Below are 288,358 nucleotides of genomic sequence, written 5' to 3' on the forward strand. Positions count from 1 at the left end.
GCCTCATAATATTCCAATGTGTCCAGGATTACCCTCATATTGTCTTTAATTTGTCTCTTTGGTAAAAATCCATTCTGATCAGGGTGAATAAAGTTGTTTAAGTATTTTTTAAGCCTTTCTGCCAAGATTGAAGCAAAGATTTTATAGTCTGCATTCAATAAAGAAATAGGTCTATAGTTCTTAATTTGTAATGGATCGGCCCCTTCTTTTAGGATAAGTGTAATATAAGCTTCTGACCATGTTTTAGGTATTTTCTTATTTAACATAACTTCATTCATGACTTCTAGCAGTGGGATGCTCAATGATTCTTGTAGTGTTTTATAAAATTCTGCCGGAAGCCCATCTGGACCTGGTGCTTTTCCATTATTCTGTCTATTGAGTGCTTCGGTTAATTCCATCATTGTTATAGTGCTTTCTAACATTTTTCCAGTTTCATCAGGTATCTTAGGTAGGTTAGCATTTTGTAAATACTGTTTAATTTTTTCCTCATCAAGATCCTCCTGTTTATATAATTGTCCATAAAAGTCTCGAATGATTGCCTTTTTCTCCTTATTCCCATAGCAAATTTGACCTTGATCATCTATTAACTGTAATATTTTCCTTGATTCTTTCTCTTTTCTCAGTTTATATGCTAACCATCTACCTGGCCTATTTGCATCTTCAAAATAGTTCTGTTTAGCACTTCTAATTTTTTGTGCCAATTCTTCTTTCTCTACTTGATCCATTTTATGTTTGATTATGTCCATTTTAAGTTTAATATCTTTTTTCTGTGGCATTTTCTGTAACTCTTTTTCCAGTTTTTTATGATCATCTTCTATAGCTTTAATCATTTGCCTCTTTCTAATGTTCTTTTTCTTTGTATAGTCTATTATTAATCCTCTCGCATATGCCTTCATTGTATCCCAAACATTCTGTATTGAAGTATCTTCTTTTTTGTTTTCATTAAAGAAGAAGGCCAATTCTTTTTCCATCTATTGTGTAAAGTCTTTTTCCTTTAAAATAGTATTATTTAATGTCCATCTAGATCTTCTTTTTTGTCCTTTCCATTTAATTGTCATTGGATTATGATCTGCCCATGTACTTGTTTCAATATTTATTTCTTGAATATTAGATATTAGTTCTGTTGAGATCCAAATCATATCTATTCTGGACCATGATAAATGTCTATTTGAATAAAAAGTATATTGTTGAGTTTTAGCATTTCTTTCTCTCCATATATCTTTTAAATTTAATTCATCTATCATTTAAAAAAAAGATTTGGGGAGAGTCTTTCTATTTTGTCTTGATGCTGTCGCTGTATAATCCAGTTTATTATCTACAATTCCATTGAGATCTCCCATCATAACTATGTTAGAATAGTCCAATCCCATTGTTTGCATATGTAATTTTTTATAAAATTCTTCTTGTTTATCATTCGGGGCATAAATTGCAACCAGGAGTATTTTTGTATTATTATCCACTATTTCAACCATTAATACTCTTCCGTCTTCATCAGTATAAATCAGTTTTGCTGGAATGGTTTCTTTGATGTACAAAACCACTCCTCTTTTCTTACAATGAGTCAGAGAAGTAAATATTTTCCCTAATTTTGATCGTGCCAGTAATTGTTCATGTTGTTTTTTAATGTGTACTTCTTGTAAGCAAATTATATCAAATTTTAACTTCTCTAATTTGTGAAAAAAAATTCTTCTTTTAGTAGCTGAGTTCAGTCCATTTATATTCATAGAAATCAGTTTTTTCCCCTCTATGATTATGTTTTATATTTAGGTCTAACAGCTCTCGTGGATCTTACTTCACGTTGTTCTTTGGTCTCCACTTGTCCACCTACTGCACCTTCTTCTTTTCCCATTCCCATTTGGTCCTCTTGAAGTTCAGTTGAGATGATCTCTTTTTCTATCTCTATTTCTCTTCTTTCGAAAAATTCATTGTAGAATAATTCTGCTTTCTCAATTGAGTCAATTCTGTGTCTCTGTTCTTGCCATGTAAACATTAATCCTTCTGGAATCAGCCATCTGTAATTCACCTCTTTTTTCAATAACATTTTAGTCAGGAATCGATATTCTCTTCTCATCTCTCTCACTTTTCTGGGTACTTGTTTTAAGACCACAATCTCTTTGTCTTTATATTTCAACACCTTCTCTCTTGCCACTTGTAATATTTGAGTTTTAATAGTTTTTTTGGTAAATCTGAGATGGACCTCTCTTGGTAATTGGTTCCTCACCGCATATCTTGTGAAGACTCGATATATCTCATCTACTCCATCCATCATCTTTTCCTCTGTTATTTCCAAAGCTCCAGCCAGGATTTCAATCATTACTGCAGCCAAATTTTGTCCTTTTTCTTCCTCAATATTTTGGAATCTGAGATAAAATTCTGACCTGTCCATCTCCCACTTCAACATCCCACTTTTATCTTGTTCAACCATTGTTAATCTGCTATCAATATTTCCAATTGTCTCTTCTCTTTGTTTGTCTTTCTCTTCTATTTTTTGGAGTCTCTCATCATATTTCACCATCATTTGTTGAACATTTTCAAATTTTTCGTCAATCTTCCCAATTCTTTGATCAATACTCTCCATTCTTTGTTCCATACTCATTTTAAGTTCTTGAATTCCTTGCATAACCATCGTTAAATCCACTTGTGCTTTATCTTGCTTCGCCATTGTTGAAAGTCGTCCTCCAGTTGATGGGGAGGCAGGAGCAGAAGTTGAGATGCCCGAAGGTAAAAATTTTCTTACTCATTTAAGTAGCTCAGAGTCTTCCAGCTCTTTTAATCCAATTAGTAAGGTGGCCAATTATAATCCAGTTAGGAAAGAGGAAAACACACACACACACAAAAAAGCCAGTAAAAAGTAAAAAGCCCAAAATTAAAAAAAGGGAGATTCTTCAGGTTCTTCTAGACCTTAATCCTGTTGTGGAATAATCAATTATGATTCAAAAGTAAAAATTAAAAATAAAGAGAAAAATAAAAAATAAAATAAAACCCAATAATATTAAAAAATAATAGAAAAAAAAAAGAAAAAGGTTCTTCAGGTTCTTCACACCTTAATCCAATTGAAAGATCTCAAAAAATGAAAAATAGCCATAAGAATAAGTCAAAAGTAGAGATGGAGAGGCAACAATCCCAGTGAGAAAAAAGGAGAAAAGAATATTATGAGGCTTCCCCTTTAAAAAAATAAAAAATAAAAATGAAATAAAATAAAAAATAAATATACCAATATTACAAAATACTGTGGGGTTGAAGAGGAGGGTTAAAACAGCTAATAGAAAGTTAAAAAAAAAAAAAAAAAAAAACGCACACTGCCTTTTATTTATCCAAGGCTCTTATTTTGGCTTCTCCACAAATTTCAAAGCCAAGCTTCAAATGTTCAATTGATAATAGAAGTCCCAAAGAGCACCTGTGTAAACATTCTCCAGTGCTCTTCCCTCTATCTTATCGTTTCCAGTGACCTTGAGAGAATTTTTTTTCACAGCTCTCAACTTCAAATAAAGTATTTTCAAGCCTCTAGTTGGCAGTGTTACAAAGTTTCTTTAATCCACTCCCCCTTCTTTCCCCCCCAAAAAAGCCTAAAAAATATATATGTATATCTATATATATTTTAAAAAAAATACTAAAGGGAGCCTCTATTTTAAAAAATATAAACAGTCAAAAAGGAGAAAAAAGAACAAGTTAATATAAAAGAAAAAACCAGTCTGATTAACTAGATCGCAATAGAAGTTCAGTGAAGAAAAAAAAAAGTAAAAGTAAAAAGCCAAGCCTCACTTTGACATTCTTTGAAAAATCGCCGCTAAGTCAAATTTTGTCAAGGATTTTACAGATTTCTTCTCAGTCTAGAGTGTCCTTAAGTCCCAAGTATTAAAAAAAAAGTCCTCACCAGCCGATACACTTTCTCTTTCTGTCTCTTCCTTCCGGAGCTGTCCCAGCTTCAGCAGCTTGATGGCTGCCTCTCCGCCGATGGTAAAAGGGCTTCTCCTGGATCAACCAGGGACTTTGCGATGTCCCTGGGATCAACAGAACGCGCCCCTTACTGTCACCATCTCTACGGGACAGTTTAGGTCCGTTGGGACCGACCAGGGGCGAAGATATCAGCTGCGATCTCGGAGCCCCGAGATTGCAGCTGTATCGCAGCGACGAAGCTCCGCCTTCTCCCCAAAACTTATTTTTTTAATTGAACTTTTTTGTTTAGAAATAGCAAAAATAATTTAAGAAAAATAACTAAAATACTGCTATTGTATTTATGTAGTGTGACTAGTTTCTCATTATTTATGCAACTTTATTACAATAAACATTTAATTATAAAGGACAGATTGAGCAGGATTTTTTTCTGAGATTGTTTTGTTTTAAAGTTGGCTTAATTAGATTAATGTGATTCAATTAGAAGTTTGGAGAAGAAAATATAGAGAAATATACTACAATATAACTGTATTGTATGCCCCACCTACTCTTTTTTGGTCAATGATCTCTGATGAAGTAAATAAGGCAATAACGCTCTTTGGCTGCTTTGGATCACTGGGGGAATATATATTACTGGTATATGGAAATGTCCTCAGGGATGAGAAATACTGCATAGGGAAGGACAGGCAAGAAGACAAAAAGCCAGAGTTGCTTAGCAGTCAGAGAAAGAAATATAGGAAGGATTCACCTTATTGATCCGGTTATAAAAAGAAGATGGCAGGAGATTCGTACATTTAGGCTTACAGGATTCTATTAAAAATAGAACTAGCCTATCCGATCATGTTTCCTATCTGGTTTATCTGGGAGGGCTGACAGTAACTCTGGTAGGTCATGCTAGATGTCTTAAAAGAGAAATTTGGTATGTCCCCTTCAGATATAGACACCCTTCCTGGTCCTGCCTATCAGCAACATTTTGTATCAGACTTTGATGTTTTCCTCCTCCTCCTCTCTTTTTATTAGGCAATAACATAATAAAACTACAATAATGGAGAAACTATCTGTGAGGTGTGAGAATTCAGTTATGTTTTGCAATAGTTTTGCTTTTTTTCCTTAAACGGGCATACCAGTTGGTTTTTGAAAGAATGAGTGTCTAATATGCATTCCCTTGGAAGGTTCCATAGCATGGAATCCTCTCCCCTGTACTTTTTAATATTTACATGAAACTTATTGAGAACTTATCTATAGAACTGAGATGAGAAATTGTCTGCTGAATACTCAAGTGTACATTTCCAAACCAAGCCAGGTTGGAGATGCTGTGAAGATTTTGACCCAATGTCTAAAGGCTGTAAAAACCTGGATAGGAAACCAGCAAAAGAAATGTAGCAAGACAGGGTTGTTATTCATCCAGAAACCATTTCAATTTGTGATTGAAATCACACTTAGGAAGCCCGGAACCACTGTAAAATAATGCTTTTGACCTCTAACCCTACAGAAGGATAGCATGGTTTGGGTGATAAAATAGGACAGAGAAATATGTCTGAATCCAACTGCTGATAAAAATTATCTACCAGAGACCAATGCCATTTTCATTCCACATACTAATTTAAATCCTGATTGAAAAGGGTCCATATGATCTGTACCCTCTAGATCTCTCTGCAAATAAAATCATACATCATTCTCAACAGTATCTTTAAAAACAAAAGTTTGCAAATCAGGTATTAGATATCAATACTGTTGGTTCAGGGAAACCCTTTTCAAAAGGCTACACCCTTTATTAAAAGACAACCAGGACAATACTCTCCAGGAAAGAGATACTGGTAACTTCCAGGATTTAATTATTTACACCTCCCTGACAACCCACAGCAACAAGAAAGGAAAGGGTTTAAACTCTATTTGGTGAAGGTCATGACACAAACCCTTTATCTATTTCCTCAAACTCATAAACCAGAAATCTATTAAAGGACAAGATTTTGCCCTACTTCCTTTATCAAACTCTGGTAACATGAAATGAAGATTTGGTGCAAGTGAATAAACTGATTATGTGTTGAGTAAAATCATCTGTCAGAGTTCCAGCAAACCTCCATTCCAACCAATAACTCCAAGACAGATATCTCTCAAAGGTTCTTTTTATTTGGACAGTAACTGGTACATCTGTGGAATCCCGAGTCTGAAAGTTTCGGGCTTCTTCGCAAAAGTAAAAACTACAAACCCATGCCCCCTTAGCCATCATCACATCACATGGCCCAATCACTATCTGTCCCAAAGTAAGAATTCCTTTTCACATGACCTGGAACCAGCAAGAGAATTTTATTTTGTCTAACTAGATATACTCAAATGAATTCCCCACTCCCACTTTCCCAGGCTCAATTGTGGCAGCATGGGAGCATCGGATCTTAATATGGCTTCCAAAGCTGACATCATCACAGTGACAGTATGAAAGAAGTTGCTAATCAGTCCTCCTTGAAAGGGAACAAGTGACTTTAAATAAGGCCACTGGATCTCCCGCAATCTCAGTGAAAAATGAGAATATTTCTTTCCCCTTTTTACCCCAGGATAGATGCAAATAGGAGTTCTTATCCATGTGATGTGCTCCAGGTGTTGGTTTTTTCCAGCATCTCCTGAATCTTTTCTGTAAAGCAGGAAACAATCTGAAACACTAAGAGAAAGATAGAGAACCATTAAAGAATTCTGTGCTGTAATGAGATATAAAAATAGCACGGAAAGTCCAAAGCAGCCCAAGCATTAAGGTTCTGTATTAAGATTGGGGATGGAAAATGGAAGGTTTCTATGATAAACTGACTGACTTAGATAAGATTTTGACAAGTACTGATGAAAAGGTGATTAAAAAATTGTATGGATATTTATTAGAAATTAAATTAGAAGAAGAACAAGTTAAAGAAACTATGATTGCTTGGGGGAAGAATTTTGGATATGGGATCGATTTAGAGAAATGGCAAAAATTGTGGTCTCAAAATTATAAAATGACAATGTCAACAGCATATAAAGAAAATTTGTATAAGATGTTTTACAGGTGGCATTTCCCCCCAACAAGAATAGCAAGAATGTTCAAGAATAAATCCAAAAAATGTTGGAAATGTCATCAGACACCCGGCTCATATTACCATATGTGGTGGACTTATGCGGATGCTAAAAAATACTGGACTAAAATCTACATGTGGTTGGAAAAAATGACAAAAAAACATATAGACTTGAGACCAGAGATATTTGTATTGGGAATTTTACCTGAAATATATAGTAAAGACTTGAAATACCTGATTGTAAATGTATTAACAGTGGCTAGGATTGTATTTGCTAAAAACTGGAAAAATGAGAAAATACCATCACAGGAGAAAATCATTAAGAAAATATTGGAATGTGCTGAAATGAGTAGATTGACATTTGAAATTAGAGAACAAGAGGATAAACAATTTTATAAAATTTGGGATCTATTCTATCAATGGTTAGACAATAAAATACAGTAATGAAATATGTAGACTTTTAGAAAATAATAAATATATAAAGATGTATTTCTTTCTTATAACTACAAAATGATTTTAGGATAGATTTGGGATGATAATATGAACTGTTATAAAACAAACTAAGTAAATCATGATTATCTTGTAAAACATGAATGAATAAAAGTATAGTCAAATGATTGATTAATAATGATACTAAGGTATTTAATTTTTGATTGAAAATATGAGATTATATGCAATGTAATTGTAATTGAAGACTACGAAATGGAAGCACAAAACAATTTGTAAACCAACCGGCACACTGTATGAACATATATGGAAGATGGCTTGATGTTTTTATGTTTTTATGTTTTGTTTGTTTATGTTTGTTTTTAAAAACCAATAAAAATTTAAAAAAAAAGTTTGGGGATGGAGAATAGAGTTAGGTACACCTGCCAGAAGACTATTGTCATAATCTTGCATGAAACAAATAAAGCAGATGCTAATAAAGCTGCAGACTCCTCTGCCTGCTTATTGCTTCCAGACTCTACACATATTCATCAAATGAATGATGAATGAGAATTAGTGATCCCTGCAATAAGTTCAATAAATTATTAAAGTTAGCTGATTATTAACATTCTGAGGTTGTAAGTGGAGGAAACTCTGATGATCTGAGAGACAAATGGAGAAGGCACAATAGATTAGGGAAACAATGATCAGTTTAATGCATGACAATCTCTTTCTTAATTTAGCTTAAAGCAATGGTAGGACATCCCAGAGAAAATGCCAATACTTGGATCATGAATCATGGCTCCTAAGAAAATATATAATGGATTTTAAATAATAGGAACAAGCATTGATCTCTTTTTAAGGAGATATCCTAGGGATTGTAATCTGTTTTGCAATAATGCAGCAAAGGAGAAAGTAAACATTTTTTCAACAATCAAGTGCATGGTTAGGAAACAGTGGTGTCAGGCACAAGGACTTGACCTCTAAAATATGAGTCAGAGGTTTTTTTTAAAGCATTGCCTCAGATAAATGGCCCTCTCCCAAACCTGATTGATTATAAACATTAGAAGATGAAGAATCAACCCTCTCAAAGAGGTTAGATAAATAAACAGAGACACAGGGTGATAACTACAGCACAAAGAGGGATCAAAAAGAGTTAGTTTGTCAAAAAATATAGAAGACCATGCTTATAAAAGAATCTAGAAAAGTATTAGGATTAAAAAACAGTTCATTAAGTGGTAAACATAGGACCAAAACCAAAATAGAAGAAGATAATAAAAGAAGAATGGAATAGCATCAGCAGTGGAAAGAAAAACTCTTCGCAGTTAGTTAAATCTTATTTTCCTCTGAAAAAGAGATAAATTCAAAAGCAGAGGAAGTAGCAAAATATTGAATATTCTGAACTTTAAAAGGGAGGGTGGTTACCAGTCCTTTCAGAGGCATTGAATGGATGAAGCAGAGACATTGAACAATCTTAACAATCAATATCAAACTTAAAACAACTTTAGCACTAAAGTTGTGGTGTTTCACACTAGAGATATTTTAAACTGTAATTATTTTCCACATCTTTACCTTTTAATCCAGGAGGTAACGCTGAAATAAGCAGAATAGTATTAGGGGGGAAAACTATTTGGAGTTCTTTATTCACAAAAAAGAGAAACCCAAAAAATTGTATTCTGATTGCAGGATTCAAATCCCAGAATGTTGCTTAATTAACTGATACACTCATAAAGGCATGCTTTAATATGTGAACAATAACAGATATTGGTTTTGTATGAGAAATGATAATTATTTCAGTTCAAATGATTAAATGCCTTTTATTTTATGAACAATGAGAGGTTTATATTTTATGAACAATGAGAGGTTTATTTGAAAGCTTTCATAGGCTCTTAACATTAATCAGATCTATGAAAGTGAGAAAATGAAATAAGACAAAGATAAATTTATCTCAAAAGATAAAACCTATCATTTTAAAGTAGTTAGGCATTTATCCACTTAACCTATTTAAAATTCTGAGAATAACTCAGTTATTGTATTTGTATATTGCATTAACCTATATGGTGCTTGTATTATATTTTAGTTAATTTATTCTTCAAAATTAGTTGTTTATCTATCATGGTTTATGTCTTAAAATTAAGTATTAATACAACTATTGTGGCATGCTTCATTAATGATAGTTAAAGAAATTATTGCTTAGACTATCCCATTTTGTACTAAATTTGAGCCATTCTCTTCAATGAAGAAACAATCCAATGTTTATCAAAATTCCAGTTAATCAAATAGTGTTGAGTTCCACATAAATATTTTTATAATTTCTGCCATGGAAATTTTGATTTTATTTACATATAGCAATAGCAATAGCACTTAGTACTTTACAGCCCTCTCTAAGCGGTTTACAAAGTCAGCATATTGCCCCCAACAATTTGGGTCCTCATTTTACCCACCTCAGAAGGATGGAAGGCTGAGTCAACCTTAAGCCTGGTGGGATTTGAACTGCCAAATTGTAGGCAGCTGGCTGCAGAAGTAGCTTGCAGTACTGCACTCTAACCACTGTGCCACAGAGGCTCTGTTACTTATGCTACTTACATGGAAATTTTGACTTTATTTATATATATCACTTACAGTATAATACTATTTGTACCTAATTATTAATTACTTTATTTTATATGTTTGTATATATTTATTATATATACACACACAATCATAAAAACTTTCACAACATAAAGCAAGAAATATTTTGTAAATATATTTTGTATAATGTGAATCCATTATACAAATACATATATTTGTGAATTATGAAAAATGGGTTGTTGTAAATAAGCCATTTGTCAACTTGTAAAGCATTCAATTAGGGCAATCGCCGGAATCCTGACATTGACCAAGGCTTAATATTAAGTGCAAATTCAACTAATTGGGTTTATATGTTGCAAATTTTTCTCTTTAAGTGACTTCATGATAATTCAGAATTGTTTATTTATCTAACAACATGCATATGAAATAAGTAGCGATATAATTTAAAATTATAATTGGAATGGATTATTTTGTAAATGTCATAAAACCACATCATGTTTAAAATAATATTTCTGTATAGCTACATATTTCATCCTTAAAAGCATTTGCCATTCTCTATTATACTGTACTGAGGGACAAGGGGAGAAAAACCAGGGTTGCTTGGTTGTTTTCTTGCCAGCATTTCATTACCCAAACTAGGTAATATCATCAGTACGATTTGAGTAATGAAAAGCTGGCAAGAAAACTATCAAACTCAGAGATCATCAAGGACTTCATGTTTCCACCTTGAGTTACACATATTTTCCTTTATTGGAAAAAACAAACAAATGAACAGCTAAATTTTTTTTCCAAAGCAATTTGAAGCTATGGAATTTTTTCAGGGCATGCGTATTGATCTGGAACCTTAAAACTGATGTGATTATTTTCAGATTTCCATATTATCTCTGGATCATTGAAATGATGTACATGAAGTGACATAAAAATATGAACTGCATGTTAACATTAGTATCTTTCATCCAATAGAAGAACCTTAGAATATTCTTTACAACTAAAAGTATGAAGAGTCAAGATGGATAAAAGAAAATATTTATTTACATAACATATAAATAAACTGTGGAATTGGCTGCCATCAGTTAGGTAATAGCTAATTTAGAAAGTTTTAAAAAGTAATCAGACAAATTCATGGAAGACTGGCTTTTGATGGTGGGCTTTTTTGCCTCTTAAATCACATGCATCTTATTTTAAATACTAGAGGAAGATACAGCTATCCATGTTACCTAATTCAGCTGGTTGGATCCTGTGGAATACTGAATGTTAGGATTAAATAATTCATTGGCCTAATTGACAATATTCTTGGTATAATTGTGTTATTTTGAATGGCTTACATACTTCCTTTCTTCTAGATTTTTGCATACCTTATCAAGAACAAAATGAAAAATCTGAAATTTGATAAATATTTCAAGGTTGTACTTATTTCTTGATTTTTATTATGTATCAAGTTAATCTTGACTCTGTCATAGAAAGACCCAGGATGATCTCTCTTTAATCTAGCCTTCAGGTCTTCTAATAATATATCCATTTTTGCTGCAATCGTGTCCATCTACCTTGTTGTTGGTCCTTGACTTCTTCTCTTTCCTTTCACCATTCTGAACATTATAGAAAAGAGAATTAGGCCTTCACATAACAGGTCCAAAATACAACAATTTGAGCCTGCTTCAACAAGAAATGCTAGAAAGGCAGAAGCCATCCCATCATTAACTCTAAGGTCATTTGCTGTACTTGTCATTAATTTACTCATTTTATATAACTTTAGTTATTAAATAACTAAATTTTTAATTATGATTCTCAACTTTCATTACTAGAACTTGCAGATCATTTGCTTTTTCAGATCTGAGACTAGTGCCATCAGGAGAGCTTAGATTATTGAATACTTCTCCAGTGTTAATTCGAATAAGTAAGACGGCAGTACACAGCTTTATTTCACTCGTTTGCTGACTTGGAGGCCATCTGTTCACCACATTCAAATTGGGCTGTGGAGTTCAAGTTCTTCCTGAATTGGACCATACTACTCCAAAATAGCCCTATCAACATCCTTCCCTGCAAAATGCTTAAATAAACCCACCTCTCTAGCTATCTGTTAAAACTTGCCTCTCCCTCCCAGGCTAAGTCTTATTCCACTTTTTATAAAGGTAATATTTGAAGCCAAGGAAATGTACAGAGTCCTTTAACTTGTCCCATACTAAAACTGTAAGAACAGCATAGGGCATAACTGTAGCAACAATTTCTGGCTTCCAAATTGGTGAGTACAAGCAGGTGATTGAAGCCTACCCCTTTTTATATGCTTGCAATGGATGTGATGTACATGTAGATGTCCCTAATCAGCACCATTCTCTGACCTCACTGCTACAGCATTTTGGGGTTCGAAGCTAGAAGAAATGTATGTTATCATGGCTGTGAAAAAGATGGTGTTAGAATTCTCAAAACTCTAGCTGGTACTTTCTACTTATTCTATCCAAATTGCACACAAGTCTCATATTTTTATGGGGAACACAATGGGGGAGAGGACAGCCTCAGCCTCAGATCCAGTGAAGACACATGTGGAAAGAAGTGGAAGAGGGCTGCAACTGTGACTTCTGGAAGCAGCAACCTAACTCCAGGTTGCACAACCTTGCCTGCTTGCTGCACTTTGTGTGAAGCATTTGACTCCTTAGGAGAACTATAAGGTGCTTTCTTAGGTTTGTTAACATAGCTGGCCAGAAGGGTTGAAATTGAAGGGACATTTCACAAACAAGTCAGGTGTCCCATTTATGTAACAAAGCAATACAACATGGTTAGCTAATAATTACAACTTTCTTCTTGTTTTTCCTTCCAGCTTTCCCCTCCTGAAAATTAGGGCAGCTTTCAAAAACATGATCCCCCCCCCCCCTTGACAAGATGGATTATAATTATCAGCAATTTTTAGGAGCAAACCGTGGATTAAAAAGCCGCTTAATCCATAATGGAAAATCAGGGCGAGAGAGAGAGAGAGATACCGCAGGATACCCTCCCCTCCACGAGTAACTGGATAGCTCCCTCTTCATCTATTTTGGCGGATGGAAGCTGCCTTCGCGGTAAGCCCCGCCCCGAGGATAATGACTTGGTCTCCCCATAAATAAGACCGAAGGGAATTTGGATTTGCTTAATTCCTTTTCCATCCCGGGGCCCTTGAAAAGGCGCATTGTTACTTTTCCCGTGCGTAGCCTTGCCCTATTCAACTGAAGCGCATTTCTTCCCTGAGCAGCCTGAAGAACGGGGGTTGTCTCCCTGCCTGCCTCTTATTTGTGTCGACGGTTTCTAATCAGTAGTCTTTTAATTAGAAACAGAAAACAGGCTGGAGACTGTCAAGACGTCTCCCTTCCCGCTCCCTCCCTTTTCTATAATGATAAGCGGGGGTGGAGGAAGATGCAGTTAGAATAAGCAAGCAGGGGAGGTCTGAGCGGCGTGACGTTGCTCGCAGCCACCAATCAGAACGAAGGTGATTCTTCTGCTCCGCCCCCGGCTAGAATTTATACCGCTGTCCTCTTCCAGGGCTAGCGGAATCTTTCGATGCGAGATGTAGGTCATATTGCGGGATTTATTGCAATTTGGGGGTAGAACATTTAGCTCCATTATTTATTGTCACCACGCGAAACTGAAGTTCATCTCCCCATTCTGACCGGCTTATTTGCTACAGCTTTTTCATGTCAGATGGGCTATCGTGACAGGGTGAATTAAATGTACTATTGACTCCCTTACACTTTACTCGCTTGATAGAGTCTAGCCCTGTTTTTAAGCGCAAAGCAACCCCCGCTCTATTGACTTCAGGAAAGAACACAGAATGTTAAGTTAAATGAGGCGTGGAAGTTCCTTTTAAAGAGTGGTGTGGAATCAAAACACCTTTTTTTTTTTTTTTTTGGCTATTACTTCTGACTGAAGATGTAATCGAGCTGGACGGTGAGTGTGGCACTTAAACTCTGTCACATCCTCAGATCCCTCGTTTCTACCATATAAACATCAAGAGAAACGTTAGTTTTTGGCCAGTTTTATTGTGATTTGGATTTTAGCGTTCGGTTGGAGAGTGGTCGGGGTGAATATACCTGAATATTGATTTTTCCAAGTGGTCTGAAGCTGAAGCTTGAAACTGCACATTCGTGGCACGTTCTAAGCTGCTTTCGCAGCTCTTCGTTGTTATCTGAAGACAAATCTTATCAAATCCATGGAATTTACTTGTTTCCGGCCATAGTATCGCTGGAAATAACTTCTTGGATGCTGCTGTTGATAATACAGTCCCAACATTTTAATTTGTGCCGAAACTTACTCTTAAAAACAAGAGTGATTCGGTGCCGACGAGGGTGAGAAAAAAATATGAATTAGCAAGACTTTTTAAAATGTTCTTTCCGGCTATCCAGCATGAAAAGTGAAAGAGAATTTAAGCAACACATGTTTATTAATTCAGAGTAGAACTTTGGGGCTTGCTTGGCTCTCGTTCTTTGAATTTCTATTAGCTGTGCAGTACCTCACTCATATCATGACAGATTTCCGCCCCTCTTGTTTTATTCTAACTTAGTGATTCGCATATTAATTAATCACCTCCTTGCGGTGTGCTTCGGTTTCTATGATCTGCCTCTAGAAGCAAGGAAGGTAGAAGCCTGGACGAATCAGCGCCCTCGTAATAAGAAGGGATGAAGGCAAAATCTTGCGAGCGTGCAGCTTCACAGAAGTGGACGGCTAATTTCAGATAACACGGAGAAAGAGACCGCGAAAGGCTGCAGAAAGGGGCTGCTCGAAGGGGGAGAGAAGAACCTTCACTTCCCGATGAATGGCGCCAAGGCTTTTAATTGACAGCACCGCGAAAAACTTCCTTTCGTCCCATCAGCATCTTCGCTCCCCTTCCCAACAGGCCACTGGGGAAAGCCCCCCTCTTGTTGAAGCTTTCCGGATCCGTCTTTCTCAGCATCCCCTCCACCTGCAGCAACTCGGTCGTTTCAAAGCAACACGCTCCTGAGCGGCCAGATTCCCCAGCCGCTGATCGGGGGGCGGCACTGGAGGGGAAAAACAAGGGACAGCGGAAGATACCGAGCGGCTTGGCACGTTAGTTCCAGGATTACGCCTGCTAGGCGTGGACAACGCCTCTAGACTGGGCAGCCAGGGGAAGAAGCGCCGCGGCCACTGGCGACTCTAGAACGGGCTCTTCTGGCTCCTTTTACGGGGATCGGTCGCTGCTGAAAAGGGGATCTCAGCAGCTCTCTCCTTTCTATTCCCCCCTCCACAAGCTGGAGCTTTGTTCTTTTCTGTGTTTGGATGTGCGCAGCGAAATATTCCGACCCTTCCGCCGTAATTCCCGATGGGTCTCTAAAAAACCCGTCCTTTCCTAGTTTTGAGATATCCACCGATCGCAAGCGGATTCTCGCCCGAGTGCCACCAGAGCCTCCATGCCTTGGCTGCTCGTCTCCGAAGCAAAGGGATGGCTCCTTTCTCCGAAGCTTCTCACAACTGAGCGGATGGGAAATAATTTGGGAAATAAGTTTCCTGAGGTGATTTGGAGGAGTTAAAAGTCCGCCGTTTTCAGCAAGAGGCAGCAGTCAGTAAAAGTAAGTGCTTCTGATTATATGGTTACTAGAGGAAGCCCTGCCCTTTTTGTAGCACATTTTGTTTTTAAATGAATTGGGTTCTCCTGAGAGTGGAAAGAGATAGGAAGGCTCTGTCCCTGCATTAAATGCAGCCCGTACGTTTTCCAGTGAGCTTGGTCTTCCTTTGCAAAGACTTCGACGCAGTAAGTGTCTTGTCCAGTTGAAAGGCAGATTTTATGTTTCATTACCTTAATGTTGACTGGTGAAACCAAGGTTGCCCTAAGGATGCAGAGGTGCATGCTCCATGTTTGCCATTCCTTACAGAAGGGGAGAATTTGTGAAATCTACTGCAAATTACACCAAGCAGTAGCAGTTGCTAAAATTCTCCTCTGCAGCTGTTCTTTTCCTTTAAACTCACCAAGGCCAAATCTAATGGCCACTTTCTGTGTATTCCTCATGGGACAGCTCTGGTAACTGTTCATGTCTCCTGCAAGTTCCCACATCAGGCCTGTTTTCAAACTATGTTACTGCAATTGACCTGCTCCTATATTTGTTTTATTGCCATCTTTGATGTAGTATCATGAAAGGGTTTCACCAGGGACTGCTGCTCTCTTTGCCATGTGGTTGATCAGTTTCTGAAGCCAAGCCGCCTGCTTTGGGCTTCACATATGCCATGTCTGCTAGGACTGGGGCCTACAGTAGACCAAGGAAATTGAGGTCTTCTTACAGCTGGTTCTAGATTCAGATAAAGAGGTGTTCATCATGAGTAGCACCTCTGTGGCTGGATACAGCCACGTTGGTCATGGTCTAGGACAGTTGTCCTTAAGTTGATCCAATTTCCTCTTTTCTAGTCTGAAACAATGTCACCCCCCTAGCTCTCTTTATACAATAATCTCTGCAATAGCTATCCTCAATTGGTTTCTCAACTCACAAATGAACAATAGCAAATTGTACTCCCCAGAATATATCCAAACAACCCCCTTAATGGTAATTTCCTCTGACTAAAGAATCACTGCTCAAGGGCTTTAAGAAAGGGCTTTGAATGGACATTGGTGTTCATCTATACCATGGACTGATGAGGGTCTTGTCAAGCTCTTATCTCAGTACGTAGCAACAATGTGCTTCTGGATGGGGAATGCCAAATTCAGTTTCAACTCTGACATGATTTAATGTTTGGGTCTGGAAATTCTCAATCTCTGCTCTTGATTAGGGCTCAAGTTCCCCTTCAGGATATGTGTACAATTTGATATTTTCAAATGTTAGCTGTGGCCAGGAAGGAACTGATTTAGTGTCATTTGCACCATGTCTGACCAGAAGACTCTTAAAATGGTCACTCATGCTTTAGTCATCTCATTAAACTACTACATACCTTTCAACACAGAGTTATCTTTGAAGACCACTTGAAAGGTTTAGCTGATGCAGATCACAGTGGCACAGGCAATTATGGACAAAGCCCATTTAACCCCTTTGTTTTGTGAGTTGCATCAGTTACCAGTAGAGTTCTGAATGCAATTCATATACAAACTGGAAGGTTGTCTTACTCTAGGATTAGTTGATCAAATAATGTTACCTCATTAACCTAGGTGAAGGGATTTTTTTGTTGTTGATGCACTTGTCTTCTGGAAGGATAGAAGATCTCCATTTATCTAAAGATCTGTTTAGTTCCCACCCTCATCTTATTTAAACAAATCCTTAATTCCCTGAAGCTTGGCAGAGAGTCTCTTGAACCCATTGATGGATGATTTCTCATTTGGATTCTGTTTTTTTTTTTCTGGTTGTCTGGATGTCCTGGGGGAGAGGGGAGTATTGCATTTCATTGTTTTCTGTTGTAGCTGCCAGAGTTGCAATGGAATTGTGTGGTCTGTAAATCTAATTAATGAAGTATAATAGGCTGATTATAGAGTTTTACAGGTTCATCTGCAAGCACAACAAAAGGCCACCACTTGCACTGCTAAAAAGCTAGAATCTGTAGGTTACCGAGGGTAGCCAAAACTCACAAATAAACCATGCTGGAAGCATGAGTGAGAAAGAACCATGCTAGAAGCATGAGTGAGAAAGTGAGATCAACTGCACATCTTCTAAAGACAATGACTAAAGTCAGGAAAAAGAAAGAAAGGGAAAAAAAATGTGAGAAGCTCATCTCTTGATGCAGTTATTTTGGTGAAATGACAGTTTTGCATACAACTTCTGGTTTCTAGGAGAAGTCAAGTTCAAGTTCTTAAGATCACATTCTGTGAAAAGGGAGTATATATAGAAATATTGAAAAAGGACATTTGGGGAAGGTGGATGACAATGAATGGCTCTGAACTCTGCAAGAGTGCCCCCATAATTCTTTTATGTAGCCACCAATCAGTTGGTCTTTTGGTTGCACTCACCAGTCTTAGCTCTTCTTGGAAGTAAAAGGTGGGGAATGCCATCTGTTGTCCTTATCAAGAAATAACCACTGTTGAATTGTCAGAGGTATGGATGTAAAGCCCAGGAATACAGAACTACGAATGGACTGAAGCAAGAATGTGAAAAAAGCACTGAAGAGGGGAAGCATAGGTTATTTTCTTAGGTGGTAGTGACTTGATGAATGAACAGTCAACTGACAAATGGCAGAAAAATCAATTATGGCTAATCTCTGAAAAGCCAAGAAGGGTTAGACTTTAAGTATGGATATTTATTAAATAAACAATAAACAGAAGACCACCAGAAAAACCTCAAAATGTTAGAACAAATTGGGAATTACAAACAACAATTAACAGAACAAGACAGTGGCAGACCAGTTTCATATTGCTACTGATAAAACTGCATAGACACCACATTGATCTTCATAGAATCATAGGCTTGAGGTCCAACCTTCTGCCAAGGCAGGAGTCATTATACCAGTTCAAGCAAATGGTTGTTCAATGTTTCCTTAAAAACCTTCAGCAATGGAGCACCCACAAGTCCAGAAGGCAAGCTGTTCCATTGTTTTAATAGTTCTCACTGTCAGGAAATCCCTCCTTATTTCCAGGTTGGATCTGATGAGCATCCACCCACTGCTTGTTGTCTTGTCCTCAGGTGCAATGGAGAATAAATTGATGCCTTCTTTCCTGTGGCAATCCTTCAGGTCTTGGAAGACTGCTGGTATATTTCCCTTCTTCTCATCTTCTCCTTCTTAAGCTAAACATTCCTAGTACCTTTAGCTGTTTTTCATATGTAGGATGTAGCCTCCAGACTCATTGTCATCTTTGTTCTTCTTCTCTGCACTCTTTCTAGAACCTTTTTTCATGTTGTGTTGCCCGGAACTGGATATAGCATTCCAAATGTGGCTTCATCATTGAGGTATAGAGCAGTACTATCATGTACCTTAATCTTTGTATTATCCTTTGGTTGATGTCTCCACTGGCTTTTTTGATAGCTGCAACATATTTGATTTAAGGGAATCTTTGCCTTTTTGAAAAGCTGTAATAAATTGCCACATACAAAGATATGCTATGTGGATAATTCTAAAAATATATTAAGTTTACAAGTTCTATCTATTACAATTAACAGAGAAGCTGTTGACTGATAGTGATTCATTCATAATGACTGCCTAGTAGCCAATGGAATTAGTTGTATAAATGTATATTAAGGTACATCAGTGAGAATTTGGGTCTGAATTTTCAGTATGAACATATTGAGATATTGGAATGAGTCTATAACTTGTTCCTTATAATGACCAAATGTCTTGCTAATTTTCCTATTAATTGATTGTTCTGTAGAGGCTTCATTTGAATACAGTCTGCCTCTGAACTAGCTATGTATAATCATAGTTGTTTTCCATATTGTGCAGTGACTCACTCTTTCACTAAAGCAAGCAAGGTAGAATAGTGAGCACATGTGGAACTTGGGGTTTGTTTAAAATATGTTAAAATACTATATATGCATTACTAGGTAAGTCTGTAGAATATGGTCAAAAAATCAAGATAACTACTATGATGATGTGATTGAAACTGCCTGTTTTTTTATGTGCAGCTCATGTGCATAGAACAAGAACCTGAATTATATTAGAAACCAAACATTTTAATTTGTAAAAGTTTTGCTTGGCTACTGATGACATTTAACAGTACAGTACTTTTACAGAAGATCTTAATTTTTCAGAATTATAGTCAAGTATTAAGATAATAATGTCATAGTCACTAGAAGAAGTGATTCTGATCTGTCCATACTTAAGTAGCTACAAGTAAGCATATCTGAACTAAAATGTACTTAGTCTCAGGAGTAGGCTTATAGAAGCTAGACAGTTTCAAACTGTAGCTTACAAATGCTTATTAGTATTACCTACAGTTTAGGATTTAATTATTTGGAGAAGTAAACCTGGAAGGAGAAGCTTTTTTTTCTAAATCTGGATCATGCAGGGAATTTCAAAGGAAATCTGTCAGCTGAAACTGAAGCAAAGTGCATTATGATGCAATGTGCATGTGCATCACAAACATACAAGCAAATCAGTAGGAGAATGATTAAAGAACAAATTCAGAATTTTAGAATGGTCAAGTCAAAGTTCTACCTAAATTCTGTAAAGATGCTGTGACAGACCCTGTAATGAGTAGTTTATGCTACTCATATATTAAATGTTACTAAGTTTGCCATAGAGAATATTACACTATGGGAGATTGATCATTAAATTAGGCCAGTGCTTAATTGCAGCTTTGGCAACTACAAGTAGTTACTTAATATAAGAAAGAGGTTACTCTTCCACATTGTCCACTGCATGTTGGTTAATTATGTTTGTGAAATAAATGAAAAACCAAGCTGTGGTGTAATTTCTTCACTCTGACTTCTATGTACCTTTTTGGACCCACATCTTTGCCACTGAAATTATTAGAGCTTTGGGATGGACACATTGCTCCAATAACTTTCAGTGGCAAAGTTAAAAAACATTCAGAAATCTCTCAAAGGGGGTGAATACTCCCCCCCTTTCCTTCTTGTTTATTTCCTGATTTTGTACATGAGTTTTAAGTGTAAATGTTAAAAAAAATGAAAACTTATTTAAATTTATCCAAGGTTTTCTTTTTCTTACAGTTTTTATTGCTTCAAAAATAATAAAAGAACAAAAGGAACAAAATACAAAAATGCATTATTAATAAAATAAGTGCTTAAAAATAAGTGAAAAGGATACAAATAAAAGATACAAATAAAAAAAAGGAATAATGATACTATTTATATTGTTAGACTATAATATTGTTATATATTGTTACATTGTTATATATAACCATACAATCTATATATAAAAAAGCAAAATACCACTCACACATCATCACAAAATCTCCAGAACCGTAAAGCGTACAAACCTGAAATTTGGCACATATGTTCCTTTTGGCTTCTAGGTGCTCACTAAGAAAAGATTTTTAGAAATGACCATCAGAGTATTTTGTATATTATTATTAACACACTCTGATGCTGAGGAGTTCTACTCCCCCTCCCCACCTGAAAAGAAATCTGTTCCAAATGAAAAACACAAGCAGAGGAGAGAAGTTTCAGTTTTAGTTTCACAGCACCAAGCAGCTTTAGTACAGAACAGTTGAATTAAGCCACACCCAGGCTTCTTGCTGTCTCCTTGCTGTCTTCTTGCTCACACCGCAAACACTGTTTCAATTTCCAAACAGCCCTCAACACTGACAGCATGCTAGCCAGATGAATACCAATGGATGCTGGTAGGCAGAGACAGAATCCCCCCCCCCTTATTTTCCTCCCCAAAAACTAAGCCCGGCCACGTAGTTTTGTAGCGAAGCAAGGGTATCAAACTAGTAATATAATATTCTAATAATAATACTAATTGTTATGGAAACCAGTTACAATTCTACACTGCTCAAAAAAATAAAGGGAACACAAAAATAAGACATCCTAGATCTGAATGAATGAAATATTCTTATTAAATACTTTGTTCATTATATGGTTGAATATGCTGACAACAAAATCACACAAAAAATATCAATGGAAATCAAATTTAGCAACCCATGGAGGTCTGGATTTGGAGTTACACTCAAAATTAAAGTGGAAAAAACACTACAGGCTGATCCAGCTTTGATGTAATGTTCTTAAAATAAGTCAAAATGAGGCTCAGTAGTGTGTGTGGCCTCCACGTGCATGTATGACCTCCCTACAATGCCTGGGCATGCTCCTGATGAGGTGGCGGATGGTCTCCTGAGGGATCTCCTCCCACACCTGGACTAAAGCATCCCCCAACTCCTGGACAGTCTGTGATGCAACGTGGCATTGGTGGATGGAGCGAGACATGATGTCCCAGATGTGCTCAATTGGATTCAGGTCTGGGGAATGGGCCGGCCAGTCCATAACATCAATGCCTTCGTCTTGCAGGAACTGCTGACACACTCCAGCCACATGAGGTCTAGCATTGTCGTGCATTAGGAGGAACCCAGGGCCAACCGCACCAGCATATGGTCTAACAAGGGGTCTGAGGATCTCATCTCAGTACCTAATGGCAGTCAGGCTACCTCTGGTGAGCACATGGAGGGCTGTGCGCCCCCCTAAAGAAATGCCACTCCACACCATTACTGAGCCAATGCCAAACCGGTCATGCTGGAGGATGTTGCAGGCAGCAGAACGTTCTCCACGGCGTCTTCAGACCCTGTCACGTCTGTCACATGTGCTCAGTGTGAACCTGCTTTCATCTGTGAAGAGCGCAGGGTGGCAGTGGTGAATTTGCCAATCTTGGTGTTCTCTGGCAAATGCCAAACGTCCTGCACGGTGTTGGGCTGTAAGCACAGCCCCCACCTGTGGACGTCGGGCCCTCATACCACCATCATGGAGTCTGTTTCTGACCATTTGAGCAACCACATGCACATTTGTGTCCCGCTGGAGGTCATTTTGCAGGGCTCTGGCAGTCCTCCTCCTGTCCCTCCTTGCACAAAGGCAGAGATAGCAGTCCTGATGCCGGGTTGTTGCCCTCCTACGGCCTCCTCCACGTCTCCTGATGTACTGGCCTGTCTCCTGATAGTGCCTTCATGCTCTGGACACTACGCTGACAGACACAGCAAACCTTCTTGCCACAGCTCGCATTGATGTGCCATCCTGGATGAGCTGCACTACCTGAGCCACTTGTGTGGGTTGTAGACTCCGTCTCATGCTACCACTAGAGCGAAAGCACCGCCAGCATTCAAAAGTGACCAAACCATAAGCCAGAAAGCATAGGAACTGAGAAATGGTCTGTGGTCACCACCTGCAGAACCACTCCTTTACTGGGGATTGCTTGCTAACTGCCTATGCTTTCCACTTCTTGTCTATTCCATTTGCACAACAGCATGTGAAATTGATTGTCAGTCAGTGTTGTTACCTAAGTAGACAGTTTGATTTCACAGAAGTGTGATTGACTTGGAGTTACATTGTGTTATTTAAGTGTTCCCTTTATTTTTTTGAGCAGTGTATATATAACTCCATATATATAATATTCAAATGCGAGTGGCATGGTGGCTCACCATGAAGATGCTCACCTCCCACTCGGAAGGTTGAGAGCTGAATCCTAGGTAGCGAGTGGTGTCTCTCTCTTACAGTGCAAGGAAAATATATCTTCTCCAAACTCCATGTAGGCATCAGGAAGGGCATCTGGTCAGTAAACACTCAGCTCCATACATTTGCCCCAAGTCTATCCTCAATTGAGGGATTACAGGGTCATAAAAAGGGGGGGAAATCCATCTAATTATCAAATGCAAACATTGTGCAAATATGCATATACACTTAATTGCTTTTTAAAAACTTACTGTGTTTTTCTAAATGAGCCCCATATTTCTTTTGTCCATTAAAAATTCTAGGCTTATGGACAATCTACTCATAAATAGCAAGTGTAATCAATTCTTCAATCCATTGAGTAAATGGGGTCATGCATTTATCTTTCCAGTGTTGTAATATCCGTCTTTTTGCCATAGAAAGGGCACAGAGAATCTATTTATATTTATTTTCCAGTTGTCAAATTCCATGTACTAGGTAAGTAATTCAAAAAGAATTTTAGCCTTTGAAAAGTTAGCTTTGTCACACACTCACATTTACATGGTTCACCACTTTCTCCTGAAATTTAGGAAGTATAGGACATTATAAAAAGGTGTTTTAAATAAGCGTTGTCCTTATTACATCTCCAACAAAATCCTAGACAATTCTTTTCAATACAGGCGTATTGGAGTCCAATAAATTCTAAATATTTTTTATTTAATAAGTCATAATTTAAGGTCCATCGACACTATTGCAGTACAAGTTAATACACTCATCCATTGTCTAAATTTTCTTTTTCTTTTTTTCCGAACCTCATTAAATGTATATGAAAGCTTGAAGGGTCTTTCAAAATTGATTTCAATTACAGGCTGCCTAGTTTTAACATAGAGGTGTATGAATTATGCTAGTTGGCTATGTAAAATATTTTTTGTAAAGCAATCGTATGGAAATGTTCTTTTGGCATTTAAAAATAATTAGCAGATATTCTAATAGTCTTATAAAGTGGCAATTATAGGAATGCTTCATTTAATGTTCATGCTATATTGCAATGTTGGCGATCTTTTCGGCACCGAGCGCTGAAATGGAAGCACGCATGTACGTGTGTGGGAGTACTGGAAACCAGAAGACCAGCTAGTCTTCACGCATGCACGCACTGGAACCCAGAAGCTCAGCTTCTTGGCACGTGCAAGCTCACTGGGGAGCTGCTCTTCCAGTTTCCGGTGCTCCCATGCACACAAAGGCTAGCTTGCCAGTACGCATGCATGTGCCGGAACCCAGAAGAGCAACAGGTGATAGCTGGCATGCCTGGAAAGATGGCTCTGCATGCCACTTCCGGCACACGTGCCATAGGTTCGCCATCATGACTATATTGCATAAGTTTGGTTTCATTACTTTTTCAGTATGCTGAAATAATAAATGTTTCTGTAAAAGTAATAAATGTTTCTGTAAAAGTGTACATTTTAATAATGTAGGTGAGGAAAATATGTGAGAACAACTCCTAGGATTAGCACTCTGTGATCAAAAATTTAAAAATGGTTTTCAAACTGCAAATGTATGAATAGCATTCTTGCTTTGAATTATGGGTTTGCTTGGATTAAGATCTTGTCAATAATTTAGGCCAATTCCTTTGCATCAAAATAGTTTGGATAAGTGTGATCCTTATCTAACAAAACTATGTTTCCATTCATTTTCCATTCAGTTTATTATTACTTCCTTTTCCCCATGCTTGCTCTTGCTGCCAATTTTATGTTATGTTCCCACTACTTCCCTAACATTAAGAACTTTTTCCCAGAAGAGTTTACACTCCCTTGTATAATAACTATGACAAAACCAAATAGTATTTGAGCCAAGGTTCTCCTTCATGCCTTGTCTGTCTTCTCTGGTGTCATAGGAGCTTCAGGTACATTATTGTTTCTGAAAGTTCTGTGTGGGACCTCTACAAATATGGATGGTTTTCTTTTGGTTCTCCCTCACCTTTCCGTACCAGTGCCTGTGGAAGGGTTATTCCATAGTCTTCTTACCACTTGTAATGGCTTCTCCCTTGGAATGGGATTTATAATTTAGAGTGTGGCTTGGTTCTAATCCATTCTTAGTTCATGTGGAGACCTGGGATTGATGCAGACTTGTACTCTACTGTGATCTTACTGTATATGCTTTAACCTCAAAATCTCAAAACTATGCCAATTATTGTGATTGCTTCTGGAGTCAAAATAAGATAGTAAAACAGATGTAAATCTGGAAAAGAAATAATTTTTGCTGAAATTAGTCCTGAAAGGATTAATATATGAAGAGTCACTTGTTGAGAAGGGCGGCTATAGAAATAAAATAACAGATGAGTAAATAATCATTCTTGGCAAAATTAATAGGATGTTCAGGAAGAGAGTGAGAGAGAGAGAGAGAAAGATGCACAAATTGAAGTTTTCATGAAAAATGTGGTTACTTATGAATGTAGAGAAATTTAGATATTCACAACCCAAGACCCAGTGACAGAGTTAAATTGAATATGTCTTGAACTTGTGCTGTTCTCCCCATGAACTTCCAAATTAATAGGTTAAAATAAGTACAGGTAGTCCTGTAGTTACTAGGGTAATTGGACTGGAATTTCTGTTGCTAAACATCACATGACCACATTGCTTAGTGATAGCAATCCCAGCACTTCAAATTGCTATTGTTAACTGAATCCACCAGTCATTAGACAAGGACCCAGACAAATCCAAGCCATTCCCAGCTTGGTTTCTTCAAGCCCCAAGCCTCAGTTCGTAAAATATAGCATCTTCTTCAACTCCTACCACCAATCATCACCACTCCATCTTCTGGCTGCCCTGCACAGTGGCACTACTCAGTAGCAGTGGCAGCATTGATGTGGCTTGGGACTAAATAGAGGGTGGATGGCCTTCAGCAATCTCTACTGATTGGCACCACCCCCAGATCTCAACTTCAGCTGTGACACTGTTGAGAAGTGCTGCCTCATGTCCTCTACAACCAGTTATTCCACTTCAGCATAACAGTGCAAACCCCCATCTGTCCCTGCTGTCATGTGTTCCACATGCCCTGCCAGGCCCAGCTGGCCTTGCCATGTCCCTCTCATTGCCAACAAGGTGTTCCCAGACTAGTCCTAAGTGAGGCAGCTGCTGGCCATGCCAAGCCTTCTTCCCAAGGCCACTCATGCTGTTTTCCAAACAATGTGCCCCATTCTTACAGTGGTGGGATTAATTTTTTTTCTACTGGTTCTGTGAGCATGTCTTGGTGGGCGTGGCATGTTTTGGTGGGCGTGTCTTGGTGGGTGTGACAGGGGAAAGGTACTGTAAAATCTCCATTCCCACCCCACCACAGGGGAAAGATCCTGCAAAATCCTACTCCCTCCCTACCCCACTAACCTGCTTTCCAACTCCGTTCCTCCTATGCAAGGCAACAAAAGAAGACCCAGCCGATCAGCTGGGACTTAGGCAGAGAATAGATGGGGGTGGGGCCAATCAGAGGTGGCATTTGCTGGTTCTCCAAACTACTCAAACTTTCCACTCCCGATTCTCCAGAACTGGTCAGAACCTGCTTACAATGCTTCGGGAGGCCTCATAAGCTTTCCAAGGGCTTTCCAAATCATCACAACTTTGCCATAACTTTGAATGATTGCAGTCCCAGTGACATAAATCAACAAGGACTACCTGTAAACATGATTAAGTTGTTGGTTTATTATTCCTACATTTTTAGGCAATGGATCTTTATTTTTCTTGTATTCCTAGCACTTCTCTTTCTCTGAAATAATATTTTTTTTATTTTGTATGTTTCTAAAGGGGAGGGGAATAACATTTTTATTAAAGTTTTAGAAGTTTTCAAAGTATATAGAAAATATAGCTAGAAAGGTAGATAACATGCAGTTGGATTTTTTTTTGTCTCTTTTGGAAGGTGGTGTTACTTCATAGGTTTAACAATTATTTAGTGATGCTAAATTTTATGCTAATTATGCTAGAATTAGTATTTTATCTTCAAATTTAGTGGCTGAATCTTGAAATTTGGAAGCACAAGAATAATTGCACTATAAATCCCTTACCCCTGATATATGTAATTATACATAGAGTTATCCTGAAATGTCTTATTGTCACCTTGTTATCAGTTTTATATATCCTGGGGTAAAAGCTATTATATGTATGTTAGGCAAAAAAGCACTGTTGTGATAATTAAATCTATAAATGTACCAATACATATTTACTCACCTGATATTTTGGAGGTTCTTTCTGGTTTGAGAGAATTCTGTTTTCAATTTATGTTGCCACACTGTATTGACCAAGCTAAGAGTGCTTCCAGAAGAGACACTATTATGTAGTTCTTGCCTCACAGGGTTCACACAGTAAGATTTTCCATTTGTGCTTTTAAATCTTCTCCGTTCTATTTATCCTTTTTTCTTATCACAAAAAGTATTGTGGGGAAGAAAGAAAGAATAGCTACCCATGGATTAGTAGCATTTATTCAATATGTCTGAAACTTTAACCTAATGAATTCTGAATATAAACATATCTTCATTAAGTTTGTGTAATTTTCAGGGCAGAATATACAATGTATTCTATACAAATTTTTAAAAAGACTCGATACCTTATGCTGTGTTCTACAGATTAAATTATACCGGTTTTCTGTTTAAAGAAGGCATTTGTGATCTTCCAGTTCTTGTTATTAAGCTATAAGAACCATGCTGGCAAGTGATGGATGCTGAAGCTGTAATCCAGAGATTTACCTCAGGTGACTGGAAAAATAGTAAAAGTGCAGCACTTGGACTTTAAAAACAAGAACACAGAGAAAAATACAAAGTTTAGAAAAGAAAAACAAAATAGTTTAAAGAACTATGCACAAATACTATGCATGCTTCCAAATTTGTAGAAAGATATTGAGTTTAGCTTTGTACCAGAAATCAACTAGGTCAGCTTTTGTTCACTTGTAGACTATTTGGAACATACAGTTTGCCAAAGATGTCTAATTTTGGGGCATGCAGCTTTTGAATGACCATTTATTATATGTATATGGTTCAACTAATGCTGAACCAATGTTATTGAGGTGGTTAGTCTTTTGTTTTATTCAAATAATTTAAGTCCTGGGTATATAATTAAATGTTAAAGAACATTTTATTTCTGAAAGTTGTATGTATTTCTTTCATTGAGAAGGTCAGAAGGTTTTTTGCCATAGGAAAGCAAGGCATGCCTTGCCCAGTCCAAGAGGACCTCATCCATCCAATTCTAACCACGTCAGTGGACAGCTCTTGCAAGCATTACTTCCTAGGAAAAAAGATGCTCTTATATGTTGGATTATTTCTTTGCTGGATTTATATCTTGCTATTTTTTAAGCAATAACTGAAGATGACATACATAGCACTCCCTTTGCCTTTTTTTCTCCAAAACCACAAGTCTGTAACAAAGGTTGGGCTAAGAGAGAATTACTGGTCCACAGGGTTTTTGATGCTGGATCAAAAGGTGGATTAGAACCTTGGTTTCCCCAACACTTTAATCAGCATGAAGCCCAGATAGTATTTTTGATTGGTACTAAATGGTCAAGAATTTGAGATACTTTTTTGTTTCCTTTTCTGGAAGTATGTGCAATTCCTGGAACGAGCCAGCTCTTGAGCTGCATCCCCCGTTCCACCCGTAGTATACATAAAAATGAAGAACACTGAGGTGACTTGGCCTTTCTTCTAAACTTTCATAAATTAATGCTTTAAACACTCTGTGTCATGATATTGCTGCTAAAAGCAGTAACATTATTTGCTCAAGTCTGTTTTACAAAAGGTCTTAACCCCCTGATGTCTTTCTCTGATTACTTATGATAATGAGTTTTGTTTTAATACTTTCTAAGTTTTAGACACAGAAGGAGCTGTTATAAACACATCTGTACATTTTATGCGTGTCTATTCAGAACTGTTGAGTGGTCCTTTCTCTCAGCACATTATACATAGAACTTCAGCATAAATCTTCCACATGTCTCTTTTTACAGGGTTAATATACCAGCTCTAAAAATTATATTTCCCTATTATATATTATGATAGTTTGTTATAATATTTTTATGGGAGAAAAATGAATATATATGCGTAAACACATACATAATGTGCATGTTACACACATATACATACAATATGTATGTGTGTATCATAACTGGCACTGAAACCGTAGGCTTGAATTATAATGTAGAGAGAGTATCCATGGAAACTAAAATTCAAAGTTACATATTGCAAATGTGAAATATGGTAAAATCCTGATTGCTTTTTTCTGTATGGTATGTAGCACTGGATAATACTAGGAACTAATTGTAAATTTCAGCATCAGTCTAGGCTGGGACAGTCTCCGATTCACCGATTCCAAAAGTCCATCCAGGTAGACTGGCAGCAGCAGGATTTGAGTAAATCATAGTGTGGTTAACACTTCAGTATTTGCCTGTTATATTGGGGCTACTGTAGTTGTGCTACAAAACCCAATATCAACTACTCAATGGCATTAAAGAGTAAATTCTGGAATATTGTGACCAGTATGTTCCAGAATTTAAGTTTGAAAACTATTCATTTTAGTTTAGGCCCTAGGTTGCATACCTAAACCCAGAAGGTTCTGAGCCTCTATTTTTTCATATGTACTCTGAGGGCAGAAAGTAAGATGGAGTAGCCAAGTTAAGGATCTGATCATTCAAGAAGTCCTACTTGGGAGCTACTATGAAACCTGGTCTGGTCAGCATCCATTATACAAGGGCAGGATTGCATGATTGTTTAGGAAACCATTTGACCACAACAAACTTTTGAAACCAAATAGAGCTTTCTATGACTCTCAAACCTGACAAGCTTTGTGAAAATTTTCCTGGCATTGATTTTGCTTTCTCTCTGAACTTTCCATATGTTATTCCTTCCTTTTTCTCAGGGAGCTCTCTGGATTTGAAACTATGAGATTTCCTTGATGGATTTTGTGCTGTAGCAACACAGATTAATGAGCTGCCACTCTGGAGACCTGAGAATGTTAGCAAACAATTATAAACAATAAGCAAGTGCACTGTTAGCTGAGATCTTGCAGATAGCACAGTCAACAAATTCATGACTAATCTAGGCAAGTGGCCTCTCAATTTTTCTTATCTAATGTGCCTTTTTTCCTCTATAAGCTGAAAACACACATCTTCCAGCAGGAGTATGCATATGAAATACAGTATGACTTTTCAGAAGAAACATGTTTCAGCCAGAGCTAAGTCAATTTTAATTTAATAACAAAAATTTAATCTTACTCTGTGAAGCAACTCTAGCCTCATCAACTATTTTTAAAATAAGACATGCACTAGTTTTCAGTTAATTGTGCTAAAAGCTTTGAAAGCAATCGAGCATCTGAAGATTCTCCTTTGAAAACCAGTGTAGTACAATAAAAATAAATTAACTACCTATACTTATTTTAACTTGTATACATCAGCTATTGTTCATATGTAATTAATAAATATGATATACAGTATTTAAGAAACCTTTAAATGCTTGAATCTTTCTTGCTCCCCCTCCTTTTCCCAAACAACATCAACAAATCTGAATGTTTTTAGACTACAATCTAAAGCATTAGAATTAATGAACTACTTCTTGTTATCCCTGAAGTTAAGTCAAATGCTATTAATGAAGCGTGACCTGCTGGATACTAAACACAATTTGTTTCAATAAACTACATAAGTGTAGAAATCACAATTGTCTAGGATAGCCTGTGGGATGCTGTATAATTCAATAAGGTTGGATGCATCATCTCCTTACACCAGAACGTTTCGTGGTGTAAGACAGAGGAAGAATCATCTAATGTTTTGCTTTTTGCTTCTGTTTTGCTACTGCCATATTTATAAAAGCAGGAATTGACAAAAAAGCATCCTCTTTTGGATGGTGGAAGTCAAATGCCACCATATTGTTTCAAATAACCCCGTGAAGTCCTGTACCAGGACTTCAGTAAATACTGAGAATCTAGATTGTTATTAAGTCCTCTGCCCTTTTCTCTCTTGTTTATTGGTCATACCTCTCTGTCTCTTCCTGGTTTTAATACATTTTGCTAATTAAAAATTTTCAATGTTTAATAAATAAATGACAAGCTATTTTTCTTCTAGGTGAACTGAGTGGGGTATGTGTGTGTGTATGTGTTCTCATCTGGATATAGGGGCTGATTAAGAGTCTGTTGGGTGCAAATAAACTGGAAATAACCAATGATAATTTTCTAACTAATAATACTTAGAACAAAAAAAATCAATACCTGACAATCTCATATATTTACACAAGGACATATTTTTCTAATTATGGTTGAAATTTGGCATAACATAATATTCTGACTATTGGATTTTCTGGTCTTAGATTATCCTGTAATCTGCAACTCTTACACTGCAAAAACATATGGACGACACAACTCGACCAAGGCAAAGCAATAGACGCAATCTACATAGACTTCTGTAAAGCCTTTGATTCAGTGGTACACGACAAACTACTCCTAAAAATAAAATCCTATGGTATCTCTGGACAACTGAATAACTGGATAGAAGCATTCCTGTCAAACAGACAACAAATGGTCAAAATCGGGAGCGTCCTATCAAATCCAGTACCTGTCAATAGTGGTGTCCCCCAGGGCAGTGTTCTAGGACCAACTCTCTTCATACTCTACATAAACGACCTCTGTGATCATATTAAGAGCAATTGCGTTCTCTTCGCTGATGATGTAAAGCTGTTCAATACCACAGACAATACGGCTACCCTACAAAAAGATCTAGACTATGTATCTGAATGGTCAAACAAATGGCAACTTCAAATCTCAACAAATAAATGCTCTGTCCTACATATTGGCAAAAAAAATCAGAAAATAAAATACAAGTTGAATAGCCAAGATCTTGTTGATGACCCAAGCTCTGTAAAGGACCTTGGAATACTCACCTCTAATGATCTAAGTGCTAGAGCCCACTGCAACTACATAGCCAAAAAGGCATTAAGAGTTGTTAACCTAATCCTACGTAGCTTTTTCTCTGGTAATATCACACTACTAACCAGAGCATACAAAACATTTGCTAGACCAATACTCGAATACAGTTCATCAGTCTGGAACCCTCATTACGTATCTGATATTAACACAATTGAGAAAGTCCAGAAATATTTCACAAGAAGAGTTCTCCACTCTTCTACTCGTTGTAGAATACCTTATGCCACCAGACTTGAAATTCTAGAACTAGAAAACCTTGAATTACGCCGTCTTCGGTCTGACTTAAGCATGGTATATAAAATCATACATTGCAATGTCCTACCTGTCAATGAATACTTCAGCTTCAACCATAACAACACAAGAGCACACAATAGATACAAACTCAAAGTAAACCGCACCAAACTTGATTGCAGGAAATACGACTTCAGCAATAGAGTGGTCAATGTCTGGAATACTCTACCCGACTCTGTAGTCTCTTCCCCAAACCCCAAAAACTTTAACCTTAGACTGTCTACTATTGACCTCACCCCTTTCCTAAGAGGTCTGTAGGGGGCGTGCATAAGCGCACCAACGTGCCTACCGTCCCTGTCCTATTGTTTCTCTTATTCTTTTATTTTTCTTATATGTACCCATTTCATGTATTCACAACTATGTATACACTTATACTTATTATCTTGTAAACAATTGGCAAATCAAATAAATAAATAAATAAAAATAAATAAAATAAATATAATTCATGTTTCTCTTAACCTAATTTATACACAGTATTATTTGTCATGAATTGTTGACATATTTTCAGTTACTTTTAAAATAAATGTTTGCATTTATGGCTTTCAACATTGTGACCTTTTAAACCAGGTTAAAATTTGTTTCTAAATGAACGGAACTCTGGATTAATATATTTCAGAATTTTGTTCAGAATCTATAAGAAAGAGAGCCTTTTTCTATCCTACCCAATGAACAAAATATTTAATCATATGGTTCTTTTGTGCCTATTATGATAGGTAATTTTTTTTTGAAAATCCATGTTAATAATGGATTTGTGCTCCATCCCCTAATTTATTAATTTCATCTTTCATTCTTGCTTCAGTTTGGGAAGCCCATTTCAGATTGCTCTATACAGAGGTGGAATTACTGCATACAAAATAGGAATTAACTATGAAGAACATTTGTTCTCCCATGAGCTGTTCAGAGCATCCAGTGATGGGAAGGTGCTTCAGTCCCTTCTAGGAAGGCTGGGCTTAAACTTGAGGACACTCCTCCTCCACCACGAGACTCCTCCTTAGCGTCCCCAGTTTTAGCTCAGCCTTTCTTTTAGACAGGTTGTGTTATTGTTTTCCTGGTCGGAACAGAACACTGGCGATTTATCTGATTTATCTGATTTATTTCTCAGGTCAGGTAATACCATATTTTCTGTCACCAAGCACCCCCCTGGGAACCTCCAAAAGTCATTTCACTCGGTTTTTTGTTTTGTTTTTACGTTCCAGCCCCCCAAGGCTAAAGCCTCATAAATGGGGAGGCTTATCTTTCCAATATGCCCAGAGGCTAAAAGCCTCTCCTTTCAGATACGCTGCCTTAAACTTCTAAACAAGGAGGCTTTTCTCTCCGATCTCCCAGCCGGCTGAGTAAACGCTCTGTCTCTTCGAGGTTTGAAGCTTCCATTTAAAAGTGCAGCCTTTTCCCCTTTTTATTACGAAGCTTTCCCCGCAGAACACCTCAGGGCAGGGAATTAGCCCCTGCGCCTTCCCACTGAACAGTTTTGCTTTCAGCAGGCTGGGCGGTGATAGCTGCTTTCGTTTTCATTCTGCCACGAGGCAGCCAGTATTTTAAAGGCCGCGTGGTTAAATTTGCTGAGTAATTGTTACTGTCTGTGAGGAAAGTTACCCAACAAGGTTTTGCTTTTGGGGGACCTGGGAAGGGAGAGTCCCTGCCACCAGTCCACTGGATGTTAGAGGACTTGAACTGCTGGATTCCACAGGCAATAAGTGCAGCTAAACGGATCTAATTATCAGTTACAGACCTCTGTGTCCTCATATAGGTGCCAGGTCTGGAGGGGGGTGTTCTGGTCTCTATATTTGATATTACAAGTACTTTATTCAAAAATTGGCTTGATTGACTTAAATTCTACAAATCTTTAAGTTATTAAAAGATAGATAGATAGATAGATAGATAGATAGATAGATAGATAGATAGATAGATAGATAGATAGATAACAAAGCAAAACAGAACAAAGAGACAACATTTGTTAAAGGCATTGGGGAACTATTTATTCCAGGATCCCCTGCCCCTTAAGGGAACAAGCCCCTAGATGTTCCAGCCACCTAATTTCATAGCCTCTTTCCATTGCTGTCAAAGGCATTACCATGGCCAGCAACTACAACTCCAGATCTAGACTAACTGCTAAAAATAGAGAGAAGTCCACGGAGCCCAAAATGACCTCTAAGGCAGCAGAGAAAGATGCACGCAGCCTCCATCAGGCATTAGAAAGGCAGGTGGAAAAACGTACACGAGCAGCTGCACAGCCCACCTCTTCACCACTCATCATACCCTCTACCTCACAGGCCCAGAACCCTCCAACCACCCCTCTGGATTTATCCAGAAGGAGCAGCATATCAATACAACCTCCCCAGGAGGCTCTTTCTAACATTCTCTCCCCAAGGAGGGCCCCAGAGGCAACATTTACGCCAACTGCAGCTGGCCTCAGACAAGAGGGGGAACTTCCGGAGGAAATCCCTGCCAACATGAGGGCGTGGATGGAGCTAGCTATCCAGAAGGGCATAGAAGCAGGCGTCCAACAGGCTATTCAGGCAGGAGGAACACCCTCAGCTTTGGTTTGCAGATCTCTTTCTGAACGATCTCTGGGCATCACGGATCCACATCTTCATCAGGTACCCCCCTCGCAGAACTATCGTTGCCCATTGTCAGAGACCCTCAGTACACACAGAGATCAAGGGGATCCAATGGATCCAATGGAGGAGGGGTCAGTACACACCATTGACCAGGTATTGTCAGAGGTGGATCCGCTAGAAAGGGGGATGCCTGACGATGAAGGCCTCTCACCTGACCTCCCCGTATTTACAGGATTATTCCGCCCACAATTATTTAAATCTCTGCTGTTTAAGGCCAAGAACACTGCACGACTGGATAATACGGGTACCCCTCCCCCACCAAATACTCCAGGGGAAGCAGAGGATCTCATATTCTCTCAACCAGTCACTGAGGCAGAGGTTATCCCTGTGCCACACATGTTTTCCAATTTAGTACAAAAACAATGGGCTGCAGCAGCCTCATATCCCGCTCCCACAGGACATGATAAAAAATACTATAATTTGGCACCCGAGTTCTCTAAATTTCTAAACACTCTGGAAGTGGATGAGCGTATCATTGCGCTTGCATCTTCCTCAGCCATCCCAAGTGAAGCTGAAGAGGCTCTCAAGCCTGAGGAAAAGAGGGCGGAACTAGCCCTCCACAGGGCACACGTCTCAGATGCATGGGCCATCAGAGCAGCCACAACTGCCTCATTTTTCACCAGATTATCTCTCTGCCACCTGAGGGATACCATTCCAGCCTCAAACATTAGGGCACATCAAGATGTGGCTAAATTAATCACTGCTGCAGAGTTTTCAGCAGATGCTACCTTCAGTGTAGTTAAATTTTCCTCTAGGGCCATTGCTTCCCAAATTGTGGCTAGAAGGTTACTTTGGCTCAGGCATTGGTAGACAGATGTCAAGCACAAGTGGAAGCTTGCCTCAGCCCCCATCTCGGAGAACAAACTATTTGGCAGTGCACTTGAACCCCTCCTAATTGAAACCAGAACCAAAAAGAAAATTCTTCCCTCTCTTTTTCGTCAATCAGAGTCCAGATCACCACAACCCTTTCGTAGAGGTTCCTTTCGCCCCTACTACCAACCCTATTATCCAAGATTTCAAAGACAGCCTGGATTCAGACAACAGACAGATAGAATTGAACCTGGGGACAGATATAGACGGGAACTCCATCCTAGGAGACAATTTCAAGGAACAGGATCTAGGCCCTTCCGTAGGTCCAAGCAACGACTACTACGAGATTCCCATTGGTGGTTGCCTAAAAAGGTTTGTCGACCAATGTGACTCTTCTACCACTGACACATGAGTCAGGAACACAGGATGATTTGGGCTGGAACTGGAGTTCAGCTCCACAGACGGTGACGTCTGAGAGATGAACACCTTTCTACTCAAGTTATTCACACTATTCAGTCGGCTCGACGTCCTTTGACGAACCAAATCTATGAGGCCACCTGGTCTAGCTTCTGCCATTGGTGTCAGAAGGTTCGGATCAACCCCACTTCCCCATCAGTAGCGCAATTATTAGAATTTTTACAAGAGGGCTTAAACAAAGAGTTATCACCCAATACTCTGCAGAGACAGGTGGCGGCCCTGGCTTCGGTCATATCTTGGGATGATCTTACCTCCATATCTCATCACCCTCGCATTTGCAGTTTTCTGCGTGGTGCCAAGGACTTGAGGCCCCCCATAGTGCACCGATATCCAACTTGGGACTTAAATAAGGTACTATTGGCCCTTACTACAGGTCCCTTCAAGCCACTAAGGACCACGACACTTCGATTTCTAACCTACAAAGTAGTTTTTCTGATAGCAATTACATCTGCCTGAAGAATCTCTGAACTAGCTGCATTATCGATGCACAAAGATCTCTGCATTTTCCATTCAGATAGAGTGGTTCTCAGACCAGATCCCTCCTTCATTCCAAAAGTTAATTCAGCATTCCATAGAGCTCAAGAGCTGGTGCTCCCAAATTTTTGCTCACATCCATCACACAGGCTCGAACACCAATGGCACCACTTGGATGTAAGAAGAGCCTTACGCATCTACATAGAGCGCATGGTGCCTTCCAGAAAGACAGAAGCCCTCTTCGTGTCCTTTTCAGCCTAACACCCTGGGGTGCAAGGTTTCACCCTCTACCATAGGTAGATGGCTCAGGGCCACCATCACTAAGTTGTATGACTCTCACTTGATTCCAGTGCCCCAAGGCATTACCGCTCACTCCACCAGGAGTGCAGCCACCACAGCAGCATGGGCGACCCAAGCTACAATAGAGGAGATTTGCCGAGCTGCAACCTGGGCTTCTCCATCTCCATTTATTAGAAATTATAAAATTGATGTATTTGCTTCTGCTGAGGCTTCATTTGGTAGGCGAGTTTTGCAGCAACCCAGACGGAGTCCCTCCCTTAGGACAGTGCCAAGCTTTGGTATGTCCCATTACTGGATGCTCTGAACAGCTCATGGGAGAAAGGGCGTTGGTACTTACCTGATACGCCCGTTCTCTGTGAGCTGTGAAGAGCATCCAGCCCCTCCCTTTTATTCCATCTGGTAGGGGGTCTGTTCCAGCCAGGGTTATTACATAGGCTTAAGCATATAGGGTATCAATACCTTGGCTTCGCAAAACTGGGGACGCTAAGGAGGAGTCTCGTGGAGGAGGAGGAGTGTCCTCAAGTTTAAGCCTAGCCTTCCTAGAAGGGACCGAAACACCTTCCCATCACTGGATGCTCTTCACAGCTCACAGAGAATGGGTGTATCAGGTAAATACCAATGCCCTTTCTCCTCTTGGCCCTTATGTCAAATTATGAAATCATAGAGCTGATTAAGCAGTTGAAATAAAAAAAAAGCTCTAGAGTGCTTCATTTCAGCAGAGATCATTTGTAACAATTTAGATTTCCGGGTACTCATTTTGGCTTCTCTATCTGTAGTGATAACCATGCTAAGAATTATGATGATTGGGACCTAGCTTTGGTGATCCCAATCTATAAAAAAAGAAGAATGTCTATGGAGATTCTCAGTCATCCAGATCATGATTGTCCCATAAGTGCTTTCTTTCAAAAGAGAACTGGGCTTTATTTTGCTTGAATATGATTTGCTTCTCATACAAGAAGCTTCTTCCGGTATGACTGAATGGTGGATAATGGAAAGATTTATATTCCTTGCAATCATGTTGTTAGACCTCTTTCTGAAAGTCACTGAGGCAACTTGGAGGTTTATCAGTGCCCTCAGGGCCTTCTGAATCCTGTAGTCTGCAATTTTTTTTTCTGGAAATCCATTCATATTCCTGCAGTATTTGAAGAGTGTTTGTCCCAAAGTGCATAGCTCCATAGATTATGGAGATTTTCCGCTTTTGAAAAGAAAGCACCTTTGGGACAACCATGACCTGGATGACGGGGGAACATCTGCAGGGATTAAACTCTTTTCAGCTAAAATGCAAGCTCAGCTCCTAGATCAGTTAGGCTGCTACAGGTCATTCCTTCCTCCTGAAAGAGTTCAGCTCAAGTTTGAAAATAATGTTTTGCTCTGTTCAAATGTTTTGCTCTGTTCTGAACATGGTGCCTAACTATGAAGCTGATCTATTTAAAATAAAAACTTCTGCCTGGGTTTTCATTTTCTGCTATTGGCATAACCTCTCTTTTTTCAGCTGGCTTGGTCAGCTGGAATTAAGGTTAATTATGACCAATAGCTTTCAGTCTTTCTGGTGCCAGGCAATACAAGCCAAACTGCAACTTTATGGATTTTCATGGCCAGTCATCACCTGGATAGGCTATGAATTTACATTAGCTGATTTCAAGCAGCAGGTCATAGATTTAGAGCTGAAAGCAGATTTAGCAGTTCTACCTACCAACATCTTTCTGATCCACTCTGCACACCTTCTCCAACCAATCAGACATGTTAGTCATATAACAACTCCAAAATTTAAAAGGACCTTATTCTTGGCTAGATTCAATGCCCTCCCAACAGCTGTTACTGAAGGGAGATATCAAAAGATCTTCATCAACCGGAGTTTGCATGTATCTCTGCAGTGGAGGAATAATAGAAAAGGCAGAGCACATTATTTTGTTTTGCCCTTTCTATATAAATGCTCATCAAGAATTATTATCAACATTCTTTATTAAACATCCTGGTTATTCTGATTTGTTTTATCTTAAATTGTAATTATCAGATCAATTTGATTTTATTTCTTTGACTATAGCTAAGTGCTATTTTACAGTTTGAATAGTATGCTGTAGTTTCTTTTTTAATCCTTCTTGGGTATGTTAGAACATATTTTCTCTTTTACCATAATTATTGTAATTTTCTTATTTTATTTGCTGTTCTATGACTGAATAAAATTTTTTTGTTTGATTGTTGGAATGATCTCAGATGTAGTGGGAGCAAGATAACTAAAAGAGAATCTTTATTCTTGGATAATATCAAAACACAGTGAATGAATAAATGCTGCAATATTGTCCATGCTTTCAACTTTGGAGTTGAAAGTATCCAGTATTTGTATACCTTTATTTTATTAAAGTCTCTTGCCTCTGCACATAGAATACTTTTTCTCCTCGTTATGGTGCACATGGATAAAATTTGTAAATTCTCAATAAACTGTAGTCATTTAATTTGATTTTAAGCTCCATAATTACAATTCTGCAACAATCCAGAATATCAATATTAGTTTGAAAGTTCTTTAAAATGCTGGCTGGTTCAGAATTACACACTGTGGTGGTATAAATGGCAATTTATTGCAACTGGATGATTATTTTATCTGGGCACACTAAGAAGAAAAGAAAAAGAAGAGATGTCCAGGCAGAAAACAATTGTCTTGTTTGGTAAATTTATAGCTGATTATATCTGATAATTTTCCAGAGAGAGTTTGCTAGAGGTCATCTGGCAAAGCAGTTGGAAAACTTTGGTAGAAAGACAGCTACCAAATTCTCGCACTGTGAGGTTCCAGGAGTTCAATGAGCTTTTGAATATGAACAACTTTTTGATCTAGTTAGTTTTCATACTTTCAAAGTACTAAGCTAGCTGATTATTGCCAGTCTTTAACAACTCATGGACATTTCAGAGCATTTCCTTTATTGAGGTCTGATGCACTACCCTAATCAGTTATTGATGTAAATATCAAAAGATTTCTTTTCATTAACACCTCTGTCCATGTGACTTCATGCCATACAGAATGTGCAACATCTCATTTGTATTGCATTTTCTTCAGAAGGGTTACATGATACACAGTCTATCATAAAGGAACACCAAGGCAGAAATAATGACTTGTTTATCTTCTTTCTCCTGGCAGACGGTAAGAATCCACATGTCTGGTTACTATAATAACAAGGCAGCAAATATTGTATAACACAACTTCATTCCTCCTACATCTTTAATATTAACTCTAACCCTAACCCTAACCTGTTCCTTCTTCCTTTTTTGTTATTTTAATGAATTAAGGGGAATATGTGCATATTTTATCTGTAACACTGGTTTAAGACCACAAAAAAATTCATGCTATTCTATCATCACCTGAATTGCATAGATAGATAGATAGATAGATAGATAGATAGATAGATAGATAGATAGATAGAATTACAGCACACCAATGCTGGAACAATTAGCTAGGAGAGAAAAATATTCAGGATGCTGAATAAAAGAAAATAATTTGTTGCTGCCTAGCTATATTAATAGACATTGTGAGTTTATTAAGTATTTACATTCATCTGCCTTATTTTTATTCCATAAAAAACAAACAACTTCACTGAAAATCTGCTTCTTAAATTAAAAGCTATGGGTTTTAAAAAATATTGTTATTGAGCTGGGAAATAGATGCACAGATTTATTTGATTTCCTAAGCAAAGTAGGAGAATTAAAACTGTTGTGCAGAACCTTTTAAGTGGAACAAGAATGTATTTTATTGTTCTGTAATCATTAGACAATTGTTTAGTGATTCTTTTACATCAAGGAATTGATTCCTTGTTACATTTTGGATATATCCGTAAAGATATTATTGATACTATCAAGATAACAAATACTGTATATACCTAAAATGGCTTCTGGTTGAAAGGGAAAAAGTAGTTCTATTAACTTCCTCTGGGTAATTTTGTCCAATATTTGTTGTTTAATGTATTCTTAAATAACATAATGATTAGAAAAGTATCCATACTATTTTTCGCTTGCATGCTAAGAAATTGCTACGATCTGTTCTTATTGGGCTCTCCTAGTCAAGACATTATTATTACTGTGAATGCTTTGTTACCTCATACTTTACTTTTGCATTTGTTCAAAATATCCCAGCCATGCGATGCCTATATTCTTTATTCATTTATAGTCTTTTGTCTGTCCCAGAAGGCAATATCATCATGATGTATCTAGCTTTTTGAGTTTTGATTGAGATTAAGGAATTAGGGTCACTAAATCTAGTATAAATATATTTAAGCAGATCTTATGATTGTTTCTTGTTCATGAGCTGGATCAAGCAAGCAATATTTTGGTATATTGAATAGGGTATGTAATACATTTTGTTAATATTTACTTTAGTTCTTACTATCATTCCCCGTTCATTTACCTGCTTAATTATGATCATCTCAAAAATTTAACTTCTCATTTGTGCACTAAAGTGCATCTGCAAATCAATGCTAAGGCCTTTTGCTATACCTTTCATGGATGACTTCACAAATGTAAGGATCATGCATATAAGCATATATAATTTATCTGATACCTACAACCCTGTTAAAATATTATATGCAAAATAAATAGAAACAGAAAGAAATAAGAAAAAAGAAAGGTCCCCTGGAAATTTTTATGTATCAAGCCTAGCGAGGCCTATATTATATATTCATGCCATATTGTATAGTTTCATTATCATTTTAAGACTGTTTTCTTAACAACTGACTGCTTTCCTCTGTGCAAAGTGAGCCATTTAAGCATATAAACAAGAATACCTTTTTAAATAATCTTCTAAATGAGACTCCAGGCTGTAAAAAAAGCCTGCTCAGATGCAGAACGATGGAATCTCATTGCATACCTGACAGAGAATTTCTCCCATTGAATGACTGATTATAAAGGATGATGATAAGGAAATCTCAGTTACTGCTTTACTCTTCCCCTCCAAAAACTTACTCATTATACGTTTCTTCAGAAGTCTCATTTTAATTGTAACATGTGTATTTAATTTGATGTTTGATAAGCAACAGAATGATAGATTAATAACAGGAGAAGACTTGGTTGTAATAATAAATTTGAGATTATGGTTCCTATGTCCTGAGAGACTAAAGTAATATCCTTGGTCTGTAACAGAATGTAAACTGCATCTATAAGAAAATCAGATTACACAGAGATATTTGTATTATTGAGCAGGTAGCTGAAACATCCATAAGATTTAGATGTAACAATGATAAAAAAAAACTCAAGATACTTTAGGTGTGAGATTCTATTATAATCAATCTGGTTTATAATCAGATTGTCTGAGATTTTCATGTAAGAACTGTGAAATTTATATCTCTAGTCAGCAGATGCTGATACGGATCAATTAAACTGTATAAGGATCAGTTAGACTGCATTATGCTCTTCATTCTGCACAGTAAATGGCTTTTTCATAACTTTAGTACTTTTTAATAACCTTAATACTGATTGTAAAAGTTGATATGTTAAAACAGAAAGATTTGCCAGGTAAGATTTTGGATCGTGCTAAACGTTGGCATGGTGTTGCCAGTTCTGTTACTTTTAACAGCATAATAGTATCCTTTTCAAATATCTTGGGAATTTTTTTCATCTGGGTTTAAAAACACTTTTTAGGAAAAAATAACCTGCATGTTATAGAAATGCTGGTCCAATTTTAATCTAGCATAGCCATATTGGAAAATATCAGCCACAAACACCTAATCCAATCTTGTTGGCAAGGCAGCAAAATTAATATTTGAACTGTAAATTAAGTTATTACTTAATTTGTGGTCAGTTTTCAACTAATCATAATGTTCTTGTTAGTGTTTCTCATTCAGTGTTGAATAAGTTTGATATTATTCAGCTTTATAGACTGTATTTCGTGTAAGATTTAGCTTTCTTGAATAATATTTTGAGAAGAAGTCTTGTGTTCTTTTGGATGCTAAAAACTGCTTAAAATCTTGATTCTCTATTTAGGACATTGCTTCTTGGAAAATAAATGTGTAGGAAATTTGCAATATTTTAGTCCTATACAAAATATTGCAATCATAATTTTGAACCAATAGTATATTTAGCTTTCATTTTTGCTTGAAAGTATATGATTGTTTCTGTTATTATCCTTGTACTTTTTAAAACATCAAAAATAAGCATCCAGACAATAGCAAGGACCCAATAAGCTGTTTTCTAATGCTTACCTCTGTGTATTTAGTCTGCACTGTCATTTGGTATCTAGCCTTTCATATTAAGTCATCATTCTTATATCAAATTTACTTGATGATTTTAAGATATTTGCATGCTATAATTATTCACAGCATTCACACATTCCCTTGTATTAGGGATGAACAACCTTCATTTGTAGGGTTGCATGGGGTCTTTTAAAATCTTCAAATTTTGTCTTTCTAATTGGACAGAAGGGGAAATTATCTTGGTTTTTAACCAATCTGCTTTTGAGAGTCCATTTCATGACATATCATAAAGCTGAATATTCCAGGCATCAGTTCATTGGCAAATTCTGATGATATAAGAGAAATTGAAAATAAAAATTCTATTCCATATGCTTGAAATAATTTCCTATAGTTGTTTTTAAAGTATAAATATAGTTAATAATACCTGCGTAAAAGGAAAATTAAATGTTCCTTTTACATTTAAGATGTATGTGGTATTTTGAATATTACAACTTTAATTAAATAAGATTATTTTGCAAAGAGCTAAAATTATTTATAGAAGTGGGAATAAATTATATTATAGTACTTTAAAATTTTACACTGTTAGAGAAACCATTTTTCATCTAAATTCTTGGACTTTGGACTGCTTATGTCTTACTATGAAGGCATTATTTTATTCATATTGATAGGACAATTCATGTTAATATGATAATTTACAGAAGGTATATCTGCACAACATATACAAGCTATTTAGCACAGTTAAATAGACATACCTTAACTCTACAGTTGATCCAAGCTGATGTAACAATATTCTAAGAAATTTCTTTCTGGTTCTTCATATAGATGATTTTACAAAGTTAATAAAATATAAGGTTATAATAATTGCTCATAGTGAAGGCAAATATAGATACTTTGTATGAGAAGAATAAAAGGAAAAAGTAGGAATATGTTGCACAATTTTAGGAAAATGCAGTTTATCAAAGATTGCAGAAAAAGTGAACAGAAACCTAAAATTTTTGAGGGTGTATTATCCTTTGTTTCTTTCTTTCAGTTGGCTCAAATGTGAACTCTTCAGACAAAGGAAATTGATGTGATGAAGATTAGTTAAGCTGCTTTTGCTTCATTGAAAGATCTCAATTGTCTCTCAAGCAAAATTCCTAAACCCCCAATGGGCATTAACCTGTACAGAGTAGTCAAGAAAGTGGTTTGGTGGGCTGACTGTCTTCCCATTATTTTCTTTTTAATTTTAACTTTGGAAGTTAAACTGCAGTTTCAGCTTAAAGCTGCTACAGAAAGACATCTTGAAGACAGGTCATGAATAATGTATAACTACTTCTGTACTTCTAGGCTGAAATAGTTAGGCAGAATATCTTTAACAAAGGGTATTATCTATTCCCTTGTTCATCATAAAGAAATAAAACAAGACAGTGACTGCTCAGCCTTAGGATGACTGAACATGAATCAATGTAATTTTGTTATCACAAATACTTCAATGCTAAAGTTTGTTGTGGAATTTAATACTTGATTGTTTTAATGTTTTAGATCAGTAGTCATCAACCTTTGCACCTTGGCTGCCTGGTGGGAGGGAAAGGAGTGGGGAACCAGGCCAGGCAAGCAGTGGGCCAGGGCACACATGCACGTGCACCTTGACTTGTGAAAGTTGAGCTCCTCACACATATGCATGTCTGCCCACCTGCTGCTCATGCAAATTGCTCATGCAAGCTGGCCCACTGCTCGCATGGCCCAGTTGCAAATGGATGACAGCCCAGTAGTGGACCGCAGCCTGGGAGTTGGGATCCCTGTTTTAGATAATCAGTAAATACTACAGATAACTGCAAGCAATATTTTGGGGAACAGCTAAACAAAAGGACCTAAATTACAGATAAATTACAGATTTGCAACTAGTTACTTAATGACTATTTGAAATTAAAACAGGTCCAGTTCAGATGCTTTAGAGCCCATAAAACACTTCTGGCCATCATAAAATGATCTGACAGCCCTCTCCCCTGTCCTGCAATCACATAACTGCATTTTGAGCACTTGGTAACTGGCTTGCAACCAGTTGTAGCACCCCTTGATTACATGACCACGATTTCTTACTTTTTTGCTGGTTTCCAGCAAAAAACTTCCCATTTGGAAAAATGGGTTTCCATATAAATGGGTTTCCATAAAACTAGGGTGTTTGCTTAATGGCTGTGCATTCATTTATTGACCACTGCAAAAAAAAAAAAAAGACATAAAATCAGGTGTGGTCAAATAGGTGGCTTGATTTATCAGTGTGATGACTTACAACTGATAATCTAGCCCCAATTATGGTAATAAGTCAAGGACTACCTGTATATATTTTAAATTATTTTGAACATAATGCCAGATTTAAAAAAGAAATTTGCAAGGTTCTACAGAAGATGAATCTTTCAATTTCAGAGGCAAAAATGGACAGCTTTTGAATGATGCAATAGAAATTATTATTTTTTCACTTAAAGCAAGGGTGTGAAACTTGCGGCCCATGGACCAAATGCATCATGTGCTGGCCATGCCCATCCCCAGTTTAGCGAAGGGGGAAAAATTGCAATACATCACATGATGACAAAGTGACGCTGCAAGTTTGATGCCCCTGACTTAAGGAATGAGATATTCAATATCTTTTCCTTTCATATTGTGCCCATCTTATCTAAACTTTTCTCCAGTGATATAAAACAAAGTTAAAAGTATCACCTTGGATGTTACTTGTTATTAAGTGTACTGAAAGAAGTAACTCTAAGATATGACCTTGGTATTAATCAGATTTGTCTCATGCCTGGATGATGAAGAGAGTCCTTTAATAACATTTTTGCTACCCTCCTCCCTAATGCACAGTGTGCAGATTGTACTTTGCCAGCTTGCTTTATATTTAAATTAACATATGGATGAGTGGAGGCTTTGCAAGGAGCATTGGTTTGATTACCAACTCAGCTTTTGCAGTGTTGAGTTTAATTGCTACTAAGCAATTCTGTGGCATCCTAGCTGGCTATTGAAAGTAACACATTATAACTGGATGCCCTTTGTTTGTATACATTTATGCTAGCAACAATTAGTGGGCTTATGGCAGGCAGTGTATAAGAGCAGAGCATTATTTATTGGTTGAAATGTCATTTATCTCTCTATTTACCCCAAAAAAGCCCCAAGGACAAGAACAATCTCTGCTCCTTTTGCAAATGGAAGAAACTTTGGAATTTGTATTCAAAATAAAAGTAAATAGTTTTCTAAATATTCTTGATACAGTATATACTTTAAGTTTTCTATATTTCCAATGAGACTAAAACGTTACTGTATTCTTGATTATGTGAATTAGGTTGAGAGATGATAGTGATCAATCAGAAAATCTCTGCCTAAACAATACAATTTCTTATAGTCCGAGAAAAAGAAAAACACATACAGAGAGAAGAATTCCTTCCAGGATTCCTTATTAACGGCCTAAAGTATAACAGTTACGTTTACTTATTAATAGCTAAAAAAGATTTGAGGGTCAAAAGATGGAGAATTTATGTAGGATCTCCTTGAGAATAATAACACACTGCATCTCCTCCAGCAGGGCTGTTGATTGACAATTAGGCGTATGTGCATGTCTGTTTGTATGAGAGGGGAGAGAAAGAAAGAGAACAAACTATATTTGCTATGTGAGACAAATTCAGCAGCAGAAAGCTAAAAATACTTGGGATACAGGAATGTATTCATAGGGGTTGTGTTTTAGAAAAACAAGTTCTGCGTGCAGGAATACTCATTACTTGCTTCCTGTATTTGTGGATAAAATATATAACCTTTGTCCTGCCCCTTGTATTTTTATCAGTATCTTTATTATCAGACAAGGTAGGAAGACAGACTAACAGGCTTCTTTCTGGATTGTCTTGCTTTGACATCAAGATTTCCAGATTGTTATTTTCCATATCCTTTTTGCACAAGCTATATTCATAGAATATAATCAGAAGCTATAAATAGATACTTCAAAATGCAATATGTACTACACTGTATTTGCTACTTTATAATTTAATCTCTGGAATTTTGGGGTGGGGGATCCAGGTAGCATTTTTTGTGAAATACAAAATTGCTATTGTGATTGAACTACCAAGTCAGCCCCTTAAATTCTCAGTGATTACTAAAACCTCCTTAATATACAATCTATAGTATTCTGTCTGTCTGTCTATCTACCACATTTTTGGGAAACATGATAGACAGACAGACCCTGTCTTATTTTCTTCTGGGCTCAAAAATAAGCATTGGGGCTTATTTTCAGAGGATTTTTTTTTTCACCTCCAGAAGGCGGCAAGTGTGCGGGCTGATGGGAGTGGGAGCATTGCTGCCACCAGGCCCTTCTGCCCTCCCACTGTTTACAAACCAACAAACCAAGCTCTCAACACACCCTGGCCTCCGCTCTCCCTGCCTGCTGGCTTTGTTGCTGCTGGGACACTGGAGATCAGGTCTTGCTTAGGTTGCTGCTGTAATGAGGCAGAAGGCCATGCAGTATATTGGAATTGGCTCCCCCTCATTTCTGCCCATCTGCTGGGCTTGCTGCACCTCCTGCTGTTGGCCTCGTGGGGGCTCTTCACCATCCTGGCTGTGCAACAATCCTGCTGGATTGCTCCTGCCTGGCATGGGGCAACTCAGCCCAGTTCTATGACCTCCAACCCCAATGCCAGTCTGCTAGTGGTCATGCTGCCCTGCGCAAGCTCTGTGGTGGTCTTGCAGCAGGACGGAGGAGGGAGGGGGATCACCCCTTCCTCCTTTGCACCCCAAAGCCATCTTCCCTGGCCACCAAGCCCCTTCTTCATCCCTCTCACGGGAACAAGATGTGCAACTCAATATTATCTGCAGAGACCTCCCAGTGTAACACTCTGCTGCAGCTTCAGAGCAAACCTCCACCTTCCATGCACAGGATTACAAGGCTGGAGGCTCCAAAGCCACGGGGGGGAACATTTTTGGATATGCGTCTGGGGGATTGACAGGAAAATTCCTTCCCCAGCCACCAATGATTTTCTGAAAGAGTTTTCCTCACCGTGCCCTCTTCCAATCTTTCTCCCTGTACCTCATCTCAAGCAAAATCAAACCATGAGATGGCCATTTCTGCCTGCCTTCTCCACCATACTCACCTAAACCAGGTTCCCCCTCTCTGCTCATCATTCCTGCCAGTCCTGCACAGGTGCACATCCAAAAAAAATGTTTCCTCTGCATCTTCGGCACAAGGAAAGGATGATCATCAGAAAAATGGGGTGGGGGGTGGGGTAGGATGTTTCCTGCTAATCCTCCTTTCCTTGGGGAGCTCTGCACATATGCATATCCAAAAATGCTCCTTCTGTGGCTTCGGAGCCTCCAGCCTTGCAATCCTGTGCAGGGAAGGCGGAGGTTTGCTCTGAAGCTGCAGCCCAGCGTTGTACCTGAAAATCTCCACAGGTAACATTTCTGAAATGTTAACTTTAACATTGTACTTATTGGGAATTCCCCTCCCTCATCATGGTTTGATTTTGCTTGAGATGCGGGAGAGGGAGAAAGATTGGAAGCTGTCCTGCATGAGCTCTGTGGCAGCCCTGCAACGAGATGGAGGAGGGAGGGGGAGATCTCCTCTTCCTTCTCTGCACCTCAAAACCCTGTCTTCCTTGGCCGCTGAGTCCCTGGCCTACACTCAATAAATCTCATTGTAGGAAAAATAAATATTGGTGTACTCAAATCTGACATTGTCACAATTCCAAGAAATAAGTTTAGTTTATCAGAAGGTTAAGGTATCCTTCTTGAGTGTACACAGTTCCCAATACAGTCATGTTTTGCTCTCACTATACATAAAGCGCAAGGACAAACTATGGAGAATGTGCTCATTTATCTGGAGAAATCAGTCAGCTGTATGTTGCTTTATGACTTTGAAGTTTAAGCCAAGTTAAAAAGAGGTGAAAACATTAGATAATTCTTAAAAATGGCACATCAATCACAAGTAATCAAAAGTATCCTTTGTTAACCAAAAAGCATATACATTTTCTTTGCTAAACATCTTTCTTCTTTAATAAAATGTTTTCTTCTTTAATTTTAAACTCCAAATGATAGCAATTTCCATGGTCATTCTGTTTCTCTACTTAGGTAAGGAAATATCTCTAAAAGGATGATCTAATGAGTCACGGTTTGTCTAGAACAGGGGTCCCCAACCACCGGTCTGCGGACCGGTCCCGGTCCACGGAACAACTCCTACCGGGCGCGGCTTGTTGGCGCCGCCATCTTTTTCATGAAAAAGTGCTTCCGCGAGCTTTTCCGGTAGAAAGCTCACCGGAAGCACGTTTTCATCAAAAAGATGGCGGCGCAGGCTTCGTGAGCTTTTCCGGGTAGAAAGCCATTTCTACCAGGAAAAGCTCACCGAAGCGCATGCGCCGCCATCTTTTTGATGAAAACGTGCTTTCGTGAGGTCACCGGAAGCACTTTTTCATCAAAAAGATGGCGGCGCCCAGCTGATGCTGGTACCGGGCCGCGGCACCCAGCTGATGCCGGTACCGGGCACGCGGCCAAAAAGGTTGGGGATCACTGGTCTAGAACATTATGTTGTTGACTGCACACTACTTACTTTTAGATATTTTTAAAAAACTTTCTTAACCCTGCCCATTTAAAAGGTGAATTTGGTAGATTTCCTTGCAATTTATAAATTGCATAGGTCTTAAATACAAAGATTTTTCAAGGCATTGACAAAGTATTGTTCTATAGATTGCATATAAGTAAAACCTTCATTCCTAATATAAGGGGAAAAAAGACAACATGTCTTATACTGCTAAACTTTTTAAATGGCTAAAGGTGAAGAATATTTTTGGTGAATATGAATCCAAAAATATAATGATGCAGTTTTACACTTTTTTCATATTGATTTGGATATTGGCATAGTCTCTAAATAATTATTCATTATTTAGTAAAGAAATACAAGAAATGTAAAGAAATTATTCATTATTTAGTAAAGAAATACAAGAAATGTAAAGAAATACAATAAAGAACTTTGCAAATCCTAGAAACTTCAAGAAGCATAAAGAGAGTCTGTATTATTACAGATATAGAATATGTATGTATCAGAGGTGGTATTCAGCAGGTTCTGACCAGTTCTGGAGAACCGGTAGCAGAAATTTTGAATAGTTCAGAAAACTGGCAAATATCACCTTTGACTGGAGATTTTACAGTATCGTTCCCCTGCCACACCCACCAAGCCACGCCCACAGAACCAGTAGTAAAAAAAATTGAATCCCACCACATGTATGTATGTATGTATGAATGTATGTATGTATGTATGTATGATATGTGTGTGTGTGTGATGTGTGTGTGTGTGTGTCAGATGAAGCTGAATTATCCAGGAGAAAAAGCCTAAAACAGACATTTCCAAATGCTTGTTTTGATTCTATATGCAGGAGTAAGTAATTGGGAGAATCTGTAAATAGACATATGAACATATCCTATTTGGAATAATTGTCAGCTATGCAGTGCTGGGTTTTTTTTGTTTTTTTTTGTTATGACACAATTGTGATGCTAGTAGAAAGCTTTAAATTTCTCAATAGTTTCTACATCTGTGTGAATTATTTTTACAATAGTTAACATGTAAAATGTTGAGGGTCAAAGAAGTTTGGATTTGAGGAAAGGGCTGTTCTGGAATGCAATGGGAAATAGTGTTGAAAATGCTAGTGCTTTTAGCACTGGATCTTAGTCATTTGTGCAAATGGAAAATTCTATCTTAATGGAAAGGATGTCTGGACTCTTAGATTGGAAATGCTTATATTAAAGCACCAAGTAGACAGCAGAAATATTCCAATAAAACCAAAACAGTATGAGGAGTTCCATTAATTTCAGCAAAAGGCTACAAATTATCAACCTGTTTTTCTTTTGCCTTCACAAATATAGTCAATTATATTTGATGGATATGTACTTCCGTAATAAATTAATTACAGGAAAAGAAATATATTTCTGTGTACTTATCCATCCTACCAGGGACACCTGTCACTCTATCATCTTCAATTTTTATTTTTTGAGTACACACACATTAAGAATGAGAAGTGCGAACATGAATCAGAGTCTAAGAGGCAAGCATATATCAGGATGTGGTCAATTACTGAATATTTCAAATCACAGAAGTGGACATGGATGTTAGCAGGATTTTGCTATTTTCATCAAAATGATGAAAGCAATGTCACAGGGTCTCACTGCAAGCTCTATCCTTTTTGATTATGTGTGCAAGATCACAAGGTACCTAAAGCAGTAGACTTGTTTTTGACATTTTTCTTTGTCCTTCCAAGAATATCACTAGAAATGGATGTGTTCAAGGTGAAGATCAATCACTTGCCTGCTCTGTCAAAAGTAAGTTAACTGTGTTACAGAAGCTTCATCTTGGATAAGCAATGCAAGGCAGTACAGCTTTTTATCAACACCAAAATGTTGATAAAAATACTGTAAAATTGGTGTATTAGGAGTGTTTTCTGTTGTATTGGGTTCCTTCTGTTTATTTATCCAGTGGTTTCAAAGACAAAAAGATGGAAAAATAAGGCAACCCTGAACTTTTAAGCAAGACCAGCAAAAATATTTTATTTTTAAAAATATGTGGAAAGAGCTCTGAGGCAAGCGACTATCCATGAAAGGGTTTTGGGGCACAGGGTGGTCAAAACTTACAGAAGTCTAGGTGGACACGAGGTCCTTGAGCCCGTCCCGCAGACCCTTTATGGGTGACCATCCGCCTGCCTCACTGTCTGGGAACTCTCACCATTGGCTGTTGTGGAAGACATCGTTTCAAAATGAGCATTCTTGTGCACTGTAAGGGGGAGAGGGCTCAACGCCAAGAGGAACCCAGGAGGCAGGGGGGTTGGTGAGAGGGCGCATAGCTCGACATTTTCTTCTCTACCGTCCTCTTAGAAAGAACAAAGCCCTCTAATACAAAATGAGACAAATTGAAACAAAAATCAACTGAACATCTATAACAACAGAATAAGGTTGTCTGAATTGAAGTTTCTTGTTACAAAGAAACAGCTAATACAAATATTAAAAGATACCAATACTGTAATATCAAATATAATAACCATCTCACTTCAAGAAACAACCCAACTAACATAATTGGTTTGTAGCTGCAGTTACAATAGAATGCCTCGGATATAATATCAGCAAAAAAGAAAAAAAGCCAAATAGTACACAATCAAAATGATCTGGCTGAAAAATAATGTCAGATGCAAGTAAACTAGAACAGGTGAAAGAAAAAAGCTGAAGAAGAAGACCAAAGAATATCGGATCAAGAAATATCAGTTAGAAATAAGATTAAGAAAGCATTGGAAATAACAAAGCAGCAAATTAAAGCTAGGGCAAAGAAGATCTGCAGATACGAAGCTGAAATTGCACACTATAGGCAGAATTTCCAATCCCAGTCAAATTATAAACATCCAAACCATCAATTGAGAAATTGCAGTGAACCAATCAACATCTGATAAAGAAGCAGCAGTGTAGTTCTGGGTGCAGTTCTGGGATAATTCAAAGAAATATGACAAGAATGAACTTTGGATAAAGGAGGTGGAGAAAGGAAAAATGCTGAAATGATAGAATATGTAATAACAGCAAAAATGGTGGCAAAAGGGGCAAAAAAGATCAAGAACTGGTTAGCACCAGGTGAAGATGAACTGCATGGTTTTTCATTAAAACATCTAATTGTTTGCCAACTATTTAGCAACATAGAGAAAGGAAGAAGTTTGGTTAACATCTGGCAAAACGTATCTTATAGTGAAAGATCCAACAAAGGGACAGCACCAGGTGACTACAGGCCAATTGCCTGCTTATTAACGATATTCAAAGTGCTAATTGGTGTGGTAGCTGATGCAGTTCTACAGTGACTATGTGAAAACAAGCTATTTTCACCTGAGCAAAAAGGAAATTACCCAAACAGCAGAGAAACAAAAGATCAGCTTCTAATTAACAGGATGATTTTGGAAAACTGCAAAGGAAGGAGGACCAACTTGAATGTAATATGGATTAATTATAAGAAGACATTTGATTCCCTGCATGTGATTGGATAAGTGCCTAGAAATAACAGGAGTCAATAGAAATATCACAAGCTTTGTGAAGAGATCAATGGCAGACATTGTTTCTAGTCAGTGGTGATAGATTTGGAGAGTTTAATATCAAGAGAGGAATCTTTCAGGGAGACTCACTCTCATCATGACTGTTTATCGTTGCACTGATTCCTCTGTCAACAATATGGAACAAGTCAGGCCATAGCTGTCAAACATTAAAAACATATTCCAGGATATCCAACCTCCTTTCCATTGACAATCTAAAGCTATATGGAAAAAATGTTAGAAGTGAATAAACCATGAGAGTGATGATGGGTATATTAGATCTCTAAGAGACTTAAGATCCAAATTCAGGGGAGAAAATACCATCAAGGCCTTGACAATCATGATCTTGGCAATTTCAGTCATGACATAAACAGCTGGAATCATGGACTGGATTCAAGGAGAACTAAAAGCTCTGTATAGGAGACTAGAAAAATAATGAAAATGAATCATGTTCTTCATCCATACAGAGTTGTTGATAAACTCAACTTCCAAGGGAGCATAGGTGGGTGTGCATTGTTGCAAATACATCAGATAGTTGAAGAAGAAAAAAGGAATTGGAAGAATTTTGAAGGACAGTGAAGAAGAGGTACAGAAACTAATACACCATGAAAACTTGCTGAATACGGGAGAGACCAAACTGGTTTGCAACAAAGACCAAGTGACAGAAAAGACATGAGGTTGGCAAAGTATTACATACAGAGATGAGCTGCTGCCTGTTCACACCGGTCCGCTCGACAAGTAGTTAAGACTGCATACAGTTTGGTGAACCAGCAAATCCCACCACCCCCACTCATTTTGGGGGCTGTTTTCAGGCCATTTTTGACCATTTTCAGGATGTTTTTCAGGCCATTTTCAAGGCCAAAAATGGCTCAAAATGCCCTAAAAACAGCCCCAAATTGGCCCGAAAACAACCTGAAAATGCCCTGAAAATTGCATGAAAAATGCCCCCCAAATAGCCTGAATGTGATCCAAAAATGGCCTGAAATTGGCCCAAAAATACTCCCAAAATGGTCCGAAAGATGGACTGGCCAGGAGGTGGGACTGGGTGTGATGAGTGATGTCACCCATCGAGTCACATGACCAGCCAGCCACAAATAACCAGCCAGAGAACTGGTTGTTAAAAAATTTGCAGCCCACCACTGATTATATGGCCTGCACTCAAACCAGCTAGCATGCAAAACATATAACAAGACCTAGCAATGACTAAGAGCAGGAAAATTGAAGAAAGAGATAAAAGGGGTTAATTCTGGCTGCATAAGTTCTTGAGTCTATTTATACTATTCCTGATTACTTATATTATCTGAAATTCCTCCTCAAGTTTAATGAAAGCAGATCGAAATAATCAAATCTGTAATTTGGTGCAATGATAGATTGACTACGATGCTCATCTGAGCTACCTGAACTCCCTTAGATTGTTTCCTTTGTTAATTGCTAATGCTTTTCTTCTTTTAAAGGCTATACTATAAACTTTAAATATGTACCAGACTAAATGACTTTATACAGTATCCTTACTAAATAATAATTGAATTTGCTGGATGTATATTACAGCTCTCTCTTCTCTGTGTGATGTATTAACTGCACAGCGAGGTTAGGTTGCCTTATGCTTAGTTTGGAAGGCTTGTGACCTATGAGGATTTAGTAGTTTGTTGGATTGCTGCTCATTTAATTCTATATATCTGTATCTGTATCTGTATCTGTATCTGTATCTGTATCTGTATCTGTATCTGTATCTGTATCTATATCTATATCTATATCTATATCTATATCTATATCTATATCTATCTATCTATCTATCTATCTATCTATCTATCTATCTATCTATAATTAAAGTAAGTATAAACTTGTAAGAAATCTTCTGAAAACTCTGGTCAGAAAGATTTAAAATACTATTGCATACCTTAAATAAAATATAAAAGGATATTTTGGTTTTATAAATACAAATGGTTCCTCAAATGGTAATTAGAGGAACATGGCATGAAGACAATGTTTGACAAAAAAATTAAACCCTTTGCAGCTATGTGGAATTATGTTTGAAACTTAATCACATAAATGACAAAATATTGAATTCTACAAACAACGAAAGATATTCTTTTATTTTGTGATGGGATTTTGAAACATCTTTGTTTCTTTAAATAACATGCCACAAATAACATTACAGTATTATGAGAAACGTTCCATAAGATTCACTAGCAACATTAAATTGAAAACTTTAATTATGACTTTAATCTTAGTTTTCTTAACCCATCCTCAAATACTTGGCTAGCATTTAGGTATTTTTTTCATCCTACAGAATATACAACCTACAAAAATAACTAGGATAGGAAATTGTAACATTAAAAAAGTTTGAGTTGGAGATATTTTATTATATGAACACAAAATCTATAACTGTTCTGCACTGTTATATTTGGTAGATTCTTTCCTTGTGATATGAAGAGGACCACATATACATTTTATTATTCACTTTAGATCATATTTTATCTCACAAGACTTCACTTTCGCCAGTTTTGGCAACACAACTGGCAAAACTGGCAATTAGCAATTTTCAGTATGGAGGAATCAAGCTGTTGGTGAATATTTATACATAGTAGCCAGTGGTGGGATTCAATTTTTTTTTTACTACCGGTTCTGTAGGTGTGGCAGGAAGGATACTGTAAAATCTCCTGTCAGAGGTGATATTTGCTGGTTATCCAAACTACTCAAAATTTCTGCTATCGGTTCTCTAGAACTGGTTAGAACCTGTTGAATACCACCTCTGGTAGTATCCTTTCAAGCTTGTTTCTCAACCTTGACAATTTTAAGATCTGTGGAAATTGTTGAAATAATTTTTACAATACTATGAGCTACGTACACAGTAGTCAACTGGCAACAAAGCTTATATTTGGAAGTGAGGAATAGGTTTTAATAGATCTATAAAAGAATACAAAAACCAGAAAAGTTTACATGGTTTTAGGTGAAATGTTATTAATTTCTAAGTGCACACTAAAATTTTAGAATGCAATGGATGCATATCAAAATATAATAACATTTATTTAAATATTAACTAGCAGAGGTTGAATATAATTAATTACAAAGAGTTTTTCAATCAAAAGTTTTTCTGTGACATTTAAGGTATGGGACTGTAATCAGTGACCTGAAGTCATGTACTGCAGAATGTTTTTTTAAATTTTCATAATTAAAATTTCCTTGATAAGAGCCAGAATGTGACATAGCAATTAACTTGACAAGTTAATTGTTCAACATTGCATGCCAATGATTCATGTATGTGTTTCCAGTAAAAGGTTAAAACTTATCTGTCTGGAGAATTACCAAAAATGCAATATCTATAATAATTTATTGATTCCATCTATACTTTTCATAAATTGTATAATGTATTTTCATAAATCTATCCAGGGAAGATATGAACCAAATTAAATTAAACAATGGTAAAATATAAATGAAAAAAATTAAAATCAATAATGCCAACCATGAAAATATGAGTAGAATTAATTTCTGACCTGACTGAAGCTTGCCTATGACATATATATTGCCAAGTTCTGTGGCACTGATTTAGAAATTGATGAGACCAGTATCAGGGTTACCTGAGTTAGCAAACACTTTTTTAGTTTGGAAGATCTGTATAGATCTTTTTTAGAAGATTTGTGTAAACCATTCCTGTATATTTGTACTTTAAGTATAAATTGGTTAACACTATTTTGAATAGTGTGTAGTAGTTTATGTAATTTAAAACCAGGTATCCTAGTTGATACAACTGTTTTGACAGATTAATTATATCAGACGTCTATGATTAATATAAAATTAATTTATAACTTATAATTAAATTTATAGCTCAATTATAATTTCATTTTAAATTCTTTAGTGAAAGAAAGGCAAATATTTTTTCCTGCCACGTATTTTCCTTTTCTGTCAAAAATGTGAAAAGAAAAAGTGTAAAGATTTTCTTGCAAATGCATTGTTTTTCCTCAATGGTTTGATGTCAGGATAATTAAATGAAAATGTCATATTTTAAAAATACAATTTGAATACCATAACTAAGACATTTGATTCCTGATCATGGCTCAAAATATACATGCAGAGTATATGGAAATGTCAAGAACTAGGATAACCTTTGTAATGTAATGTAATATTGAAAAATAATGAATATTCAGAGTAATAATGCTTGTATTATTTAGATGCTATATGTGTGACTGGAATAAATGGGGGAAAACATTCATCTGAGGGAATGTATGTGTGTGTAACTGTTTATACTGTTTTTTGTTTTTGTTTTACTGCTTTTGTTTTAATGAAAACATAAAAAAGCCTCATACCCTTCTTGCCACCTGAAACTACTGAGCACAATGACCGCTAGTGGGTGTAATCTTAGCTTTCTCTGTAACAACCAGAGCGCAACTTGGACCAATCTCAGCTCGTGCCACATTCGTCTGTTGACGAGAAAGAGAAAATTTCCAAGGGCTCCACCCCGTAGTCCTTTGCCACAAGCTGAATTTAGCTAGAACCTGGTGGTATTGTGTCTACGTCAAGAATCTAGTCAACCAACAACAAGGACGTGAAACCAAGACCAAACTTGTGCAGGAAGTCAGCGGGAGGGCAAGTCGTCTCTGGTTCTCCACCCCAACTTTCTAGACTCTGACCCCAAGAGGCCTTAGGGGCTAAGGCACGGCCTGTGGCACCACGGTCCTGTTTCCTTTTTTTTTATTGACCATTTCATGTATAAAAGATACTTTTCTATTCTGTAAACAATGGAAATCAAAAAATAAAAAAAAAAAACAATAATTTCCATTGTACTTTACTACAGTTTTAAAGGTTATTATGCCAAACTACAGAAATTCACAGGAAGATGACTTGAAATGATTGAGATCCTCAGCCTGAACTTGAGCAGAAACTCTCCCACATGATGTGGCAGGACAGGTAATGGTTAGATAAGAATTTCAATTGGGACTACACCATTTAAAACAGCTGATTGCTATTGATCAAAGGGAGAATGCACATTTCTTTGTATATTTCAGGGCAGTTGTAACCTACTCAGTGGTGGGATTTAAATTTTTTTTACTACTGGTTCTGTGGGCGTGGCTTGGTGGGTGTGGCAGGAGAAGGATACTGTAAAATCTCCAGTCAGAGGTGGTATCTGCTGGTTCTCTGAACTACTCAAAATTTTCTCTACCGGTTCTTCAGAACTGGTCAGAACCTGCTGAATACCACCTCTGAACCTACTGTATTATTTGTTCTTCATACTTCATGGCCTTATGACAGAAAGGCTGTTGATTATTCCTACAGTTGGCATTTCTTTTCTCTGAACCTCTGACTCTTGGCTTTATTGTCCCAAATCTGTTGATATTTTAAGTTTACATTGTTTACTCCCTGCTTGCTTACTTTTCTTAAAGAAATGCAGTATTTTTTAAAGCTCAAAGATTTGTATTTTTTTTAAATGTAAACATACATTTTAGCAGTAAATATACAACTATTGTCTAAATAAACTGTTTTGAATTGTATACAGCAAATCTACTTTTGTAAGAAATGAAACTATGCATAATATAGTTTGTAAAGTAATAAAATATCCAGCATTATTGTCCTTACTTCAATTTTTCTTAGTTTTTTTTATTTCCTAGAAAACAATGGGGGGGATTGGAATTTCCAAAAATATTTTATTTACAGATGTTACCTAATTTAAGACAGGCAGTGAATATAATACCTCTTCCTATTTTCTCCACAACAATTATTTTGTGAGGTGGATTGTGCTGAGAGAGAGAGAGTCTGCCTTTCATGCCTAAAGTGGGACTAGAACTCAACATCTTGTGGTTTCTACCCTAAATCCACTTGATCAAACTGTCATGCTAATACTGTTATTAATATAATCTTTTATTTAATTTAAATTATGTAATCATATCACTTAATTTTAATGCAAATTTATTAAGATTTGTTTTGAAGTAAAACTTGCTGAAAAGCAGTAGGAAGGCATATGTTTAGAGTCAGGCATCCAGAATTATACCTGGATGTAGCATAACTATAAGTGGAATGGATCTTCATGTAAAAACCATTTAGGTTATTAATATAGGGTAATGAGCTATCAAATCTCTTGATTCATCTATAAACAAACAGCTCAGATGTATACGTGGAAGAACTACTATGTTGATTTATTTTCAAGATTAGAGTTCGAATAGTCATTATCAGTGAATACCATTTTAGATATTCCAGAATTATTCAGCTAAGAATCTTCTTAGATAAGGCCATCAGACTCTGAGAAGGAGAAACAGTCTATGTTTCACACAAATGATGGCATGGCTCCAGGACCAAGATGAAGATCTAAGTGGTTGAGGAGCCTGTGGCCTTCCTAAGTTATCTCAATGCAGCTGATGGCTGGTTTTGGCAGATATACTGCAGTCACCATCAAGGACTCAGGATCAAGAGATGTTAATTTTCCTGACTAAGATACAGATGAGATTTACTACCCTTTCTTGCAATCTTAATGTAGCTGGAGCTTTTCCTTCTTCAGACATGCATCAAGATTTCAGTGTTGAAGGAGTAGAAGCTTGGCCTGAATAATCACAAATGGCTATTTTCATGAGTGGACTGTCTTGACACCATGCAGCCATGGAAGTTATTTGCAGAGGTGATAAAAAAACTAGTGATGATTGTTTGAAGGTTACCATATTGACTGAGTTACAAACATGATTTTTAGTTGGACATATAAATTAACAAATCATAAGAGTCAGAACAGAGAGGGCCAAACTAGGAAGTCATGCCCAATTAAAGAGGCAAACCCAACCATTTAAAAAAGCAGAGCCAGATTGAGGGCTATGCTTTTCTGTTGAATAAATTACAAGTTATCTGGGGCTTAGCAATTAGCAAAGAGTAGGAGAAGTGTGAAGAAATGTGTTATTAGCAATGTTACATTAAGTGCACTAATTTCATTTTTTTCAGCAACAACAGTGACAACAGAGATCTGTTATATCTGTTGCCATTGAAAACTGATTAGTTAAGGTGAGACTACATGAGTTTTTTCATTGCTTATGATTGCAGTATTTTAATACAACTATTTAGAACACAGGGATGCGCTGTCTCAGTGGCTAAGACGCTGAGCTTGTCGATCAGAAAGTTTGGTAGTTCGGCAGTTCGAATCCCTACCACTGTGTAATGGAGTGTGTTCCCGTTCCTTGTCCCAGCTTCTGCCAACCTAGCAGTTCGAAAGCATGTAAAAATGCAAGTAGAAAAATAGGGAGCACTTTGGTGGAAGGTAAAAGGGTTCCGTGTGCCTTCGGTGTTTAGTCATGCTGGTCACATGAACAGCTTGAGGTTCCTTGTATCTCTGAAATCAGATTTAAGGTTAATTTATGATTCAGCACTATTAGCCTTCTGTGGAAACGGAAGGCAGGACAGATTTTTTTTTCCAAACTCCAAGATTTTTTTATTCTGTTCATTCCAAGAAATAATGTAAAGTGCCTTACCAATAGGATAATTCTTTCTCTCTCTACACCAGGGATGTCAAACTCACTGCCTGTGGACTGGATGCATCACATGTTGGCCACGCCCACCCCTGGTTTAGTAAAGGGGAGAAATACATCATGTGATGACAATGCGATGCCATGAGTTTGACACCGTGGCTTTACATGTTTTACTACTTTTTAAAAATCATTGCTGATCATATGAGAATTATATTTTTGAAAAAATGAGGTAGTATAAATACTGTGAGTCACATGATTAGGTCATCATGCAAATAAACATGCTTGCTTATTTTAGTGAAAAACAGTTACAGAAATGATGCATAATAGAATCAGAGAGGAGTAAGATCTAGTTCCATAAGCAACTTGTGTTGGTTGATCTGGCTAAGTCTCTTATATATGTTTAATACTAAGCATGATACATTAATTTAGACACATCTATTTAAATCAAGAGCAGTCAAGTAAACCAGCATACAAAACAGTATTAGAAAACAGACAAATAGTAAAGAGAAAGCACTTATTCATATTTTAAATTTTTATTAGCATTTCATCTATTTGCTTCTAGTTATTTTTCTGTTCTTTCCTTTCCTTAGATCTTTTCCAGCATTATGAATTCTTAAGAGAATTCTTAAGGTCTTCATATAATGTGCCCAAAATATGCTAATTTGACCCTGGTTATTGTGTCTCTAGTAATAACTCTGGATTAATTTGCCATGGCATCATTTTTTCTTGGTTATCCCTGATAACTAAGACTTAAAACTTTTATGGTCCTGCTTATTCAGAGTCCAATTTTCACTTCCATAGATGTCACAAAGAAAATTTGGATGATTCTGATCTTTGTAGATAGACATAATTCTGAGTATCTTTTCCAAGGCTTTCATTTGCATCTTATCAAATAGTAGTCTGCGATATGTTTCCTGGCTGCTGGTCTCTTTAAGCTAATACTCAGTCATTAAAAAACAGAAATTATCCACTGCTTTAATAATGTCAGTGTCAGTTCTAAGGCTGAATGTCATTAGATTAGTTTTCTTTACTGTAGCCCTATTTCTTCACTATGCTGTTTGATTTTCAGCTTGCAGATCATTTGCATCTTTAGCTGTCAGAGTAGTGTCATCAGTATAGCTCAGGTTATTGATATTTATTCCTCCAGTTTGATATTTATTCCCCAATTTTAGAACCATGTTCATATTCTTTAAATTCAGAGACTATCAAATTCCAGAATTACGAGGCTGGAACGGATGGCTTACCATTAAAAAGCAGAAAAGCAATAAAAAGAAAATCAGAAACTTCTGGACTTGTAGATGGCAGAATAGAAACCAGGGCAGATATATGGACTATCACATAAACTATGCCATGAAGGGCTTTAATTTACTACCATTATTTCAGTGACTTTTCAAAGTTATGGTGTGCTGAGTGAACTTCAGGGACTTATAACCGGTGCCTGAAGTTACAGCCTTTGGAACAACCCTTGGTCACCTGATGAACATTTCAACTCCTTCCACCCTCTATTCTTCCTCACATCTCTGCCCTTTTGGATGTCCTGCATTCCACCACGTAGCCTTGCTGCCACCTCCTACTGCTTGCAACTCACCTTTGTTATCCCCTTCCTCCTGCTGGTATCACAGGATCCAGGCACTGGGCAAGGTATAGCCATGAGGTACATGTGGTAAGGTTAGGGAGAGCCAGTGGCAGTTCCTTGGGTGAGGTGGAGGCCGTGTGTGAGGCCTATTTGGGGATATGTGTGTGGAAGAACTAGAGGAAGAGGAAGAACATGGGATTCCAGGAAGTGCAACACATACTCTGCAGCTTGTTTTGCAAGTAGTCCTAGAAAATAGGCCTAAGGGCTTTAATGAGGAGGAAAGTCCACCCCTGACAGAATCTACCCACAGTTCCCTCTGCTCACTCTCAGTCCAGCCTTCCTCCTGCAAAGCCAGAAAAATGCACACAATGAGGACAATGCCCTACCTGGGATGGGCACGAAGAGTATTCTATTCAATCAGAGAGTGAGCAGCGTGTAACATAGCAATAGCATGTAGTCTTCTATACTTCACAGTGCTTTACAGCCCTCTATAATTGGTTTACAGAGTCAGCATATTTGCCCCTAACAGTCTGGGTCCTCATTTTATCGACCTCAGAAGGATGGAAGGCTGAGTCAACCCTGAGTCAGTGAGATTTGAATTGCAGAATTAGCCTGTAATACTGCATTCTAACCACTGTATCACCATGGCTTTTCAGCCAACCAGGGAGAGGCACATGGATAAAGTGCGTGAGTTGGGTGTTGCAGAGAAGAAAGCAGCTTATTAGCCAGATGTGAAATGTCTGCATCAGCACCACACCTGCTTTTGGGTCTTGTATTTTTCCTTGTTCTCTCTACTGAAAGCTCAGTCTTTTCTTTGCAAATACTGACTAGAAAAATGAACAAATCCTAGAGTCACTTGGTTGGGTTGGGTGGCTATAGAAATCGATTAAATGAATGAATGAATGAATGAATGAATGCCATACATGGTTGAGGCAGTGCTAGGAGATGCAGAGGAGAGTGGGGTGTGGGCATAGCTTTAAGACTTGACTGAGGAGGGAGATCTCTGTTACCTTGGCTGGCAATGCTTATGATTCAGGGACTCATCAGCCACCACTAAGGGTCCCGAAGGGCCACTAGTCCCAGATGCCATGCAAGAGAAGCCTGGCTTCTTAGATTTCCTGTGCCCAAAAGATGGCCACATCTGCTGTCAGTGCTGAGTCCTCAGCAGGAGGGAAAAAAATGGCAAAGATCAGTGATGTGCACTAGGGGCAGTGCATGCATATTTTTGTGCACAACAGGAGTTTGGAGCAGTTTGCAGGTCACTTAAAAGGACAGAGATGGGAGGAAAATAGATGGGTGAGGAGAGTTGAAGTAAAAGTGAGCTTGTCAAGGTAAGAGAATTGTGAGGTCCTTGTCTAACAACGGTGTTGACCTAGCTTAACAAGCACAGCTGGGTCACTAAGCAATGTAGTCACATGATGTTACAACTAATAATCACATCACTTAGTAACTAAAGTTCCAGTCCCAATCATGGTCATAAGTTGAGGACTACCTGTTAGTGATAACTGTGCACAGAAGCACATTGGTAAGCAGTGAAGGACCCAAAGCAGTAGTCATATGGACTTTACTGCTTTGCGCCATCCCCCTGAGGGCATGTCGAATTTTTCAACATTCAATTCCCAAACATTAGGTGTGCTCAAAAGTTGTGACATGTATTGAGGATTGTAAAGATATTTTGGTTACTTTAATATAATTTAGATGTGCTTGGTAAATAACTACATAGATATCAGAACTTTTAAGCATGTTGTTTGTTTCATTTTCTGCCCCATATTCATCAACTAGGTTAAATAAGCAAGGAATGTGCATAGCCTTGTCTCTTTCCTTTGTGAACCTGTTTCACTCAGATTCTACCAGACTGTGGCTTTCTGGCCAGTGTAAAAGTTTTGCATAAGAACAGTGAGGTGGCCTGGGATAACTATTATCTTAAAGATATTGCATGGCCTGCCATGATGACACATTGCCTTTCTATTGGCAATGAAGTACATATTGTCTTTTTGGCCTCATTTGTTTTTCTCAGTTATACAGTGTTCATCGGCAATAATGTGCTTTATTCCTTAGCTTTTTCTAAACTAGCTTGTATATCTCGCACTTCTCTTTCCATCCAGGATTCTGATTTTCAATGGATGAACCTAAACTGCAGAAATACTATATGGAAATTCCTAAATTTAAGTTTGTGTAGTGCAGCTTTAAAATCTGCATCTTTAAAGCTTTAGTTGCTGAAAAGCATTATGGGCTTCCATTTTGGGGTAATTGCTGACACATAAAGCAATATTAATAATGCACAGCTAGAAGGACTTTAGTCCATTCTTTATAGCAAGTTTTAAATCAGTCATTTATAGTGTGGGTAGACTCTATGTTCCCTAATTGGGAAGAAATCATGGTTTGCATTTTGCTGGAAGCAAGATTTGATAATGCTATAATCCCTTTTTATGAGGTTGAGCGCTTAGAGAAAAGATAAGTTAAAATATAACCAGCAAATAAATGAAAGACAGAAGAGGAAGCTTCAGTTAATCTAATCTTCATGGTATATCCAGGGAGGGATGAAGAGTTATTGTGACTTAAATAACAGGAAGTTGTATGCTGTATTTCAAAATATATTTTCAGTATACCAGCTGCTGCATTTTGCTGCAGTTCCAGAACTCTTTTCAAGAGCAGCTATGTGTAACAGGGCTTGGAAATAATCTAATCTGATGTGATAAAAACATATGTAATAAAACCTGGGATCCTTCTGACAGAGAAAGATCCAGCTACCATATTAAACTGAACTATGAACCACTATAATTAGTGGTTTTTAGGTAGAATTGTCAGACTACAGACTTCATCTCTCAACGGCAGGAATTCAGATTACATTTTATTCCTGATCCCAGGATAGTTTGGCGATTGACTAGCATGTTTCTTGTCTGGATTTAAGCCTGTTTATTTGCCTCAATTGAAAGAAAATTTAGATTTCCTAAACCATTCTTGATCTGGAAGCTATTCAGAAGTCTGCAAGAGAGGGCAGTAAACAAACAAACAAACAAAGAAGAGGTGCATCCCCTCCTTTCAGTTCCTATCACAAATCTTGCAATTAGGGTTACCAAGTTTTCTCAGTCCAAAAACTGGACTAAAAGCCATGAGGAAAGATGCAATAAAATTTCCAAAACTCTCGATTTGGATGCTGTGGCTCCTTTAAGTCTTAAAAAGAGTCAAAGGGCAGCTGATTTTTTTTCAGCAGTGATAATATATAGTTCTTTTCCCCCTTCACTCTATAAGCTGTAAGCGATATGTTGCATTATTTTATTCATTATACATAAAATCATAATATATGTAAAGGAAGCTGGAATAAGGTCTCATACTTTATGAATAATAATGGAGATATTTTAGTATAAATTCAGTTTCTAAAGATAATTTTTAATTAATACTCTGATGTTTCATGCATGACCTTTTTAACAAAATACAACTAGCTGTTGACAAGTGCTAAACTCACAGTAAATAAAAATCAGTAAAAATTAATCTAATCCTGAGCTAATGAGATGCTTTTGAAAATTGCCTCTTCCCTGACTCCCCATCTTACTTATAATAACTGGCTTCTAAAGAGACTTCATTTCTTTTGCCTCAACCTCTTCTCTTTTCTTCCAAAGTGGAAAATCTTCCCTCCCATTTTTTAAAAATGTGCATATTAATAATACATTCCGTTTTTATATCACAGCTGGTTTGAAATAGCATCCCCCTTTCTCTTTTTTGCAACTTCTATTTCTTCTAATCTATAGAGAAAATCATGACAATTTGCAGAGAAGTTACAGAAACTAATTACCAAATTGATTACACTTGTAATGACTATCTGGATTCAAATTGAATTGAAGAAAGAGAGATACAAGTGATTGGGCCAATAGATTTCTCTAGAAAGAGGATGTACATAAACCAATTTGGATAATAATCCTTGACTTTATTGTTTCTATTATTTACTGCTAAATTCCCACTTGGATGTATTCTGCTGAACAGTGTCAGATTATTTGACAGAAACCTAAAAGCAAAAGAATAACAACCATGATGCTAATGATAATAACAAGTTTAATTTCTTACATGTTTTCAATATGGATTAGAGTTGGAAATCTAATTTTTACTGATATAATAGAAATTACTTGCTATTTTGTTTGCTATTCAGTAATCGTATTATATCAGATTTGTGAAGGTAATGAACAGAACGGTGGGGTTGATAATATTATCATTAAAGTTTGTACTGCAGCACTTATCTTGCAAAATTGCAGTACTTTTTATATATTCTGTTGAAAAAATAAATCCAATTTTTTGTTTCAAAATATTCTGTTATATAAAAGAAATATAGGAATATCCATTAAGCTTCACTGTTGCTTAAGTCTATTTGTTGGAGTCCTCATACCCATTCATCAGGTTGTGTGATGACCCGTAGTCTCTCAAAATAACCCAAAACATATATTAAAGACTGGTAAAGCCTTCAACTTAACTTCATTGTTTTATTAGGCACAGTTTAAAGTCACAAAAGTAAATAATGAGGCAAACAGAAAACCAAAACAAACTGCATTGATGAGAGTTCCGAAGCAAGCCAAGATAACTAATTATAAACTCCAGGAAAATAACCAAGAAAAGTCCATGGGAAGAACGCCAGCAAAGATAAACCTCTTTCAAGGTAAACACTAATTGACTTCAGCAATTCTAACTGCGCAGTTGCAAACTTATATACATAGCTCCTACCTGCAAGCCACGAGGAGGATCTTCTCTTGAGTAGACCTCGCTTTTCCCTGATCCTCTCCTCCCTGTGTGACCTCGGATGGATAGGGGATGGGCCTGGATCCTCCTCTGACTGCTCAGCCGGCCTCTGCCCTTCCTCAGCCTCCTCCACCACCTCTGGAGCCACACTCCCACTCCCTGTTGGCTGTTCCTCCTCTTCCTCAGAGTCAGACTCCACCAGGGACATGACACGTTGTTTCTTTCATGGTGCAGCATATCTGACATCCTGCTTTCTATCACTATACAGCTACTGTTATATTGTATGTATATAGGGTAAATTACAAAGAAACAGGACAACTTCCTGTGGGATTGTGCAGGCTAATTAACCACAATATTGTCCCCAGTGGCTCTGGAAAGTTCTTTACTTAAGAAATATAATTAGTATACTAATGCTACGTATACTGTAAAAAATTTTGTTAAGTGAAAGATTTGTTAAGTAAATTTTGCCCCATTTTACGATCTTTCTTGCCTCAGTTGTTAAGTGAATCACTGCAATTGTTAAGTTAGTAACACGGCTGTTAAGTGGATCTGGCTTCGTCCTTCACTTTGCTTGTCAGAAGGTTGCAAAAGGTGAACACATGACCTTGAGACACAGCAACAAATATGAACCAGTTGCCAAACATTTGAATTTTGATTGCATGATCTTAGGGATGTTGAAAAGGTTGTAACTCTGAAAAACAATCATAAATCACTTTTTTCAGTGCCATTGTAACTAAACAAACTGTTGTAAGAGGACTACCTATACCACTGATGGGGAATCTTTTCAGCACTGAACCAGAACACACGTGCATGCGCATGCATGTGCGCATGCCAGAGCGCCGGAAACCCGAAGACTAGCTGGCCAGTGTGCACATGCCTGTTTTGTGGGCATTTTTCAGGCCATTTTCAGGTTTTGTTTTGGGGGCCATTTTCAGGCCATTTGGGGGGGGGGGGGCAAAAATGGCTTGTAAAATGGCCTGAAAACCACCTGAAAAATTCCGTTTTGGGGGCATTTTGGGGCCGTTTTCGGGCCATTTTCTGGCATTCCAGCATCTGCGAAGACCAGCTGGCTGGCGTGCATGTGAGGACCAAAAGAGCAGCTGGTGATGGCATGCATGCCCACAAAGAGGGCTCTATGTGCCACCTCTGGCACACGTGCCATAGGTTCATCATCATGGACCTATAACTATTGTTGTTGTTGTTGTTGTTGTTGTTGTTGTTGTTATATATTAAGTCCTCTGGCTTTTTTTAATCACTTGCCTGTCATATGTCTCTCTGCTTTTCCTGCCTTTTGCCAGTTAGATGTTCTGACATTTGCTGATGTTTCATAAACATCAAGGTCATTTTTTCCCCCTATCTGATCTGAGAGGTGTTTGTGATTGCTCTGATTTTTAATTTAGGGATTGACTAAGAGTGTGCTAAGAGTAAATAAATTGGAAATTACCCACGGCAATTTTCTAGTATTATGTACATTACATTGCCCATTATTTTGAATGAGTTTCCTTGAATCTCCCTTTCTCGCCAGTTTGTTTACCCATTGATCAGCCTGACTCAGACATTGGACTCTAAAATTTATACATTTTTTGCAAGATTAAGAGCATTTGACTGGTGAGGATTATATAGGCTAATTAAAATTTAAGGGTAACTGTTAGGAATATAAGTCACCTAACAGGTATTTGGGTTAGAAATATATAAACCAGGATAAACATTTTAGTACTATATCTTTAAGGGAATGCAAGAGCATGCAATTGGGTGTGGTTTCTCAAACAGCCATAAGATGGAGCCAGAAACCTGGGTTGTTTAGTCCTAATCTCAGAAGAGAGTGTGACTCTATCTCTGTTTCCTTCTGTTGGAAAGTATTGCTGTTGCTCCATTTCTTCTAATTGACTGATATTACTGGATTTAATGTAAGTCTGATACTGAACTGTTTTTTCACACTGGACTTTGATATTTGGATTATCCCTGGATTGAAAAACTGACTGATTTTACTTGTGAATTACTTTTGGATTGCTTATTTTGGACTTTGCTTAAACCTTTCTGGAAGTAAAAACCTACATTTACTGTACAGTGTATCTGTGTACTTTGTGTGTATTATTCCAACACTACTCTCTATACGTCTCCCTGTATGCGCTCATTCTCCTAACGGGGAATTACCTCAACAGTAACAAAGTTGTTAAATCTGATTAATAGAATTCAGTTGAACACGTAAAACAACAATAGGGAAACAGTTACTGTTGTGTTCATTTCTTTCTAAGTTGCTCCAAATAGCTGCTATTTCAAATAAAACAGGAAGAATATTCAAATAGTCCCATCTCACACTTCCTGTAGGTGAAACTACTTAGACTGAGAGATCAGTTCCGGAGCCAAGGTCTTACCCCAATAATATTCATAAAGGGAGGGTATCAAAAAAGTCAAAATGAGGGTATCAAAAAAAGTCAAAATGAAGCTACAGCTGCACAATTGTAGCCTTCATTTTGACTTTTGGACCTGCAGATGGCCCTTCTGTATATCCTACTTTGTCTGTTCTCTACCTTTATCATATCCATATGAAGGAACAACTGGGATTGGGCAGAGAGAAAAATGTTTCTTCAGGGAAAATTCAGTTTGAAACTAGAATATTTATGATAATAGTAGTAGGCTATTAGTAGGCTTAAACACATTTAACTAGTTTTTATTCTAAACCATTGAATTGAGTTGTGAAATCCATTATTATCTGGGCAGTTTGGATACATAGGGTATCACTAGACTTCAAAGCAGGATTTTATATGCCTAGCTGGTTTCTGCAAGCTTGGTATCTGTTTGGAACCCTTTTATGCTTCTATCTTGAAGTAGTTCATCCATGAAATGAAAAATAAAAGGTCAAATTTCAGAAGTAGAAGCAATCTACTTTCAGTGATTAGTTAGGAACAATCTGTATTCTGATTTACAGTAATTTTAATCAACATGTATTGTCATGGAGATTCTGCTAGGCCAGGGGTAAGGAAACTTGGCTCTTTTATCACTTATGGACTTCAAGTCCCAGAATTCCTGAGTGAGCCATAAAAGGCTCCCCATCCCTGGGCCTACTGGTTTTTCAGTTGTGGGGGAAATCAATTTTTGATTAATATTAAACAGTCCCATTCGAGTCAAAAATTGATTCCCCCCACAACTGAAAAACCAGTAGGCCCAGGGATGGGGAGCCTTTTATGGCTCACTCAGGAATTCTGGGACTTGAAGTCCATAAGTGATAAAAGACCGAAGTTTCCCTACCCCTGTGCTAGGCTGATGGCAAGGTACATCAAGGGATTATGTGATATAATGTGATACAAGTAATACAATTATAGGCCGATGTTTTAAGGATCAATGAAGACGATGACAGTTTAAGTTACTAATGTTAATCATCATCATCATCATCATCATCATCATCATCATCATCATCCCCTACATTTAGTACCTGCTAAATTACCTGCTCAGAAGGAAGTGGAGGAGAGGAGAGGAAGCGAGAAGAGGAGAGGCCTAAGTATTGTTCTTGACCCATATTGTCCACTGTGCTCTGTACCTGACCCATGCAGTATATCTTGCACATAGCTGGACACCCTTCCTGATTTTTGATACCTACTCATACACTTCTGACATGCACAGCATCTCTAGTGCAAACCTCCACACCCTTGCCAACCCACTTGGTACCTCTTAACACACTCCCATGCACCATTCCTGACTTGCATACCCCATTATTCATGCCCCTGGCAGTAATCACTTACCTCCCTGCTGATCTTGGAGTTGCAAATTCATGCTGAATTACCCATCAATGTTCTCCTTGCAGTCTTCCCTCAAACAAAGTAAATGGGAAAGTCTGCAGGAATTTAAGGAGGAGAAGGAGGGAGGGAGGGAGGGAAGGAGGGAGGAAGGAAGGAGGAAGGGAGGGAGGGAGAGAGAGAGATAAGGATGAAAGAAAGGAATGAGGGAGGGGGAAGGAGGGAGGGAAGGAAGGAAGGAAGGAAGGAAGGAAGGAAGGAAGGAAGGAAGGAAGGAGGGAGGAATGGAAAATTTCTGATGTTTCTTGGCAGCTTCCCACAAGGAAACTCAACGGAGAAGTTGGCAGAAATCCAGAAATCGCACCTGTTCCCACTGCTTTTTTGCCCATCCATGGTCATTCTTTTTCTGCTTTACTCATGAGCAGCAGCTTTCTGGTCTATATATGATGATCTCACAATCTCTCTTTTATGCAGAGAGCTTTGGTGGACCAAAAAGAAGCCATTGGGCTGCTGAATCTGCCACAATGCCATCTCCGCTGTCTCAGAGACATGTATCCCACCATCTTCACATTGAAAGTCCTCCAGTGTGTAATACTAAATTTGGAAATAAAGTACTGGGTTGGCTGGAAGAAGACATAGTTTAAACATTTGTTCAGTTTTGTATCTGAAATACAAAACAAACAAAAAAAAAATAACAAAAGGTAACGTATTTACAAAATATTGTTTTCCTTATATTTCTCTTTAAAAATGTGAAAAGTTGTAGAATATTAATGGTTCTTCCAAGGTATTCTCTATCTTCTCTTTCTTTCTCTCTCTCTCTCTCTCTCTCTCTTTCATATGAGGTCCTTCATGTAGTAATTGAATCCATCAGAACAATGTAACCTTAGGAAATAAAACTGGGAGTAATTGCAAACCTCCAAACAAAAACATCAGCTTCTCTGCCTATTGTAGCGGAATGTATTTAAGCTTGTTCACCCTCATCTTACCCAGATTGGCTGCCAGACACAACATCTCTTGGGGAAAGAAAATAGAAATGAAAGTTAGAACTGTCAACAGCATATTTGCAATTCCCTTCACAGTATTATATAGGTATGCAATGGAAATTGGATTTTTACTTCTGATTGTTGATGTTTGTCCTACATCAATTTTAATTGCTGACCTTACAATTTCATTGGATAGAAATAGTTCCTCAATTTGAACTGAGGGGTCTGCTGAAATAATTGGTTTCCTGAAGAAATTTAAACTGTTTATTTATTCAATTCATAAATCTGCCACACTCATATATATGATTCTGAGTAGCTCACAGCAGTTAATAATGCATCAAAATACAATAAAGAAAATACAGACATTATAGAGAGGGGTGTCAAACTCATGTCTTCACAGAGGTGTCACATGACGTATTGGGATTCCCCCCCTTCGCTAAACCAGGCGTGGGCGTGGGCATGGCCAGCGCATGACACATCTGGCCCCTGGGCTGGGAATTTGACAGCCCTGCTATAGAGCAAATATACAAAGCCATGCTAAAAATTACAATTTTAAGCCTATTGATATGGAATTTTAGATAATATTTCCTGACCTGCCCTCCATAGAAGTCTGCTTCCATTTACATAATTTCAGATGATCAGAGGTGACTTTCTCATTTTAAATTTAAATTCTCCAAATTAAATTGGAGAATTACTCCTCCTTTCAGATAAATGCAATATCTTTTTTCTTTGTACTTATTTTATTTAATATGCAGTCCACATTTATTTCTCAGCTATGCTAAATAAGGGTAGAATAACATATTTCTTACAAATAAAAAAATAACTTTGAAATGAAAGATAACAGTGCAGAAATCTGTCTGTCTGCATACACTAGATAATAGAACATCTTATGATTTTAAATTCAAGAATTAGAATGTTGAAATCAGTAAAATACTTTTTCTCTCTTCTGATACCATATGTATTAATAACAATATATATTGCTTTAATGGGCATGCATATGAAACAGGATGTACACTTGAGATTTCATTGTGTACCACTCCAACTTAAAAGTTAGGTTTCCAAGTCATTTGTTTTGAGAATTTTAGCGTACTTAAAATTTGAAATTCATATAAGAATAATTTGGATCTAAGATTAATACCTTCATAATTCAGTAGGGCTTCACAAAAAAAGAGGAAAGACAATACCAATTTCCTTTAAAGCAGTGAAAAATAAATCCCATTCAGAATCATAGTGTGATTTTACAAATGATAATTTCAACCTAAAAAGTAGCATATAATTTGCTTTATGCTAGCCTCTTCTCAATGGATCTGTTGAAAATTAGTCAGAGTATATTGCTGAGCACATACTCAGTAGATTTCAAATAACTTGGCAAATTTACTGGTTGTTTCAAAAATTTGAATATTCATGTTTTATAATGAGCATGTGTAGTTTAACCATATGGATATTTATTTTATATAAATAACATGTATTCTATTTGAAGGCTTTTCATAAAGAGAAACAATAACAAGTTGGAAATAAATATCTCACTGCTTGTAATTATTCCTTGTATATGATTGATTGACAGAAAAAGTGATTATTTTGAGGAAGTTAAATTGTTGTTTTCCATTTAAATAAAAGTTCAATATTAGTTATCTATAAATTGATTTCACAGCTAGGGAATATGGGAGATAATTTTCATAGGACAGAGCTGAAAATAAATTCCAATAGTTATTATTCAAAATATCTTGCATATATCTTCAATTAGTTCATTTTCATTCAGTCTTTTGTTTATACAGATGTCCATATGGCTCTAAGGAAAATAGATAAATAGGATTGGGAAACATTTGTATGTGATGGACAAGCCACTATTCTCTTATGCAAATACTGAGGAAGGAATTGAAGCTTTGTGAGTTCCAAGTTATGTATATCTGTAATTTGTCTACTGTGTTTCCAATCCCACCACTTTCTCAGAAAGATGCTAAGGGCTACTGGCAGACACACCTCATTTTCCATTTCTTTCAGATAGAAAGATTATTTGCTATGGCAGGAATCCCAAATCTTCGGTCATTGAGTGTGGATTTTGGAGAAGAAGCTGTGGGTACTTGATCACCTTTTAAAATAACCTTTTGATCAGAAGAGGAAATGAGATGAATCAAAGCCACAAATCTATTTAATATAGCAAAGATTGTGTCTATTCTTTATAACCCACAAATTGCTATAGTTTCCTGTTTGAAATATGGGACCAAAGATTATATGTTACTACCCCCCCCCGGCGGGGGGCGGGGGCGGGGCCCCGGGGGTTTTTATAACCCACAAATTTGCCCGCGATGGGGCTATAGCTTTCCCGAAAGCCATTTTACCGGAAATATGGGACACAAAATGCTTATAATATATATTTACTAGACCAATGTTTTGAGGTGTGTAGATCAGAGGTGGGATTCAATTTTTTTTACTACGGGTTCTATGGGCGTGGCTTGGTGGGCGTGGCAGGAGAAGGATACTGTAAAATGTCCATTCCCTCCCCTCTCCATCAACCTGCTTTCCAGCTCCATTCTCCTGTGCAGGGCAACAAAAGAAGACCCAGCTGATCAACTGGGACTTGAGAGGCAGAGAATAGGTGGGAGCGGGGCCAGTCAGAGGTGGTATTTGCTGGTTCTCTGAACTACTCAAAATTCCCACAACCGGGTTCTCCAGAACTGGTCAGAACCTGCTGAATACCACCACTGGTGTAGATGCTTAAGTAAACTTTCCTGTTTACATCACAGTAGAATAGACTGCGCTCATGGTGCTGTTTCAACAATTACTTTGAATAACATGTTAGACAGAGATTGATCATTGTAGTTCTCAATGTCCATCTATTTGACATTTTATTTAGAATACAATGCTTAGTGAGAAATAATTCCATTTGGACATTTTCTTGTAAAGAGTGAACAAAGATGGTCTATTTTATGATAGGCAAAACAGAAAGTTATATGCTTTGAATATACAGTGGTATAGATGATAGATCACAGTAAGCATCTCTATACTTGACAGGTTCAAAGAAGTACAAGAAGAAGGCAATGGATAAGGATCTAAGAGATTATAGGAATGTTCTTGGAAAAGTCATTATTCCTCTTTAGAAGCAGGTCAGGGTAGCAAACATTGATAATGCAGTTACCAGGAATTGAATTTGACTCAGTGACACTAACTAATGAAAACATTGAAGTATGGTATTTAAATTTGATGTGCTCTAGATTGTAAAATAGAGTATCACAATTTATTCTACAAAAGCCCTTGTGGTACTTATTAGTTTAGCATCATACAGTTCACTAAGCTTGACATTTACAATATCCCAGGGACAGTGTATTCAGCTTTGTGGGAAAACTGTCTCAAGGTAACCAAATATATTTTGTACAATAAACTTAATATTTTATGGAGTTGACTTCTTAAGGTGGCCCACAATAATTGTTTATTTAATCATAATACACAGATCACATAATCTGCAGAATATGTTTGTTAATTTCTGAAAAGTTTAATATTTAAAGCTTTATTGGGCTTTAGGTCAGAATATTGAAAATGACTCTGCTTGGATTAATTTTATATATTACAATTAAGTTCTATTCCTGAGAAAATTTTCAAGTTCTCTTCTGGAGTGGGCACTAAAAATGTTTATGCCATTTAATGACAGATTTAAAATATGTTTTGCTTCTTTTCCATTATCATTTCTTTTTTATATATATATAAAAGTTTTATGGATTCTTATGTTTGTGCTGGATTGCTCTATGTATGTGTACACAGGTGTGTGTATCTGTCTGTCTGTCTGTCTGTCTGTCTGTCTCTCTATAGGTTAAAGTGTTGGACTGTTCTCTGCTTTTCTAGGAAGGAAAAAATAGTTTGAATGGAAATAAATAATAAATGTATTATAGATAAAAATAATGTGAAATAAAACATTGCTACAAATACGTGACAAATTCCTTTTGTGTCCAATCACACTTGGTCAATAAAGAATATATTATTCTATAACTTTATTCTTTAAAAAAGTGTTAAAATGAAAACTTAAGAGGCATAATTGCATTTCATTGACATAGCTTTCTATAAAATCCACTTCTTATTCTGTCTTTTAATAACACAGGCAAACCTAAAATCAGCACACAAACATGTATTTTTGCTACACAGGCTATAGATCCAGAAAATTATTAAACTTCTATTATTTGAGGCTATTGGAATATCTTTGGTTAACATCAGAGGTGGTATTCAGCAGGTTCTGACCAGTTCTGGAGAACCTGTAGCGTAAATTTTGAGTAGTTCGGAGAACCGGCATGTTAAGGTAAAATGTCAAACTGCTTTATTACATAAGAAAACATTGATATTGCCGTCCCTCATGTTGAGCATACAAGTTCCATGATGCATCACTGCATATTCCCCTCCCACCAGGTATAAAAAGTACTTACTTTTGGTTTTTGAACCTCTCTCTCGTCTCCCCCCTTGGAAGAATGATGTACCCAAGAGAGAACATAGACATAATGTAAGTTTACATCTCTACAATAAAAGAATTACTCTGACCATAAACATTTTTTAAAGTTAATTTTGGCTAGATCCATTAAAGGTTATTAACACGGCAAATACCACCTCTGACTGGAGATTTTATAGTATCCTTCCCCCACCAAGCCATGCCCACAGAACCGGTAGTAAAAAAAAATTTGAATCCCACCACTGGTTAACATGTGCTGGCCTGCACTTGGGTGACCAGAATATCGTGTCTGGAAACAATTGTTCTTAAATAGACAACTATTTATCTAGGTTCTTCTGTTCAATATACAGTTAGCTCAAACTTTCTTTGGCCTTTCTTTGGAAAACCTGTAAAAACCTGTCTGTTCCAGGTTGGGCCAGGATTAGTAGAGTTCCTATATGAAAGTGAAACTGGACACCCTAACTAATCAGACAATTTCAGTGTACAGTGATCATTTTTAATTGGATTTGTTCTTTCTGCTAGGGATTTTGTTGTTGGGTGTGCATGTGCATGTGTAGGTTTCCTGTAAACCAGCAAGAGTTGCAATATTCAAGCTGGATGGTCATTTAAGTTCTTTAAATATAATATAATTTTATGTGAGATTAATTTGACAGCATCTTCAATTGGACCTGAAAGTAAACTGGCAGCTAATGAAACTCATGAGGCAGAGGTGTAACATGCACTGTTCTAGAAGTGCACATAACTGCTGATCCTTCTGCATTTTGTAGCAGCTGAAGCTTCTGTATACTCTTCAAAGGCAGAGTGCGTGTAGAGAGCATTGCAGTAGTCAATGCAGTGTTGAAGAGAAGGTTATGAGAGCTTTGTCAAACTTTATAGACTGGGGGAAAACGGATTTTGAGATAGAAATAGATACATTCTATTGAATAAATTCCAAATTAGTTAGAACAGGAAATGTTCCAAGGGATGTTCTAGAACAGGGGTATCAAACTCAAGGCCTGTGGCCTGGATCCAGTCCAAGGGATGCTTAAATCTGGCCCGCAGGACCTCTGCCTGTCAAAATAGCTGGCAGAGTGCTGAAGAAGGACTGGATTACAATTATGTGGCCTCAAGTAAGTGCCTGATCTGGATAGAAAACAAGCAACATCCTATATTAATACTACAATTTAATGTCAGATTTTACATACTGTAAATCCATTTAATCTAAAATCAACAATCTATAATTGACAGCCATTTCTATTTACTATTCTGGGATTTTACCTCTGCTGTTGGATCTTGTATTATCATGTTATTTCTGCTATTGTAATTTTATTATTACTTGAATAATAAAATACAATAGTATAAATATCTTTTCTGCCTGGAAAAGCAATTTACTATTAAACTATGGAGTATAAATTTAAAAATACAAAATTTAGTGGAGTATTAAGAATAAGTAATAAATGTTTCCAGTAACAATGTTTGCCTGGTAGAAGAGATAGGAAAATGGTTATAGTAAACAACTGTGGAAAGAAGAGAAGGGGAAAAATGCATCTTGAGCATGTGTCAAATGCCACCATGGCCATGCCAACTCTAGACAGATGGATGGACGGACACGCACACATGGCCTTCCAAGGTCAAACACAACCTTAATGTGGCCCTCAACCCTAATGTGGCCCTCCTGTAGTGGCAAAGTTTTAAACATTTAATGGACAAATAGGAAAGAAGCTGCTAGAAAAAAAGAGGGATAAATAGTGAAAGAAGCTGCCAGAAATTAAAATGAATCACACTATCCAAACATGACCAACTATATGAAATTCAAAACACAAAAACCTTCAAAGTGTACAGTAAATAGGACTGGGAGTATTACTGAAGGAAGTTCAAGCCATTCTAAAAATATCCTGTAAATGGAGCGAGAGAAAATACTGGCATGAGTTCTATGGCTAAACACAGAATATCTTCCTTAAAGGCTTTTTAGCCAGTCAGTGTTTAATAGAGTGACAAAGTCCTATGGAGCTTTAGGCAAAAAAAAATATTCAAAGATCAAAACAGCTGCATGTAATACCACAACCATTACAAGAATACTATACAATGAGATTGTACTTTGGTTACTTTACTTGAAAAATAAAAACCTAGGGTTTTTAAAATGAAAAATTGATTGCTTTGAATAGTAGTATATTGTGCGTCAAAGTATTCTTTGGGTCATAAACCATAATAAATAGCACTTAGACTTATATAGCACGTCACAGTGCTTTACAGCCCTAAGCCACAGTGCTAAGCTGTTTACAGAGTCAACATATTGCCCCCAGCAATCTGGGTCCTCATTTTACTGACCTCAGAAGGCTGGAAGGCTGAGTCAGCCCTAAACTGGTGAGACTCGAACTGCGAAACTGCTGGCAGCCGATAGTCAGCAGAAGTAGCCTGCAGTTCTGCATTCTAATCACTGTGCCACTAGAGCTCAATCATAGTATCCTAATGGGATGATGGGGGTGATCAGAGACCACAGTGATCAACCAATAACCTAGACCAACTCTCTGCAATGTACAGGAAAACCAATTAAACTACCCTTGAAAACTAGTCCAGCCTCTCAAAACTTCCAGAGATGGAAATTCCATACTTTCCGTATCTTTTAAGAGATTTAATAGATAATCAGAGTTGGAAGGGACCTTGTAGGTCATCTAGTCCAACCCCCCACCCAAGAGAGAGACCCTACACCATTTCTGACAAATGGCAGTCCAATCTCTTCTTGAAAGTCTCAAGTGATGGCGCTCCCACAACTTCCAAGGGCAAGCTGTTCCGTTGGTTGATTGTTCTCACTGTCAGAAAGTTTCTCCTTATTTCCAGGTTAAATCTCTCCTTGTTCAGTTTCCATCCATTATTCCTCGTCTGGCCTACAGGCACTTTAGAAAACAGCTTGATCCCTTCCTCCCTGTGGCAGGCCCTCAGATATTGGAAGACTGGATTGCTCCACTATTGTACTTATTTTAGCATGAAGCAATTTTTCTTATACTTTTCTTTTTTATATTTAAGAAAAATTCAGCCATGACTTCTAGGATTTTTTTCAGATGCTTACATGATTACAGTTGCACACCTGACCAACCATCAAGTGGGAGGGGGAAATGCTCTATCTTTGACAGTTTTCAGTTACACAAAACTTTGTTTTTCTCATAGCAGCTTGTCTTGCCATAGGTTTGCCTCAAATCACCTGCTTTGATAAACTATAATGAGTGTTCACAATCTTCAAGATGTCTACAAATGGTTTGCTGTCTTATCTAACAGATTTCTATGGATTGAAGTTAGGATTGAAGTTAGCTTCTCTAGTCATTAATAACTGAGATATTCCACTGTCTTGCAGGAGGGGGGGTGGACTACATTGCTTCATCTTTGCTCCTCTGTCATCTTTCCAGGTGCTGACAGCTGCTCAGAGAAAATTGACAGGTGTTCCAACAGTTTTGTAGTCAAGTATTTTATTTTATTCTTTGGTAAGCAGCTTTTAAGGGCCATTATGGTGCTATAGTTATAATGCAAGTACTGCAGGCTAACTCATTGCTCACTCCAGGAATTCAATCCTTAATGGCTTAAGATTGAGTCAGCCTTCCATCCTTACGAGGTTGGTAAAATGAGCACCAAAAATTGTTGGGGGCAATGTGCTGACTCGGTAAACGGCTTAGAGAGGGCTGTAAAGCATGGTGAAGTGGTATGTAACCATGGGTGGGATTCTACCGCTTTGGCCTGTTTCTATAGAACCGGTTGTTGACGTTCCCGGTAGTTTGGAGAACCGGTAAATCCGGCCTCTGGCTGGCCCCACCCATCTCCGCCCACTTCTCCGCTCCTTGCCCAGTCAGTCCCTATTGTACATGCACAATATTGTGCGCATGCGCAACCTGCCTCACCAAGCCAGCCATTGCTGCCTACCTTTCGCTGTGGCCCTGCCTGATCTGATGATCTCCCTGGGTAAGTGCAAGCCCCAGTCACCTTTCCCTTGCCCCACTCCTCTCCAATCCATTGCTTTGATGCAGTCTTTTTATCCCCCCATTGCTCGCATTTCTTTCTCATTGCTCTATCCCCCACTGCTGTCCTTTTGACTTTTGCCACGCATCTCTGTGCATGTGCGCACGATCTCCCTGTGCACGCTGTGCTTCTCTGCACATGCGTGTGCGATCTCTCATGCATGCTGTGCATCTCTGCGCATGCGTGCGCATCTCCCACACACCCCCATGCATGCGCTTCAGATACCCGACAATTAGATGTTGGGCAGTGGCATGCACGCACATGCACAGAGCTCTTCTGGGTGACCTCTCACATGCTAGCAGAAGTGGCTCTGCGTGCTACTTCTGGCACACATGCCATAGGTTCGCCAACACGGATATAGTGTCTCAAAAGGGAACTGACATCAACAAGTTCTAGCTTGTGTGTTGAGTACCAAGTTCAAGGAGTTTCAAAGTAGTTGAGTACCAAGATACTACTGTATTCTGCACTTAAATAAATAAGATGACATATGCTACTTTAGCATGTTCTTTTCCCAGTTTACAACCTTTATTGTTTCATGTGTCTTTATAACTGTTGCTTCCTGTTATCATACAAATTCTTCAATAGGCTAATGAGGTGATTCACTGCACCCATATTTTTAGGATGATCTACAATTTGTTCTGGTATACATCAACCAAATAGCTTTGTATAATCAATAAAACAAAAGTGTGGAACTTTTGAGAACTCTCTTATTTGTTCATGATATATTATACATTATACGTTATCAATGTGAACCCAGGTACTTCTTCCTCTAACTGATTCCAGCTTGTATATCTGGCAGTGCTCTTTCCATTTAAAATTGAAGTCTGGACTATGCAGTCTTGAGCATTAACCTTACTAGTATATAAAATAAGTGCAATTCTTTAGTAGTTTGTTTAATATTGCTCAGTTTTGCTATTAGAATATGAAATGATATTTTGCATTCCCCTGACTGGTGCTCTGTTTTATATGCTCACTTATAAATGACAAGTAGCACTTTAAATTCACTGTCCTGTGAGATTTTAAATGTTTCAGCTGGTTTTTTTTTAATCAATTCCTGCAGTTCTCTTTATAACAGCATTTTATTTACTTTACTTTCTGAACTACAGTACCTGACTCTAGTGATTAAACCTTCATATGTGTACAGTAGTCCATGATTTACAACCCCAATTTGCGCCCAAAATTTCTGTTGCTAAGTGAAACATTTGTTAAGTGATTTGTGCCCCATTTTATAACTTTTCTTAACCTCAGTGGTTAAGTGAATCATGGCAGTTATTAAGTTAGTGACACAGTTGTTTAGTGAATCTGGCTTTCCCATTGACTTTGCTTGACAGGTGATTACAATTGTCATAAATATACATCAGTTGCCAAGCACATTTTGAATTTTGATCACGTGATCTTGGAGATGCTGCAATGGTTATAAATGTAAAAAAAAAAAGTCATAAGTCACTTTTTCAGTCCCACTGTAACTTTGAATGGTCACTAAATGAACTGTTGTAAGTTGAGAATTAAAACAATTATTCTTAAAAATAACAGGTGTTCCATATATTTACATTGGCAATTCTATACCTTCTTGTGCAGATTTTCCCATACATGCACCTGGGATACAGTTGTAACCAATTGACTATCAATCAACTGTTACTTCTGGAGTTTGTAAGCCCAGACCAAATTGTTTTTATTTTTAGGAAAGTTGTTCTACATAAATAAATATTTCTATAATATCATGATCATTGATTAAAAACTAATGCCATTGCAGTAATCCTGTGTTAATAAAAAGTGCTAATAAACCACCAAAACTCAAAGATGATTTAGAATATATTTACTTAGAAATAATTTTTTCACTTACTAGTTCCTGTCATTCTAGTGCCAGGAGATACTATATAATATATAGTAAAAGGATATATATTAGCCAATGTCCTATAGACTAGGACACTTTGGTTTATGAAGAATGTATTTTATTGGCAAATCTCTAACTCCCAACTCCTGCTAGTCAAAGTTAGTTATTTTGCCTTAATCAAAATCTCTAAGTTTATGAACATTTTATGAATTGGGAAAAATGTTTCAAAACAGTTTGCCAAGTCTCAGGAAACTATTTTGAAAATCCCCATTCTTTTTATTACTATAATTTTCTTGTAAGTATCCAGAAGAAAATTGACTGGCATAAATAAGGAGCACTTAAAACCCTCAAAAGAAGGAAAAACTCCTTACCTTGATTGAAGTCAAGGCACATCATTTATACCACTGTCATGTATCATAATAGGGGCAACCTATTATGTTTTGAAGAGAAAAGCTGTATTTTCCTGTTTCAATTTATCTTAGAGTATTATTGTGTTCAAACCCTGCAGAGTGATTAAATTTTCAAAAGCTATATTCACATCTTGGTTTGATTTGAACAGGTTATAATCAAGATTAATTTACTATAATTTGCTCAGTTTATTTAGACAATGGGTCTAAATAAAAAGCAATACCTAAACTTTTATATTTGAAAGGGGAATTTGTCCCAAAGCTTAATCCCCTACTCCACGCAGAATTCGAAATTAAAATACCTATGCTGAATGGCTGATCAGCCTCTTTTTGAACATAGCCAATGAATGGAAACCTGCCAGTAATTATATCTAATAATTGGTTTTAATACCAAATTGTTGTTATCATTAGAAAAGCTTTCCTAAGATTCATTTGGAATCTGATTGCCTAATCTATTGTACCACATTTTACTCTTTGGAATAAAAAGCAGACATTTTTCTGGCAAAACATTCTAGATATTTGAAAAGTGTTTGTCATTACCCCCTCCCCCAATATTTTTTCCTTAGGACTAAACATGAAGCAAGGATATAAGAGTTTCCCTTTCAGATCTATCATACATTATGAAATCTTATGCTGGCAGCTGATACAAATCTCTCCAACAATGTTCTCTCCCATTCGTCTCCTGTTTTTGGTCAGCAGAGTGCTGCTGGAGGCTGGAGAGACAAAAAATGGGCCATGCGGGGGCCTCACGGGGCCTCCACGCAGCCCGTTTTTGGCCAGGAGAGGATTGCAGGAGGCCAATAACATTTTGGCCAGGAGAGGATTGCTATGGAGGCCAATAACATGGTACAAATGCACATATGCCCCTTGTACCCCATTTTGGCTTGGAGAGTACTGCAGGGACCATCCAGGCCTAAAATGGGGCACTGGGGGGCCGCATTGGCCAACAGGGTACTGCAGAAAGCATCCGTCCCATCTTCCCCCCCACCAGCCCACAGAGGAGAACTACAATGCTGATTCGGCCCTCAAAGAAATCCAGTTTGACACCCCATTTTGATACATATACAGTACATACATTGGTAATTGTTCCATTCTTTATCCCATTCCTATTTCCATTCTTTTCTCCTGAGAAATCTGTGCTTTCTCTTTGGTGTCATTTACTCCTCCCATGAGGAAATGACCATATTAAAAAAAATACATTGAATAAATCCTGTTTCTTTGTAATTTACTCTATTGAATTACTGGAAATGATAAGGATTTAATTATGCTTTCTCCTGATGCAGTTGCTCACAGATGTTAACAATGTGGCACCTGAAAACACTGTTGCTGCCCGTGTTTCATGGAACGTGTTATGTCTGGGCGGTGGGTCCCAAGGAGAGACGAGACTCGAAATAGTAACAACAGCTCTTTATTAGGAAATCAGATACTGAGACAAAAACCCTAGCCTCGGCAGCTCTTTTTATAGAGCTGGCCGCGGCTAGGCAGCCTATGACAGGCTTTTGAGCTTGCCGCGCTTGGTTTTACCCAATCGCGGCAACCCGTATACGAACCAATCAGGATTGCTATATATCGTCCAATCGCGGCCTGGCTTTTCTGGACCAATCAGAATGCAGGCCTACAAGCCTGCTAGTATGGAATACCCCTCCCCTCTTGGTTCCATCCAAGGGGCGGGGTGACGTAGTCATGCAAGTAGGTGGGTCTTTGTACCTGCCTACTAGACTTGCGCAGTTCACAATGTCTCTGTTCACCATCGGGTTCGGACGGGCTCCGCGTCGCTCTCAAGCTACTTGGTGGAACTGTCTGGAAGGGTGAGTCGGTCCTATAGCTGCGACTCCCACCTGGTGATTCCGGGTTGGTTGAGTCGTTTGCTCCGCTGCTCCCGCCTGGGTTCTCTGGGCTGGTAGAGCTTGTCCGGCTGCTGCTTCCAGGCGAAGTACCCGTCTGCCACGACTCCCTTCTGGCTGGTAAGTATTGTTGGTTTTTATTTAATGTTTGTGGGGGGTGTTCTGCTTGCACAGGTGTTTGTTCTTTTTCCGAACCTGGGTTCCCCCCCCCCTCTGATTTCTTGGTTGGAGTCTATGAGGGGGAAAGTGGCCAGCCTGGATCTTAGCTGGTCAATATGACGTTTCCACGACCTCCCATTGGTGGTCTCGAGCCGGTAGGAGCGGGGGCCTGTGATTTGGGTGATTTTTGCAGGGATCCAAAGTGGGTCCCCTGTAAAGTTTTTGGCAAAAACAGTGTCTCCTACCTTGAAGGCGCGGTGCTTGCTGCTGGAACCGAAGGGTTTTTCTGGAGTGTAAGCAGGGTGCAGGCGGTCCAGAGGTGACCTGAGTCTTCTGCCCATTAGCAGTTCTGCTGGGCTCTTGTTGGTGGTGGTGTTTGGTGTGATGTGTTGTAAGAGAAGCATCTTGGTGACTTTCTCGTGGATGTTGCCATGTTCCATTTTTGTAGAGTTTTTTTTGTAAATTGAACCATGCGTTCAGCTCTACCATTCGCCGCCGGGTGAGCTGGCGAAGTCAATGCGTGTCGGATGCCGCGGTCTGCCAAGTATTGTTCAAAAGCCAAGGCGGTAAATTGTGGGCCATTGTCAGATACTATAACATCTGGCAGACCGTGTGTGGCGAAAAGTCTATTTAATTTCTTGATGACAGCTTCCGTGGTGGTTGTCTTCATTTTGCTCACCTCGAGCCAGTTTGAATAAGCGTCAACTGTGATTAAGAAGGTATGCCCCTTGGTTGGCCCTGCGAAGTCAATATGGATGCGTGACCAAGGGCCTCTGGGTGTCTCCCATTCTAATGGTGGGGCTTTTGGGGGAGCCGAGCGAGTCTCTTGGCATCTGTTACAAGCGGCGACCCAGGTTTCAATTTGTTTGTCCATGCCTGGCCACCAAGCATAGCTCCTGGCCAGGGCTTTCATGCGCACAATACCAGGGTGCCCTTCATGCAGCAAGTCTAAAACTTTTTTCTGTAGTGTCTCTGGTATTACTACCAGTCTCCCCACAACACGCAACCTCTTTGCGAAAAGAGTTCAGTTTGCCGGTTTTTAAACGGTTTAAAAAGTTCATTTGGCTCAGTTTCTGGCCATCCCCTCTCCACCCAGTTGAGAACTCGCGCCAAGCATTTGTCCTTTTTAGTTTCGTGTGCAATGTCTTGTGCAGTTACTGGAAGCATGGGTATCGTTTCAATTTTCAAAACTGGTAATGTGGGTGCTGGGTCATCTTGCAAGTCTGGCAAGGGGGAGCGGCTTAAAGCATTGGCGTGAGAGATAGTCTTGCCAGGGCGATGTATCAATTTGTAATTATAAGCGACAAGAAATTCACACCATCTTGTCATTCTAGGTGACAGGATGTGTGGAATGGGCTTGTCACCCGCCAATATGCCAAGTAGAGGCTTATGGTCTGTAATAATGGAAAATGTCCTACCATAAATGTATTCGTGGAATCTTTTTACTGCGGAAACGATGGCAAGGGCTTCTTTGTCCAGCTGGCTATAGTTCCTCTCTGGCTTGGACAAGGTTCTGGAAAAGAATGCAACGGGGGCTTCTGTTCCATTCGGCAAAACGTGGCTCAGGATGGCGCCAACCCCGAAAGGCGATGCGTCGCAAGTAACAGTCAGAGGTAGTGTTTCATTATATTGAATGAGGACTGCGTCTGAAGTCAAAAGGTTCTTTATTTGGTGAAAAGCATGCTCTTCTCGCCATCCCCATATCCAGGAAGCCTTTTTATCGAGGAGTCTATGCAGGGGTTCCGCGACCGTCGCTTTCTGGGGTAGGAAAATGTTATAGAAATTAATGAGTCCGAGGAAGGCTTGGAGGTCCGTTTTGTTTTTTGGTCTGGGGGCGTTTTTGATGGCTTTCAATTTTTTGTCTGTGGGGTGAATTCCTTGTTTGTCAAGGAGGTATCCAAGAAATTCAACTCTTTCAGTACATAATTGGCACTTTTCCTTTTTCACCTTGAGGCCAGCGTCTTTGAATTTCTGTAGGACCGCCCTCAGACGTTTTTCTAATTGTTCTTTGGTAGGGGCTGCTACTAAAACGTCATCGAAATAGGGCACGACTCCTTTAATTCCCTTCAGCAATCTCTCCATTAGGCTTTGAAAAATCCCCGGTGCGATGCTGACCCCAAACTGGAGCCGGTTACACTTGAACGCCCCTCTATGTGTCACTATTGTTTGGGCTTCGGCGGTTTCAGCATCGACTGGCAGTTGTTGATAAGCTTGAGTCAGGTCGAGCTTTGCAAAGATTCTGCCACCCCCTAGTGAGTGTAGGAGATGTTGGACTACCGGCACCGGGTAGGCGCTCTGTTGCAATGCGTGGTTGAGGGTGGCCTTGTAGTCTCCACAAATTCTCAGGGAGCCATCTGGTTTGATGGGGGTGACAATTGGGGTCTCCCAATGGGCATGATCAATGGGTTCTAAGATGCCTTGCGCTATTAGTTTGTCTAATTGTTCGTCTATTTTAGGCTTGAGTGCAAAAGGCACTCAGCGTGGTTTGAGACAGATGGGAGCGATGTCAGGGCTAAGATTAAAGGAGATAGGGGACCCCTTGTACTTGCCTAGATGCTCACTGAAGACTTCTTGGAAGTCCCGAACGAGCGTCGCTTCCCAGTCTTCATCTTCTGTGTGGTTGATGCCTGCCATCTCGATCCCCAACGGTGCGAACCACTGCAACCTGAGTAGGCTGGGTCGGTCTTTATCAACGATTGTGAGTGGTAGGATGGTGGTGTGGTTTTTGAAAGAAACTTTAAAATGTCCAGTGCCAGCGACCGGAATGCAGTTACCTTGATAGTCTCTCAATATTAGTTTCTAGTCGCTTAGCTCTTGGCAGCGGATGCTGGGAATTAGTCATTTTATGGGCCTCCAGGAGACCATAGAGAGGGAGGAGCCAGAGTCTACCTCCATGGTGCAAGATTGATTCTCGATGGTGACCTCTACACGTATCTTTCGTGCGTCTAATGATGAAGCATGGCCGATGATGACTGTTTGGTGCGTTTCTTCTCTTCTGGGTACATAGATGAATTTCCTGGGTCGGCTGTCCCAGTTCCATCTGCTGTCATTATGGCGGTCCCGGTTTATGGTGGGGGTGCCATCTATTCTTCTTGGGCTGTTTCCCCATCGTTGGGGGCTGGAATTTAGTTTGTTGTGGCATACTTTGGCAATATGCCCTCGTTTTTCGCAAAAATGGCAAATAGCGTCCAGGAACTTGCATTCGGAACGCGGGTGATTTCCTCCGCAGCCGGCACATTGGTAACTTGACTTACGACCGTGCCGGTCTCGCCGCTTGCGTTCCGACTGAAGTCTGTGAATTTCTTCCTCTTCACTGTCAGAAGGGGATTCGATGTCGCCGTGGTGGGTTGATGCTGCGTGTTTTTCTGGTGCGGTTGCCGTCTCGCTGGTGGGTTGGCGGTCGGTTCTGTTTGAATGCCGCATTCGCGCCGCTGACTTATGGGTGGCCTCGGCTGCGGTGGCTTCGGCTACGGCGTCGGCGAGGGAGATGTCCCCTTTAGCCATCAGCCTGTTTTGGAGAGTTGGGTCTTTCAGGCTGAGGATGACTCGGTCACGCATGGCCTTGTCTAGATTGGCGAATCCGCACAAGCCTCCTAAGTCCCTCAGGTCGGCTACGAACTCTCCGATGCTCTTGCCCTCGCGCTGATCCCTCTGGTAAAAGTCATGCCGACGGATGAGAGTCGGCACCGCCGGGGCGTAGTGGTTCCGGAGGATGGGAGCTAGGGTATCCCAATCCATCGTCTTGACGTCTGTGGGCTTCGCGAGTGCCTTGGCCATTTTAAAAACGGCGGGTCCGCAGTGTGTTAGAAAGACCGCTCGCTTCTTGCTGCCGGTGGCGTCCTTCAGGTTGTTTGATTCCAAGAACATTTGGAAACGATCAATGTAGGACTCCCAGTCCTCGCTGGCCGGATTGAATGGTGTGGGTGGCACAGCGCTGCTGGCCATTTTGCTGGTCGTCTATGAGCTTTGTGCCACATGCTAGTCAGTTCTGTTGTCTCAGTATCCCATCCTCGTCACCAGTGTTATGTCTGGGCGGTGGGTCCCAAGGAGAGACGAGACTCGAAATAGTAACAACAGCTCTTTATCAGGAAATCAGATACTGAGACAAAAACCCTAGCCGTGGCAGCTCTTTTTATAGAGCTGGCCGTGGCTAGGCAGCCTATGACAGGCTTTTGAGCTTGCCGCGCTTGGTTTTACCCAATCGCGGCAACCCGTATACGAACCAATCAGGATTGCTATATATCTTCCAATCGCGGCCCGGCTTTTCCGGACCAATTAGAATGCAGGCCTACAAGCCTGCTAGTATGGAACAGAACGTCTATTAATGGATTATAGCTACATAACTACAGCAGCAGGGTAGATGAATTCTCATACATTTTAAGCCATTTAGTAGAAAATATCTGTTCTCATCCTCTTAATACTTGTTCTATCTGTTTTCCTGAATGAATATAAGTTTTACCTTCATTATTCTTGTAAAATCCAATATGTATTTAATGATACAATTTCATCTGTCAGCTATTTCTCACAAAATCCAATGCCTCCATGCATTAAAGCAGCAAATCCCAGACTCATTGAAAGACTGTTAAGGCCAGGATCAAGATGGTCAAGTAGAAAGACTACCAGAAATAACTGTACACATTTAAGAAATTCATCAATGCTTGGCTTTCTTGCACTTTTTCTAATAAATGCAACTGGGCAATTCTGGTAAAGCATTGTAGAAAACAGTTCAAGTAAGTGTCATTGGCATTCATAACCCTCAGTGGTTTGAAATAAGAATATATTTTTTAATCAGGCTAAAGCAGGGGTGGGATTCTACCAGTTCGCACCTATTCACTAGATCCGGTTGTTAACATTCTAAGCAGTTCGGAGAACTGGTTGTTAGAATAAATTACTGGCCTAATCCTGTAAGAAAGGCAGGAAAGAAACATTCTGGTGTTGCTTACAGAAACTGCCTCTCCGTTAACCCTTATTACGTTCTTGGCAGGCCTAGACTTCCTGTCTCAGGAACTTCTCTGGACTTTTTTCCCCCTCCTTTGCTGGTACTTTGCTTGTGTGGAGTGACCATTCAAAGTTACAATGGCACTGAAAAAAGTGACTTATGCCCCTTTTTCACACTTACAACTGTTGTAGCATCCCCACAGTCATGAGAGGCCAGGCGAGAAGATGCGTGCCTTGATGTGAGTGATATTGAGTTGGCCACACCCAGCCAATAACATGACCACCAAGCCATGTCCACCCAGTCACATGACCACCAAGCCATGCCCACCAATTAAGCCATGCCCACAGAACCGCTTGTTAAAAATTTTGAATCCCACCCCTGGGCTAAAGGTTTTGAATGAAATTAAGGCATTGGAAAACCAAAGGAACTTGAGTTATTTATTTATTTATTGTAAAGATATCCTGTATTTTCTTTGAGACCTCTTTTTTTTCTCTATGCATTCTTGTAGAATAGATTAAGGTAAAAGATACTGACCCAAATCAGCCAGGGAGCTCTATGATTGGTTCTTTTGCTTTGCACAGGCTCTTACATGTTTCTTTAAGCCATATATTTTAAGCCATGATTTATGGAGAAATGGCAGGGATAGGTGAATTGAGAAATTTTGAGTCAAAATTTGATTCAGAAATCACACCTGTTTTACTTAATGCAGTAAGCCAAAATCATATAAGGCAGAGGTCTCCAAACTTGGCAACTTTAAGACTTGTGGACTTCAATTCCCACAATTCTCCAGCCAGCATAACTGGGAGTTGAAGTCCACAAGTTTTAAAGTTGCCAAATTTGGGCACCCCTGATATAAGGTTATGTTTTATGTGATATGGGAAGGTTGTGGACATGACATGGCTATAAAAGGATAAAGATAAAAAATAAAGTTATCCCTATTAAAGCCAATGTGAAATGTGAAACAAATTCAGTGGAAACTAAATAAACTGTAGCTTAGGATATGCTTAGGTATCTCACTAAGCTATGGTTGGTTTTAGTTGTAGTATTTAAAAAAACCATGGCTCCTCAATACTCTAAGCCAATGCCAGACAAACCACTTGAGATTTGGTACAATTGTGATCTGAATCTTACTTTGGATCAAAATTCTATTTTGAAGCTAGAGTAACTTTTGTTTCAAGATGAGAGGTCATTAATTCGTGATTGTCCATTTTACAAAGAGTGATTCAGTTATATAATTCATGCAACACATTTAATCAGAAAATCAAGTTCTAAAATTTCAATTAGCAATAAAATTGAATCATGCTGTGTATATTTCCTGAGAGCTACTAGAATATATGCTATTTTGTCCCCAGAGTTTATCTTCAGAACTCAATAAAGATCAATCTGAATCTAAGTGAATAAAAGCCTCAAAATACGTAACTCAGAATAATTTTGAAGAAATAATAAATTAATTCATTTAATAAATTCTTCATTCTTCCTTCCTTTTTCTGCATATTAATGCAATGACAATGTAAGGTAAAAATAAATTTACCTTATTTTGATTAAATGTAAAATAAGTAATCTGAAACATATTCAAATGGTAAGAAATTTTCTATTTGCCAAGTTTACAGAAATGTATATTTTACAAAAGTGGTTTGTCATAGACTCACAAACAAACACATTTTTGGTGGAAAAAAATTGGAGACTGTCAAAACTTCGTCAAAATGGCATGCAGTTGGGGAATACTGTTTCATTTGAATTAGTCTGATGTTGATGTTATGAGCTCTGTGTACGTTTTAAAGTTATTTTTCTATTAGTTAATTTTTGTGTGTGTAGTATCTAATGTTGAGAATAAATAGACTCCCTCATTACTTTTCTAAACATCCAGTTAAACCCCAATAAAAATATTTTTTTTTCCTAGGAAACTATAGAATATATCGTTTTTCTGATACACAGTCTTCATTCCATCACTATTTCTGTCACAAAACCATAAATGACATTGTGTGACATTCTCATGTGTTTATCACCAAATTCATTGCTTCAGTCCAAAAGGATTGGTTAAAAAATAATTAAAGTGGACCAATTGGTTTTTTATTTAGAATAGAATCATGGGGAAAAATGGAATATTGTATAAAATTTGATAATATCCTATAAATAGCCTGTTTTGTTTGTGTAAAAATAGAGTATGTAATTGGTTTGAATTTGTTTATAGCTCTGTGTGATTCCAGTAATTTTAGTTTCTTTATATTTAGTTTATTTATAAAGCAATAGTTAGATTTATGGATTATCATGTATGAGAATGAGAGGGCGATAAATTTGGTATCTAAATAGTTATTCCTCAAATATTAGCACTGTGTTTAACAATTGAGATACATGAAATAAGCATAGACTGGTACAGTGGTGGGCTGCTGCCGGTTCACACCAGTTCTAGCGAACCAGTACAAACGGCGATCAGTTGGCCCCACCCACCTACCCTTGCCTTATCCTGTCTTGCATTTTCTTCTTTTGCAGCTCAGCTGATTAGCACGGCAAAGTGGATTACTGTGCCTCAGCTGTTCTACTCACCGAGGAAGGCTAGAAGGTGAGCTGGAGAGGTTCAAAGTGTTGTTTATTGAATGCTCTGCATGCGCAAAGCCCCCGCGTGCGCATGAAGCATGCGTTCACAGAATCGGTTGTTAAACCAGTTGTAGCCCACCACTGAACTGGTACAATATATTAAAATAAAAATTAGACAATGCAGGAATGCAGACAATTACCTTTTGTACAGCTCAGGCATTGTTGGTGTTACAAGTACAGGTCAATTTCAAATATTGTCTTTATTGAACCAACAATATGCAATTCAATCAGTGAGCTTCAGGAGGAGACTGAAAATGTCCAGATACTCATATATTTGGATGCAAAGGTTTCGTTTTAATTGACATTGGACTTTTATATCTTTTCATTAGGGACCCTAGTGGGAATGAGTTTGTTTTCATTTACTTGGTTTTAAAAAAAACAGAAGTTCCAGTAATGTAACAAGTATTGTGAGAGGAGGCAGCTGCTAACTAATTATTTTTATACATTTATTTTGCTTATGTTACTGAGATGGAAGATACAATAATGCTTTTGGAGAAACACTATGATATTTTTGTATTCAGTGACAGAATCCTGAATAAATGAATTAATAATCATACTCAATATGGCATTTCTTCTGTATGAATTTTGACTTTTCAATTAGTTGCTTATTGTAAATGCCATAAGATTTAAAAGTAGAGCAATTATTCAAGGGGAAAAGAGTGGTGGTGGGAGACACACATGTAAATCTTATGTAAGCCTGTTTGATTTGCTAACTAATTCTTGTGTTTATTGAGATTAAAATTTCTAACTAGTTTGGTGCAGCATGAATAGAACAACCTTATATTGCATCAGGACTACTTCTGATTCAATAAATATTAATAAAAGGATACGCAAACTAGAATCCCTTCTGACAAATTTTGTGGTCTCTGTTGGAACAGAAAATTAAATGGAAGATTTATGGATGAAGCCATGTGACATTCGAGCCTCTAGGGCAAGTGCCAATTGTACTGTGTGTTCTGTAATTGAAAGCATAGACAAAATCTCTGTGAATGGGAAAAAAAGTAATGGTGTTCTTTAGAGAAAAATCTGCCTTCACAAAAGTTGGAACAATCATTCAGAATCCACATTTACATAAACTTTGAATCAATAATAATTTTTACATAGTATTATTAATGCTGAAGTAATGTAACCATTTATAACCAAGTTACAACTTTTTTTCTGTAAAGATTTGGATTATTTCTGTTTAATCCAAAAAGAATTTAAAAAACTCTGTCATTTGTCCAGTTCAAAATGAGTCATAAATGTTGTAAAGTCAAAATAGATACATATTCTTCTGCTTTCTGTACAGCTTTAATAGTTTAATGTTTGGTTAGCACATGATGCCAACATGTGCTAATTTCTCCTGACAATATGATAGTTTGGTTTGAAATGTGCAAAACTGGGAATAAAAAGAAAATGTTCCTCACAATAAATTAGACACAAATTCAAAAGGCTTAATTGCAGCAGAAATGTACAAAATGTTTTCAGCATAAATAAATCGTATTACACAAGCACAGAGATCAAAATATTCTTAGATTTTACCTGTGATTGGTCCTTCTTATGATCTGTTGCTCAATGACTGTTCACAGTTATGACCAGGGGTGGGATTCAAATTTTTTAACAACCGGTTCTGTGGGCATGGCTTAGTTGGTAGGCATGGCTTGATGGTCATGTGACCAGCTGGGCATGGCCAAATCAATGTCATTCACATCAAGGCACGCATCTCCTCGCCTGGCCTCTCATGACTGTGGGGATGCTGCAACAGTTGTAAGTGTGAAAACAGTCATAAGTCACTTTTTTCAGTGCATTGTAACTTTGAATGGTCACTCCACACAAGCAAAGTACCAGCAAATGAGGAAAAAAAAACTCCAGAGAAGTTCCTGAGACAGGAAGTCTAGTCCTGCCAAGAATGTAATAAGAGTTAATGGAAAGGCAGTTGTAATAAGAGTTAATGGAAAGGCAGTTCAGAATGTTTCCTTCCTGTCTTCCTTACAGGATTAGGCCAGTAATTTCTTCTAACAACCGGTTCTCTGAACTGCTTAGAATGTTAACAACTAGTTCTAGTGAATAGGTGCAAACTTGTAGAATTCCATCCCTGGTTATGACGGATTAGAAAACATTCGAGCTGTTCTAGAAGTTATGACTGCTATACCACCATTGTGGTCATGTTCTAGAAGTTATGACTGCTATACCACCATTGTGGTCATGTAATTTCTAGCACTTGGCAACTGGCTCGCACTTGTAACTGTTCTCAGAGTCCTGTGGTCACATGATTGTGTTTTGCAATGTTTTCTGCGTTTTTCAGCAAAAATTGTCAAAGCCCATCCATTAAATGAATTGGATTAGAATTTACAACTATGTGATTTGCTTAACAGATGTGTTAGGAATATAAGTCACCTAACAGGTATTTGGGTTAGAAATATATAAACCAGGATAAACATTTTAAAACTGTATCTTTAAGAAAATGCAAAACTGTAATTAGGTGTGGTTTCTCAAACAGCCATAAAATGGAGCCAGAAACCTGATTTGTCTTAGCCTTAGTCTCAGAAGAGAGTGTGAGTAAGTCTCTGTTTCCTTCTGTTGGAAAGTATTGCCGTTCCTTCATTTCTTCTAATTGACTGATATTACTGGATTTGATGTAAGTTTGTTACTGAACTGTTTGACACTGGAATTTGTTATTGGATTATCCCTGGATAAAAACTAACTGATTTACCTGTGAATGACTTTTGGACTGCTTATCTTGAACTTTGCTTAAACTTTCTGGAAATAAAAACCTACATTTACTGTACAGTGTATCTGTGTGCTCTGTGTGTATTATTCCAACACTACTCTCTATATGTCTCCCTGTATGCGCTCATTCTCCTAACGGGGAATTACCTCAACAAGATGCAATGACTCATCAAAGTGAAGTCTAAACATTGTGATAAAAATTAGTCTGGTCATGTGATAACTCGCCTTATGACCGCAATGACTTATGACTAAAATTCTGGACTCAATTGTGGAGATTAAGTCAAGGACTATCTGTCATTCAAAAAACTTTGGATAATTTTTATCACTTGCTCAGTGATTAAGAAACAGAACATTCAGAAATATACATCTTTATAAATAACATAATTATGAAGTAGCCATCTTGCCATTCAGGATGTGTATTAGCTTATTTCATGGTTCAAGTTATAGGGATGGTCTTGATCCTTATAATAAATTGCTGAGGCTGTTTGGAGGTCCATATCACCTCTCCCCAAAGCTCTCTAAATATTCACACTTTTTTCCCATCTCTTGCTTTGGGAGAGCTTGATTATTCCTGATTCCACTATCTTCCAGAAGTATCTATTATCTCATCTAACTTTTAATATTTGTGGGTTAGAGAAATAAGGCAACTACATCCTGTGCTTTTCTGGGATCAAACAATGAAAATGCAAAAGTGAAATAATATTAATAATGCTATTTCGTGGATAAGTCACATAGGAGCACAATGCAGCTCTTTCTTTTTTAGGATATAAATCAATGTCAGAGAAAATAAACAAAATATTTATTTTGTTTAAAAATGAAAGAAAGCAATAAAATGCAAATATTTGACATGGAAGATAAATTAGAGATAACTCAAATGAATATATGAGAAATTTGAAATTATAGTTATTGATCACAATAAATTCTAAATAAAAATATAATTTTATGAACACACAACTGAAATATAAATGAAGGTTGGATATCCAACACAACTTATTAAAAAGAATGAGACTAGATTGTTATGTTAAAGGAAATTTAAGATCTGTGGACAAAACAATTGTATGAAAGTTACATAACCTTATATCACGATCAAAAAGTATTGAAGAGTATAAAATTTCTTTGAATTAAATTGAAAAGGATATTATAGAGGATCCTAAAACTATAACCTACAAGAAAGAGATAGGAATATTGGATTTACAAATGGAGTTGGAGGCATATTTAAAAAACAACAGAGATACACAAATAAGACATCAAAAGAGTGATATGTATTACACTGAAATATAAAAAATTTACTGGAGACATTACACTGAAATTTCAAATGGACTTTGTTAAAGAAGGCAAGAATTTTGAGAGAAGAGACAAAGATAGCAAAAGAAAGCAGAACTTGTGTAGATGTGGTCCTTGACTTATAACTGTAATTGGCCTGTAATTTTAGTTATAAGTCATAACAGTCATTGAAGGGATATGACTGTGCCTGATTTTGTGACTTTTTGTGGTAGTGTCAACTCGCAAAGCATCCCTGACCCATTCTCTACTTGCCATAGGCAAGGGGGATAGAGAATCGACCCTTGCAGCTGCATCAAGGAACTTGCATTTCAGTCAAAACAAAGCACATTCCAGCCGGCAATGTCAAGGTCATCTCAATGGGAACCCACAGTGGCGAGTGGGAGCGACTTCTACAAACTGAAATTGCTTCATTGGGGAATGTGACTGATGACATATCTTGGGGGGAGGGGGAAACAGGGTAAGAGCCAAAGCACTAATTAAGTGAGGTCAGAGTTGGTTCCACTTGATCCATGCCAACATGAAGCTCCTAATAAATAATTGGATTTCTTTTGAAGCTTGGCCTGAGGCTCATTATTTGATTAGGACATTGGCTAGAGCCGTGACAGCAAGCCAACTCTGACCTCACTTAATTCATGCTTTGGCTCTGACTTTGTCTGACAGATAATTGCTAAACAAATGCAGCAATCATAAAGTGAACACTGCAGTCAAGCAAGGCAGTCAGTTTCTGGGAAAAAAACATGTTAAATTGTGTTCATGTGACTGCAGGGTGCTGCAAGCAGCCGTAAATTTTGATCGGTTGTTGATCACCCAAAATGCAGTTGTGTGACCATGGGGATAGGGGGCAGCCATAGGGAATTATGAATCCAGATGATAAATAGCTTTTTGTTGTATGTCATACCTTTGAACAGTTGCTCAAGAGTAGTTGTAAATCAAGGACTATTTGTATTTTATTGTCATTTTTGGGGAAGGGGATCTTTACATTTAATCCCCCCCCTTTTTTAAATGTATTGTTGTATAATGTTTTTTAAATTCTTAATAAAAATGATTGGAAAAAAGACATTTTAGCACAAGGAAATGTTAAAGAGATTTGCCTGTTGTGCTCTATCACTTTACCCTTGAAATCTCAATGTTAAAGAAAGTCATGAAGTAATAGCATTCATCATTTAATTTGTTATCTCTTTGTCATACTTTAGCAACAATTTATAAATATGTTTATAAAGACATTTAACTTAGGATGAAAGAAATATTGTGAAAAAAATTGTGAGATATCAGAAGATATCAAAAGATTCAGTGAAATACCTAAGACTCCATCTGTCTGGAAGTAACAAATATATTTCAAAACAATTACAAAAAGTTATGGAAAGAAATAAAGCAATATATCAAAAGATAGAGAAATTTGAAACTTTCTTGGCTAGAACTTATTGCAATAATTAAAAATTAATATTTTACCCAAAATGAACTTTCTATTCCAAATGGCATTGATTCTAATTTTAGGCAAACCCCTGCAGGTTTGGCAAAGAATAATTAACAGGTTCCTCTGGAAGAAAAATTTGGGAGTAAGTTTTAAAATTTGATATAATTCAAAGGAAAGAGGTAGACAAGCATTCCTCAATCTTTTAGGACTAATCAAGGACTATAGAACTCTAGTTTAATCTACAACTAATCTAGAACTAATAGAGCAAGCTGCCTGCCATGGATAATAGAATAACAGATTTAATAGAACGTAAATAATAGAAAAAGCAGGTCTTTCTATTGTACTATAATGTAATGCACTTCAGAAGTATCTATGGTACAAATAAACAGCAACAACAAAAGAATTTAGAAATACAGTACATATAAGAATACAAAGCCTGTTACAAATGTGGAATATTTTAAAAGTACAAATAAATCAGGCAATTTGACCAGTAGCCTCAAACACTTTCTGCTTCAAGGGTAAATATAGTAACAATAATAATGATTGTATATATTAATATTATATGTCCAGAAATCATAAAATAGATGTAAGACACAAAAATAACTGTACAATAAAGGAAAGAATTTCCTGGCAGTTAACTGGAAAAAATTAAAAAATGATCTCAAAAATCAATCTCAATTCTGGAAAGTTGATAGAATTTGAAAAGCAAGATCATTTACAAAACCAAGATAATTTTCTAGATCAGGAAGAATCTTGTGCCTTTTAGGGCACTGTGCTGGAAATAACCAGATATGAGACCATGTTTGTAGATTTAAGGATGAATGGGAATTACTCATTTGACTGCTCCATGGCAGTCAAACTGTGCCAGGAAGGAAGTCATTGCATGTAGGCAGCTGATATTGTACAGCAATCTGTGTTCATCCCTAAATCCACAAATGGTATTTCCAGCACAGTGTCCTAAAAGGCTTCTTTCCCTTTGTATAGAATTGGGTTTGTCTCAACAGTTCATAGCCAACATGGTAGTTGTGAACCTGAACCTGTTGGTGGTAATTACATATTATCTTGGGATACAATGCAGAGGTGGTATTCAACAAGTTCTGACCAGTTCTGGAGAACTGGTAGAGGAAATTGTGAGTACTTCAGAGAACCAGCAAATCCCACCTCTGACTGGAGATTTTACAGTATCCTTCCCCTGCCATGCCCACCAAGCCATGCCCACAGAACCGGTAGTAAAAAAATTTGAATCCCACCACTGGTACAATGGGAATGTGATCTGGATATAGAGGACATTAACATGTATGACTCTCCCTGCTCACAGATCTCAGAGAACTCTTGTTTCCAAAACCTCTAGGAAATTCTAGATATCTATCAAATAAGGTTGCTCAGATCAACTCTAAGCTACACTACAGCTGTGCAATATCATTGCAGATAACTGATACATGGTCTTGCTTAGTTATCTGGGATCAAATTGATCTTCTTGGTTCCAAGGAAGTGGATAGGATCCTCTGGCTGTTTGGCTACCTGTGCTTTAGAGACATGTCCATGTTGGTTGGTTGAGACAATGTGTAGTTGGGTCCAAGCGATGGTGGATTCATCCTTAAAATATGGGGTGATTCCCATTTACACTTGAGTTAGTCTAACCTCTCCTCAAGAAACCATCTTTAAGACATGACACTAGTAGGCAAGGCTCATCTTGATATTTCATTGGCTTTTAATACCACTGACCATGATCCTTTTGGACTAACTTAGGGGGTTGAAAGTGAAAGGCATGGTGCTGCAATAGTGCTCCTTCCTCTGGTTGCAGGCAATGTGTTGATAATAAGGAACCTTGGTGCTCTCTCAGCATGGTTATTTTCTTGCAGATGTTTCATTGCCCAAACTACATGCTATGCTAATGCATGCAGACTAGTGCTGATGATGTTACCTAGTTTGGATAATGAAAAGTCTGCAAGAAAACAACCAAACTCAGAAGAGCACGTAGGACCCCACATTTCAACCCTGAGTTTCAAATATTACCCTTTATTGAGAATGTGGTGATATTTCGACACAAGAAGAAGATGGCGGCGGCGAGGTGGTGAGGAGCGCGGCCGGAGGGAGGTTTGAAGGGCCGCAACGAGAGGGGCTGGTTTGTCGCCTGGTTTAAACGGCATTTTTTAATGAAAGAAAGTAGTCTGTAAAACAACTTGGGGGAAAAAGACAAGACAGAACACCAGAACGGCGCCGCCTGGCATGAAGCCTCTTTGCAGCTGACCCTGAGCGAGCGGTCCGGGAATCCCATCTTGAGCGGGCTTCCTTTTGTTGGGTAAGGCGATCGAGCAATCGGCTGGGATCTAGCGGGCGGTCTGGCGAGCGCGCGTGCTTGGAGAGCCTCTGCAGCCCGAGACGCTCCGAAAAACTTTCTTCGCCGAGGCTTTCTTGGAGAAGTCCCATTTTCCGGTTGCTAAAGGCAGAGGACAGAGCTTCCATTTGCGGGGCCACCCGAAAAGCCAATCTGACCCGTGGGGGAGGAAAAGCGCGAGGGGTTCCCAGCGAGGGGATTTTGCATTTCTTGGACCTCCGAGTTCTTTGCTGCTTCTCCCCGGGAAGGAGGCGATTTCTTCGGCGCTGAGCCCGTCCGCGGCGCGGAAAGGAAACAGCCCCAGAGGGGAAAGTGAAAGTGCCGGGAAACGATCGGGAAGGGCCGGCAGAATCATCTCCCCCAAGAGAAAGTGAGGACTGCAGGCGCGATCTCTGCTTGGCGCCCTCGGGACTCAGACTCGAATAGAACTAGAAAATGTTTGGCGGATTGCTGGCCTTTCAAAAGATACAAAGATTCGTTCGTGGCACAAAGCGAGCGTTCTCACGACCCGCGAAAGAGCGCTAACAAACAGCCCGGAGGCGCAAAGGCAAGCGGGCGAGGGCCATCTCATTCACCAAGGGAAAACAAAAACAAATAGTTTCCTGTGAGCTGTTCAATCTTTCCTTCACTCAGATAAAAACCCTTGGATCATTGTGTTACAACTTCCTGTTTACAGAGTAATAGCGATCTGCTTTTCAAACAGCGATAAATTCCTCCCATTCAGCTGCCAGTTAAACAATTAACCCGTTCCTTGCAGACTCTTAATACTACCTCATTACCTCAAATCTTACAACTTTTCTACCTCATCAGCTATATCAACGATTAGATAATCAATTTCTATAAAATATTTTATTAATGGTTTAACTGATTTATTGTTTTTAATTGATTAGTGTGATTAGAGTGTTTAGTGCAAATAGTGTGATTACTGACTAGTTTAAAAGATCAAAATTCATGTAATTTAATTGAATAGCAAAATCATTGATCTAGTGAATTTAAATGAACAGTGTGGTTAATGATTAGTGTAATTAATTGATTAATGATTAGAGTAATTAACTATTCAGGCTGATTGTTGCTCAGGAATATTATCTGACTTGAGAGATTACTGCAATTGATTGTTTGATATAATATTGGCTATATAGATCACCCAAAATTGTTCCTCTAATTAATTCAATCAACGTACTATTTTAACAATCCTACCATGCCAAAAAGAAAATCCTATGTCAAACCACAACCTAAAGAGAAGATGATCCCCACCAATGAACCACAAGACTCCTGCACATGCCTTAAATGCTACAAAAATCTAAAGGATAATGAAAACTCCATCAAATGTTCTCTGTGTAAAAAATACACTCATCATGACTGCTTGGGATTACCTGAGCAGATGATTCAATACCTAAAATCATCCAATGAGTTTCCACATATCTGCAAATCATGCAGACCCAAACTGGATCTGTCTGAAAGAGTTGATACCATTGAAACCATTGAAACATCCCCTACCATCGAAACCATTACAACATCCCTCAACATCATAGTAGCATCCCTGGACGCCGTAAAAGAAAGAATATCCAACCTTGAAAAAAAGGACACAACGCAAAAACCTGAACATCCAATAGCTACTAACCACATCTCTACCAATCAACCACAATCCAATCCACAACCCAATCCACAAATAAACACAACCCAGACAAATATTGATATCCCAATTCTCATCAGAGAAGCCGTTGAGCGTGAACGGAAACGCCCAAACGCCATCTTATTTGGTCTAGAAGACATCAATGTCAATGATGACATCACAACTGTCCGAAACATCATCAGAAATTATCAAGCATCAACCATCTCCGCTGATGAAATACTTGACATTTCCGCATTGACCGAGAGCTCAAAAATAGAGATGGCTCTGTGGCCCCACGCTTGTGCAGGGTCATTTGCAAAAATGAATCAAGCAAACGTAAATTCATTTATACTATAAACTCACTCGCCAAAACCAACACCATCCATAAGAACCTCCGTTGCCGCCCTGACCTAACCATACAGCAACGTGCCCGCTCCCGTGCACTCCGCATCGAACTCAAAAACCGTCTAGACAATGGAGAGAAGGACCTGTACATTGACTACCATGCTGACTGTATCAAAAGTAAACCACTCAACCCAATACTCAGCTTTTACCCTCAACCACAACCCTACCTCAACCCATCCACCATCACCCAAGACTAGGCACGCACGCCCCCAACTACCTCAATTCCAACTACTGCCGGCCTTAAATGCAAACTACTCAATGCAAGAAGCCTCGTGAATAAAATACCTGAATTTCTCTTCCTCCTAAATATGGCTAACTTCGACATTATATTTGTCTGTGAAACATGGCTCAATGCATCTCTCCCGACTCCATTACCACAGTAAGAGACTATCATGTTTACAGATCAGATCGTGAAAATCGTCGAGGAGGTGGAGTTGCTATATTCTATAAAAATCCTTACATCTAAAAATATCCAAGTTACCCAGGAGTTTGCCCTTCCTGAAACCATCATCTGTGAACTATCCTCAAATATCACAATTCGATTCTTACTATGTTACAGAGCACCTGATTATGACATCGAACATGTAAACAAGCTAAATACATTACTAACATGGGCTGCCTCCTGCCCATACCCTTTTATCCTTCTTGGTGATTTCAATCTACCTCATATTAACTGGACCCTAAATGATTGTACAACTGAAATCATACACACAACCTTCTACAATGCTATTACAAATCTGGGACTGGAACAACTAGTAACCAACAACACTAGACTAAACAACTGCCTCGATCTCATCTTCTGCAACAGTTTGAACCTAATCTACGGAATACAATCTAAAGAACCCTTTTCCAGTAGTGACCACAATATGATCGACTTTTGTCTCAACATACATCCACACAAAAATCACCACAATGATGTAATCCCCTATTGTAACTTCAAAAAGGCAACTATGATCTTATAGACAACGATCTCTCATCCCTTGATTGGCAATCTCTATTCACTGGATGCAATACCGTTGAAGACCATTATAACATATTTTTACTTGAAGTCAAAAGAGTCATCAAACTATATGTACCAACAACAACTCCCAAAACAAAACAAAAAGCAGATTACCCATATCAATAAGGAAACTTCAATCCAAAAAGAGATCACTCTGGCGGAAAAACAAATCTGGTCACGTTGCCAATTTCAAAAACCGATACAAAAATCTATGCCACCAGATAAAGACCGAATGCACCAATTATCACATTAAACAAGAGGAAAACCTTCTAAGCACCAATTCCACCCGCTTTTTACAATTTTGTAAACAACAAACTAAAAGACTCAAGGTCCATCCCTCCCTTGATAGGACCTGATGGTAAAGACTGCAACGACGACACCATTAAACCCAACATCTTTAACACATTCTTCGGCTCAGTATTTGTAAACAGCAATGGATCATGCCCAATATTTCCTAGCCGTACCACAGATAACAACAATGATCTAATACATATCGATTTCACAGAAGACAATGTTGAAAAAGCAATACGCAACCTAAAACCATCTCTATCTATTGGACCGGATGGAATATGTGCCTACTTCTTAAGAAAGCTATCCACTGCCATAGCCAAACCTCTAAGCATAATCTTTGAAAAATCTTTCAGAACCAGCTCCTTGCCTAACCTATGGTCACAAGCCACAGTCATCCCCATCTTCAAAAAGGGAGACCCAAGCCTAGTTGAAAACTACAGGCCAATCTCCTTATGCTGCGTCACCTGTAAAGTCATGGAATAAATTATTAACCAATCCATCATCCTTCACTTAGAGACAAATAACCTACTCTCCAATAAACAATTTGGTTTCAGGAAAAAACTATCCTGTAATCTGCAACTCTTACACTGCAAAAACATATGGACGACACAACTCGACCAGGGCAAAACAATAGACGCAATCTACATAGACTTCTGTAAAGCCTTTGATTCAGTGGTACACGACAAACTACTCCTAAAAATAAAATCCTATGGTATCTCTGGACAACTGAATAACTGGATAGAAGCATTCCTGTCAAACAGACAACAAATGGTCAAAATCGGGAGCGTCCTATCAAATCCAGTACCTGTCAATAGTGGTGTTCCCCAAGGCAGTGTTCTAGGACCAACTCTCTTCATACTCTACATAAACGACCTCTGTGATCATATTAAGAGCAATTGCGTTCTCTTCGCTGATGATGTAAAGCTGTTCAATACCACAGACAATACTGCTACCCTACAAAAAGATCTTGACTATGTATCCGAATGGTCAAACAAATGGCAACTTCAAATCTCAACAAATAAATGCTCTGTCTTACATATTGGCAAAAAAATCAGAAAATAAAATACAAGCTGAATAGTCAAGATCTTGTTGATGACCCAAGCTCTGTAAAGGACCTTGGAATACTCACCTCTAATGATCTAAGTGCTAGAGCACACTGCAACTACATAGCCAAAAAGGCATTAAGAGTTGTTAACCTAATCCTACGTAGCTTTTTCTCTGGTAATATCACACTACTAACCAGAGCATACAAAACATTTGCTAGACCAATACTCGAATACAGTTCATCAGTCTGGAACCCACACTACGTATCTGATATTAGCACAATTGAGAAAGTCCAGAAATATTTCACAAGAAGAGTTCTCCACTCCTCTACTCGCTGTAGAATACCTTATGCCACCAGACTTGAAATTCTAGAACTAGAAAACCTTGAATTACGCCGTCTTCGGTCTGACTTAAGCATGGTATACAAAATCATACGTTGCAATGTCCTACCTGTCAATGAATACTTCAGCTTCAACCATAACAACACAAGAGCACACAATAGATACAAACTCAAAGTAAACCGCATCAAACTTGATTGCAGGAAATACGACTTCAGCAATAGAGTGGTCAATGTCTGGAATACTCTACCCGACTCTGTAGTTTCTTCCCCAAACCCCAAAAACTTTAACCTTAGACTGTCTACTATTGACCTCACCCCTTTCCTAAGAGGTCTCTAGGGGGCGTGCATAAGCGCACCAACGTGCCTACCGTCCCTGTCCTATTGTTTCTCTTATTCGTCTTTTATTTTTCTTATATGTAACCATTTCATGTATTCACAACTATGTATACATTTATACTTATTATCTTGTAAACAATTGGCAAATCAAATAAATAAATAAATAAATAAATAAAATAAACTTGGCCTTAAACTTCTAATGTGTATGAGTCCATTGGGCTCTACTGTCTCCACTCCTGTTTAACATTTATATAAGGCCACTGGATGAGTGGTCAATATATTGATAATATCCCATTATACACAATCTTCTCATGCCAGTCAAGTTATATAATTGTAATGCTTTCTCAGATTCTGGAGGGTTTAACGGCTTGGATGAGAAAAAGGGTCAGGCTAATCCCTAAGATAACTGAATGATTATTGATTTGGGAGTAGCTAAATTTGGCTCTGAAAAAGGTAGCACTCTGCCAGACAAAACTGATGTGGAATTATGGGTCCTGCTAGACTCTTCTGTAGTGCTACAGAAGTAGGGGGCATCCTTGCTTAAGACATCCTTTCATAATTCTATTTGGTGCATCATTTTCACCTGTTCCTGGAATAGGAGTTATTTATTGTCACTGTTGCTTTAAACCACCTTCCATTTAGACTATTACAACTTTTCTACATGTGTTGCTCCTGAAGATTACTGCAGCTGACCCATAATGCAATGGTGCAGTTAGTTATGATATACCTTAGTTCTCCCTGTAAAGCATCTACTCCATTTGTTGTACCGTCTTCCAGTGCATTTCTAGATTCAATTCAAAATTTATGATATAAAAACTTGATACTTATGGCTAGGTAAGCATATTCTGGATCACTTCTATTAAAGAGTGTCATCTAACGGAACCTAGGAAATATGGCTCTTCTGCAGCAGTGCCTACAAAATAGCATATATCTTACTATGGGTTCGTTTTATCTGATGATTGTTTTATTGTTTCTTAATAATTTCTTTGGATGTTTTATCCTTAGCCTATCTGGCTTCATGTGTTGATTGGGCAATCAGAAAATCCATATAAATAGAATAGTGGAAAATAAGGTTCATTGCTCTAATTAAGAAAGATTAGCATTATATCATTAGATCAATTATTCAGTCTTTGGAGAGAAGGATATCGTGTAATAGGTAGTGGAAGGCCATCAATATATCTTTGCAGCATTAAATCAACGCTTAGGTTTGCCAAAAATATGTTGGTAGTTCATCTTTTATGCTCAAAATGTACATTTTAGAGACAAACGTAAGGCTGCTTGACCATGTCAATATGGAGGCAATTTGTTCTACTCTCTGGGAAAGAAACAGGGAAAAGTCATTTCATTGCAGTGAAGCCCAGATGGCCCAATTTATCTACCAATGTGGCTGATCTGAAAACTTACAGCTTGTAAGTAGTCACAGAAGTTTTAATTGAACTAAGCAGTTTTAATTGCTTAGAACCTCTTTCTAGCAGAAATGCAAATAGCCCAAATCAACAAAAAAATGCAGAATATACTCTTAGAAGATTTTTTTAAAAGATGCAATACTTTTCTGAAAATTTCTACCCTCTACCGAGTACGTTTCTCATATGTATGTATCTGTTTATCCACATCTCCTTGGCTCATCTTTCTCTCTAACAGACAGGCTCTTTATCCTTATTATTCTTTTTGCTTTCTTAATTATCAAGACCTCACATTTGCAAAACAAGTCCTTTTTTCCTTCATTGGCAATAGCAATAGCACTTAGAGTTATCTACTGTTTCATAATTCTTGATGGTCCTCTCTAAGCAGTTTAGAAAGTCAGCATATTGCTTCCAGCAATATGGGTCCTCATTGTACTAATCTGAGAAGGACGGAGGGCTTGAGCCAGTCAGGATCTAACTCCTGTCAGTGGGCAGAATTAACCTGCAATACTGCCTACTAACCACTGAGCAACCACAGGTCTTATTAGTCGCTTTATAAAGAAGATGGGTAGCTAAATAAAATACAATAAATAAATAAAATATTTGTGCCATGGTTTCCCAGCCACTTCTGAATTCAAAGTATTTCTGTTTCTTCTTTTTGGTTGCTTTATATTGCTTATGTCATACTTTAGTTTAATTAATAAGATCTGCCTTCCATATAATTTTGGTATAAAATATAGTATATACTTTTTCATAACTAATATTTTAGGAAATGCTTTGAATAACTGCTTTGTATAAAATGAAGTATTGTTTTTCAATGTGTTAATCCATTAGTACCATGGAAGATGTAAAACTTGAATTTCTTCTTGACTAATCTTGAGTAAAATGTGCAGAAAACAATTGTATAATGAGGAAAAATGTACATCAAACAAGAAAGATTAACTTACATTTTGGTTTGAGAGGAGCAAGGAGCTAGTCATATTTGACTATACTTATGGCAAAATCTTGATCTGATATTTTTATTCTGAGATGTTCTGTAGAACTGAAATAAAATAATTTATTTTTGTGGTATTCTGTAACACTAATTTGGTTTAGTGGTGAAGGTGTTGGATAAGAAGGGGGAGACCTGAGTTCCAGTCTTGGACTAACCATAGAAATCAGTTAGATGTCTTTGGCCCAATCACTTTCTGTCAATCCTAGGAAGAAAGCAGTGGAAAATCTGGCCTAGAAAAATACAGTGGACTTGTTCATTTCAGGATTCAAGTCTGATCTCAAGACAAAAAAAGGAGTGGGACTATAGCTATTCCCACCTCTCTTTTGTAAATTGTGACAAGTACCATGTTTCCCTGAAAGTAAGACCTTGTCCTATATTTTTTTGCCACAAAAAAAGGCACCAGGTCTTATTTTTTGTGGGGGGAATGTCGTCCACTGACTCACTTGTGCATGTTGCCCCTGACCTGTTTTTTGTTTTTTTTTTTGCTATCAAAGGCATTCAGGAACTTCTTCATCTGGCAAGGCTTTCTTGAAGGCCCCTGCAGCTGATAACATCGATGTTGAGCTCTGTTATTGGCTACAGAGGCCTTCAGGAAAGCCTTGCCAGCTGCAGCAAAAGAAATGGGCTGAGATGTGTGAGACCTATCTGCAACTATCCAAAAGTAAGTAAGCAGCTCCACCCCACCCCATGCCCATCCTAGCTTAATTTTTACCTGTGCACCCTAGAGTGGGCAGGGTCTTAATTAGGGCTTATTTTGGGGGTAGGGTTTATATTGGGTGCATGTGTAAAAATCAAGCTAGGATTTACTTTCTGAGTAGGTCATATTTTCAGGAAAACATGGTATATTGTCAAATACATTTATTTATTAACTTCACTATCACAGAGATGATTGCCCACTAAATATCTACAGCTAATAATTCTGTACCTGAAGGTACATTTAATTTCACAAAGTTGTCTTGATTTCAGTCTTTAAATTGAAGCTGTTTTCAGGCTTTAAAACAAAAAGCAATATTCACTAAAAGAAGGGGACTTTATCCTAGCTGACACAACTTGTTCAAGAACAGAAGAAGGTTCTCTGTGTACATTGAGACAGCTGGCCTGACATAAGATATTGACCATTTACAGGTTTCAGACAAGAGGTTTTGCCTGCTGTATTACATAAGGGGATGTCAGTACTTTTGTGAACTGTGAAATCTTTGTAAAAATACTAGGAAGTCTGCATAAGTCTGAGAGGAGGCTGTTCACAAGGGATGAATTTTGAATTCTTGAAAAAAGCTTCCTTTAAATTAGAAAATAATGATGACAACAAGAAAACAGCATATCTATACTTCCTGTTGCTGCTACCATGTAAGCAGGACATTTCTATTCTGTCTTCTATTTCCACCTAGATATGGTGTTTCCACCCTGCATGTGGCTGCATCCTCCTACGACTATCATAATCTAAGGATGGCATATCCAGCTTTCACATGACTATCCCTCTTGTTTAACAATTGTGTATCTAGATGATCTGCTGCCACCAAAATGAAACATATCCAGTCCAGTAGGGGTAGGCGATCTTTCCCATTTGTACATATATTTGAATTGCCCCAAACATGTATGTGTTAATTCTCAGGTCTCTCACATCTGTGTTTGGATGAAATATGCATGTTGTCTTGTCAAGGATAAGTCCAGTCTACCTGTTCCATGTGTGGACTGGTTCCTGGACGGAACTTTTAGTATAACTGAATATAGCTGTATATTGAACAGAATTGTGTTTTCTCATAGGTTGTACAGTATAGATTATAAAAAGAGAACTTAGGAGAAAGTGACAGTAAAAAGATTTCTTATTAACCTATCAGTTAATTTATCCTATTTTTAGCTACTCACTTGATTACCATTGGCTTTGCTAGCCAGGAAAGCTTCCAATTCTCTATTTCTACAATTAGTTATGTTTGGCACCAAGTGCTTTTAAGAATTCTAGAATGCTATGGAAGGAATCTGCAGTACCCCCATTCTTCTGTCAAAGAGAATTAATATAGCTTGTGTTAAAGGTTTACAAGTTGTGCTTTTAAGAAGCACAAGGATTATCTGAGTTCACAAGGTCAATTATGTACAAAGAGTGATACTGTGGGGGGAGCCACATTGAGTTGTTTATTGAGTAGCCATTGGAATAATATGATAAGAACAGCTTTAAAGTTTAGAAGAAAAATATTTGTCTTTTACAGATAATAAAATTTTTCACTGTTCTGAACTTATTATATATTTGGAATGCCTTAGTTTTTCCACCATGCAGAATTATTTTATATGGCAAACATTATTTTGAAAGTTTACTTCATCAGTCACATCACAGAGCCTCAGTTTTTGCTTCTTTGTACTTTGTCCCCGCAGCTTTTAATGATTTGAAGTTTATAACTTTCTAAGCCATATAGCAGTCACTTCTCTACCTATAAGAAGTCAATTGTGTGTGTAGGTGAGGCATAATATTCCCCCATACAGTAACTGCTGTGGATTTTTAGCTGCTCCTGCAACTCAACAATTATTTGCTGATCTTCAGAGAGATCATACCTATTTTTAGTACTTGGCAATGTATTTTTTCAGTATTTGACAAGGTGCTCTCCCCACCCATTTGTGGGGAGGGTTATAGTTCCTATGAAGGGCTCACCTGATCAATGAAACCTGCCTTGTTTTATTATTTGCTTTTGCTTTGAAGAGCAGGAGAAACTTTCCATGGCTCAGATGAGCTCAAAAAAAAGGTCTTTCATTCTGATATGAAGCAATATCGTTCACTTTTTTTAGCTCATTAAAACTTATGCTAATGTCTTCCATTCTTATCTTTTTTGACATGTCATTAAAAATATCTTCAAACAAGTCACTTAATTTTTGTTAAAGTTTTACAGTGATACTATGTTTACCAGGATCACAAGAAACTGGAATCTTAATTTGATTTCTTAGTTTGTCAATAATGAAAGATTCCAAGTATTCTGAAATATCTTCAGCCAAAGGCAGGCAACAAAGATATACTCTGTTAGTATATTCAACACACCAGAGATAATAGAGTATCATTTTCATCAGTAAAAAAAACCTTACCTACAATGTTTTAACAAGAGGAAAATGTCACTGATGCTTTCTTATTTCTTTCTGCATTGCTGAACTGTGCAATGTTGTCTCATAAACAAAATTTCATGATTTTGGTGATTTTAGTGCATCAATAGAGATATATGTGCATGTGCAGCATATGATGTGATACTTAGTACCAATGCAATGTTTTATATGAAGATGCATTAAAACTAGCCATAAATATTAATGATTCGTGGATCAGCACATTAATTTCTTCTTCTATCACATTTTCTATTCCTTCTCCTTTTACTCATTTGTGCAAATGGAAAACATTAATTTGTCAATTTTAGGAAACAACTATATATTCTAGGAAATGCAGGAGGAAAAAAGAAGGACCTTCACTCTAAACATTCCAATCATATTAAATAAACTCTGCAAGAACTTATGTGTTTATCAAAGGAGTTGGACTGACATGGTTTATATTAGGGTAAAGCCAGATAATGCTATAACAAATAAGTACCGTTATATTCCTATTATTATCATCTTATTTGGGGGACAGCATAATAACAAAACGACATTCAGTGTGCACAGAATCTCAGTACCAACACCAATGTTCTGGAATCTGGTGAATTGGACTCATGTCTAAAAATAATTGTAAATTATAAATTGTCCATCTTCTTGTTGATGGGAACTAAAATATTTTTATAAGATAATATGTGCACATGGTAAAATGGTTTATCAGTGCTGATAGTTTGATATAGATAGAACCATGAAGTCCATGCTTCTGATGCTTTATTGATATTCTGCTTTCAGGTGTATATTAATGTGAAAGACAAATGTAGCATCTATTATGATTGTTTATGCTAGATAGTATGGTTAAAAGTATATTACAGATACTATACAATTCCAAAGTACACAGACTTGTGATTTGTAATAATGCATTTCAGAATATTTTTCCAAAGTGATCTGTTCTACTTCAGTAAGAATATACATTTACTCTGATTTGCTGATTTTATTTTTGTGCTGGATTCTTTTATTATTTTTATTGTTTAGTACAATGTTAATGATTGTTATTAAAATATGGGCAACTATACAAATGTTTTAAAATGAAGAAAATAAAAATATACACACTTAGGTAGGTTGATTGGAATTGTACCTATGATACAAATGGAAGGAAGAGACTGAAGCTAATATCGCATAGAATCACATGTTGGCTTGGTACAAAGCTGAGATTTAAGTCTTTTGATAGCAATTCTTAAAATTAACAGGGAGTTGGAAACAACCTCAACCCTGGTATGATCTTTTGTGCATATCTACTGCAACTGATCATTTATCCCAGCCTAGAGATGCTCAAAGTAGTATCCAAGAATTCCTGACCAATGCAATCACTACTATTGGAGCTATAATTGTGGTTTCTGTGTAAAAGTTCTTGGAATATGATAGCTTTCACAATTCTCTTGCTCTCTTGAATTGACAAAATCAATATGTTTCTTTGAGATGGATTATTAAATTGTTATAACATTTAACACTGCAGCTTTGTTGTTACCATATATGTGATTTCCATACCTGTGAGAGAAATATTAAGTTGGAATAATTCATAATGTTATAAAAAAACACAAGACTTGTGTGTGGAAACCCATTACAAAGAGGGTTGCTGTCTAATTAAATAAAAGCTTGGCTAGAATTTCAGTCTTGGATTTCTATTTGGACTTTTCATAAGTAAATGAAACTTCCTTGTTCCAAGTCCCATAGTCCATTTAGTTTTCAACTGGTAGCAATCCAAATCTTTATTAACATTTTATTTTATGGCTGAAATGATGATTAACATTTTGAAACAATTACAGGGATTTTATTGCATAAGTTACTAACCAGAAAGCATGTGAAGATTGGCTTAGTGAATTGGATTCCTTCTTAGTAAATGAGTAAATGAGTAATGTGCTATCATATCATCATAGGTAATTGCTTCCCTCATACTAATCCACTTCAGTATAAATAAACTGCTGCCAGGACTGGGATGCCTTGGCATAAGGACTTTCTTAAATTGGCAGCATCCTTAGCTTAGAGCACTGAACTTTGGTAGTAGGTCATTACTAAGAAAGATACCTGATCCCAGCAACAGTAAGGATTTGTTTAATAGTTGAATTTGCACATGTTGATGGAAATTCATTTCAGAAAATCAGATGAAGCCAAATTGATACCAAGCAACATCAGAGAAAACAAGAGAGGTTCCCTTTACCTGTTTTGAGTCAACCCGAAAAGACAACTGTAAAGAATTTAGCACTAACAAGTTATTTGGTACTGATGCAATGTAATATCTATATGGAGAGTCCTTGTTTCATTTCAAATAGAATTGACATGATTACATTGATGACTCCCAAATATGAATTTTTGTAACAAAGCATCCTAGGTATTAGAAGCGCATACAATACTGCATTCTACTGGGTGAGAAGCACTTCAGGCCCTTTTCTCAAGCACTAGCCAGTGATTTTAATGGGTTAGTAGACATGCCCCGTTATCAATTATTACACATTGTGCCTGATTTTAATAGGACTGGCCAATCTGGTTGTAGGGATGCTTTGGGATGTGTCTGATGCAATCTTTGCAACTCACTAATTAAAGCTTTGGAATTCCTCATTCTCTCAAATGTTTGGGTTACGTGCATTAAATGCTTTTATATGTTACCTGAGTGTGTGTGTCTGTGTCTGTGTGTATACTTCCAAGGAGAACATTTCAACTGAGATTGCCATCAAAGTGCAAACAATTATAGAAAGGTTTGCAGAACCCTTCAATTTATGTCCATATACCCACCTTCATTTTTGGGACTCCAGGGCCATATTTGGATGGGGAGCATGGTGTTCTTAGGATCAAAAAAAGTGTCCAGTAATTGTGCTTACATTAAAGCTTCTTGTCTTTTTCTTATGTTTTTTTTTTTTAAATAATTGAAAACAACTCTTACAAAACCTGCTTTATGATTGAATTTTTTGACATTTTGGAGCTTGAAACAAGTACGGTTGACTTAATATTATGTCCTTAAACTAGCAGCACACTGATTATGTTTAAGTAAGAAATTGGTTCTGCAGGCTACCCTTGAACATTTGATCTTCATTGGTGTTTTATATCTTTATTTTATTAAACTACAAAGGGCTATTGTAATCAGAAACAAAGAACAGTAATATCTATTTCAATAGGGAAGAGCTATATTCATGTTTCAGTAGCTCTATCTGGCAAGGCAATGTGGAAGATGAAATTATTGTAACATAGAAAATATCATTGTAAATGTTCACAAAGCCTTGCCCATAAATGCTTTACTACAGGGTGTCCAACCTTGGCAACTTTAAGACTTGTGGACTTCAACTCCCAGAATTCCTCAGCCAGCTTTGCTGGCTGAGGAATTCTGGGAGTTGAAGTCCACAAGTCTTAAAGTTGCCAAGGTTGGACACCCCTGCTTTACTACATTCTCACAGCGGGTCATTGGGCAATACCTTTAGAATACATTTCATTTTTAAAGATTACAGTTCTGAGGAAAAAGTATTCATCTCTGTTAGGTTTTCTGTATTTTTGTGTATCCCCCCTCCCCCAAATTTTATCAGAGGTTTATATAGCTCCTCTTATGTAGATATGTAAGGGAATTTGAGTTCTTGTTTCTTTTCTTTCTTAATCAATGTCAGTACTGATTATATACAATAACTGGTACCATCATCTTTAGCTACAATAATTGCAACCAAATACTTGTGTGACAATTGGAGAGATCAATCTTAGATGACACTGTATTGATTTTGAGCTATTTCTTCATGAAAACCAAAGGAAGATCCATTCATAATTTTTCTGTAGCTTTCAAACTGGTAGTTTCTTGCACCCTTTCAAATATTAAGTTCTTAGCCATCACATTAAAAGAGAATATAGCCCATAATCACAACGTTGGAAACCAATTGTAACTCATAAAATAGAATTCTTCTCAAAAGCAACAGGTCTTTTTGTCCATTTGAGAAGTCTTCTCAAACGTAAGTGGTAAAAACTTACTGAGAGTATGCTTATATACCTTTTCTTTTTGAACATGCTACTATTTTGCAGCAGACAATTTGTGTTGAAACTCTTTGGTGAATTCCATAGAAAGCAGTCTAACCAGTGAAAGAGTGATTTCTAGAGTTTACATTTTAGGAATTGTGCAACCACAGCTGTCTTCAGATAATACACTTACTGGAGATCATTAACTTGTTAATATATTTATATGTGTTTTATAAAATTCTACATTCCCTTTTTTGGTGTATCTCTTATTGATTAAATAATTAAGAACTTCTGGAGATGAATTAGTTAAAAGAAATGACTAAAGTATTGTATTAAAAAACTGATGAATGAAGAAAGAAGTTTCAAATAGTTTTCTTAACAATTTGGAAAATACTTTTAATTTGTATTACATCAAATGCTAGCCTACCAGCCTTTAATCAATTCGTTTTGAATGAACTCAAAATGTACTTGTTGAACATATGGCATCATAATTGCAATGAAGAGGAAAAGACAACATGATAACAGATCTAGGACTGGTAAGTGAAGGATAAAGTGTCATAAATAAGAAGAAGATTCTTTCGTTTAGTTCAATGCTTGTAACTGTCAGGAGAGATGCTTATTGTGACTGAATACATATTAGGCTATAGTACAAAACTAAATGGTCAAAGAACTATTGAACCTTAAACTTTTATTTCACATAGCATGAATGAAGTTTGTAGCTTTGAAATGATAGTGTTAGGAAACTGAACACCAAGCTTTTGTTCCAGTAAATAAGTAAAACATTAGGAAAACATTTAGTTGTGAAGGGCATCAAAAACATCACCTTGAATAATGATGATTTAGTCTGGAATGCTTTACATTCGGTATGACTGTAATTTGTTTTGAAACAAAATCCCATATTTTTCAGACTATAAGACGCACCAGACTATAATACTATAATTGGTTTAAGGAGGGAAACAAGAAAAAATAGGGTTTTTTTCCTCCACGCAAAAAAATGTATCAAAACCAAATTATAGAACCAAGGCATCGGGGAGGGAGGCCAAAAACAGGCACATTTTTGGCCTGCAGAGTGCTTCTAGATGCCAGGGAGGGCAAAAATGGCTTCACACCCCTGATCTAAAGCTTTAAGAGAAAAAATGTTTTTAATTTTTTAAATTCTAATGTCATATTGCTGAGAAAAAAATTTTTTTTAGTTTTCTTCTAAAAATACTAAAAGAAATAACTTGCTAACAATGTATTCCTTATAACTACCTGCCAAAATCACAACCAAAAGCAATTTTTATTTAACAAAAAGAAAATCATAGTTATAGTGAAGTTGAGAGAATAGGCGGAGGAGCAATTCAAGTAAAATTTTGAGTCTTAGCAGTGAAACATATGAAAGTGAAGCTGATAAATAAGCCAACAGTGTCAGTGGGTACAATTAGGTGATTTTAGACTCTGAACATAATGGCCTTGTGTGTATTATTTACCTTGAAAAAAATCATAGTTATAGTGAAGTTGAGAGAATAGGCGGAGGAGCAATTCAAGTAAAATTTTGAGTCCTGTATTATTGAGTGTGTATTATTTACCTTGAAAAATGATGAGCTACGTGCAGTCTGTTTGGGAGCTCCTGTGCATCTCCAGTTGAAAAGCGCCCTGCATGGTTATGCCAAAGAGTGTCATTCATCAGTGAAAAGCCCTAGATAGATCAAACTTCTGGCCAGGAGAGGTAATTCTAAGTGAAGTAGTGCATTTCATTATAGACATAAATACAACATCCTCTTAAACTATTCAGCATTGCTTTTCTGAATTTGACAATCACTTGCCAAAGCAATATCGGGCATTGTATTACAGTGTAGACTCATTTTTTCTTAACACAATTGGCATATCTTTCCCCCACATCCCCCATGCAATGGAACAACATTTTCTTCAATAGACAAAACATAGTTCTTTTTTGTTTTCTTCTTTCCTGTGATAATTATCTAATGCATCCTTGGTTTTTTTCTATCCTTTTTTTTCAGCTTGCCCATAAAAAGTCACCAAGAATCATGATTGAAAGAGTCTGTGAATGGCTGCCAGCTTTCCTGTTGGTCCTGCTTTATCTAATCTTCAAGTGGTATGTTACAGTTCATTATGTTGGTAGATCTGTGAAGAATAGCTTGGAGTGGGTGTGTGGTGTTTAGGTAGTTGAAAGCTGAAGTTGAAAGTATCAGCTTATTGCTACTAGGTTAATTTATTTGCCTTGATTTTTGCAAAGTGAAATCTCATGATAACAACTAAATCAAGAGCATTTTTAGTAAAACATGAATCAGTTTCATGATACAAGTACAGAAGGAAGTCAAGAATTGGCCTGGGAATCAAGGAAAAAGATTGGTGAATGGAGAAAATTATAAAGTAATCGTTTTCAAAACAATTTGTATAAAGAATAGCTTATGTAAAGTGTTCACCATAAACATAAACAGTTACTTCGAGGTTCATAAATTTACTGTGAAGAATGTGGGGTTTTTTTGAGGGGGGGTACAAGTGAATATGGATGTCCTCAGTTCTGGCTGATATCATTAAAACTGTGAAAGCATCATCGATTCTGCCCATTTGGGATGTGCTGTAATGTCACAATACATGGATAATATATGGGACTTACATTATGACATGCATGACATTGCTTTCATCAGAATTATTAGTTGAACTCTTTCCTGCAGATTCTCCTGCAAATGATCACATTCCATTGCACTGGGACATTTTCTAGAGCTATTACCAGTATTTTCCCCTCTTCTGTTAATCATGTCTCAGAGACTGTCAGGATAAGTCCCTGCAGTTTTCTAGGGGATGTTTTCCAGAAGTGGCTTGCCATTATCTCCTTTCTAGGGCTGAGAGAAAATGACTGGCCCAACTGGCTTTATACCTAAAGAAGGGCTTGAACTCAGAGTCTCCAGGTTTCTAGGACAGTGCCTTGATCACAACACCTAATTGTTAACTAACCAAGATTTAATCATGGATCCCAATACATTTGCAAAGTTGTAATCATTCTCATGTGGATTTTTAACGGTTCTGCAAAACAGCTTAGACTGGTGTAGAATAAAATAGACAGAGGAGAAGGACAATTAGGAGAAGTAGATATAAAATTGATGATATAAAAAAAAAAGATTGACTCAGACGATGCAAGCAAGATTGATAAGGAAGGTATTATTTTAAATAGAGAAAATAAATAGAATGAAAGTCACAGAAGTATTCAGTGCTTTGAAATAAGAACCAAAATAAAAGCAGAGAAGAAACAGAATTAATTACACTGGAGCAAAGTAATTTATGAGATAGAATAAAATGAAAAGACAGCAAAATCTGGCTAAGAAGTATTTAAAAGTTTGAAAGGATGCTGATCTACATCTTTCTACTGAGGGCTTTTTGTTTTTGTTTTTTATGTTTCTTAAAATACTGTATAGGCCAATTTTGCTTTGTTCTAGAGTGCTGATCTAGATTTTATATATATATATATATATATATATATATATATATATATATATATATATATATATATATATATATATATATATATATATATATGGTGTTCGGCTTGGTTGGTATTTTCCACGTGTAGTTCTTTTAAAGTTGTGCAACGTTTCAGCAGAATCTCATCTGCCATCATCAGGCTTCTGATTGTTCCGTCTGTGGGTCAGACTTTACAGTGTTTCAGCTTTTAAATTTGGGGCAGCCTATTGCTGTGCCAGCATCCTGAATCTTGGTCTGTGTTTATTGGTCTGAGTTGCTGTGTTCTGCTTGATGGCAGTCTCTGATATCTTCTGTCTGTTTTTGGCTCTTTTGTAGATTGGCTGCTGACTTTAATGGAGCCTTTAGTGCAGCTTGGCTTCGGGTAAATGGCATCATTAGTTAGGAAGCTGGGTTTCAAAAGCTGGAGGTATCGGGGATCTGTTTGTGCCCAGGTGTTTGCCTGGCTTGTGTGTGATATTTTTGTTTGTCACGTGGCAGCCTGGTGGAATCATCTCTTTCATCTTTCGGTCTTTTTCAATCTCTGGCTTTCTGATGACTGCATAAAGGCTCATTATAACTGCAGTCAAGATCAAAGGCCAAGACCCCATCAAGCAAGAAACGAACCAAACAAACCAAGCTCAACAATCGGATGAAGAAAAACATTCTGACATATATATATATATATATATATATATATATATATATATATATATATATATATATATATATATATATATATATATATATATATATATATATATATTTGTTTTTGTTTTTTGTGAAGGTTTAGGGCTGGATATAAGTTGATTTGTTTTTCATGTTTCAATGTGTTTTGTTTAAATTTAGATTACACATACCCTTGACTTGATGTAGAATTTAGTGGAAGCTTCATCTTACTTTGGGATAACTGTGGGCATAAATTTACTAAGCATACTGTATAAAATACCTTGTGCTCTTCTGTAAACTGTTTTGGTAAAATTCCGGTACCTGTTTTAATTCCAGTACTATGAAAGTGCCAGGGACATCTGGAAATAGCTTTGTATGGTTTTCCTCTATTAGCAATCCATTGCACAGTGGTCAGATTTGGTAGTTTGAACTATGTATAGTTATATTTCACATTTATCACCTTATCTAATGTTTGATCTCTACTATTGAACATGTTTAAATTGTATCTTGAACTGAATTTTATTTGTTTCAGGCATGAACATGTGCAGTTACAATTGATGGATGCTGATGTTGCTCTGATTCAAAGGGTCATTATCTTCTTAATAATATTGTTTGACATTTTGACATGTGCCCTTATGTAGCTTGACAACATATTTTTCAAGCAACATAAATAGATAATCTAGTCTTAAATGTGCCTTAAATGTGACTTGCTCATAATGCTCATTTTTCCATTTTGTCAGTAGAAATTATGCTCAACAGTTTGCACACATTTTTAGTAACGGCAAGGGCTTTAAATTCATAATGGATGTATGTACTAATCTTAAATGGATAGACAAGCATTAGGGATTTGTGCATAATTCAATGCCTAGGTTTTCTTTCTTAAAAAAGTAAAAACAAAGGTTAATAGACTAATTGTGCATAATTCAATGTCTAGGTTTTCTTTCTTAAAAAAGTGAAAACAAAGGTTAATAGACTAATCCTTTCAATTATTCTGAGTTCTTCATAAAGCCACAGAAATGTCTTCTATGTCACCAAGAAATAAGTAAGACTAATCATCCATATATTCTTACTCATAAATCAATTATCACTTTGTTCCTGCAAACCAAGGCAGAGTGAAGTTTATCTCTAGCTAAAAATATAGTTTACTCTTTGTAGTGGTATCTTTCGATTGTTAATGAACAAAGCTTTATCAGAATAAATGAAACAGAACCACATTCTCCAATTTTCAGGGTAAATGGAACTAAGGAACAGAAAGCAGAGAAATATTTTTGCAACACTTCACAGGAACTTAGCCCTCTTATTCTCAATACTTATTGTGGACTCTCCCATCTGGACTTGGGGAAGGGTTCTAAGCTATATACTGTGCAAATGTTCCTGTACATAAAGCCAGCTACTTCTTTAGTGAATCCTATACCTGCCTGCATCCTACTCCCTTCCACCATATGTAAAATTATCTCTGAGGTCTCTGCACACACAATCTGCACCTTGGATCTTGTCCAGACTTGTAGACCTCTGCTTCTCCACAGAAAAGACAGAAGGCACTGATCATACCAGCACAAGAACAGGCACAATATCCACATATTGTGCCTGTTCTTATTCTGGTATGATAAGTGCCTCCTGTCTTTTAGTCCAGTCCTTTCTAAGCATTGGTAGGACTTCCTGAAATCAGTCCAGTCTCTGCTCAGATTAGTGTTCCTAGACCTTGAGTGTTGGGTAACTGCTCTATTTAAGAGCAGCTTGTGTTTGAATCTCTAGTGTTGTTCCTTTGCATTTCTCAGTTGGGTTCATGTGCTGTCCATATGTTTTTGTATGCTGATAGGACTTTCCATGTGTTGAGATTATTACTAGAAGTTGGATGCTATTGTTCTCTTGTGGGGATCTTGTATAATGAGCACTTTCTTGGTATTAGCAAGTATAGGTAAGCAGCAGGTTCATTTGTGATGCTAGGAATTCATGCATTGCTTTTAGTTTTTTTAAGCATTAGGTATGGATCATGTTCAGAGTGGCTGTTGTCTGGGTGTCCAGCAAGATACTGTTTGGCTCTTATTCTGTTCTTATTCTGATATGACACAGTGTTGGATGTCTGCTCCTGGAATTGTGACTGGTACCTGGTTTGCTATCTGTTCCTGCAGCCTCCTTATCTAGATTCAAACCTGTAATAGAGTGAGTGGCTATGGTGTTCCAGCTTCACATATCAGCTACACATCCCATTGTTCTTCTAGGTCTTCTTAAGTTCACATTATAATGTGTACTTGCTCTATCTCAAATAATGATTGCAGCTTCCTCTTCACTATGTTGAAGAATTAGATAACAGGTTGTTCCTCAGTTATTTTGGATATTGATCTTCTGTTCATCTATTTCATTAGTTTCATATATCCCATCCCATTACGTCTCCTATTGTGGTAGCATTCCATTAACTCCAGGTCCTCTTGTCCTGTCCTTGTATGGTGTGTTCCAGTAGCACACATATCATCCGATTGTTCTGGTTTTTCAACATCTGGCATGGACCTTGTTCATCAGGGTAATCTCCAAGCTGACATGACTCTCTTAATTCATGTCACTTTCATATCTTGAGCAGGGGAGGTGAAACATTCAGAGGCCTTTGCTCAAGGACACTAACTGGTAAGGTAGGTACCAGTCAAGATTAGTCTCCAGCATCAAAAGGTGCACTCTATGTTATCTAGCCACTCTAAGTGTGTGTGTGTGTGTGTGTGTGTGTATGGTATTCAGCTTTGTTCGGGTATTTTCCCACGTCATTATAGTTGTGCTTTTAAAGTTGTAGCAACGTTTCAGCAGAATCTTATCTGCCATCATCAGGCTTCTGTATTGTGTTTGTCTGTGCGTGGGAAAATACCTGAACAAAGCTGAATACCATACATGTAAGTACCTGCGAAAACTTAAGAAAACAAATATATATGTGGCATTCAACTTTGTTCGGGTATTTTCCCATGTCATTGTAGTTGTGCTTTTAAAGTTGTAGCAACGTTTCGGCAGAATCTCATCTGCCATCATCAGGCTTCTGTATAGTGTTCATCTGTGAGTCAGACTTTTACAGTGGTTTCAGATTTAAATTTGGGGCAGCCTATTGCTGTGCCAGAATGGTTTTTTTCTTCATCCTGATTGGTTGGGAGTCTTGGTCTGTGTTTATTGGTCTTGGAGTTTGCTGTGTTCTGCTTGATTGGTGTTTCTAATATCTTCTGTCTGTTTTGTGGCTTTTTTTGTCTTGATTGGCTGGCAACATTGTGTTACTTTATTGGAGGCCTTTAGTGCAGCTTGGCTCCGGGTAAATGGATGGCTATCATTAATTAGGAAGCTAGGTTTCATCTGGGTGCCTGGTTGGGGTGTGTTTGAGCTGGAGGTATCAGGGGGGATCTGTTTGTGCCCAGGTGCTTGTCTGGCTAGTGGTGTGGAGATTTTTTTGTTTGTGAGTGCAGGCTTCCAAATGATTGACAGTCTGGTGGAATCATCTCTTCTATTCATGCTTTCTGGTCTTTATTCAATCTCTATGGCTTCTCTGATGATTCTGTGGCTGGGGTTTTCTATAGTGGCTAGGGTTTTGGTGCCATTGAAGTTGATGCTATGACCTGTGGCTTCCATGTGTTGGACTAGTGAGGAAGTGTGTTCCAGCTTTTTGACTGCATTTTTGTGTTCATCCAGGCAGGTACTTATTCTTCTATTAGTCTGTCCAATGTATGTGGCCGGGCATGATGCACAGGGGACTTCATATATGCCACAGGGGACTTCGTACAGCAATAGGCTGCCCCAAATTTAAATCTGAAACCACTGTAAAAGTCTGACTCACAGATGAACACTATACAGAAGCCTGATGATGGCAGATGAGATTCTGCCGAAACGTTGCTACAACTTTAAAAGCACAAATACAATGACGTGGGAAAATACCCGAACAAAGCTGAATGCCATACATGTAAGTACAAAACTTGAGAAAACAAATATATTATATATATATATATATATATATATATATATATATATATATATATATATATATATATATATATATATATATATATATATATATATTCTGAGGTTCTCGCGGGTATTTGTATGTGGATCTTTGGTTATTCGGGTTTTCTCCCACATAAAATTGAAAGCATGTAGGCAACGTTTCAATGAAGTCTCATTCATCATCTTCAGGCTTGTGTCTTCGGCTCTGTGCTTCTCAGAGTGATGTGAGCTTGCAGCTGCTTCTTCCTTTTAACTGCTAGTTAAAAGGAACACACACACACACATGCACACACATGTATAAAATTTATATAGCCACCCATTTCACTAAATGTGATTCTTAAAACAATTTCATCACTTTTAAAATACTTTTAAAAATAATGCAAGATTGTAAGAGATCCAAATACAAGTAAAATGCAAATGTTCCATAAAATCATAAATCATTCAACCATTTGGTTGTACCTTAATTCTACAAGAATTAATAGATACCAAAACTATATGGTATAGAAAAAAAGCAAAATTCTTATCTTTTGAAAAAGCAGAAGACATGTATTGAGTTCTTTGCCTTAATAATGTTGGAGTGTCACAATGAAGTCTTTTGAAAAAGATATTTTCACCCTTTTTCACTGAGATTTATATAACTGTGATTTTGAAGGCTGCTGAAGAGTCTGTTGACTGTGTAAGCTATTGTCCAATTTCCTTGTTAAAGGTTAATGTAAAAATATGCATCCATCAAGCCTGATCTGTAGATTGCAGATTATGCTTTGATTTTGCAACATGCAGTCTTTTTTAAAATGTCATCAGACATCTCATTAAGTTAGAAGTGTAAAATGGGTGGGGAGAACACTAATTCAAATAATATGGCCTTGTTGCCCTTATTTTAGTTCAGCACCCTTATTTTTATTAATATAGTGTTGAAAATATCACTGTGGTTTAAATATATGAATGCATTTTTGAATTATATATCACAAACCTGGAATTAACAACTATGTAGAATTGTAGATATATTAAGAATGGGCAATGGCTATTTCCAGGGGGATATCTTCAAAGCAGGTGGCAACACCTTTGGAAGGAAGGCATGAATATCAGACAGTGTCTCTTTCAAATGATTGTTCTCAGCTGGAACCTGGCAAATGAGATCTAAAATGCAGGTCATGGCCATAACTCATTCAGTACCTTTTTGACATTTTCAAGGGCTCTTAAAAGACTATGTCAGCCTTTGAACTACTTAGAAAAACCTGCTTGGATGATTTTCTGTGAAAAACAGGGGAAGAGGGGAAAATATTTTTCTGTTCTCTCATTGCCGTGGCTTCTGTATGTGTTTTGTGGTGTTCATTTCTGCTTTTTGTTTTATGCCACCAGTAAACTAGTCCTATGTCCACTCTTCATTCCCTGCAGTTCTTCAGCAGACCTGTGACCAGTGAGCTGACATAATATCTTTAGAAGCCAACTGATTAATTGTCCAGGATAGCTTGATATTCCAGTAAATCAGCAATGCCTTAATTGCAATGGCTGGCACATTAGCAAGCTTTCCTACAATTGAATTTTGAAAATTCCTCTTTTTCCAAAAGCTATAAATTATAGCAGCCAGGCCCAGAAAACCAACCCTGTACCTCTGCAGATGAAGGAAAGATTTATCTACTGTAGCTACACAGCTGGTGATCCATCTATGACAAATGAGCCAAAACTGACTATTTCGCTCAAGGAGCAACTTCATCAGTGCAGAAAACCACATTCAATGTGTAACAAGTGGGGGCACATATTATTTCAGATAAATTTATGACCAATCATGAGAGACATGACATCTGCACTATTCCTCAGAAAATACTGTCAACAAAACTATTTAATCCTTCACATAAAACAGTTGTAGAATCCTTCTCAGCTTAGAGAGGCCACTGCCATGTTACACTAATAGAATCCTGATTCTGTCTCAATCACCCAACTTGAAGCACACAAATTTAGGAATCTTGGTTTCAGTGAGAGAAATTACTACTTGTGCCCTGTGTCTCCATATCCTTTATATCTCTACTTTTGAACAAAGAAACCTTGGAAGAACCTGAGACCAGATGGCACTATTCATCTTTCCCAATGAGGTGTCTGTCATACACACATGCATGCTTTTTATTCTGGATCAAGTCTCTTAGGAGATGGGTCTATTTTACCACCAATCTGGCATTTAACAGAAAAGAAGAATCAGAAAACAAACAGACTGAGGACAAACCAAAGATGGTAACAATAAAAAAGCAGCAACAGCAGCAGCAAAAATGCCCTTTTAGTCATGTCCACTGAGCCACCATGCCAGGCCATACCAACAGAAGCAGAAAGCCTGAGCAGTGATGACAGAAAGGCTGAAAATAATAGAGATCACACTGACAGCAAAAACAAAGGCTTGGCAAAGCTGCTTATGAACCATTCTATGAGATATATTGCACTATTTCTAGGCATACTGTAAATATAACACAAAATAGATTGCAGACTGCTGACATTTTTGCATTTCACGCTTTTAAAAACAAATAATGAAAGTTGTCTATACATAGTCTTTTTAGAAGAATATATTTCTGTCAAGTGTTCAGTTCAGTCTCATTTGCTTTGTCTCTGTTAATATATATGTTATTCAATAACTCAGTTTACCTTTTGATGTTCTGAAAATTCAGAATTAGTTTTGCTTGTTTGGGTTGTGCTGACAAAGTTTAACCACTGACAGTATTTCATTTGTATTATGTTCCCATATACAAGGTTGGAATATGTGAAAAGCATTAATCTATTGGGCAAGTTCTTTTGTGCTGTTTTCTAGTGCGATGGTGAAATGAAAGAAGCTTTAGAACTGCATGTAAGATTTCTGGTTATTTATGCAGTTCAGCCAATATCCAATAAACAACAACAGCAAGGTAACTTCGCCAAGATAGAGTTGATGCGTTATCCTGCTTTTTAAATAACATGACCTTCATAGCAAAGCAGTTTTAAGGTCAAATTTATTTCAGGAATGTATCTATAATTATATTATCTTAATGACTTACTTGTATTGTACACTGTTTCTATAGGGCAAGAGCTTTTCTTTGCTATATAACATAGATGCTGCTTTTTCAAATGTGTAGAAGATCTTTTGAACAATGTGGAAATTGGTACTGGGGTAGCCATAGGAGGAAGAAGGAACCACACAATCTCATCCTTTCCTCCAATGGGAAATTGGTCCCAGTTCTCCTTTTGACTAGAAGAAACGTTGACCTTAATAGAAATCTAGATACAAGCCTATTTATACAGGTGAATAATAATAAAAACAGCTTTGCTTCCAGGAGCACACAGTAGCAAGCCATTGATTTCCCTTTACAACAAAAATGATTTAATTGTATATTTTAAAATGCTTTTTCAGTGTTACATAAAAGGGTTGTCTGCCAAGGGACTGTCAAGTATAATTACCAAGCTGCTTATTCGGTGTTGTTTATTTGCACATCCCATCTGAGATGAGTTAAATGAATCTGCTATTCTTGAAAACTTGAGTGTCTGTCAGATGGAAGACAGAAGAAAAATGAGAATACAGCAATTTATTTTTATTTAGGAATTGCCATATGCTGCCACCACTATCTAAAAAATTCTGCAACAAAAATATCAAATTTTATATATTCCATTTATAATATTCCCCGTTTGATGACTTGAAAGTTTGACGACTAAGTTGGGGTTGAGAAGATGCTTTCCATATTCCTACATAACATATTGTGATTCACCTGTTAAAAAGATAATTCCACAAATCATGAAGATTTGGAGAGTTCATTTGTCAGAAATGGTGTAGGGTCTCTTGCTTGGGCGGGGGGGTTGGACTAGATGAACTACAAGGTCCCTTCCAACTCTGATTTTCTGTTATCTGTTATCTGTTATTAACCAATAAAACAGCAGACACAAATTGACCTGAGATAGTTGCAGTGTAATATTATATCACAACTAACCCCCAGTAGTCAGCAATATGTCCTCAATGTGAATATTTTTGCATGAACCAATTTTATATTCTTGGCTTTGAAAGCTGTTGCTATACAAATGTAATATGTTGGCTTTTCTGTACAATCTCTATCCAAGCATAATCAAATATGTGAGATGTAATTGTAAAATTGCCAAAGAGTATAGTTTATTGAATAGCTACCTGGCTACAAAAGTATTGTGTTGGTTTTGGCTATTTCTCTTGGTGTCTCACAACACTAAATGCAAGTGCATATTTTAAATAAATTTTATAAAATAATAAATGGGTAAAAATATAAAAAATATAAGAAACAAATAGGTGCATATTTTGGGAAAGTAACATAATTATTCTGAGCCTGGAGTGTTGTTCCCTTTGCACTTCTGAGTTGGGTTCATAACATGTGCTGGCCCATATGTTCTTGTAACTTGGCAGCTTTAGTTCTGATAGGACTTTTCATGTGGTGGGGAAGTAGGTTATTACCAGTAGTTGGATGGTGGGGATTCCCTTATGGGGATATTTTATGATCAGCGCGATCCTTCTTTGTGTTAGCCAGTCTGATAGGAGCCTGCTACTAGCAGTTGGTTCATCTGTGCTGCAGGTGTTCATGTACTACTGTTAGCCAGTAGGTCTGAATCAAGTCTGGGCCAGGTAATGTTCAGCTCTTCAAGTTCATGACTCACTGTTGTACTTCTGCTACTATGATGGTGACTGGTTCCTATTCAGGGATCCTGCGGCCAGTTTGCACTGATATATATCTTCTCATTCTTGCAAATATTCTTCCAATACTGTTCAGTTTTTATTGTTGGTGGTTGGACTGTTACTTTGTTATTGCACTACAATTGGATGGTCCTTTGGGAACAGAGCATTGGCCCCCTTCTTCTTTAGTGTATCTCCTTAGCTTGGTGCAATGAGCCTTTGTTTAATAGTCTTCAGGGCTTCAGTTCGAGTCAGGTCCTTGCAGTTTTTAGCAGCCAAATCTTATCCCCAATCTTCACACACCTAACCTCTCTCTGTTTTTTATTTTTTTATTTATTTTATTTATTTGATTTGTCAATCGCTTACAAGATACAGGTATAAGAATAAACATAGTTTTGAATACATGAGATAGATACTTATAAAAAAAATAAAAAGAAACAATAGGACAGGGATGGTAGGCATGATTGGTGTGCTTATGCACACCCACTATAGGCCTCTTAGGAAGGGGGTGAGGTCAATAGTAGACAGTCTAAGGTTAAAGTTTTGGGGGCTTGGGGAAGAAACCACAGAGTCAGGTAGAGTATTCCAAACATTGACCACTCTGTTGCTGAAGTCGTATTTTCTGCAGTCAAGTTTGATGTGGTTAACCTTGAGTTTGTATCTATTGTGTGCTCTTGTATTGTTATGGTTGAAGCTGAAGTATTCATTTGTAGGTAGGACATTGCAATGTATGATTTTATATACTATATTTAGATCAGACCAGAGGCAGCGTAGTTCTAGGTTTTCTAGGTCTAGAGTTTCAAGTCTAGTGGCATAAGGTATTCTGCAATGAATAGAGGAGCGGAGAACTCTTCTTGTGAAATATTTCTGGACTTTTTCAATTGTGTTTATATCAGATACATGATATGGGTTCCAGACTGATGAGCTGTATTCAAGTATAGGTCTAGCAAATGCTTTGTATGCTCTAGTTAGTAGTGTGATATTACCAGAGAAGAAGCTATGTAGGATTAGATTAACAACTCTTAATGCCTTTTTGACTATGTAGTTACAGTGGGCTCTAGCACTTAGATCACTAGAGATGAGTACTCCAAGGCCCTTGTCAGAGTTTGGATCCTCAACAAGGTCTTGACTATTAGGTTGTATTTTATTTTCTGATTTTTTTGCCAATATGTAAAACAGAGCATTTATTTGTTGATATTTGAAGTTGCCATTTGATTGACCATTTTGATACATAGTCAAGGTCTTTTTCGAGGGTAGTAGAAGTAGTAGTGTTGCCTCAATTTTAGTCTCCTTGATCTTATTTTCCAGTATGTACTACTATTCTTTTTGATTGTGTAACCAAGCATCTCTTATATTAACGCAGCTGTACCATGTACCAGTTCATTGGTTGGAGTTATTATGGCAGTAGGTATTATTGTGAGGGCTCTAGGAGCATATTTTAGCATACTATCTGATAGCCCTTCTCTACTGAGTCTTGGGAACCTGATATTATGCCTCATATTAACAGCTGTGCTCTGTAATGTACAGGGTGATAATAATGTCACATCTTCAGGGATAGACTGTACATCTGGTTATTCTTCTGGAATTTCTCGAGTATGGGATGTAATGTGTAGTTGGTCTATCTCATGTTGTGAGAGCAGCTTCCTCCTCAGTCTATTGAAGTGTTGGGTAATTAGCTGTTTCTCAGTTAATGTGGTTCAGGTCTTCTGTCCATCTACAGTTTCCTGATGCATTTCATTTATCTCCTTCATTAGTTCTACTTTGCAGTATGAGTCCAACAATTCCAGGTTCTCTTGTCTTGACCATGTATGGTTAGTTCCAATAGCCCACATATCAACAGATTTTCCTGGTTCTCCTACATCTGATGCGGTCTTTTTTCATCTGGACAATGTTCAAACTGGCAGATCTTTCCTAGTTTGTGTCACTGTCATACTTTGAGGTTGATAAATGAAGCTTTAGGGGTCTTTGTCCAAGGACCCCTACTAGTAAGGCATTCAGCTTTGTTCGGGTATTTTCCCACGTCATTGTAGTTGTGCTTTTAAAGTTGTAGCAACGTTTCGGCAGAATCTCATCTGCCATCATCAGGCTTCTGTATTGTGTCCGTCTGGTATTCTCATCAGGTATTCTCATATTCTCATGGTATTCATGAGGCTTCTGTATTGTGTCCGTCCAGACGGACACAATACAGAAGCCTGATGATGGCAGATGAGATTCTGCCAAAACGTTGCTACAACTTTAAAAGCACAACTACAATGATGTGGGAAAATACCCGGACAAAGCTGAATACCATAAATGTAAGTACCCGCGAAAACTTAAGAAAACATACATACAAATACATATGTATTTCTGAAAAATTGTGCTTCCAAAAAACAATCTGCCAATGAAATATTTTCTTTTAGAATAATAAATGCCACAAGACAGCGTGCTCATATATTGCTGACCTTTCATTCTTCCAAATGTTTTATAATAACTTATAACATATATTTTTTTATCTACAGTATCACAGAATAACTCCTCACCAGAGAGGATTTATTTGAGCAAAAAGTTTGACTCAGTCTGAGTAAACCTTTATTTTTCTGATTGGAAGTGTACCAAGAGGATAAAAATAAACTTTCCATCTTGGAAGAAATAGAATCTGTACACAGTAGTGATAGCTAAGAAACTGAAACTGAAATAGCAATATGTAAGTCTATTTGTCATATTGGAATTTTTTTCTTGTTTTTCTTAGTTCTTTTTCTAAAAGTGAGAGCTTGGAAAAATTAAAGGTCAGAATATATGACTTAATTTTATTTTCAGACTGATGGATTATTCTATCTTCCAACTTTTATTTCTTGTCAGTATACAAAATTAACAGATAATAATGAAGATCTTTTTTAACGTAAGTTCAGTTAGTGAACATTATTGCCTGACAAAAATATACTTTAATCTGTAATGAAGATACCAAATAAAATAATAGTACAGGTAGTCCAACTTAACCGTTGTAATTTTGGTTACTATGACAGGTCACAAAATACAGCATTATGTGACTGTGGTGCTTTAGTGACAGCAGTTCCTGCATTTCCAGTTGCTGTTATTATGCAAATTCTGCAATGTCATTAAGCATGGCATCATATAGTCACCATTTCCTACGTCCTTCCTATTCCCCAAATACTTTGTTCATTGGAAGCTGGCAATGAAGGTCACAAATGGTGACCAGAAATTATGATGTCACTGCAAGATGCTGTGATATCATAATTTTAAGATGGTCACCAGGTGACCAGATTGTAATCACATGAACATTGGTGTGCTGTCACAGCTGTTCAGCACTTGTATTAAACAAGGACCACTTGTGGTTCAGCACTTTTATTAAAAAAGTCACTGAACATGTGGTTGCTAAGTAAGGACTACCTGTATGACTGGGGCATATGGCTACACATATTCTTAATGTAGTATAGTGAACTTAGATAAGTAAAATATGCTACAAAAATGAATATTTGATATTGTTCTATTTTTATTTTTTATACTGTAGTTTCCAAAATTTTACACTTGTATGTATGCAAAATAATTACAGTATCTGCAAAATATATAGACTTTGGAAGATGCACTGTGCTTTAAAATTCCATTTTCAAAATATTGTGAGTGTATTTTAGCTACCACATTCATGCAAGAATCTTTTTGATGTTTTAGTGCAGAAGCAAGTTTTCTATCAAGTGATTTGTATTTTATTCAAAGTATTTTACTTTAGGGTATATGGTTTGAAAAGTAATAGACTGATAATTAAACTATTTCAGTATTTGTTAAACTGATATAATTATGTATTTGTATTATTCATTTGATTTTGTTTGAAGTTGCATTATTTTCATTTCTAATTAAATATAAATAATGTAATAGTGAATTTCAGTTTAGAATGGGAAGCTGATAGGAGTGATTCTGGTCTTAAGGACTAAAGTTATTGCCTGAAAAGTATGGAAACTCCTCTGTGAATCTGATGAAATGTCAGATAGAAAGCAGGGTCCAGCTCTAGAAAACTACAACCAAAGGAATGTTACAAATTAATTCCTTTCCGGACACAATCTTTGAATAGCCTCAACTGTTTGAATGACACGCTTTATTTCATGTTATAAAAAAATTCCTCAATAAATTTGTCTGGTGGTGCTATCATTTTCACACTTACTTCATAGTAACTGATTACATAGTATTTTGATTTATTTTTTCAATGTTTATAAGCACCTGTCTCACAAATGTAACTCTCGGTGCAGAGGTGGTATTCAGTAGGTTCTGACCAGTTCTGGAGAACTGGTAGCGGAAATTTTGAGTACTTTGGAGAACTGGCAAATACCACCTCTGACTGGAGATTTTACAGCATCCTTCCCCTACCCACCAAGCCACGCCCACAGAACCAGTAGTAAAAAAAATTGAATCCCACCACTGTCTGGGTGATGTACAATAAGCAAAAAGTTAAAACAATTTAAAAAAAAACACCAAATAAAATCAAAACTATAATACAAAGGGTTTATTTGGTCACCATGTTTGAAGGTTTTATATGCTCACACTGTTTTTTGATTGTGAAAACTGTCTGCAAAATTAAATAATATGGCAAGTGTTTATATAAACATAAACCTCTCTCTTTTACACTAAGTAAAATAATAGATGCACCATTTTGGCTTTTCCACTTCCTTACAGTACACAGATATACAAAAATATTATTTCTATGTTCCTTTTCTTCCTTTTTTTAAAAATACCATTCAGTTTTTTACTAATATTTCAGATTTTCTTCTAGGCATTTACGTTGTTAAAAATTATTTTGTACTGAAGTCGTGAATTCATATTTATAAGCAATATTAGAATGTGGGATCATATTTCATATGCAAATTCATTTGGAGATAGTTTTAAATTAGCTATCCTTAACCCAAAGGTGCTTTTCAAAAGGCAATTGGATTTTCTTGGGGTTTTTCCTTGAAAACATTTCGCTTTTCATCCAAGAAGTTTCTTCGGCTGTGGATGAGCTTCTTGGATGAGAAGTGAATGTTTTCAATGAAAAAAACCAAGAAAGTCCAATTGCCTTTTGAAAAACATCTTTGGGACAACCATGTCCTTGATGACTGAGAATAGATATTTAGCTAGCCTTAAATGGTATTCAATGTATAACTGTTACGATACCTCAAATTTGGGCATCTTTCTCCTTTGCTATCTTCATTTTTAAAAATAAATAAATATCTTTTTCCCCTTCTTTTAGACAATTATCTCTTGGTGCCATAGCACATGGATTTCAGGACTTCATGTGAAGAGGTAGTGCAAATTTTTCTAACTTAAGCATGTACATATGTACTTATTTTATCTCGTTTATGCTCATGATATTGTATGAATTGTGTGAATTATTAAATGGAGGTTTGCATATTTAAAAATAAAGCAAAACTTTATCAGCTTTACAACCAGGGCAAGGATACGCGACTTCTCAAACTTCCATTCTTTGAATGTTTTTGTGTTTACAAAATCAAGCTTCACACAAATGCAAAGATGGTTTTAATAGGGCTACACTTCAGTTAATATCATATCTACAATTATAACCCTGTATATATAAGAAAACAATGAACCATAAAAAAGCTCTTTATGTGTTCATGGACACATTTATGCATGCATCCTTTTTATCCCTTTTAATTCCATGCTGACCATTGGACTATGAATGTGGTATGCGAAGTCTTTATTTTTCATTTTCTTTGCCTAGCTTTTCTACATTTATCTCCTAATCTTCCATTTCCTTCACTTTCCATATTCTAGCATCATTAAGAACTAATTATAAATAATGGTAGAAAATTAAAAAAAAGTGTTAAGTATGAGTAATAATGAATTTATTAGCATTAACCCCAAACAAAGGAATATGAACTTTAATTTATATGAGGCTCATCTGTCAGTTCCATCAATGGGGAATTGAACTCATGGGTCAATGAACTTGTTATGTGATTATATGCAGTGCATTAGTTTTAGATGGTCTTCAGGCTCAGGGGTGTTGGTGGGTGGAATATATAGAGGTCAGCTTTAAAATATTCTATATAGCATACTTTTTTTCTTAAACTCTCAGCTCAGAGATACAGGTATTATATTAAATCATGCTCTCATTATGAGGTATGTGTATAGAGAAATTCCTTTCAATGTCCAATAAAGGACAGAACTCATAAAACCATATACATGAGGACATGAGGTAATGCAACTTCCATATCTCCCTAATTTGAGAGTGTGAGGTAAAGGAAGTAGATTTAGAATAATGAATAAATTTGAATAAGAATGGAATAAGATGATTAGAAAACTATTCAGATAATCACAAACAGTTTTGAATTAGCAAGCTACCATAAAAAGTAAAAAGAGACAAAAGCCCAGGATGTGTTCTTCTGAACATTCCTGAAATAGTGTGTATTGCAATGTTTGATAGCCAAAGCTAGAATAATAGTTCAAGGGTGTATTGTATAGCTACAACTATTGTACTGTGAAATAATACTAGGGGGTTCATATCACTGAATTGTGTTTGTGTGTTTGCTGGGATGTGTTTTGTTTTGCTTTTCTCATGCTTGATTTCCTTATTCATTCTGAATAGGTTTTGCCTGTGTGCATCCCACTGCTGACTCTTATTTTAATTTCACTGTGATGCTTAATTAGGCCTACTGTATAGTTAGATGTTATTTAATTCTTGCCCCTAGCTTTTTTCATCAAGCTGCTTGGGAGATTTTATAAGGTAATTAGCCAGGAGATGAATATAGAGTCAAATAAGACAGCATAACTATATATAAGTTTTTCAATAAATGTTATGCCAAGAAACCATTGAATGAATTAGGAACTGTTCTTCCAAAATTACAGATCAACACACATTTCTGCCATCCAGCTAACCTTATTTGGTGGAGATTAACAGAATTAAAATGTCACTCTGTATTTGTTCTTCATCATTCCTGTTTTCGTCCGTCTCCTGAAAACCATATTTATTTTCTCTGCTGTTACCATGAAGTTCAAATGCAAAAAACATGAAATTTAGAGAGAGGGGTGTAAAGAACCAGTGTTAGTCATAAAATTCTAAGATTGAGAACATGGGATTGATTCCAGGTCTGCACATAGTGCTCAGATAGAGTTTGCTGGAATTTATGAAATTTAATATTAATTCTTAATATTTAACCTTTATTGGCTGACATAATGACTGCAGATTTTATAGCAGCCCTCCAGGGGCATTGGATTACTCTTCCTTGTATTTAAAAGGCTGCTCTGATTGAGGAAAAGTATTAGGGTCTATACTGTACTTAACAGGCTTACAAACTTGTTCCTTGTTTCAAGAAACAGTTGGCTTCCAATGGGATTTCCATAGTTAGATGTGTATGCACTTGGCAAATTTCCAAAGTGGTTGTAAGATGTTGGATATCCTTATCTTGGGTAATAAAATTTGGGGAATAACTGAAGTAGAATAACTATCCATGTGTCAATAAAAGTTCAGAAATTCAAAAGAGGAAAAGGGGGATGAAGTCAGAGATCATTGCACCTTTCAAGCATATAAACTGTCCATCCAAAAAGTCTCACATGCCCTTAAATTCCAATGAAAGGAAGGTGAACATCAGCAAAATAATTAGTCAGTTGTTTTTGGGAAAAAAAGTTAGAAAAGTTTTGAAGTAGAAAGTCTACAACCTGTTGTAGATTATCCAACACTATGGTGGCCTTGCTCTTTCCAGAATATCTGTGGATTATTTTTAATTAATTAATTAATTCACAAATCTAAGCTACAATCTGAAAAACACTTATATTGAATTTGTTTTTGTATATTGAAGAGTTATTTACAGGATTATAATAATAAAACAGAGCGATCATGAGTGGAACTTTTTATAGTGTTTCTGTGATACCAGCTATGGTCTTGGCTGTTGAGTAATCCTAATAATTTTAGTTAGATAAATCAAATGCTGTAACTTTAATATCAAATTATCAGGTTTCTATTCTATCAAATAATGTGCAAGTTGTATTTTATATGCATATGTAGGATACTGAAAAATAAGCCCTACTATTGCAAAAGGTTTTTTTTAGTTTAAGATCATATTTTGGAAGTTTTAGTCCTTCATCCATATACAAAGCCCAGATACATACAATATTTAAATGTAACTTAATGTTGAGTACTACTAATGTTCTATTAGTAATTTTTGTCTTGCATGTTTCAATATTTTTATTTACTTCTGATAATTGGAAGAATGTTAATGGATCATTTGAAATATACCTTATTTTGTTCGTTTTACTGAATTCCAGTTAAAAACTAAAGGATACTATTTTTGATCCTTTGGTCCATAAATAATTTGACAAGTAATAAAACTTTTTTCTTCTTCTGCCTTTTAAAGTCAAAGACAGGGATTTGTTTGCTACAGGATGGTAATCAGGAACCTTTCAAAGTGCGGCTGCACTTAGCCAAAGATATTTTGACAATTCAAGAACAAGATGTCATCTGTGTGTCTGGTGAACCATTTTATTCTGGAGTAAGTAACATGTTTCATAGTAGCTTCCAGATTAAAGCTGTTATAAATTTTCAACTTTCAGAGTTATTTTTCCACCTAGAAATGTCAAAATAAATGAAGTAATATATATTGAATTCAGAATGAATATTGAGACTTTAAAAAAACAGCATTCAGGGAGATAAACTAGGAAGACTTCCTGTTTCTTTCTTCTGGAATAAGATCTCTTGATCTTTGGTTTCAAGCTTGCCTCTGGTTTCCATTTTTGATTCTGATTAACATCTTGTTCCATGACTTCTTCTTAATATATTGCTCCCCCACAATCTGATGAAAACAGATAGAGAGTATAAAAATATATTAATATCATAGTGTCATTCAGAATAAGCAGTTCATTTTGTAAGAATGAAATGGAGTAATGGGATAATAATAATGACTTTGCTTCAAGATTAAGAAGTCACAGAAAGCATGTTTTCTTAAGGATACACTGAACACCTCTGGATTATTGAGATTAAAAAGTTCATTAAGCAAGTAAAGATGAATTAGAAGAATGTAAGAAGATAAGTCATTACTTCTCATTAATTATCCTATGTAATATACCAATAAAAGCCTATTACCAAATTATATCTGATTTTACATATTAAAAGTTTCAAAATTTTCTCTAATAAACTGGAACATCTACAATATATACTCTGTTGAACATTATGTACAGGTTAACATCATGTGCAATTCATTACCTAATTTATATTCACTGGATAATGGAATTTACAATTTTTACCAGAAAAATAGCTCCAGGATTTTTTTCCTCTGAAGATGTTTTTTTTTACATGTGCGAGGTAGGGGGAATAATTTCAAATTCACCAAGATACTTCATCCAATGGCTTCCAAGTTTTGTTTTGTTTTTCTTTTTTCTTTTTCTTTTAAAAATGAAGATAGGCTGGCACTACTCAGGTTAAATCTTTGGCAATGTCCCGGCTGGTAAGTTCTTCATCATTCATCAGTTCTTCATTAGTAAAGGACCATCTCTTAAGGAAAATCAGAAAAGGTGCTTTGGGTTTCCTTATCCAAAACTGAGAAATATGTATTACAACAAATTTGAAATACCTGAGATAGCATTCTCACCAAGTAGGCTTTAACATGGGAAAGTTTGAAGGAGAAATTTCCTTAAAATAAAACTCTGGATAAAAAAGTATTGGGATATAAGAAGAACTGAAGAAAACAACCAGAACACACATAATTCCAAACAAAATCTACAATGTCAATCTAATTAAACAAGTTCCATAGATGCCAGTAAGATTTTAAACCAAAAAATATAGGGAAGTCTCACTATAGTCAGGATGGCTCCAAAGAAACCTTTTGCTGGAAGAATATTAATTCAGCTTGTTTTCCCTAATTTCTTCTTTAACCTTTTTCCTAAAGTCTAAATGATAGTATAGAAGACGCTGACCTGTGTGGGAACATATTATTCTTTGAACAATTCAGTCAAACACTCAGTTTTGGATGCCTGAAAAAATAAAATAAAAACAAATCATGAAATAGTTTGTTGTGCCAAATCAAAATATAAAATGTGTCACACCTCTTCAAGTTCTTTTTTCTCTCTCTAGCATAAGATCCTAAAAAACACAATGTTCACTCATATTCTTATTAGTTGCCAACACAACACCGGCCATTTGACCACAGTTTATTACCAAATACCAAATTATTCAGCATAGTGAAAGCTAAATTCAGAACAAGAAAACAAAATGCTTAGGAAGCTTAAATATCTCTTATGAAAGATTAGAACATTTGGTTCTCTTAACATAGAATATTGTAGACTTGGTTAAGATATATGACATCATAGATAGTATGAAGACAGTGAACAGATCTCTCAAATACTAGAAGAAGTGATTCAAGGAAGCTGTTGGGAAAATTTAAAAGAGATGTTTTACATTGTTCTCCGTACAGAATATAATTAATCTGTGGTGATGGGTATTAATTTGGATAACTTTAAACAGGATTGCCTAAATTCACAGAATGCAGGTCTATCATCCTGAAGTATATTATACTTGGAATGCGGCAAATGCCTGCTACGTGGCAACAATGTTAAAATGTAAGAGCTACTTTCTGTGATTTTCTTCAATTTCCTTTTAAAGCTAACAATATTAATGGTCAATGCCTCAAGTTTATTATACCTGTATACACCTGATTGGCTCCTATGAGAAACAAAGTGCTGAATTTATGCAGATTTTGGCCCAATGAAGCAAGGCTATTCATGGGCTTTAATGCTGATTTTAAAAAAGATTGCTCAGTGGAACATTTGAGAAGACCTAATGCCTAATTACAGAGATTTAGATGTTGAAAAGTGACTGCATATATATCTTTGTGTTATGCATTTATAGTTGAATCATCCAGAAAATAAACAAATATCACAAGTGCAGTAGTTCTCTATTAATGAAATTGGCATTTCCTTTGCTAAATGATGCAGTTATAAAGCATGACATTATGTGACCACATTGCTTAGGGGTGGTAATTCTGGCACTTTCAACTGCTGTTGTTAAGCAAGGATCACCAGTCATTTAGTAGGTGTCTCCTGGCAACTTCCTATTGGCTTCCAACAAGCAAAATCAGTGGGAAGCTGGTCGGAAATTAAAAAACCCAGCCTGCTCACAAGCAGGCTGGTAGGCAGGTAAGTGGCTGCTGTTGGCTTCTGTAGGGTGTGAGAGTGGCCAAGTGGCACAGTGCAAACATAGTGAAACTTGGGGTCGCTGCTGCAGGTGTAAGGTGTGGCAGAGTCCAGTGTGTCACATGTGGGTGGAGATAGGGTTGGTTGCTGCAGGGTGCAAGATGGTACATGCAGGGCAGAATACATGAAAGTGCACATGGGCCAGTGAGGCAAGAGGCTAAAGATGACTGCTACAGTGTAGAGGAGACTTATCCAAATGATTTGCAACTTCTTTCCTAGCTTCCCCATTGACTTTGGTTGTGGGAAGCTAGCAGGGAAGGTTTCCGATGGCAATCACATGTCTGTGGAAAGCTATGAGAACAAACTCAGTGCAACCATATAACTGTAAGCCAGTTGCCAAGCACCTAGATCTTTACCATCTGAGGAAATTTGGGATGGTTGGAACTTTGAGTGCCAGTCATAAGTACCACACTTTCAGCACTGTCGTAACTTCGAACTATTACTGAAAAAGTGGTCATTAAAGCAAGGACTACTTGTATTTGTGTTTTGTCATTCAGATTGACACTTTAGGTAAATATGTTTTGCAATTTCATATGACAAAACATATATGAAATTCAAAACTCGATAATGACTAAAAAGAAACAATGCAGTGTGATTGTGGTTATTTTTAAGGAAATGTTTAAATCTGATTTCTTTTCAGGAAAGAACTGTAACAATTAGAAGACAAACTGTAGGAGGATTTGGATTAAGTATAAAGGTAGTACGATATTCTTCCTATTGCTATATATGTGTGTGTCTATGTCAGTGTGTATTGAGCATGAATCTTATATTTTAGGGAATATGTTTAATAAGATCAATGGGTTGCCATGTATTGTATTCTTCTTTGTCCATTCAACGTACCACAAAAGCTTTTATTATAGGTTTACAATACTGTAGATAGTCACTCAAACTGTGGTCTTAAATAGCACTTAAAATGAGTATTAATAAAAGCTGAGTTAAAATAGCTGTCACATTACAACCAATGAATATATCTACAATTCTGCATTCTTCCAAACTTGCTTGTTAATGAAACTGAAAATGTTTATTTATTTATTAGAATTTGTCAAACAAAAATGAGAACAAGAACAATAGGCACATTAGGGCATTTATACACACACACACCGTCTACTGACCAGTTAAGTATGAAGTAAGGTCCACGGAATGGGGACGTCCTTATTCTATTATTCTATTAAAAAGTATGTTATAGAATAGAGTGCTGCCCAAAATTGCATTTTACTGTCCTTTCGTCAGTGAGAGATAAATATAAATCATGAATGTAATCTCCCCTGAAATAATTGCATAAACCCCGAAGTAGAAAATGTATTAATAGTTTGTTCTCTAATGCGTTTGATATTCATCTTTCTTTACTAAAAGTCTCAGTCAAAACATCAGTATTTATGAAAGTTTTTAGCAAATTAGGATGAGTGCTTTTACCATCAGAGTTCCAGTTCAAATGGTAATAATAGGCTACACTGTACAGATGACAACACTTTAAGCATGAAGGTTGTATCTTCATTTATACCATTACTACAATCACAAGTAGGGAGGAGCTGTTTTCAGATCTTTTCATGTCACATTGAATCGACAAAAACAACGACTGAATGGGCTTATCTCATTAGCTTCTCCCTTCTTCTTCTCCTCAAGATTCCGAATCACTTTGCCCAACCCCCAGAGATGCATTATCTTCTTCCTGGCTTCAGAGTTACCTCAGTGACTCCTTCTCTGAAGGCCTCCATCAAAATCTATCTTTTTAAAATTTAGAAACTGTTCATTTATTGCTGTCTCGATTGTTGCTTTGAGCTTCCGCTTAACTCACACTATCATTTTAAGATTCTATGTTATCAAAATTGGTTCAATCAAACTATGCCAGCACTTCTAAATATGTTTTTCTAAAGTGGTAAATAGTGTTCATTTTCAGAGCTATCTCTAACATAAAGTAATTCCCATGAATATTGATTGTAGGTTTGATTATATATTGCATGCAATGCACACAGAATAGTTTTATTTTTATACATTAAAAAAATCTCAAAAAGCCAATAAATATTTAGATAAAACATTTTTTTAAATAACTCCAAAGGTTCTGATGCTTGAATAGTGAATATTGGTATAGAAAAGCCAAGTAGGACTGTTTAAAAAATAACTTATACTTTCAATGCCTTTTTCCTTCCTGGCAAAATGAACCAATGGACTGTTGTAGAAAAATATAGAAAAATGTGCCTCCAATTTATTGTGCTTTCCATTTCTTTTTTACTCCTCAATGTGAAATAGTCATTTGTTAACTATCTTTGAATTTTTGTTTTATTTTGTACCAGATTTTCTATTCATTTTCTTACTGACTTTTGGGCATATAAGAATGAAAAATCAAAAATCAAAAGAAACCAGGGAAAACTTTACATTCCATTCAATTATATGCTTTTGTTTGTATTTTCCTTACCAGCCGGACAAGCAAATGCTCACAGCACCATCCCTGTTTCAGAATTAGTCCATTTGCTTTTTATGAAGTGGATTTGATGCCATAATATGAGAAATCTGGGAAAACCTGCAATGAATTTGTATTTCTTTGTCAATATTTTCTTCTTTTTTGTGTATGCAGAATATCATGATACAGTATTGCTAGCAATTTTTTCCTCTTTTACAAAAGGGCTGATTGCATTCATGTGGTCATTAGCAAAAAGAATGATGAAACTGTTATTCTCCCATGAGCTGCTCAGAGCATCTAGTAGTGGGAGGTGCTTCAGTCTCTGCTTATCTAGGCTGGGCTTAATTTGCGGAATGCTCCTCCTCTTCCATGGGCCTCCTCCCCAGTGTTCCCCAGTTTTGGCCCAGCCTCGTGAGAGATAGGCAGTGCTTCTCGTTAATCCTTGGCCGAAACAGGAGAATTCTCTTTAAGGTTTGCAGATAGTCAATTGTTCCTTTCTTACCAACGCTGCCCTTGCCATCTGGCCGTTGGGGATCGTATTACCAGAAAGCGCTCCTAAGCGCAGGGAGGCTTCAATTTCATTTTGCCCCCCCAACCGCTAGCCCTACCCTTGCCATTACGATCGCCGAGTCGCTTTATCATTTAAATGGCAAGGCTTTTTTTCTCTCACTCTTTTCTGAGTCGTATCGCAGTTTCTCCTTTCCCCCAAGAACGCTGTTTAGGGGTGGAGGTGTAATTGCCTCGTTATTTCACCCCTCCCCGCCAGTTTAGCCCTAAGGGAAGGCTGTTGGAGCTTATCTCTTTTTCTTGGTGGGAGATTGCTGCTGGCGCATGCACCACAAATAACGTCCGGTCGCCATTTTGTTTTGTTTTTTACTGTCAAGGGACCGCATGGCCGCGTTGAGTGCTAATTCAATAGACTGTGTGAGGTAATCCTTATTCCAGATTGAAGGGTTTTTTCACACAAAATACCCCAGGAATCATTACAACCTTGTTTTCAACATATTTGAGGCTTTTGTTAATTCATGTTGTTGGCTCAACCCTCACAGTTCTCCCTATCCAGCGGCATAACAGCGAGCACCTAGGCCAGCGTCCGCCTGTGCAGGAAAGCTGTTGAAGACCAGCGATCCGGCCAAAGCAACTCCAAATACAAGGTCAAAGTTCCATCACAGGTCCTCATATCTCTCCTCTGGTGGACCAGACCAGCCATAAACAAAGGTTGCCTATTCAAAGAGCCCCACAGACTTATCATCACCACCAATGCCAGCCTGATTGGATGGGGAACTCACTTTCAATTGCTCACAGCCCAAGGCCGCTGGTCCTCCATAGAACGATCATGCAGCATAAACTGGCTGGAGCTTCGAGCAGTACACCTGGCTCTCCACAGCTTCCTTCCACAGGTACGCAACCAACACATATTAATATTGACCGACAACGCAACCATGAAAGCTCACATAAACAAACGGGGGAACTCAGTTGAAACACCTCATGCGAAAAGCGGAGCATTTGTGTCATTGGGCAGAGAGCAACCTGATTTCCATCAGAGCAGAACACATTTCAGGACTGTCGAATACACAGGCAGATTGGCTAAGCAGGGCCACGATAGATCCATCGGAGTGGCGCCTCCATCCGACCCTCTTTCAAGAGGTGGTCAGAACATTTGGGCAGCCAGTAGTAGACCTGTTCGCTTCCCCCCTCCATGCTCAGCTCCCGAGATTTCTTTCCAGATACTCCTCACAAGGAGCGGAGAATTTCAATGCGCTCCATTGTCATTGGCCCCTGGGGCTTCTGTACGCATTCCTGCCACTTCCACTGATCCCCAAGGTCATCCAGAAGCTGCTCGACAAGAGGGCGGAACTGCTTCTGGTAGCTCCCTACTGACCCAGACGGTTGTGGTTTGCAGACCTTCGCAGTCTATCTGTAGACAGTTCACTGTTATCCCACTTGGGACCTTAACAAGGTCCTTCTTGCACTCACTAAGTGCCCTTTTGAGCCTTTGCAATCATCAAGTCTCCAATTTCTGATGTATAAAGTAGTTTTTCTTGTAGCGATCACTTCCGCTCGTATTTCAGAACTGGCAGCCTTGTTGACCAGACAAGATCTTTGCATCTTCCATTCCAACAGGGTCGTCCTTCGTCCCAATCCTACGTTCATACCCAAAGTTAATTCAGCCTTTCACAGGGCACAAGAACTGATACTTCCTAATTTTTGTCCCAGGCCATCCCAAGGGCTGGAACGACAATGGCATCGGCTGGACGTGAGGCGAGCGTTACAAATATATATTCTTTTAGAAAAATGGAGGCTTTATTTGTGTCTTTTCAGCCCAACAATCAGGGATGCAAGGTCTCATCCTCCACAATAGGCCGTTGGCTATGGGTGGCAATGGCGAAAACGTATCAGACTCATACATAACAGCTCATTCAACAAGGAGCGCCGCAACATCGGCAGCATGGGCCACACAGGCACCAATCACTGACATCTGTCGTGCCACAACCTGGGCCTCTCTATCGCCTTTCATTAGGCATTATAAAATAGATGTGTTTGCATAAGCGGAGGCCTCCTTTGGCAGAAGGGTTCTGCAACGGGTCCACGGGGACCAGGAAGGGATCCCAAGACAGACGGAGTCCCTCCTGTAGGACAGACCAAGCTTTGGTATGTCCCACTACTGGATGCTCTGAGCGACTCGTGGGAGACAGGGCGTTGGTGCTTACCTGACATGCCCATTCTCCTTGAGCTGCGAAGAGCATCCAGCCCCACCCTCTTCCATCTGGTGGGATCCTGTTTCAGCCAACGAATGTTTACAGTATTAAGGGCGAAGGTGTTTGTTTCTCTCATCTTCGCCAAAACTGGGGAACGCTGGGGAGGAGTCCCGTGGAGGAGGAGGAGCGTTCCGCAAATTAAGCCCAGCCTAGATAACCAGAGACTGAATCTCCTCCCACTACTGGATGCTCTTCGCAGCTCAAGAATGGGCGTGTCAGGTAAGCACCCACGCCCTTTTTACTCATTTCAAATATCCAAAAAAGAAGCTAAAGCTAAAGAAATGTAATAGAGTATTTATAAGTTAACAGTAGACTCAATGAAGTATGATCTCTTTATTTAGGGAGGAGCAGAACATAATATTCCTGTGGTTGTTTCCAAAATTTCCAAAGAACAACGAAGTAAGTTGTTACTTAGTTTCTTTAATAAAATTAACTACCAGTATGTCTTTCTTTCTTCTTTATTCCTGATTCAGAGTCTGTTTTTTGGGAGAGAGAATTTCATTATAAATGTGACCACAATATTTTCAATGTTTACTACTCACCAAGTGACTCAGAATACTAAGAAGGACTAAAAGCAGTAGAATTAAAAACAACAATATAACATAGACCAATCAAGAGCAAAACATGAACTTCATAAACTTAAACTGCATCTATATATAATATGCTGATCCAGCTCCTGGAAATGAACTAGATGAACACCTGTATCCCATCATATCAGACATTGTTTAATTGCTTGGATGTGGGGCATCTGAAGTCTTTGCAGATTAATAGGTTGGACAGAGATAACTGGAGACAGCCTGCTTTTTATTCTCTGTGAAGCTTTTTTTAGTTTGTGAACATATATGATGAGGGTTTTTTGGGGGGATTTTAGGGAAATCAGTTAAGACACTCTGTTTGGGTATGGGACAAACTTGCTGTTTATTTTTCAATTATTTTTCATTGTTTTGTTTATATATATATTGCCCCACTGATGCTGCCAGTGGAAAATTATAGAGAAGACTGAAATGAAAAATATCCTTCCTTCCTTCCTTCACTCCCTCCCTCCCTTCTTTCTTTCAGCGGAACTCTCAGGCCTACTGTTCATAGGTGATGCAATTCTACAGGTAGGTAAACAAGTTGTCTGTTAGTCAAATTTTATTTATTTGTTCTTCCTGCCTGCAGAGTAGAAGGCCCTTTCCTCAAATTATTATTTCTTCCTCAACAGATTAATGGAATTAATGTAAGAAAATGCAGGCATGAAGAAGTGGTGAGCTTTTATAATTTTTTCTAACCCAATACAGTTTCTAATGTAAATTGAAGTTGCACTTTTTTAATTATTTGTTATGTTCCTACATAATTTAACTCTGTTTTACTCTCAGGTTGTTAAATGATTATAATATTTGGATAGTGTACCTTCTTCATTGATGTGACACTCATATTATATTAAGATTTTGCCATCCAATTTTTTTCTAGAGATATTTTGTAGGCACAAAGTTGTGGGAAAACACTGACTTCCCAATGTATTCTCCACCATTAAAAAATAGAAATGAAAATCTTTTATTGAGCATATTTTATTTTCAATCCTCTAGGAAGAGGAAAAATGGCGTTTTTCTGTCACCTGTAACATTTGAGACTACTTGCCTAGTTTGAGAATCTCTCTATGTAGGCTTGGAATATTGTAAGACTAGTCTCTTTCTCATATAGGTCTCACTTTAATAAGACAAATGAAGTGTCACTTACAGGACAGCAATTTATTTTGAAGGATTTTTTAGAAGTTATCTTAAACCTTCAGGCATTACAAGGACATTAAAAATCTTTCCTCATGCTTTATCTTCAGAACATACAATAGACAAGATAAAAGGTCAGAGAGACAAGACAAAATCAAGAATACACAGTTTTCATTAAGTTATTACAGATATAAAATCACAAGTTTGATGTGAAGATTTTATTTTTGCACCTCATTATAACTATTATTTGAACTAAAAGTAAAGTTCTCATTTGCGATAATAGGAATGTAAATAGCTGGTATGGAAATCCAGCTCTGGTCCAGATTGCTACCATAATGGGAGATAAAATGTTAAAGTCTCTCTTATCCCACCAAACTACTGATTCAGGTCAGATTACTTCTTGTTAAGGTTTTATTGCCTACTTGGCTCTATTTTAGCTAGCTATCTTTAAAAAATAGGGTGGATATAACCAAGGAAATTAAGAATGTATTCAGAAGCTCCAAAGTGAGAATCAGTCAAGTTGAGAAACTCAGGTTTGAAATTCTTGAGCTGATTTTAAATTTTCCTGAATCCATTGAAAAAAAATTATTATTATTTTTTCCTCTGTTCTAATATACATTTATCTAAATTCTTAGGAAGAAAACAGTTTGGTATAAGAATATACGCAAGTATGAACATACAAACAAACAAACAAACACACACACACGGATATATGTTATTTGAGTACAAAGTCAATTCTTCAGTTCTATTAACTCACCCTTCTTTTATCACATATAGAATACCATGAAGTCATCTACCATATAGTACAAATGGACTGTATCCTGTAGATGCTTGGGATACTTCTCTATAGACAAATATTATACAGTAGCCAAGTGTCCTAGGATTTAGGATTTTGTCCAGCAAATTTCTTCAGCATTTATTTTGATGTCTGATTCATTTGTTCAGTAAAACCATTATTTGATGATGATATACAGTACTGTAGGGAATAATCTTTTAAAACAAACATATACACCCTAAAACTTTCATATTTTTTAAAAAATTACAGGGATACATTTATTTTGTTTCCACTGCTTTGAATATATTACTCCAGATAGTCTTCAACTTATCCCTGAATTTTTTTAAGTTTTAAGTCATTGAAATTATAGGTCAAGCATCCCATGATAAGAGCTGATTTTTGACATTTTTTTTGCAGAAGTTATTAAGCAAATGCCATGGTTGTTAAACAAATCCATTTTGTCCAGTGGGAGTTTTTTGCTGGAAACTAGAAATAAATGACAGAAATTGGCAAAACAATGTCAAAAATTGCAGTCATGCAACTGTGGAATGCTGAAAATGGCCATAAAGGTGACCTGATTGCCATGCATCCAAAATGCAATCACATGACCTCTGTTGTGGGGTAGGGGTGCAAACATTATAACTTCAAAATCCAGCCATAAGTAGCTTTTTTGGGGGGTCTGTTGTAACTCTGAATGTTTGTTTAGCAACTATTGTAGGTTGAAGACTACCTGTATCTTAGAACAGCAATATGAAAATCATTAAATAATATCTTTCTTCTTGTATAAGTCAAACAATATGTAACTTAATAAACATGATAGAGACAAATAATTATAGGTTATGGTGCCTTTTCCCATGTTAATTTTTTAAAATAGAATTTGTAAGAATTTCAGAGAATTCTAGTTTAGGAATCTAAATAAGAGTATGTGGGAAGAAAATAAAGATCTAATTGTAAAGCAGTTTGATGGCTTACAGATTTTGATATTCCCCAAGGAATGTAATTTTATTCTCCGTCTGCTTTAATTTTCCTAATTAATAAAACTTTGACTCTATTAGTATGTATCTGTTAAATGATAGCTGTTGGATATGAGAACGAGATACTGTTTTCATCAAATCTTTTAAACTGGACATATTCTTCATGGTGATTTTTTAAATTGATATTACATTATAGTTTTCTTTCAGTACTAGCTATAAACTTGTCAAATATCTCATTTCAATAATTTCAAAATCCCTGATGGATTTTTGTAATAGAACAATCCATTTTTATTTAGTTGGCAATAGCTATTTTTAAAGCCAGCATAGTTTGAAAGACTTTAGGGACTATCCCATAGTTTTAAATATTAGGTTTTAAAATATTAGGCTTTACCACCATGTAAAGTATATTTTTATATCCAGCAAAGCTTCAGTCTATTTCCTTTCACATTATTCCCCACGTCCTCAATAAAATTAAAGTTAACCTTAAGGTGAAGATTGTTTAGCCTGGGAGAAAGCCATGAGAAGACCAATTGAAAACCTCGCAAAATATATCTTTTCCAATCTTCAAGGCTCCATTTATAGTTTACATTTTAAAATGCCATAGTTTACATTTTAAAATGCCAAAACCATATCATTGCTGAAGGCTAAAACATGTGAAGAACAATTGCAGGAATTGGGTATGCCTAATTTGATGAAAAGAAGGACTAGGTGACATGATAGCAATGTTCCAATACCTAAAGGGCTGCCACAAAGAAGATGTGGTCAACCTATTCTCCAAGCACTTGAAAGGAAAAACAAGAAGCAATGGACGTAAACTAATCAAGGAGAGAAGCAATTAAGGAGAAATTTCCTGACAGAATAATTAATTGGTGGAATGACTTGCCTCCAGAAGTTGTAGGTGCTCTAACACTGGAGGTTTTTAAGAAGAGATTGGACAACCATTTGTCTGAAATGGTATAGAGTGTCTTGCCTGAACATGGGGTTTGTCTAGACTCTAGGAGACTTCCAAGATCCCTTCCAAATCTGATTTTCTATTGTTCTGTTATGTCTACATATATTTTTCTAAAGCTTCTCTTTGATAACAGTAAGAAGCAAGCTTGGATTTAGAGTCCTCTGAGATGATACCCTATTCAAAGTAGCATAAATAAATTCTGTTTTTAAAGTAAGCTTATTATAAAGAAGTGGAGGAAATAGCATATGTTGACAGATGACTTCTTAACTATTTGGATTCATTTTCAAATCTTGCCTAAGTTTTCAGAAAGTTCTGAAAGCCTTTGTTCAGGTCAGTTAAAAGAGCATAATGTGATTCTGTTTTGAGATATCTTAGTTCAGTTCTGGAATAAAGCATCAATTTCTTTCACTACAACTGTCATACAGAATCATCATGTCAAAAATAAGAAAGGCTTTGCTTGTTCTACAGAGACAGGATTCACCCACACCTTCATGAAAAGCTTCTTGTAGCTTTCATCATGGCTGTACTTTTTCCTAATGAATATGGCAAATGCATGGAGTCTCCAACTGACCAAGCAGCATCAACTTTGTGCTTATGTTTCATTTAGCTAAAGATCTATTTTTTAAAAATAGCATTGCTTTTTTTTTTTTAAAAAAAGAGGGGGTCATGGGAACTTTTAGAAGAATATAAAGATGCTTTAATTGTTTAGCATTTATGTCAACTGTGATTTGAAAGAGTTTGACCAGTTATCATCTGAAACTGATGTGAAAAGAACTATAATTGTCATTTCATAGTATTAGCAGCATTCTGTTTTTCTGGTGACCTACATTTTTTTTGCTGCACTTAGATATTGGTTTAGGTTTATTATGTAGTAATTTTAATTTTAGGTAGGGCAGGGTATACAATGGGATGAAAAAACTAATTTCCCACTGTCCATTTTGGTCATAAGTCGAGGACTACCTATACTTCAATCTATATGTCAAATAAAACTATGATATAAATGTATAAGTTTACAAAGTAAAATAATTTCTTTAGAAATAAGCAATAGGATACCATTTAAAGTCATATATTTAATCAGAAGTATAAACCTGGTTACTTTTATGAAATTCCTAAAATTTACTTTCACTTTGAAGATTATAATAAATTATAGTATATTATAGTAAATCAGGGAAAATGTTATTTGTTTGGCTTAAATAATCTTCTGTTAAAATGCTGCAACTTGCAGAACAATGGTAGAATGCAAATTGCTTGTAACCTCTCTTAGCATAGTAAAATAATCAACACAGACTATTTTCTTTCCATGTGCTCTTTCTTTTCCATCTGTTGTAATTTTTTCTGGGCAATGAATGTCAGGTCAGATAGTTAGAGCTTTTCATAAAAGTCTCATGCCCTTCAGGCATGATTGTTCTTTCTTTAAGAGAAAAAAAATTGGTTTTCTAGAAAACAAAAGCAAAAACAACACTTGGGTTTCATATACAGTTTTGGAAATATGGAATGTTTTACATTTATACTTTCTCAATCAAACTGCTGAAAAACACAGGTAAAGAAGGCATTTCCTGGGTCTCCTTGCAAGAGATTATGATCCATATTTTGGGAAATGTTATGTTACAGTATTGTTGTATTCTTTCACTTTGATTTTTCTGTTGGTTTTTTTATATATATTTAATCAGCAGAGTAAATAGGTTTGTGTGTTTTTCAGTACCTTTTCTTGTTTCAATCTGAGTTCCACATCGTTGCCTTGTTTTTAATTTTTGTATCAAACTAATACATAGCTTCCTTCTGATAAGCCATCTGTTACTTCTCTAATACAAGGCTAACATAACATAGTTCTGTCATTTTGATGCTTGTTTGCCAACAATAAGTTAATCATCTCACACTGGAAACCCATATGAATATTAAATGATTTGTCATAACAGTTACTTATAAACTACTATAGTAATGGTTACATCAAGAACGTACAGTGTGTGGTTATTCTACCTTGAAAAATTAGCTAAATACAGAGAACTTTGTTATGAATTATAGCTTGATATGTAAAAGGAATTATTTAAATTAATCCAAGTCTCATAAAAGGAAAATGGCTGTTTTTCATAAAATGATGACAAAGCACATTAAAACAATATATTGCATAATGAAAGCTTTACATAAAAGAGAGACAGTTTGGTCTAGTGGTTATGGCACCAGTGGGAGACTGTGAATTAGTCCAACTGGATGACCTTGGGCCAGTCACTTACTTTCAGCACAATTCATCTCATAAGGTTGTTGTTTTGAGGAAAATAGGAGGAGAAAGATGTGTTTGATGTGTTCACCAAACACATTTTTTATTTGTAAAAAATAATAAAGACATGATAAAAAAATCTAAATAAATAAAGAATAAGGCTTCACAAAACCATTCAGAATGTTGCTTTGTTCTCTTTACAGAATAGCGCGCGCACACACACATACACACAGACACACTTGAACATCACTGCAAAATGTAAAGTTAGTTAAAAGTACTGCATTGTAAACTGTTCAGAGTTGCTTGGGATAGCATCGTGGGCAGCAAATAAATATAATATTAAATAAAGTTATAGATGGTTCCAATTGGTTTTGAAAGATAGCATTGGTTTTTTTTTTTACATATTCTGTTTCAACATGAAATATGTTTATATCAATGAGTATTTTCACATTTTTTTTCAATGAAAACAATCCTGAATATGTGTTTACATATTTAGGATTTACATAGAATTTATACAATTAGGTTTACCTGGGCATTTGTAAGATTTCCTTTTATAGTTAATGGCTATCTTTTATAGACTAATGACTATTCTGATAAAAAATTTAAATAGATAACTCTTCTGAGATGCTAGACTTCAGATACACCTATTTCCTGAGACTTCAGTTCCTAAACCTGGATTCTGACCATGCTTGCTGAAGAATTTTGGAACTTCTCTCATAATGCATGCAAAGAGTATCAATGCAGTCTATGGAATCATTTGTCGATTATTGCAATGGCATTTCAAATATCATGCTAGCAATTTTTATACTATTGAAACCGTAGATTCTTCTCTAGGGGAAAATGATAGCTAAAATGATTCTATCTATAAAAAACATGCCTCCAATAGAAATCATAGCTTGAATATTATTTAAGTGCTGTCAAGGGTATCTTTTACTAAGATTATTTTCTAATTAGGAATATGATATACTGCACATACAAAAGAAAAGTGATTCTTCTTTCAGATAAATAGAACAGATTGATTGAAAGATGACATTGTAAGTTTCACTCTAAAGGTACAAGTTAATAGAAAGTATTTCAACAAGTTGCTTTTCCTTGATATGCATTAAATGTTTTAAACTGCAGTTCAGTTCATCTTTAATGTTTTGCCTAATTGAAATGAAGCTAAAAATACATTTATGACATTCAATGTGTTGCTGATATAACATCTTAAAATGTGCAAATATATATATGAGAGCAAGCAAAATCTACTTTCAAGAGGTTTATCATCCATGCACCACAAATACAGCACAATTATTCATCTGTATATGAAAGGCTATCATTATGTGGATGGATTTAAGTAATCAGAAAAGCAAATTTCACATGGTTTGCAAGTGATAGAATAATTTTTTACTGCAGTACAAAAGTATCTTTCTCAACAGATTCTGAAGGAAAACGGCCTCCAATATGAACCAAGATAGCTTCAAATATTTATCAGAAACATTACTTCAGAAACAGTTCTGTCAAAGCATTTGGGTTTATGCCATTGTCAAGTTCTGAAGAACTAAGCTGGGGATGAGGGGAAAATTCATTGATATTCTAAAAGGTTTTTGTTTTACCAATTAAGTTCTCAATAATAACTTTTTGAATTTGCAAAACTAAATTACAAGATTAATATAGGAAGTGGCTTATAAATAAAGCTGACTAATATATGTTAATCCAAACAATCCTATTTTGAGAACAGTGATAACCAATATTTCACGGTGTTATAACTGCTGAAACACATGGTTGACACCTTTATTAAATATTTTAAATGTATTCATATTCATCCCAGCGTCCAAAGAATGAGAAAACTATTTCCAATAGTTTAAGAGAAGCTTTATAACTAGGATATCTATTCTATGTAGGCAATCCCGGATAGGCTTTATCTATCTTATTCTGGATAAATTATCTGGTGGAAAGTATGTTAGTAATTTTTTGCTTCTTTTATCTGATCAGGGTCCATATATATTCTCCTGAATTTTTCAATGTCATGTTTCTATACGTACCATCCATCTTTTCTTGTGATTGAGGAAGTGTGTATATGTGTTTGTGTATATTCTATGAGAACTGCCATGGTGATTTCTCACTTATGGCCAAGATAGGGATGTATTGCACCTTGTCTGTGAGCTGAGGAAAAATCTGTATAGTGTGGTTGTTTGTGAAAGTGCCAGTTATTGGTTTCTTTGACCTAGAAACTGCAAGCACTGATATCAAAGGAGCAAGTAAAAAATTAACCTGGGATAGTTATAACTCAACGTCAGCTTCAAAACAGGCAGAGTAAACTTATTGAAAGGAGACATTGAAATGCAAAGATTATTTATGAAACTAGGGAGCGCATTTAAGTTCATTCTAAAGGCTCCTTGAGACCCTGTATTTCCAGTTTATGACAAAATAAGGAAAAGTTGCTATCTTGTCCATGGTTATCTGGAAAGATGCATGTGTGTGTGTGGACAATATATATTTAATTTAAATACTAACTGTTTAACACACACACACATGTACAGTATACATATATATGTGTGTATGTACACACAGACGTGTATATGTATATATGTATAGATACATTATTTAAATTTGAAAAATCTTCAAAGTTCATAACTTTCTTTTTATTTTTTATTTTCAATTCTAAGTTCATTTCTTAAGTTACTCAATGGAATGCTGTATTGTATTGCTAATTAATCTTGATCTCCCTCCCCCCCCCCCCCGGTGTGGTAGTATATATAGTATAACTAACAGTATTTTGCTTTTTGTCATGGACAGTCAGCTGCAACAGTTATTTCATTCATAATAATCAATGATTCATATGTGTTTAATTTACTGCTTCTCAAAAAAAAAAAAAAAAAAAAATACAAGGGAAAAATGCTATTAAATAGTTTGTGTAGGCAGTAACTACCTAGATCACAGATTGCTTTCTTTGCTTTAATGTGATGTGTATTGCAAAACATACAAATTGTGAACTTAATTAACTGAACAAAATTTGGCCTTTAAACTGTTATTTATGAGGGGGAGGAGCTAAACTAGATAAAATTGTTAATGATTAATTGTTAATGCACTTCTCCTTTTATATTTTATAAGAGATATATGTACCTATTTCCAAAATGTATTCTTGTTGGTTGAGACTGTGGAGATATATATTAAACTTCTTGTAGCAGAGTTTAAATGTTGTAAAATATATGATAAAAATAATTATTAATACAAATACAAAGCAGCAATGGAAAAGTTGTATCCTAGTTTTAAAGAAAAGTAGCAATTAACTCATAAGTAAATCATGTCCAGTTGATTTGTCTTTCCTTAAAAGCTGCCGTGAGGCAATTTAGGAGATTGTCTTTTCACTAAGTCCCTTCCATTCAAACAGCAGAAATTCATGGTGTGTTACTAGTCCAAGGTGGTTAGATATGCAAATATCTGAGATAGAGGACTTGACTTGATCACAAAGGAATGTGGCAGCTGCAAATTGTAGTATTCATGCTAAGACAGCTACTCTCCATGGTGCACATGGAAAATATCGCCATTGTCTCACAAAACACAAAATAAGATTAAATGACCTAAAAGGATTTGTGCAAATTATGCAATCAGCAGAAAAGAAGAAAACAATGTTAAACCATGAAAGGTCAGGCCTAAAGTAAAACAGAAGAGTGACAGAAGAGGGAGAACATTAATAAGAGCTATAAATACAGGCTCTGAAATGGTCTTAGGAATATGGCAGTGAACTGATTTACTATGGGACACAGATTTTGCAGGTGATTCACATTAATCTATGGTGGAAAAAAAAAAAGAAAAACCAGAAGAAATTTGATAGCATCTTTTCTAACATATTTTAATAAAATATGTTTTTATGAGCTGCAGATTACTACATCAAAAGTACAATGGCTAGACTTATGTAGGATTCAAATTACAGTGGGTGAGGAGAAAAGGAAAGTGAGGATAGGTTGGATATGTCTAAAGATAGCAAAGATGTTATTCAGTCTTACTTTACAGTTTTTTTCAGTTAAATAAGCAAGCAAGAAAAGCTAAATCCCAATATTGTGCCAAGAAGGATGTTATTTCAGTTCTTTTCATTTATTCCTTAGGTCCAAGTTCTTCGGAATGCTGGAGAAGAGGTAACCCTAACTGTGTCCTTTCTCAAAAGAGCGCCTGCATTTCTGAAACTGCCTCTTAATGAAGATTGTGCATGTAAGTATAAAAAGGTTTTGAAACAAGTATCTGCTATTCTTAAGAGTCCCTGTTTGCCATCCTACTTTAAAGGCTGATCTCAATAGTCATTGTACTTGTCAGTTGTTCCAGTAGAAAATTTATTACCCTTTTTTTGGAAAAGCAGGACAAACAAACAATTAATAAAATGATCCTGTCTCTGGCCTTCTTTTGCTAGATTTGACATCTATGCAGTCACAGCTATTCTCAGTAGATCTTTTTTCTCTCGTGAAATATTTCAGAAGGAACTTTTCTCTGTCACCTATATTTATTATAACATGAAATGCAATCTTTGCTTGAAAAGTATGATGTCTTCTCATGTGATTAAAACTTGCTGTGAAGATGGTTAGATCATTTGTTTACAGTTCTTGCATTTTTTTATGCAATAGCTGCGGTGGCACAGTGAGAGCCCTGAGCTGCTCAGAGGTTGGTGAAATGAGGACCCAGATTGTTGGGTTACAAACAATTTAGAGAATTCTGTAAAGCACTATGGAAACAGTATATATGTCTAAGTGCTATTGCTATATTTTAGTCAGCACTCATAGGGAAGTTGAACTGGTTCTTCTCCACTCTGCAAGCAAGGCTATCTTGAAGATTTTTCAATGTGAATAGTTGGGTACTTTAAGAGATAGTTTTATTCAAGTGATTTTTTTCCAGGTTTCTAGTACTCAGCATTTAAGTTCATCTCTCAGACTGAACCAGTAGAAACAAACAACTACAGCATGACTTAAGTCTGTGATTTAGTTGCACATCAACCAAAAAATTAGGACCTGCTGTTATATTGACAAATGCATGCTTCATATTTTCATGCTTGGGAGAAAGATTATAGGATCAGGAAACATTTGAAACAATAGGGTAAAGCAAAATTCCCATTTTATCTTAGACTGGAATAAACTCCAGAATACTGAGTATTTTGTTCCAAACATAACAACACTCCAAACAGCATATCCAAGTTCAGAATCTTGTAAATCCCTATTAGCATATCTGGACATAAGTGGACAGTGGGCTAGAAAAATATTCTTGATACATTAAAAACAGATAAGATGGTTGAAGGCAGTCACTGGAATATCATTTATAGGTAGTACTAAAATTGGTTGATACAGACATTTACCTAAATAATCTCCCAGTAGAACCTAATTAATTAACCAATTAGCATATATTAAATTGTGTTTAAGCTTAATTATGTTTGCTCATACAAGCCAACTTTATAGCCTGCTAGACAACCCATGACCTTTTGGGTCATTGTTTCAGAAATAAGAAATATAATAGCTAAATAGAATGACCAAGGGCAAAAAACCCAATGGGACTGGGAACAACTTCTGACTTCCTGAAAGTTTGACCATGACTGACATCCCTCTGGCACTTATGGAGGGTCTTGTCTACCTGATTTCCAGTGGCCAAATATAGAGCAGGATCAATCTATTGAACCTCTGGGCATTGGTGTGACAGCATAGCAATACTGACACTGTAAAATTTGCCAAATTTCAATGGGAATCACAGGTCCTGGATATTGGAAGCATTTGGAAATACCATGGTTCAAAAATTGTTACCCTGTAATGTGCTGTTTGTTCCAGCTAAAAGTTACAGTCATAAGAGTTCCTGTAGTATATATATGTCTTGGGTTGTTTGAAGTTGGGTTGTTTGAAGTTGGCAAATACCAGCAAAACCTAGTTAAAATTAACCATATTTTGCTTGAGTATCAAACTGAAGCTAGCATCTTCTCCCAGAATACCAGAACCCTGATACTGAAAGGCAACTCACAAGTTATCTATACTACAGTGACCTTTCCCAGGCTGAGGAAATATTTCTTCAAAGCCAGTCACCATATGCTACTATTGGGCATAATTACAGGTCAGGTTTACTAAACATTCTATCAATAGAACGTATCTGCCCATGTGCCTCTGGAGAAATAGAAACTAGTCAACTTGTACGGTTTCACTGCAAATTTTACAGGAATCTGCATGTGTATTATATATACACAGAAAAAGGCTACACCAGTCTTCATTCAGATTCCAACTATGCTACTACCAATACAGTAGCCAAAGTCTATGTGGCGACAGTGAAAATGTGGCAATATATAGTGCTAATATGATAAATTTTCCACTCTGGACTTATTTTGCTGTCTTATTAATATAAATTAAACTTATTTTATTTTATTTTTCTTGTACAAGTTCTTTTAACATTACTGATCTTTGATCATAACAATAAATTGGATTTTATTTGAAATGCATTTTGTCAGCATATGGACATTGCAGTTAATGATAACTAATCTAAAATGGAATGTCAACATTTCCAAATATTTTCCGGCAAGAGAAGAATGAAATTTAACCCAGCATGTTACTGCTGGTTATTCTTACATACTAAATCATAATTTGCTGCTCTTTACAAATAAATCCACTCAGTTTTTATTACATATAACACGATAGTATACCATCAAAGTATGTCTTACATATAAAACAAATAAAGGCTGTCCTCAGAGTACACATATGACCATTTATATAACTACTTCATGCTCTTAATGCATTTTACTTTCCTGAATTGGTTATGTGGGGGGTGGGATTTAGCAGATCAGAGATTTTGCAAGCAGATAAAATACTGGATCTTCTAACATCATATAATTGTAAATTATTTTTTAAAAAAACAATGGTTGAAATGAATATTGCAGTAAGTTATGAGTGTCTTACATGAAATTCTCACATCAAAGATTAGTATCATTACAATACTTTACAACACTCCTCAAAACAAAGAAAATACTCTTCCTTCATCTTTTGCTGACTTCTAACCATGCTAGATAAATGTCAGTTTCGACTAGAAAGTCTTTATAATTCAGACATGTATTTAAATAGATTATATTTTTATTAGGTGTCCCTAGTGATCAAAGTAGTGGCACATCCTCACCTCTGTGTGACAGTGGTTTACATCTTAACTATCATCCCAATAATACGGTAAGAGAATGATTTATGAGACTGTCAAGAACTTGAAAATTTTTTTGATTAAGAAGTATGAACACAATCTAAGAGCGTGTTAACATTTTACTTTACATGAATTGAAACAGAGGTTGGTTAATATATGAATACGATTGGAAATGTTTTTATCCAAGTACTGGAAGTATTAAGTAAAATAGTAAATAATGAGTAGTGTTTTTACTGTTCATTAATATACAATAGGAAAGTCTATAATTTGTAAAGCCAATATAAATAAGTTTCTCCCCTTAACTGTGCTAATTGGTGATGATGGGATCCAGAGGATTATGACTGCAAAAGATATCTTCAATGTTTTTTCTCAAGGTTAATATATGATAGTATTGACTGGCCCAGAGACTCAAAAAACAACAATCAAAATTCTTTTCATCATTATCATTCAGTATATTTCTAAAACAGGCTAGATGGATTCAATCAGGAATATCTTGACTTTTGTTTTCTACAACAATTCACTAATTTCCTGGGGCCTTTGTATTTTTGTCATACTTTATGTGTTTGGGGCCTCAATACATCCTATGTTTTCCCCTTTGAACACCAGAATACATTGATATTAGAGAGTGTGCAAGTGTGTGATGTGTTTCTTTCATGGTGAATACTCAGAATTTTCTTCTTTAAATAAGGAAGGACCTCTGACACTCAGACCTGAATATCATCTCATTCATTGAATCAACTAACTATAATTTTCCCTTCAAATTAACTATAATCCTAGATGTTCTCATGCTTTTGCCACATACAAACATTTAGCTTTGGATCTCATTTGTTTATTGGGTTATCTTTATCTAGTTTTAGGACTTGTTTGGAGGACAAATAATTTTAGGTAATATTTATGTAGAGATATTGAAAATTCAAAAGGATTCATATTCAAAAGAATTCATATAGTTTTAAGCACCACTTTATATAGTTAAGCTTAGAACTGAAAACAAAGTTTTTGATATGCTGAGATTAGGCCCGAATGGGTTTTTGATTCCATTAAAATAGTCAACAACCAATTTATTTATTAATAATGAATGAAATATTGATGGATTGGTTGACTCTTGATGTTGACTCTTTACAGCCATATAGATAGATACCTCCATTGTGTCTCTAACTTTCAGGTCTCCCGATTGTGTACTCAAATCACTACCGCATCTGAGTCCATCTATCTTATTGATTGTTATCTTCTCTTTTTTTTCTACCTTTCTCAGTAATAGATCCTTCTTTTGAGGACTAGATTTTTGCATATGTCAAAAGTAGGATAATTTGAACCTGGTCATTTGTTTCTCAAGTGAGAATTCTAGGATGATTTGTTTGATGATACATTTGTTTGTTTTCTTGACTGTCCACAGTATTCTCAGGAGTCTGCTTGAAAACAGTAAAAATTATTTACTATCAGGGTGTACTTAACAAAATATATTGATATTTCAGATGAGAGGAAAATCTAATGGCCATGCAGGTTGGGAAAGAACAATGAAACAGACTAAATAGTTATTAATTGTAAATGCTTATTATAAAGTAAAATATCAAAGATATTTGACATCTGTTTTCAGGATACTCTTTCATGTTCTTCATGGCCGACATCTTCAGGTATTAGATGGGAAAAAAGATGGTGTGACCTCCGATTAATTCCTCTTCTTCATTCAAGATTTTCTCAGTATCTCCCAGGATCAGATATGTGCAGGTAAGTAGATATCATCTAGTGGTGATGATGGTTGATGATGATGATACATCTGCTATTCTGTGATCTAACTGTTATGAGTGGTTGGTTAATTTGGATTAACAAGTTTTACATTTCCTATTTTTAGGCTGCACATCAAGTAAATTGAATGAATGGGCAAGTTGCAAAATTTCCAATTGGCAAAGTTAAAGACAGTTTGAGATCTGGAAACATGGTCTTCCAATATGGCTACTTAGATCCATTATATTTCTTTAGGCAAAGTGCCAAAAAGACTATTAGCTGAAGACTTTCAATTCATTTTGCTTCAGCAATAAAGATTTTCTGTAGAATTCATAATTACTTATTACTTCATGCCACTAAATCAGTCCACAGTGTATTCTAGCAGTCAGCATAGATGTGCCGGACATAGTGATATGGAACACTTGGGTGGCTTTCCCATTCCCTTACATTGATAGATATGTCACAGGTTATCCTTTAATTTCACTTTGCCCAGATATTGTAGTACGTGAATCATAAAATTATGGAGCTAAAGTTGAAATCCTCAAACTCTTTCCCTGTTTAATTTTTGAAAAAAAAAACACATCATCATTGTCATTGTCCTCATGAAATAAAATTTAGCTCTGCCAGCCAAAATGAATTGTTTTATATTATTCAGTTGTTTTATATTATTATTTATATTGTTATTATATTTATTTTATATTATTGGGTAAGAGACAAATTTTGTGATTTATTTTATTAAAGTACTATTTTTTTCATATAGAATGTAGTAATTGTTTTGTTTTTGCCATTAATGTATTACTATTTACCTGTTTTATCTATACTTCTACTGAATTTTTGTAATTGTAAACTTACATACATGCTCATCACTTTATTTCTTTGGGGGACAATATTATAAGAATACAGATAATGAGTAAGGAAGAATAAAAACATTCTAATGTTGCACCTCCCCTGGATAAATAGATAGCTTTTGCATGCTATTTTCTCCTTTGTATAGGGCAGAGGTGGGGAGCGATGGTCCCTTTATGACTTGTGGACTGCAACTCTCAAAATTCCTGAATTATGGGAGCTGAAGTCCACAAGTCATAAAAGGGTTTCCCACCTCTGGTATAGGGGAACAGCAATGACATTCTTCCAGTTGACAGGTAGAGATGCAGTCTTTGCAAATTTTCTAAAACATGTCAAAGGCACTCCATAATTTATATGTTGACATTTCATGGCTTACCCTCACTAATCTTGAAACATTATCATTTTTCAACTTTCTTACCACATTTGTGATTACTTTTTAATCATGTATAAGTCACAAAGTCACTAAGTCACAAAGATTTTCAGCTTTCATTCCATTTTTACTATTTGACACATTGAAATCATTCCCACACAATTTCCTAAAATATTCCTTCCTGCATTATCTCACTTAGGTCTCAGCCTAAAATATTTCATCAATTCTTTACAAATAAATATTCCCTTATTGAATGTTAGATAACTTTTTAGGAGGTAGATATGATAGAATGAACATAGAAGCACAATTGTTGTAAAGGCTAAAGTTGCAAGACTGGAACCAAAAAGATTGGTGCCACACAGAACTATTACTAAGACATAAGTCAAGTGCTTTCCAAAGTTGAGAAATGTAAGGACTATGTACGGACCACAAAAAGAAAAGATAGATTTAAACCTTGGAGCAATTATATATAGGTGGCTGAATTGCTGGATTCTCTAGCAGCTGATCTTTATTATTGGGGTTTCTTGTGTCTGTAATAAAATAACTATTTCTACCTGAACCTTGTCCTTGACCCTTTCCACTGCTAGCTCCGAAGTGCTAATTATGCTTTACAAAGAAGTTGTATCCAGGCTGAAGCTCAGACAGTGATTTTAAAACTCTATTTCTATGGCCACTACAGAATAGAATTAGAAAACAAGACAGCAATAAGTGACACCACTAAATTTGGTGCAAATTTTATGTGCTCTATGTAGAATGTATAGAATTTAAATGTTATTTTTAGTTGACTTCTATCACCAATTACATTTTTAGTAATAGTAGGTGAATTACACTTTTATCTTATTGAAGGCCTTGAAGAGCTGAAAGCATTGGGTCAAAATGAGGCTGGACTCCAGCAAGTCAAAATAATCATGTATGGGGGAATGTTGCCTCAGGGTGCCAATAGTTTTTATTATAGTTGTCTGTTTCTTAAAACATTTTTATTGTTTTGTCAGCTGGTCTGGTTATGGCTCATGTATGAGCCACTGTATGAGTCGTATAAATGGGTGGGTGGATGAAATGTACTTAGTGAGTATAGATGATTTGGCATCCTTCAATTGAAACAAAAGATAAGACAAAGAATTTTAAAGACTGTATAATTCAAATGTAAATAGAAGAAAATAAATACAAATAAAATATAATTATAAATAAATATAAGCAAACTTCCCAACTGTACTTCTTGCTTAAAAAGTAATTTGATCTGTTTTAATTTTAGAAATGAAAATTTGTTATTTAGACATCTACGTAATATTTATGTAGAAAAATTGTGGTCTTAGTCATAATTAAGATCCTTGCAAAAAGTATGCCTCTTTACTCATGGAGAAAGATATCACTGACACTGTATAGATCTATAAAATTCCCTCCAAAATGATACAGGTAACTCTGAGTCAAAATCAGTAGACTCAGACTATACCACAATATCTGAAAAATACCTTGTACTGGCCGTTACAGTTTCTACAATCTGCCAAACTCCTACATTTTCAAGCTTCTTGTGTAAGAAAAGCAGCAGTGTAAGCAATTTGTATTCAGCTAGTCCTACATGATTTGCCAAATTTTATCTCATCATATGCCATGTAAAAGTGCTAAATATAAAAAGAATCATATAATAATAGTTTAAAAAATAGCAAGAGTTGGTGTCTAACTTGTATTGTGAAAAGTATATAATGGAGATGAATTTGTTCTGCAATATTTATTAAATTGGTAATATTAAATTGGCAGTGTTGGAATAGATCCCAAGTTAATCTATTTCATGTTTACAGACAAAATGCATTCCAAGTTGTTGCTGTGGATGGCATTTGCAGTGGAATAATTCAGTGTCTATCTGCTGAAGACTGTATTGATTGGCTGCAAGCAATAGCGATTAATATCTCCAATCTCACAAAGCACAATGTAAGTATATTTCTTAGAGGTTTATCGTATTTCCCACATATATTTGATCCCAATTCTCATAAGTGCCTCACAGGCCAAGTGCCGAATATTATGTGCATCAATTTTGATTAAAGCTTCCCCAGAGATGTCTACTCAAGTTCATTAGCAACTCAAATTCTGTGAAAATTCATTGAAAAACAAATCTTATCTTCACAATCATTTTATGATTATTAGTATTGCTTCCTTTTCATAATCCAAACTAGAGCTGAAAATAAAACTAGATCAAATTTGGCTTCTTTATTTTGTAGTCCTAGGAGACTCTCTCTGAGATAGATTCCTAGATTTATTTGCTTTACATTGTGAGTTCAGAACAATGGAATAAATTTAAAAACCAGGTGAGCAAGTTCATGCTGTATAAACTTGTTCAGTCAATACTATGGAATCAACAGATAAAATCAAATGTTTGCATTTGATTCATTAGATCAGATACATTATAATGTAAATAGTCAACTATTGGTCAAACTTACCTTAGTTCCTATTTCTTATATCTACATTGTCATCTCTATTTATTTATTTTATCCTTTTCAAGTTTTTCACTTCTCTGATCCTCCACTTCTTTAGGTCTTGTTCAATATCCCCAAACCAGAAATTTAGAGTCTAAAGTAATTGAGTTTAAAATATTTGTTTTTACCAGTCCTTCTTGTTATATATATATATTTTTAACTGCAGCCTACTAACTCTATATAAATGGAAGTATTATTTTCTATATTTTACTTAATTTATTATCAAATGTTCTCTATCTGAAAGCATTTAAAATTAATGCTGGGAATCCATTGAGAAATTGTATATTTCATGGAAATTTATATCCTCTTACAAAGCACTTTATTAATACTGAAAATTTGATGTATTGTAGAAACATGAGAAACATATAATTTGTCTGCCATATGCAAAGTTTATGCTACGCAAGCCAGTTACATTATTACTTATTCATCCATATAATGCTGCCTCTATATCTGACTATACATTTCTAACCTTTATGCTTATGCTAAAAAAAATTATGTTATTAATTTTAACTTGTGTTCCAGGCTATTTTTGATATTCATAATAATAAGTTTCTCACTTGTATCCAGCATTTAAAGCCAAATTACAATTGCCTCTGATTAACTCTGTAATTATAACTGTCAGCTGAAATGATGATGAATATCACATTGGTCCTAGAGGGTTTATTTTTGCAAGAACAAAACTTATTTAGTAAGCTAACATAAATTCTGCATAACATCAGTATGCTCTCACTGGTTTAAAAAAAAAAATGGGAGGAGAGAAGGGAGACAATTCACTTTGATACCATTACACTAAACATAGGATTTTAACTGTTAAAAAACAAGTAATGATCATCTTTCTTAAACCAGTAAAGATATCCCAATCAAGGAAAGAGTGCAATTTGTAAACCAGATAAAGCTATGCAGACTCGCACTGAGCATGAGCTATTATGCCAGGAAGCTACCCGAGACTGCACAGTCTCGAATATCCTATCACCCATCCCCTCCCACTGTGACTGTATGACTGTAACTTTGTCGCTTGTATCCTTATGATTTATATTGACTGTTTCCTAGTATGATTTGATTGCTTATTTGTACCTTATGACTATATTAAGTGTTGTACCTTATGATTCTTGATGAATGTATCTTTTCTTTTTATGTACACTGAGAGCATATGCACCAAGACAAATTCTTTGTGTGTCTAATCACATTTGGCCAATAAAGAATTCATTCATTCATTCATTCATTCATTCATTCAATAGGGAAGTGCAACCCAACCAGGGTCAAAGATGGAACATACCCAGATGTGGAGGGCTAAAACATCTGCAGCTACAGCAATGATTGTGAATTACTAGAATGAGGAATATCTAGCATAAAAACAGATTAAAACAATCATTAAATAAATAAAACCCATCATTTTGGTGAATTAAGAGAAATGGATTTCTGATCTACTTTTCAATTTAAACATTAGATGGCAATAGAAATCTAATAGCATAATGAATCATATTTAAGGACAAAAGCTATTACATTTAGCCACAGAATTATAGAGAAAATGCTTAACAACAATTAAGATATGATTAGATATATTTGGTATTCATCTAACTTTCAAAAGGTAGTGTTAGCACTGTTCAACATTTTTATATTTTTTGTTGGTATAAGATAATTCGGTTTAGGTCACTGATTGTGGTTTCCCTTGATATGCAATTAGAAATACTTCTGTAGCTATTAAATAAGTTCAGCTACAAAACAGGATGAACTACATTTGAATTTCATTCTTATTTGATGTTGGCAATAATGCCATTTTTCAGTATCTCAGAAGTAATAAAATCACCATAATTTATGGATTCTTGTTCCATTGAGGATTTTAGAATAAATAAATCAAGCTTTTGTAGGATTGAATAGTCTCAGCAGACTATGTTGCTCAAAAGCTATGCCAACATATCAGTCTGGGATAAACTTTATAAATTACCACTTAGCTTGACTCAGAGAATATTTTAGCTTGCTGATGTACAGAGTCAGGGTGAGTGATTATCTGCCAGTTGAAACGGCTTTACTTCATAGCATTTTTATTTCTAATGATGGCCAAAAATAATAGGATAAGAAAAGTCTGTCAAAGATGGGACAGAATTTATTCTCCCTCTTTATTGTTCAGCTGCATGACTCCAGAAACTTCTGTTATTTTTAAGAGATAAGCAACACAAAATCATGGTGGTGCTTTCATCTAGACTGAATGGTAGATAATCTGAAAAGCTGAATCTAAGAGAAGTGTAGAGTAGAGAGAAATACTTTCAGCAACCTCAGGATAAGGATAGTAAATGCAATGAAGTACTAGAAGATAGAAGATGGATATAATTCTTTATTAGCCAAGTGTGATTGGACACACAAGGAATTTGTCTTGATACAAATACTCTCAGTATACATAAAAGACAAGATACATTCATCAAGAGTCAAGAATCATAACGTACAACACTTAATGATAGTCACAAGGTACAACAAGCAATCAAATCATACTAGGAAACAGTCAATATAAATTGTAAGGATACAGGTGACAAAGTTACAGTCATACAGTCACAAGTGGGAGGGGAGGGGTGGAGTGATGAGGAGTGATGAGAAGATTAACAGTAATAGTAGTGTACAGTTTGTAAATCGTTGAACAGTGTTGAGGGAATTATTTGTTTAGCAGAGTGATGGCTTTCGAGAAAAAACTGTTCTTGTGTCTAGTTGTTCTGGTGTGCAGTGCTCTATAGCAGTGGTCCCCAACCTTTTTGTACCAGGACCGGTTTCAAGCAGAAACATTTTTCAAGGACCGGGGAGGAGAATCGAGTTGGAGTTTGCTTGCAGCGTTTCATTACCTGACTGGTAACATCTAATGTTGTTACCTAGTCGGGATGCCAGCAAACCACTAAGTTCAGGAGCGCCGGCCCTGCCTCCTCAGCCCCATCCCTCAGGTGTCTCCTCCCTCCCTCCTCAGGTGTCTGCCTGTCCTCTCTCAGTCACTCTATCGCTCCTCAGCAGCCCAGGAAGAAACGCTTCAAAGAAGCCGGGTGGGGGGTGGCTTTTCGCCACAGCTTCCCGGCCCGTTACCACCGCCGCGCTGGGTTCAATCCACAGTGCTCCATTCTACCTGCCTGCCTGCCTGCCTTCTTCGTTTCGAGCAGCTTCGGCTGATAAAAAGAGGCGAATAGTTTTATTCTCAGCGAAGCTGCTCCCAACAACCAGACAGGCAGGCAGGCAGAACGGAGCACTGTGGATTGAACCGCGAGCGGGCGGGCGGGCGGGTGGTGAAACGGGCGCCGGGAAGCTGCGCACAGGAAAGCCCCCGGCTTCTTTGAAGCAGTTTCTTCCTGGGCTGGTGGAGGAGCGAGAAGCGACTGAGAGAGCTGAGCCAGAGAGCAGGACAGGCTCGGTTGCTTCCTCCCTCCCCTTCTTTCATTTGTGTCCTTGATCCCCGATCCCAGCAGCATTCACCGAAGGCGAAGAAAGCCGCCATTTTTTTTATTTTTTTCTTTGCGGCCCGGTAAAGAGTGCTCCACAGCCCGGTACCGGTCCGCGGCCCGGTGGTTGGGGACCCCTGCTCTATAGCATCGTTTTGAGGGAAGGAGTTGAAGCAGTTTATGTCCGGGATGTGAGGGGTCTGTAAATAATTTCACAGCCCTCTTTTTGACTCATGCAGTATACAGGTCCTCGACTGAAGGCAGGTTGGTAGTAATAGTTTTTTCTGCACTCTGAAGTCTGTGTCTGTCCTGTTGGGTTGCAGAACCAAACCAGACAGTTATAGAGGTGCAGATGATAGACTCAATAATTCCTCTGTAGAACTGTATCAGCAGCTTCATGGGCAGTTTGAGCTTTCTGAGTTGGTGCAGAAAGAACATTCTTTGTTGTGCTTTTTTGATGACATTTTTGATGTTAGGTGTCCATTTTAAGTCATGTGATATAGTAGAACCTAGAAAATTAAAGGTCTCTATTGTTGATACTGTGTTGTCTAGTATTGTAAGAGGTGGTAGTATAAGAGTTTCTTTTAAGTCTACCACCATTTCTACGGATTTGAGTGTGTTCAGTTCCAGATTGTTCTGGTTACACCACGAGGCAAGTTGTACAACCTCCTGTCTGTATGTGGATTCATCGGTGTCTCAAATGAGACCAGTCATAGATTGTGATGTCAGAAGGGCTGTCAGTCTCTGATTTTCTATCTTCTGTATTATTTCATGGCCATACTCGTTTCTAAGAAGCTTCCAAATTCCTGTGCAATTACAATATGAATGCAAAACAAATTAATTTATCTCAGTGCAGACTTACAAATGTAGATACTACTGACATACTAGGTACTATTATGATTAGCCATAGGAAGGATGTTGTGCATGATGTATGTGGAAATTGTTTATCTCCAATCTAGCTCTGATTAGTCCCAGTAATGTATCTTCATATATATTATGAAGTGCCTTAAAAATATAAACCTAAAATGAGTGCCTTCAAAATATAAACCCAAAATGCTCTCAACTTTGATCGATTATTAGTATGGGTGAAAGATTAAATGCTTATTTTAAAGTGAAAGGGAAAGTTATTGTAAAATATGAAATGTAATCAGGTGTGTGTGTGTGTATGTATGTATGTTATTTTCTATATTCTAGCTTTATCTTAATTATTATTCCTGCTTGTGAAAGAACATTTTAGTCAAGCTTTTAATTAGCCTCACAATTAAAGCAATGTAACCGATATCAATTGATATTAAAATGTATGCATTTATATATTTCTCAATAATTAGTCTAAGGATTTTCAGTTTGAAACAATCTCAGCACGAAATGTAGTTGCAAGTTGTGGTGCTGCATGAACCAGATAGATGTGCAATCCTAGGCTTATCATTTTAAATTAATTTCTACCTTCCTTTGACATCTCACCTCTTGTCAATGCTCTGAAGAAAGGATTCTTCTTCACAGCAAGATCTTCAATACTACATTTACCAATGTACCTGGAAGGACTACACAGAGACAATGAGATTGAAAAAGGAAAGAAAAGAGGAAAGGCAACATTTTTCCCATCAAGGGAGATCAAACAAACCACAGGGAGAATAGGTTCTGTTATGAATGTGGCAAGGTAGGAAGCTTAGCTAAAGATTGTCAAAGTTGCCTGTGTAGATAAAAAGAATGTTAGAGGGAAGCAGAAAATAATGTTCCCTTTCTGAAAGTGTGGAGGCATATAAGGGATTAAAACTGGAGTTGCTTTCTGCAGTTGAGAAAAGCAGCTGAAGCTAGGAAGAAATGCTTCCCACTCCCACCTCCCCAAGGATATCTTCAGCTCATTGCTTCTCTCAAAGTATAGTAAAAGTTTACAATCTCAGAAACTTGAGAGAAGATAAGCTCAGTTAATCAGTTGTTCTCTCCCCCAACTCACAGTCCAGTCACAAGCATGCAAGGGATTGTTGCAGGTGTCTGGCTAATTGAGTCATACTGGCACTTTGGGAAATACGTTGATGTCCATAGACAGACTCAACCCACCAAGGCCCTTAGCCTATAAAAGTCTTGGGTATGTGCAAGAGAAAAGGAGGAACAAAACAAGTAGATAAGACACTGGGAAGCAATGTCTGGAATACACAATTACTGTATTATAGAAAGCAAGATGGGTCAACTGCCAGGACTACAAGCTAAGGACTATGTATTTATGTAGCTGTATCAATTTGCAAGAGTTGGGATTAGGAAGATGGAGTTAGCCAGAACAACAACGTAATCTGGGAGATATGTGTGCCACAATAATAAATTGTGTACAATTACCAGCTACTGTGTGATGTGTCTAGTCTTTGGAAAACAAAGAATTCTCACAATAACACCATAGGATCTTTTAAATATTGAGTTCAGTTCAAATAGGTGTTGGTAAAAAATACATGAAATTCTGAGAAATGAATACACCATACTTTAGGTAAAATTCAGAGCTTGTATCACTTGTACTTCACAACACAGCAAGGAATGCAGATTGTTGCAACATTGTGAAAATACACCATTATTGTTGGCAAAGGACCAACATTTAATATAATGGTTTCCATTTCTACTTCCACCTAAAAGGAAGGACATCACAACGATGTGATCCCCAATTTCTAACAGGACACTGTTTTATATATATATAGCAAAAGCATTTAGACTTATATACTCCCCCATAGTGCTTTATAGCACCTCTTGGATCCTCATTTTACTGACTTTGGAAGAATGGAAGCCTGAATCAACCTTGAGGCTGTTAGGATTGAACTCCTGACTGTGAGCAGAGCTAGCTTGCAATACTGCATTCTGACCACTGCACTATATACAATGTGTGTGTGTGTGTGTGTGTCTGTCTGTGTGTGTTTGTGTGTGTGTGTAAATACACACACACACACAAATATATGCGGATGCGCATGCACACACATAATCTATAATCAAAGCATTTAAACAGAATAACCTGTTTTTGTTCTTTTTAATGCTTAGGTGTTTAGAAATAGCATTTCTAATGGAGTATTCATGTTGGCCTCTGCACATTCTCTTTTCTGGGAAAGAACTGTTACTTAACTTTAATTGTGGAAATAAATGTTTATGCCTAACCAATAAATAAATGACCATTTTTATAATTGTCCTTCAAAAATAAAAACTCTTCCTCTATAGCATTTATTAAGCTCCTAAACTACATAAAGTCTAAGAACAATCATAAATTTCTAGGAAAAAAAAAACATTTTCCTGGTGTTATATAACCTATTTTAAAAAGGTATGCTCATAAGTTGTTGCCAGATCAATGATACACTTGTAAACTTATATATGTGCATGTAAACTAACTAAGAAGAATATAGGCAAATTAAAGCAATACTAAAAATTGTTTTCCATCTTTTATGCAATAATGGGTTGCAGAAGATAACAATATTATTTGGGGGCGATTTGCTTTTGTCCTTTTCTCATCAGAGATAATCTGGTTTACAAATCTGGATTGTTCCATGTAAGAAACACTCCTGCCCCCCCAATCTTTGTACAAAACAGGCAATTGTCTAAAGATACGTAGAGTTAGGTGCAACTTAGTGTCTTTTACGTTTTTGGTATATACTTGAGTTGTTTACTTTGTATTCTTAGTTCTGTTTTGTTCTATCTGTATTGTGCTTTTCTCTGGAAGTGCCTAAGGTGAAAGTATTTAGAAGTATGTTACAGTTTTCTCCAAGAAGACAGTATATTTTTAACCAGAGAATAATGTGGACTAGAATTTAATTGTGAGCTTAATAGAGACAGTATAGAAAATACATATTGACCTAGAATGAGTTCAGATCTATTTTAGATCTCAAAAGCCAGGTGAATAGCATCCTTTGGAGATTTGTTATTTTTCTCTTTTTTAAATAGTTTCTGGGAGCATGAAGCTGGGTCACATCTATTATGAGACTTTTGTATCAACATACATCCACACAAAAATCATCACAACGACGTGATCCCCAATTATAACTTCAAAAAAGGCAACTATGATCTTACAGACAACGATCTCTCATCCTTTGATTGGCAATTTCTATTCACTGGATGCAATACTGTTGAAGACCATTACAACATATTTTTACTTGAAGTCAAAAGAGTCATCAAACTATATGTACCAATAACAACTCCCAAAACCAGAAAAAACAGATTACCCATAACAATAAGGAAGCTTCAATCCAAAAAGAAATCACTTTGGTGGAAAAACAAATCTGGTCACGTTGCCAACTTCAAAAGCTGATACAAAAATTTATGCCACCAGATAAGGCTGAATGCACCGATTATCACATTAAACAAGAGGAAAACCTTCTAGGCACCAATTCCACCCGTGCTTTCTACAATTTTGTAAACAACAAACGAAAAGATTCAAGGTCCATCCCCCCCTGAAAGGACCTAATGGTAAAGACTGCAAATACAACACCATTAAAGCAAACCTCTTTAACACATTCTTTGGCTCAGTATTTGTAAACAGCAATGGATCATGCCCAGTATTTCCTAGTCAAACCACCGACAACTATAATGGTCTAATACATATCGATTTTACAGAAGACAATGTTGAAAAAGCACTACGCAATCTAAAACCATCTCTATCTATTGGACCAGATGGAATATGTGCCTGCTTCTTAAAAATGCTATCCATTGCCATAGCCAAACCTATAAGCATAATTTTTGAAAAATCTTTCAGGACCAGCTCCTTGCCAAACCTATGGTCACAAGCCACGGTCATCCCCATCTTCAAAAAGGGAGACCCCAGTCTAGTTGAAAATTACAGACCAATCTCTTTATGCTGCATCACCTGTAAAGTCATGGAATCAATTATTAACCAATCCATTATCCTCCACTTAGAGACAAACCACCTATTCTCTAATAAACAATTCGGTTTCAGAAAAACACTATCCTGTAACCTGCAACTCTTATACTGCAAAAACATATGGACTACACAACTCAGTCAGGGCAAAGCAATAGACGCAATCTACATAGACTTCTGTAAAGCCTTTGATTCAGTGGTACATGACAAACTACTACTAAAACTAAAATCTTATGGTATCTCTGGACACCTGCATAACTGGATAGAAGCATTCCTGTCAAACAGACAACAAATGGTCAAAATTGGGAATGTCCTATCAAATTCTGTACCTGTCAACAGTGGTTTCCCCCAAGGCAGTGGTTTAGGATCAACTCTCTTCATACTCTACATAAATGACCTCTGTGATCATATTAAGACCAACTGTGTTCTTTTTGCTGATGATATAAAGCTATTCAACACCATAGACAATACTGCTACCCTTCAAAAAGACCTCGACTGTGTATCAGAATGATCAAACAAATGGCAACTTCAAATCTCAACAAATAAATGCTCTGTCTTACATATTGGCAAAAAAAAAATCAGAAAATAAAATACAAGCTGAATAGTCAAGATCTTGTTGATGATCCAAACTCTGTCAAGGACCTTGGAGTACTAATCTCTAATGATCTAAGTGCTAGAGCCCATTGTAACTACATCGCCAAAAAGGCATTAAGTGTTTTAACCTAATCCTATGTAGCTTTTTCTCTGGTAATATCACACTACAAACTAGAGCATACAAAATATTTGCTAGACCAATACTTGAATACAGCTCATTAGTCTGGAACCCACATTATGTATCCAATATTAACACAGTTGAAAAAGTCCAGAAATATTTCACAAGAAGAGTTCTCCATTCCTCTACTTGTTCCAAAATACCTTATGCCATCAGACTTGAAATTGTAGACCTAGAAAACAGAACTACGCTGTCTTCGGTCCAATCTAAGTATAGTATATAAAATCATACATTGCAATGTCCTACCTGTCAATGAATACTTCAGCTTCAACCATAAAAATACAAGAGCACACAATAGATACAAACTCAAGGTTCACCGCACCAGACTTGATTGCAGGAAATACAACTTCAGTAACAGAGTGGTGAATGTCTGGAATACTCTACCTGACTCTGTGGTTTCTTCCCCAAACCCCCAAAATTTTAATTTTAGACTGTCTACTATTGACTTCACCCCTTTCCTAAGAGGTCTGTAGGGGGCGTGCATAAGCGCACCAACATGCCTACCGTCCCTGTCCTATTGTTTCTTTTTATTTTTCTTACATGTATCCATTTCATATATTCATAACTAAGTTTATACTTATACCTATTATCTTGTAAGTGATTGACAAATCAGATAAATAAATAAGTAAGTAAGTAAGTAAGTAAGTAAGTAAGTAAGTAAATAAATAAATAAATAAATAAATAAATAAATAAATAAATAAATAAATAAATAAATAAATAGTGTTTTGTTTGCATTCATCTATTCAGTATTTACCTCTCAGTCTATTTTACTTTTTCTCTGAATAAAAACATAAATTTTCTTCTGATTATTGCCATACAAAATATGAGATGTTTAGAAAAAGGTTATTTAACAGACATTTACAGAATTAAATTAATATAAAATCAAATAAACCAAAATGATATTTTAGTAAAATAATAGTAATATGCATAATAATAATGTTACATTTGATAAGAGAACATTTAAGTACAAAATTCAAGAATGACACTTTGTCAACCATCAAGATAGACCATAGTAGGAACTAAGTATGTGCATGTTAATTTTTTAATAATAAGATTATAGTAATAGAGTTGGCAAGTCCAATGAACTCCCCCTTGGCTTCATGAGAACAGAGATTGATGGTGGTCTTGAGACACTTATTCAGGTTTCAGTTTTGGTCTAGACTCAGATATCTTTTATCTCACTTGAATGTAGCTCTTTCCCATTTTTCAAAGGTTATTCCTTCTGCTCATTACACACCTTAAAATTATTTTTAAAAAGAACTACCTATTAATATATATCAGTTTCACAGAGGAAGTATATAATAATGCAATTTTGTGACTGAATCGTAATTGAATCAGTTTATTTATTAATCTATTTTTTCTTTTTACTTTTATAGATTAAAAAAATCAACAGGAATTTTCCTGTAAACCAGCAGGTAAGAGACAAATATATGTTTTGAAACCTTAATTCACAGTTGTTCTATATCAGGTAATCCTTGACTTACAACAGTTCATTTAGTAATCATTCAAAGTTACAATGGCATTGAAAAAAGTGACTTATGACCATTTTTCACACAACCATTGCAACATCTCCATGATCATGTGATCACATCCAAATGCTTCACAACTGACTCACACTTATGACGGTTGCAGGGTCCTGGGGTCATGTGATCAGCTTTTCTAACTTTCTGACAAGCAAAATCAATGGGGAAGCCAGATTCACTTAATAACCATGTTCTAACTTATCATCTGCGGTGATTCACTATTCAACTGTGTCACACAATGTTGTAAAATGGGGCAAAACTCATTTAACAAATGTCTCACTTAGCAACAGAAAATTTGGGCTCATTTCCTTTCCATTGGGCATGAATATTTATTTATTTTATTTATTTTATTTATTTATTTATTTATTTATTTATTTATTTATTTATTTATTTATTTGATTTGCCAATTGTTTACAAGATAATAAGTATAAGTGTATACATAGTTATGAATACATGAAATGGGTACATATAAGAAAAATAAAAGAATAAGAGAAACAATAGGACAGGGACGGTAGGCACGTTGGTGCGCTTATGCACGCCCCCTGTTGGGTAGAGAAGGGAAAGAGAGATTGAAAAACTGGCTGAGATGTCATGGAACATTGAAAATGAAGATGACATGATCATAGTAGCAGCCCAGCAGTGAAACCTGTAACACAGAAGCAGCTTCAACTTTACCAAAGTTCATTCCCTCGGGAGTCATGGTTCCCAGATTTTGGGCACATTCTAAAAGATAGTCCATTTGAGGTACCTTGGTTCAAAAAAATAAAAGACCTATGATGCACCATTTCACCCAGCTGAAGGTCATAATAATGAGAGGGAGAGGGAGAGAGAGAGCATGAAAGGCCAGGTTGAAAAGGCCAGTTAAAAAAGGAAATGTCTATTGTATTCAGAAGGGAAAAGGCTTTATTAGACAACATGAAGGTGACATATGAGGGCTTTTATATTTGGCTTGCCAAGTTAGGACACAAAGCACAGGTATGTTAGTTTTCTTGGAATACATCACTCCTGAGCAGCTGTTTATCAGTAACTAAAAAGGTCAGCACATGGGAGAGATGGAAGTAGTTGGAAAGGCAGTACATTTGAAAAATTACCCAGATTTATGTAAGAGGCCCTTCAGAATAAAGAGACTCACAACAGCATCAAGCCTAGGTTTTGAATTATCTCTGCCTAAAGTTTTTTTTTTTTTTTTTGTACTATGTAGAGCTTCAAATAATGTTTATTGCTATTCCAGCATCTTGAAATTGGTGGTAAAGTTCTAACTTTAACTCTGATCAAAAGACAGTCAATGTGTTTACATCATTTAAATTTCAGTGTCTTCTGAGATATGAATGAAGACTGTATGTTCTCTTTCCTAACTTCATTTCATGCTCTTAAAAAGGGAGAAAGAAAATAGAACTTTTCTGAATTTCTTTTCTGAACTGAAAATTTGTTTTTGTAGGTTTTCACATTCACACTACCAGAAGGTTTATGCTGTTAATCTCAAAACATGTTTAAAAAAGGTTTGTCTTTAGAATAAGGCAATGGCTTAAATAAAACTGTAATAGCACTTTGATTTTCCTGGTATTTATTTATCAAAGGAAAAACAGGTACACTTGAAAACAACAGGAAAACTGAACAAGCAAACACACTAAAGGTTTGTTCTAAAAATGGCCAACCAACTGCCCTAGTCTTCCAGAAAATGGGCCTGAGAGGGAATCATGCTGCACCAAAACTTGTTCACTCTGACTTCATGAATTGGTCCAACCTTTTTCAAAGCTAGTGAAGCTGATAGCCAGCACTACAAGTCAATTAATTATTTAGGCCTGCAGCATCCAGAAGTGTTGGGGTTGAGAGGAGAATGTGTCAAGAGAGAATAGACTGAAAAAACAGAGGACACATTCATAAAATATTCTTTTAGGTATTTTACTAGACAAAAATAATTTCATTTTTTTGTAACTGTTGATGTTCAAAATTCAAATTCTGCATTCCCAGACTGACATGTATTGAACATCTACATCTAAAAATACATTTGTCCTGCAACCATCTGTTATCAAAGAACACAGTGATCAGCCTCATTGTGAAGAGGAAGGCACAAAGCTGAAACAACAATGCTAAGTATGTATAAAAATACATAGGGGAGTTGGATTAAATTAAGCAGAAGTGTACACCAGGGTGTCAATTATGCAGTGATAATTCCTACATATTGCATTGTCAGCTGTCTGCAACTAAACATTGATTGTTCTGCATAGATGGGAGCTTGGGACTGCATTTGTTGTAAAGGCTTTGTTTATGAAACAATAGGATTCCTGAAAGAGATTTGGGAGGTGAACAAATGAAAAAAAATCATTACTATTTTAGATTCTTTTGAGAAACCATAGGACTTCAGTCTGTGATCATCTGTGGGGTTCCTTTGGAAAATGGTATATTGCTGTCTCCTTTGCTCTTATTAAAATATGTGCAGCATAGACATGATAGTTTTTTTAAATTGGATATTTATGAACATACTTGGGAAACAGGTTCTACCCACCTGCATATTTCAGTACTGGAACATAGAAATGCTGTAGGAGCTGCAATGAGACCTGTAGAATTAATTTTAGGTCATGGTTTACTGAACGTATTGTAGGTTTTGATACATACAAGTTGTATTGTTTTTCATGATAATATATTTTATAGTCAGCAACAACCAGCATTGTTTTTCATGATAATGTATTTTATAATCAGTAATAAAAAAATAGAAATTTTTAGAAACAATTGCTTATTGATCATCTTTGATTATTCATTAGACACTGAGTTTATCTACAAAACCAAATATCAGACTCTTATTTGCTCTTTAAGATGACTTTTTAAAATATTGGGGTACAACTGCATGTCAGGCAAAACTAACACTGAATTGTGTCCTTTAGACCAGTGGTCCCCAACCTTTTTGTACCAGGGACCGGTTTCAAGCAGAAAATTTTTGCAAGGACGGGGGGAGGGGGGAGAGAGAGAAGGAGGGGGCTTTTCCTGTCGCCGCAGCTATTCCGAAACGCCCGTTTCACCCCACCCCGCCCGCCCGCTTAATCCACAGTGTCCTTGCTTCTGCCTGCCTGCCTGCCTGCCTTAGTTTCTGGTTGTTTGGGAGCAGCTTCGGCTGAGAATAATAACTATTCGCCTCTTTACTCAGCGAAGCTGTTCCGATTCAACCATTAACGAAGGCAGGCAGGCAGGCAGAACGGAGCACTGGGTTGAGCCATGCAGCGCGGGCGGGCGGGCGGGCGAGCGGACGGGTGGGGGTGGGGAGAAACGGGCGCTTCGGCGACAGGAAAAGCCCCCTTCTTTGAAGCAGTTTCTTCCTGTGCTGGTGGAGGAGCGAGAGAGCGACTGAGAGAGCTGACCCAGAGAGAAGGACAGGCTTCGGTTGCTTCCTCCCTCCCCTTCTTTCATTTGTGTCCTTGATCCCTGATCCCAGCAGCATTCACCGAAGGTGAAGAAAGACGCCATTTTTTTAAAAAAATTATTTATGCCCGGTAGAGAGTGCTCCACGGCCCGGTGCCGGTCCGCGCCCGGTGGTTGGGGACCCCTGCTTTAGACTGTTGCCCTTTGTAAGGCTTCTCTCTTATAATATACGGTGAAATGTTATTTTTATTTGAAATTTTGAAATAGAAGGGAAAGTTCCAGTAAAAAATGTTATTTTGAAAATCATTTTATTGCTGTATAGATAAGCTTTTAGAATACCTTAGAGAAGAAAAATAATTTTGACATTCTTAATATGGTTTGAAAGCAATCTGGCATTATTTTACTTTCTCCATATATTAAAGTATTGAAATCCTGTCAAATAATAATGAATACATTCAACCCAGTGCCATAAATCTCCAAATATATAGCCTAACATAACAGCCATGCTGTTTATTGTAGGAGCTGCAGGATAGAAAAACTATCAGTGCCTTGAGTCGAAGCAATTTAAAGTCTGTCTTATTGACTAATGTGTGAAATATGGTATACATGCATCTTATAGTTTCATCTAGCTTATAGAAATTATGGACTTTATATTTCTTGATATTTACATTTGGCCCATATTTCTGCTGAGGCAGGTTTTCTTACTGACAGTAGAAGTAAGATGTATTTATAATTAAAGAATCAACAATAATTATTTTGATAAATATAGTTAAATATTGCATTTTAAGAACTTTACTTTGCTAGAGATGCACAAATGGACCCTTCAAATCTTCAAAGAACTTGTTCACTTCAGCAAAGAATCAAAGAAGCATGCCCTCAGAGCTGATTTCTGAAGCAATGTGGTTTTTTTGGTTCATCCAAGTTGGTTTACTCTGGGCTGTTTATAGCCCACATCAGTATACTGTGGCATTCCAAGAATGGAAGCGGTTTTCTATATCTGTGTAGTATCTATACATAGGTCTCTTCCAATGTTTGTGCTGGTGGAAAAGGTGAGAATTCTCCTTATAGCATTTGCTGAAAGATGTAGGAATATGGTGATGTAGAAGGCTGGATATCTCCTCAGAAGAGAAAGATCATAAACACCAGTACAATAGAAGCATACTATTTTAGATATCAGTCTTCCATTTAAACATCCTCTTTTTTAGAAAAAACTGATCAAAAATAACATTAGTGAACAGAAGCTTTGATCAAATTTTCCCCACTCAAATGGGATGTGTTTTTTATTTTGCTACATTATGGTGATAATATTTACTCAAAAATAAAATTGGGAAGAAACAGAGGAGGGAAATTCTTTTAAGAAATGTGGCCTGTATAAATAGATTAATAATCCTGTGCATCTTTTATTTGTCTGAAAAGGAAAGGCACAATAAATATTCCATAATACAATTCCATGATTTTTCTGGAACTGAAGATATATATTTTTCACTTAAGGAAAATATTGATCAAGAGAACATTCAGAGTTTATACCTTGCCGTATCCATGTCTAGAGTAAATAATCTCCTTTACTTTTTGCTTGTGACAATAGAACAGAAAGTAGTCTATGCATTTGTTCCTAGTGAAAATAAAGATTCCTTGCATTATACCTCATGTGTTCAGAGACATGTTTTTCCAAAGCAAATTGCATTGTCTCTACCTCTCTCTCCATGGTATATAATCTTCACAGAAACAAAGCCAGGATATTTTTCTCAAGTTTAACAATGTAGGATTGTTGCTGATTTTCTGTCCTTCCAAATCAATCTCTCTTGCTCCGCTTAAAGGCTTCAGCTGACTTTTTATAGAGGCTATATTTTGAACATTTTCAGGCCATAAAAATATCACTGGTGTTTGTATGGGGGGTGATACTTTAGGGAAGTTCCTGTATCCTTAGATTCCAACAAAACTTTGTGCTGGGTATCACTATAGTATTAAAAAAATAATACCTGAATTTGCATTTCTGTTTGGGAGAAAATACGCTTTATCTAATAGGAAAAAGAATATATTAATTTTCTGGGTAGGAAAAGTGATAGTATTTAGTTTAATTTAGCTTTGTTTTTATTAAAAAGAATCAGTTCCACAACTGTGTCATTAGTTATACATCAGTTGATGGACCTCTGTCATAAGAGTAAATATGGTTATCTATTGTAAGATTATTAAAAAAACCTAAGAGGAAATATATATTAAATTGCCCAAAATCTCACAGTAGTTTTCTTTCTGGGTCTACATTTGCCTTCATGCTTTACCCTTAATTTTAATACTAATTTAGTATACTTTCAGTATATGTCAGGTTCTATCTTTCAAATATAAATTTGAAGTATAATTTTAAATTATTGATTCTGAAGAGGAAAGATATTATGAAATGTTCCACTGCCAGATGTTATCAGGATCTTGAAAAAAAATTAATAAGAAAGGAAAACAATGTTTTGGGGAGAGGAGAATTTAGCTCAAACATTAGAACAGTATTTTCTTTGATGAATAAAAGCAAATAAAGATGTTCTGGGATAATGTTGCAAAATCCAATCTGGGTCAGTTAGTAGAACTAGAGGTTTACTCTTCAAATATTTAAAAGTATTTTCTTTTGCAGTACACTGTACCCCACCCCAATTTATTTATTTTTTATACATCTGAGTGGAGCTGTTTCAAAAACTAGCATAGTTTTTAAAGAATACATAGAAAAGCATAAGTGTAAATTAGGGATTTACAAAATCAGAGCTCTTGCTAAGATAAACCAGAGACATTGTGAGCAATTAGGGGTCCGTGTTCACAATATAAATAAGGAACAATTAAATAGTTGAGAAAATTTGTTTTCAAAGTTTTTATGTGCTATTTACAATATGGGTATTCTTAATGACATTACAGTAAGGTTCTTTAATTTTAAAAAAGAAATATTCAGGTGTAAGCACAAAGAAACATATGCATATGTATGTATGTATGCATGTATGTATGTAAATATATATGTGAAATGTAAAATGTGTCTACCCATGAAAACATGCATTATCGAAAGAAATAATGACAATATGATGTCAATAATTATCCAATTATTTTTATATAAATAATAGTACAACTGCTAGCAATTTTGAAGAAATATTTGCTCAGTATTTATTTTGACATCAGCACACTGCAAAATAACATTAACTGACAGTGGCTTGGCTTTGTGTTCTTATTTTTACTCCTTATCAAAACCTCACAGCAAAGAATTGGTCACAGTTCTAGGTTTTCTGAGATGGCATTGATTATTGAAGCTTTTTTCCCCTGGGCTCACACCTAATTGTGTAATTATTATATTAGTTATATTGTTAAATGAAATGATCATTACCCAAAACTGGGAAGACAGCATTTTAATTTTTTGAGGAATGTTGTCTAGATTGGGAATTGAACTAACATGCGAAGGCAAACAACATCTTATTATTAGCTACTCAAGTTCCTTGTTGTGCTACTTATATATATAGTATGTGTGTGGATGACCTTGAGGGATGAGTGGAAGAGATGCTGCATAGGATATGATCAGACAAGAGAGAGAAGAACACAGCAATTGCTTCACCATAATTGATCAGGCTGCTAAAAAGAGACAGTGGGAAATGTGTACTTTCAGACTTGCAAGTTTTTGTTAATATAAACAAAAAATAAAGTAGTATTAGCCCATCTAGTTGTGTTTCCTCTCTGATTTATCTGGGATGCTAATACTCATAGTTCAATAAATTGTTTATATTTTACTCTTATATAAAAGAGTAAAATGAGAAAATATTTTCATCTCATAATAGCAGCATAATTATAATTAGTCTGTGTGTGCATAATCTAAAGTTTGAAAATTGAATTATATTTCTTGATTATTTTATCTACTTTCAGCTAGAAGCGCTGATTTCTCTTTGTAAGATAAATTATATCTTCTCTGCTCCATAATTACGTTGTCATTTTTATCTTATAACTTTATTGTCAGATTCAATTAACTTTGATGTTTATGTACTAGTTCTTTTTTTATACAAATTTGAATTTTAAAATATTTGAAGAGTGATATATTATAAGATGCAGAAACAGTAGATTTTTGCAGTGTTAATAATCACTGGCAATATGTTTTATATTTCCTTGAAGCAGATTTATCTGAGATCATAAAAAATTAATTAATGCATAGGATTTTTTGTCTGTCTCAAAATGCGAGAAAATAAAAGTGAGATTTCCAGAAGATATTCCCACTAAACATTAATTAGACTTAAACTTGAGGACATTTAGCTGGCATTTCTGGGAGTTGTAATTTCATAACAGAAAACATACCTTTTCTCAAACATTAATTAAAATGATTTTAAACTTGATTTTAAGCTTAAATGAAATAATTCACTCTGTTAATAGTATAACACAAGCATGAGGTAAAGGATATTTAGATAGATTATGTGGACACATTGTAAAGATTTGTAATTTTCACAGTACAAGCAATGGCTGAGTGATTTGTGCAGAAACAAAGAATACATACATAAGTCTTCATAGATCACAACTGCTTTGCAGTATTAATGACTAAAAAGCAAACTATTGTTGGTAGCTACAGAAGTTCATACAGTATTATTTAGCTATGTAGACATTAGCTATGGCTTTAAGTGAGTTCTGCAGGAAATTAAACACTGAGGAGCCTCACCCAAAACTAGCTTTATATCCAGTGCTTAGCACTAATAAATTATCTCAAGCTCAGTAAATCTTCAAAGCTTCTGTTTAGTCCTGGGTTAATTTATATTTTGCAGCTATGATTTTTACAATAGGAAACATTCTGCTATTGATTTTAGAGGAGAATGAAAGGAGGGTGCAACATTCTAATATATGATAAATCCTGGAATAAAGACTTAAAGAAATACAAAGCAAAAACCTGTATAAAATGACTCCATTGAAATTGATAAAGAAGTTCTATGTCCTTGAACAAAATATAGAATTATTTTGAAAGAAATACAGCGGGATTCTACTAGTCATAAATGAATGATAACATTTCTACTTATTAGAAATAAATCATGTGACACAGAGGTGGTATTCAGAAGGTTCTGACCAGTTCGGTAGATGAAATTTTGAGTAATTCAGAGAACCGGCAAAATTGACTGGAGATTTTACAGAATCCTTCTCCTACCATGCTCACCAAGGTATGCCCACAGAACCGGTAGCAAAAAATTTAAATCCCACCACTGATGTGACAGGTACTTGAGAAATATTTCACATTCAAAAAAGTTCGATTGCTTAAAATTAGACGTATATTAACTTATGAAGCATGAGAATATTGTTTAAGTATAAATAGTATATACTGCTCATATTGTTTGGGTGGCTTGTTTTTAATCTTATAAGATTCACTTTTGTAAGATGGGTGCCTAAATATAAATAATATAAATAAATATAATAAAATGTGAAAATCAGGTCCATTGCCATAATATTTGACCTACTTTATAATTCCATAGAGCATATTTTTTCTTATATTAGAAAGTTTGAGGTTTGTTTTGGAACTACAGCTATATTAATCATTTGAAGAAAATATTGTCAGCGTGACTGCTGGAGGGATGTGGTAAAAAGTAGTTTCTTGTTGTAAAGGTATCATCACTGATAAAAGTTGTGAGCACTTCCTTCTCTGTGCTTTATTTCATATACATGGATGAAATATAGAAAAAATGAGAAAGAAAGAAAAGTATCAAAAGGGAGATACATCTCTCTCTCTCTCTTCTCCCTCCGTCCCTTATCTACTGATTGGAAAAAATGACTGTGCAGCCAAAAGAGCGTAAAAGTTTTCCTGACACTACCAATAAATAGCTAGTGGGGTGAGAATATACTTCCATTCAGTAATTTTGAAGCTCAAGGATCTTTAGTGGGAGTGACAGAAATTACTCATGTTCAATCCTATTCCAGCCTTCATAAGAGGCAGCTGGTGAAATTCTTTAAGACAAAGATGATTATAGATTGGCTAGGAGGCCCCATCAGGTACCTTACAGCAGTGGCATGAAGAAAAAGTCTCTGACAAGAAAACAGATAAATTGAGGGTTATGTCATGTAATGGATATCAGATAGGGAAAAGATATTGTGTACAAATTTATAAAAGCACTGAAAATAATAAACCAGCAAATAATAAAAATAGCCAAGAAAATGAGCAGTTATGAAGCTTGAATTACATATTATAGGCAGAATCCAATTTCACTGAAATCAGAAATATTTTGGCCAATCCATCAGGAAGTGACTACAGGGAACCAGTCAACACCTGATAAAGGAGAATAGTAGAGTTCTGAAGGTAGCTATGGGACAACCCAAAGAAATACAACAACAATGCATATGGATAAAGGAGGTAAACAAGGGGGGGGAGAAGCTGAAATTTAGAATAGAATAGAATAGAATAGAATAGAATAGAATAGAATAGAATAGAATACTTTATTGGCCAAGTGTGGTTGGACACACAAGGAATTTGTCTTGGTGTAAATACTCTCAGTATACATAAAGAAAAGGTACATTCATTAAGAATCAAGAATCATAACATACAACGCTTAATGATAGTCATAGGGTACAATCAACAATCAAATCATACTAGGAAACAGTCAATATAAATCGTATGGATACAAGCAACAAAGTTACAGTCCTACAATCACAAGTAGGAGGGGATGGGTGATAAGGAGTGATGAGAAGATTAACAGTAATAGTAGTGTACACTCTGTAAATAGTTGAATAGTGTTGAGGGAATTATTTGTTTAGCAGAGTGATGGCTTTCAGGAAAAAACTGTTCTTGTGTCTAGTTGTTTTGGTGTGTAGTGCTCTATAGCGTCGTTTTGAGGGAAGGAGTTGAAACAGTTTATGTCCGGGATGTGAGAGGTCTGTAAATATTTTCACAGCCCTCTTTTTGACTCATGCAGTATACAAGTCCTCAATTGATGGCAGGTGGGTAGTAATTGTTTTTTCTGCAGTCCTAATTATTCTCTGAAGTCTGTGTCTGCCCTGTTGGGTTGCAGAACCAAACCAGACAGTTATAGAGGTGCAGATGATAGACTCAATAATTCCTCTATAGAACTGTATCAGCAGCTCCTTGGCCAGTTTGAGCTTTCTGAGTTGGTGCAGAAAGAACATTCTTTGTTGTGCTTTTTTGATGATGTATTTGATGTTAGGTGTCCATTTTAGGTCATGTGATAAAGTAGAACCTAGAAATTTGAAGGTCTCTACTGTTGATACTGTGTTGTCTAGTATTGTAAGAGGTGGTAGTATGGGAGGGTTTCTTCTAAAGTCTACCACCGTTTCTACGGTTTTGAGTGTGTTCAGTTCCAGATTGTTCTGGTTACCCCACGAGGCAAGCTATATAATAATTTAAAACTTGTATTAAAAGAAGACATGGTGGGGGAAAGGGCAAGAAAGATCAAGAATTGGCCAACATCACATGTTTTTTTACTGAAACATCTGACTGATCTATACCCACAATTGCTAAGGACTTTAGTAACATACTGCAAGAAGGTGAAATTGAAGATTGGTTAACCTCTAATAAAACCTACCTGATAATGAAAGTTCCAACCAAAGGAGCAGCACTAAACAATTACAGACCAATTACCTGCTTACCAAAGGAGCCATGGTGGCACAATGGTTAGAATACAGTACTGCAGGCTACTTCTGCTGACTGCCAGCTGTCAGCAGTTTAGCAGTTCAATTCTTACTGGCTCAAGGTTTACCCAGCCTTCCTCCTTCCAGGTTGGTAAAATGGCCCAGATTGTTGGGGGCAATATGCTGACTCTGTAAACCACTTAGAGAGGGCTATAAAGCACTGTGAAGTGATGTATAAGTTTAAGTGCTATTACCAACAACTTTTAAATTATTTACTGGCATGGCAACTGATGCAGTTCAATAGCACCTAGGCTTTTCATCTAAGCAGGAAAAAAAAACCCACTCAAAAAGCAACAACAAAAAATCGACACCTAATGGATAAGATAATTTTGGGAAACTTTAAGAAGGAAGATCACTTTGAATGTAGCTGTTCTGACTAAGCTCCCAAACATGACAAACTCTGTGTAGTTAAATAAATGTTCCCTTTGCCAGCAGCCTGGTCATAAAGTCTTTCTCTCACAGCAGGCTAACAAGTCTGTCCAGCAGACCTTCCCCCTGCCTTTTATCCCCAGAGCTTCGCTAGCAGCGGGGGCTCTTCCATCCCAAGGATCAGCCTATAGATTTCCACTGCTCTCCTCTCCTCTACCTTCTGTGCATCCGTGTGTCAGATACTGGAACCAGCTGTCCTCCTCTTCCTCATCAGCCACTTCCAGACCTGGGGGCTGTTGACTCTCCATCTGAGGGCTGATGGATGACCCAGGCTCCGCCTCTATTTCTATCTCTGACAGATCCATTCCATTTTCCCCCTCAGAGCTCTGATTGCCTTGATGCTGGCCTTGACTCCCACATCACCTCCTCATTTGATTCAGCTGCTGGAGGGGCAAGCGGCTGACAGGCCACAACAGTAGATTAATTGATTAAAGAAGGCATTTGACTCCTTATCACATGAGTAGATAAGTGCCTAGAAATAACAGGAGTCAGTAGAAACATCAGAACCTTTGTGCCAAGATTAATGGCACAATGGTAGACATAGTTGCTGTCATCATTTATCAGTGCTGATAAACTGCGAGAGGTTAACAACATCAAGAGAGAAAATTACCACTATCACTATTTGTTATTGCATTAATTCCTGGATCCACAATACTGAAAAAGAGAGGCCCTGGCTATCAAACATCAGTAACATCAGCCAGACTATTCCACCTCATTTACATGGATAATGTGAAGATGAGTAGATAATAAATACATCATCTGAAATAGAATTGCTTCTCAACATTGTTTAAATATAGAGTCAAGATCACAACTGAGTTTGGACTGGACCAATGTGCACCCATACCATTAACAAGAGAAAAATAGTGAAAACTGAAGGAGTCAAGGTGCCCTATGGAAATAATATCAAGACTCTAGATGAAGATACAAATATCCAGGCAAAATCAAACACACTGAAATCACAGAAAAGGTTAATAGTGAACACATCAGAAAAATGAAATCTTAAAGTCTAAACTCAAAGACAGAAATACTATCAAGGTGATTAATCTTTGGGCAACTCCAATCATTAGATATGTGGCTGAAAAGTGGATTAGACTGAAGCAGAAATAAAAGCCCTGATAGGAGGATAAGAAGAATAATGACAGTGAATCATTTACTTCACCCATGCAACCAAAGACCCTAGATAGGCATGAATTTTTGCAAGAACACCAGTTGAAGAAGAAAAAAGGGCATTGGAAGAATACCCTTCATTGTCTGAAGGACAGTAAAGAAGAGACACTAAAACTATTATGCCGTGAAGGTTTACTGAATACTAAAGAGACTACACTGGCCTGAAAGAAAGAAAGATCAAATGAAGAATAGAAAAGAGACATAGCAAGGCAAAGTATTACATGGCAAATAACTAAACTAGCAGGCCACACAGATAACTACAAGACCTGGCAATGGCTAAGAGCAGGAAAACAAGAAAGAAATAATTCTGTCTGCGTTAAAGCAAATGCAACCTTACAAGCAAATGCATACAAAGCCAGCATTGAGAAGACAGCAACAGGAAATGCCTTCTCTGCAAAGAAGCTAAAGAAATACCTTGTTGGACCACCTAATTAGCTGCTGTAAAAACCTGACTACAAACAATGGCAAGACAAAGTAGCAACAATGGTGCATTGGAATAAATACTATTTGCCTGAAAATAAGAACTGTTGGGACCATAAAACAAAGAAAGTAATAGAAAATGAAGAAGAAAATGGAGATCTTCTTATCTTTATCTACTCTGGGATTTTAAAATTCAAACAGACAAGCATCTGCTGCACAACTCTTCGGACATAGTAATTGTTGATGAGACAAAAAAGTCTGTATAGTGGACATGGCAGTATGTGAAGACAGCAAAATAGAAGAGAAAGAACTGGAGAAAAATCACAAAGTATACAGATCTGTAAATAGAAGTAGAATGATTGTAGCAAAAAAAGAAAAGTTAGTACCAATAGTAAAAAGCACCTTGTGTATAATTCCAAAACATCTGGACCACGTGAACACATTGGTATTGTGACATAATCACATCAATTAATTGCAAAAGGAAGCCTTGCTTGGAACACTTTATATACTGTGGTGGTACCTTCAGTATTATTAAACAGTAACATCTGCTTCTCCCAGATCCTTGGGAAAGACTTGATAGGTGGATAAAAATATCAAAGCCAGTCTAAACATTTGGCTGACTTTGTGACCAACCGTAGTAATCCATATACCTAGGTACCGTCATTATTTATTTTGTTCATTGACCAAAATATTCAATACTAACATTAATTTCTTGGTATAATATGATGCATCACTGAGTAAGTGAAATTCATAATTTTAATAAAAGGCAAAATTAATGTGAATCACAAATACACGGATCAAAACATCGGACCAGAAGGCTTTTTGAACCTTTTTGAGCCAAAAATGCTTTTTGACCTGTAATGTATAAATTTAGAGATGGAATTATTCTATGATGAAAGTTGCCAGAATAAGAAACTTTTTCAGAATTGAAAAATTAAAAAAAAATAGAAGAAAGTCAATTTTGGTGGAAGATGGAAGGGTTAGTGACTACCTGAACCTTAATAGTATTGATGGAATAGTAACTATGCCTGTGTTCAATATTTCACATTCATTTCACAATCTGGTTTATAATCTTCTCAGATTATATTTTAGTATTGTAAAATCATCCTACTGATTTTTAAAAATCATGCTACGATTATTTTGAAGTAATTTTACTTCGCCTTGAGTGGCCAGAATATGAATTTTATTATGGAATAGCAACAGAAGCTGAACCAAATGTATAGGATTAAATTCCTCATTTGAATTCTTGCTTTAGGAAGAAGCAAATAAATACTGTTTCCGGTATTTTGCATTAATAATTTGACTGTGGTTATGCAGTCTGAACCAGAAGTGCTTTTTTATGTTTATAAATTTTTAACCAAAGAATGGGTTGTGTGTAAAATCGCTCTTAATCTCACGATATAGACAGACAAGGGGATAATGTTTCAAAGGCAATTGCTATTAAGTTTCATGAATGTTTTAGTCCTGGGGGAAAGTCTTGTATGAAATATCATTGAATTTATACAGAATCAATTGCTTTGTTCTGTTTGATGATGGGCAGTGTTAGAATCTTTATCAAGTAAGTATCTTAAGCTCTTTCAAGAAAACCTACTTAAATGAACAACATTTCTTACTACCATATCAAATAGCCTGTTTTTAATCATTCATGGTTAATTTTACTTGTATATACTGGGTCAAAATGCCTTGTTCAAGATTGAGAAGCAGATTCAGTTTTCATTACAAGGTTAATAGGTACTTATCATTTAACAACTTGATGAATGACAAATATAAATTATTCAACAGCAGTTTCCTATAACAAAGTTGTCACCTTTGCAAGAATCACATAAGCAGTAATTTAAATCCCATCTAAGCATATATATTGCAACTTCGTCCTCATGGCATCATCCCATTAAAAACAATTTTCGTTTATTTTCCTTTTTCTTTCTTTTCTTTTGGTGAAAATGCCTACTAATCTCTGTATAGTTACAAACAAAGCTGATGCGAATTCAGAATGTGATTACTTACTGATATAGCATGACTCTGTACATTCATAATCACATATTGTATGCATAGGGATTTTCACAAGGTCTGATTTTATCCAGTGAATTTCCAATTTCCGAATGATTATGTAAATCGACTGTTAGGGTTCTAGTCTTCTTGAATATTCAATGTGTGTGTCTTTTATATAAATGATAATATGTAGAAAGTAAAAATATGCTGTTTTTTTATGCCAGATAGTCTACATGGGCTGGACAGAGGAACGGGAACAAGATTCTCTTCAGGACAGGATATACACACCAAAGTTTCTTGCACTAAGGGGTTCTTCACTTTATAAATTTTTAGCACCTCCAGTAAGTATCATTCTGGATCTTGCTTCATAATTAAATGTACAGATAGGGGGGGTACACTGATTTGGAGATTTCATGTTAACTCATGCATTTAGTATCAGAAAAAGTATGAAAGGATGACAGAGAAAAGGTAATGGTGAAAAGTCAATAAGGATAGCAGTAATGGGAAATGATTTATAAGTACAACTTTAATGGAAAACTGATCTGAAAATAGATCCTACTCATTTAATTTATATTCATAAATTAAAGAAAGTCTTTTTGCAGTTCTTCCATTTTCATCAGGAGCAAGTTAAAAATAGCTCTCTTTCTATGTACCAACTTCCAAGAATGGTACATTCAAAGCCAGAAATAATTCACATTAGATAGCAAAAAAAATCCCCATTGTTTTTTCTATAAATCATAGCATGCCTTCTTGCCATCTCATTGCATATGCAGGTGTAGGTGGGTTAGTGGAATTGTTTTTCAAAATTGTATGGAAAATAAGTGTAATTAGTTTTTTGTGTACATTTTTACTCAAGGTTACAACATGGGACTGGACCCGAGCCGAAAGAACATTTTCTGTATATGAGATCATGTACAAAATATTCAAGGTACGAAGAATAAAAATAAATTTTATTTAAATAATTAAAAAAAATAATGGCATAAATATAAAAGGATAGCTGAATTTCCACAGAAATGAGCACTGGGTGGAAATTAGGATTGTATATTGCAATATGTAATCCTAATTTCTTTAAGGTCATGGCAAAATAACCTTAGGTCAAGGGGAGGAGAACCCTAAAGATTTTGCAGATTTTGAACAATCTGCAATTGTAAATGGTATGAGGGAATGACTTTGGGAGACCAGAGGAAGAACCACAGACCAGATAATCATCATGCAAGAGCTATTTCAGCCCACAAAAAAGAGGGGACCTGGGAAACATTTCAGAAGTGATCCTCCCTGGTTTTCTGAAGAGTAAAAGGGAGGGGAGAAATATTTTCAGACTTGCAAGATCCTGTTAATGTAGCCTTACAATAAAGACAGAGCTACTATTCATAGTTGATGCTTCTTGTCTAGATTACCTTGAAGAGCTAACATGAGGAATAATGGGAAATCAAAGCAATCTTTTACTCCTTTGTTTTTATCCTAAGATTACAAAAGTCAGAGTAGTAGGTAGCTCATTTCTATATGCCATCCAACCCTTTTCCTTCTCAAGGCTATCGAAGCAGCAGTTTTTAAAGTTATATGGTCAGAGGTGGCTTTTCATATTAATAATATTCAAAAGTACCACACAGGTAGTCCTTGACCACAATTAAGCCAAAATTTTCCACTGCTAAGCAAGACAGTTAAGTGAGTTTTATCCCAGTTCATGACCTTTCTTGTCACAGTTATTAAGTGAGTCATTGCAGTTCTTAAGTCAGTAACACAGTTTTTAAGTGAATCTGGCTTCCCCGTTTACTTTGCTTGTCCGAAGTTCACAAAATATGATCACATGACCCAGAGACACTGCAACTATCACAAATAAATGCCAATTGCCAAGTACCCAAATTTTGATTATGTGACCAGAAGGATGCTGCAATAGTCATAAGGGTGAAAAATGGTCATAAGTCACTTTTTCTATGCCACTGAAACTTTGAACAGTCATTAAATGAATGGTTGTAAGTTGCAGACTACTTATAGTGTTAATGAAAGAAGTTTTAATAGTATCAACTATGAAGTTCAACTTGTTGTGGCCCATCAACAGCCAGTGGAGCTGGCAGCAGATTCGGACAGTGAAGAGATTGGGGATGAATATGGGCCAGTCCTGGAGTCTGGAGAAGGCTCTGATGAGTGTTCTGCATTGGAGGCAGAGATGGGGCCAGGGTTGTCTGACAGTTATTAGCTGCCTTCAGAGTTGGACATCAGTGAGGCAGAAAAACAACTGGAGCCTGTTCCCAGTGTGCACATGCATAGAGTTGCCAGATGAAGGGAACAGCTAAGGAACAAGGGACAACTTCAAAGTTAAGCCACAGATGGACAGTGAATGGCCCCTCCCAAAGGGAATAAAAGAGGAGTGAAAAGGGGTAGGGTTTTGCAGGAGACAATTAGTTCATTCCTGCATTCTTGCCAAGTATTGTGGTATCTGAAAGATATTGGCCTGGCCACTCTCCAAGCCTGATAAAGGTCTGTAATTGTGAACTATCTTGAAAGACTGTTGGCTGGGACTTTGCTTGAGAGGAATTCACTGTAAATTAAATAAAAGGGATTTATGAGGACGAGGACTCGGCTTCATGCTGTTGGGGAAGCCTTACATCAGAACACAACTATTCTTATTTGATATTTTGCCATCTGTGCTTTTGCATTTTGTGAAAACATAGTAAACTAGAATTTAACTACACTATTAAATGTACAGGCTTATATCAAGCAAATAAATACTAATAACTTATTTGGAAGATTTTAAGCTATTAGCCAGTGTTTATGTGTGCAAGAGTACTTCCATATACAATATTTCTGGAATTGTTTATGCTGAAGTACAACTGTGTTTCATAATATATTATCTCTGGAATTATATATGCAGAAAATGCTGTTTGGCTAATGTATTTTATTAAAAGTTGAATTCAGAATAATCTTTTGCTAAATGCCACTTCATGATATCTGGTGCTAGAAAAATAAATTTATATTTATCACAAAGTTATGATATTTTTACAGCAAGTGCTAGATAACTTTGCAAGTATTGGATCCTGGTAATTGGTCATTCAGTTCTGAAGTTACTTGTCAGCAACATGTTTATTTAAGTTTAATTTAATATTCTTTCCAATCTTATAAATAGTGTCTAGTGAGTGTCATTTCAGCATGAGATACGATCCTGGGTATACTGTTTGCATTAGAATATTTTTCACATAAAATGTTGCATGAAAGCTATAATTAGTACCAACCCAGTCCCTTTGAATCAATTTATTGGAGGAGACATAAGTGCCTTATTTCCTAAATCTGCTCCTTTGTTTCTGCTTTTGGCTTTCTTTTTGCTTGCCTTAGAATACTTTCCAATGATAGGATATACTTTCCAATACTTTTCCTTTTCAAGTTCTTTCCTTTTTTTGACAATCTGTCTTTCTCTCCCTAATGATGCCTCTTGGCAATAGCCACTTGAGCCACAGTCAACTCTACTGATGGCATTATTTCTCTACTTAACTGAACATTGTAACTTCTGTCAAGGCAAATTTATATTAGTGGGTTGAAAAAAAAAATATCAATTCGGTTCTGGAGTTTGCATGTAACTACCACTATAGAAAAGTAAAATGGAAGTTACAACTGAAAATTATCAGACTGAGGTCATCTCCTTTTGTAGAATGATTACAAAACTATTCATATAGTGAAGAATATAAAATAGTTCAGTCAACCTGTGGAATTCTGTCAACTTTTGGTTCTATCTATCCAGTGATCTTGATCGATGAAATAAAGCTATGGAAGAAATCTTGTACAAATCTGGGGCCATTCTCTCAACATTAACCCAAGATCATGATAATTTCACTCAACTATACTAAAGCATGTTATTGTAAATGTTTTGAATACTATTAACATTCAATGGTCACATTTCAAAATAAATATTCCAGTACTGGGGAGGGTTGTAGAAAACTCACCCAAATAATTAAAGGCCAGAATATTGATTACTTAGTTTAGAAAACTAAACTAAAACAGGAACTGGCTATTTTTAGTTTAAAGCAGATGTGAGATATATTGAAATTTAAAACAGAGAAAGCATCCAATGAATGTGGATTTGGACGAGGAAAAAATGCTGGATTAAATTTTGGATTTTTTGGTTCTCATACCAGATAACGTTAAATTGGGATTATTTGACTTTATCTTCTAAGTAGGGCAATAGCTCAGCAGTCAAAGATGCTGAGCTTGTCAGCTGAAAAGCTTGATAGCTCGGCTTCAAGACCCAAACGCTGCATGACAAGGTGAACTCCTAATTACTTACCTCAGCTCCTGCCCACCTAGCAATTTGAAAGCATGAAAATGAAAGTAGATAAATAGAGATGAACAAGGCCCCCTAGAGTTGGAAATGATTGGACAGGGCAAACCTTTACCTTTACCTTCTACAGTATTTTACTCTACCTTAGCAATCTTTTCTGACCCCACCCCTACTCTTTAACAATTCACTCATTCTTTCCCCATTCCCAGGCCAAGTTTATTCCTTCATGATATAACTATGTTTTGTAGGATTCTCTGTTAACTTGAAAAATGAAGCTTATTTTTAATGAAAATGAGAAAATGTATATTGGTTTTGAAATTGGGAGGCCTGTGTAGGCCTAAGTCCTTCTAGAGAATAGTTTATTTTTTTAAAATAAAGCTGCTTTCATTTGCGAACTTGTATACTCTGCGATCATCAAAAATTATTCCTAATTCCACATAGCAGTACTTTCTTTGCTAAATTAAAAAGTAGCATTGAATGTAGAATGAACAAACAAGATAGAATGGAGCTATCAATTTTAATAGCTCTTAATTTCTTATTTTTCTGAGCTCCATTTTATCATGTCTATGCATTTGTGCTTAAAACCTCTCTGGGTAAAAAATTACTCAGAAAAGTTTTACTGTTTGCTACTATTCATATAGTATGCATTTTGTATGACCTTAAAATATTATTTGTCTAATAAATGTAGTCTTTGCAAACAGTTCTTTTATAGTGTGGGTCAAAAGCATCTGGGTTGGAGGGAGTCAGGGAAACGAAGATAATGGCTATGGCCTCTTGCCCAGAAGGCCTTTTTCAGTTACTTATCAAATTAAAGTTATGAAATAAAATAGGTCATGATGGATGGAGAAATGTATTTTTGCAAACAAAGGGGATGTGGTTCTTATTCTGGAAGCATCATGCATTTTCTCCTCATATTGTACCCCTCTCTTGCAATGTCCACTGAGCCCATTTTATTGTAATACATTTCACAACACCTACAGATGACATTCAATCAAGAAAGGTTATAATCTAAATCATACTCAAAATATTTTATTTAGTTCTTTACCAATATAATTATTTTGTATATGCTGATATACATCTTTTGCATTTTATTCAAATATCTTGGTTGATGAGTTTGTTACTGCTTTGATCAATAATGTACCTAGAGTGTCCACCATATCATCTAGACTGATATGTGTGTGAATCAGCTTTGTGACTTCACCCTTTTCATTCAATATCTCACCATATCTAACTGTTTGTTCTTTTTTATATATTATTGGATAGGAAAAAGCTTCAATAGTAGATAACCATAGTGGAATTTTTAAATAATATTGCTTTTTTATCTTCTCCCAGTTTAGAAACAATGCTTCTCGAATATAATGTCTTCTAAAATACCCCTGTGTTTTAGTTCCCTTATACCAGAGGAAGGCATGCCACCCTAACAGTAAGTCATGTCCTTCTAAATTCAAAAGTCTAGTAGTATTCCTTAGTGTTATCCACTCCTTTACCCACATCAGACTCATCGCTTGATAGTATAATTGCCAATTGGGCAAAGCAAATCCTCTTCTTATTCTTGCATCTTGTAGCAATTTAAGTTTTATTCTCAGTTTCTTCCCCTGCCAAATGTATTTTTGTCACGTCGAGCGACCAGTCCGTTGATTCGATTTTCCAGTCTGTTGCTGAATTCCCTTCAAGAATTAATTTAGCGGAGCCCTCGCAAGGGTGAGTGCCAAAGCACAAAGAAAAAGACACAAAACAAATAGTTTCTTTAGGTGAGGAAACACATCGCGCCTGGGGCAGATGGAATTGTCCCGGCGGCCCCTATTGCTTTGCGCTGTCCTCTTTTATTGTGCTGATTTAAAGACGGGGGTGCGGGGTGAATGCAGGAAACAATGAAGTTACAGAGTTAATCATTGAAACCAAGATACGTGACACAAGGAGCAAACTTCATGACTGATACTTTTCAGGTAAACATGTCTTAATACCAAATACACAGTTTTTAGCTGACACAGACTTTTGGAGTTAATCCTGTCAGTTTCAGTCCTGTCAGTGGAATTTGCCCTGAGAGGTGTACGTGCTAGGCAAGATTTGTTCTATGGCAAAATAGCTAAAGCAGGATAGCCACAATTCCTCCTTTTCTTTATTTTTGTGCTCATGATTCTAGGTAGAGTCCTTTCTCCTCCCGAGTAGTCCCATAAGGTGGCAACAAACCCTTCGGTTTGTTGATGCCTTGCAGAACCAACTCATACGAGGAAAAGTCCTCATCCCCCGAATCGTGGCTGGGCAGAGTTAACAAAACTTCTTTGGGAGAAAAGGAGTTAATAGTGTCTATTTCCTCCTCTTACTCTAGGTCAGAGGACCATTCCAGCAAAGGTTTTTTGACAAGATCTTTTGTGAGAAAGCTAACCGTTTTTGAGTATTGTTAACTTCATTATCAAGGGTATTCAAACGATCCCTCAAAAAGGTAACTAAACGTCCTAATACACATGGACCAATAGTACAAGCAAGAAGCAATAGCACAAGAGGACCTATTAGAGCAGACAATAGAGTGGTTAACCAGGGAGAAAAATTAAACATGCCTTGATACCATGGCTGACCTTGTTGTCGTTCATTCTCTCTATCCTTCAAACGTTTACGTAATTCAGCCATAGAATCTTTGACAACTCCTGAATGATCAGCATAAAAACAACATTCTTCCTTTATTGCTACACATAATCCCCCTTTGTTTAAAAATAACAAATCTAGACCTCTTCTGTTCTGAAGAGTCACTTCAGCTAGAGATGAGAGAGAAGTTTGGAGAGCAGAAATTGAAGTCTCTATGTGTTTGAGATCTTCATCTATTTGTAAACTGAGGGTTGCTAACTGTTGATGACCAACAGCTAGAGCCGCTACCCCAGTGGCTGCACCTGCGGCTCCAAGACCCAGCAATACAGATAGTGTTACAGCTGTTATGACTTCTCTTTTCTGACGAAGGGGGAATTGTGGAGGTTCAAGTTCATTAACAAGTTCCGACCCTGGATAAAAAGTGATCTTTGGGAGTAATTTTACCTGAATGCAAAAGGATCCCTGAGCAATAAGAACATCACCATGAGCACAAGCGGTGGCTCCAGTGGAGCAGGCCCATACAGAATTATTACCTGGGATAAAGAATTGTCCCTTGAGGCGAGCCTTGATATTGCCATTGGAGGTGGTATATAGAGGACCGTAGCCTCCAATGTTAAGGTTTGATCTTTCTTTTGGTAGATATACATTACAGTGATACCCAGATGAAACATTCTGACAATATTGGGAGTAATTAGCAGGTATGTGTCCTAGGCAAAATCCTTGACCTACTATGTCAGTGATAGTGATGGAGGAAGTGTTCCATCGGCATTGTGTGTCACTGGTGGAGTTACTAATGGGTTCATTGGAAGCTACTGCATCGTAGAATGGTGGCAAATCAGATAAGCAAAGCCAACATTGATCAGTTTTGGATGAATCATTAAGTGTAGTTGCTAGCAATGTGAAAGAAGAATTGACCAACTGTACTAATGGATTCACCTGGATATTGGGTTTTTGTAGAAAGTTTGATTTCAAATTGGGATTGGGACCAACATCGTAAGTGGACATGGATATCGAGAGACGAATTGTAAAAACATTCCCTTCATCTCCTTGACCATCCCACTGACGCCCTCCCCAAGTAAACCCAACCATCCATTGTTTTTTTGCAAGTGTCTTTCCTTGTGCAGTAAAGGTGATTATGAGTGGATTCATTCTTTGTCCACAACAAGGCCATGAAGAGCAGGAATGCTGTGCTTGGGCACGGGTAATATGAATATAGTCATTTTTGGTAGGTGCTTCCCACCAGATATGACCTGTGGACACACAACTCCATTTTTTACAATATCTGTCAACTACCCCACCGCAGGCAGAACGAGAAGTGCCAGTACTGTGGGCAGGGCAAAAATATAGTCTATAGTTGTCAGCAGGTGCTGGAGAGCAGGAGCCTTGCTTGTCCCATGTATCAGCTTGCAATTTTTTGTCTGCGAATTTTTCGACTCCTGTTCCCATTTCAGCAAAATCCATGAAAAGCTGAGGAAACCATGGCCATCGAGTATAGTTAGTGGTGGTATTTAAAATTTTTCCTTGAAAGTCAAGGATAGTCCAGGTATAAGTTTGAGGTTGATGTTCATTTGTAGAGGATGGTTGTATGCTTCGAGGAGTGCGACGATAGCCAAATCGTGGAATAGCATGAGACGCAGGCTGCTTAGAGATGGAGCTGTCACCGATGAAGGCAGGATACCGAAGATGGCGAGCTCGAATGAGAGCCGTAGTCTTGCGATGGGTGTCGTCATAGATGAGGTGGCGTCGTCGCACAACAGGTGGTTTGTAGCGATCAGGAACCCAGGAAGATGAATGATGCCATATGCAGTTGGTGACATCACAAGGTGGAAAGCAGCAACGAAGATGCCATCGTAGTTTGTCTCCAGGAAAAGGTAGCTCAGAATTAGCTAGAGAGGGCAATGTAAGGAAAACAGAGGATAGTGGAGGAGATGCCACTGAAGGAGTGGAAAGCAATAGAACAGTGTGATTGAAATAGGTGTGATTGTGGAAAAACCCCAAGCAAGAATAGGAACCTATAGTAAGCGAAGTGACATGTATAGTTAAAAAGATTAAACAAGGAGAATAGTAATAGTGAACAGTTATGTCAGAAGTAAGAGGAAGGAAACGACCGTTGTGTTGGAAAACATAATTACATGCAGGAAGGAGATTATCTTTAAAAACAAAAGTAACAGTGTCAGCAAGGAAAGCAAAAATAGCATCAGGAGATGCCCTAAATTGAGAAAAGACAGGAAGTATCGATATCAGAAGAAAGATTAGGATCAGAGTCAGGTTTGCCATGGTAAGGTCTGACACAGCGAGCAGGAACCCAAAGCACTCGATCAGGAAGTTGGACAGCAGCGTAACCCTTTCCCCAGATGATGAGCTGTGCAGGACCTTTCCACGCAGGATCTGGAAGCTGTCTGAAATAGACAAGAGGACGGGAAGAGGGAACTACTGGCTTGGTGAAGTGGCGGGAAGCCGCCGTGGCAGGAGGAGAGCCAGTAAGATTGAGAAAGTTAAGAGTATAAAGACAAACATTTAAGATATTTTGCAACGTTGGGAGGTTCGGGGGGCCTGAGCCTTTTTTCCCCAAGTGCCGATCAAGGGCCTGTTTCAAAGTTTGGTGCGATCTCTCCACAATCGCTTGACCTTGGCTGTTGAAGGGCAAGCCAAACTTATGGATGATGGCCCATTTATGACAAAACTCAGCAAAGGGAGAGCTGACATAAGCAGGACCATTATCTGTTTTGAGAATTTTTGGACATCCCAACGTTACGAATGATCGAATACAGTGATTAATAACATTTTTGGTAGCCTCTCCTCTTTGCAATGTTGCTATAATAAACCCTGAATAAGTATCTACTGATACATGAATGTATTTCCAGGGAGCAAAGGGAGGATAATGAGTGATGTCCATTTGCCACGTATCACAGGCTTGAGTACCCCTAGGATTAACGCCTTCAGGGATACCTTTGGCCTGCAAGCTACATGTTGGACATTGTTGAATTATTGCCGTGGCTTCTTGATATGTAATTTCAAATTGTCGCACTAGGGCTTTCCTGTTTTGATGAAAATAATCATGACTCTCCCCAGGTGAAGGCTGTTGGAGAAGGGGAGAGGAGGCCATAATTTTACAAGCCTCGTCTGCCATATGATTGCCTTCTGCTAGGAATCCAGGCAATTGCTGATGACTTCTGATATGGGCTACAAATAAGGGTTTCCCTCGTTTTTTCAACAGAGTCTGAAGCTGCAAAAAAAGTGTCATGAGAGAGGGAGGGGTAACAGGGGAGATATATGCATCGAAAATATGAGCAACCATCTGGGTAACATACATGCTATCAGATATTACATTTAAAGGTTGTTGTGAAAAAAGAGACAACGCCAATAGGAAGGCAGCTAATTCAGCTTGTTGTGCTGATGTTTGTGAAGTAGTTAAACGTTTATGCCATTGAGCATTTTCGTACCATGTACATGCTCCAATATTTTTTGAACCATCAGTAAATACAGTGAAGCCTTCCTTCAATGGCTGTTGGACAAAAGGTGATTGTAAAACAAAAGGAACTATCCGCAACACCTGCAGTCGTGAATCAGAGGGAAGGTGGCACGACACTTGGCCACACCAATCTTCCAACGCGTCCTGCAGTGTTGTGGAAGTCTGAAAAGAGGTTCCCATTGAGTGATCTTAAAAGGAATATACAATATAAAAATATCCATTCCCATCAGGGCTTTGGTTCTCTTACGCCCTTTTTCTATAAGAGAAGCCATTTGCGCTGCTCTAGTAAAAATAGATGTTTTTGGAGTGTGTGGTAGGTGTAGCCATTCCAAAATATGAAGATTTCTTGCATCTGATATTTGGACAATTATTGCAGTCAGTAGTTGATGAGTGGAAAGGATAGCAAGAGAAGGTGGTGTGTCTGTGAGTGCACGGTTTACCCATCGGGTGGCTAGGGCTGTGTTTACTTGTTTTAAAGCTTCTAGATGCTGATCTGAAAGATAGACCTTATCTGCAGGATTTTTCAATCCTACTAGTGCTTGAAAGAGTGGTGATAGCATCTGTGTGGTTAGAGCAAGATATGGTCGAGCCCAGTTAATAACCCCAAGCACTGCTGTAATTGAACCAGCGTGGTTGGCTGGGGAAGTGTGAGTGAAGGAATATGTGGAGATGCTGTGGAAGCTAAAACCTTGTGGCCTAAATATTGCATTGGGTAGTGAGACTGGATTTTTTCAGGTGCTTTATGTAACCCTGCTTTTGCTAATGTGGTCAAGAGGATCGGGAAGGTTTTTTGGACCGTCCCCTTTGGCCCATCGGCAGCAATTAAGATATCATCCATGTAATGATATACAAGAAAACTAGGAAATTGAGATCTATAAGGCCGCAGAGCCTCATTGACAAAAAATTGACACATAGTTGGTGAATTTAGCATACCTTGTGGAAGAACTTTCCATTGATACCTAGAGGTGGGTTTGGAGTTGTTAAGCTCTGCTACTGTAAAGGCAAAGATGATCCTATCCTTTTGTGCCAGAGGTATGGAAAAGAAACAGTCCTTTAAATCTATTATTATGAGATCAAATCCAGCTGGGATCAAATTAGGATTAGGCAGGCCACACTGCAGCGGTCCCATGGGTTGAATAATTAAATTAATGGCTTGAAGATCATTAAGGAGGCGCCATTTGCCAGATTTCTTTTTAATTACAAAGACTGGGGTGTTGTAAGGACTGGTGGATGGTTCAATATGTCCTTCTATTAACTGTTGATGGACAAGAAGATGTAAAGCCTCCAATTTTTCTTTGGTGAGAGGCCATTGATCCACCCAAACAGGAAGAGAGGTTTTAAGAGTAAGGGATAAAGGAGAAATAGACATTTAGATAGAAAAACTATGGCAGCTGAATATAAGCCTGAAATTGAGAGAGTAAATCACGTCCCCAGAGGTTACAATGTAGAGGAAGGATATAGGGTTTAAGATAAGCAGTTAAGGTAGAATGCTTAGTAGAAGCAGAGAGCCAATGAGAGCTGACCTTAGCAGCTTGGGCCCCACCTACGCCCTGCACTGAAGAAGCTTCTGTGAGAGACCAAGAAGAGGGCCATTCAGAGGAACGAATAACAGAAACGTCTGCACCGGTGTCAATCAGACCATCAAAAATGCGACCATTGAGTGTGACAGAAAGAGTGGGTTTTGAAGCTTGGACAGGCTGCTGTAATGCAAACAAGGAGAGAGGTTCAAAAAGAGGCAAAATTATAAGCGTAGCCACTACTGTCCCCTTTTTTAAAGAAAAGCAACGATCCCCTATTGCAGCCAAAGCAAGATTATTAAGAGCAGAAGAATCATATAAGTAAGGAGCAGCAACCACACCCTCTATGGTAAGGGAAGAATTGGGAATAAGTAAGACAGGTGTGGAGGGAGGCAGAGGTTTGAAAAGCGTTGTAGTTAAAGGAAGAGTAAAAACAGCACCAGGATCATCATACACAAGATCCTCTAACAGCACCACAGGAAATGTTGTGGCAGGTAATTCAGCCTTTGTGGCGGGGCTAGCTGAAGACCCCTCAATTAGTTTCCCGAAGGCTGAGAGAGAAAAGGATTAGAACGACATTGTGAAGCCCAATGATAGCCTTTCCGGCAGCGAGGACAGATGGTTTGTGGCTTAGATGAGGGAGGTGGACCTCTGGTTTGGCCACGAAGAGCGGCCCCACCCCCTGGCATGCGACATTGATTTTTAAAATGTCCGGGCTTGCCACAGTTAAAACAATTGCCGTTACGTGTTACAGCGAAAGCATCGGGAGGAGAAGTGGATGCGGAATTAGGATCCGATAATGAAGCAGTGATAGCAGTAGCAAGCATATTCATTTTATGAGTGGTTGTTCCTACAATTCTACAGAGTTGTAAAAACTCAGCCAATGTCACGCCTGGCTTATTAGCGACTGGCTGTAGAATTTTTTGACAGTCCTGATTTGCGTTGGAAAAAGCCAATTTTATAAGTAACTCTTGTTTGGCAGTAGAATTATCTATCTGTCGATCTAGGGCTGTCTGAAGGCGACTGATGAATGAAGCATATGGCTCATCAGGATTTTGCATAATTTTCAAAAATGTTTGGGTGGACTGCGAATCTGAATCATCCACTCGCTTTAAAGCATTCATAGCACACATATGAATAATGGCAAAACTGCGACGGGGGGAATTTTGTTGTTGTGCTAGAGTAGAGGATTGACCTTTTCCCATTAAATGATCTACAGTTACTCCAGCAGGCAAACCCCTACGAATTTCAGCCTCAACACCTTTTTCATATTCAGATTGCCACACAACATATTGCGCTGGAGTCATAAGCATAGAGAAAAGCATTTTCCAGTCATAAAGTAACATAACAGTATTAGCAGTGACCAAAGAATCAAGTATTCCCCGAGTAAAAGGAGAGTGTAATCCATAAGTTGTAACTGCATCTTTTATATTTTTTAAAACTTTAAACTCAATGTTGCTGTGAACATTGCCTCCCGCTGCACCAGGGATAATAGTCATAGGATAAGCAGAAGGATCTTCTGTTTCTAAAGGCAGAGGTGATGACAGAAGATTAGTTATAATACCTCCCACAGGTTTTATCGGAGAAGAGTCAGAAAGAGAAGATGGAGCGGAAGGAGGAGGGAAAGAAATGTCAGGATACGGAGGTGGTAAGGAAGAAATTGTATCAAGATGAGCCACAAGAGGCTTAGTAGTTTTTGCATGAGAAGAAGGGGAATCAGAGGAAACAGGGGAAAAAGAGGTTTCAGGAAGACTAGAAGGTGGATAAACAGTAGTTATAGCAGCCATTATCGCTCTCCAAGAAATGAGCATATCCATGGGAGCTCTAGGAATTTCGTGTAGATATTTCCCTAATTTTTCCCATAGAGAATGGCTGAGAGTTCCAGCAGATGGATAGGCTGGACAATGTGCCTCAATGTAAATTATAAATTTATTTAAAGATTTCTTAGAAATAGGGTACACAGTGGTACCATTGATTTTTTGAAAGGAATTAGCCTTCTTCACCAAATCGTAAAGTTCGTCCCTATGTCCTGACGAAACCTTGGAAAGTGAGGAGCCCATTACTTACGTTCGTACGGAGCCTATGCCAGGTGCGTAGAAATGGGAGTGAAGGCAATGCACCCCTAGACAGAAGTCACACCGTGAAACCAGAAAATCGAAGGGATCCCGGATGAATCGAGGGATCCCGGACGAGCCCCCAGCTGTCGCGTCGAGCGACCGGTCCGTTGATTCGATTTTCCAGTCTGTTGCTGAATTCCCTTCAAGAATTAATTTAGCGGAGCCCTCGCAAGGGTGAGTGCCAAAGCACAAAGAAAAAGACACAAAACAAATAGTTTCTTTAGGTGAGGAAACACATTGCGCCTGGGGCAGATGGAATTGTCCCGGCGGCCCCTATTGCTTTGCGCTGTCCTCTTTTATTGTGCTGATTTAAAGACGGGGGTGCGGGGTGAATGCAGGAAACAATGAAGTTACAGAGTTAATCATTGAAACCAAGATACGTGACACAAGGAGCAAACTTCATGACTGATACTTTTCAGGTAAACATGTCTTAATACCAAATACACAGTTTTTAGCTGACACAGACTTTTGGAGTTAATCCTGTCAGTTTCAGTCCTGTCAGTGGAATTTGCCCTGAGAGGTGTACGTGCTAGGCAAGATTTGTTCTATGGCAAAATAGCTAAAGCAGGATAGCCACATATTTTAGCACTATTTTGTTTAAATCTTCAAAAAATTCTTCCCCTAATCTGATTGGAATTGTCTGGAATAAATATAAGATTCTAGGCAATACATTCATCTTAATTGTAGATATTCTCCCAATTGGTGATAATTGTACATTTTCCCATTTTATCAAGTCTGTTGCAATCTGTTGTTTAAGTTTAAGATAATTATCCTCCTTAAGTGTGCTACATCTTGGTGTTATGTGTATCCTTAAATACTTAATCTTATTTGTAACCTGGATCCCCAAAACTTCCTCCAATTCTTTCTTTCATCTTACTAACATGTTCTTTGCTAAAATCTTTGTTTTATCTTCATTTATTTTCAAACCTGCTACTTTCCCATACTCTTCTAACTTTTCTATCAGTTTAGGTGCTGACTCCAATGGATCCTCTAATATAAATACCAGGTCATCTGCAAAAGCTTGTAATTTATACTCTTCTTTTTTAATTTTCATTCCTTTTATTTCTTTTTCTTCTCTGATGTTTCTATTCAGCACTTCCAGTGTTAACACAAACAACAGAGGTGACAGTGGATAGCCTTGTCTAGTCCCTTTTCTTATATCTATAAAGTCTGTTAACTCTCCATTTATCATAACCTTTGCAGTTTGTTTACAATATATCGTTTCTATGGCTTGAGTAAATTTTTTTTACCAAAGCCCATTTGGTCCAATTGTAACAGCATAAAATGCCAATTCAAATTATCAAAGGCTTTTTGTGCATCTAAAAACATCAGAGCCATTTGTTTTTCGGGATGTGCCTCATAGTATTCCAGTGTATCTAAAATTATTTTCATATTATCTTTAATCTGTCTCTTCGGCAGAAATCCATTTTGATCAGGGTGAATAAAATTGTTTAAGTATCTTTTCAGTCTTCCTGCCAGAAGTGAAGCAAAAATGTTATAGTCTGAATTTAATAGTGATATTGGTCTGTAGTTTTTAACTTGCTGTGTGTCTGTGTCCTCTTTCGGTACAAGTGTGATATATGCTTCTGACCATGTTTTGGGTATTCTCTTCTTTGTCATAACTTCATTCATCACTTCTAATAAGTGAAGATTCAATGTTTCCTGGAATGTCTTATAAAATTCCACTGGCAAACCGCCCGGACCTGGTACTTTCCCAATGTTTTCCCTTTTTAAAGCTTCTGTTAATTCTATCATTGTTATGTTACTTTTTTAACATTATTTCAATATCTTTGGGTATCTGAGGCACTGTACTTTTTTAGCCAGAAATAAATAAAAGATTGTAGACAAAAACAATGTAAGCTTTTGTCTTTAAGGGGTACCAGCAATAAAAACTTCTGAAAGGTATGACTTGACTATAAAATTTGATAAACTTTCTTTGTTGCTTTAGAACTTTCTATGCTTTTCAAAACAACTATCCACCAAATCAGTTGAATGAATGTGAACAGCATAGCAATCAGCATTTGCAATCATGAAAAAGAAATTATTTTTGCAACTATGTACCTCAGAAAGCTGATAATATTACTAAAGCAAGATGAAGGCTGATAGGAAGGTAATGATCAAGCAAGTTGTATGATTATCAGCTTCTCAAATTTATATCTAGAAAAGGGATAATGGAGCATCAGAATATGACTGCCTAGTGTGTCAAAATAATTGGAATTGACCTTAATTATAGCATAAAAATGCTTTTGTATATATTTATCATGTTCCCATCACATTGCCTTCATCTCATTCTGAATCTAGGATGAATCCATGAATGGCAGGCCTGAATCATTCTTTGCTGTTTTGATATTAAAATTGTATTTATTGCCTTTATTCTAATGTGATCCAAAGACAGTCTTAAGGTTTACAAAAATGGTTAGCTGTTGTCAATCTTTACCTTGGAAGAAAATCAGAGTACTTTTGTGATTTTAAAGAAAGGCAAGTTAGGAATCATCAGCAAGGGAAGATGGATACTTTTCTTCTGACCCAACATTAAATAATGAATAAAGAGCACTGCAATTCAATGGTGGGAAAGGTTTTCTGTCTCAGTATGTTGTGCTGCAACAGGTTAACACTATGTAATATGTTATTGACAAGTTTATTGAAAAAAATGAAAATAACCTCACAGATGGTGGGGGGACTGGAAACCAAGTCCTCTGAGGAAAATTGCAAGGAATTGTGTATGTATAGCTTGCACAAGGGAAGACTGAAGAGAGATATGAAGCAATCTTCAGATATCTAAAGTGTTGTCAGAGACAATAAGGAATAGACTTGCTCTTTATTGCCTGGAGAGAAATGCTAATGGGAAGTATAACTACAGGGAAGTAGATTCAGGCTGGATGTTAAGAAAAGTTTCTTCATAATAACTGACGTTAGTCAGTTGAATAGGTTGCTTCCTAAGTGGTAAGTTCCCCATCACTATCCTGAATCAAGCAGAGGGTTGGATTCGATGACTTTTCAGGTCACATCCAATTCAGTGAGATGATATTTTTGTAAAAGAATAATCTGCTGAGCAATGAGAATAATTTAGCCAAAATCTAAAGAATGAAGTTCTCCTTTTTAAAGACTTAACAAATATAATAGATATGATATACCTGTGTAGCAATGCAGCGATACCTTCAAATTTGTACTGATAATGCCTTGTGTGTGAATAAATGTGGATTGTTGATTTACATACTCTCAAGCATCAGAGGCCATACTTAACCATTGCTGGTTTTGTTATTAAAGTTTTTTTATAATGTTTTAATAGAAGTTTTATCGACAGTATGTATGCATTTTTATTTGCAAAGTGCAGCTCAGTAACATATACAGATCACAGACTGAGGTTCAATAGTAATTTCTGTTAAACAAGCTGAGACTTTTTCTACTCTTAACTCTCCCTGATTCCTAATTTGATTTATAGGCTGATTATTATAATATGTATTCAAATATGGCTTTGATTATCTCCAATCAGCCAAGGTAAAAGCAAATTGCATTTATTCTAATTAGCACATGAATTTATCAGTCTAGGTGTATATAGTAGTATTTAATCTAATCTAATTTACTCAATTTAATCTCTTTCTTTCCACTTTTCTAATTTCAAGGTGGCAGCTTTTAGCCACAGAATTGTTAATTAATAACCTCCCTTTTTAAATTTTTATTTTTTCAGACTAGCAATTTATAATAATTTGACTTAAAAAAAGAATCATAGCAAGATTGCCTGTCTAAATGAATTCTTACAGATTTTCACACGTATTTCAAACAGTGGTGGGATTCAATTTTTTTTACTACCGGTTCTGTGGGTATGGATTGGTGGGCATGGCAGGGGAAGGATACTATAAAATCTCCAGTCAGAGGTGGTATTTTCCAGTTATCTGAACTACTCAAAATTTCCGTGATCAGTTCTCCAGAATTGGTCAGAACCTGTTGAATACCACCTCTGATTTCAAAGTGTTAATCAAAAATAAAAGGACAAAGCAGCATGAAATACAAACCTGAACTAAATGAAGCAATATTGAAATAGAGTAATAGGAAGTAGCATAAAAAAATATCTTGAAGCAGGAATCTAATGTAAGAAATCTATGTGTAGAACTTAATCTAAGTAACAAGTCATCTTGAGTAAAGAAATGAGCCTTCATATTTTTAGGAGAGAGCGTGCATTGATACTGAAGAGCATGTGTTGATACTGAACTTTGAGTGGAGTGACAACTTATACCCACATTTTGGGGGACTGGGAAACAATTCCTAAATTGCACCTCACAACTTGCCTTGGAACGTATAATGTTTAAATTTTATTAGTGTAATTTCAGCTGTATAGGAGAACCATTAATAATAAAATATATGTTTTAGTCAGTATATTCTTAATTTAATTTATATAGAACCAGACAATTAAAATAAAGGCATAACATTTACATGGTACGTTACTCTGTGTAGGTACTTTGTTCTGCATCTAACATGTGCATCAATACTAGAAGAAATTTTAATTGATGTATGCAAGATTATATAACTCCAGGTTTTCATCAGGACAGTGATATACTGGATCGGCGAAAACACTGCTTTGGAGTACAATCTGAAATGGGAGAGGATCTCTACTTCTCTGTGGAATTAGAATGTGATCTTATACTATGGGAAAAGGCCTTCCAATCAGCAACTTTTTTTGAAGTGGAAAGAATACAGGTAAGACATATGGGATGCTCAATTTAGATTTTTTTTTTAGCTATGTCATTATGTGATTGATGATAGTGCTAGTACAATTCTGATATGGTTTTGTTTTGTATTGTTCTTAAAGCTAGCTTTGGGATATTCTAATCATAAAGCTTCTAATTAGCTGGCCTTCTGATTAGCAAGCTAGTTGGATATGAGCTGGATGTTTAATAGATCCACATATCTGTTAGATGGATGTGTATTCGAAGGGTGTCCACTGACTGTTTTATCATCAATTGAAATAAATTATTAGAGGGAATAATGCCTTTGGAATTGACAATTGGCCTTGTATTTTTCAATATTTTTATTCATGACATATGAGGTAGAGGGAAGGCTTATAAAACTTGCAGATTATACAAAACTAAGTGAATTAGATAAAACTCTAGAAGACAGAGAGAATTAGAAGGAACTTCATGGGTTAGATAAGTGGCTGAAAACAGCAGAATTTAATTTAATAGGTTAAGAAGTTATTTACTGAGGGAAAAAAAGTAAAATGCAAAGCTGTATGATGGGAGACACTTAACTTTCTAGTGGTACATAAAAACTTTGTAAAAATCACAAATTGAATAAAATTTGGCACTATGACATGACTGTTAAAAAGGCAAACATAAGTTTAGATTGAGTGCCAGTTTGGTGTAGTGGCTAAATTATCAGGCTATAAACTAGAGGATTGTTAATTCTAATTTTGCCTTAGGCACAAAGCCAGCTGGATCTTGGGTCAGTCACTTTTTCTCAGTACTAGAAAGGTGGCAATGGGCAAACCACGTCTGCAAAACCCTGCCAAGAAAACTACAGGGACTTGTTCAAGCAGTTTCTGGGAATCAGATAAGATGAAAGAAAATAGATTGAAACAATGAAAATGAGATCAGCTAAGGTCAACCAGGAGTGGAATGAGTATTCCCTGTCATTTAGAAATAGGGAATAGGGAAATAGGGCATACCTGGTTGACCTTAGAGGATCCCAAAAAACTAAGCAGTTAAGCAAATTCCAGGGCTGTAAACTAGACTGGGAAATTAAGGGAAAAACAGAAATCAACACAGATTTTATTTCACATTGGTCAGACCCCCCCCCCATGTACTCAGAGCGCTGAAGAAAGGCACTGTAGGTTAAAGGGACTATAAACTCCCTCAGGAGACACTGAGGGAATTAGAAAAGTTTATTCTCAAAAAATAGCTAACAAAGGAGGATACGATAATACTTTTCGAATACCCTGATGGGAAAAATACATAGAAGAAGGTACCCTTTTATCTCAGAGTGCCAGATATAGCATAATTATTTAGGTTACTGCAGGGCAATTAGTAAGTAGGAAAAACATTCTTAAATGTAAGAAATCTATAGGGGAACAATTAAAAGGAATGTGATGAGTTTCCCCTTCACTGGATATATTCAGAAAGTGAGCATGGCTGTTTTAATTTGGATTACTGTGCTAAGTAAGGGAATTGGGCTTGATGATTTAAATAACCCTTTCAGATCTCTACATTGTTAGTGTTATATTAATGACCTTTGTGTTAAAAAATATTTAAACCAAATACGTATTAGCTAGTTCTTGCATCCCAAGCATTCAGATGATGAATGCGAGAGTTTGGACTGTTTGATACTCTCAAACAAACCAAACGATAAGTTGTGCTATTAGCAGAGATTATGTGTTTTCTTCATCTTATTAGATTATACTGAGAACAGGAAAATAGACTGTTTAGCAGGACTTTTTATTTTCAGGAAAGTATTACAGGTGAAACTTGAAAAATTGGAATATCGTGCAAAAGTTCATTTATTTCAGTAATGCAACTTAAAGGTGAAACTGATATATGAGATAGACTCATTACATGCAAAGCAAGATAGTTCAAGCCATGATTTGTCATAATTGTGATGACTATGGCTTACAGCTCATGAAAACCCCAAATCCACAATCTCAGAAAATTAGAATATTACATGCAATCAATAAAACAAGGATTGTACATAGAACAATATCGGACCTCTGAAAAGTATAAGCATGCATATGTACTCAGAACTTGGTTTGGGCCCCCTTTGCAGCAATTACTACCTCAACGCGGCGTGGCATGGAAGCTATCAGCCTGTGGCACTGCTGAGATGTTATGGAAGACCAGGATGCTTCAATAGCGGCCTTCAGCTCTTCTGCATTGTTCGGTCTCATGTCTCTCATCTTTCTCTTGGCAATTCCCCATAGATTCTCTATGGGGTTCAGGTCAGGTGAGTTTGCTGAACAATCAAGCACAGTAATCCCATGGTCACTGAACCAGGTTGTGGTGCTTTTGGCAGTGTGGGCAGGTGCCAAGTCTTGCTGGAAAATGAAGTCAGCATCCCCATAAAGCTCGTCTGCGGAAGGAAGCATGAAGTGCTCCAAAATCTCCTGGTAGGTGGCTGCATTGACCCTGGACTTAATGAAGCACAGTGGACCCACACCAGCAGATGACATGGCTCCCCAAATCAACACAGACTGTGGAAACTTCACACTGGACTTCAAGCATCTTGCAGTGTGTGCCTCTCCATTCTTCCTCCAGACTCTGGGTCCTTGGTTGCCAAATGAGATACAAAAGTTGCTCTCATCAGAAAAGAGGACTTTGGACCACTGAGTAACAGACCAGTTCTGTTTTTCTTTAGCTCAGGTAAGATGCTTCTGACGTTTCTTGTTCAGGAGCGGCTTGACAAGAAGAATACGACATATGAAGCCCATGTCCAGGATCCATCTGTGTGTGGTGGCTCTTGATGCACTGACTCCAGCCTCAGTCCACTCCTTGTGAAAGTCCCCAACACTTTTGAATGGCCTTTTCCTGACAATCCTCTCCAGGCTGCGGTCATCCCTGCTGTTTGTGCACCTTTTTCTTCCACACTTTCCCCTTCCACATAACTTTCTATTAATGTGCTTTGATACAGCACTTTGGGAACATCCAACTTCTTTTGCAATTACCTTTTGAGGCTTTCCCTCCTTATGGAGGGTGTCAATGATGGGTTTTTTTTTTGCACAATTGTCAGGTCAGCAGTCTTTCCCATGATTGTGCTTCCTACTGAACCAGACTGAGAGACCATTTAAAGGCTCAGGAACCCTTGGCAGGTGGCTTAATTAGCTGATTAGAATGGGACACTTTGAGCCTAGAATATTGAACCTTTTCCCAATATTCAAATTTTCTGACATTGTGGATTTGGGGTTTTCATGAGCTGTAAGCCATAATCATCTCAATTATGACAAATCACAGCTTGAACTATCTTCTTTTGCATGTAATGAGTCTATCTCATATATTAGGTTCACCTTTTAAGTTGCATTACTGAAATAAATGAACTTTTGCACGATATTCTAATTTTTCGAGTTTCACCTGTATGTGATAGATTTAAATCTCGGAAACTTACTGAAAGCTTACTGAATGACCTTGGGCAAGATATTATAAGGATAACTTACCTCACAAGATTGTTCTTGAACACAGTAATTGCTCTGAACTCATTATGTAACAGTAAAGCTCAAGACAATAAAAATGAATAAAAAGAGCAGACTTCTGGGAAACAGAAGTCACTGAATTGAATTGATTTTAGTGTATGGAAGGAAAGTAAACTTAAAGAGCCCATTTTTAAAATAGAAAGTTAAAAAAGCCTTCCAGGACCCACAGAAACCCTTTTAAAAATGCTCCCATTACAGAATAATGTCCTCTTCTTTACCTAAACTTTTGAGAAGTATAGCCTATGCTCCAAGGATATGGGATGTATTTGTGTGGTCAATATTCTGCACAAAAGTATTGTCAAATCATATCTGGAAGCATCACTAAGAAAAATTTGCCCAACCTAATCAATATATTTCATAGACATTTTTGTTTAATATGCATTCAGCCAATATTATGTCATATATGCCTTACCTACATTTGATGATTGTTTTTTATGGTATGTGTGTGTTTAATTTTGACTATATATGTGGATTTGCTTTTCTTGTTTTGAGCAGTAGGGAGGGATATGGCTCCTACTGATCTGATTCTTCTTGGTAAACTGTGCATCTGGCAGATCATTAAAGCCATAAATAACCATGAATAACTGAAGGATGGTTTCCATGGATACAATCCTACTGGCTTACATAAACAGAATGAATAAGAGAATTGTTTGATTGGTAAAATATCTTACTTTTTCTCTCTCCACATAAATTTGCAAGTGGTGTTGCAAAAAAGTGTGTATATGTGTGTCTAAATAAATAAATAAGTGAAGAATCTTCGTCAAAGTGCAAAGTACAAATATTTTTGTATGAATTCAGATATAAATAGTTATAATAGTTCTGTGCATCTCAAATATGAAAAGATACCTCAACATTCTTCTAGCTAAGTCATTATAGTTTGGTTCATAGCAAAAAGGCAGTGAAACCATCAAATCAAATTGTTATGATGGTCAAAGACCAGCATACTATGAAACCAATATAGTTCATAGTATTGAATTTTTAAATGATATATCATTCTAATCCTGCTATGACTTTCTATTTTGCATTCTTACTAGGAAAACAAGAAAAACTTGTTTTGATTTACCCTGTAGACCTTTACACACCTTTAATATTCAAATTACCTAACCATTACATCTTTTAATTGACATTGATTGCTTTTTTAATAGTGCCTACGTTTTTTTATTTCAGAAAAGAAGTTCATTGAGCATTATAATATATTATTAATTCCAAATTTTTACATTTCTTATTAAATCAATTCAAATTGCAAATCTTGATCATTAAAAAATCATGCTTTAGGCTCTGTTCTTCAAGCAGAACAATTCACAGAGCCAATTTTAAGATTCTATATTTTTGCTAATGAGTACAAGTGACAAAATAAGTTACCGTATTTGCCGGCGTATAAGACGACCCGGCGTATAAGACGACCCCCCCACCACCAGAAACGCCCTCCAGAAATCCCGGGGCTGCAGCGGCAGGGCGGAGTGCCAGGGCCGTGGGAAGAGCAGGAAGGCTGCAGCCTCGGGCGGAGCGAGGCGAGCGGGATGAAGCGGAAGCGACGCAGGGATCCGGGAAGCCAGAGGCGCCTTCGCTGCGTCCAACAAGCATCCGAAAGCCGGCAGTGGATATACCGGCGTATAAGACGACCCCCCACTTGGAGGCATGTTTTTCGGGGCAAAAAGTCATCTTATACGCCGGCAAATACGGTACCTCTCATATAGAAAATCACTTCGTTGAATTTTTTATGGCTTTGCAGTGCATCAAATAGTAATAAAAATTAAAAAATCATTCTGTATGGCAAAATATTTATTGTAAATCAATCAATTAATGACATTTGTTTAGCCACCCATCTTAAAACCAAACCCAGGAATAAAAGTAATATATACTGCTAAAACAAAAACAAAATAGAAAATAGAAAAACCTGGTGCTGCAACTACACTTCATTGATGCAATCCATTACATTCTCATTCTTCCCTGCTTATCTACCAGGCATGTGGAAAGGACAAGGTCTCTGTGGAAGATTAAAAGGGTGAACATCTGGATATCTGTTCCAGGGACTACAACAGAAAAGGCTCACTTCTGAGGTCATAGAAGATGGCAATGTTTAAGGGAACTCTATCCATTCTGGCGGGATGGGCAAATACTTTCAGTGGTCCATCAAATAACCTGGTCCCATGCACACCACATAATAGTTTAAAGAAGGTAGTCATCACCATGAATTGGACTCTGATATTGAAAAGACCTCTGGTGTTATGTACTGTCTTGGCAGCATTCTTATTTTAATTTTGCAAAAGATTAATTAATATAAGCAGAGGAACTGTATTTGAAATGTAGCCTAAGATTAAAAGCCATAAAGTAAGAGGCTGAAAACTGACCTTTTGCCATTTGAGCTATCATGTACATTAAATTCTTTCCACCAATTTGTAATAATTGCTCAAAGCCATTATAATATTTAACCTTTCAAAGTTTTCTGGTAGGAATTGTGCTTGGCACTGATAGACTTGTAGGTGAATAATGTACTCACAGAAATAATGTATTGCACAATTGAGATGCCAGTGTATTTAGAAAAGAACTTTCTCATTTATTAAGCATAGGATAGAAAAAGTATCACCTTCATTACATAATTTAGATAACAATACGAATCCATCACCTATACAAAATCTTCAAAGGAAAAGGCACTTGTCAAATTGAAGAAGACTTCTGGGAAGATAAGATGACAACTATTTTGATTGAAAGCAACTTAAATTCCTTTTCTAGCATCTGTGGCATTGTATCAGTTTAAATCAGGATTAGGAGGAGCCATAAAATATTGAGAGTTCAAGTGATAAATCCATTGTTTATTTCTTAGATAGGCAAACTTTTGAAAATAATGGTATATTGCAAAGTGAAGATATTCGAGATACTAAATGTATTACTTGGCTATGTAATTTACCTTAGGAAAGCACATATTGAAAAGATGTACGCCAAGAAAATATTTTATTATTTGGGAAAAACTATAGGGTTGTCTGAGATTATCCATTTGTTTTATAAATATCTGCCAAACTAAGACATGAATCAATAAGTAATCAATTTGATTAAGAAGAATAAAAGAGAATTCATGTGAAAGCAATTTCAACCTCCCTTTGCTACTAAGCAACTTATTATACAGTATGTTTTATACAGACTTGATTAGCAATTATTGTAGCCTCAGTATAGAAATGTGCTAGTAATTTAATGTTGTGAATGCTATGCCTTGTAAATCTATAATTTTTTTTATATTAGTTTAGCATGTTCCAAGTTATCTTTTAGTAAAAGGCATATATTTTTCCACATATAGGTCAAGTACAAGCCACGGTGCTTGCTTATACCCAATTCACTTCCAGGCCTTCTTAAAAAGCTTGGTCAGTTGTCAGAAACAAACTATTCCAAAGAAGCAGGCCTGCAAACAACAAGGCTTCACTTTTGGATATATACAAGGGCTAGAATGAAAATGCTGCTAGATGTCAAGTGAGGCAAGGCATAGTTTTTTTTAAATCCAAACCTGTAGGCACCATTTATAGAGCCATGACAAGTGCATGAATTATACATAGTCCTTAATATCTGAGTTAAATCTTATTCTTTATCTTGCTCAGTAACAGATATAGTGTAAACATCATGGAAAATCCTTTTCAAGCAAAATGTCTATGCAGATTCTCAAGTCATCCAGGTCATGGTTGTCCCAAAGGTGCTTTTTCAAAAGGCAACTGGATTTTGTATTTTTTTGAAGATGTTCACTTCCTATCAGAACTGAAGAAGCTTTTTGGATGAGAAGCAAAATGTCTTTAAGGAAAAACAAAGTCCGGTTGCCTTTTGAAAAAGCATCTTTGGTCCTTCTCAAGCAATTATTGTGATGCCAACTGGGAAATAATTCCATCCTATGCATTGGTCAACAGAGTTATTATAAAAAATGAATGACATCCTTTGCATTCCTCTCTAACTTCTTTCTTGACTCAGAAGATAAGCATTGATTAGAAAGTTAAAAACAAAACAAAACAACAAAAATTAAAGAATACAACAATGGATTGTTTCATATTGTTGCTAATAAAACTGTATGATCCGTTTATAGAATGACCTGCTCACTTTTTTGGGGGGAGGGCACAGGATCATCTTCCTGGCCATGGTAAGAAATGAATGAAGACAGATATATGCGTACCAGGATAATGTTGCAGGATCCAGTCTGGCTTGGTCACCGGAACCAGAGGTTTTGTCTTCTGAGCTTTTGGACTCATGCTCAAGCCCATCCTCAGGGAACTTCTGTCTATCAAAATGGGTGTGAAAAGTACCCCAAGGATGGGCTCCAGCATGAGTCTAAAAGGTTGGAAGACTAAACCTCTGGTTCCGGTGACCGACTCAAATTGAATCCTGAGAAATGTTCATGCTATCTGGCAGACAAAGTCCATGGGGTTGCTCAGGATGAAATAGCACATTAAAGATGGTTTCATGTTTTGCAAAGCCAATGATTGCAGTTAAGAACAATTAGCCAACAAGGAGATGGACTCCTTCACCATTTCTGGGGGAAAGAAATGAGATTGCTCACATTGCCCTACATCTGATTGCAAGCATTTTATTGGACTCATTTGTTCAGATTTGTTCAGATTTTTCTTTTAACCACAATTTTACAAATTGAATATAGTCAGTGAAAGGCCATTTAATATGTTGCATTGTTTCCATTTTTCCAGTGTAAGACATATGCCTGTGTCTTGGAGAGTCATCTTATGGGGCTTACCATAGACTTTGGCATGGGCTTTGTATGCTTTGATGCTGCAACAAAGGTAAGTACAAAAGATTTCTATCAGTGATCCAATTCCAAGAATCACATAATGGAGTTATTTCAGTGATTGATGAATGGAAATAAATAAGAAAATGGTGAATAATGGACATGTGATGTTATAGTAATTTATACTTGGAGAAGGCTCTTACCAAAAGGTGCTAAGGTGAAACATATTGGAGAAAGTATTTCTGGTGAGAATATCATGTGTCAGGGAGAGAAAAAATTTAAAAAAAAATGATTGATTGAAAAAAAAAGATTATAAAATCAAATACAGGTCTTTTTTAAAAAAAATAGAATTGTGAAATTATGTTTTGCAATCTCAACATCTAACTTATTCTAGTAAAAAATAAGCCTTCTGAGACTATGACCTATAGACCTCTTCCATGTCTGATTTTTTTTTAAAAAAGAAGCAAAGCCTATCATCAGCACTGGATTTTATTTTCTTCTGCCATAGCAGAATATTTGAATAAGTAGAAAACAAGAGATAAAATGCAAAAAGTGATCCCAGCTAAAAGTATGTGCTTTGGACACAAATACTATAAAGTATCCAATGCAGACATCTACTCTTCTCTGGTCTTCTCCCCATTCTTTCTTGACTGCTGACTATATTCGTAATCCTACTGCCACATTCTCCATAACCCAATGCAATGAATCCTGGGTTATACAAAACTTCTATGCTGAAAGAACAGATACTGCATCCTAATCAGAGTACTGATGACCCTAAGATGAATTAAAGAGGAAAAACATAGAAGATTGCATTCATGCTGAATCACTAGGAGTTTGAAATGGACTGGCTTTGATTTGTAATTTGGTCAACTAAATTGAGCTACATTTCTCATCTTGCTGATTATTCCAGTTTACCAAGATCAGTTGCAAATCTATTATATAGTCATGTATACTTTGCTTTAAAATTGTATTACAATAATGGGATGAAAACTACTGCATGCAAAGCTAATATTTTTTAATTACAGTGTTCTACTTACATACAAGTTACTATTCCAAGAAGCTATTTGTAAGCCCATTTTCTTCATAAGTCAAACCAACATAAAAAACACCTCATACAGAATACCCTCAAAGTAGTAGTGAGCACCTCAGCTTCTTCTCACCCTTGCTCTTGGGGAATGGGTCTAAGTTGACATTCTCTCAGTGATGGGGGAGCCTCCTTCAGATCTGGAACACCTCTCTGGCATTGATCCGTTGCAGCTTTGGCCACTGGCACCAGAGTGGAGAAATCATCCCATAGGCCATTGGAACTCTTACTAAGGCCTGCCAGCAAGGCAGTGAGGTGCCACCACCCAACACAACTCTCAACTCACAGGCAGAGAAATTAGTTATATGCTGGTTAGTTTTGACCTATGAACAATGGTGGGGAGCCCCACACTACACCATTCTCCAGGGGGATAAGCGGGGGTTAATTTGGTGGAGGCTTCACAATAGCACGAGACCCATGGCTCCAGGTCCTATTAGCCATTCTGTCCCATTTTCCTGCCAAAAGCCTCTCTGCGGAGTTCAGAATAAATGCGGGTTTGGACCATTCTTCTGGGTAGTCTCAGATGGTGTCACTCAACTTTTTTTTCTTGTCCATCTGATTAATCACAGACTCCATAGGCTGACTCTCCCAGGTTGCTGTTCATGCCCCCCCCCCCGGCAATCCTCTTCCTTCCTGAGGAACTTGAATACTCTTTTCAGGTGGTCTGTACCAACCTCCACTCTCTTTAGGTGTAGGACGCAGCCATCCTTGATGGGAGGCTTGTGCTGCCAAGTGTCTATATGCAGTGCACCAAAAATCAATCCTTTCCTGCTTTTTTCCTGACTTCCATGACCCTCTAGATTGGACTTACAAATAGGTTTGTTCATATTGGAAAAAGTTTGCAACTCAAAAGTTTGTTAAATAGAGATTATACTGGCTCAGGGAAACAAAATCTGAGCAGATGCCTTTTCTTAACAATTAATTATTCTGACAACAGTGATAACTTCTAAGGATTTCAGACTAAAGTGCCTAGAATAGTTCCCTCTCTCTACCCTAACTTAGAACAAATGACACAAGCTGAAATAGCTTTCTATTTATAGATTGCTCTCAGGATTAGGTGATATTGTTCTAATCTACTGTAATTGTTATAGCAAAAAAAAACCACTCTCCACATTAGTCACAAGTCAGGTTGTAGTTCTGCAATGGTAATAGCAAAGCAAAGAAGAGCTTATGTTTTATAAATAAAGCCAAATATACATGTCCCAAGTTAATGTTGCAGGATCCAATCTGGGTCAGTCATCGGGACCAGAGGTTTAGTCTTCCAAGCTTTGGGACTCATGCTGGAGCCCATCTTCAGGGAAATTCTTTCTCACCAAAATGTCACATTCTGGTAAGAGAAAAGTTAACCTAAGGATGGGTTATCCTCTGGCCCTAGTGACTAATCCAAATTGGATCCTGCAGCTTATATTTTGTGTCTTGTTGTGCTTCTTCTTTCCTATAAAATGAAAACCAATAACCAGAAACTGTTTTCTTTGCTAAAATCCAGCTGATATAAAACTGTATGAACAGAGGATATTAATGTAGTTATGGGTTCATAATTATATCATTGTAGCAGAGAAAACTTAACACAACCACATTAATCAAAATACCTCTTGTGGTCCGCCAGTGGCCTGTGGAGCTGGCAACAGAGTCAGACAGTGGGGAGGAATATGGGCCAGTCCTGGAGTCTGGGGAGGACAAGGGATCTGTATCCAACATAGAGGTGGGGCCAGGGCCATCTGAAAATTATGTACTGACTCCAGAGCCTCCAGAATCTGACATCAATGAGGCAGAAGAACAAGGGAAGCCTGTTACCAGTGCATGCTTGCGCAGAGCTGCCAGAAGACAAGAACAGTTAAGACAAAAGGGGCGACTTGGGAGTAAGGCTTGGAGATGATTGGCCCCTCCCATAAGACATAAAGGAGGAGCAAAGGGACATGAGCCTTTGCAGAAAGCAACTTTGTTCGTTCTGGTCGGTTTAAACTCCGAAGCTCTGTGTTGACTTTGTGCTCCAATTGGCCTTGTTCAGCTAATTGGCAATTTAGTCGTTGGCAGCATTTCAAGGGAGATAAATGTGGGTGCTTATTAGCCTTATCCTGAAAAGACTCTGGCAGACTTCTGTTGGACAAACTGTTTGGGACTCATTACAGGCTGTGAATGAATATAATTCACAGCCGTTGAAATAAAAAGAGGGCTTTTGGGACTAAGCATGTGATTGTTACTGTCTCAGAAAGCCTTGATTAGAACAATACCCCACTAGCACAATGTATTGATCAAAGAGAAATACCAGCGGCCCTAGCAGACAGTAACCATTAGATTCAGATTCAGTCCTTGAAATACTTTTTCTAGCCTTGTGGCAACATACTTTGTTACTCACCTGAAGCAAGTAATTTGTTTTGACAAGTCCACGACATACCATCAACTCTCACATTACCATGATTACTGCAAGCTTGATCAGTGCTTTTCCGCTGATTTTTCCATCACAGAAACTTGCTTCAGGTCTTGTCAGGCAATACTACTAATTCTTCCAAACTACTTACCTGACCCAAGGACTAAATCTGATTTAGAACTATCCATGGGGCACACCCTGTATTCCATTACAACAGATGTGTGTGCATTTGTGTCAGATTAAGTTTTTTTTAGAGCTGACTTTTAAGAATTTCATTTTCCATATAGAAACTGCATATTTGGTAACTGCTTCTGTCAAATCACTCAGCAAAGTATTTTTCTAAAGGAATAAAACTCAAAATGGTCCAATTCTACTCTCCCAGGGGACAATGGACTCTTGAAACAAGTACCAGAAATAGGCCTAATACTATCTACAAGATAACTAAATACTACCTACCAGCCGCCGCCCCCAAAAAGGCTAGTGTGATCTATAATTTTAGTAACATTTAAACTTTATAAACAGAGCTAAATGTGTTATTTGCAGCTGAATGAGGACAGAACACAATCAACAGTAATGGGTTTTCTTTTGCACAGGTCACAAACAACACAACCATAGCAGGAATGCATTTCTCTATCTGCTAGAATTCTTTTCAGTTAGTTTCTTACCACCTAATAAGTATTCAAGAATACAGATGAAAATTCTTGTTTTAAATTCTGTTTTATGTTTGAAGCTATTGATTGTTTGTTTGATTGATTGATTGATTGGCATATCATACATGGACTTGTTTTAGTTGCCATATATTTTGAGAGCCAGGAAAGTCTACAGAGTAGTCTGGTTAACAACAGTTTGTTTAGTTCACACTGTCGCGCTATCCACAGTATGCCATAAGGAGGCGAAATAACACCCTAATAATATAATAATAATGTGATTTTTGTTAGAGAACACTGTTCATTAAAAAAAATGCAGGTTTAGCTTTTTTGGAACTCTATTTAAACAATTAAAAGTTTTCCCAATTTTTGCTACTATAATTTTGATATTATAAATCCTGTCTAAAGGGTCCAAAAGTTATGAATTATTGTACGTATGTTTCATTTTCATTATAGCAGTTATGATTTAGATTTGTATTCAGATTCAGCTCTTAAAATGCAAAGATCTGAATCTAAATACAGATCTAAACAGGGGTGGGATTCTACCAGTTTGGACCAGATTGGGAAAAATGCACGATCACTGAACTAGTTGTTATACCAGTGGAATCCCATCCCTGGATCTATAATGAAAATGAAACATATGTACAATAATTCATAGATGTGTATTTTATTTGATCTCTTAATAATTTTAACCATGCAACATTACTCTTATTTGTTAATTTTTGTATTGTATTTATTGCTGTTCTTGTTTGTTACATATTTCTCTTTTGATTTGTAAAAAAACATTATCAATTTATTTTTCATGCATTTATATCTGTTCTATTTTTTCATGCATTTCCATCTAAACAATATTAACTTCTTCCCAAAGTTCAAGTTTAGCATAATTAATCTCTTCAACCAACTTTTCTAATGAACATGGCTTTATTCCCCTTAGACATTAAATCCATCATTTTTCTTAATATTTGTATTCCTACGTATTTTCCCCAGTCATTAGAAAAAAATAATTATTCACTGTTAACATATTATACGCTAAATCAAATGAAGTCAATTACTTGTAAATCATTTCATTTATCTCATAATTACTTACAAGTAGCTCAACAAATTATTTAAAAATTGTCTTTCAATTAATTTGCAACTAGCTATTTAATGGGTTTCAACATACTAATTATTAGTGAGTTTTAATCAATTTCCAAGCACTTTGGTTTAAATTATTATATTTCAAGGATAAAAAAACTAATTAAAGGTCTTGTTCAAATGCAAGTAGCTTACAGCTTATGAACTCACAAAATTTCTATCTCCCATTCCATATATCTAATACTATAATTGTGTAGGAGGAATATAGATCTATATTCATTAGTCTGCTGTCACAGACCAATACAGATAATTCTCAATTTATGACCAAATTATTGTCAGGTTTCCAAGTGATGAAATCCATTTAAAAAGAAAAGAGCAAAGTCCATCTTCCAAAACAAATTTCTTTTATTTAGGAAAGCATCAAATTGGCAAAGTCTGTTGTAATTCCAGATCTGGCACAACCCGGAATTACACCACATAATATTGAAAATTAGCCCCTAAAAGTCACATTCCCCAATAGAAGTAAATCATTGTTGCCTGGTGTCATCCATCTCCACCTCCAGGTCTCAGCAAGGTCAGCTTTTGTTCCCGCGGGAAGGAGAACCACCTAGCTTAAACAACTCTCTCTATCTCTACTCCTCCCACCTTAGGAATGTGGCAAGCCCAAAACCCTTCCCCCTATAACCAGCAAAGAAAAAAAGGAATATATAATAAGGCTAAATAAAATGGCTACACATATGTCAATTTTGGGCTTGACAATTATGTTGCTAAGTGAGAAATTTATTAAGTGAGCTTTGCCCCATTTAACGACTTTTCTTGTCACATTTGTTAAGTGAATCACTGCAGTTGTTAAATTAGTAACATGGTTGTTCAGCTTCCCCATTAATTTTGCTTGTCAGAAGGTCACAAAAAGGAATCACATGATCCCAGGACACTGCAACCATCATAAATGTGAGAATTATTTCTTACTCACTGGAATAATATTTGGAGGTAGAAATACTGTGTGTTAACCAACATCTTCACAATCTAACATGAACACAGTACACCAGTTATTATTTTCTATGGCATTTTCACTGGAAAACCTAGTTATTTCATCATTAATAATATTTAGGACATTCAGATTTCAAGCATCTGAATTTTATTTATTATTAAACCCCAGATATTAGCCAGTACATATAAATTATTTTCAGTTGTCTATGAGAACCTGAGTTGTGCAGTCATATACATAGCAATAAAAATAATGCATGACTTTCTACTTCTATAGAACAGGTTATGGGGTACTTTGAAATCTCACTGCTTAGTCTCTCCCAAATATTAATGTTCTTAAATTGAGGCTTGATCTTACACTTATCTCCTAATAGATTATCTTTCTGGTATTAGTCAGAGGACAGGTTGAACAGATAATATAGAGTATAAATTGTTTCTCTTAATATAATACATCAACAAGCTGAATAATCAAGACCTTGTTGATGACCCCAACTATGTCAAGGACCTTGGAGTACTCATCTCTAATGATATAAGTGCTAGAGCCCACTGTAACTACATAGCCAAAAAGGCATTAAGAGTTGTTAACCTCATCCTGAATAGCTTTTTCTCCGGTAATATCACACTACTAACTAGAGCATACAAAACATTTGCTAGACCAATACTTGAATACAGTTCATCAGTCTGGAATCCACATTACATATCGGATATTAATACAGTTGAGAAAGTCCAGAAATATTTCACAAGAAGAGTTCTCCACTCCTCTAATCGTAGCAGAATACCTTATGCCACCAGGCTTGAAATTCTAGACCTAGAAAACCTAGAACTCCACCGCCTTCGGTCCGATCTAAGTATAGTATATAAAATCATACATTGCACTGTCCTACCGGTCAACTAATACTTCAGCTTCAACCATAACAATACAAGAGCACACAATAGATACAAACTCAAGGTAAACCGCACCAAACTTGATTGCAGGAAATACGACTTTAGCAATGGAGTGGTCAATGTCTGGAATACTCTACCTGACTCTGTGGTTTCTTCCCCAAACCTCAAAAACTTTAACCTTAGACTGTCTACTATTGACCTCACCCCTTTCCTAAGAGGTCTGTAGGGGGCGTCCATAAGTGCACCAATGTGCCTACTGTCCCTGTCCTATTGTTTCTTTTTTATTCGTATCCATTTCATGTGTTCATAACCATGCTTATACTTATACCTGTTATCTAATACTTGCTTGACAAATAAATGAATAATAATAACAAAAAAATTTATTGATTAATTACAAATAACCGTTTAGTTCCTTGCAAACAGTATAGTGGTTTCCAAAGTGGGTGGTACTGCCCCTGGGGGTGGGTGGGATGCCTTAGGGGGGCGCTAAGAGGCAAGGGAGCCAGCAGGGGGGTGCTAAGAGGTGGCAGGGGGGCATTCGAGGCACCAGGCCTGCAGGTTCAGTCATTAACTGTAGCACTACTCAGGAGCTGGGGCCTGCAATGTGCCGCCGCGGCCACCTTAGATGCGCTGTCCCTTGCTGCCTCTTAGCGCCCCTCTGCTGGCCCCTTGGAGATGCTAACAGGCAGCAGGGGGCATTCAAGGCTCCGGCTGGCCCTGCAGGTTCACCCATTGACTAGCACCGCTCCGGAGCCAGCACCTCCAATGCGGAAGTGGTGGCACATTATGTGCCGCTGTGGCCACATTCAACGCGCTGCCCTCTGCCTCCTCTTAGCACTCATCTGCTGACCCCCTTGGGGATGCTAAGAGGCGTCAGGGGGGCGTTCGAGGCGCTGGCCCTGCAGGTTCACCCATTGACTGTAGTAACGCTCCAGAGCCGGCACCTCCAATGCGGAAGTGGGGGCACGTTATGTGCCGCTGTGGCCACATTCGACGCACCGCCCCCTGCCGCCTCTTAGCACTCATCTGCTGACCCCCTTGGGGATGCTAAGAGGCGTCAGGGGGGCGTTCGAGGTGCTGGCCCTGCAGGTTCACCCATTGACTGTAGTAACGCTCCAGAGCCGGCACCTCCTATGCGGAAGCAGTAGCACATTATGTGCGGCTGCGTTTGACGCGCCCCCCACCTCTTAGCATCCCCAAGGAGGCCGGCAGAGGGGCACTAAGAGGTGGCAGGGGGCATTCGAGGCACCGGCCGGCCCTGCAGTTTCACCCATTGAGGTGCCGACTCCGGAGCAGTGCTACAATCAATGGGTGAACCTGCAGGGCTGGCACCTCAAACGCACCCCTGCCACCTCTTAGCATCCCTAAGGGGGCCAGCAGAGGGGCGGTAAGAGGCAGCAGGGGGGCGGCACGTTGAACACAGCCACGTAACATGTAACATGCCACCACTTCCGCATTGGAGGCGCCGGCTCTGGAGCATGCTAGACAATGGGTGAAACTGCAGAGCCGGCTGGTGCCCCCCTGCCACCTCTTAGCCAGCCCCCTTGGGGATGCTAAGAGACATCAAGGAGGCATTTGAGGCACCAGCCCTGCAGGCTCACCCCATTGACTGTTGTACCGCACCGGAACCGGCTCCCTCGAATGCGGCAGCATGTTGGGAAAAGCCGCCACCACTGCTTTCCCAAAGTGCCGCCGCTGTCACATTCTGTATGTCTATCCATCCGTCCGTCCATCCATCCATCCATCCATCCATCCATCCATCCATCCATCCATCCATCCAAAAGGTCTGTCTGTTTGCTTGCCTGCCTTCCTGCCTGCCTACCTATCTACCAGACCTACGTGTCTGTCTTTCTGTCTACCTCCCTACCTATCTACCTATCCATATATACATCCAAAAGGTATGTCTGTCTTCCTGCCTGCTTGCCTGCCTGCCTGCCTACCTGCCTACCTATCTACCTATCCATCCATCCATCCAAAAGATCTGTCTTCCTGCCTGCCTGTCTATCACCTACCTACCTACCTACCTACCTACCGATCGATCTATCTGTCTGTCTGTCTGCCTGCCTGCCTGCTTCTCTCTCTCTCTCTTTCTCTCTCTTTCTCTCTCTTTCTCTCTCTCTCCCCCTCCCCTCCCCTCCTCTCTCTCTCTCTCTCTCTCTCTCTCCATGTTCGAAGCGCCGGCCCCACAGGCACATTGGGAAAAAGAGCAAAGCCAGTCAGGGAGGGAGGGAAAGAGGGAGGAAAGGAAGGAGGGAGGGAGGGAGAGGGAGAGAGAGACACAAAGAGAGACCTGATGCATCAGATTGAATGAGGCCTAGTTTCGACTGAGACCCTTTTCCACATTGAAACATCTTTGCCAGCACATTGAAACCTCTTTGGCTTCTATTAAAGGTTTTGTGGACGAAACATGGTCAAGACTATCAGGAAGCTCTCACATTTTGTTGAGGCTTTAAATAGGATCCATTGGACCAGATCTCCACCCTAAAAATTACTTTTCCCCAATGTATTACAGTGCCAATTCTGAACAAGGCAAAACCAAAATGTACTGGTAAATTACAAGGAGAACACACACACACACACGCACACACACACACTCCCTTCTAACCCTGCTGGAGCAGGTGATTGGACTAGAATAGATATCTCATTATCTTTCCCCTCCCTCCTTCCCTTCTTTATTTCTTTTTCTTCCTGTCCCTTCCTTCTATCCCCCTTCTTTGTCTGTCCCTTTTTCTTTCTTTCCCTTTTCTCTTTCTTTTCTTCCTCTCTTTCTCTCTCTCTTTCTTTTCTCTCTCTCCATCCCTCTCTCAGGCTCACCCCTTTAGATCACGAGTCACCAAACTTTTGGACCTCAGGGACTACCAAACTCATAATTTTAAATCCCGGAGACCACTAATATGAATTTTAACTGACGGTGGCTTTCTGGCGTTGGTGGGGGAGAGAGAGAGATCTGATCCAACTTCTCTCTCTCCCTCTTTCTCACACACACAGGCAGGGGTGGGATTTAGACCCCTGATCTAAAGCTGTCAAAACTCCAAAAGCAGGTCAAGTAGCTCTGGGGAGGCTAGTCATAAATTAGAACACTTGCTAAACAACCAGCTATTAAGTGAGGACCACTTGTATTTGGTTTGCCAGTCACCTGGCCACGCCCACCGAGTCACATGACCAGCAAGCCACACCCTCAAATTAGGCCACGCCCACAGAAATTTGAATCCCACCCCTAGGTGGGGGGCATTGAGGATGAGTTTGTAGCACCAAGGGGGCGGTGGACTTAAAAAGTTTGGGAACCACTATACTATAGGTAGTCCTCAGTTAACAAAGGTAATTGGAACCAGAATAACAGGATAACAAAGCTGAAAAGAACCTTGGAGTCTTCTAGTGCAACCCACTGCTCAAACAGGAAACCCAATAACATTTCAGACAAATGGTTGTCCAATCTCTTCTTAAAAATTTCGAGTGTTGGAGCCCCCACAATTTCTGGTGGCAAGTTCTTCCACTGATTAATTGTTCTGTCATGTTATTTCTCTTTAGTTCTAGGTCAGTTCTCTCCTTGATTAGTTTCCATCCTTAATCAGCTTCTTGTTCTGCCTTCAGGTGGCTCTCTTCTTTATGGCAGCCCCTTAGATATTGGAACACTGCTATCATGTCACTCATAGTTATTCTTTTCATTAAACCAGACATACCCAATTCCTGCAACTGTTCTTCATATGTTTGGCGTACAGTCCCCAATCATCTTTGTTGCTCTTCTCTGCACTCTTTCTAGAGTCTTAACATCTTTTTTGTATTGTAGTGACCAAAACTGGGTGCAGTATTCGAAGAATGGTCTTACCAGGGCATTATACAGTGGTATGAACAACTCACATGATCTTGATTGTTAAAGGAGCCTAGAATTGCATTGCTTTTTTGGCAGCTACAGCACACTGCTGGATCATATTTAAATGATTGTCCACTAGGACTGATGGTACCTGGAATAGATGATACCTGTCTTGATAGTGCATTTGGCTTTTCTTGCCTAAATGTAGAATCTTCCTTTTGTCACCATTGAATATATTTTTGTTAAATAGGGCCCAGTGTTCAAGTCTGCTGAGATGCTTCTGTATCTTCTGCTTATCTTCTAGACTGTTGAATCTTCCTGCCAGCTTGGTGTCATCTGCAAATTTGATGAGTTCCTCTTCTATCCCTTCATTTAAATAATTAAATTTAGAATTTCTGTTACTAATCTATTTCTGATTTTAAGCAAGGATCATAGGGCATTAAGTGAGGACCACCTTACAACTTCCTGCCACCTTGCAATGAGCAAAGTCAATGGACAAGCTGGCAGGAAGTGGCAAGTCCCAGATATTTCACAAGGAGGCCAGTAGATGGCTAAGTGTACCATACTGATGTGGTAACTGTGTGGCAAGGCTGAGGTTGACTACGCCAGGTAGAGGATATTTATATACTTTTTTGTTGTGAGCTCAAGTTGGCATATATGGAGTTATCACTTAATTTTATTTATTTCTAACATAAGATGGACTGAGCTGACTAGATCATGACTTGGTCAGAACAACAGTGAATTCCATAGCTTCAATCTTCAACATTTCCACACATTATCTGACAAAGATATAAGTTATATATTTCATAGATTTTTTTTTAATTTTATGTAAGAAATTAATTTTATGTAAGACATAATATTCCACAAAAGTAGCATATTTTCATATAATATTTTACATAATCTGCAAAATTGCAGACCAAAACTTTTTGATTGCTGGGCAATGAAGCCTCATATGTACTAAAATCCACTCTGCATCTCCCCATCTCCAGCCTTCCACTCTTCAAGAGCAATTTTGTAATGTAATTCATGGGATGATAAATATGACTTTAACCAAATTTTCAGTGTACGACCTTTAATCTACTGTATATAGAGCTAGATTTAACAGGGGAGAATATTTAGCTGATTCCAGTATGGAATCTACTTAAATATTTTACTGAACTGATTTTTAAGAAGAAAGATAATATTTCTAATAGCCATGAACTTTTAAATTTTGCTTCTAGTTAATATTTTTTTAGACAAATTTAACTCCTCGGGGTCATTTTTCATTATATATTAACATTAATTATTATCATATAATTAATATTTTTAGCACAGGTATTTTGCCCTACTTGAAAGATAAGGTTTAATTAGAACACTTAGTAATCAATGAAGCAATAAATCCTTAACTCAATCTTTTATATGTCCAGTTAGAAAGTTAGAAATGGATTTAGTAAAATAGAGATACAATATACAAACACACAGATGCCCAAAACCTGGGGCATCTATAGATAGAATCAAGATCATAGCCATAACAGATGCCCAAAACCTGGGGCATCTATCAATAGAATCAAGATCATAGCCATAACTGAAAAAATATACCTCTTCCTCTTTTATGTGTTTTGCACTGGTCGTAGCTGCCATCTTGATTTTTTTCAATCTGCTGAAACTCCCAATATAAACACATTGATAAAAGTTCTCCCATAATTAACAGGTAAGAACATAGAAGACAATAACAAGTACCTTATTAAAACATCTCATCCCTTTTATGATTAACTAGAATAGTTGGTACTGAACATAAGAAGTTACACACTAGATATTTCCTTCCCCAGGGTAGATGCAACATGATCTCCCACAGAGAAAAAAATTCTATTATGGTAGATCACTCCAACCAGGCAGCTAATGATTCCTATGGAGTTATCCAAAAGTCTGGTAGGCATTTTGGCTGATCGGAATAAAGGGTAGCTGGGGCAGCTGACACTTAAGTAGTCATCATCTATCAGTCACCAACCTTCCTGGTGCTCTGAGGAATTTGGAGAGAGGAAGCAACAGAGGAAATCCCTAGAATACTACTAGAAGTTTCATCCTGAATATGGAAAAGAGGCACCCACAGATCATACAATATATTTTAATTCAGAATCAGCTTGCTTCTGAATATCACTTTTTTGCAGTAAACAAGCATAGACACTTGTCTTCATATTGTATTTTTTGGACTCCGCAAGATATCTGGCTGTCCACTGCTAATGTATTACTGCACTAAATGGGTCTTATTTTCTCAATGTTGCTTGCTCTAGAATTCAAATAGCTTTAGCACTTCCGTATTTTCTGAAATTGGGTTTTATTCATGGGCATCGAAGCTAATTGTGCAGCTTCCGATTAAAATTAAATAATTTGTGTGCCAAGCAAGAAAAAGGGCCCTAGAAATAATTGCGACTCTTCACCATGCCAAATTCAGCACCCAGTATACTGCAGGCTATTTTTATTCATGATGAGTATAAAATTGCAGGAAGTGTGGCTGATGCAAGGATGGTAATTCAAAGGCATAGCTAAATAGAATGGCTTTATAATACACATGATTGAAACTACTTTTTTTCTTGTTCAATGTTTTCATACCAAGGAAACCCATTTGATGCAGTAAAAAGAAGAATAAAAATAGGGTTCTTTTGGAACTTGTCATGGGAACTCAGTATCTTTTGCAGTAAAAATAAAATAAAACAAAAATAGGAAAAAAAATGCCTTGCAAGCACAGTAGTGCCCTGCCTGGTTAAACAGCATGCAGAAGAAACCATTTCCACTCTCCATTGTTTCCCTGTGCCACAATGGACAAACTTGCTTCTATTTTATTCTGTGGGGGTCTGGCCTCCTGAATGATGACCCTTCTAAAATGTAATTTGTTCAGAAGGAAAGGTTATCTGCTACCATAATAAACATTTGACACACTTGATACATTAAATCAGTCTGATAATAGAAAGACTGGAGCATTTGTTAGGCTATTATTATATGGGGAGTCATATGTCAATAGTGATTAAGGTGCTAGAGAAGAAGTCTGGTGATCAAGAATTCTGTGCGTCCCTTAGGCACAGAAGCTACCAAATGACTTTGGGCCAGCTACTCTCTGTCAGCCCAACCCGCCTCATGGGTTCATGTGGGAAAAAAACTAAGTGTTATACACTGCCTGGAGTTGTGCAGAGTAAAGGTAGGATATCAATCAGATAAATCAATAAGCACAATCTCTACCTGCTATTATAGAATCGTTAGCAAATCTTGCACAGTTATGCAGTTATAGCACTTTTGCGTTTTGTGTATTTATTTTGGCTTCTTCCTTCAGGCAGTCTTCGTTTATTCATGAATGTAAGTGGGTTTACTTCATTTATTTTAAGTCACTATATCCTTCAAGTATGGTTCCTGTGCATCTTATGTAAGCAAGGTATAAAACAAAGTCATTTTTTAAAAGTTGTTAAACTGCATAATCTGCTGTTTAAAATATTCAAATTTAAAGCCCTTTCTCAAAAAATTGGAAATTGTCAATTGGTATCGCAAAGATATCAGAATAAGCAGTAGGTGAACTTTTCTTGGAGCAAAAATTTTACAATCTCCATACTGAACCACCCAGAAACAATTTCTGTGAAGATCTTTAAATCTGAACAGTTGCGGATCCTTTTAGATTTAGAATATGCTTCATGCTAGCATCTTCTTCTGGTCTCCATTTTATAAGTATAAAGCAATGCATAAGAATATCCACCCGCAGGAACAGAAAAGTATAACTTGCCAGCATCTTGTTCCTAACACTGGGAAGCTTAGTCAAATTGCATCCTTCCTGCCACTCTAATCCAGCTCCAAGTTTGCTAAAAGTTTATGTAAACATTTTGTAACCAGCATTGTGCATATACAGTACATTTCTTCCCTTTATTTGGATCCTGCACCCATATTGACCATTTTTACCCCTTTTATTCATTCAGGGGCTTTTGGTCGCAACAAAAGAGTTACCAAAGAGTTGTCCAAAAAAAGGGAACGCTATTGAGCAATTGCTTGTAGATAATTTCTTAGTCATGCATGTACTTTGAAAATTCAATTCAAGCCTATTAACTGCAGGGAAGCTATTTTTCTCCCACCTCTCACTCAGCTACAAGCAGTCTAAATCTCTAGCCACCAGAGCCAGTAGTGAGGTTTCTCGGAAGTTGTAGGTAACCAGACACATTTCGCATTTCTACTTCACAGCAAAAAACAGCAGCAGAAAATATATCAGTAAGTCAGGTGTTGCTAAACTGGAAATGAAAGCTGTAATTTCCGTAGGATCACTGGGGCAAGGAACATTCTTTAATGGATGGAGTTTTCACCACTCTATCTTTTCACATTTGCTCCTAAAGTTCTTTCTATCTCTCCCTTTTCAGTTTCATGGAGCAGTATTGGTCCATAAGTTTAATAAAGGAATATTAAAGTATAGAGAAGACATCAGTGTTCTGTCTCTGGAAACCCTTCTAAAACAACAGTTGATTTAATAATAATTCACCAAATTAATGTTGATTTATAATTTATTTAAAGGCAACTACTTATTTTAAAATTAGTAGAAATCTAATACATGCCAAACTTTATTCAATTTACCTATTTAACTGGTTTGATTTGAAATGGCATGTTCATTTCCAATAATTTATTTCTAAAGATTTTCAGATATTTCCAAATTTTCCTCAACTCACATATGTTGAACACCCCCAGATTGCTCATACTATTATTTCTTTAGTCTTACCTCTCATGGTTTTGAGATGTGTGTGTTATGTGTTATTCCTGTTACTGAGACCAACATTTTTGACCACCCAAATGGCCATCTAAACTGAGGAATCTCCACAGGTGCCACCAATGGCATAAAAACCATGGGTGTAACTGGGTGACCAAAGTCACAACCTTTTTTTATGTAGGTGTGATAATATGGCAGAATGTTTCTATAGCCTATTACCAGACCTTGAGTGTTTCGGAACCAATGAGCGGATGAATGCACACACTCATCTCCACTTGTGTGAGCATCAGGCAAGCATATACATTTGTGTGCCATTTGCATGAGTGGCAGGTGCACGTGCCTGCTGCTCACATAAATGGAGCTGCACGTGCATGCACTTGCCCACTACTCATGTGGAACCATCCCCCACCCCAATCCACAATGCCAGAAAAGTTGGGGAACTCAGTTCTATAGTATATGGATAGAGTTTCTATAGCATAAAATTTGTCCACATATATGTGTGTGTATCAATATGTACATAATCACCCTTTTTATTATTTATGTAATTGTTTTCTTGGTATGCTTGTTGGGGGGGGAGAGGGGGGGAGAGAGAGAGAAATAGAGATAGGTAGGTAAGTAGGTAGGTAGACAGGCAGGCAGGAGAGAGGGAGGGAGGTGTGGGGAAGAGAAGAAATAGGATACTAGCTCAATGATTAACACTATCAGATATCTGTATCTTATCCTGCCTCTAATTTTTCATTTTTATATTACTAGGCAGAATGTTGGCCAACATAGATCATCTAAGTGTGGCTGTGTTATGATTTTATAACTGAGTTTCAATATCTATCATTACTGCTAAAGAAAATAATAACATTTTGATTACTATTTTCCCATATTAATTTACATTAATGTACAACTTTTGTTGTATGCTAAATCTTGCTTCACCTTTCTTCAGGGGCAGGTATATTCTTAATATGTATACTGGTATACTACACAAAGGATTATATATCTAGTTAACAGAATAGTTTTCTCTACATTTAAGGCTCTTAATCTTAATAGTTTTCCAAGACAGGAACAAACCCTGTCAACCCATGGTTTCTCTTATGTTGTGTCCCTTAAAGATTGATACTTTGTGATTGTATGACATCAACCAAATTGAACAGAGATACAGAATATTCCACAATATTCCTCCAGTTTAAAAAATGCAGTATTAAGCTAAAACTAAGCTTAACATAGGATAATATTAAATTTCAGAGAAGGATTCCAAAACTATGTCATATGAGAATAACATTCAACCAGTATACATTGAATGCATGTAGACTATGAAACAGAATCACATGATAAGTTCCACTCTGACTTTAGCATATTGAGAACTCTGTGCATGTCTAGTTGTAAATATCTTGGGATATCCAAGATATGTGTTTGGTAGATGGAGCTTATAGTATAGATGAAACTCAAAAAATTAGAACATCGTGCAAAAGTTCATTTTTTTTCAGTAATACAACTTAAAAGGTGAAACTAATATATGAGATAGACTCATTACATGCAAAGCAAGATTGTTCAAGCCGTGATTTGTCATAATTGTGATGATTATGGCTTACAGCTCATGAAAACCCCAAATCCACAATCTCAGAAAATTATAATTTTACATGCAATCAATAAAACAAGGATTGTACATAGAACAATATTGGACCTCTGAAAAGTATAAGCATGCATATGTACTCAGTACTTGGTTTGGGCCCCTTTGCAGCAATTACTACCTCAACGCGGCGTGGCATGGAAGCTGTCAGCCTGTGGCACTGCTGAGGTGTTATGGAAGACCAGGATGCTTCAATAGCGGCCTTCAGCTCTTCTGCATTGTTCAGTCTCATGTCTGTCATCTTTCTCTTGGCAATGCCCCATACATTCTCTATGGGGTTCAGGTCAGGTGAGTTTGCTGGCCAATCAAGCATAGTAATCCCATGGTCATTGAACCAGGTTTTGGTGCTTTTGACAGTGCTGGAAAATGAAGTCAGCATCCCCATAAAGCTCATCTGCGGAAGGAAGCATGAAGTGCTCCAAAATCTCCTGGTAGACGTCTGTGTTGACCCTGGACTTAATGAAGCACAGTAGACCAACATCAGCAGATGACATGGCTCCCAAATCAACACAGACTGTGGAAACTTCACACTGGACTTCAAGCATCTTGCAGTGTGTGCCTCTCCATTCTTCCTCCAGACTCTGGGTCCTTGGTTTCCAAATGAGATGCAAAAGTTGCTCTCATCAGAAAAGAGGACTTTGGACCACTGAGCATCAGACCAGTTCTGTTTTTCTTTCGCCCAGGTAAGACGCTTCTGATGTTGTTTGTTGTTCAGGAGCGGCTTGACAAGAGGAATATGACATTTGAAGTCCATGTCCAGGATCCGTCTGTGTGTGGTGGCTCTTGATGCCCTGACTCCAGCCTTGGTCCACTCCTTGTGAAAGTCCCCAACACTTTTGAATGGCCTTTTCCTGACAATCCTCTCCAGGCTGCAGTCATCCCTGCTGCTTGTGCACCTTTTTCTTCCACACTTTTCCCTTCTGCATAACTTTGTATTAATGTGCTTTGATACAGCACTTTGGGAACATCCAACTTCTTTTGCAATTACCTTTGAGGCTTTCCCTCCTTATGGAGGGTGTCAATGATGGTTTTCTGCACAACTGCCAGGTCAGCAGTCTTTCCCATGATTGTGATTCCTACTGAACCAGACTGAGAGACCATTTAAAAGCTCAGGAACCCTTTGCAGATGTACTGGCTTAATTAGCTGATTAGAGTGGGACACTTTGAGCCTAGAATATTGAACCTTTTCCCAATATTCTAACTTTCTGAGATTGTGGATTTGGGTTTTCATGAGCTGTAAGCCATAATCATCTCAATTATGACAAATCACAGCTTGAACTATCTTGCTTTGCATGTAATGAGTCTATCTCATATATTAGGTTCACCTTTTAAGTTGCATTACTGAAATAAATGAACTTTTGCACGATATTCTAATTTTTCGAGTTTCACCTGTACTTCATCAATTTTGGTTTAAAAGAAAGGATTAATTGTTCCATGGTGCATATTTGCATTACAGATGATATTTTAATTTCAAATGATCTATACATCTTAATGCTCATTCAAAATTTCCATTTATTAGTTACAAGCAACAAGTGTCACTTGCAGTTCCTTAGTATATCTTCAAATTGTCTCTAGATGGCATTCCTATTATCTCAATTTATATTGCTAACAGTTACAAATGACAGTAGCTACCAAATCACTGATTGCACAATGGGAAACTGATACTTTGTTTTAATAAAGATGACCAGAAAATAGAGGCAGATTACTACACTGACCATTAATTTAATAAAATGTAAATAAAGAACTTTTTTCTTCCTGATGTCTCTTTTCTGTTATTAAATAGTTCACTTCAGATAAGAGAGAAAATATATTTGCTAATATTGATATCATTGGTAGATTGAAAATTCCAAGATATGCATTTTCTCCTGTAGCAGTTTTTTACATTAATGTATATATGTATTTTTGTTGTTTTTCTTTTAGGCTGTACTATGGCGGTACAAGTTTTCCCAGCTTAAAGGGTCTTCAGATGATGGCAAGAGCAAAATTAAATTTTTATTTCAAAATCCCGATACTAAGCAGATTGAAGCAAAGGTAAAGAGAAGAACAAAATTCCTTTCCTATTATCAAATTATTGATAACTAAATAACTAAATAACAGGATGTACATATCGTCACCATTTTCTAACCAATTTGCCTGAGTCCAGAACATAGACAGAGCATTCTGTAATGAGTTCAGAACTGGCAATATAATTTAAGAGAAGAAAAACCAGCTTGTGTACTGATTAAAGCATCAGGTGGGCCATGAGTTCTATTCCTATATTCAGCCTGAAGCCAGCTGGGTGGGCAGGCACTCTCTGTGTCAGCCCTAGGAATGAGGCAAGGGCAATCACTTTCACAAAATGTTTCCAAGAAAACTGCAGGATTTGATCATACTGTCACTGGAAGTGAAAGTTAACTCAAAGGTGTGTGTGCGTGTGTGTGCATGTGCACATGCACACACAAAGTAGGAGTAGCAAACAAAAAAAAGTAGAAAAAAGAAAAATCATTTCTCTTTTAAAATATCAGGACTGATATGGGCCAATTATGGTACGTTCATTGTGTTATCACATCATATAGGCAGTAACTTCTGCTGCTGAAAAGTGGGAGATTGGAGGCTTGGAGGAAGAATCCGATAAATTTTATTATTTCCTAATTTTCCCTATTCATTAGAAATACATTGGATAAAATTTCCATTTCAAAAAAAATTATCCTGTTTTGATGTCTAACTACCAAAATAGGGGTATGCTTGAGGAATAGCCTGGCTAAGAAATGGGTAAAAGGGCTCTTTATATACAATATTCTGATATTTTGTTCTTCTGATACACAAAGTCTTGAACACACAGATTTTAAAATTTGTTTCAACTTTACCATCAGAATTTTTCTGAGTTTCTGCAGATTGATAAAAAATAAAATACAAAAGTATGGAAACTGACATTTATTTTAGATTATTGAAAAGAGCAAACTGCAAAGATCGTATCCATCACATAGTTTCTTTTTATTTAACTATCTTTTCCCAATTATTTGGAAATGTAAAATAATTATAATTGTACATTTATATATATAATTATAAATTTATATATTATAAAATCTAGATGTAAAGAAAGTAATTTTGTAGTAAGACAAAAATGTTTAGTTTCACAATGAATAACTGGGTGTATTATGAGTATATTTGATTTTCCTAAGCCTTTGTGTTTGTGTCTTTGCACAAACTTGGTGCTTTTACTACAATATATGATAAATAAATTTGTCTCTCATACCTGACCATTTTGCTTTCACTTTCAGGAATTGGAATTTTCAAATTTATTTGCAGTTCTGCATTGCATCCACTCATTCTTTGCAGCTAAAGTGGCATGTTTGGATCCGCTCTATGTTGGCAGTCAAGCCACAACTGCCACTACTTCTGCTTCTGTTGCTGCTTCTTCTTCTTCTGCTACTACTACTGCCACATCATCTGGCAGCTGCAAATTAAAACATATGACTTGATAACTCCCAGTCTTGTACTTGTATCCTTCCACAAGTATGTAAGACTGCTGTATAAATATTTATCAGCTTATTCCTTGGAGAACAGCAAGCATTAGAACTGAGTCAAGACATGTGGCACCTTTCTGTGGAACATGGTCATATGGGATCATAAATTAAATCTCAATTTGACAAAGCAGCAGTACACACTGAAGTTGAAAATCCCATTGTGGAACAATATCTTTTTACTATAATTTGATTGTGCTTTGACAGCATTCAAAGAAAAAGAAACAAAAATAACTGATACATCACCATGCTTAAGCATTTAATACAATTTTCAAATCTCAATAATAATACAGCGTATCATTTCTTTGTTTCCAAATGTTTTTTTATATGACAATTTACTCAACTCTGTATTTGAAGTAAAATTCTCTTGATAGACTATATATGAAAGAATGACAAGCAAAAGGCATAGAGCGTGTAAGACCAATGAAAAGTGATAACTCCTTAAAAAAGAAAAAGAAAGCACCTTAAATATCATTGCAATTTTGTGTAATTTGGTCAATTTTATTTTGCTTTCAAGCCATTATTGTAATGATCAATGTATAGCCATATTAGTCCAACAGTTTTAAAATTAAATATAAATATATTGAAGCCATTCACAATTGAAACCTACAATATAAGCCAGTTAGACTTTGTATTCAGAGAGAGCAGAAAAGGGCTTATGGGGGGATAGGAGGAATTTAAATAATTGTGTGTTCCTCTTACACAGTTGTTTCATAAAAACAAAATGTTGGAATATTTGTAACATTTGTCAGAGTGCCCCAATATACTTTATTTTTGTCTACATAAAATGTTGGATTACAAACGATTGTTATACACTGCCTGGAGTTGTGCAGAGTAAAGGTAGGATATCAATCAGATAAATCAATAAGCACAATCTCTACCTGCTATTATAGAATCGTTAGCAAATCTTGCACAGTTATGCAGTTATAGCACTTTTGCGTTTTGTGTATTTATTTTGGCTTCTTCCTTCAGGCAGTCTTCGTTTATTCATGAATGTAAGTGGGTTTACTTCATTTATTTTAAGTCACTATATCCTTCAAGTATGGTTCCTGTGCATCTTATGTAAGCAAGGTATAAAACAAAGTCATTTTTTAAAAGTTGTTAAACTGCATAATCTGCTGTTTAAAATATTCAAATTTAAAGCCCTTTCTCAAAAAATTGGAAATTGTCAATTGGTATCGCAAAGATATCAGAATAAGCAGTAGGTGAACTTTTCTTGGAGCAAAAATTTTACAATCTCCATACTGAACCACCCAGAAACAATTTCTGTGAAGATCTTTAAATCTGAACAGTTGCGGATCCTTTTAGATTTAGAATATGCTTCATGCTAGCATCTTCTTCTGGTCTCCATTTTATAAGTATAAAGCAATGCATAAGAATATCCACCCGCAGGAACAGAAAAGTATAACTTGCCAGCATCTTGTTCCTAACACTGGGAAGCTTAGTCAAATTGCATCCTTCCTGCCACTCTAATCCAGCTCCAAGTTTGCTAAAAGTTTATGTAAACATTTTGTAACCAGCATTGTGCATATACAGTACATTTCTTCCCTTTATTTGGATCCTGCACCCATATTGACCATTTTTACCCCTTTTATTCATTCAGGGGCTTTTGGTCGCAACAAAAGAGTTACCAAAGAGTTGTCCAAAAAAAGGGAGCTATTGAGCAATTGCTTGTAGATAATTTCTTAGTCATGCATGTACTTTGAAAATTCAATTCAAGCCTATTAACTGCAGGGAAGCTATTTTTCTCCCACCTCTCACTCAGCTACAAGCAGTCTAAATCTCTAGCCACCAGAGCCAGTAGTGAGGTTTCTCGGAAGTTGTAGGTAACCAGACACATTTCGCATTTCTACTTCACAGCAAAAAACAGCAGCAGAAAATATATCAGTAAGTCAGGTGTTGCTAAACTGGAAATGAAAGCTGTAATTTCCGTAGGATCACTGGGGCAAGGAACATTCTTTAATGGATGGAGTTTTCACCACTCTATCTTTTCACATTTGCTCCTAAAGTTCTTTCTATCTCTCCCTTTTCAGTTTCATGGAGCAGTATTGGTCCATAAGTTTAATAAAGGAATATTAAAGTATAGAGAAGACATCAGTGTTCTGTCTCTGGAAACCCTTCTAAAACAACAGTTGATTTAATAATAATTCACCAAATTAATGTTGATTTATAATTTATTTAAAGGCAACTACTTATTTTAAAATTAGTAGAAATCTAATACATGCCAAACTTTATTCAATTTACCTATTTAACTGGTTTGATTTGAAATGGCATGTTCATTTCCAAGAATTTATTTCTAAAGATTTTCAGATATTTCCAAATTTTCCTCAACTCACATATGTTGAACACCCCCAGATTGCTCATACTATTATTTCTTTAGTCTTACCTCTCATGGTTTTGAGATGTGTGTGTTATGTGTTATTCCTGTTACTGAGACCAACATTTTTGACCACCCAAATGGCCATCTAAACTGAGGAATCTCCACAGGTGCCACCAATGGCATAAAAACCATGGGTGTAACTGGGTGACCAAAGTCACAACCTTTTTTTATGTAGGTGTGATAATATGGCAGAATGTTTCTATAGCCTATTACCAGACCTTGAGTGTTTCGGAACCAATGAGCGGATGAATGCACACACTCATCTCCACTTGTGTGAGCATCAGGCAAGCATATACATTTGTGTGCCATTTGCATGAGTGGCAGGTGCACGTGCCTGCTGCTCACATAAATGGAGCTGCACGTGCATGCACTTGCCCACTACTCATGTGGAACCATCCCCACCCCAATCCACAATGCCAGAAAAGTTGGGGAACTCAGTTCTATAGTATATGGATAGAGTTTCTATAGCATAAAATTTGTCCACATATATGTGTGTGTATCAATATGTACATAATCACCCTTTTTATTATTTATGTAATTGTTTTCTTGGTATGCTTGTTGGGGGGGAGAGGGGGGAGAGAGAGAGAAATAGAGATAGGTAGGTAAGTAGGTAGGTAGACAGGCAGGCAGGAGAGAGGGAGGGAGGTGTGGGGAAGAGAAGAAATAGGATACTAGCTCAATGATTAACACTATCAGATATCTGTATCTTATCCTGCCTCTAATTTTTCATTTTTATATTACTAGGCAGAATGTTGGCCAACATAGATCATCTAAGTGTGGCTGTGTTATGATTTTATAACTGAGTTTCAATATCTATCATTACTGCTAAAGAAAATAATAACATTTTGATTACTATTTTCCCATATTAATTTACATTAATGTACAACTTTTGTTGTATGCTAAATCTTGCTTCACCTTTCTTCAGGGGCAGGTATATTCTTAATATGTATACTGGTATACTACACAAAGGATTATATATCTAGTTAACAGAATAGTTTTCTCTACATTTAAGGCTCTTAATCTTAATAGTTTTCCAAGACAGGAACAAACCCTGTCAACCCATGGTTTCTCTTATGTTGTGTCCCTTAAAGATTGATACTTTGTGATTGTATGACATCAACCAAATTGAACAGAGATACAGAATATTCCACAATATTCCTCCAGTTTAAAAATGCAGTATTAAGCTAAAACTAAGCTTAACATAGGATAATATTAAATTTCAGAGAAGGATTCCAAAACTATGTCATATGAGAATAACATTCAACCAGTATACATTGAATGCATGTAGACTATGAAACAGAATCACATGATAAGTTCCACTCTGACTTTAGCATATTGAGAACTCTGTGCATGTCTAGTTGTAAATATCTTGGGATATCCAAGATATGTGTTTGGTAGATGGAGCTTATAGTATAGATGAAACTCAAAAATTAGAACATCGTGCAAAAGTTCATTTTTTTCAGTAATACAACTTAAAAGGTGAAACTAATATATGAGATAGACTCATTACATGCAAAGCAAGATTGTTCAAGCCGTGATTTGTCATAATTGTGATGATTATGGCTTACAGCTCATGAAAACCCCAAATCCACAATCTCAGAAAATTATAATTTTACATGCAATCAATAAAACAAGGATTGTACATAGAACAATATTGGACCTCTGAAAAGTATAAGCATGCATATGTACTCAGTACTTGGTTTGGGCCCCCTTTGCAGCAATTACTACCTCAACGCGGCGTGGCATGGAAGCTGTCAGCCTGTGGCACTGCTGAGGTGTTATGGAAGACCAGGATGCTTCAATAGCGGCCTTCAGCTCTTCTGCATTGTTCAGTCTCATGTCTGTCATCTTTCTCTTGGCAATGCCCCATACATTCTCTATGGGGTTCAGGTCAGGTGAGTTTGCTGGCCAATCAAGCATAGTAATCCCATGGTCATTGAACCAGGTTTTGGTGCTTTTGACAGTGCTGGAAAATGAAGTCAGCATCCCCATAAAGCTCATCTGCGGAAGGAAGCATGAAGTGCTCCAAAATCTCCTGGTAGACGTCTGTGTTGACCCTGGACTTAATGAAGCACAGTAGACCAACATCAGCAGATGACATGGCTCCCCAAATCAACACAGACTGTGGAAACTTCACACTGGACTTCAAGCATCTTGCAGTGTGTGCCTCTCCATTCTTCCTCCAGACTCTGGGTCCTTGGTTTCCAAATGAGATGCAAAAGTTGCTCTCATCAGAAAAGAGGACTTTGGACCACTGAGCATCAGACCAGTTCTGTTTTTCTTTCGCCCAGGTAAGACGCTTCTGATGTTGTTTGTTGTTCAGGAGCGGCTTGACAAGAGGAATATGACATTTGAAGTCCATGTCCAGGATCCGTCTGTGTGTGGTGGCTCTTGATGCCCTGACTCCAGCCTTGGTCCACTCCTTGTGAAAGTCCCCAACACTTTTGAATGGCCTTTTCCTGACAATCCTCTCCAGGCTGCAGTCATCCCTGCTGCTTGTGCACCTTTTTCTTCCACACTTTTCCCTTCTGCATAACTTTGTATTAATGTGCTTTGATACAGCACTTTGGGAACATCCAACTTCTTTTGCAATTACCTTTTGAGGCTTTCCCTCCTTACGGAGGGTGTCAATGATGGTTTTCTGCACAACTGCCAGGTCAGCAGTCTTTCCCATGATTGTGATTCCTACTGAACCAGACTGAGAGACCATTTAAAAGCTCAGGAACCCTTTGCAGATGTACTGGCTTAATTAGCTGATTAGAGTGGGACACTTTGAGCCTAGAATATTGAACCTTTTCCCAATATTCTAACTTTCTGAGATTGTGGATTTGGGTTTTCATGAGCTGTAAGCCATAATCATCTCAATTATGACAAATCACAGCTTGAACTATCTTGCTTTGCATGTAATGAGTCTATCTCATATATTAGGTTCACCTTTTAAGTTGCATTACTGAAATAAATGAACTTTTGCACGATATTCTAATTTTTCGAGTTTCACCTGTACTTCATCAATTTTGGTTTAAAAGAAAGGATTAATTGTTCCATGGTGCATATTTGCATTACAGATGATATTTTAATTTCAAATGATCTATACATCTTAATGCTCATTCAAAATTTCCATTTATTAGTTACAAGCAACAAGTGTCACTTGCAGTTCCTTAGTATATCTTCAAATTGTCTCTAGATGGCATTCCTATTATCTCAATTTATATTGCTAACAGTTACAAATGACAGTAGCTACCAAATCACTGATTGCACAATGGGAAACTGATACTTTGTTTTAATAAAGATGACCAGAAAATAGAGGCAGATTACTACACTGACCATTAATTTAATAAAATGTAAATAAAGAACTTTTTTTCTTCCTGATGTCTCTTTTCTGTTATTAAATAGTTCACTTCAGATAAGAGAGAAAATATATTTGCTAATATTGATATCATTGGTAGATTGAAAATTCCAAGATATGCATTTTCTCCTGTAGCAGTTTTTACATTAATGTATATATGTATTTTTGTTGTTTTTCTTTTAGGCTGTACTATGGCGGTACAAGTTTTCCCAGCTTAAAGGGTCTTCAGATGATGGCAAGAGCAAAATTAAATTTTTATTTCAAAATCCCGATACTAAGCAGATTGAAGCAAAGGTAAAGAGAAGAACAAAATTCCTTTCCTATTATCAAATTATTGATAACTAAATAACTAAATAACAGGATGTACATATCGTCACCATTTTCTAACCAATTTGCCTGAGTCCAGAACATAGACAGAGCATTCTGTAATGAGTTCAGAACTGGCAATATAATTTAAGAGAAGAAAAACCAGCTTGTGTACTGATTAAAGCATCAGGTGGGCCATGAGTTCTATTCCTATATTCAGCCTGAAGCCAGCTGGGTGGGCAGGCACTCTCTGTGTCAGCCCTAGGAATGAGGCAAGGGCAATCACTTTCACAAAATGTTTCCAAGAAAACTGCAGGATTTGATCATACTGTCACTGGAAGTGAAAGTTAACTCAAAGGTGTGTGTGCGTGTGTGTGCATGTGCACATGCACACACAAAGTAGGAGTAGCAAACAAAAAAATAGAAAAAAAGAAAAATCATTTCTCTTTTAAAATATCAGGACTGATATGGGCCAATTATGGTACGTTCATTGTGTTATCACATCATATAGGCAGTAACTTCTGCTGCTGAAAAGTGGGAGATTGGAGGCTTGGAGGAAGAATCCGATAAATTTTATTATTTCCTAATTTTCCCTATTCATTAGAAATACATTGGATAAAATTTCCATTTCAAAAAAAATTATCCTGTTTTGATGTCTAACTACCAAAATAGGGGTATGCTTGAGGAATAGCCTGGCTAAGAAATGGGTAAAAGGGCTCTTTATATACAATATTCTGATATTTTGTTCTTCTGATACACAAAGTCTTGAACACACAGATTTTAAAATTTGTTTCAACTTTACCATCAGAATTTTTCTGAGTTTCTGCAGATTGATAAAAAATAAAATACAAAAGTATGGAAACTGACATTTATTTTAGATTATTGAAAAGAGCAAACTGCAAAGATCGTATCCATCACATAGTTTCTTTTTATTTAACTATCTTTTCCCAATTATTTGGAAATGTAAAATAATTATAATTGTACATTTATATATATAATTATAAATTTATATATTATAAAATCTAGATGTAAAGAAAGTAATTTTGTAGTAAGACAAAAATGTTTAGTTTCACAATGAATAACTGGGTGTATTATGAGTATATTTGATTTTCCTAAGCCTTTGTGTTTGTGTCTTTGCACAAACTTGGTGCTTTTACTACAATATATGATAAATAAATTTGTCTCTCATACCTGACCATTTTGCTTTCACTTTCAGGAATTGGAATTTTCAAATTTATTTGCAGTTCTGCATTGCATCCACTCATTCTTTGCAGCTAAAGTGGCATGTTTGGATCCGCTCTATGTTGGCAGTCAAGCCACAACTGCCACTACTTCTGCTTCTGTTGCTGCTTCTTCTTCTTCTGCTACTACTACTGCCACATCATCTGGCAGCTGCAAATTAAAACATATGACTTGATAACTCCCAGTCTTGTACTTGTATCCTTCCACAAGTATGTAAGACTGCTGTATAAATATTTATCAGCTTATTCCTTGGAGAACAGCAAGCATTAGAACTGAGTCAAGACATGTGGCACCTTTCTGTGGAACATGGTCATATGGGATCATAAATTAAATCTCAATTTGACAAAGCAGCAGTACACACTGAAGTTGAAAATCCCATTGTGGAACAATATCTTTTTACTATAATTTGATTGTGCTTTGACAGCATTCAAAGAAAAAGAAACAAAAATAACTGATACATCACCATGCTTAAGCATTTAATACAATTTTCAAATCTCAATAATAATACAGCGTATCATTTCTTTGTTTCCAAATGTTTTTTATATGACAATTTACTCAACTCTGTATTTGAAGTAAAATTCTCTTGATAGACTATATATGAAAGAATGACAAGCAAAAGGCATAGAGCGTGTAAGACCAATGAAAAGTGATAACTCCTTAAAAAAGAAAAAGAAAGCACCTTAAATATCATTGCAATTTTGTGTAATTTGGTCAATTTTATTTTGCTTTCAAGCCATTATTGTAATGATCAATGTATAGCCATATTAGTCCAACAGTTTTAAAATTAAATATAAATATATTGAAGCCATTCACAATTGAAACCTACAATATAAGCCAGTTAGACTTTGTATTCAGAGAGAGCAGAAAAGGGCTTATGGGGGGGATAGGAGGAATTTAAATAATTGTGTGTTCCTCTTACACAGTTGTTTCATAAAAACAAAATGTTGGAATATTTGTAACATTTGTCAGAGTGCCCCAATATACTTTATTTTTGTCTACATAAAATGTTGGATTACAAACGATTGAATGGAGCGGGGGTATCATTTTTTGTTTTTCCCTGGATTTATAATGGTTAGACTTTTCTTCTTCTTTCTGGTTTCATTTTAAGTGTTTCCTATTGCCTCTTTTTAATTATCACAACTGGAAGAGCTCAGGGCTAACAGTTTGCAAATCCTGCTGTATGGGAATTCTTTTCCTGCTATAGCAAGTTATTGTCCCCTGCCATTCAATCTAAAAAATATGAGCATTTATAACATCTACATTTTCTCAAACTTAACATTTTATTCTGGAGTAGAATATTGAAACTGAAGTATTAAAATGAAACAGTAGTGACTTAAAATTCTTAGCTTTAAATCAAGATTGCTTTGACCTGGCAACTCTTAATGGACAAGGACGGCAGCTTCCAGGTGCAGGTGTCCATTCTAAGACACACTGACATCACATGTATCATTGTCCCAATGATATTGGTTATACTGATGCAAATTACATAATACATGTCACTTGCATAACAACATCCTAAAACTTGTGCTGTCTCTTGCCTTCCTGTGTGTACACCTGCTTTCAACAGCATTCTTCATAAAAATTCCAAAAGTTTCTATCTCAGTATATTTGGGTTCATTAGTTTTTGGAAGGTTGCCTTAAATTCACAAAGTATTGTATTTCCAGATACAGATTTGATTTATTGGTGAAATCTAGTATTCAGAATGGTTTTAATATTACTTAATTAGAAGATAATGTTACATTATGCTTCCTGTTATTACATTTTATAAAGAAATTTCTTACAATCTTCCAGATTTTGTTCTTAATTCCCAAACACACTGATTTACTCTTGTACAAAGTTTAATTATAAACTCTTGTACAAAGTTTAATTTTTAAATGCAATTTTCATATTGTCTATCAAAAAGCAACTAAGAAATAAGTCCCTTATTCTTATAAGGGACTTATTTACATTTTTGTAGCTTAACTGACAATTATTAAAAATGACCCTACAATAAACCAGTTTTTTAAAAAAAATTCTCATAGTAGTTAGGAAAAGAATTGAGTTCTAAAAGTTCTAAAAAAAAAAACCTAAGATGGAATTCTTATCATTCTAATCCTAAACATATAAAAATCCCTTTCTAGATGTCTTCTTTAATAATTATCATCTTCAACTATAATATTTATAGATTGATTTTAATATACTCCTTATATGTGAAATATCAAGGGTTTTGAAAAGCAAATAAGAACACTTTTTGCTCATAATGTAAGGACTGGGTAGAACCTTCAAAACAGATGTTTAATAACTCATGGTAGGAAAAAGCATGGCCAAGTGGCTGTTCATACATTCAGAGGTAGCTGAGAGGAGCTTAGGGAGCAGCTATGAAAAAAGAAACATGACTGCTTTTGTGTGTTTGTGTGTGTGTGTGTGTGTGTGTGTGTGTAGAAGAGAGGAGAGAGAGATCCTCCTTCAACTCTCATATTTGAAAGTGCTTACAGTATTTCAACATATTTGCATAATCTGAGTAAGAAGAGAGTTCCTGTCTGACAATAAAGCGATCGTCCTAAATGCATTAGAAGAGCCAGCCACTGTGATATAACATTTTCTGTGTACTTTGTGCACACACACAAAATAACTAAAAGGAGGTATTTAAATTATTGAGGTGAAATTGTAAATTTTGAACTATTATATGAGTCAATAACCTGCTAAGGTTCCAACGAACAATTATGCTTTTCTTTCCATTAAATAAGCTTAGTTTTTCACTGGACATCATCATGCATGAATTAAGGGTGCATAAACAAGATTTAAATCAGTGTAACCAAATTTTATGTACAATTCTCTATTGCCATTAATCAAAAAATGCACAGGAATAACTTGGTTCTCTCTAGAGCATTCTAAATTTTGTATTATTTTATTTTCCACCAAAGTTGGTTCATCTCTACTTCTTTTGCCCCATCATGATTTACTACAAAAAAATGGGATGTGATTTTCTACAATCTGTGTGCCAACTTCTGTACAAAGCCACAGTAGTTATTTAGATTAATACACATATTTAGTATGCATGGACAAAAACAGTTTAAATGTGTTCACTTTACAAAATCAGCTAACTAGAAAATTGCCTTTCTGAATTTTGATCAAATGTAAAAACATAGCACAAACATATTATAATGTAAAATAGTAGCCTATTTTTTAAAAAGACTTATTCTATTTCAGTAACCTATAGTCTGATTATTTCTAGCTATCATTAACTTAATTTGAAAGAAAGAAATATATTTTAACTCCTAATGTCATCAACATTTCATATTATAGTTATACTATATCTTGATTTGAAATTTATAGCAGTAAGTTAGAGGGGGCCTGATACCCCATGCCACCCCATTTTCAAAGAAAAGAAAACAATTTTCTTTTGTGTTTCAGTTTTCATTGTATAATAGAGATAGCAAATGAAATTGGTACACTAAAAGAAAATAATGTTACTTGCAAAATGACACTTATCTGCCTGCTTTTCAAAAATTGGGAAGATTATTTAGTAATAAACTTCCTATTCTGCCTGAAATATATAAAAACAGGACAAAATGTTTGAAGAAAATACGTTAATGTACAAAGTTTAAAGATTGATAGAGTTATTGGTATTACCTAAACAAAATAATATATGTTATAATCAGGAAGCTGTATCATGGTTCGTGTATATGCTGTATATTAGAATACAAATTCTGTGAAATTGGAATATTATAACATTTTGTTAGGATGTTACTTAGCAATGTAACGTGATATATCAAAATACTTTCCTTGTACATGTATCATATTGGCACAAGGAGAGTTGGCCTATGATATGGGAAAACAAAGCCAAGATTCATTAGTGTCAACTATTTGATGCGAAAGCAGCCATTTGTAGGAAGTTTATCATAGCATTTACTGAAATTATCCCATATTGTTTACAGTTACTAATTCATAATAGCGTCTGACAGAATGACCCATTAGTCATTGGATTTGTCCATTTTTTGAATTGTCTAAATCAAGGAATCAATATGTTGATTCATTATATAAATTCACAACCACTATCTTTGGGGGAAAACAATCTAAATATTTATAACTGGAATAAATAAATATACTGACTTTAACAGAACCAGTGAAAAGTCAAGTATATGTGTAAAGCATGATTACATACAAAACAGCTACATTTATTATTCAACTTGTAATTCATGTAACAAAGAATATTCATTAATGGAATTATCTTGATTGTGCCTTAAAAAAATTATTGACATTCTGCACAATTATAGTATAATTACAATATATTCTTATAGTTGTGACCAGTATACCTGGTCATATGTCCCAAACTGGCTGCTATGAAATTATGTTAAAAGCCATAAAACAACATGACATTCAAATAGATCGATTTGAATTACATACCCAATTAGAATTAAGGGATTAATTATCTAGTCATACTTCATTTATTTAATGATTATATAATTTATTAATTGCTTGAAAAATGTATCATTTAAAATGAATATTTGAAGTCCACACATTTTAAAATAATCGAGGTTGAGAAACACTATTCTAAAGATCCTATACAAAGTAGAGAGGAAGTATCTATGGTGTTCAGTAGAGTCTCACGCCCTCTGAGGTTGCTCCTGGGTGAAAAAGCAAGAGACAAAAAAGCCATAAAAAATGTGAAGACTCTGGAACCCAGTAATAGAATAATAGAAACAGAAAAGGATAGCTTAAGCTTGCAATATGAGTTATTTTGAAAAGAGCATTTACATTTAAACGAAATGTCACCTTTCTATTTTTAAAGCCACAGCATAGAGCAAATATTGTTCATTTTAATATGAAGATTTCAGATTCATTGTTTCAATAGGCACTTTTAAACTATAACTTTTCTTGAAATGTTCAGAACTTCAGATATTGAGGAGGATGCATAGGTTTCATAGTATAGGCAGCATTATTTGACAAACAATTGCAGTGGTGGGATTCAAAAATTTTTCCTACCAGTTCTGTGGGTGTGGCTTGGTGAGTGCGGCAGGGGAAGGATACTGTAAAATCTCCAGTCAGAGGTAGCATTTGCTGGTTCTCCGAACTACTCAAAATTTCTGCTACCAGTTCTCCAGAACTGATCAGAACCTGCTGAATACCACCTCTGGAGTGGTGATATTAGGACACTGTGACTTCAGTCACTCCATAAGCACAAAGTCACCTAAGGAACCAATCATGGGGAAGTTACTCTCTTTCAGCCCTAGGAAGGAGGCAGTAGCAAGCCAATCCTACCACCACCACCCAAAAATATATTGACAAGAAAACTGCAGAAACTAATCTAGGAAGAATCACCAGGAGACAAAAACCAATTTGAAAACTCACACACACATACACACACACGAAACCCACATAGTTTAAAATAGCTCAGAATATTCAGATGTAAAAGAAATTGGTATTTAAGATGCTAAACTTCCTAACTGAAAAAGATGAAGATAGCAAGGGAATGGGATTAATATTTAATGAAGTCATCAAAGTATGTAGTCATGAAGGAGCATTCACCTATTTTTCTTTAAAACTTTTTTTTCCTCTATAAAACATTTTAAAAGAGAAGACACAGAATATTACAATTTCTAGAGAACTGTATTTATGACTCTGTCACTCCCAGAGCAAATACTCTGACTATAGTGATTCCAGATTCCCAGTTTTAATATGGTGATCTGTAGTAATAAGCTGTTGTGTGCAAATTGCTTGCAACTAATCTTCTACTCTATTGAAATCTACAGTATATTATAGTACATTATCTTACAGAAGCCTGTATACAACTGGATACAAACAATGAAGGCTTCTTCACTTTAGACAACAAAACTAATGATATAAAGAATGAAGCAGTCTGATGCCACTGTTGGTAGTGCTTACAATAACTTTGTAATACATTCTTCAGGTGAATAAAATATAAAATGTTCTTAACGTTTCATATAATAGTAGATTCAGTAATGTTTTTCAATAATACAGTATATCAGTTCTGCTGCCACTCACAACAAATTGTATATCATTTTCTCTACCACTATTATACTACAATTCTTAGGCTATTCTGTGTTATGGAAGACAGGATCAAAGGGCACAAGGAAACATTTAAATAGAAATATTGATGGCAGAGAATATTATAGCACGTGGCTGGTCATTTGAATTGAAATAATGTGTTCATAGGGTCTTCATTTGGAGTCTGCAGACATTTAAAGTTGACAATTCTGATTTTCATGAAAATAATTTGCAGTGTTTTAATAATATCAATTACCTTTAGAAAATGAATCCCAATGGAAATGACTGAAAATTGCATGAAATCTATATTTTTTATGTTACAAAATAGAAAATGCTTTGATTTGCTTGGGTTCAGATATTGGCCTACAGTTCAGACATAGATTATTCCTGTTGACAAAGTGCTCTATGAATCAGTGCGCACACAGAGTCACAGTGATTGCAGTCAGATCAATGCAAGCACGAAACCCCTAGCAAATATCTGCACTGAATGAAGAAATGTTTAATGAGTTTGTACGCATGCTTTCTTCCTTTTGATACAAACAGAGCCACTGAACAATCTGTGACAGAGCAGCAAGTTAAAGTATTGAAAAGGTTTACTTATAAAATTTAATTGGTCACAGGATTATAACCAAAGTATATCTCCAAATAATATGAACGAGAAATGAACAAAATTGTCATATGGTTATTATTAATCAATGAGAAGCTTTCTTGATTTAAAGTGTTGTCCCATTCAAATATTCTAAAGTTATCATTTTTAATCATTCTTATAATACTAAATTCTCAAACATTACTGAACAACATTGTTGCATTTATTTCTATAGTTTTAAGCATATTTTTCTCTCTATGATATAATTATGTCTAAGTAATATGTATATACAATATATATAGGGTTGGAAAATGACTATTTTTGAAGGAGATACAATTTCTTGGCAAAGAATATTAAAATAACGTCAGCTATGTTTCCCCTTATATAAAAAATGATCTGATTTAGGTTTATTCTCATTGCTTTGTATGTTGTAATATCTCATACATTTTAAATACTGACTGGGGAAAATGGCAGAGCAAATGTAAGATAAAGTATTATATATTTTATAAATACTGAAGTTTAAAAGACCTCATGAAATGTTCTAAATATTTATTTTGTTTTTAGTTACATTTGTGGCGATTTGTAATGTTTTGTGACTCATAAGCCATCTAGCTGTTTAAGCTCCTCAGTATACCTCTAATAAAACCTTTCCTGTTTCATTTTGTTTCCTTTATTTGTAATCAACTGTAATCAAAACAAAAATAAAACACATTTTTAAACTATTTCCGAAGTATCTGCTTATATAATATGTTTATTGTATATGCCTTCACTGTACATTCAAAGTTTTGTACTCAGGGCCAGCTCTAGGCTCAAACTAAGGTCCAGGGGAGCCAAATTTTAGGGAGCACCAAAATTGAAAAGACTTCTCAAAATTCAATAAAAAGTAAAAAACTGTAATCATATATTCTAACCAGTGGAATGTCTGAAGAGGAAAATATGCATAAAATCAAAAGTGTAAAGCTTAAAAAAGAAAAAAAAAGAATCAAGAAGGGGTCTTTTTTAAATGCCTAAAAAATTGGAAAATGAGCCAAACCAGAGAACACCAGAGTACAACTGGCTCAGGTGCCAAAATGTCTAGAGCCAGCCTTGTTTGTGTTGTTATGTAATAAGTGTGTACTATATACTAGGTCTGGTCCAGTGGTGGTATTCAATTTTTTTTACTACCAGTTCTGTGGGCGTGGCTTGGTGGGTGTGGTGTGTCTTGGTGGGCATGGCTTGGTGGGCATGGCAGGGAAAGGATACTACAAAATCCCATTCCCTCCCCATCCCACTAACCTGCTTTCCATCTCCGTTCTCATGTGCAGGGCAACCAAAGAAGACCTAGCCGATAAGCTGAGACTCGTGAGGCAGAGAATAGATGGGAGTGGGGCCAGTTAGAGAAGGTATTTGCTGGTTCTCCGAACTACTCAACATTTCCCCTACCGGTTCTCCAGAACCACCTCTAGTCTAGTCACATCTTTTAAAGGAGCCCTTTTGTATCACTTGAAAAAACACTTTTTCAACCGTTAGAACTTTTTGCATCACTCTGCAGACTTATTAAGCATTGCACTTTAAAATCAGCAAATTTTAAATACGAAGGACTGATTTTGGCAATCAGGTTTGGAATAATGTACAGGTAGTGTTCAAGATATGACAGGTCACTTAATGAATGTTCAAAGTTATAATAGATGCCTCCCTCAAAATTACATACCACCCTAGTTCAAAGTTACGAAGGCTGCAATAACCTGCAGTCATTCACCCTTACAATTAAAACAGGTACACTGCAGCACCCCTGACTCTCTCCCTTCCCATTCCACCACACATGCCCACCACCCCTACGCTTACCCCTTGAAGCTTTCCAGACCTCATTTTGGAAAGGAGAGCCCCAGAATAATTCCAGAATTATATCAGGCAGCCAAGCAATAATTCCCTCTGGAAAACCTTGAAAGTCTTCAAAAGGTAAGTAGGATGTTTGGCCTGGTGAGGTGGAAATCAGGCCTAAGACTTGGAGAGATCTCGTAGTAGTGGGAAAAGGTGTGTGGACCCAAGTAATGGGAAAGAGAATATAGGCTGTTTTGCAGGGGTGGAGGAGGCCTTCTGGGGGCAGGGCACAAGACCTGCAAGAGCCTCCCTCAACCCTGAGGCACTGATGAATGACTCATGTATTTGTTTAAAAATTCATTGGAAGACCAAGGATGTTATAATAATAAGAGATAATAACAAATAATCAGAGTTAGAAGGGACCTTGTAGGTCATCTAGTCCAAACCCCCGCCCAAGCAGGAGACCCTACACCATTTCTGACAAATGGCAGTCCAATCTCTTCTTGAAAGTCTCAAGTGATAGCACTCCCACAACTTCCGAGGGCAAACTGTTCCATTGGTTGATTGTTCTCACTGTCAGAAAGTTTTTCCTTATTTCCATGTTAAATCTCTTTGGGGGATGTTGGGGGGGCTTGCTTCATTTAATGATTGTCAAGACATGCAACTGTAATTAGCAGGCTCTATTACAGTCCTATCATGAACATTATACCAGAAAAATAAAAATCTTGTATCAATTTTCTGAGTGTAATATTCACAGTCAGTATGATATTTATCAAAAGTTAACCAATCTTCAATTTCACCTCCTTGCTGTCTGTTGCTAAAGTGCTTGGCGAACAGATGTTTCAACAAAAACCATGCAGATTCCCAGTGCTCATTACTTCTTGATCTCCTTTGCCCTTTTCTCCACTGCTTTTGCTGTTATTAAAAGTTTTTTTTAAGTTCAGATATTTTTATTTCCATCCATCTCCTTTACCCATGCTGCATTGTTGTTCTATTGCTTTGACTTATCCCATAGCTGCCCCCAGAACTGCACTGTTTTTTCTTTATCAGGTATTGACTGGTTCATTGCAGTCTCTCCATTCATGGAGTGATATAAACATTTCTGAGTCAACTGAAATTGGAGATTCTGACTACAGTGTGCAATTCAAATAGATTGGCTGATTTTCTTGACTTATTTATTCCTTTATCGTTTCCAACACTTCATTGCTCTTCCTTGTTTCTAGCTGATGCTTCTTGATTACAGATTTTTGGTCATCTTTTTTTTCAACTTCTTTTTTTTTCATCTGTTGTAGTTTGCTTGTATCTGAGCTTAGCATGCTAATCTTATTTCCCAATCTTATGTTCCATTTTGTTTGGCTTTTTTTCTTGTTTGTTGATTTTTTCATCCAATGTATTCAGCTGTAACTTCAGCCGTGCTGTACATTAGTTGTTGTTTTTTTCTTGCAGTGAGCTAGTGGTTGTATTTGATATTAGATACGTATGCTTGCTTTTTTTGTAACAAGCTTCAATTCAGACAACCTTATTCTGTTGTGTTTGCGTTGTTCTAGATGCTCAGATGTTCATTGTTCCAATTCATCTTGTTTTTCAGTTAGAGATATTTCTAAGGAGAAGGCAGAGAAGAGGGTGCCTAATTTGGGACTGAAAACAATTCAATAGTGATGCCAACTTCTACATTACTAATTTGCTCTTGTTTGTCTCTACAGTTTGAGCTACTTTTGGCAAGGCTTTGATTTCTTTGCCCTGGATAGACCCTTGCAGTTCTTCCAATTCTATTTCTGTGAATACTTTATTTCATATTATAAGCCAGTGTTGATCTGCTAGCCTTTATTCTGTTATTTCTTTCACTTGGTGTTGTTCTTTCCAGAACTGGTGTATTCTTTTCAGATATCCTCATTCCCATTGATCTTTGGTAATAACAGATCATTATTTCTTTGCTTGCAGTCTTTGTATATTTGCAACAGATAAACAGCAACTGCTGGCGTCTGCTGAGATCTGTGACCTATGGTTGAATTTCTGGCATAGCTCTCATCCTCCTTGGAGTACATTAAGTTCCACAATCATGTCAAAGTAGTGCAACACTGGGGGTCTTTCTAATAGAAAAATGATTTATTCTTTTTCCTTACTTTTTAAGCTGAATCAGAATCTTCATTAAGACTCATCGCTAAAATGCTAACAAATAAGAAACAAAGTCCTCTTTCTCTCTCAGATATGCTCCAGCTATTAGAAGATAAAATCACTGATTCTCAGGAAACTAGGGAAAATAAGGATTTATAGCTTCAATGAATATGCACATATCCAGGAACATCACAGGGAAAAGTAAAAAAAATGCAGTGGCTACACCCATGCAATCCCTGCCTGATGAACTAAAAAGAACAAAGTTTTGATTACATGGCTTTTAGCTGTCACCTTGACGTTTTTATATGGAGAAAGCTATTTCAAGATTGAGATTGAACTATTATTAAAATATTTGAGGGATCCTTGATTACTGATTTTTCTCCAACTACCTTTGGCCTTTCTGAGCCTTTGTATCAGTACAGGTATCCCTACAAAAATACAAGTAGGAATTAATAAAGAGAACTAGGCATCAATTTGGATCCAAGTGTGTTTATTCCCACAATGCAGTGGGAAATCTATATTTGTCCTCACAGCAAATGAAAAACCATCCCTATATTGGCATTCTACACTACACAAATTTGAAAATTTTACTAAGAAATGAATCACCTCAATTTTGATTTAATTTGAAACTATACCTAGTAGATCAACAAACTGCTTACTTATTAAACTAATCTGTGTTATTTTATAATGTATCAGTCTTGTCATTAAAACTTAATATATAGTTTTGTCATACTATAGATTACCATAATCTTCTTAGTGCTTTGATGCAATAATATATGATTGGCCTTGGAAGGAATCAATCTTGAAAAAATATTCTAACTGTATCAAATTAGTTTAATATTTTTGTACACATTAGCCATCCTATTTTGTTAACTGGCTCACAAATTGGAATGATCAGAGTAATATATGTATATGTATATTACCAAAAAAATTGTTCTTACAAAATCTGTTTCTTCTATCTGATTGATAATATGCTCCCATCCAAAAGCAACATCTGACTATAACTATCCAATGCACTTTTTCTACTGAATCCACACATGGATCAGCTTGTTTATATCATATTAATTGAAGATAAAAATGATTTAATTCTTCTTGCATCCCAAAGAATTGTGGAGATTTATCCAGCCCAGGACTAGATAAAAATTGCACCAGAGGAGTTACTGTTATTGGCCTTGAATGATTAAAAAAAAGATTTACTCAATGTTGAAATATTTTTGTTATCTCACTTGCTCCATATTTTCTTCCTATCAAATACAGAAAATTGCTGATATCCATAATCTTCTTATGCATTTGTACCATGCTGCTGAATGAAATTATTGAGTACAAGGTGTTGATTATTACTTGTCATTGCTTTATATTTAGGATTAAAGATGGATAATTTGAAACAAAGATTGGCTCAGGCTTCAGTTATTGGATACAAACTGTATAGATCCAAAAAACTAACTTACTTACTTTTTAAGAAAGCAAGAAGGATGAAGAAGATGAAGTAGATATTGATTGATTGATTGGTTGATTCATCATTCATTCATTCAGCCATTCATTCAATTTAAATGGCCTCCCATCCCAAACATATGATTCTGATGACTAACAAAGAATTAAAACAAGATAAAAATATCATAAAAAGCAACAAATATCTAATAGGAGCAATGACATGTGCTTACATCAGATATTTCTCTGAATTTTCTCTCACTGTGCTTATCTATATCTGCAATCTTCAGTTGTCTAATAAGATTGGTTATGTAGGTAGCAGGATAAAGTTAATCTATATCAAAAATATAAAACCAGTTTCTATGTAATGGTTTTACAATTTTGTCTAGCCTTCCTTCACTACTATTTCTGTTTGCAGCTTGTGTGATGAAATAAAACTGATCAGTAAAGGTAACAGATGTCTACTCTTGAAATCCGTGGCTTCTCTCTTCTGCAGATCACCAAAGTGAGAAGGACTTATGTGCTGACTGGAAACTTACGTGCTGACTGGAAATTAGCAACTGCAGAACACAGAAACTATTAGAGGGATTGTCCATGTGAGATAAAATGATTGCCACAATACATTTCTGCAGGGCTATTAAAAGAATATAAAATTCCAATTCTTCTTGAATGTGTTTGTAATGCTTCAAGGGCAAAAGCAAGGAATCCCTGTGCCTTTGTGGAGTGATAATTCCCAGGGACTCTCCTAGTTCTTGGATTATATGTCATTTCAAATCACTCAATGTCATTTGGGAACATTATCCAAGTGAAGCTTGCAGAGTGAAAGAGGTTCAAAGCAAAGTCAGCCCATCAGTAAGTAATCCCAAAAGTTGGTTAAAACAGTAAAAGTGCAGACTATGCTCAGTGAGTTAGGGCTCCACCAAGGGTAAGGCTCCACCTTACCCAGGAAACACTACAAAGAGACCTCCCTACAGTACATAACATCATCTGCCCATATGATTTTCATCAATATATTTTGATGAGAACTAAGAATAGCAAACAAATTTTATATATATGATCATTCAATATCATGCTCAGTGAGTTAGGGCTCCACCAAGGGTAAGGCTACACCTTACCCAGGAAACACTACAAAGAGACCTCCCTACAGTACATAACATCATCTGCCCATATGATTTTCATCAATATATTTTGATGAGAACTAAGAATAGCAAACAAATTTTATGATAAGATGCATTAATATTATATATATGATCATTCAATATCATGTTTTAGGGTCCACCAAGGGTAAGGCTACACCTTACCCAGGAAACACTACAAAGAGACCTCCCTACAGTACATAACATCATCTGCCCATATGATTTTCATCAATATATTTTGATGAGAACTAAGAATAGCAAACAAATTTTATGATAAGATGCATTAATATTATATATATGATCATTCAATATCATGTTTTAACAATAACATTTTGTTTTCTGATTCACTTCAAGTAAATCTTCAGGCTATGATGATTTTACAACCAAGGCAAAAACGGAATATTTCAATGCTATCCATGAATGTCCAAAAGTCAGCATTCACAAATCCCTGTTTCTACATATTAGTCAGCCTAAGACAGATGTGAAAAGTCATCAAAGTAAGCATTAACTAATTAACATTAACTAATAAATGTATTCTAACACTGAACTTTACATCATAGAAAATATTAATTCCATTAACCTTTGTACACTTGTATTTTATAATATTTGTGGTTTTTTATTTAAATATATTATGAAAATATTGCTTAAATTACTGTTGCATTTTTAAACCAAGACTTTAGCTATTTCACTATGGTGAAAGTCATTCATTTCTGCCTGGCACTGCACATCATGGTCTCCATGGTTCAGCATACAGAATATCTTACTGAGATTGACTCCCAACATCTTGATTTCCCTTAAGCAATAGCAGTAACACTTAAACTTATACAGAACCACTATGTAGTGCTTTACAACTTTCTTGAAGTGGTTTATAGAGTTGGCATATTTCCCCCAACAATCTGTGTCCTCATTTTTCCAACCTCAAAAGGATGAAAGGCTGAGTCAACCTTGAGCTAATTAGGATTGAACTGCTGGCAGTCAGCAGAATTATCCTGCAATGCTTCATTCTAACCACTGTGCCACCATGGTGCCTGATGATCTAACTCTACCAGTTGGCTTGGGGCCCCAATGGGGAAATATCATACTGGAGGTGTCTCCCTGTCCCTCACCGTGTTTTAATCATAATCTGTATTTTTTACTGTGATTAATTATACACATATATTTTATGGCTTTATTGCTTTTAATGTTGTAAGCCACTCAGTCAACTCGCATGAGAAGGGGAGCATTATTTATTTAATAATTAAATAAATAAACTCTGAGAACCACAGTTGTCTTGATCAGAGTTATTAAACAAATTTAATAATTAAATAAATAAACTCTGAGAACCACAGTTGTCTTGATCAGAGTTAGCTTTGTTTTGAAGATAAAAATATCTCATTCTCTTCCCACCCCATTTCCAATCAGATGAAAAATGCTATTAACCAAATAATGTAGAAATCAGAACCAGGAATCAGAAACCATTGGCAAGAGAAAATTTCAATTCCACATTATTCCTGTTGTTTCTATAATGCCTATAATATCCAGCAGTCCTGGATAACAATTTGATTGAGAATAGATACCCACCTACATTTTGCAGCATAGAATGTAGAAAATATGACAACAGTAAAACATCCATGGTACAATTAAAAGCAACAATGTTGTATTCCCTCCCAGTGTAAACCACATATTAAAAAAAACATGAACAATAAAAGTATACAAGATTAAAAAAATATGAAGTTCTAAAATTAAGAAAATGGTCATTAAAATAAAGTAAACCAATAGTACACAATCTATTTCTTGATTTCACTAGCAATAATAACAGAATTATTGGTGCATGCCAATAGATGTATAATTACTGTAGCTACCTAACGCATGGTCTAGGCTCATTAAAAAACAACAACCAGCTGGTATATACCCCTGCTGCTCACTAGTGAAAGATAATATTAAATGTTTATCCAATTCAGTGTGACCGTTGCATTCCTTCTTTGTGTTTTGTCAATGTCCCTTTTTTGCAACAACGTTTGTTATGTATCTTCAAGGTTTATTTCTAAATGCTTACACAAAGTAGATAGGTAATGTAAAGTAAATATCAGTTCTGATGATAAGAAATATTAATAGGGTTTTCTATCTAACCTTGAATGTGTTATTGATTGTGCTATCAAGTTCTGATGAAGCAACAATTCTCTAGGAATTGAGTTTGGAGAGTGAGCAGCCCCCTTTTTATGACCTTGTGATTCCTCTATTTGGAGTAGAGTCAGGGTGGCTGAATGGAGGTAAGCATTTGCTGGCCAGATGCCCTCTTGACATCTATGTGGAGTGAACAGCAAATATTTTCTCTTTGCACTCTGAAAAGAGAAACTATCACTATCTAGGATTGAACTCTCAACCTTCCCAGAGGGAGGAAAACACCTTACCTTTAGGCCACCAAGCCACAAGTTTGAAGCCCTTCTAAATTCACCACAAATCCAGTTTGATTTAGTCTTGCATAAACATAATTTTCTTGATGGTTGGGACTATAATATGCACCCTGTACACTTAGTCAACAGTTCAGTGGGGCTTTTACTGATTCTTTTTCTTTTTGCTCAGAATTGTCTAGAATTTTTTGTTCAGATTGTTTCTTCCAAACTTGAATGAAATCACCAAAATATTGTATTCATAGGCTTTAAAAGCTCACAATAGACAATGTTTGTGGTTAATAAAAATTCATGAAACAGCCCATTTTTGCCACATAATCTTCATATATTGAATAGTAATTTATTCCTTCCTTCACTAGACTCTCAGATGAACAAATCAAATCCCAATAAAGTCTAGTGAGAAAATTCAAATTGTACAAAACATCTTCATGATTGGCAAAACTTGTTAATTCTTACCTAAATCTGAAAATGTTTTAATTTCAACAAATAATGTGTGCCTTTGTTGAAAAGTGATGAACAAAATGTAATTTCCCAGATTTCCAACTTGATATTTCATTTCTAAAAGTAGAGTATATGTATTTGGGAACATAAGCTTATTAGCATAAGCTTATGTACTGCTTGTACTGCTTACTTCTGAGAAGACATGCATCAAATTTGTAAGATGTTAAACTTTTACGATTTTGTTTTAGCCATCATACTCCAATCTTTAACTCTTACTTAGAAACATAAACAATATTCATAGACATTTTTGGCAATTATTCTTGTGTCATGACCACAAGCAGATCTTTGATCAAATATTTTTGACTTACAGGTGCTTAGGTTCCTATACAATTTCCCAAGAAAGCAAAAATATATATCCAGCTATTGCTATAAAGCAACAAGAATTCCAGTGAAGTCTAAAAGTTTTGCTACATAGATGTAATTTTAATAGGGCATTTTGGAAATATATTATCACAGTTTATTAGACTAGTTGTTGAGTAGGTTCGTATAAATGTGCCACATGATATTTATGATTCTGTTATAATGGAAGGATTCCATGAGCACTTTAGTGGATTAAAAGGTAGGCAGGCTAACTCTAATTTTAACATAGCATTTCAATTTTTAAGTTTTATTACCAACATTTACTTACCAAAGAAGTAAAATGAGTTTTGAAACAAACAACTCTAAAATTTATCTGTTTTTGATTTTACCTGTTATTATTTATGTTAAAATAATCGAGCTTGTAGGTAGCTATTTGGCAACTTATATATTATTATCTTAATTCATATTGTAAATCAGTGATGTAATTTATTAATGATATATGATCTGGGAGAAGAGAGCTTGAATTGGAAACCTCAAATTAAACCTCCACTGTAGAGTTTTTCCTAAGTTGAAATCTTCTAGTTTGGAAATATTAAAAAATGAGCAAACATTTTTTTGCAAAATTCCTCTCATCTTAACCTTCCCCAAAGTCATCCCAATTCCCTTTAAGAGACTGAAATGAATACCAACATTCTTCTCTTTCATAACAAACAACCTTATGGATGGTTCAAAAGAGAAGTTTTAAAAAGCTGATAAATTTAACAAGTTAAGAAAAAAAGAAAATTTGCTAAATTTCATTTACCCTAACACAATTCATTACACATCTCTTAACATTTAATCTTTGCAAAACATCACTGCTTCCATCTCATCCATGTACCCTACTGTATATATGTATATATGTGTATATGTATAGTATACACATATACACATATATCACTGCTTCCATCTCATCCATGTACCCTACTGTATATATGTATATATGTGTATATGTATAGTATGTGCATGTGTTTGTAAATATAGATAATATGAGAAAGAGATGATAGGTAGGTAGGTAGGTAGGTATTAAAAACAAAAATTAAGCACAATGGAAAATATTGCTCTCCACTCTTATTTCCTCTTGCTATTTTGTAGTTGGTAGACATAATATATAATGAATATTCAATGAGTTTTAATTTTAGGATTACCCTGCTCATTCCAGAAAATGTCACATCTTTGTTGTGGAGCAAAAAATAGTCCAGGGGTGTGCAAATAATTTTATTGACTTCCTTATTATTATCTACAAGATTCCTCTACCTTCAAAAATGAATACCCTGCCATATATTCCTTGGCCAGCAGAAGGACATTCTTAATGCTGATTAGGAAAGGAAATGGGGCATACAGAAATGCTCAACCAATCAGCAGCACATACTATATTAGTGGGAGGAAAGTACTGGATATTTTAAGATCTACCAATCATGTACACTGTCATTTATTACTAGTCCATTTTTCCATAGATGCAATGAAATGATTTTCTGAGTTTATAGCAGAGTTGAATTGATTTTTTAAGATGGGAAAGATGTACTTTTTTGCAGTAATTTCCTTTGAAAATGTGGCTATTGTTGCCATACAAAATATAGGTTTTACATCATAACTGCTGGGTAGGGGGGAAATTGGAGAGCAGTTTGGTGTAGTGATTAAGGTACTAGGATAGAAAATAAGAGATCATGTATTCAAGTTCCATTTTGCCATAGAAGTCTGGTGGATGATATGGACCATTCACAGCTATTCAGCCCAACTCACCTTACAGAGTTGTTGTGAGGCAAATAGGAGGAGGAAGGTGTGATGGGTATGTTTGCCGCTTTGAGTTATTTGTAAAAAAATAATAAAGATAGGGTACATATAAATAAAATAAGAATATCATTCACTACAAATATATGGGCATACATAACAAATACCTGGGCATCTTTCAAGCTGACAACATCTAGCACACTGAAGTACCTGAGTTTTCTGGTAAAATACATGGAAAAGGGTTAGAAGTGAATACATCAGGAGAGTAAAGAAGATCTTTAAGTCCAAATTCAGTGGAGGAATTACCATTAAGGCAATGAACACTTGGCCAATGCCAGTCATTAGATACATAGCTCAAATAGTGGACTAGTTTAGTAGAATTAAAAATCCTGGATAGGAAGACCAAAAATGTAATGACAATACATCATGCCCTTCATCCTCAAAGAGATGTTGGCGGACTCTACTTACCAAGGAAAATACGTGGATATATGGAGTGTTGCAAATACATCAAAAGGTTGAAAAAGAAAAAAAGAGCATTGGAAGAATACCTGAAGGACAGTGAAGAAGATGCACTGAAGTCAGTATACCAGGAACAGAAGACCATGTGGTTAGTGTTGCAAGATCTCACAAACTGACTACAAACAATAGCATGCCAAAGTAGGAATATTGGTGAATTGGAACATCTGCAAGAAATATCATTTCTCCGAATGCAAGAACCATTAAGACCATAAAATGGAGAAAATATTAGAAAATGAATAAGCTAAATAGCTCTGGGGTTTAAAGTTCAAGCATACAGGGACTTGTGACATAATACTCCAAATTTAACAATTGTTGATTAAAAAGACAAAAAAGTTGGATAGTGGATGTGGCGGTAGATGGAGATAGCAGAATAGTAGAGAAAGAACTGAAGAAAATAAGAGACTTGTAAACAGAAATAGCAAAATGGTGGCAAAATATAATAAAACACAGGAAACATCCTATTAAGTAGAAATTCACTTAGGGTGTCATGGACCTTTCTCCGGACATGAGTTCAGAAGAAGAGGGTGTGTTTGAGTCTGCAAAGGAAAGTGTGGAGTCAAATGTTAGTCAGGATTGAGGCTCGGAGGGTGCTAGCCTGATGGAGCAGCCTCAGTGGGTTCAATCGGATGAGCAACCGGCTGAGGCTAAGTGAGGCAAACCACAGCTGTAGCCAAGAGGTCCAGATGAGGACTAGGAGCAGCTGCCACCTGTCAGCAGTGAGTAGGTGGAGTCCTCCTTCTGATCCAAGGACATGTAGAGCAGAGAGGAGACAGGCACAATGATGGTCATCTAGACTACTTGTGAGGAGCCCACCTCGCCTTCATGAAGGGCTACACCATTGCCTACTTAATCCCGCCCTGAGGACTTGAGTATTGCTGGAGCAATGTGCCCAGTTCTGTGCCCTATGTGCTTGTGCCATTTTCCCTGACTTGTTCAAATCATAGACTGCTTTCCTGGACTTTGTGTGTGCCTATTGTACTCAATTACTCAGTGACACTTGCTGTGCTGAGCTTAGAATCTGGACCTGTGCAAGAGGGGTGCAACAGGGATGCTTTCCAAGGACCTGTTGGGTGGGTTGAATAAACAGTTGTAGAACTCTTGCTGTGAGGAGGGGGGTGGGGCTGTACATATGGTTAGGATTATACCTCAATGAATTCAGAGAGCAAAACACATCATGAACAGGTTTATAAGGTGTTGGTATGCTTAAGTGGAGGGGACGCAGTGGCTCAGTGGCTAAGACACTGAACTTGTTGATCAGAAAGGTTGGCAGTTCAGTGGTTCGAATCCCTAGCACTGTGTAATGGAATGAGCTCCCGTTACTTATCCCAGCTTCTGCCAACCTAGCAGTTCGAATGCATGTAAAAATGCAAGTAGAAAAATAGGGAACACTTTTGTGGGAAGCTAACAACATTTGTGCACCTTCAGCACTTAGTCATGCCGACCACATTACCATGGAGACATCTTCAGACAGCGCTGGCTCTTTGGCTTTGTAATGGAGATGAACATTGCCCTTTAGAGCCGGAAGGGCCGAGCATGTACACCTATGCTTAGGTGGTCTCTTACATTTCAAAACTGCCTTATCTACATCGCTTGGTAAAATACTTGGGAAAATTCCTTGGAATGAAAATCCACTAAGGTTAGGCCTCCATGAATTTTCAGAATAAAAAGACATTGCCAATGATGTTTAGGATATCAGTATACTTACAAAGCCTTTCACATTTCAAATCTGCTTTATCTGCATTTCTTTAAAGGTAGTGTACTATTTGTTTTGACCACCTGCCAATTAGGAGACCCCCAATGGAAAATCTTCCCTAAGAAGTGAGAAGAATTCCCATGGGAAAAATACCCGTCTTTCCTCTTTCCTTCAAAACTGCTTGTTACCATGGAAAAGCTTATCTCTATTCATAAAATACAATGTTTCCTTAACCAATTAAGATAACCTTTGAAAGTCGGAGAAAGTAATAAACACTTAAGTGCTAAAGCCCATCCTCATTTAAAAGGCATGGAAATTTAACACCTATGTCCACCCTTTTTACACTCATGAAAGACAACAACAACAAAAACATATGCCTAACTGGAAAGATATTTTCTGATAAAGGAAAATAACAAAATATTTCCTTAAAGTTCCATTGAGCATAAAATCATATATCACACTCACACTTCTGTCATAAACACAATACCAAGGGCTCTAAAATTCTATAAATATCTTGCCAATGCAGCCATCAATTGTCAGCTGCCCCCAAAGCAAACTTTGTATTGTTTTTGGAAATAAGAAGAAATACCTTTCCAGCAGTTCATCTTGTGTTTTGATTGCTTGCATTCTTTTCCCAGCTTGGAAGAAAAAGGACCTAGGGAAATTCTCCCTACAGTAATACTAATAGTAATAGGGGCCTTGGTTGTAATATCAGAACAACTGGAGCACCACTTCAACAGCATTGGCATTGATAAAATCACCATCGGTCAATTGCAAAAGGCAGCTTTACACAACAGCTTATATCCTGTCGCAATACCTTTAACACCATGAAACAACATATTCTTAACCCAAGTCTTTGGGAAAGAGGCAATAGATTGATAAAAATGCCAAATAGTAGTTTCAACGTTTGGCTGTCTGTGGAACAACCCATAAGATTACAAAAACATATGAAAAAAAACAGTATCTGGAAAAATCAAGAAGATATAAATTCTATAGGAGCTCCTTAGAAATAAGAAGGCAAAGAAGTCCCTGTAGATTTTGCTCCACTAATTGTTGCCTGCTATAGAATCTTAGGAGTAGTAAGGGACAAAAAGTGCTCTGGATTTCTATCGATGCTAGGACAAAGCAATCTAAGAAAACATCTACCATCTCAAGATAGTACTCCTATAGGTTGGGGTTCAGTAAAAGGTTTTCAAGGGAAAAGAACTAAGATAGGGTCTTAGCTGTAGTCCTAAGGAACAGCCTACTGTTTGTTTCTTTGCAAATCTTTCTATATAATTGATAGAAAGCTACAGCAAAAAAGCTACTCTGTTCTAGGAGTTGTCAGATATCATTGATAATATTTGAGTCCTTTGACAGCTCTTGTAGAATTGTGTGTGTGTTTGTATGTAAGTGTATTTGGGCTGCTTTGCAATTAACTGCTAATGAGGACCAGCTCAATGATACTATTTCTTGGATGGGATTGTTTTTAAAAAATGTTTCTGCCAAGGATTTACACTGTTCTCTGAACACCTTTTTCTCATTTCCCTGCTTTCTAGTGTAGATTCCTTCATTGTCAGATGACCTTCTCCCCTTTCTATATATTTTTCCTGGGAGCTGTAGACAATAAAATGAAGCAAGATCATAAAAAGTGGAAAAAAGTGAAAGAAAAAGAAAGAAAGCCTTTGTTTATTAACTCCTGTGTGTGGGAGTTCGAAAGAAAAAAACCAACTATCTCCAACATACAATGATGCCCTACTGACTTTAATTTAAGTAGAGGACAAGTGGCCACTGGGGTTATGATAATGTCAAGTTTTCTCTCATATAAAAATGAAAAATTATAGAATTAGTTTTAAAATACAATAGAAAGAATTAACCTTTTGAAATTATTCAGCCCTGCAATACATTTCTGATAATCTTAATGAAAATAATCATATTTTTTTTGCTAAAGATTGGGCCTGAACAAGATACTTTCAATATTTATTATTTAAGTTTTTAAAAAGGCATCTTTTATCATGTTTGAAATAATGAGTGCTTCATTTGAAATACTGTTTTTATAGTGCATTTTAAAATTTATATAATTAACATTCTTTTATTGCCTTTATTTAGACAGCTGTACATTCACTATTACATTAATGAAATAATAGGAATTTTTCAAAACAATTCATCAGGCATTATCAGCAAAAGCAAATACTTTATGAAAAGGAACTAATGACATAACAAGAAGAAAATTATTCACTGTACAGCACTAGTAATATTCACAAGCACATTCACCATCTTTTTAAAAAGAGAATATGGATGCAATAGCAATCTTATTTTATTTATTTATTTATTTATTTGATTTGCCAATTGTTTACAAGATAATAAGTATAAATGTATACATAGTTGTGAATACATGAAATGGTTACATATAAGAAAAATAAAAGAATAGGAGAAACAATAGGACAGGGACGGTAGGCACGTTGGTGCGCTTTATGCACGCCCCCACAGACCTCTTAGGAAAGGGGTGAGGTCAATAGTAGACAGTCTAAGGTTAAAGTTTTTGGGGTTTGGGGAAGAAACTACAGAGTCGGGTAGAGTATTCCAGACATTGACCACTCTATTGCTGAAGTCGTATTTCCTGCAATCAAGTTTGGTGCGGTTTACTTTGAGTTTGTATCTATTGTGTGCTCTTGTGTTGTTATGGTTGAAGCTGAAGTATTCATTGACAGGTAGGACATTGCAATGTATGATTTTGTATACCATGCTTAAGTCAGACCGAAGACGGCGTAATTCAAGGTTTTCTAGTTCTAGAATTTCAAGTCTGGTGGCATAAGGTATTCTACAGCGAGTAGAGGAGTGGAGAACTCTTCTTGTGAAATATTTCTGGACTTTCTCAATTGTGCTAATATCAGATACGTAATGTGGATTCCAGACTGATGAACTGTATTCGAGTATTGGTCTAGCAAATGTTTTGTATGCTCTGTTAGTAGTGTGATATTACCAGAGAAAAAGCTACGTAGGATTAGGTTAACAACTCTTAATGCCTTTTTGGCTATGTAGTTGCAGTGTGCTCTAGCACTTAGATCATTAGAGGTGAGTATTCCAAGGTCCTTTACAGAGCTTGGGTCATCAACAAGATCTTGACTATTCAGCTTGTATTTTATTTTCTGATTTTTTTGCCAATATGTAAGACAGAGCATTTATTTGTTGAGATTTGAAGTTGCCATTTGTTTGACCATTCGGATACATAGTCAAGATCTTTTTGTAGGGTAGCAGTATTGTCTGTGGTATTGAACAGCTTTACATCATATCTGACTATATCTAGTAAGGTTACTCTTAAGAAATGCAGTTCTGTGTATGTTTGAGCTGTAGGCTGTTTTAAATGTACATTTTGGAAGTCTTTAACTTCAAAGCTACATATTTCCTTCATTTTAAAAGAATGAAATTTCTAAAATACAGTGTTAATTATTAATTTAGCAGAAAAGTTAGGTAAGAAATTCTTTTGGGATTTTTTTTCTTATTTATAAGTGAGAAATTATATGCTGTCTTTCTAGGATGCAAATTTGAGCTGTTCTAGCGAAGCAATTTGCATTACATTTTCAAACAGGTGAGAAACATGAAAATAGATGTCAGAAACAAAATTTACTTACAGGCTAACTAAATGAATTTTGAAACAACTTGGGAACATTTCAAGCTTTACCTAGATTATGATTCACCAAATTATTTTGGACTATTTTAACACTTATTTAGGGTATGATTTTTTTAAAAAAATAACACTTTATTATCCTTGAAATTTCACTATTATATCGTCATTAGCTGTTCTTTGTCCCTTTGATTGTTTCTATATAGTATAATAACAGCAGAGAACCCATCACTCTTCAGTTTTGGCTATGATTCCTACGAGTTTTGGTTTATTAATTTCTAGATGCCTGCAATCTGCAAATGGAGAGCCATTTAGTAGAGTGAAAAGTGTAATAGCACCTTACCCAACCAATTAAAAAAGTACTAATCAAGAAAAAGAAGGAAACCGCAACAGGTTTCTCCAGTGATCTCTTTCTAAATGGGAAAGAGAAGCAGAATTTATGATAAGAGAAGCTTTGGTTTGTTTCAGGATGTAGGAATAAGCTGAAATACATTTCAATGGTTTGCTTGTTTTTAAATGTAAATGCTGAAAGATGTCTTTGAAATGCAAGATGCCACGATGTTTCATCTGATAGATTAATATTATGTTTAAGGAAAAGCAACAACATATTTCCATAATTGCCATCTTAATGATGTTTGAGACAAAGTGGACTTTTAAACAGATGCCAAAAGACATACAAATTAAGTATCCTAAACTGGCTGGACCTGGCTTTTAACCAAAGCACTTCAGTGGGAAATTAAGTTATTTAAAATCTAAATAATCGCAAATATTTTTCTTAAATCACTTCATTTCTTGAGGCCCTGTGGCTATCAGTCTCCTACAAACTAAGAAGAAAAGACACATGAAATTAAGATTTTAAATTGGTTAAAAACTTTAGTGAGGAGAAACGTGTGTGTGTGCTTGCGTGTGTGACGGTGAATAAGTGAGTGATAGCATGATATAGCACCTTTATTATACATTTGCACATTATTCATAATGGATCTAGAGATAAATAGATCTTGGAAATAAGCTCTATAATAAGAATCAGTTACTTCCCTTTCCTCAGTCCAAAGTAATAACAAATCTGTCATGATGAGTTCTTATTGAGCTCATATTTAGCAGGCCAAAGTTCTACAGTACTCAGGAGATGGATGGGATGCATAAAGAGTTAATAATTTTAAAACTTTGTCCTGCAGGGATTTAACTGTAATCATTGCTTCTTTTTATGAGAAGTACACTTGATAGTATGATTCTAATAAAGGCTTTTGCTGTATCAAATCAGCAATGAAGCAGAATCCCTGCTGATTAAAAAAAAAATCTATCATCCTTTTTGAAAATCTATTGACTTAATACATTTGACCTTAGCCAAAATGCCAAGAAACTATACTTAATAAAATTATGATAATTAAAAAAAGAAAAATAAAAGAAAAATAAGAAAAAAAAAGATAACAAAATGAGGAGGAAAAGAGAAAGCAGCACATAATAATAAAGTTTATCATCTTTTTGTTTTAGCCAAGGGCATCTATGTAAAAATAAATGCTAGCAATTGGAAATAATCAGTTGGACAGTAGAATTTTAACATACTGTTAAAAATAAATGCATGAAAATTGAAAATTCTTGTCAAAATCCATGTTTCTTTGTGTACCAAAAATCTCTTTAGGTTGTTGGATTTTTTTTTTTTAATGCAACTTGGGGAGAATGTGAAAGGAGTCTTACTCTTTCTTCATTAAAAGACTCCAGTAGATCAGGCTTTCTTTACAAAAAAACAGTATATGTCAGCTGAATGAAACGGAGAGAACTTTCAGCATGTATATTCATGATAAGTACTTCACTTATTAGTATTTCATTAAGCTGATGCTTCTCCTTTTGTTTGGAAATCCTACTGCACATTAATGAGCCACTAATGTATTAAGTACCTCACTTTATTCTGAAAGCTCTCATTAGATTTTATTAAATTACTAATACATGCATTGAGCTTTCTGTGCTCTTTCCATGGAGATAATCTGTTCTCCATCTCGTTCAATCTGGGGCAATTTTTATAACACCGATCTGTATAAATCACATTTTTTTCCAATATCAGTGTCTATTACCTTAAAGATGGAAGATGGTAGGAGAACTTTCTTGAATGCCATTCAAGGAATTAAGACCTAATTTATTGTGAAGCCAGTCTGCTTTTACAGCACTTCAGACTGTTAGCTGTGTGCCAAGCAGACATTCTCAATCAACATTTTCTCTCAGGCATAATCTTGAGCTTGTTGCAAAAGGAAAAATCTCCTCAGGCTCAGTCCCTCTCCTCTGCTATTTTAGAAAGGAAAGGTAGAAGTTGTGTATCAAGGTTAGGTAAAAGGAGAAAAGTTGTGTTACTCTCCCAAATGTTGTACTTACTACTACAAGAACCTGGAAGATCAGGGAAGCAAGCAGGAATAGGGCTTTAAGAAATAAGTAATAACTTTACCTAAAGTATTTTCCAGGCTTACTTTTTTTTTTTTTAAGGGTGCTGTTATTTAAAATTTTATCACCTCTATTATCTATTGTCTCTACAGAAGCTCAATTATGGTTCATTTTTATGTAGCCCAGAACTTCTAAATAGGAGCAAACCAGAGTCATATTTTGGATAACTTAGAAATTTATACTTTCTGTTCAAGTTTATTTTAAGACATTGTAGCATAATATAAAATTTAGTTCACTATAAGTTCAGTAGTTCAGAATTTTTATTTTCTCTATCAATCGCTGTTTTGTACGTTCCTTAGAGTTAAAAATTTTTTTTTCTATATTCTCTCTTAAAACTTAATGTTTGATTTTATTTATCTCTTGTGACTAATCTCTTGTGACCTATCTCCCCATGAAAGAGGTTGATCTCTCTATTCAATTCCTCACTTTATAAGGTCGTAATAATACTATACAATTTAGTTATATCTTGATCATTTCTCTCTTTTTACTTGCCAGTAGGGCACATCCATTGTGGAAGCTTTATTTCTTTCACATGACAGAACCATGGAGCATATGTTTGGCATCCTGCTAGAAGTTACGTGGTTGCATTAAAAACTACCAAGCAGCTAGGATATACTGTAGATCTAGGGCATGTAAAGGTTCTGGGAGAGTTGCTTTGACACCTTCAAGCTTTCATCTTATATCTCAGGTCTGCCACAATACAGACCTTCTCTGATAACAAAAGTGACTATTTTGATAATGATTTGTTTAATTGGTAGTATAGGGTTAGTGGATCAGGTTAGTAAAACTGCAGAAACTGCACCATCTTGATATAAAATCCCAGTGGGTAGCATTTGCATGGTGTGTCATAATTTGTGCCACACATATGTCCATGTTCGAATCCCCTGTGTTACAGTAGATGCTCATGAGGACAGGGAAATTAGAATTAAAACCAAAACTGGGTGCAGTATACCAAGGCAGTATAAAGTGCTATTAACACTCTACATCATACTTTATAGAATGAAGCAAAAATATTCTATTCTGCATCTACAAGACCTCAAGCCTGAGTTTCAGCAAAAATCAATCTGCCCCGCCCCCGGAGAACTAAATATTAAATCTTACTATTGCCTATAATCTACTAAAACCCTACTCTAAGTTGCTTTTAAACAAAAAGGAAACATCATTTATTAGGAAGCATTTGTATCAATTATAATAATCTTCAAAACTAAAATCAAATTTGATGTTGATCTTGCTCTCCCAATGCCCACTTTTTAAAGCATAGGTTCTGCCACATGACTTGCAAATGGCCATACAATCATATAATCTGCACAATAATGACTAAACACAATATTGGGAAACTACTATTTTGCTAATAATATCTATTAGAAAACTATTTTTTTCGTTTGTAAAAATCTGTAAAAAATTTTTACAATACTTATGAATGAGGGTATTATTTGGTTTTGACTTTTTCTCCTCAACTTCCTGGCATTCAACTCTCTAGCCAAACATTATATGATAAGAAATGCCTAAGCCTTCCTTGGGAGCAATAGAGAAATAAAGTATGTGCAATTTAGTTTCATTAAATTGAAAAAAGATCCCAGAGTTTACTGGTGTTTCATAACTTACAAATATAGAAGAACTACATGAGTAAACTAATTCAGATTCTACACAGAATTAAGAGTGAATTCTTAAAAATGCTACCTCATTACCATTACATTCTCCTTTGTACATTACTGTTAATATGAAAACACCCTTCCTAACTTCCCTGATTATGTGCAATATTCTGTAAATGGAGCTCAAAAGATTAGTTAGATGTTAAATGCCACAGCTAAAGATTTTTGTTTTATATTTTATCATTACTAAACAGAGATAATTTTATGATAGGCCCCCTACTTTGCATAATAGTTACATAGTTTTTGTACAATTCATGATTTCATACATTAGAGGGAAGTAAGTCAGACTCTTTTCCATTTCCCAGGTGTCAATATTCCCCAGCTTTGTTCATGTAAACAAATAAAAATGTTAAACAGATAAAAATGAAGGGCCTTATATTTCTACCTATTCACATGGAGAGCATTCAGCATCACAGTTCAGAGATTTTGGAAATATATATTCTATTGAGTTTACATTTTCTGGCAGGTCCTTTCTTGGCTTTTTTTTTTTTTTTTTTTGCAAGCAGGGAATGACACCAACAGAATGAGTTTTTCATATTTTTAAAATCTATTTTCATTTGGTGCTGTCATTTTGATGAGGGTAATATCTAAACAATGTTTGCCAGCAGGCTCCAGTTGCAGTGTCTGCTGTATTTAGAAATGTGATGCCAACATGAGAGTACAAACATGGGTCAGTTTTGCTATTAAATCACAAAATCATACAGGTAGTCATCATTTAGTGACTGTCCAAAGTTACGATGGACCTCCCAGAGCTACTTCCAACCCATTTTCAAAGTTTTGACAGCAGTAACCTCTCATGTGATATTTTGGCAATCAGTTTGCATTCATGGTCATTTGCAGTGTCTGCAGACACATGACTCTGAATTTTGACATTTTTTTGTCAATTTACAGCATTTACAGCATTTCAGGCAAAAACTGACATTGGGGAAAGTGTGTTCACTTAACAACCATGGTGTTTTTTAATGACCATGGCATTTGCTTAATGACTTCCAGGAAAAAAAAAAGTTGTAAGATCAGGCATGGTTACACAAAAATAAATAGTGACCTTACATAGGGGAGATGAAATTGCCACTGTGTCTTTTCCTGCAAAATTTATAGGAAAAACTATGCTATTCCTCAAGGTACCACATTCTGGGGTATATCAGTGTAAATAGGATATTGACAGAACCATGGCAGAAAAAGCACTTCCCAGTGCTTTCCATTTTAATGTATATTTAGGCAGATGGTATCCTCTGAAATTTGTGGCAAAAAATGAAATAAGGCAGTAGTTAGTTATTCTGCTAACTAATTTACACTTATTTTACTGCGGCAACAACAGTGTACCTTTGCACATTATTAATATCTGACTTCTGTGTGTGCTGTCCACATAAAATCTTGTTTAATTGTATTTATCCTTTGTAGATACATTGAAGTTTGAAAAGCAGGCATGAAAAAAGCAGAGGCTGCTTTGTGAATAGGTTTTGTCAAATTGTGGGCAGATTTCCAAGTTCATTAGACTCTCTGGCCAAAAACTTAGCACAGTGACAGTAATCCTGCCACATCTGGAAAGTAGCAGGTTGGAAAGGAGACTGTTCTAATGTTATATTAAAATCTGCATACAGATTTCAGCTGCTAATAACATTTGTTCTATATTAAATAAACAAAATATTAGGCATTTAAATGAGTCATGTTGACTTAAAAGCTATTTAATTAATTATTAAATTGAACAGTTTAATAAAGACGTAGTCTTTATTTTATTTTTTTCTTTATTGCTATCATCACTATGAAATTCCTAGCCATAGCTCACTAATCATGGATAAAATAGCAACAATTGATAATTATACTATGCAATAAGACACATTAAGCATACAATTATTATTATTTTTTAAAAAAATTGCACATGGGGGCAGGGTGGGAGGGAAATAGTGTCCTGTTATCCCAAAAGTGCTTTTTCAAGAGGCAACTAGACTTTCTTGTTTTCCTTTGGAGACATTTTGCTTCTCATCCAAGAAGCTTCTTCAGCTTGGATGAGAAGTGAAACATCTTCAGAGTCAAATAAGAAAATCTAGTTGCCTCTTGAAAAAGCACCTTTGGGGCAACCATGACCTGAATGACTGATAATCTCCAAAGACAATGTCCTTATATTTTTCTGCAGCTATTATTGCAGAATAAATAATGTCCCCCCATAGAAGGTTCTTCTCTCTAGCCACATAGATGTTCTCCCTAATAGGGTGACAGCTGGTCAATACTCCAAGTGAACAATGAACTGGCTTCAATAAAATTCAATAAAATTACATTTTAATATAGTGTTGCCCCCAAAATGGGTCAGCTTGGTGCAGAAGCCAATCAGAGCTAGACACAAATGATGGACTTTCAGAAAACTTTTATTGAAGCGCTTCAGCAAAAGGGTCCCAGAGCTTAAAGGAGATGAGACCTTGAACAACAGCAAAGCATGATCTTTTATATAATTGATTTCCAGAAATGGGAAAGTAAAATTTCAAAAAGATGTCACCTTTTTTGGAATTCTATCTTGCTTTTAGTGTACATATCCATTAGTCTATGGAGTTGTGCCCTGCCAGAACATATACCTTGCTTAGGCTCTTCATATCCTTTGTTCCTACTTGCAGTTTCTGCTGCTTATCTTCTTGTTGCCAATTTTTTCTATCTAATTCCGAGTTATTACATTTCCTCCATTTCAAACTGACACATTATAGAGTTATATTCCTCTAACTTTTTACTCTTTCCTAGAATGGGGGTATACTGCTTCTTAATGGGTGACCGACCTGTCAGAGCACTAATCTTACTTATACATTAAATATTGTATAAGTAACATACAGACACATACATCAAGTTTTATAGTTTGTCAATTTTCAGCTCCATAGTCAATCAGTCCAGAAAAAAACTTGACAACCCCACTACTTACCAATTTATTCAAATATCTTCTTAGCACCCAGCTTTACATATGAAAACAATTTGAAGTATTGCCTTAGGATCAGTGTTACAATACTTTGATTGCTTTATTAATTCACACTAAATTCTTGCACTCTGAAACAGGAGGAATGCTTTCCTAGGGTTGTTGAAAGAGTAATTTGGCACATCTGCCACTTTGTAAATTATACTCAGAGAATGTAAAATATCTTCTCAGATTTCCTGGTTGTTTTCATTCCAAGTGTTACAAGCCTGACCTTGCTTAAATCTGCTTTTATCCAAGGTGGTCCTCTATCTGCTTTTTATATTTTGTTACATTTTATATTCGAAACGTTCAACATTTATCTTTCTATTTTAGTAACTAAAATGATTGTAATGATTATAATTTACAATTGTAATTGTCAATGACCAATTTAGTTCTATTTTACAGTACTGGTGAAATCTTCTCTGGATAAGTCACTTTAATATATCTAGTTTAGTCCTATTATATCTGAGTTGCAAACATAAAGATGGCATGATTAATGGGTTTTCAGTTACTGCAATTTAGATTCACAGTTGTCTAGATTCTGGGATTTTTTTAAAAAAAATAGTGATGTAATTGGTATATACAAGGACTGAAAAAGTTTGGTCTATTAAGCTTAATTCCAGAATTTTTATGAGTTTGCATTTTCATTTAAGAAAATATAGTCTTGAAAACATTTAATTCAGAATCTCATTTGCACTTCGGGAAACAAAATACCCTTACTAAGAAAAAAAATAATATTATAAAAATAAAACAATAAAAATCAGTGTTACAATACTTTGATTGCTTTATATTAAGAAAAGATTACCCTGTTTTTGAAAATAAATGAAAATTACTCCCAGATGAAATTAAAGTGCAGGGCAGATTTTCTGGGCCTGGGAAAATCTGGGAAAATCTTACACGCTAAAAAGAATGGATGTTTATATGAAAATGAAATAAAGTAATAGGTTTATACTATGTTCCAAAGATTCAATATGTTGCAATATGTTCTAAGACATTCCAAAAATAATTCCCATGGATTATTTTATGAGTTTCTATAACTAGAGGGATTGGGTGCAGGGAAAAGGAGGTCCTAATTCTGCTATATAGGGCTTTAATCGTACCCCATTTGGAAGATTGTGTCCAGTTCTGGAGACATCACTTAAAAAATGATAGTGATAAGATTGAGTGAGTTCAGAGACATTCAACAAAAATGATACAAGGTCTGAGGGACAAAACATATCAGGAGAGATTGGAAGAATTGAATATGTACAGTCTGGTGGGAAAGGAGGGGGACATGATCGAAAACTTTAAAAATATTAAGGTTCTAGAATTGAATAAGATTCTAGATGTCAATATTTTTAAGATTAAGCAAAAATCAAGAACATAGGGGCATAACCTCAAACTGACAGGAGAGAAGCCTGGTACCAACTTCCAGCAGAGGTAATGGATCAATCTTCAGTAACTGAATTCAAACATGGTTGGGATAAAAAAATGTCCACCATCTGACAAGAGGGCACAACAGCTCAGCTATTAAAGATGCTGAGCTTGTCAGCTGACAACCTAGATTCGAGACCTGAGTGCTGCACAATGGGGTAAGTTCCTGTTATTTGTCCCATCTCCTGCCCACCTAGAAGTTCAAAAGCATGAAAATGTGAGTAGATAAATAAGTACCACTTTGGTGGAAAGATAACAGCATTTCATGCATCTTGTCATATGGTCATGCTGGCCACATGACCCCAGAAAATGTCTTTGAACAATGCTGGCTTTCTTGGCTAAGAAACGGACATGAGGACTGCCCCCCAGAGTCAGACTCAACTGGAAAAGGAAAACTTTAACCTTTACTCCCACCATTTGACAAAAAATTAAAATAAAAAGTAAAATAAAAAGTAAAATATAAAAATAAGGAAATAAATAAGAAGGAAATTAAAAACAATGTCTTTTTCTGCCGTCAGTGTTCTAGATTTCTGTGTTTCTATTTATTTGAGCCTAAACTGTTGATAGATATTGGAATTATATTTTGGTAATCTTGTATAGAATTTAATAATGAAAACTTGTTTAACTTTTTAATTATTCTAATTAAGTCCCAGAACAAGGTTGGAGTCATTTTCACATTGTTCTGGGCTGATTTAGCTATGCCAGAACTTCAACCTTTTGGACTAGCAGTACATCATCTAAGTTTTCAAAAGATACAGTAGTGGTCACTGTAAAGGAAAGTAGAAATTGCTCCTTATTGTTCTTAATGAATGCTCCTTTTAAATCCTGCCCCAATGTAGTTTTATCTATTTTATAGACATATGGAAACAATTAATTTACTAAGCTAAGGATTTTTGTTTAGAGATACGTTGTTGGCTTTTCTGTTGATCAGAACTCCTATAGTTTTTACCCATTTGTGATTAACTGCTCAGTTTCTCATTTTACACAAGCTGCTTCCTGCACCATATTTTATAAACTGATGCAGACAAGGTTGATATATGGAACACACTATATTGAATTGAACTCTGAAATAGCCGATATATTGAACTCTGAAATAGCCGATCTTAGCTATTTTTGAAAATAAACTGGATTTCAATGTTTTATTTGTAGTTATTGCTGCCTGGCATACTGATAGGAGAGAAATTGAGAAATTTTCATTTGGCAAAAATTATGCTAATCAAAGTTATAAAACTAACATTAGCATTAAATATAAATATTTTATATTTCTTAAGGTAATATATGAATGCATACATGTATATGAGTATATATTTAAGATTTTTATTTGCTTCTTGCTGATTTTAATTGGCAACTATCTAATGGTATGGGAAAATTTAAATCTAGGATTTAAATTCTCTCTCTTTTTTTTTTTCCACGCTAGGCTGGGCTTGCCTTGCCATTGCCAAGTGATTACTTCAGATTAAATAATAGGATGATAATCAATGAAGGCAAGAGTTTGGGTCCAAAGAATAAAATGGGGAAAAGAGGAGAATCATTTGGGTTCTTTTCAAGAAGCAAATGCCTTGGTTGGGATTATTGAACTGTGAACAATTTCTTCAGTGCTGTATGGAAACATTTACAAGTTTTAGTTTGACTATTTTAGGATGACATTTTAGTTGCAGAGTTTGTCACAATGTAATTTGAAGCACAGGCAACCTCACAGAGACAAGAAATGAAATGTGCCTCATAATGTCATGACACAAATGCTACCCGCTTGTACTTTTGTGGAGCTTATGTCATGATGTCACAAGACATGTCATCAGTTACAATTTCTTTTGGTTTGAAGGAAGCAGCTTGTTCTAAGCTGTGAAGTATTATTCCATTTTTCCCAGTGAGCTTATATTATCTTCAGACATGTCAACAATCAGTAATACTTGAGGTAATTCAGGAAGTGCATCCTGAAAATTATTTCTTCATCTTTCATGACTTAAATGCTGTTCCATTTTTAAGTTTACAAAACCTCAAATTAGATGAAATTAGCAAACAAAATCTACTTATTTTTTTAGAATTGTTTTATGAAAAATAAATATACATTTCTAGTAACATATTTTGCTACTTAAACAATCAACACCATTTTCAATTATAAGTTAATTTAGCCTAGCAGGTATTTTAAGCAAGCAGGAAAGAAAATGGACCATAAAACATAATGAAATAATCACTTTTATTGTGTTCCTTCTTATCCCAAAGCAAGAAAGCTATTTCTTGGCACAAAGGGCTATCTTCAACAAGGCTTTCTATTTCTATGATTATCATCCTCTGAGGTAATCGATGACAAACCTGCTATGCTGGGAATGGGAGTTTTGAAACATATGGTTTAGGAATATATGTGGAGAGTCCCAGTCATCCAAGTCATGGTTGACCCAAAGGTGCTTTTTCAAGAGGCAACTGGACTTTCTGGTTTTTCTTTGAAGACAGGAAATCCTATACTATTTCAGACAAATGGTTGTCTAATCTCTTCTTTAAAACTTCTAGTACAGGAGCTTCACAACTTGTGGAGGCAAGTTTTTTCACTGATTAATTGTTTTAACTGTCAGGAAATTTTTTCTTAGTTCTAAGTTGCTTCTCTCTTTGATTAGTTTCCATCCAGATGTTCTGCTTCTCATCCAAGGAGTAAAGCTTGGAAGTGATTGCCCCTCCCCTAAGGTATAAAGGAGGTGCAAAGGTAGAGAAGCCTTTGCAGGAAGCAAAGTCGTTCTCTTTATTTGGATTAAACCTTGAAGCTCTGTGTGGACTTTGTACTTCAGTTGGTTTTTTACAGTTAATTTGACACTTTAGTTGTTGGCAGCAAGTCAAAGGAGATAACGTGGGTGCTTATCTTGAGGGACTATTTGGGACTCATTATGGGGTAGGAATGCACATAATTCCCAGAGTTGAAATAAAATAAGAGTTGTTTGGACTAAGCGTGTGCTTAATTACAGTCTCAGGAAGCCTTGGTCAGAACAGTTTCAATCTTTTAGCTTCTTCCTGCTTTTAAACCTTTACCAACCATCCCTTTATCTTGTAGGTTTTTTATTCTTATTTACTTTCCATAGAATAATTTATTCTGAAATGATATAAATGAATAGAAGATTATTAGGAACTTGCAAAGTCTTTTCATCAAGATAGGAATCATGATAGTAAGTTTTCATTTTATCCAATATGAGAAAGTGTTATATGTTGTGATTGCTGTTTTGATCCTTTTAACCCTAACTTACAGTAAATTTATATAAGAAGAGAAAAAAATAAATGAGAAAGGAATTAAACTGAACTAGAGCTTCATTTATTAAAATTCACAACAAAGTCAGCAGAAGCAAAGCCATTAATGTAAAAAAAATATTGCACAGGTACCTAGACTGTCTTAATCAAATTATCAAAGCAATATGTCTTTAAAGTGATTCTGAAAGCAGCTACAGTTTTTTTCTGGCTGATGAAAAATGTTCAGAGATTCATAGACAGAAAGAAGAGATATGACATTTCTATGAAACCTATGAAACCAAGTTAGCATCCTTATTGCCAGAATAACTAGAGCAACAAAATCAAGGAAAAGTTTTGGTTCATAGATTTAAGTTTATAAAACTTAGTTTTAACATACCCATATATGTATACAGTGATACCTTGGTACTCAACCTTAATTGGTTCCAGGAGGAGCAATGAGTATCAAACAAATTTTTCCCAAAGAAATAACGTTGTGAGTCACAAGACAGCGAACACTGACAAGTTCTAGCTTGTGCATTGAGTACCACACAAACAATGAGTACTGGGACAAAAAGCTCATATCAAAAGGTTTGATTACCAAATTTGATGAGTTTCAAATCAGTTGAGTTCCAAGATGCCATTGTGTGTGTGTGTGTGTGTGTGTCTGTGTGTGTGTATACACACACACACATTTAAATTTTGAGAATCATAGAATCTTGACCTGTGATGTTTTATATTCCTTATAGTGTAACCATTCTAAAATAGTATAGTTAAATTATTTTGTTGACAATATCTATTTTCTTTATAGAATTAAAACATTTTGTTCAATCTCATTGGCCTAACCTTCATAGATTTCTAAGATTGAGGACTGGTTGCTTCTCTATCCAGATCAATTTTAATTTATTCCCGCTCCTGCTAGGTTCTCTTATATTCACATGAAATGGAAACTGGTATATCATCAACAAATACTTGAGACAAGTATTCTTAACAATTTGGGGGAAACTAATCAACTTCACATTCAAAATAAGCAAAATAACTGACAACATAACTAGCATTTATTATGCAACAAAAGAATGTGACTCCAATAGAGGTCATTAGACAATACCGGTGGAGTTATTGGTGCTCCTGAGCTTGGTTATTTGCTTGCAGACATTTCATGACCCAATTTGTTGGTTCATGAAAGATGTAAGCAAACAATTAAGAATGTGATCCATAAAATTAGCATGCGGCTAGCATGCTACCTTTTAGAAAGAAGCAGTGAAAGGCTAATATAGCAATTACACATAGTCCTTGACTTACAACAATTCACAGTTCAAAGTTACAACAGCAGTGAAAAAGTGACATTTTTCACACTACGATCTTTGCAGCATTCCAGTGGTCATGTGATCAAAATTCAGATGCTTGGCAACTGCTTCATATTTATGATGATGAAGTGTCCCAGGGTCATGTGATCACCTTTTGAGACCTTCTGACAAGCAAAGTCAATGGGGGAGGGGGGCTCACTAAAAACAGCTGTGTTGCAGTGAATCACTTAACAACTCTGGCAAGAAAGTTCATAAAATGGGCCAAACTTCAGTTAACAACTATCTCACTTAGCAACAGAAATTTTGGGTGCAATTGTGATTGCAAGCCTGTATACAATTTGGGTTCAATTGTGGTTGCAGGTCTGTATACAATTTACAAACTATTTACACTGAAAACTATACCAATAGTTGTGACAATTATTAGCATCAAACACATAGTTAAGATTTCTGTGTGGGTGATTCCTGCCTTAGCACTAAAATTCCTGAGTAAAGTGTAAAATATGTTGATTTTTTTTCTCCTGCATTTGCATTCATTTTCTTTATTATGAATAAGATTTAGTTCAACCTTTTTCCTTCCTGATAAATGAATATAGTTTGTGTCTCTTTCCCTCTTCTCTTAAGCAGAATCTCATGAACACACAAAGCTGATGAAGTGAAACCTTTAAAAAGAATTTTACATTTGCAGTTTTCAAACAAACAGTCTTATCCATAGCATTTGGGGGAGAAATAATAAAGGATAGGATTGTTTGAATAACATCCAGCCTTTTCGTTTCAATTATGTGTTCTGAATTTACAGTTTTCATATCAATAATAGTGGTGGTTCAATTTGATTGATACAGTAACCAATAATGAGGATGGGAAGGGCTGAACAAAAGGTTCAACAATAATAGGCTATAATGGTCATCATTTCCATTAAGCTATATTTTTCCTTTGAAGGTAATTTATACAAGTCTATAACCTACAAATTTATATGTAATTCATAAAAAGAATAGTTTTGTGGTGTTGCATTTCCCTGAATTATATTCCTAGTTTATCTGGGAACATTAAGTTGGGGAAAGTTGGAAAGTTAGAAAGTTGGAGTAATGAAGCTAATGAAGCCTCAGTGGTGCAGTGGTTAGAGTGCAGTATTGCAGGATACTTCTGCCTGCAATTTGGCAGTTCAAATTCCACCAGGCTCAAGGTTGACTCAGTCTTCCATCCTTCTGAGGTGGGTAAAATGAAGACCCAAATTGTTTGGGGCAATATGCTGACTTTGTAAACCACTTAGAGAGGGCTGTAAGGTACTATGAAGCAGTATATAAATCTAAGTTATAGTAATTGATATTATGCAGCAACCCTGGGCTCTGTACACATCCTATGTAGTGTAATTTTAATATCTTGCTTTACAAGTATTATAAGGATGATTTGTCAGTCTAAAACCATATAGGACTCATTTATACATGAACACAACTAAATTGGAATGGGGAATAATTTTAGCAAATAAAATCCCCATGCACTTGGCTACTGTATACAAAAAGATAGTCCTATTCATGTAATAATCTGAACAATCAAATCCTGCCTTTTCCAGTTGTGGTAATATAATCTATTGATCATTTTCTGTAAGCCCTTTGTATAACTAGCAATAGGTCTAGGGATATGTAGGCATTCTTGGTGGGGGTAGGAGTACCTTTGCTCATGAGTGTCTCATCCTGTTTTGATCTGCAAGTTTAGAAGGAACAGGAAAATAGGTAAAAGTTCAAGGTACACAGTTGTGCTTTCTCATGGGACTTTCCAGACTTTCCCATGGGACTTTCCGTGGCTGTATGATCTCATCCTAGTAAGGTAACATCTGGGACTTTCCAAGATTGTATGTTCTCATGCTGGTGAGGTAATTCTGTTGAGGTCATTGTTTTCTGAATATGCATACTGTACTTTTGTTTTACTTTTTCTCAATAAATACTGCTACCTGAGTTCACTCAGGGCTGGCATTTTCTCAGACATTTTCCTGTGTCTCATTTCGAATGTCAGTCCACCACACCAGTGTCTAGTGTTATAAACTTATGGAATAATACATGCTTACAACAACCTTCTTTCAAATATGCATGCTAAGTATGTTAATATTTTAAGAGCTTTTCTCATATACAACTGAATACCTGCATAGAGCTGGTGTTCTGAACATAAATACCACATAACTTGGAAGAGGAGCTTGAAGAGCCATGAGAACTGGATTCTCAATCAGAACATGAAGATGATGATAAACAGCAATTAAAATTAAGTGATAGACTTATCTTTCTGAGAAGAAACCAAGCCTAGGCTGCTTATTAACATCATTCTTAATAGTGTTCTGACCCAAACCCTTTTCCAATAAAACAAACATGAACCAAAGGCAACAGAAACCTTTTAATGATTCTTACAAATCCCCGGTTAAAAGGCTGCTGCAAACTAATTAACTTTTTTTTTTAATAAAGTTTTATTTGGGTTTTCACACATACAAAATACAAGTAAAACATCTTTTTTGAAAATAGCATGGTCCCGGGTTGAACTTCTTTATACAGACACAAAACTCAATTTTATGCTCCTTTTTGTATTCTATTCCATATCTTATACTATTTTACATTTTCTATATAGTTTTTCCTCTCTTTTAATTTTCTCAATTTTATTTTGATTATTTCATCTCAATTCAAATAATTATATTTATACTTTTGTCTGTTCTGTTTCAATTTCATATTATCTTTTCTCATTAAACAAATTTTCTCCTGTAGTTACTAATTGGAGTATGACACCTTTATATCTTTTAATTACATCCATTCAACTCTTATTTAAACTTCAATATATACCTTAAGTTTATGACCTTCAACATAATACATAATACATAACTTCCGATCGAATTCTGCTTGGTACATTCTTATAATACACACTATATTCTTTTTAAAAAAAAAGATTGTAAATATGTGTAATATAAACCCTCATTCCATTCCAGTTCAGTTCTATCATTAATAATCATTAAAATCTTAACATCTTTAACACTTCTTTTCAATTAAATATCATATTTCCTTAAAAACACATATAATCTCCATAATTAATTTTTCCCTTATTTCTCTTCACACATGTTTTATAAATCATTAAATATACCTTTTGTTACATTTATTTATTGACAAGCATTCCACTGAATTACGATAGCTATTTTATCAGACATTTTAATCATACATTGCTTCATATTTTCTAAAATTATTTCTGCTTCTAATATAACCAAACTATTTTATGTACCTTTGCAGAATCCCTTTTTCCATTAAGTTTTCACCCATTATCTCTAAATAGGCCCCGTTTCTCTATATTTTGCTTCTGTCCTTTATAACTTCTTTTCCTTTCTTTCTTCCCTCTCATCTTCTCCCTCCCCCTTTTACCCCCTTGTCTCTCTAGTTCTAATTCTGCCTTCTGCATTTCCCTCTTCTGTTGCTTTCTGATTTTATACTTATTTTTCACTATAGTTTGGAGGGGGAGTTGTTTTTCCCACTCTTAAACTTTCCATTCTCTTTCCCCCCTTTCCTTTCCCCCCCCCATCTAAGATTACTTGTTTATTAAAGATGGCTTCTTCTTTGTTGCAATCTTCTTGTTCTGCAGGCATTTCTTGTTGTTTCTCATAATTCCAAAGCTCCATTTCTAAAAACTGAAATACGAAGCCAAAAGAACCTTTCCCTTTTTGTGCATCTTCTTTGTACTTTTTAAGTTCCATTTTCAGTTCTTCTAAAAGTGGAGCCATTTTAAACAGTTTTAAACAACCACCCGATTGATTTTAGTCATTCAAAACAATAACCAAGAATCCAGAAATCATCAAGTAATCCAGATAGTCCCGAGTTATATCTTCTTATTTCTTTTTCGACTTTCTCTTCCTGGGGTTTTTGTTGTATATTTCAGTTAGAATGTATCTTTTGGAAGTCTTGTTGAGATTTTGCTGTAAGTTCTTTTTTAATTCCAGGTAGTCTCCTCCCTTCCAGATCCTACCCTTTTATTCTTTTTCTCGCCTTTCCTGTTTTCAAAAGCTTTTAATTATCCAGAAATCTTTATTATCCCTTTGACTTTTTGTTTTCAGCATTAAATGCCTATTGATGTCAAAGTGGATTTTTTTCCAATTTCTTGCTCAAGTCTCTTAGCTGTCAGTATAGGAAAAGGAGAAAACCAAATCTTTTCCCTTTTCTCTCTCCTTCGCAGCTTAAAAATCTTCTTAGGGAACAATGTTATTGTTTTTAAACAGTTTCAATTCCAGGGTACTTTATTTGTTGCTTTTGCTGTTTGACCTGGTCAACCAAAACTTTCTCTCCTTATCTTCCTCCTGCACATTCTTTTCTGGTCGAGTTCTTCTTTGTGGTGGCCATTTCTGACCACCGCTGCAACCGCCTTCGGGAAAGGGAGTAATGGCCAGCTGGGGAGGAGAGATGCAGCTCTCCTCAACCCTGCAGGCAGTCTCCCCCCTCTTCACCACCTCTACAGGATGGCTTAGCCCTGAAACCAGCTGACTCGGGGCGCTCCAGCAGCGAGCACAGATCGAAGCTTCGCAGAGATGAGGTTTCGGTCTGTTGCTAAAGAAGCTCAAACTGGAAGTCCCGCAAACTAATTAACTTTGATAAACACAAGCCTCGCCAAAACTGTGCAAGGCTGCCAAGAATCACAGCTAAGAAATATTTTACAACACAAGAGTCTTCAATTACCAACTAAGATACTGCAATGTCCATGAGTCTGGAGTTTCAAAATGTCTTTGCTTCCTGCAAAGAACGTCTGATTCATAGCTGGCTTTTATCTTCTTGAAGAAGGGGCCATTACCTTGCAGCCTTATTCCTGAGTCACCTGTGCTGCTGCAGCTGTTCTTTCCTATGAACAGCCCTGCTCATACGCGCACTTGGCACAGGCTTCTCGGGAACCTTCTCATCACTGCTGCCAGCCCCCACAATCTTTGAAGACAGCAGTCTACTCCCTAGTGGTCCTGGTCCCTCATCTGAGTCCTTGCTCTCCTCAGTCATCCGCACCTGCTGTCAGCTAACCACAACAAAATAGCCATAAATGACTTTGCCATAATTCAGTTGGAAATTAACATGGTTTCAGGTGTTTAGCCTTCACTAGCTAAGGCTCTAATTGATGTAGATCATTTCTACAAAGTTATTGTTGTAAACTAACAGAATCTTCCCAAACAAAATTTCCTTTTTATTGTTAAACATTGTCAATGAAAGTTAACATTTCTTCTACTTCCATTTTCCATTTTTTCCTGATGTTCCTCCAAGGCTTGTAAAACCCCACTTAGTCTGTTATGGAGAATAATCTCCAAGGACTTCATGCATTTTAACACCTTTGATTGTTTACATACATATTTCTTTCTCATGTATTTGTTGATTAATAGGACTAAGCTGAAATGAGAACTTAAATATTTGGTGCCCATGAGAGTATTTTTTTTCCAAGTATGAAAAGTAAATAAAAACTTTTGCAGCCATGTTCTCCCCCGCCTCATTTCTGACACAACTAGGCCAATGTATTCTGTCTTGCCAGTGCGGCATGGTTGCCATAGTAACAGGATGTTCTCTTGTATTTTCATCTTTTCTAGGAGTTTACTAGTAAAAAGTAAAGAATAATTTCTTATGTCCTTCATCATGATTTATTTTGCCCTCCACAATAGTATGTCTAAAGTCGTGTGTGCTAGTTAGGATCACTCAGGAAAATAAACAAAACAAAAATGCTCAGCTTGGAACAGAAGAAGAATGAAAAATTATGAGTTGCTATGAACTGTAGTGAAAACTGTTCTCTTAAGACTTAGTTATTAGGGCTTTAGAAATAACATTTAGAACCTTCCTTATTGCTCTCAAGATGTTTGTATGTAAGAATTCAGCACACTGATAAATATTCTCTCAATGGTAAAAGTAAAAATTCTCACTTTAGCTCTGTAGGGGAGTTTGTTCTTGTTACTAGAGTCTGATACTGCATAACTACTAGTGAAATATACACATCCATTCATTGGACCAGGCTACTTTTCTTCCATATGTACTTTAAGAAAAATTGAGTAGCATCAAGTAGCATGGCACTATTCAACACAGTTTTTTTTTCCAGTTTTTCATTTGTGCACTTTACGATGGCATATTTTGCTTCAGATTGCTATAGATCTAGAATGGAATGGTCATTTTAACTGAAAATAGTAGCTGCAATTTTTTACTGGACCAGAATGGTTTCTTTCCCGCTGACATAATGCTTAGCCTTCAGAAGTCAACTTTTTATAGGCATCCATTATTCTTTTGCCCTAGTTTTCTCTCCAATATTACATTTTATATAGAGAGAGCTTTTAAGCTTTATTGTCGTGAGAGGGCTGAATAACTACTAATTTTGTTACACATTTCTCCATCACTGCAACTTCCCTGACTGCTTCTGCTCTTTGACTAAAGAATATTCTCCTGATTTTCCTTTGTCTTCTAAAATGTGTAAAAATAGAGAGCAGCATATAGCATAATTTTGTCATTAAACTGTATTTATTTGTACTCCTCAAGGTTAAGGTATTCCTCAAGTTAAAGCCATTGGTTAATCAACTGTTTAATGCTTCAGGTGGCCTCAGAAGCTTGCTGAAGATTTTCCAAAGTGTTGTGAGAATAGCACTTTTTTTTTTTTTCTTGCAAGGCAACCAGTCTGTCAGGCTAGCATGGCAAGCAAAGCACATGGTAGCAGGGTGATTGGAGTGCACCAAAGCCAGCAGAAGGTGTAGAATATAAAGTGACCAAAAGGACAGAGATGGGGAAATAGATGGGGGAGGCAGAATTGAAGAGGAGGGAATCTGGTCAGGATAGATCTGGGAGTGGTTTGAATCAGGGTAGATCCTTTCCTAAACACTGGTGGAATTCAGTCAATGACAGCATTGGGAAATGCTGGGATTGCTATTGTTAAGTATTGCAGTCATGTGATGTTGTGCTTTACAACTTCATTGCTCCATTAGCAACAGACATTCTGAACCCAGTTACTGTTAACAGAGGACTGCCTATATATTGGATAATTGTTTGTGAAATTTTAAATTTATTTCCTTCTAGAGCTGAAGGCAGATTACATTGGATCTCCCTTCATTTCCCCACCATGTAACCATCTGAGGTATTGTGGAGTGGACTGCAAAATAATTACTAGCTCAGCAGAAAGATTTGTAGGGAAGAGGAGTGCAAAAAAACTCAAAACAAAACAAGAAAGGCAAGCGCAAGTGCACAATCAAAGCCCTGTCCTTTTCTATGGATTGATGCACATTTTGGTTATATTTGCCATCATAATTTTTTTCATCCCACTGCCCCTTTACATCCTTCAGCTGAAAGTTACCTAATTGATTTTCATTCTGAGAATGGATTTGAAGTAGGATCTCTCTGGTCCTACTCAAATACCTTAATCATCACACCACATTGGCTTTCTGGATATGAAAAACTTTGGTTATCACTATGTTATTCTGGCTGTCTTGAAGAGTTGGCCTTGTCTGGTTTACATACAGGAACATAAACTCACATTTCATACAATTATCTGTTTTAGGCAGGGGTGGGAATCAACTGGTGTTACTTCCGGTTCGGTGATTATGTTTTACGTGATTACTTTTTGCTTTTTCAACCTCTGCTATGCCACACAAAGCAGCTGAGGTTGAAAAAGAAGGAAATAAAGGACAAGTAAGAGCCCGGGCAGGCGGTTGGTCCAAACAGCAGCAGACACAGAACCGGTTCTGTGTCTGTTGCTCTTCAGAGCTACCGGTTCTATAGAGCCAGGCAGAACCGGTAGCATACCACCCCTGGTTTTAGGAGACAGGCTCAAATATTTTGCCTTTATCCACCAAGTCTACTTTGTTTAAATCCAATTATTTAATCCTGTGATGATATAATTACATTATCAATAAGTTTAATTTTAAACAGAAAATTAACATTTTACCTAAAGAGAAAAGAAAGAGAAATTCTAGAGAACTTACAGTACCTCAAGTGGTTACATGGTAACCTTAATGAAGGTTCTTACGGTAGTTAAAAAAAGTCATGCTGAGTTTATAAACAAACAAATTGATAGATTCCAAACTCATGTTTAATTAAACTAGACTCACATAGCAGTAGTTCTGGATTGGTTTGATTAAATGAGAAAAAAGTTCTATTAATTCTAGAGAACAATACAATTGCCTGCAGGAACCAAAATAGATTCGGAGAATTACAGGCAAGTTACCCCAATTGCCTTGCATACACTATTACTAGTACAAGAATAGGTACATAATTGGCATAATTGACAATACAACTCACTGTGAAGTAAAACCTCTGGTTTCTTAATAGATCTGTCAAGTTCCCTTCAGCATAGCTCATATTTCATGAAAAGTTGCTTCTTGGCCAGTCACTTTCTTTTGTTGGTGTTCACAATACTTCAGCAAATACTGAAAAGTGAAAAAAAAAAAGCTTTTCTAATATTAGACTACTGTGTATAGCTAGACCCAAGGAAATAATTGAATTCAATTTGTAAATATAAGTAAAAATGTATGACAGTTGATAACAAATAGCACATAAGTAAAATAATTATGTCCAAGTATAGATATCTGAATGTCAGAAGATACGTTTTCTAGCTCAGCTTTCCAGAAATTATTACTTTAAAAAAAAAAACCTTTATCTTTACCTTAATGTCGATATAACAATGTAATGTAACAATCAGAAGGAGAGCCTTCTGTTATCTAATACAGCCCAGATGTTTCCTATAGTCTAACAATCAATAGTGTGTCTTCGTTTACTAATTAATTAAAAATTGAATTAAATAGAATCCATTTACTTAATTCTCATTCATTTTAAAAGCATTGCCGATAATGAATGGGTATAATGACTTCTCCTGGCTGCCCAGACTACACTCCTTGCCTTCCTGAACATAGGAATGGGGAAATTGGAAGCTAATCGGGCACATAAAAAGGTATGCTATTAAGTTAAATGTAATATACCGCCTTCATCTCCTTTCTGGTTCACTTTGTCTTATATCCTCTCTAAAATTACTGAATTATTTGGTAGGTTGAAAAGAATGTTTACCACACCTCATTTCTGATATGAATATTATATATACATATTGTTAGCTGTATGGCTTTTAAGTTGCTTTTATGATGGCTGTGCACTACTTTGTCTATTACACGTTACTACAGGTGAAACTCAAAAAATTAGAATATCGTGCAAAAGTTCATTTATTTCAGTAAT

General features: G+C 36.5%; 1 protein-coding gene across 12 annotated transcripts; it reads left to right on the forward strand.

Annotated features, from left to right (window-relative positions):
• The first annotated feature begins 12,904 nt into the window (after window positions 1-12,904).
• Window positions 12,905-235,104, forward strand: SNTG1 (syntrophin gamma 1). 12 transcript variants are annotated; one of them, XM_087961717.1, is made up of 21 exons: window positions 12,905-12,979; window positions 14,455-15,478; window positions 91,572-91,641; window positions 115,888-115,982; window positions 131,839-131,891; window positions 134,957-135,091; window positions 138,427-138,483; window positions 143,285-143,342; window positions 144,003-144,046; window positions 144,148-144,189; window positions 153,654-153,756; window positions 156,637-156,719; window positions 158,282-158,412; window positions 161,422-161,551; window positions 172,489-172,527; window positions 187,842-187,958; window positions 188,474-188,545; window positions 206,119-206,271; window positions 214,420-214,512; window positions 233,560-233,670; window positions 234,900-235,104. In XM_087961717.1, exons 5-21 carry the CDS (start codon window positions 131,865-131,867, stop codon window positions 235,098-235,100), a joined length of 1,596 nt encoding a protein of 531 aa, XP_087817843.1. In that variant the 5' UTR covers window positions 12,905-12,979; window positions 14,455-15,478; window positions 91,572-91,641; window positions 115,888-115,982; window positions 131,839-131,864; the 3' UTR covers window positions 235,101-235,104. The 12 variants fall into 12 exon arrangements, with proteins under 12 accessions (XP_087817843.1, XP_087817847.1, XP_087817845.1 ...); XM_087961719.1 differs by lacking the exon at window positions 12,905-12,979 and adding an exon at window positions 57,824-57,936 and having other exon boundaries at window positions 14,176-15,478; XM_087961720.1 differs by lacking the exon at window positions 12,905-12,979 and adding an exon at window positions 73,261-73,370 and having other exon boundaries at window positions 14,176-15,478.
• Window positions 235,105-288,358: the final 53,254 nt, after the last annotated feature.

Source organism: Notechis scutatus, chromosome 3, assembly GCF_049901735.1.
Source record: "Notechis scutatus isolate UNSWTSFEM ecotype Mainland chromosome 3, rNotScu1.2, whole genome shotgun sequence".
In the NCBI taxonomy this organism is placed as follows: domain Eukaryota; kingdom Metazoa; phylum Chordata; class Lepidosauria; order Squamata; family Elapidae; genus Notechis; species Notechis scutatus.

What these genes read in the sequence shown, in the direction of transcription:
- SNTG1 (XM_087961717.1), top strand. Translation starts at nt 131,865, where the DNA reads ATGGATTTCAGGACTTCATGTGAAGAG. An exon ending in AATTTCCAAAGAACAACGAA is followed by an intron (nt 143,343 to 144,002) that starts GTAAGTTGTTAC and finishes TCTTTCTTTCAG; the next exon opens with CGGAACTCTCAGGCCTACTG. An exon ending in ATAAATTTTTAGCACCTCCA is followed by an intron (nt 187,959 to 188,473) that starts GTAAGTATCATT and finishes TTTTTACTCAAG; the next exon opens with GTTACAACATGGGACTGGAC.